Source organism: Athene noctua, chromosome 6 (genome assembly GCF_965140245.1).
Source record: "Athene noctua chromosome 6, bAthNoc1.hap1.1, whole genome shotgun sequence".
Taxonomy (NCBI): Eukaryota; Metazoa; Chordata; class Aves; order Strigiformes; family Strigidae; genus Athene; species Athene noctua.
In genome coordinates this window covers 396,761-668,758 of record NC_134042.1, presented here as the reverse complement: position 1 = coordinate 668,758, position 271,998 = coordinate 396,761, and the positions used below count along the sequence as shown (strand labels likewise).

Sequence of the window (271,998 nt, the reverse complement as noted above, 5' to 3'; positions counted from 1 at the left end):
AGTGCCGTGCCATGGGTGACCTGGGTCATGAATGGCACTGTGACATGTGGACGTTACTGTGACATGGGGATAGCACTGTGACATGGCGGTGGCATTGTGACATGGGGGTGCCACTGGGGACGGCAGTGTAACATGGGGGTGGCACTGTGACATGTGGACGTTACGGTGACATGGGTGTGGCACTGTGACATGCGTGTCGCACTGTGACATTAGGGTGGCACTGTGACATTGGGGTGGCACGGTTTCACGAGGATGGCACTTTGACATGGGGACGGTTCTGTGACATGGGGGTGGCACTATGACATGGGGACGGCACAGTGACATGGCGTGGCACTGTGACATGGGTATGGCACTGTGACTTGGGTACGGCACTGTGACATGGGTGTTGCACTGTGAAAGGCAGTGGCATTGTGACATTGGGTTGGCACTGTGACATGGGTCTGCACTGTGACATGGGCATGGCACTGTGACCTGGGGGTGGCACTGTGACATGGTTTTAGCACTGAGACATGGCAGTAGCATTGTGACGTTGGTTTGGCGCTGTGACATTGGGGTGGCACTGTGACAGGGTGGCAGCGCTGTGAAATGGGGGAGGCATGGGGTCATTAGAGTTGCACCATGACATGGGGACGGCACTGTGACATGGGGAGGGCAGTGTGTCTTGTGGGTGGCACTGTGATATGATGACGGCACTGTGACATGGTGGTGACACTGTGACATTGTGGTCACACTGTGACATAGGGATGGCACTGGGACATGGATATAGCACTGTGACAGGGGATGGCGCTATTACATGGCATGGCACTGTGACATGGGGACGGCACTGGGTCATTATAGTTGCACTGTGACATGGGGACGGCAGGGTGACATAGGGCTGGCACTGTGACATGGGTGTTGCACTGTGACATGGGGACAGCAGTTGGACATGGGAGTGGTACTGTGACGTGGGGGTGTCACTGTAACATGGCGGTGGCACAGTGACATTCTGGTGGCACCGTGACACGGGTACGGTGCTGTCGCACTGGGGTAGCACTGTGACATGGGGGCAGCACTGTGACATGGGAGTGGCACTGTGACAATGGGACAGCACTGGGTCATTAGAGTTGCACTGTGACATGGGGAAGGCAGTGTGACATGGCGGTGGCATTATGACATGTGGGTGGCACTGTGACATGGGGATGGCATTGCGACATGGGGGTGGTGCTGTGACGTGGGGGCGTTACTGTGACATGGGTGTGGCACTGTGACATGCGTGTGCAGTGGCATTGTGACATGGGGGTGCCACTGTGACATGGGGACGGCAGTGTAACATGGTGGTGGCTCTGTAACATGAGGGTGGCATTGTGACATGGGGCTTCAGGGTAACATGGGGATGGCATTGTGACATGGGGGTGACACTTTGACATGGGGGCTTCACTGTGAAGCGGCACTATGACATAGGGGTGGCACTGTGACATGGAAGCGGCACTGGGACATGGGGGTGTCACTATGACATGGGGACTGCACTGTGACATGGGGAGGCCACTGTGACATGGGTGTGGCACTCACTGTGACATGGGGACGGCGCTGTGACATAGGAGGGACAGCAGTGTGACATTGGGGTGGCAGTTGGGCATGGGGGTGGCAGTGTGACATGGGGATGCAATATTGACAAGGGGCCTGCACTGTGACAATGGTGTGGCACTTTCAGATGGAGGTGACTCTGTGACATGTGTGTGGCACTGTGACCTGGCGGTGGCATTGTCACATTGGTTTGGTAGTGTGACATGGGAATGGCACAGTGACATGGGTGTGGCACTGGGATATGGGGACGGTACACTGACCTGGTGTTGGCACTGTGACATGGTGGTGCCACTGTGACATTCTGGTGGCACTGTGACATGTGGACGTCACTGTGAAAGGGGGTGGCGCTATGACATGGGAATGGTACCGTGACATGGGTGTAGCACTGTGACTTCAGTGTGACACTGTGACATGGGGTTGGATCTGTGACAGGCGAGCGTCACTATTTGGCAGTGTATCTGTGACATGGGGTCGGCACTGTGACATGGGGTCGGCACTGTGACATGGGGGTGGCACTGTGACATGGGGATGGCACTGTGACATGGTGGTGGCACTCTGACATGGGGACGGCAGTGTGTCACGGGGGCGGCACTGTGACATGTGGACGGTACTATCATATGGCAGCGTCACTTTGATACGGCGGTGGCACTGTGACATCGGGATGGCACAGTAACATGAGGGTGCCACCGCGACATGGAAGTGGCATTGTGACAAGGGGATGGCACTGTGTCACGGGAAGGCACTGTGCCATGGGGACGGCACTGTGACATGGCAGTGGCACTGTGACATTGTGGTTGCACTGTGCCATGGGGATGGCACTGGGACATTGTGGTTTCACTGTGACATGAGGATGACACTGTGACAGAGGGGTGGCACTGTGACATGGTGGTGGCATTATGATATGGGCGTGGCACTGTGACATGGGGATGACACTGTGACATGGGGAGGTCAGTGTGACATGGCGGTGGCATTGTGACATTAGGACTGCACTGTGACACGTGGGTGGCACTGTGACATGTGGATGGCACAGTGACATGGGGTGGCGCTGTTTCATAGGAACGGCACTGTGTAATGGGGACGGCACTGTGACATGGGTACTGAACTGTGACATTGTGGTGGCACTGTGACATGGGGTCAGTACTGTGTCATGGGGACGGCACTGTGTCATGGGGACAGCAGTGTGACATGAGGGTGGCACGGTGACATGTGGGCGAAATGGTGACTTTACTGTGGTATTGTGACATGGGGTGGCACTGTGACACGTTATTGCACGAGTTGCACTGTGACATGGGTGTGGCACTGTGACCTGGCGGTTGCATTGTCACATTGGGTGACATGGGGACGGCACTGTGATATGGGTGTGGCATTGTGACATTGTGGTGGCACAGTGACATGGGTGTGGCTCTGTGACAGTGGGGTTGCACTGTGACGTGGGGACTGTACTGTGCCATGGGGGTGGCACTTTGATATGAGGACAGAACTGTGACATGGGGGCTGCATTGTGACATGTGGGTGGCACTGTGACACAGGGCCGGCACCTTGACATGGGGACAGCACTGTGACATGGGGGTGGTACTGTGACTTGGAGGTGTCACTGAGATATGGCAGTGGCACCGTGACATTCTGGTGGCACTGTGACATGGGTACAGTACTGTGACATTGGGATGGCACTGTGACATGGGGGTGGCACTGTGACATGGGGGTGGCACTGTGACATGGGGACGGCAGTGTGTCACCGGGGCAGCACTGTGACATGGGGACGGTACACTGCTATCCCCATGTCACAGTACCGCCCCCATGACACCGTGCCACCCCACTGTCACAGTGACGTCCACATGCCACAGTGCCACACCCATGTCACAGTGCCACATCCAGGTCACAGTAACTCCCCCATGTAACAGGGCAGTCCCCATGTCACAGCACTACACCCATGTCACACTGCCCTCCCCATGTCACAGCCACCCCCATGTCACACTGCCCTCCCCATGTCACAGTGCCACCCCCACGCCAAAGTGCCATCCCAATTTCACAGTGCCACCCACATGTCACAATGCCAGCACCATATCACAGTGCCGTCCCCATGTCATAGGGCCGTCCCCATTTCACAGTGCCACCCCTGTGTCACAGTGCCGACCCGATGTCACAATGCCACGGTCATGTCACAGTGCCACCCCTGTGTCACAGTACCACCCCCATGGCACAGTGCCCTACCCATGTCACAGTGCCACCGCCGTATCATAGTGACGCCCCCATGCGACAGTGCCGCCCCCATGAAACAGTGCCGACCAAATGTCACAATGACACCGACATGTCACTGTGCTACCGCCATGTCACAGTGCCTTCCCCATGTCACAGTGCCGTCCCCATGTCACAGTGCTGCCCCCAATTCACAGTGCCGACCCAATGTCACAAAGCCATCGCCATGTCTCAATGCCACCACCTTGTCACAGTGCCACCCCCAAGTCACACTGCCGTCCCCATGTCACAGTGCATGACCCCTGTGTCATGCTGCCACATCCATGTCCCAGTGCCCTCCCCATGTCACAGTGATACCCACATGTCACAGTTGCCACGAACATGTCACAGTGCCAAGCCGAAGTCAAAGCGCCACCCCCATGTCACAGTGCAGTCCCCCTGTCACAGTGCCACCACAATGTCACAGTGCCACTCCTATTTCACACTGCTACCCCCATTTCATAGTGACACCTCCATGTCACAATGTTGCCCCCATGTCACATTGCTGTACCTATGTCACAGTGCCGCCACCATGTCACAGTGCCACCACCATGTCACAGTGCCGCCCCCATGTCACAGTGCCATGGTTTGGTAGTGTGACATGGGTGTGGCACTGGGATATGGGGACGGTACACTGACCTGGTGTTGGCACTGTGACATGGTGGTGCCACTGTGACATTCTGGTGGCACTGTGACATGTGGACGTCACTGTGAAAGGGGGTGGCGCTGTGACATGGGAATGGTACCGTGACATGGGTGTGGCACTGTGACTTCAGTGTGACACTGTGACATGGGGTTGGATCTGTGACAGGCGAGCGTCACTATTATGTGGCGGTGTATCTGTGACATGGGGTCGGCACTGTGACATGGGGTCGGCACTGTGACATGGGGGTGGCACTGTGACATGGGGACGGCAGTGTGTCACGGGGGCGGCACTGTGACATGTGGACAGTACTATCACATGGCAGCGTCACTTTGATACGGCAGTGGCACTGTGACATCGGGATGGCACAGTAACATGAGGGTGCCACCGTGACATGGAAGTGGCATTGTGACAAGGGGATGGCACTGTGTCACGGGAAGGCACTGTGCCATGGGGACGGCACTGTGACATGGCAGTGGCACTGTGACATTGTGGTTGCACTGTGACATGGGATGGCAATGGGACATTGTGGTTTCACTGTGACATGGGGATGACACTGTGACAGAGGGGTGGCACTGTGACATGGTGGTGGCATTATGATATGGGCGTGGCATGGTGACATGGGGATGGCACTGTGACATGGGGAGGTCAGTGTGACATGGCGGTGGCATTGTGACATTAGGACTGCACTGTGACATGTGGGTGGCACTGTGACATGTGGATGGCACAGTGACATGGGGTGGCGCTGTTTCATAGGAACGGCACTGTGTAATGGGGACGGCACTGTGACATGGGTACTGAACTGTGACATTGTGGTGGCACTGTGACATGGGGTCAGTACTGTGTCATGGGGACGGCACTGTGTCATGGGGACAGCAGTGTGACATGAGGGTGGCACGGTGACATGTGGGCGAAATGGTGACTTTACTGTGGCATTGTGACATGGGTGTGGCACATGGGGACAGCAGTGTGACATGAGGGTGGCACGGTGACATGTGGGCGAAATGGTGACTTTACTGTGGCATTGTGACATGGGTGTGGCACTGTGACCTGGTGGTTGCATTGTCACTTTGGGTTGGCACTGTGACATGGGGATGGCACTGTGACATGGGGACGGCACTGTGACTTTAGTGTGACACTGTGAAATGGGGATGGCTCTGTGACGTTGGGTGGCACTGTGACATGAAAATAGCTCAGTGACAAGGAGTGGCGCTGTGACATGCGGGCGGCATTGTGACATGGGGGCGACACTGTCATGGAAGTGGCACTGTGAAATGGGAGCAGAAATGTGACATAGGGGCGGCACTGTGACAAGGGGACGGCACTGGGACATGGGGACGACACTGGGACATGGGAGTGGTACTGTGACGTGGGGATGTCACTTTAACATGTCGGTGGCACAGTGACTTTCTGGTGGCACTGTGACATGGGTACGGTGCTGTGACACTGGAGTAGCACTGTGACATGGGGGCGGCACAGTGACATGGGCGTGGCATTGTGAGAGTGGGACGGCACTGGGTCATTAGAGTTGCACCGTGACATGGGGACGGTACTGTCACATGGGGGCGCCACTATGATACGGCGATGGCACTGTGACATGGGGTTGGCACTGTGACATGGCGGTGGCATTATGACATGGGAGTAGCACTGTGACATGTAGGTGGCACTGTGACATGTGGGTGTCACTGTGACATGGGGACGGCACTGTGGCATGGTGGTGGCAGCGTGACATGGGCAGTGCACTGTAACATGGGGCGACACTGTAACAGTGGGGTGGCACTGTGACATGGTGGTGGCATTATGACACAGGGGTCGCACTGTGACATGGGGACGGCAGTGTGACTTGGGGGTGGCACTGTGACAAGGCGGTGGCATTGAGACATGGCGATGGCTTTGTGACATTGGGTCGGCACTGTGACATGGGGACGGCACTGTGACATGGAGGCGTCACTGTGAATTGGGGGCAGCACTGTGACACGGGGGCGTCACTGTGACATGGGGAAGGCACTGTGACATGGCGGTGGCACAGTGACATGTCGGTGTCATTGTGACATTTGGTCGGCACTGTTTCATGGGGGCGGCACTGTCGCATGGGGGCGTCACTATGATACGGCGGTGGCACTGTGACATGGGTAGGGCACTGTGCCATGGGGGTGGCACTGTGACACAGGGGTGGCACTGTGACATGACCGTGGCATTGTGACATCGGGTCGGCACTGTGACACAGGGGTGGCACTGTGAAATGGGGACGGCCCTATGACATGGGGACGCACTGTGACATGGTGCTGGCATTGGGACATGTGGGTGGCACTGTGAAATTGGGATGGCACTTTGGCATGGGGGTGGCACTGTGACATGGGGAGGGCAGTGTGACATGGGGGTGGCACTGTGGCATGTGGGCGTCACTGTGACAGTGGGGTGGCACAGTGTCATGGGGGCAGTACTGTGACATGGGGATAGCACCTGTGGGTGCCACTGTGACATGGCAATGGTTTTGTGACATGGGGATGGCACTGTGACATTGGATTGGCACTGTGACATGGGGATAGCACTGTGACATGGCGGTGGCATTGTGACATGGGGGTGCCACTGTGACATGGGGACGGCAGTGTAACATGGGGGTGGCAGTGTGACATGTGGACGTTACTGTGACATGGGTGTGGCACTGTGACATGCGTGTCGCACTGTGACATTGGGGTGGCACGTGATTGGGGTGGCACGGTTTCACGAGGATGGCACTTTGACATGGGGAAGGTTCTGTGACATGGGGGTGGCACTATGACATGGGGACGGCACAGTGACATGGCGTGGCACTGTGACATGGGTATGGCACTGTGACTTGGGTACGGCACTGTGACATGGGTGTTGCACCGTGAAAGGCAGTGGCATTGTGACATTGGGTTGGCACTGTGATATGGGTCTGCACTGTGACATGGGCATGGCACTGTGACCTGGGGGTGGCATGTGACATGCGGTCGGTACTGTGACCAGGGGGTGGCACGGTAACTTGGCAGTGGCACTGTGACATCTGGTCGAATTGGCGACGTGCCGGCCCCGGCTGGTGAGATGGTCCGGTCCGCTGGCCGTGCCGTGGCGACGTGCCGGCCCCGGGTGCTGAGATGTTCCGGTCCGCTGGCCGTGCCGTGGCTACGTGCCGGTCCAGGGTGGTGAGATGTTCCGGGCCGCTGGCGTTGCCGTGGCGACGTGCCGGTCCAGGGTGGTGAGATGTTCCGGGCCGCTGGCCGTGCCGTGGCGACGTGCCGGTCCCGGGTGGTGAGATGTTCCGGGCCGCTGGCCGTGCCGTGGCGACGTGCCGGTCCCGGGTGTTGAGATGTTCCGGGCCGCTGGCCGTGCCGTGGCGACGTGATGGCCCAGGGTATGAGATGTTCCGGGCCGCTGGCCGTGACGTGGCGACGTGCCGGTCCCGGGTGGTGAGATGTTCCGGGCCGCTGGCCGTGCCGTGGCGACGTGCCGGTCCCGAGTGGTGAGATGTTCCGGGCCTCTGGCCGTGCCGTGGCGACGTGCCGGTCCCGGGTGGTGAGATTTTCCGGGCCGCTGGCCGTGCCGTGGAGACGTGTCGCCCCAGCGGGCTGAGATATTCCGGGCCGCTGGCCGTGCCATGGCGACGTGCCGGCCCAGGGTGGTGAGATGCTCCGGTCCGCTGGCTGTGCCGTTGCGACGTGCCGGCCCCGGGTGCTGAGATATACCGGTCCGCTGGCCGTGCCGTGGCGATGTGCCGGTCCTGGGTGGTGAGATGTTCCGGGCCGCTGGCGTTGCCATGGCGACGTGCCGGACCCGGGTGGTGAGATGTTCCGGTCCGCTGCCCGTGCCGAGGCGACGTGCCGGTTCCGGGTAGTGAGATATTCCGGTCCGCTGGCCGTGCCGTGGCGACGTGCCGGTCCCGGGTGGTGAGATGTTCCGAGCCGCTGGCCGTGCCGTGGCGACGTGCCGGTTCCGGGTAGTGAGATATTCCGGTCCGCTGGCCGTGCCGTGGCGACGTGCCGGTCCCGGGTGGTGAGATGTTCCGGGCCGCTGGCCGTGCCGTGGCGACGTTCCGGTCCCGGGTGGTGAGATGTTCCGGGCCGCTGGCCGTGCCGTGGCGACGTGATGGCCCAGGGTATGAGATGGTCCGGGTCGCTGACCGTGCCGTGGCGACGTGCCGGCCCCGGGTGGTGAGATGTTCCGGGCCGCTGGCCGTGCCGTGGCGACGTGCCGGTCCCGAGTGGTGAGATGTTCCGGGCCGCTGGCCGTGCCGTGGCGACGTGCCGGTCCCGGGTGGTGACATATTCCGGGCCGCTGGCCGTGCCGTGGAGACGTGTCGCCCCAGCGGGCTGAGATATTCCGGGGCGCTGGCCGTGCCGTGTCGACGTGCCGGTCCCGGGCGGTGAGATGTTCCGGGCCGCTGGCGTTGCCGTGGCGACGTGCCGGCCCCGGGTGCTGAGATGTTCCGGTCCGCTGGCCGTGCCGTGGCGACGTGCCGGTCCCGGGTGGTGAGATGTTCCGGGCCGCTGGCGTTGCCGTGGCGACGTGCCGGCCCCGGGTGCTGAGATGTTCCGGTCCGCTGGCCGTGCCGTGGCGACGTGCCGGTCCCGGGTGGTGAGATGTTCCGGGCCGCTGGCCGTGCCGTGGCGACGTGCCGGTCCTGGGTGGTGAGATGTTCCAAGCCGCTGGCGTTGCCATGGCGACGTGCCGGCCCCGGGTGGTGAGATGTTCCGGTTCGCTGGCCGTGCCGTGGCGACGTGCCGGCCCCGGGTGGTGAGATGTTCCGGTCCGCTGGCGTTGCCGTGGCGACGTGCTGGCCCCGGGTGCTGAGATGTTCCGGTCCGCTGGCCGTGCCGTGGCGACGTGCTGGTCCCGGGTGGTGAGATGTTCCGGGCCGCTGGCGTTACCGTGGCGACGTGCCGGCCCCAGGTAGTGAGATGTTCCGGTCCGCTGGCCGTGCCGTGGCGACGTGCCGGCCCCGGGTGGTGAGATGTTCCGGGCCGCTGGCCGTGCCGAGGCGACGTGCCGGTCCTGGGTGGTGAGATGTTCAGGGCCGCTGGCCTTGCCTTGGCGACGTGCCGGCCCCCGGTGGTGAGATGTTCCGGGCCGCTGGCCGTGCCGAGGCGACGTGCCGGTTCCGGGTAGTGAGATGTTCCGGTCCGCTGGCCGTGCCATGGCGACGTGCCGGTCCCGGATAGTGAGATGTACCCAGCCGCTGGCCGTGCCGTGGCGACGTGCCGGTCCCGGATAGTGAGATGTTCCCAGCCGCTGGCCGTGCCGTGGAGACGTGCCGGTCCGGGGTTGTGAGATGTTCCGGGCCGCTGGCCGTGCCCTCGCGACATGATGGCCCAGGGCATGAGATGTTCCGGGCCGCTGGCCGTGCCGTGGCGACGTGCCGGTCCCGCGTGGTGAGATGTTCCGGGCCGCTGGCGTTGCCGTGGCGACGTGCCGGCCCCGGGTGGTGAGATCTTCCGGTCCGCTGGCCGTGCCGTGGCGATGTACCGGCCCCGGTGGTGAGATGTTCCGGGCCGCTGGCCGTGCCGTGGCGACGTGCCGGTCCCGGGTAGTGAGATGTTCCTGTCCGCTGGCCATGCCATGGCGACGTGCCAGTCCCGGGTGGTGGTGAGATATTCCGGTCCGCTGGCCGTGCCGTGGCGACGTGCCGGTCCCGGGTGGTGAGATGTTCCGGGCCGTCGGCCGTGCCGTGGCGACGTGCCGGCCCCGGGTGGTGAGATATTCCGGTCCGCTGGCCGTGCCGTGGCGACGTGCCGGCCCCGGGTGGTGAGATGTTCCGGGCCGCTGGCCTTGCCGAGGCGACGTGACGTTTCCGGGTAGTGAGATGTTCCGGTCCTCTGGCCTTGCCATGGCGACGTGCCGGCCCCCGGTGGTGAGATGTTCCGGTCCTCTGGCCGTGCCGTGGCGACGTGCCGGCCCCGGGTGGTGAGATGTTCCGGGCCGCTGGCCGTGCCGAGGCGACGTGCCGGTTCCGGGTAGTGAGATGTTCCGGTCCGCTGGCCGTGCCGTGGCGACGTGCCGGTCCCGGACGGTGAGATGTTCCGGGCCGCTGGCCGTGCCGAGGCGACGTGCCGGTCCCGGGTGGTGAGATGTTCCGGGCGGCTGGCGTTGCCGTGGCGACGTGCCGGCCCCGGGAGGTGAGATGTTCCGGGCCGCTGGCCGTGTCGTGGCGACGTGCTCGCCTCGGGTGGCGAGATGTTCCGGGCCGCTGGCCGTACCGTGGCGACGTGCCGGCCCCGGGTGGTGGATGTTCCGGTCCGCTGGCCGTGCTGTGGCGACGTGCCGGCCCCGGGTGGTGAGATGTTCCGGGCCGCTGGCCGTGCCGTGGCGACGTGCCGGCCCCGCGTGCTGAGATGTTCCGGGCCGCTGGCCGTGCCGTGGCGACGTGCCGGTCCCGGGTGGTGACATATTCCGGGCCGCTGGCCGTGCCGTGGAGACGTGTCGCCCCAGCGGGCTGAGATATTCCGGGCCGCTGGCCGTGCCATGGCGACGTGCCGGCCCAGGGTGGTGAGATGCTCCGGTCCGCTGGCTGTGCCGTTGCGACGTGCCGGCCCCGGGTGCTGAGATATACCGGTCCGCTGGCCGTGCCGTGGCGATGTGCCGGTCCTGGGTGGTGAGATGTTCCGGGCCGCTGGCGTTGCCATGGCGACGTGCGGGACCCGGGTGGTGAGATGTTCCGGTCCGCTGCCCGTGCCGAGGCGACGTGCCGGTTCCGGGTAGTGAGATATTCCGGTCCGCTGGCCGTGCCGTGGCGACGTGCCGGTCCCGGGTGGTGAGATGTTCCGAGCCGCTGGCCGTGCCGTGGCGACGTGCCGGTCCGGGGTTGTGAGATGTTCCGGGCCGCTGGCCGTGCCGTCGCGACATGATGGCCCAGGGCATGAGATGTTCCGGGCCGCTGGCCGTGCCGTGGCGACGTGCCGGTCCCGCGTGGTGAGATGTTCCGGGCCGCTGGCGTTGCCGTGGCGACGTGCCGGCCCCGGGTGGTGAGATCTTCCGGTCCGCTGGCCGTGCCGTGGCGATGTACCGGCCCCGGTGGTGAGATGTTCCGGGCCGCTGGCCGTGCCGTGGCGACGTGCCGGTCCCGGGTAGTGAGATGTTCCTGTCCGCTGGCCATGCCATGGCGACGTGCCAGTCCCGGGTGGTGGTGAGATATTCCGGTCCGCTGGCCGTGCCGTGGCGACGTGCCGGTCCCGGGTGGTGAGATGTTCCGGGCCGTCGGCCGTGCCGTGGCGACGTGCCGGCCCCGGGTGGTGAGATATTCCGGTCCGCTGGCCGTGCCGTGGCGACGTGCCGGCCCCGGGTGGTGAGATGTTCCGGGCCGCTGGCCTTGCCGAGGCGACGTGACGTTTCCGGGTAGTGAGATGTTCCGGTCCTCTGGCCTTGCCATGGCGACGTGCCGGCCCCCGGTGGTGAGATGTTCCGGTCCTCTGGCCGTGCCGTGGCGACGTGCCGGCCCCGGGTGGTGAGATGTTCCGGGCCGCTGGCCGTGCCGAGGCGACGTGCCGGTTCCGGGTAGTGAGATGTTCCGGTCCGCTGGCCGTGCCGTGGCGACGTGCCGGTCCCGGACGGTGAGATGTTCCGGGCCGCTGGCCGTGCCGAGGCGACGTGCCGGTCCCGGGTGGTGAGATGTTCCGGGCGGCTGGCGTTGCCGTGGCGACGTGCCGGCCCCGGGAGGTGAGATGTTCCGGGCCGCTGGCCGTGTCGTGGCGACGTGCTCGCCTCGGGTGGCGAGATGTTCCGGGCCGCTGGCCGTACCGTGGCGACGTGCCGGCCCCGGGTGGTGGATGTTCCGGTCCGCTGGCCGTGCTGTGGCGACGTGCCGGCCCCGGGTGGTGAGATGTTCCGGGCCGCTGGCCGTGCCGTGGCGACGTGCCGGCCCCGCGTGCTGAGATGTTCCGGGCCGCTGGCCGTGCCGTGGCGACGTGCCGGTCCCGGGTGGTGACATATTCCGGGCCGCTGGCCGTGCCGTGGAGACGTGTCGCCCCAGCGGGCTGAGATATTCCGGGCCGCTGGCCGTGCCATGGCGACGTGCCGGCCCAGGGTGGTGAGATGCTCCGGTCCGCTGGCTGTGCCGTTGCGACGTGCCGGCCCCGGGTGCTGAGATATACCGGTCCGCTGGCCGTGCCGTGGCGATGTGCCGGTCCTGGGTGGTGAGATGTTCCGGGCCGCTGGCGTTGCCATGGCGACGTGCGGGACCCGGGTGGTGAGATGTTCCGGTCCGCTGCCCGTGCCGAGGCGACGTGCCGGTTCCGGGTAGTGAGATATTCCGGTCCGCTGGCCGTGCCGTGGCGACGTGCCGGTCCCGGGTGGTGAGATGTTCCGAGCCGCTGGCCGTGCCGTGGCGACGTGCCGGTTCCGGGTAGTGAGATATTCCGGTCCGCTGGCCGTGCCGTGGCGACGTGCCGGTCCCGGGTGGTGAGATGTTCCGGGCCGCTGGCCGTGCCGTGGCGACGTTCCGGTCCCGGGTGGTGAGATGTTCCGGGCCGCTGGCCGTGCCGTGGCGACGTGATGGCCCAGGGTATGAGATGGTCCGGGTCGCTGACCGTGCCGTGGCGACGTGCCGGCCCCGGGTGGTGAGATGTTCCGGGCCGCTGGCCGTGCCGTGGCGACGTGCCGGTCCCGAGTGGTGAGATGTTCCGGGCCGCTGGCCGTGCCGTGGCGACGTGCCGGTCCCGGGTGGTGACATATTCCGGGCCGCTGGCCGTGCCGTGGAGACGTGTCGCCCCAGCGGGCTGAGATATTCCGGGGCGCTGGCCGTGCCGTGTCGACGTGCCGGTCCCGGGCGGTGAGATGTTCCGGGCCGCTGGCGTTGCCGTGGCGACGTGCCGGCCCCGGGTGCTGAGATGTTCCGGTCCGCTGGCCGTGCCGTGGCGACGTGCCGGTCCCGGGTGGTGAGATGTTCCGGGCCGCTGGTTTTGCCGTGGCGACGTGCCGGCCCCGGGTGCTGAGGTGTTCCGGTCCGCTGGCCGTGCCGTGGCGACGTGCCGGTCCCGGGTGGTGAGATGTTCCGGGCCGCTGGCCGTGCCGTGGCGACGTGCCGGTCCTGGGTGGTGAGATGTTCCAAGCCGCTGGCGTTGCCATGGCGACGTGCCGGCCCCGGGTGGTGAGATGTTCCGGTTCGCTGGCCGTGCCGTGGCGACGTGCCGGCCCCGGGTGGTGAGATGTTCCGGTCCGCTGGCGTTGCCGTGGCGACGTGCTGGCCCCGGGTGCTGAGATGTTCCGGTCCGCTGGCCGTGCCGTGGCGACGTGCTGGTCCCGGGTGGTGAGATGTTCCGGGCCGCTGGCGTTACCGTGGCGACGTGCCGGCCCCAGGTAGTGAGATGTTCCGGTCCGCTGGCCGTGCCGTGGCGACGTGCCGGCCCCGGGTGGTGAGATGTTCCGGGCCGCTGGCCGTGCCGAGGCGACGTGCCGGTCCTGGGTGGTGAGATGTTCAGGGCCGCTGGCCTTGCCTTGGCGACGTGCCGGCCCCCGGTGGTGAGATGTTCCGGGCCGCTGTCCGTGCCGAGGCGACGTGCCGGTTCCGGGTAGTGAGATGTTCCGGTCCGCTGGCCGTGCCATGGCGACGTGCCGGTCCCGGATAGTGAGATGTACCCAGCCGCTGGCCGTGCCGTGGCGACGTGCCGGTCCAGGGTGGTGAGATGTTCCGGGCCGCTGGCGTTGCCGTGGCGACGTGCCGGTCCAGGGTGGTGAGATGTTCCGGGCCGCTGGCCGTGCCGTGGCGACGTGCCGGTCCCGGGTGGTGAGATGTTCCGGGCCGCTGGCCGTGCCGTGGCGACGTGCCGGTCCCGGGTGTTGAGATGTTCCGGGCCGCTGGCCGTGCCGTGGCAACGTGATGGCCCAGGGTATGAGATGTTCCGGGCCGCTGGCCGTGACGTGGCGACGTGCCGGTCCCGGGTGGTGAGATGTTCCGGGCCGCTGGCCGTGCCGTGGCGACGTGCCGGTCCCGAGTGGTGAGATGTTCCGGGCCTCTGGCCGTGCCGTCGCGACATGATGGCCCAGGGTATGAGATGTTCCGGGCCGCGGGCCGTGCCGTGGCGACGTGCCGGTCCCGCGTGGTGAGATGTTCCGGGCCGCTGGCGTTGCCGTGGCGACGTGCCGGCCCCGGGTGGTGAGATCTTCCGGTCCGCTGGCCGTGCCGTGGCGATGTACCGGCCCCGGTGGTGAGATGTTCCGGGCCGCTGGCCGTGCCGTGGCGACGTGCCGGTCCCGGGTAGTGAGATGTTCCTGTCCGCTGGCCATGCCATGGCGACGTGCCAGTCCCGGGTGGTGGTGAGATATTCCGGTCCGCTGGCCGTGCCGTGGCGACGTGCCGGTCCCGGGTGGTGAGATGTTCCGGGCCGTCGGCCGTGCCGTGGCGACGTGCCGGCCCCGGGTGGTGAGATATTCCGGTCCGCTGGCCGTGCCGTGGCGACGTGCCGGCCCCGGGTGGTGAGATGTTCCGGGCCGCTGGCCTTGCCGAGGCGACGTGACGTTTCCGGGTAGTGAGATGTTCCGGTCCTCTGGCCTTGCCATGGCGACGTGCCGGCCCCCGGTGGTGAGATGTTCCGGTTCGCCGGCCGTGCCGTGGCGACGTGCCGGCCCCAGGTGGTGAGATGTTCCGGTCCTCTGGCCGTGCCGTGGCGACGTGCCAGCCCCGGGTGGTGAGATGTTCCGGGCCGCTGGCCGTGCCGAGGCGACGTGCCGGTTCCGGGTAGTGAGATGTTCCGGTCCGCTGGCCGTGCCGTGGCGACGTGCCGGTCCCGGACGGTGAGATGTTCCGGGCCGCTGGCCGTGCCGAGGCGACGTGCCGGTCCCGGGTGGTGAGATGTTCCGGGCGGCTGGCGTTGCCGTGGCGACGTGCCGGCCCCGGGAGGTGAGATGTTCCGGGCCGCTGGCCGTGTCGTGGCGACGTGCTCGCCTCGGGTGGCGAGATGTTCCGGGCCTCTGGCCGTGCTGCGGCGACGTGCCGGCCCCGGGTGGTGGATGTTCCGGTCCGCTGGCCGTGCTGTGGCGACGTGCCGGCCCCGGGTGGTGGATGTTCCGGTCAGCTGGCCGTGCTGTGGCGACGTGCCGACCCCGGGTGGTGAGATGTTCCGGGCCGCTGGCCGTGCCGTGGCGACGTGCCGGCCCCGCGTGCTGAGATGTTCCGGGCCGCTGGCCGTGCCGTAGCGACGTGCCGGTCCCGGGTGGTGACATATTCCGGGCCGCTGGCCGTGCCGTGGAGACGTGTCGCCCCAGCGGGCTGAGATATTCCGGGCCGCTGGCCGTGCCATGGCGACGTGCCGGCCCAGGGTGGTGAGATGCTCCGGTCCGCTGGCTGTGCCGTTGCGACGTGCCGGCCCCGGGTGCTGAGATATACCGGTCCGCTGGCCGTGCCGTGGCGATGTGCCGGTCCTGGGTGGTGAGATGTTCCGGGCCGCTGGCGTTGCCATGGCGACGTGCGGGACCCGGGTGGTGAGATGTTCCGGTCCGCTGCCCGTGCCGAGGCGACGTGCCGGTTCCGGGTAGTGAGATATTCCGGTCCGCTGGCCGTGCCGTGGCGACGTGCCGGTCCCGGGTGGTGAGATGTTCCGAGCCGCTGGCTGTGCCTTTGCGACGTGCCGGTTCCGGGTAGTGAGATATTCCGGTCCGCTGGCCGTGCCGTGGCGACGTGCCGGTCCCGGGTGGTGAGATGTTCCGGGCCGCTGGCCGTGCCGTGGCGACGTTCCGGTCCCGGGTGGTGAGATGTTCCGGGCCGCTGGCCGTGCCGTGGCGACGTGATGGCCCAGGGTATGAGATGGTCCGGGTCGCTGACCGTGCCGTGGCGACGTGCCGGCCCCGGGTGGTGAGATGTTCCGGGCCGCTGGCCGTGCCGTGGCGACGTGCCGGTCCCGAGTGGTGAGATGTTCCGGGCCGCTGGCCGTGCCGTGGCGACGTGCCGGTCCCGGGTGGTGACATATTCCGGGCCGCTGGCCGTGCCGTGGAGACGTGTCGCCCCAGCGGGCTGAGATATTCCGGGGCGCTGGCCGTGCCGTGTCGACGTGCCGGTCCCGGGCGGTGAGATGTTCCGGGCCGCTGGCGTTGCCGTGGCGACGTGCCGGCCCCGGGTGCTGAGATGTTCCGGTCCGCTGGCCGTGCCGTGGCGACGTGCCGGTCCCGGGTGGTGAGATGTTCCGGGCCGCTGGCGTTGCCGTGGCGACGTGCCGGCCCCGGGTTCTGAGGTGTTCCGGTCCGCTGGCCGTGCCGTGGCGACGTGCCGGTCCCGGGTGGTGAGATGTTCCGGGCCGCTGGCCGTGCCGTGGCGACGTGCCGGTCCTGGGTGGTGAGATGTTCCAAGCCGCTGGCGTTGCCATGGCGACGTGCCGGCCCCGGGTGGTGAGATGTTCCGGTTCGCTGGCCGTGCCGTGGCGACGTGCCGGCCCCGGGTGGTGAGATGTTCCGGTCCGCTGGCGTTGCCGTGGCGACGTGCTGGCCCTGGGTGCTGAGATGTTCCGGTCCGCTGGCCGTGCCGTGGCGACGTGCTGGTCCCGGGTGGTGAGATGTTCCGGGCCGCTGGCGTTACCGTGGCGACGTGCCGGCCCCAGGTAGTGAGATGTTCCGGTCCGCTGGCCGTGCCGTGGCGACGTGCCGGCCCCGGGTGGTGAGATGTTCCGGGCCGCTGGCCGTGCCGAGGCGACGTGCCGTTCCTGGGTGGTGAGATGTTCAGGGCCGCTGGCCTTGCCTTGGCGACGTGCCGGCCCCCGGTGGTGAGATGTTCCGGGCCGCTGGCCGTGCCGAGGCGACGTGCCGGTTCCGGGTAGTGAGATGTTCCGGTCCGCTGGCCGTGCCATGGCGACGTGCCGGTCCCGGATAGTGAGATGTACCCAGCCGCTGGCCGTGCCGTGGCGACGTGCCGGTCCCGGATAGTGAGATGTTCCCAGCCGCTGGCCGTGCCGGGGAGACGTGCCGGTCCGGGGTTGTGAGATGTTCCGGGCCGCTGGCCGTGCCGTCGCGACATGATGGCCCAGGGTATGAGATGTTCCGGGCCGCTGGCCGTGCCGTGGCGACGTGCCGGTCCCGCGTGGTGAGATGTTCCGGGCCGCTGGCGTTGCCGTGGCGACGTGCCGGCCCCGGGTGGTGAGATCTTCCGGTCCGCTGGCCGTGCCGTGGCGATGTACCGGCCCCGGTGGTGAGATGTTCCGGGCCGCTGGCCGTGCCGTGGCGACGTGCCGGTCCCGGGTAGTGAGATGTTCCTGTCCGCTGGCCATGCCATGGCGACGTGCCAGTCCCGGGTGGTGGTGAGATATTCCGGTCCGCTGGCCATGCCGTGGCGACGTGCCGGTCCCGGGTGGTGAGATGTTCCGGGCCGTCGGCCGTGCCGTGGCGACGTGCCGGCCCCGGGTGGTGAGATATTCCGGTCCGCTGGCCGTGCCGTGGCGACGTGCCGGCCCCGGGTGGTGAGATGTTCCGGGCCGCTGGCCTTGCCGAGGCGACGTGACGTTTCCGGGTAGTGAGATGTTCCGGTCCTCTGGCCTTGCCATGGCGACGTGCCGGCCCCCGGTGGTGAGATGTTCCGGTTCGCCGGCCGTGCCGTGGCGACGTGCCGGCCCCAGGTGGTGAGATGTTCCGGTCCTCTGGCCGTGCCGTGGCGACGTGCCGTCCCGGGTGGTGAGATGTTCCGGGCCGCTGGCCGTGCCGAGGCGACGTGCCGGTTCCGGGTAGTGAGATGTTCCGGTCCGCTGGCCGTGCCGTGGCGACGTGCCGGTCCCGGACGGTGAGATGTTCCGGGCCGCTGGCCGTGCCGAGGCGACGTGCCGGTCCCGGGTGGTGAGATGTTCCGGGCGGCTGGCGTTGCCGTGGCGACGTGCCGGCCCCGGGAGGTGAGATGTTCCGGGCCGCTGGCCGTGTCGTGGCGACGTGCTCGCCTCGGGTGGCGAGATGTTCCGGGCCGCTGGCCGTACCGTGGCGACGTGCCGGCCCCGGGTGGTGGATGTTCCGGTCCGCTGGCCGTGCTGTGGCGACGTGCCGACCCCGGGTGGTGAGATGTTCCGGGCCGCTGGCCGTGCCGTGGCGACGTGCCGGCCCCGCGTGCTGAGATGTTCCGGGCCGCTGGCCGTGCCGTGGTGACGTGTTGCCCCAGGTGGCTGAGATATTCCGGGCCGCTGGCCGTGCCGTGGCGACGTGATGGCCCAGGGTATGAGATGTTCCGGGCCGCTGGCCGTGCCATGGCGACGTGCCGGCCCAGGGTGTTGAGATGCTCCGGTCCGCTGGCTGTGCCGTTGCGACGTGCCGGCCCTGGGTGCTGAGATATTCCGGTCCGCTGGCCGTGCCGTGGCGACGTGCCGGTCCTGGGTGGTGAGATGTTCCGGGCCGCTGGTGTTGCCATGGTGACGTGCCGGCCACGGGAGGTGAGATGTTCCGGTTCGCTGGCCGTGCCGTGGCGACGTGCCGGCCCCGGGTTGTGAGATATTCCGGTCCGCTGGCCGTGCCGTGGCGACGTGCCGGTCCCGGGTGGTGAGATGTTCCGGGCCGCTGGCCGTGCCGTGTCGACGTGACGGGCCAGGGTGGTGAGATGTTCCGGTTCGCTGGCCGTGACGTGGCGACGTGCCGGCCCCGGGTGGTGAGATGTTACGGGCCGCTGGCGTTGCCGTGGCGACGTGCCGGCCCCGGGTGCTGAGATGTTCCGGTCCGCTGGCCGTGCCGTGGCGACGTGCCGGTCCCGGGTGGTGAGATGTTCCAGGCCGCTGGCCGTGCCGTGGCGACATGACGGTCCAGGGTGGTGAGGTGTTCTGGTTCGCTGGCCGTGCCGTGGCGACGTGCCGGCCCCGGGTGGTGAGATGTTCCGGTCCGTTGGCCGTGCCGTGGCGACGTGCCGGCCCCGGTGTTGAGATGTTCCGGGCCGCTGGCCGTGCCGTGGCGACGTGCCGGTCCCGGGTAGTAAGATGTTCCGGTCCGCTGGCCGTGCCGTGGCGACGTGCTGGCCCCGGGAGGAGGGATGTTCCGGTCCGCTGGCCGTGCCGTGGCGACGTGCTGGTCCCGGGAGGTGGGATGTTCCGGTCCGCTGGCCGTGCCGTGGCGACGTGCCGGCCCCGGGTGGTGAGATGTTCCGGGCCGCTGGCCGTGCCGAGGCGACGTGCCGGTTCCGGGTAGTGAGATGTTCCGGTCCGCTGGCCGTGCCGTGGCGACGTGCCGGTCCCGGGCGGTGAGATGTTCCGGGCCGCTGGCCGTGCCGTGGCGACGTGCCGGCCCCGGGTGGTGGATGTTCCGGTCCGCTGGCCGTGCCGTGGCGACGTGCCGGCCCCGGGTGGTGAGATGTTCCGGTCCGCTGGCCGTGCCGTGGCGACGTGCCGGCCCCGGGTGGTGAGATGTTCCGGGCCGCTGGCCATGCCGTGGCGACGTGCCGGCCCCGGGTGGTGAGATGTTCCGGTCCGCTGGCCGTGCCGTGGCGACGTGCCGGCCCCGTGTGGTGAGATGTTCCGGGCCGCTGGCCGTGCCGAGGCGACGTGCCGGTTCCGGGTAGTGAGATGTTCCGGTCCGCTGGCCGTGCCGTGGCGACGTGCCGGTCCCGGGTGGTGAGATGTTCCGGGCCGCTGGCCGTGCCGTGGCGACGTGCCGGTCCCGGGCGGTGAGATGTTCCGGGCCGATGGCCGTGCTGCGGCGACGTGCCGGTCCCGGGTGGTGAGATGTTCTGGGCCGCTGGCCGTGCCGTGGCGACGTGATGGCCCAGGCTATGAGATGTTCCGGGCCGCTGGCCTTGCCGTGGCGACGTGCCGGTCCCGGGTGGTGAGATATTTCGGTTCGCTGGCCGTGCCGTGGCGACGTGCCGGCCCCGGGTTGTGAGATGTTCCTGTCCGCTGGCCGTGCCGTGGCGACGTGCCGGTCCCGGGTGGTGAGATATTCCGGTTCGCTGGCCCTGCCGTGGCGACGTGCCGGGCCCGGGTGGTGAGATGTTCCGGGCCGCTGGCCTTGCCATGGCGACGTGCCGGCCCCGGGTGCTGAGATGTTCCGGTCCGCTGGACGTGCCGTGGCGACGTGCCGGTCCCGGGTGGTGAGATGTTCTGGGCCACTGGCCGTGCCGTGGCGATGTGCTGGTCCCGCGTGGTGAGATGTTCCGGGCCGCTGGCTGTGTCGTGGCGACGTGCTCGCCTCGGGTGGCGAGATGTTCCGGGCCGCTGGCCGTGCCGTGGCGACGTGCCGGCCCCGGGTGGTGAGATGTTCCGATCCGCTGGCTGTGCCGTGGCGACATGCTGGCCCCGGGTGGTGAGATGTTCCGGGCCGCTGGCCATGCTGTGGCGATGTGCCCGCCCCGGGTGGTGAGATGTTCCGGGCCGCTGGCCGTGCCGTGGCGACGTGCCGGCCCCGGGTGGTGAGATGTTCCGGGCCGCTGGCCGTGCCGAGGCGACGTGCCGGTTCCGGGTAGTGAGATGTTCCGGTCCGCTGGCCGTGCCGTGGCGACGTGCCGGTCCCGGACGGTGAGATCTTCCGGGCCGCTGGCCGTGCCGAGGCGACGTGCCGGTCCCGGGTGGTGAGATGTTCCGGGCGGCTGGCGTTGCCGTGGCGACGTGCCGGCCCCGGGAGGTGAGATGTTCCGGGCCGCTGGCCGTGTCGTGGCGACGTGCTCGCCTCGGGTGGCGAGATGTTCCGGGCCGCTGGCCGTACCGTGGCGACGTGCCGGCCCCGGGTGGTGGATGTTCCGGTCCGCTGGCCGTGCTGTGGCGACGTGCCGGCCCCGGGTGGTGGATGTTCCGGTCCACTGGCCGTGCTGTGGCGACGTGCCGACCCCGGGTGGTGAGATGTTCCGGGCCGCTGGCCGTGCCGTGGCGACGTGCCGGCCCCGCGTGCTGAGATGTTCCGGGCCGCTGGCCGTGCCGTGGCGACGTGTTGCCCCAGGTGGCTGAGATATTCCGGGCCGCTGGCCGTGCCGTGGCGACGTGATGGCCCAGGGTATGAGATGTTCCGGGCCGCTGGCCGTGCCATGGCGACGTGCCGGCCCAGGGTGTTGAGATGCTCCGGTCCGCTGGCTGTGCCGTTGCGACGTGCCGGCCCTGGGTGCTGAGATATTCCGGTCCGCTGGCCGTGCCGTGGCGACGTGCCGGTCCTGGGTGGTGAGATGTTCCGGGCCGCTGGTGTTGCCATGGTGACGTGCCGGCCACGGGAGGTGAGATGTTCCGGTTCGCTGGCCGTGCCGTGGCGACGTGCCGGCCCCGGGTTGTGAGATGTTCCGGTCCGCTGGCCGTGCTGTGGCGACGTGCCGGTCCCGGGTGGTGAGATGTTCCGGGCCGCTGGCCGTGCCGTGTCGACGTGACGGGCCAGGGTGGTGAGATGTTCCGGTTCGCTGGCCGTGACTTGGCGACGTGCCGGCCCCGGGTGGTGAGATGTTACGGGCCGCTGGCGTTGCCGTGGCGACGTGCCGGCCCCGGGTGCTGAGATGTTCCGGTCCGCTGGCCGTGCCGTTGCGACGTGCCGGCCCAGGGTGGTGAGATGTTCCGGTCCGCTGGCCGTGCCGTGGCGACGTGCCGGTCCCGGGTGGTGAGATGTTCCAGGCCGCTGGCCGTGCCGTGGCGACATGACGGTCCAGGGTGGTGAGGTGTTCTGGTTCGCTGGCCGTGCCGTGGCGACGTGCCGGCCCCGGGTGGTGAGATGTTCCGGTCCGTTGGCCGTGCCGTGGCGACGTGCCGGCCCCGGTGTTGAGATGTTCCGGGCCGCTGGCCGTGCCGTGGCGACGTGCCGGTCCCGGGTAGTAAGATGTTCCGGTCCGCTGGCCGTGCCGTGGCGACGTGCTGGCCCCGGGAGGAGGGATGTTCCGGTCCGCTGGCCGTGCCGTGGCGACGTGCTGGTCCCGGGAGGTGGGATGTTCCGGTCCGCTGGCCGTGCCGTGGCGACGTGCCGGCCCCGGGTGGTGAGATGTTCCGGGCCGCTGGCCGTGCCGAGGCGACGTGCCGGTTCCGGGTAGTGAGATGTTCCGGTCCGCTGGCCGTGCCGTGGCGACGTGCCGGTCCCGGGCGGTGAGATGTTCCGGGCCGCTGGCCGTGCCGTGGCGACGTGCCGGCCCCGGGTGGTGGATGTTCCGGTCCGCTGGCCGTGCCGTGGCGACGTGCCGGCCCCGGGTGGTGAGATGTTCCGGTCCGCTGGCCGTGCCGTGGCGACGTGCCGGCCCCGGGTGGTGAGATGTTCCGGGCCGCTGGCCATGCCGTGGCGACGTGCCGGCCCCGGGTGGTGAGATGTTCCGGTCCGCTGGCCGTGCCGTGGCGACGTGCCGGCCCCGTGTGGTGAGATGTTCCGGGCCGCTGGCCGTGCCGAGGCGACGTGCCGGTTCCGGGTAGTGAGATGTTCCGGTCCGCTGGCCGTGCCGTGGCGACGTGCCGGTCCCGGGTGGTGAGATGTTCCGGGCCGCTGGCCGTGCCGTGGCGACGTGCCGGTCCCGGGCGGTGAGATGTTCCGGGCCGATGGCCGTGCTGCGGCGACGTGCCGGTCCCGGGTGGTGAGATGTTCTGGGCCGCTGGCCGTGCCGTGGCGACGTGATGGCCCAGGCTATGAGATGTTCCGGGCCGCTGGCCTTGCCGTGGCGACGTGCCGGCCCCGGGTGCTGAGATATTCCGGTCCGCTCGACGTGCCGTGGCGACCTGCCGGTCCTGGGTGGTGAGATGTTCCGGGCCGCTGGTGTTGCCATGGCGACGTGCCGGCCACGGGTGGTGAGATGTTCCGGTTCGCTGGCCGTGACGTGGCGACGTGCCGGCCCCGGGTGGTGAGATGTTCCGGTCCGCTGGCCGTGCCGTGGCGACGTGCCGGTCCCGGGTGGTGAGATGCTCCAGTCCGCTGGCTGTGCCGCTGCGACGTGCCGGCCCCGGGTGCTGAGATATTCCGGTCCGCTCACCGTGCCGTGGCGACCTGCCGGTCCTGGGTGGTGAGATGTTCCGGGCCGCTGGTGTTGCCATGGCGACGTGCCGGCCCAGGGTGGTGAGATGCTCCGGTCCGCTGGCTGTGCCGTTGCGACGTGCCGGCCCCGGGTGCTGAGATGTTCCGATCCGCTGGCCGTGCCGTGGCGACGTGCCGGTCCCTGTGTGGTGAGATGTTCTGGGCCACTGGCCGTGCCGTGGCGATGTGCTGGTCCCGCGTGGTGAGATGTTCCGGGCCGCTGGCCGTGCCGTGGCGACGTGCCGGCCCCGGGTGGTGAGATGTTCCGATCCGCTGGCTGTGCCGTGGCGACGTGCCGGCCCCGGGTGGTGAGATGTTCCGGGCCGCTGGCCGTGCCGTGGCGACGTGCCGGCCCCGTGTGGTGAGATGTTCCGGGCCGCTGGCCGTGCCGAGGCGACGTGCCGGTTCCGGGTAGTGAGATGTTCCGGTCCGCTGGCCGTGCCGTGGCGACGTGCCGGTCCCGGGTGGTGAGATGTTCCGGGCCGCTGGCCGTGCCGTGGCGACGTGCCGGTCCCGGGCGGTGAGATGTTCCGGGCCGATGGCCGTGCTGCGGCGACGTGCCGGTCCCGGGTGGTGAGATGTTCCGGGCCGCTGGCCGTGCCGTGGCGACGTGATGGCCCAGGGTATGAGATGTTCCGGGCCGCTGGCCTTGCTGTGGCGACGTGCCGGTCCCGGGTGGTGAGATATTTCGGTTCGCTGGCCGTGCCGTGGCGACGTGCCGGCCCCGGGTTGTGAGATGTTCCTGTCCGCTGGCCGTGCCGTGGCGACGTGCCGGTCCCGGGTGGTGAGATATTCCGGTTCGCTGGCCCTGCCGTGGCGACGTGCCGGGCCCGGGTGGTGAGATGTTCCGGGCCGCTGGCCTTGCCATGGCGACGTGCCGGCCCCGGGTGCTGAGATGTTCCGGTCCGCTGGACGTGCCGTGGCGACGTGCCGGTCCCGGGTGGTGAGATGTTCTGGGCCACTGGCCGTGCCGTGGCGATGTGCTGGTCCCGCGTGGTGAGATGTTCCGGGCCGCTGGCTGTGTCGTGGCGACGTGCTCGCCTCGGGTGGCGAGATGTTCCGGGCCGCTGGCCGTGCCGTGGCGACGTGCCGGCCCCGGGTGGTGAGATGTTCCGATCCGCTGGCTGTGCCGTGGCGACATGCTGGCCCCGGGTGGTGAGATGTTCCGGGCCGCTGGCCATGCTGTGGCGACGTGCCCGCCCCGGGTGGTGAGATGTTCCGGTCCGCTGGCCGTGCCGTGGCGACGTGCCGGCCCCGGGTGGTGAGATGTTCCGGGCCGCTGGCCGTGCCGAGGCGACGTGCCGGTTCCGGGTAGTGAGATGTTCCGGTCCGCTGGCCGTGCCGTGGCGACGTGCCCGTCCCGGGCGGAGAGATGTTCCGGGCCGATGGCCGTGCTGTGGCGACGTGCCGGTCCCGGGTGGTGAGATGTTCCGGGCCACTGGCCGTGCCGTGGCGACGTGATGGCCCAGGGTATGAGATGTTCCGGGCCGCTGGCCTTACCATGGCGACGTGCCGGTCCCGGGTGGTGAGATATTCCGGGCCGCTGGCCGTGCCGTGGCGACGTGTCGCCCCAGGTGGCTGAGATATTCCGGGCCGCTGGCCGTGCCATGGCGATGTGCCGGCCCCGGGTGGTGAGATGTTCCGGGCCGCTGGTGTTGCCATGGCGACGTGCCGGCCACGGGTGGTGAGATGTTCCGGTTCGCTGGCCGTGACGTGGCGACGTGCCGGCCCCGGGTGGTGAGATGTTCCGGTCCGCTGGCCGTGCCGTGGCGACGTGCCGGTCCCGGGTGGTGAGATGTTCTGGGCCGCTGGCCGTGCCGTGGCGACGTGCCGGCCCCGGGCGGTGAGATGTTCTGGGCCGCTGGCGTTGCCGTGGCGACGTGCCGGCCCCGTGTGCTGAGATGTTCCGGTCCTTTGGCCGTGCCGTGGCGACGTGCCGGCCCCGGGTGGTGAGATGTTTCGGGCCGCTGGCCGTACGGAGGCGACGTGCCGGTTCCGGGCAGTGAGATGTTCCGGTCCGCTGGCCGTGCCGTGGCGACGTGATGGCCCAGGGTATGAGATGTTCCGGGCCGCTGGCCGTGCCTTGGCGACGTGCTGGCCCAGGGTGGTGAGATGCTCCGGTCCGCTGGCGTTGCCGTGGCGACGTGCCGGTCCCGGGTGGTGAGATGTTCCGGGCCGCTGGCCGTGCCGTGGCGACGTTTCGCCCCAGGTGGCTGAGATATTCCGGGCCGATGGCCGTGCCATGGCGACGTGCCGGCCCAGGGTGGTGAGATGCTCCGGTCCGCTGGCTGTGCCGTTGCGACGTGCCGGCCCCGGGTGCTGAGATGTTCTGATCCGCTGGCCGTGCCGTGGCGACGTGCCGGTCCCGGGTGGTGAGATGTTCTGGGCCACTGGCCGTGCCGTGGCGATGTGCTGGTCCCGCGTGGTGAGATGTTCCGGGCCGCTGGCTGTGTCGTGGCGACGTGCTCGCCTCGGGTGGCGAGATGTTCCGGGCCGCTGGCCGTGCCGTGGCGACGTGCCGGCCCCGGGTGGTGAGATGTTCCGATCCGCTGGCTGTGCCGTGGCGACGTGCCGGCCCCGGGTGGTGAGATGTTCCGGGCCGCTGGCCGTGCCGTGGCGACGTGCCGGCCCCGTGTGGTGAGATGTTCCGGGCCGCTGGCCGTGCCGAGGCGACGTGCCGGTTCCGGGTAGTGAGATGTTCCGGTCCGCTGGCCGTGCCGTGGCGACGTGCCGGTCCCGGGTGGTGAGATGTTCCGGGCCGCTGGCCGTGCCGTGGCGACGTGCCGGTCCCGGGCGGTGAGATGTTCCGGGCCGATGGCCGTGCTGCGGCGACGTGCCGGTCCCGGGTGGTGAGATGTTCCGGGCCGCTGGCCGTGCCGTGGCGACGTGATGGCCCAGGGTATGAGATGTTCCGGGCCGCTGGCCTTGCCGTGGCGACGTGCCCGTCCCGGGTGGTGAGATATTTCGGTTCGCTAGCCGTGCCGTGGCGACGTGCCGGCCCCGGGTTGTGAGATGTTCCTGTCCGCTGGCCGTGCCGTGGCGACGTGCCGGTCCCGGGTGGTGAGATATTCCGGTTCGCTGGCCCTGCCGTGGCGACGTGCCGGGCCCGGGTGGTGAGATGTTCCGGGCCGCTGGCCTTGCCATGGCGACGTGCCGGCCCCGGGTGCTGAGATGTTCCGGTCCGCTGGACGTGCCGTGGCGACGTGCCGGTCCCGGGTGGTGAGATGTTCTGGGCCACTGGCCGTGCCGTGGCGATGTGCTGGTCCCGCGTGGTGAGATGTTCCGGGCCGCTGGCTGTGTCGTGGCGACGTGCTCGCCTCGGGTGGCGAGATGTTCCGGGCCGCTGGCCGTGCCGTGGCGACGTGCCGGCCCCGGGTGGTGAGATGTTCCGATCCGCTGGCTGTGCCGTGGCGACATGCTGGCCCCGGGTGGTGAGATGTTCCGGTCCGCTGGCCGTGCCGTGGCGACGTGCCGGCCCCGGGTGGTGAGATGTTCCGGGCCGCTGGCCGTGCCGAGGCGACGTGCCGGTTCCGGGTAGTGAGATGTTCCGGTCCGCTGGCCGTGCCGTGGCGACGTGCCCGTCCCGGGCGGAGAGATGTTCTGGGCCGCTGGCCGTGCCGTGGCGACGTGCCGGCCCCGGGCGGTGAGATGTTCTGGGCCGCTGGCGTTGCCGTGGCGACGTGCCGGCCCCGGGTGCTGAGATGTTCCGGTCCGCTGGCCGTGCCGTGGCGACGTGCCGGCCCCGGGTGGTGAGATGTTTCGGGCCGCTGGCCGTACGGAGGCGACGTGCCGGTTCCGGGCAGTGAGATGTTCCGGTCCGCTGGCCGTGCCGTGGCGACGTGATGGCCCAGGGTATGAGATGTTCCGGGCCGCTGGCCGTGCCTTGGCGACGTGCTGGCCCAGGGTGGTGAGATGCTCCGGTCCGCTGGCGTTGCCGTGGCGACGTTCCGGTCCCGGGTGGTGAGATGTTCCGGGCCGCTGGCCGTGCCGTGGCGACGTTTCGCCCCAGGTGGCTGAGATATTCCGGGCCGCTGGCCGTGCCATGGCGACGTGCCGGCCCAGGGTGGTGAGATGCTCCGGTCCGCTGGCTGTGCCGTTGCGACGTGCCGGCCCCGGGTGCTGAGATGTTCCGATCCGCTGGCCGTGCCGTGACGACGTGCTGGTCCCGGGTGGTGAGATGTTCTGGGCCACTGGCCGTGCCGTGGCGATGTGCTGGTCCCGCGTGGTGAGATGTTCCGGGCCGCTGGCCGTGCCGTGGCGACGTGCCGGCCCCGGGTGGTGAGATGTTCCGATCCGCTGTCTGTGCCGTGGCGACGTGCCGGCCCCGGGTGGTGAGATGTTCCGGGCCGCTGGCCGTGCCGTGGCGACGTACCGGCCCCGTGTGGTGAGATGTTCCGGGCCGCTGGCCGTGCCGAGGCAACGTGCCGGTTCCGGGTAGTGAGATGTTCCGGTCCGCTGGCCGTGCCGTGGCGACGTGCCGGTCCCGGGTGGTGAGATGTTCCGGGCCGCTGGCCGTGCCGTGGCGACGTGCCGGTCCCGGGCGGTGAGATGTTCCGGGCCGCTGGCCGTGCTGTGGCGACGTGACGGGCCAGGGGGGTGAGATGTTCCTGTCCGCTGGCCGGGCCGTGGCGACATGCCGGCCCCGGGTGCTGAGATGTTCCGGTCCGGTGGCCATGCCGTGGCGACGTGCCGGTCCCGGGTGGTGAGATGTTCCGGGCCGCTGGCGTTGACGTGGCGACGTGCCGGCCCCGGGTGGTGAGATGTTCCGGTCCGCTGGCCGTGCCATGGCGACGTGCCGGTCCCGGGTAGTGAGATGTTCCTGTCCGCTGGCCGTGCCGTGGCGACGTGCCGGTCCCGGGTGGTGGTGAGATATTCCGGTCCGCTGGCCGTGCCGTGGCGACGTGCCGGTCCTGGGTGGTGAGATGTTCAGGGCCGCTGGCCTTGCCGTGGCGACGTGCCGGCCCCCGGTGGTGAGATATTCCGGTTCGCCGGCCGTGCCGTGGCGACGTGCCGGCCCCGGTTGGTGTGATGTTCCGGTCCGCTGGCCGTGCCGTGGCGACGTGCCGGCCCCGGGTGGTGAGATGTTCCGGGCCGCTGGCCGTGCCGAGGCGACGTGCCGGTTCCGGGTAGTGAGATGTTCCGGTCCGCTGGCCGTGCCGTGGCGACGTGCCCGTCCCGGGCGGAGAGATGTTCCGGGCCGATGGCCGTGCCGTGGCGACGTGCCGGTCCCGGGTGGTGAGATGTTCCGGGCCACTGGCCGTGCCGTGGCGACGTGATGGCCCAGGGTATGAGATGTTCCGGGCCGCTGGCCTTGCCATGGCGACGTGCCGGTCCCGGGTGGTGAGATATTCCGGGCCGCTGGCCGTGCCGTGGCGACGTGTCGCCCCAGGTGCCTGAGATATTCCGGTCCGCTCGCCGTGCCGTGGCGACCTGCCGGTCCTGGGTGGTGAGATGTTCCGGTCCGCTGGCCGTGCCGTGGCGACGTGATGGCCCAGGGTATGAGATGTTCCGGGCCGCTGGCCGTGCCTTGGCGACGTGCTGGCCCAGGGTGGTGAGATGCTCCGGTCCGCTGGCGTTGCCGTGGCGACGTTCCGGTCCCGGGTGGTGAGATGTTCCGGGCCGTTGGCCGTGCCGTGGCGACGTGTCGCCCCAGGTGGCTGAGATATTCCGGGCCGCTGGCCGTGCCATGGCGACGTGCCGGCCCAGGGTGGTGAGATGCTCCAGTCCGCTGGCTGTGCCGCTGCGACGTGCCGGCCCCGGGTGCTGAGATATTCCGGTCCGCTCGCCGTGCCGTGGCGACCTGCCGGTCCTGGGTGGTGAGATGTTCCGGGCCGCTGGTGTTGCCATGGCGACGTGCCGGCCACGGGTGGTGAGATGTTCCGGTTCGCTGGCCGTGCCGTGGCGACGTGCCGGCCCCGGGTGGTGGATGTTCCGGTCCGCTGGCCGTGCCGTGGCTACGTGCTGGCCCCGGGAGGTGGGATGTTCCGGTCCGCTGGCCGTGCCGTGGCGACGTGCCGGCCCCGTGTGGTGAGATGTTCCGGGCCGCTGGCCGTGCCGAGGCGACGTGCCGGTTCCGGGTAGTGAGATGTTCCGGTCCGCTGGCCGTGCCGTGGCGACGTGCCGGTCCCGGGTGGTGAGATGTTCCGGGCCGCTGGCCGTGCCGTGGCGACGTGCCGGTCCCGGGCGGTGAGATGTTCCGGGCCGATGGCCGTGCTGCGGCGACGTGCCGGTCCCGGGTGGTGAGATGTTCCGGGCCGCTGGCCTTGCCGTGGCGACGTGCCGGTCCCGGGTGGTGAGATATTTCGGTTCGCTGGCCGTGCCGTGGCGACGTGCCGGCCCCGGGTTGTGAGATGTTCCTGTCCGCTGGCCGTGCCGTGGCGACGTGCCGGTCCCGGGTGGTGAGATATTCCGGTTCGCTGGCCCTGCCGTGGCGACGTGCCGGGCCCGGGTGGTGAGATGTTCCGGGCCGCTGGCCTTGCCATGGCGACGTGCCGGCCCCGGGTGCTGAGATGTTCCGGTCCGCTGGACGTGCCGTGGCGACGTGCCGGTCCCGGGTGGTGAGATGTTCTGGGCCACTGGCCGTGCCGTGGCGATGTGCTGGTCCCGCGTGGTGAGATGTTCCGGGCCGCTGGCTGTGTCGTGGCGACGTGCTCGCCTCGGGTGGCGAGATGTTCCGGGCCGCTGGCCGTGCCGTGGCGACGTGCCGGCCCCGGGTGGTGAGATGTTCCGATCCGCTGGCTGTGCCGTGGCGACATGCTGGCCCCGGGTGGTGAGATGTTCCGGGCCGCTGGCCATGCTGTGGCGACGTGCCCGCCCCTGGTGGTGAGATGTTCCGGTCCGCTGGCCGTGCCGTGGCGACGTGCCGGCCCCGGGTGGTGAGATGTTCCGGGCCGCTGGCCGTGCCGAGGCGACGTGCCGGTTCCGGGTAGTGAGATGTTCCGGTCCGCTGGCCGTGCCGTGGCGACGTGCCCGTCCCGGGCGGAGAGATGTTCCGGGCCGATGGCCGTGCTGTGGCGACGTGCCGGTCCCGGGTGGTGAGATGTTCCGGGCCACTGGCCGTGCCGTGGCGACGTGATGGCCCAGGGTATGAGATGTTCCGGGCCGCTGGCCTTGCCATGGCGACGTGCCGGTCCCGGGTGGTGAGATATTCCGGGCCGCTGGCCGTGCCGTGGCGACGTGTCGCCCCAGGTGGCTGAGATATTCCGGGCCGCTGGCCGTGCCATGGCGACGTGCCGGCCCAGGGTGGTGAGATGCTCCGGTCCGCTGGCTGTGCCGTTGCGACGTGCCGGCCCCGGGTGCTGAGATATTCCGGTCCGCTCGCCGTGCCGTGGCGACGTGCCGGCCCCGGGTGGTGAGATGTTCCGGTTCGCTGGCCGTGACGTGGCGACGTGCCGGCCCCGGGTGGTGAGATGTTCTGGGCCGCTGGCCGTGCCGTGGCGACGTGCCGGCCCCGGGCGGTGAGATGTTCTGGGCCGCTGGCGTTGCCGTGGCGACGTGCCGGCCCCGGGTGCTGAGATGTTCCGGTCCGCTGGCCGTGCCGTGGCGACGTGCCGGCCCCGGGTGGTGAGATGTTTCGGGCCGCTGGCCGTACGGAGGCGACGTGCCGGTTCCGGGCAGTGAGATGTTCCGGTCCGCTGGCCGTGCCGTGGCGACGTGATGGCCCAGGGTATGAGATGTTTCGGGCCGCTGGCCGTGCCTTGGCGACGTGCTGGCCCAGGGTGGTGAGATGCTCCGGTCCGCTGGCGTTCCCGTGGCGACGTTCCGGTCCCGGGTGGTGAGATGTTCCGGGCCGCTGGCCGTGCCGTGGCGACGTTTCGCCCCAGGTGGCTGAGATATTCCGGGCCGCTGGCCGTGCCATGGCGACGTGCCGGCCCAGGGTGGTGAGATGCTCCGGTCCGCTGGCTGTGCCGTTGCGACGTGCCGGCCCCGGGTGCTGAGATATTCCGGTCCGCTCGCCGTGCCGTGGCGACCTGCCGGTCCTGGGTGGTGAGATGTTCCGGTCCGCTGGCCGTGCCGTGGCGACGTGATGGCCCAGGGTATGAGATGTTCCGGGCCGCTGGCCGTGCCTTGGCGACGTGCTGGCCCAGGGTGGTGAGATGCTCCGGTCCGCTGGCGTTGCCGTGGCGACGTTCCGGTCCCGGGTGGTGAGATGTTCCGGGCCGCTGGCCGTGCCGTGGCGACGTGTCGCCCCAGGTGGCTGAGATATGCCGGGCCGCTGGCCGTGCCATGGCGACGTGCCGGCCCAGGGTGGTGAGATGCTCCAGTCCGCTGGCTGTGCCGCTGCGACGTGCCGGCCCCGGGTGCTGAGATATTCCGGTCCGCTCGCCGTGCCGTGGCGACCTGCCGGTCCTGGGTGGTGAGATGTTCCGGGCCGCTGGTGTTGCCATGGCGACGTGCCGGCCACGGGTGGTGAGATGTTCCGGTTCGCTGGCCGTGACGTGGCGACGTGCCGGCCCCGGGTGGTGAGATGTTCTGGGCCGCTGGCCGTGCCGTGGCGACGTGCCGGCCCCGGGCGGTGAGATGTTCTGGGCCGCTGGCGTTGCCGTGGCGACGTGCCGGCCCCGGGTGCTGAGATGTTCCGGTCCGCTGGCCGTGCCGTGGCGACGTGCCGGCCCCGGGTGGTGAGATGTTTCGGGCCGCTGGCCGTACGGAGGCGACGTGCCGGTTCCGGGCAGTGAGATGTTCCGGTCCGCTGGCCGTGCCGTGGCGACGTGATGGCCCAGGGTATGAGATGTTCCGGGCCGCTGGCCGTGCCTTGGCGACGTGCTGGCCCAGGGTGGTGAGATGCTCCGGTCCGCTGGCGTTGCCGTGGCGACGTTCCGGTCCCGGGTGGTGAGATGTTCCGGGCCGCTGGCCGTGCCGTGGCGACGTTTCGCCCCAGGTGGCTGAGATATTCCGGGCCGCTGGCCGTGCCATGGCGACGTGCCGGCCCAGGGTGGTGAGATGCTCCGGTCCGCTGGCTGTGCCGTTGCGACGTGCCGGCCCCGGGTGCTGAGATGTTCCGATCCGCTGGCCGTGCCGTGGCGACGTGCCGGTCCCGGGTGGTGAGATGTTCTGGGCCACTGGCCGTGCCGTGGCGATGTGCTGGTCCCGCGTGGTGAGATGTTCCGGGCCGCTGGCCGTGCCGTGGCGACGTGCCGGCCCCGGGTGGTGAGATGTTCCGATCCGCTGGCTGTGCCGTGGCGACGTGCCGGCCCCGGGTGGTGAGATGTTCCGGGCCGCTGGCCGTGCCGTGGCGACGTGCCGGCCCCGTGTGGTGAGATGTTCCGGGCCGCTGGCCGTGCCGTGGCGACGTGCCGGCCCCGTGTGGTGAGATGTTCCGGGCCGCTGGCCGTGCCGTGGCGACGTGATGGCCCAGGGTATGAGATGTTCCGGGCCGCTGGCCTTGCTGTGGCGACGTGCCGGTCCCGGGTGGTGAGATATTTCGGTTCGCTGGCCGTGCCGTGGCGACGTGCCGGCCCCGGGTTGTGAGATGTTCCTGTCCGCTGGCCGTGCCGTGGCGACGTGCCGGTCCCGGGTGGTGAGATATTCCGGTTCGCTGGCCCTGCCGTGGCGACGTGCCGGGCCCGGGTGGTGAGATGTTCCGGGCCGCTGGCCTTGCCATGGCGACGTGCCGGCCCCGGGTGCTGAGATGTTCCGGTCCGCTGGACGTGCCGTGGCGACGTGCCGGTCCCGGGTGGTGAGATGTTCTGGGCCACTGGCCGTGCCGTGGCGATGTGCTGGTCCCGCGTGGTGAGATGTTCCGGGCCGCTGGCTGTGTCGTGGCGACGTGCTCGCCTCGGGTGGCGAGATGTTCCGGGCCGCTGGCCGTGCCGTGGCGACGTGCCGGCCCCGGGTGGTGAGATGTTCCGATCCGCTGGCTGTGCCGTGGCGACATGCTGGCCCCGGGTGGTGAGATGTTCCGGGCCGCTGGCCATGCTGTGGCGACGTGCCCGCCCCGGGTGGTGAGATGTTCCGGTCCGCTGGCCGTGCCGTGGCGACGTGCCGGCCCCGGGTGGTGAGATGTTCCGGGCCGCTGGCCGTGCCGAGGCGACGTGCCGGTTCCGGGTAGTGAGATGTTCCGGTCCGCTGGCCGTGCCGTGGCGACGTGCCCGTCCCGGGCGGAGAGATGTTCCGGGCCGATGGCCGTGCTGTGGCGACGTGCCGGTCCCGGGTGGTGAGATGTTCCGGGCCACTGGCCGTGCCGTGGCGACGTGATGGCCCAGGGTATGAGATGTTCCGTGCCGCTGGCCTTACCATGGCGACGTGCCGGTCCCGGGTGGTGAGATATTCCGGGCCGCTGGCCGTGCCGTGGCGACGTGTCGCCCCAGGTGGCTGAGATATTCCGGGCCGCTGGCCGTGCCATGGCGATGTGCCGGCCCCGGGTGGTGAGATGTTCCGGGCCGCTGGTGTTGCCATGGCGACGTGCCGGCCACGGGTGGTGAGATGTTCCGGTTCGCTGGCCGTGACGTGGCGACGTGCCGGCCCCGGGTGGTGAGATGTTCCGGTCCGCTGGCCGTGCCGTGGCGACGTGCCGGTCCCGGGTGGTGAGATGTTCTGGGCCGCTGGCCGTGCCGTGGCGACGTGCCGGCCCCGGGCGGTGAGATGTTCTGGGCCGCTGGCGTTGCCGTGGCGACGTGCCGGCCCCGGGTGCTGAGATGTTCCGGTCCGCTGGCCGTGCCGTGGCGACGTGCCGGCCCCGGGTGGTGAGATGTTTCGGGCCGCTGGCCGTACGGAGGCGACGTGCCGGTTCCGGGCAGTGAGATGTTCCGGGCCGCTGGCCGTGCCTTGGCGACGTGCCGGCCCAGGGTGGTGAGATGCTCCGGTCCGCTGGCGTTGCCGTGGCGACGTGCCGGTCCCGGGTGGTGAGATGTTCCGGGCCGCTGGCCGTGCCGTGGCGACGTTTCGCCCCAGGTGGCTGAGATATTCCGGGCCGCTGGCCGTGCCATGGCGACGTGCCGGCCCAGGGTGGTGAGATGCTCCGGTCCGCTGGCTGTGCCGTTGCGACGTGCCGGCCCTGGGTGCTGAGATGTTCCGATCCGCTGGCCGTGCCGTGGCGACGTGCCGGTCCCGGGTGGTGAGATGTTCTGGGCCACTGGCCGTGCCGTGGCGATGTGCTGGTCCCGCGTGGTGAGATGTTCCGGGCCGCTGGCTGTGTCGTGGCGACGTGCTCGCCTCGGGTGGCGAGATGTTCCGGGCCGCTGGCCGTGCCGTGGCGACGTGCCGGCCCCGGGTGGTGAGATGTTCCGATCCGCTGGCTGTGCCGTGGCGACGTGCCGGCCCCGGGTGGTGAGATGTTCCGGGCCGCTGGCCGTGCCGTGGCGACGTGCCGGCCCCGTGTGGTGAGATGTTCCGGGCCGCTGGCCGTGCCGAGGCGACGTGCCGGTTCCGGGTAGTGAGATGTTCCGGTCCGCTGGCCGTGCCGTGGCGACGTGCCGGTCCCGGGTGGTGAGATGTTCCGGGCCGCTGGCCGTGCCGTGGCGACGTGCCGGTCCCGGGCGGTGAGATGTTCCGGGCCGATGGCCGTGCTGCGGCGACGTGCCGGTCCCGGGTGGTGAGATGTTCCGGGCCGCTGGCCGTGCCGTGGCGACGTGATGGCCCAGGGTATGAGATGTTCCGGGCCGCTGGCCTTGCCGTGGCGACGTGCCCGTCCCGGGTGGTGAGATATTTCGGTTCGCTGGCCGTGCCGTGGCGACGTGCCGGCCCCGGGTTGTGAGATGTTCCTGTCCGCTGGCCGTGCCGTGGCGACGTGCCGGTCCCGGGTGGTGAGATATTCCGGTTCGCTGGCCCTGCCGTGGCGACGTGCCGGGCCCGGGTGGTGAGATGTTCCGGGCCGCTGGCCTTGCCATGGCGACGTGCCGGCCCCGGGTGCTGAGATGTTCCGGTCCGCTGGACGTGCCGTGGCGACGTGCCGGTCCCGGGTGGTGAGATGTTCTGGGCCACTGGCCGTGCCGTGGCGATGTGCTGGTCCCGCGTGGTGAGATGTTCCGGGCCGCTGGCTGTGTCGTGGCGACGTGCTCGCCTCGGGTGGCGAGATGTTCCGGGCCGCTGGCCGTGCCGTGGCGACGTGCCGGCCCCGGGTGGTGAGATGTTCCGATCCGCTGGCTGTGCCGTGGCGACATGCTGGCCCCGGGTGGTGAGATGTTCCGGTCCGCTGGCCGTGCCGTGGCGACGTGCCGGCCCCGGGTGGTGAGATGTTCCGGGCCGCTGGCCGTGCCGAGGCGACGTGCCGGTTCCGGGTAGTGAGATGTTCCGGTCCGCTGGCCGTGCCGTGGCGACGTGCCCGTCCCGGGCGGAGAGATGTTCTGGGCCGATGGCCGTGCTGTGGCGACGTGCCGGTCCCGGGTGGTGAGATGTTCCGGGCCACTGGCCGTGCCGTGGCGACGTGATGGCCCAGGGTATGAGATGTTCCGGGCCGCTGGCCTTGCCATGGCGACGTGCCGGTCCCGGGTGGTGAGATATTCCGGGCCGCTGGCCGTGCCGTGGCGACGTGTCGCCCCAGGTGGCTGAGATATTCCGGGCCGCTGGCCGTGCCATGGCGATGTGCCGGCCCAGGGTGGTGAGATGCTCCGGTCCGCTGGCTGTGCCGTTGCGACGTGCCGGCCCCGGGTGCTGAGATATTCCGGTCCGCTGGCCGTGCCGTGGCGACGTGCCGGCCCAGGGTGGTGAGATGCTCCGGTCCGCTGGCGTTGCCGTGGCGACGTGCCGGTCCCGGGTGGTGAGATGTTCCGGGCCGCTGGCCGTGCCGTGGCGACGTTTCGCCCCAGGTGGCTGAGATATTCCGGTCCGCTGGCCGTGCCGTGGCGACGTGCCGGCCCAGGGTGGTGAGATGCTCCGGTCCGCTGGCTGTGCCGTTGCGACGTGCCGGCCCCGGGTGCTGAGATATTCCGGTCCGCTGGCCGTGCCGTGGCGACGTGCCGGTCCTGGGTGGTGAGATGTTCCGGGCCGCTGGTGTTGCCATGGCGACGTTCCGTCCACGGGTGGTGAGATGTTCCGGTTCGCTGGCCGTGACGTGGCGACGTGCCGGCCCCGGGTGGTGAGATGTTCCGGTCCGCTGGCCGTGCCGTGGCGACGTGCCGGTCCCGGGTGGTGAGATGTTCTGGGCCGCTGGCCGTGCCGTGGCGACGTGCCGGCCCCGGGCGGTGAGATGTTCTGGGCCGCTGGCGTTGCCGTGGCGACGTGCCGGCCCCGGGTGCTGAGATGTTCCGATCCGCTGGCCGTGCCGTGGCGACGTGCCGGTCCCGGGTGGTGAGATGTTCTGGGCCACTGGCCGTGCCGTGGCGATGTGCTGGTCCCGCGTGGTGAGATGTTCCGGGCCGCTGGCTGTGTCGTGGCGACGTGCTCGCCTCGGGTGGCGAGATGTTCCGGGCCGCTGGCCGTGCCGTGGCGACGTGCCGGTCCCGGGTGGTGAGATGTTCTGGGCCGCTGGCCGTGCCGTGGCGACGTGCCGGCCCCGGGTGGTGAGATGTTCCGGGCCGCTGGCCATGCTGTGGCGACGTGCCGGCCCCGGGTGGTGAGATGTTCCGGTCCGCTGGCCGTGCCGTGGCGACGTGCCGGCCCCGGGTGGTGAGATGTTCCGGGCCGCTGGCCGTGCCGAGGCGACGTGCCGGTTCCGGGTAGTGAGATGTTCCGGTCCGCTGGCCGTGCCGTGGCGACGTGCCGGTCCCGGGCGGTGAGATGTTCCGGGCCGATGGCCGTGCTGTGGCGACGTGCCGGTCCCGGGTGGTGAGATGTTCCGGGCCACTGGCCGTGCCGTGGCGACGTGATGGCCCAGGGTATGAGATGTTCCGGGCCGCTGGCCTTGCCATGGCGATGTGCCGGTCCCGGGTGGTGAGATATTCCGGGCCGCTGGCCGTGCCGTGGCGACGTGTCGCCCCAGGTGGCTGAGATATTCCGGGCCGCTGGCCGTGCCATGGCGACGTGCCGGCCCAGGGTGGTGAGATGCTCCGTTCCGCTGGCTGTGCCGTTGCGACGTGCCGGCCCCGGGTGCTGAGATATTCCGGTCCGCTGGCCGTGCCGTGGCGACGTGCCGGTCCTGGGTGGTGAGATGTTCCGGGCCGCTGGTGTTGCCATGGCGACGTGCCGGCCACGGGTGGTGAGATGTTCCGGTTCGCTGGCCGTGACGTGGCGACGTGCCGGCCCCGGGTGGTGAGATGTTCTGGTCCGCTGGCCGTGCCGTGGCGACGTGCCGGTCCCGGGTGGTGAGATGTTCTGGGCCGCTGGCCGTGCCGTGGCGACGTGCCGGCCCCGGGTGCTGAGATGTTCCGATCCGCTGGCCGTGCCGTGGCGACGTGCCGGCCCCGGGTGGTGAGATGTTCCGGGCCGCTGGCCGTGCCGTGGCGACGTGCCGGTCCCGGATAGTGAGATGTACCCAGCCGCTGGCCGTGCCGTGGCGATGTGCCGGTCCCGGATAGTGAGATGTTCCCAGCCGCTGGCCGTGCCGTGGAGACGTGCCGGTCCGGGGTTGTGAGATGTTCCGGGCCGCTGGCCGTGCCGTCGCGACATGATGGCCCAGGGTATGAGATGTTCCGGGCCGCTGGCCGTGCCGTGGCGACGTGCCGGTCCCGCATGGTGAGATGTTCCGGGCCGCTGGCGTTGCCGTGGCGACGTGCCGGCCCCGGGTGGTGAGATGTTCCGGTTCGCTGGCCGTGCTGTGGCGACGTGCCGGCCCCGGGTGGTGAGATGTTCCGGTCCGCTGGCCGTGCCGTGGCGACGTGCCGGCCCCGGGTGGTGAGATGTTCCGGGCCGCTGGCGTTGCCGTGGCGACGTGCCGGCCCCGGGTGCTGAGATGTTCCGGTCCGCTGGCCGTGCCGTGGCGACGTGCCGGTCCCGGGTGGTGAGATGTTCCGGGCCGCTGGCGTTGCCGTGGCGACGTGCCGTCCCCGGGTGCTGAGATGTTCCGCTCCGCTGGCCGTGCCGTGGCGACGTGCCGGTCCCGGGTGGTGAGATGTTCCGGTCCGCTGGCCGTGCCGTGGCGACGTGCTGGCCCCGGGTGGTGAGATGTTCCGGGCCGCTCGCCGTGCCAAGGCGACGTGCCGGTTCCGGGTAGTGAGATGTCCCGGGCCGCTGGCCGTGCCGTGGCGACGTGCCGGTCCCGGGCGGTGAGATGTTCCGGGCCGCTGGCCGTGCCGTGGTGACGTGCCGGTCCCGGGTGGTGAGATGTTCCGGGCCGCTGGCCGTGCTGTGGCGACGTGACGGGCCAGGGGGGTGAGATGTTCCTGTCCGCTGGCCGGGCCGTGGCGACATGCCGGCCCCGGGTGCTGAGATGTTCCGGTCCGGTGGCCATGCCGTGGCGACGTGCCGGTCCCGGGTGGTGAGATGTTCCGGGCCGCTGGCGTTGACGTGGCGACGTGCCGGCCCCGGGTGGTGAGATGTTCCGGTCCGCTGGCCGTGCCATGGCAATGTACCGCCCCCAGTGGTGAGATGTTCCGGGCCGCTGGCCGTGCCGTGGCGACGTGCCGGTCCCGGGTAGTGAGATGTTCCTGTCCGCTGGCCGTGCCGTGGCGACGTGCCGGTCCCGGGTGGTGGTGAGATATTCCGGTCCGCTGGCCATGCCGTGGCGACGTGCCGGTCCTGGGTGGTGAGATGTTCCGGTCCGCTGGCCGTGCCATGGCGACGTGCCGGTCCCGGGTGGTGAGGTGTTCGGAGCCGCTGGCCGTGCCGTGGCGACGTGCCGGTCCCGGGCGGTGAGATGTTCCGGGCCGCTGGCCGTGCTGTGGCGACGTGCCGGTCCCGGGTGGTGAGATGTTCCAGGCCGCTGGCCGTGCCGTGGCGACGTGCCGGCCCCGGGTGGTGGATGTTCCGGTCCGCTGGCCGTGCCGTTGCGACGTGCCGGCCCCGGGTGGTGAGATGTTCCGGGCCGCTGGCCGTGCCATGGCGACGTGCCGGCCCCAGGTGGTGAGATGTTCGGGGCCGCTGCCCGTGCCGAGGCGACGTGCCGGTTCCGGGTAGTGAGATATTCCGGTCCGCTGGCCGTGCCGTGGCGACGTGCCGGTCCCGGGTGGTGAGATGTTCCGGGCCGCTGGCCGTGCCGTGGCGACGTGATGGCCCAGGGTATGAGATGGTCCGGGCCGCTGGCCGTGCCGTGGCGACGTGCCGGTCCCGGGTGGTGAGATGTTCCGGTCCGCTGGCTGTACCGTGGCGACGTGCCGGTCCCGGGTGGTGACATATTCCGGGCCGCTGGCCGTGCCGTGGAGACGTGTCGCCCCAGCGGGCTGAGATATTCCGGGGCGCTGGCCGTGCCGTGTCGACGTGCCGGTCCCGGGCGGTGAGATATTCCGGGCCGCTGGCGTTGCCGTGGCGACGTGCCGGCCCCGGGTGCTGAGATGTTCCGGTCCGCTGGCCGTGCCGTGGCGACGTGCCGGCCCCGGGTGCTGAGATGTTCCGGTCCGCTGGCCGTGCCGTGGCGACGTGCCGGTCCCGGGTGGTGAGATGTTCCGGGCCGCAGGCCGTGCCGTGGCGACGTGCCGGTCCTGGGTGGTGAGATGTTCCAAGCCGCTGGCGTTGCCATGGCGACGTGCCGGCCCCGGGTGGTGAGATGTTCCGGTTCGCTGGCCGTGCCGTGGCGACGTGCCGGCCCCGGCTGGTGAGATGTTCCGGTCCGCTGGCGTTGCCGTGGCGACGTGCTGGCCCCGGGTGCTGAGATGTTCCGGTCCGCTGGCCGTGCCGTGGCGACGTGCTGGTCCCGGGTGGTGAGATGTTCCGGGCCGCTGGCGTTACCGTGGCGACGTGCCGGCCCCAGGTATTGAGATGTTCCGGTCCGCTGGCCGTGCCGTGGCGACGTGCCGGCCCCGGGTGGTGAGATGTTCCGGGCCGCTGGCCGTGCCGAGGCGACGTGCCGGTCCTGGGTGGTGAGATGTTCAGGGCCACTGGCCGTGCCGTGGCGATGTTCTGGTCCCGCGTGGTGAGAAGTTCCGGGCCGCTGGCCGTGTCGTGGCGACGTGCTCGCCTCGGGTGGCGAGATGTTCCGGGCCGCTGGCCGTGCCGTGGCGACGTGCCGGCCCCGGGTGGTGGATGTTCCGGTCCGCTGGCCGTGCCGTGGCGACGTGCCGGTTCCGGGTAGTGAGATGTTCCGGGCCGCTGGCTGTGCCGTGGCGACGTGCCGGCCCCGGGTGGTGAGATGTTCCGGGCCGCTGGCCGTGCCGAGGCGACGTGCCGGTTCCGGGTAGTGAGATGTTCCTTTACGCTGGCCGTGCCGTGGCGACGTGCCGGTCCCGGGCGGTGAGATGTTCCGGGCCGCTGGCCGTGCCGTGGCGACGTGCCGGTCCCGGGTGGTGAGATGTTCTGGGCCGCTGGCCGTGCCGTGGCGACGTGATGGCCCAGGGTATGAGATGTTCCGGGCCGCTGGCGTTGCCGTGGCGACGTGCCGGCCCCGGGTGGTGAGATATTCCGGGCCGCTGGCCGTGCCGTGGCGACGTGATGGCCCAGGGTATGAGATGTTCCGGGCCACTGGCCGTGCCGTGGCGATGTTCTGGTCCCGCGTGGTGAGATGTTCCGGGCCGCTGGCCGTGCCGTGGCGACGTGCTGGCCCCGGGAGGTGGGATGTTCCGGTCCGCTGGCCGTGCCGTGGCGACGTGCTGGCCCATGGTGTTGAGATGTTCTGGGCCACTGGCCGTGCCGTGGCGATGTTCTGGTCCCGCGTGGTGAGATGTTCCGGGCCGCTGGCCGTGTCGTGGCGACGTGCTCGCCTCGGGTGGCGAGATGTTCCGGGCCGCTGGCCGTGCCGTGGCGACGTGCCGGCCCCGGGTGGTGGATGTTCCGGGCCGCTGGCCGTGCCGTGGCGACGTGCCGGCCCCTGGTGGTGGATGTTCCGGTCCGCTGGCCGTGCCGTGGCGACGTGCTGGCCCCGGGAGGTGGGATGTTCCGGTCCGCTGGCCGTGCCGTGGCGACGTGCCGGTTCCGGGCGGTGAGATGTTCCGGGCCGCTGGCCGTGCCGTGGCGACGTGCCGGTCCCGGGCGGTGAGATATTCCGGTCCGCTGGCCGTGCCGTGGCGACGTGCTGGCCCAGGGTGTTGAGATGTTCTGGGCCACTGGCCGTGCCGTGGCGATGTTCTGGTCCCGCGTGTGAGAAGTTCCGGGCCGCTGGCCGTGTCGTGGCGACGTGCTCGCCTCGGGTGGCGAGATGTTCCGGGCCGCTGGCCGTGCCGTGGCGACGTGCCGGCCCCGGGTGGTGGATGTTCCGGTCCGCTGGCCGTGCCGTGGCGACGTGCCGGCCCCGGGTGGTGAGATGTTCCGGTCCGCTGGCTGTGCCGTGGCGACGTGCCAGTTCCGGGTAGTGAGATGTTCCGGGTCGCTGGCTGTGCCGTGGCGACGTGCCGGCCCCGGGTGGTGAGATGTTCCGGGCCGTTGGCCGTGCCGAGGCGACGTGCCGGTTCCGGGTAGTGAGATGTTCCGGTCCGCTGGCCGTGCCATGGCGACGTGCCGGTCCCGGGCGGTGAGATGTTCCAGGCCGCTGGCCGTGCCGTGGCGACGTGCCGGCCCCGGGTGGTGGATGTTCCGGTCCGCTGGCCGTGCCGTTGCGACGTGCCGGCCCCGGGTGGTGAGATGTTCCGGGCCGCTGGCCGTGCCATGGCGACGTGCCGGCCCCAGGTGGTGAGATGTTCGGGGCCGCTGCCCGTGCCGAGGCGACGTGCCGGTTCCGGGTAGTGAGATATTCCGGTCCGCTGGCCGTGCCGTGGCGACGTGCCGGTCCCGGGTGGTGAGATGTTCCGGGCCGCTGGCCGTGCCGTGGCGACGTGATGGCCCAGGGTATGAGATGGTCCGGGCCGCTGGCCGTGCCGTGGCGACGTGCCGGTCCCGGGTGGTGAGATGTTCCGGTCCGCTGGCTGTACCGTGGCGACGTGCCGGTCCCGGGTGGTGACATATTCCGGGCCGCTGGCCGTGCCGTGGAGACGTGTCGCCCCAGCGGGCTGAGATATTCCGGGGCGCTGGCCGTGCCGTGTCGACGTGCCGGTCCCGGGCGGTGAGATGTTCCGGGCCGCTGGCGTTGCCGTGGCGACGTGCCGGCCCCGGGTGCTGAGATGTTCCGGTCCGCTGGCCGTGCCGTGGCGACGTGCCGGCCCCGGGTGCTGAGATGTTCCGGTCCGCTGGCCGTGCCGTGGCGACGTGCCGGTCCCGGGTGGTGAGATGTTCCGGGCCGCAGGCCGTGCCGTGGCGACGTGCCGGTCCTGGGTGGTGAGATGTTCCAAGCCGCTGGCGTTGCCATGGCGACGTGCCGGCCCCGGGTGGTGAGATGTTCCGGTTCGCTGGCCGTGCCGTGGCGACGTTCCGGCCCCGGCTGGTGAGATGTTCCGGTCCGCTGGCGTTGCCGTGGCGACGTGCTGGCCCCGGGTGCTGAGATGTTCCGGTCCGCTGGCCGTGCCGTGGCGACGTGCTGGTCCCGGGTGGTGAGATGTTCCGGGCCGCTGGCGTTACCGTGGCGACGTGCCGGCCCCAGGTAGTGAGATGTTCCGGTCCGCTGGCCGTGCCGTGGCGACGTGCCGGCCCCGGGTGGTGAGATGTTCCGGGCCGCTGGCCGTGCCGAGGCGACGTGCCGGTCCTGGGTGGTGAGATGTTCAGGGCCGCTGGCCTTGCCTTGGCGACGTGCCGGCCCCCGGTGGTGAGATGTTCCGGGCCGCTGGCCGTGCCGAGGCGACGTGCCGGTTCCGGGTAGTGAGATGTTCCGGTCCGCTGGCCGTGCCGTGGCGACGTGCCGGTCCCGGATAGTGAGATGTACCCAGCCGCTGGCCGTGCCGTGGCGACGTGCCGGTCCCGGATAGTGAGATGTTCCCAGCCGCTGGCCGTGCCGTGGAGACGTGCCGGTCCGGGGTTGTGAGATGTTCCGGGCCGCTGGCCGTGCCGTCGCGACATGATGGCCCAGGGTATGAGATGTTCCGGGCCGCTGGCCGTGCCGTGGCGACGTGCCGGTCCCGCGTGGTGAGATGTTCCGGGCCGCTGGCGTTGCCGTGGCGACGTGCCGGCCCCGGGTGGTGAGATGTTCCGGTCCGCTGGCCGTGCCGTGGCGATGTACCGGCCCCGGTGGTGAGATGTTCCGGGCCGCTGGCCGTGCCGTGGCGACGTGCCGGTCCCGGGTAGTGAGATGTTCCTGTCCGCTGGCCATGCCATGGCGACGTGCCAGTCCCGGGTGGTGGTGAGATATTCCGGTCCGCTGGCCGTGCCGTGGCGACGTGCCGGTCCCGGGTGGTGAGATGTTCCGGGCCGTCGGCCGTGCCGTGGCGACGTGCCGGCCCCGGGTGGTGAGATGTTCCGGGCCGCTGGCCTTGCCGAGGCGACGTGACGTTTCCGGGTAGTGAGATGTTCCGGTCCTCTGGCCTTGCCATGGCGACGTGCCGGCCCCCGGTGGTGAGATGTTCCGGTTCGCCGGCCGTGCCGTGGCGACGTGCCGGCCCCAGGTGGTGAGATGTTCCGGTCCGCTGGCCGTGCCGTGGCGACGTGCCGGCCCCGGGTGGTGAGATGTTCCGGGCCGCTGGCCGTGCCGAGGCGACGTGCCGGTTCCGGGTAGTGAGATGTTCCTGTCCGCTGGCCGTGCCGTGGCGACGTGCCGGTCCCAGACGGTGAGATGTTCCGGGCCGCTGGCCGTGCCGTGGCGACGTGATGGCCCAGGGTATGAGATGTTCCGGGCCGCTGGCCGTGCCATGGCGACGTGCCGGCCCAGGGTGTTGAGATGCTCCGGTCCGCTGGCTGTGCCGTTGCGACGTGCCGGCCCCGGGTGCTGAGATATTCCGGTCCGCTGGCCGTGCCGTGGCGACGTGCCGGTCCTGGGTGGTGAGATGTTCCGGGCCGCTGGTGTTGCCATGGCGACGTGCCGGCCACGGGAGATGAGATGTTCCGGTTCGCTGGCCGTGCCGTGGCGACGTGCCGGCCCCGGGTTGTGAGATGTTCCGGTCCGCTGGCCGTGCCATGGCGACGTGCCGGTCCCGGGCGGTGAGATGTTCCAGGCCGCTGGCCGTGCCGTGGCGACGTGCCGGCCCCGGGTGGTGGATGTTCCGGTCCGCTGGCCGTGCCGTTGCGACGTGCCGGCCCCGGGTGGTGAGATGTTCCGGTCCGCTGGCCGTGCCGTGGCGACGTGCCGGCCCCGGGTGGTGAGATGTTCCGGGCCGCTGGCGTTGCCGTGGCGACGTGCCGGCCCCGGGTGCTGAGATGTTCCGGTCCGCTGGCCGTGCCGTGGCGACGTGCCGGTCCCGGGTGGTGAGATGTTCCGGGCCGCTGGCGTTGCCGTGGCGACGTGCCGTCCCCGGGTGCTGAGATGTTCCGCTCCGCTGGCCGTGCCGTGGCGACGTGCCGGTCCCGGGTGGTGAGATGTTCCGGTCCGCTGGCCGTGCCGTGGCGACGTGCTGGCCCCGGGTGGTGAGATGTTCCGGGCCGCTCGCCGTGCCAAGGCGACGTGCCGGTTCCGGGTAGTGAGATGTCCCGGGCCGCTGGCCGTGCCGTGGCGACGTGCCGGTCCCGGGCGGTGAGATGTTCCGGGCCGCTGGCCGTGCCGTGGTGACGTGCCGGTCCCGGGTGGTGAGATGTTCCGGGCCGCTGGCCGTGCTGTGGCGACGTGACGGGCCAGGGGGGTGAGATGTTCCTGTCCGCTGGCCGGGCCGTGGCGACATGCCGGCCCCGGGTGCTGAGATGTTCCGGTCCGGTGGCCATGCCGTGGCGACGTGCCGGTCCCGGGTGGTGAGATGTTCCGGGCCGCTGGCGTTGACGTGGCGACGTGCCGGCCCCGGGTGGTGAGATGTTCCGGTCCGCTGGCCGTGCCATGGCAATGTACCGCCCCCAGTGGTGAGATGTTCCGGGCCGCTGGCCGTGCCGTGGCGACGTGCCGGTCCCGGGTAGTGAGATGTTCCTGTCCGCTGGCCGTGCCGTGGCGACGTGCCGGTCCCGGGTGGTGGTGAGATATTCCGGTCCGCTGGCCATGCCGTGGCGACGTGCCGGTCCTGGGTGGTGAGATGTTCCGGTCCGCTGGCCGTGCCATGGCGACGTGCCGGTCCCGGGTGGTGAGGTGTTCGGAGCCGCTGGCCGTGCCGTGGCGACGTGCCGGTCCCGGGCGGTGAGATGTTCCGGGCCGCTGGCCGTGCTGTGGCGACGTGCCGGTCCCGGGTGGTGAGATGTTCCAGGCCGCTGGCCGTGCCGTGGCGACGTGCCGGCCCCGGGTGGTGGATGTTCCGGTCCGCTGGCCGTGCCGTTGCGACGTGCCGGCCCCGGGTGGTGAGATGTTCCGGGCCGCTGGCCGTGCCATGGCGACGTGCCGGCCCCAGGTGGTGAGATGTTCGGGGCCGCTGCCCGTGCCGAGGCGACGTGCCGGTTCCGGGTAGTGAGATATTCCGGTCCGCTGGCCGTGCCGTGGCGACGTGCCGGTCCCGGGTGGTGAGATGTTCCGGGCCGCTGGCCGTGCCGTGGCGACGTGATGGCCCAGGGTATGAGATGGTCCGGGCCGCTGGCCGTGCCGTGGCGACGTGCCGGTCCCGGGTGGTGAGATGTTCCGGTCCGCTGGCTGTACCGTGGCGACGTGCCGGTCCCGGGTGGTGACATATTCCGGGCCGCTGGCCGTGCCGTGGAGACGTGTCGCCCCAGCGGGCTGAGATATTCCGGGGCGCTGGCCGTGCCGTGTCGACGTGCCGGTCCCGGGCGGTGAGATATTCCGGGCCGCTGGCGTTGCCGTGGCGACGTGCCGGCCCCGGGTGCTGAGATGTTCCGGTCCGCTGGCCGTGCCGTGGCGACGTGCCGGCCCCGGGTGCTGAGATGTTCCGGTCCGCTGGCCGTGCCGTGGCGACGTGCCGGTCCCGGGTGGTGAGATGTTCCGGGCCGCAGGCCGTGCCGTGGCGACGTGCCGGTCCTGGGTGGTGAGATGTTCCAAGCCGCTGGCGTTGCCATGGCGACGTGCCGGCCCCGGGTGGTGAGATGTTCCGGTTCGCTGGCCGTGCCGTGGCGACGTGCCGGCCCCGGCTGGTGAGATGTTCCGGTCCGCTGGCGTTGCCGTGGCGACGTGCTGGCCCCGGGTGCTGAGATGTTCCGGTCCGCTGGCCGTGCCGTGGCGACGTGCTGGTCCCGGGTGGTGAGATGTTCCGGGCCGCTGGCGTTACCGTGGCGACGTGCCGGCCCCAGGTATTGAGATGTTCCGGTCCGCTGGCCGTGCCGTGGCGACGTGCCGGCCCCGGGTGGTGAGATGTTCCGGGCCGCTGGCCGTGCCGAGGCGACGTGCCGGTCCTGGGTGGTGAGATGTTCAGGGCCACTGGCCGTGCCGTGGCGATGTTCTGGTCCCGCGTGGTGAGAAGTTCCGGGCCGCTGGCCGTGTCGTGGCGACGTGCTCGCCTCGGGTGGCGAGATGTTCCGGGCCGCTGGCCGTGCCGTGGCGACGTGCCGGCCCCGGGTGGTGGATGTTCCGGTCCGCTGGCCGTGCCGTGGCGACGTGCCGGTTCCGGGTAGTGAGATGTTCCGGGCCGCTGGCTGTGCCGTGGCGACGTGCCGGCCCCGGGTGGTGAGATGTTCCGGGCCGCTGGCCGTGCCGAGGCGACGTGCCGGTTCCGGGTAGTGAGATGTTCCTTTACGCTGGCCGTGCCGTGGCGACGTGCCGGTCCCGGGCGGTGAGATGTTCCGGGCCGCTGGCCGTGCCGTGGCGACGTGCCGGTCCCGGGTGGTGAGATGTTCTGGGCCGCTGGCCGTGCCGTGGCGACGTGATGGCCCAGGGTATGAGATGTTCCGGGCCGCTGGCGTTGCCGTGGCGACGTGCCGGCCCCGGGTGGTGAGATATTCCGGGCCGCTGGCCGTGCCGTGGCGACGTGATGGCCCAGGGTATGAGATGTTCCGGGCCACTGGCCGTGCCGTGGCGATGTTCTGGTCCCGCGTGGTGAGATGTTCCGGGCCGCTGGCCGTGCCGTGGCGACGTGCTGGCCCCGGGAGGTGGGATGTTCCGGTCCGCTGGCCGTGCCGTGGCGACGTGCTGGCCCATGGTGTTGAGATGTTCTGGGCCACTGGCCGTGCCGTGGCGATGTTCTGGTCCCGCGTGGTGAGATGTTCCGGGCCGCTGGCCGTGTCGTGGCGACGTGCTCGCCTCGGGTGGCGAGATGTTCCGGGCCGCTGGCCGTGCCGTGGCGACGTGCCGGCCCCGGGTGGTGGATGTTCCGGGCCGCTGGCCGTGCCGTGGCGACGTGCCGGCCCCTGGTGGTGGATGTTCCGGTCCGCTGGCCGTGCCGTGGCGACGTGCTGGCCCCGGGAGGTGGGATGTTCCGGTCCGCTGGCCGTGCCGTGGCGACGTGCCGGTTCCGGGCGGTGAGATGTTCCGGGCCGCTGGCCGTGCCGTGGCGACGTGCCGGTCCCGGGCGGTGAGATATTCCGGTCCGCTGGCCGTGCCGTGGCGACGTGCTGGCCCAGGGTGTTGAGATGTTCTGGGCCACTGGCCGTGCCGTGGCGATGTTCTGGTCCCGCGTGTGAGAAGTTCCGGGCCGCTGGCCGTGTCGTGGCGACGTGCTCGCCTCGGGTGGCGAGATGTTCCGGGCCGCTGGCCGTGCCGTGGCGACGTGCCGGCCCCGGGTGGTGGATGTTCCGGTCCGCTGGCCGTGCCGTGGCGACGTGCCGGCCCCGGGTGGTGAGATGTTCCGGTCCGCTGGCTGTGCCGTGGCGACGTGCCAGTTCCGGGTAGTGAGATGTTCCGGGTCGCTGGCTGTGCCGTGGCGACGTGCCGGCCCCGGGTGGTGAGATGTTCCGGGCCGTTGGCCGTGCCGAGGCGACGTGCCGGTTCCGGGTAGTGAGATGTTCCGGTCCGCTGGCCGTGCCATGGCGACGTGCCGGTCCCGGGCGGTGAGATGTTCCAGGCCGCTGGCCGTGCCGTGGCGACGTGCCGGCCCCGGGTGGTGGATGTTCCGGTCCGCTGGCCGTGCCGTTGCGACGTGCCGGCCCCGGGTGGTGAGATGTTCCGGGCCGCTGGCCGTGCCATGGCGACGTGCCGGCCCCAGGTGGTGAGATGTTCGGGGCCGCTGCCCGTGCCGAGGCGACGTGCCGGTTCCGGGTAGTGAGATATTCCGGTCCGCTGGCCGTGCCGTGGCGACGTGCCGGTCCCGGGTGGTGAGATGTTCCGGGCCGCTGGCCGTGCCGTGGCGACGTGATGGCCCAGGGTATGAGATGGTCCGGGCCGCTGGCCGTGCCGTGGCGACGTGCCGGTCCCGGGTGGTGAGATGTTCCGGTCCGCTGGCTGTACCGTGGCGACGTGCCGGTCCCGGGTGGTGACATATTCCGGGCCGCTGGCCGTGCCGTGGAGACGTGTCGCCCCAGCGGGCTGAGATATTCCGGGGCGCTGGCCGTGCCGTGTCGACGTGCCGGTCCCGGGCGGTGAGATGTTCCGGGCCGCTGGCGTTGCCGTGGCGACGTGCCGGCCCCGGGTGCTGAGATGTTCCGGTCCGCTGGCCGTGCCGTGGCGACGTGCCGGCCCCGGGTGCTGAGATGTTCCGGTCCGCTGGCCGTGCCGTGGCGACGTGCCGGTCCCGGGTGGTGAGATGTTCCGGGCCGCAGGCCGTGCCGTGGCGACGTGCCGGTCCTGGGTGGTGAGATGTTCCAAGCCGCTGGCGTTGCCATGGCGACGTGCCGGCCCCGGGTGGTGAGATGTTCCGGTTCGCTGGCCGTGCCGTGGCGACGTTCCGGCCCCGGCTGGTGAGATGTTCCGGTCCGCTGGCGTTGCCGTGGCGACGTGCTGGCCCCGGGTGCTGAGATGTTCCGGTCCGCTGGCCGTGCCGTGGCGACGTGCTGGTCCCGGGTGGTGAGATGTTCCGGGCCGCTGGCGTTACCGTGGCGACGTGCCGGCCCCAGGTAGTGAGATGTTCCGGTCCGCTGGCCGTGCCGTGGCGACGTGCCGGCCCCGGGTGGTGAGATGTTCCGGGCCGCTGGCCGTGCCGAGGCGACGTGCCGGTCCTGGGTGGTGAGATGTTCAGGGCCGCTGGCCTTGCCTTGGCGACGTGCCGGCCCCCGGTGGTGAGATGTTCCGGGCCGCTGGCCGTGCCGAGGCGACGTGCCGGTTCCGGGTAGTGAGATGTTCCGGTCCGCTGGCCGTGCCGTGGCGACGTGCCGGTCCCGGATAGTGAGATGTACCCAGCCGCTGGCCGTGCCGTGGCGACGTGCCGGTCCCGGATAGTGAGATGTTCCCAGCCGCTGGCCGTGCCGTGGAGACGTGCCGGTCCGGGGTTGTGAGATGTTCCGGGCCGCTGGCCGTGCCGTCGCGACATGATGGCCCAGGGTATGAGATGTTCCGGGCCGCTGGCCGTGCCGTGGCGACGTGCCGGTCCCGCGTGGTGAGATGTTCCGGGCCGCTGGCGTTGCCGTGGCGACGTGCCGGCCCCGGGTGGTGAGATGTTCCGGTCCGCTGGCCGTGCCGTGGCGATGTACCGGCCCCGGTGGTGAGATGTTCCGGGCCGCTGGCCGTGCCGTGGCGACGTGCCGGTCCCGGGTAGTGAGATGTTCCTGTCCGCTGGCCATGCCATGGCGACGTGCCAGTCCCGGGTGGTGGTGAGATATTCCGGTCCGCTGGCCGTGCCGTGGCGACGTGCCGGTCCCGGGTGGTGAGATGTTCCGGGCCGTCGGCCGTGCCGTGGCGACGTGCCGGCCCCGGGTGGTGAGATGTTCCGGGCCGCTGGCCTTGCCGAGGCGACGTGACGTTTCCGGGTAGTGAGATGTTCCGGTCCTCTGGCCTTGCCATGGCGACGTGCCGGCCCCCGGTGGTGAGATGTTCCGGTTCGCCGGCCGTGCCGTGGCGACGTGCCGGCCCCAGGTGGTGAGATGTTCCGGTCCGCTGGCCGTGCCGTGGCGACGTGCCGGCCCCGGGTGGTGAGATGTTCCGGGCCGCTGGCCGTGCCGAGGCGACGTGCCGGTTCCGGGTAGTGAGATGTTCCTGTCCGCTGGCCGTGCCGTGGCGACGTGCCGGTCCCAGACGGTGAGATGTTCCGGGCCGCTGGCCGTGCCGTGGCGACGTGATGGCCCAGGGTATGAGATGTTCCGGGCCGCTGGCCGTGCCATGGCGACGTGCCGGCCCAGGGTGTTGAGATGCTCCGGTCCGCTGGCTGTGCCGTTGCGACGTGCCGGCCCCGGGTGCTGAGATATTCCGGTCCGCTGGCCGTGCCGTGGCGACGTGCCGGTCCTGGGTGGTGAGATGTTCCGGGCCGCTGGTGTTGCCATGGCGACGTGCCGGCCACGGGAGATGAGATGTTCCGGTTCGCTGGCCGTGCCGTGGCGACGTGCCGGCCCCGGGTTGTGAGATGTTCCGGTCCGCTGGCCGTGCCATGGCGACGTGCCGGTCCCGGGCGGTGAGATGTTCCAGGCCGCTGGCCGTGCCGTGGCGACGTGCCGGCCCCGGGTGGTGGATGTTCCGGTCCGCTGGCCGTGCCGTTGCGACGTGCCGGCCCCGGGTGGTGAGATGTTCCGGGCCGCTGGCCGTGCCGTTGCGACGTGCCGGCCCCGGGTGGTGAGATGCTCCGGTCCGCTGGCTGTGCCGTTGCGACGTGCCGGCCCCGGGTGCTGAGATATTCCGGTCCGCTGGCCGTGCCGTGGCGACGTGCCGGTCCTGGGTGGTGAGATGTTCCGGGCCGCTGGTGTTGCCATGGCGACGTGCCGGCCACGGGAGATGAGATGTTCCGGTTCGCTGGCCGTGCCGTGGCGACGTGCCGGCCCCGGGTTGTGAGATGTTCCGGTCCGCTGGCCGTGCCGTGGCGACGTGCCGGTCCCGGGTGGTGAGATGTTCCGGGCCGCTGGCCGTGCCGTGTCGACGTGACGGGCCAGGGTGGTGAGATGTTCCGGTTCGCTGGCCGTGCCGTGGCGACGTGCCGGTCCCGGGTGGTGAGATGTTCCGGGCCGCTGGCCGTGCCGTGGCGACGTGATGGCCCAGGGTATGAGATGGTCCGGGCCGCTGGCCGTGCCGTGGCGACGTGCCGGTCCCGGGTGGTGAGATGTTCCGGTCCGCTGGCTGTACCGTGGCGACGTGCCGGTCCCGGGTGGTGACATATTCCGGGCCGCTGGCCGTGCCGTGGAGACGTGTCGCCCCAGCGGGCTGAGATATTCCGGGGCGCTGGCCGTGCCGTGTCGACGTGCCGGTCCCGGGCGGTGAGATGTTCCGGGCCGCTGGCGTTGCCGTGGCGACGTGCCGGCCCCGGGTGCTGAGATGTTCCGGTCCACTGGCCGTGCCGTGGCGACGTGCCGGCCCCGGGTGCTGAGATGTTCCGGTCCGCTGGCCGTGCCGTGGCGACGTGCCGGTCCCGGGTGGTGAGATGTTCCGGGCCGCAGGCCGTGCCGTGGCGACGTGCCAGTCCTGGGTGGTGAGATGTTCCAAGCCGCTGGCGTTGCCATGGCGACGTGCCGGCCCCGGGTGGTGAGATGTTCCGGTTCGCTGGCCGTGCCGTGGCGACGTGCCGGCCCCGGCTGGTGAGATGTTCCGGTCCGCTGGCGTTGCCGTGGCGACGTGCTGGCCCCGGGTGCTGAGATGTTCCGGTCCGCTGGCCGTGCCGTGGCGACGTGCTGGTCCCGGGTGGTGAGATGTTCCGGGCCGCTGGCGTTACCGTGGCGACGTGCCGGCCCCAGGTAGTGAGATGTTCCGGTCCGCTGGCCGTGCCGTGGCGACGTGCCGGCCCCGGGTGGTGAGATGTTCCGGGCCGCTGGCCGTGCCGAGGCGACGTGCCGGTCCTGGGTGGTGAGATGTTCAGGGCCGCTGGCCTTGCCTTGGCGACGTGCCGGCCCCCGGTGGTGAGATGTTCCGGGCCGCTGGCCGTGCCGAGGCGACGTGCCGGTTCCGGGTAGTGAGATGTTCCGGTCCGCTGGCCGTGCCGTGGCGACGTGCCGGTCCCGGGTGGTGAGATGTTCCGGGCCGCTGGCCGTGCCGTGTCGACGTGACGGGCCAGGGTGGTGAGATGTTCCGGTTCGCTGGCCGTGACGTGGCGACGTGCCGGCCCCGGGTGGTGAGATGTTACGGGCCGCTGGCGTTGCCGTGGCGACGTGCCGGCCCCGGGTGCTGAGATGTTCCGGTCCGCTGGCCGTGCCGTTGCGACGTGCCGTTCCCGGGTGTTGAGATGTTCCGGGCCGCTGGCGTTGCCGTGGCGATGTGCCGGCCCACGGTGGTGAGATGTTCCGGTCCGCTGGCCGTGCCGTGGCGACGTGCCGGCCCAGGGTGGTGAGATGTTCCGGTCCGCTGGCCGTGCCGTGGCGACGTGCCGGTCCCGGGTGGTGAGATGTTCCAGGCCGCTGGCCGTGCCGTGGCGACATGACGGTCCAGGGTGGTGAGGTGTTCTGGTTCGCTGGCCGTGCCGTGGCGACGTGCCGGCCCCGGGTGGTGAGATGTTCCGCTCCGTTGGCCGTGCCGTGGCGACGTGCCGGCCCCGGTGTTGAGATGTTCCGGGGCGCTGGCCGTGCCGTGGCGACGTGCCGGTCCCGGGTAGTGAGATGTTCCGGTCCGCTGGCCGTGCCGTGGCGACGTGCTGGCCCCGGGAGGAGGGATGTTCCGGTCCGCTGGCCGTGCCGTGGCGACGTGCTGGCCCCGGGAGGTGGGATGTTCCGGTCCGCTGGCTGTGCCGTGGCGACGTGCCGGCCCCGGGTGGTGAGATGTTCCGGGCCACTGGCCGTGCCGAGGCGACGTGCCGGTTCCGGGTAGTGAGATGTTCCGGTCCGCTGGCCGTGCCGTGGCGACGTGCCGGTCCCGGGCGGTGAGATGTTCCGGGCCGCTGGCCGTGCCGTGGCGACGTGCCGGCCCCGGGTGGTGGATGTTCCGGTCCGCTGGCCGTGCCGTGGCGACGTGCCGGCCCCGGGTGGTGAGATGTTCCGGTCCGCTGGCCGTGCCGTGGCGACGTGCCGGCCCCGGGTGGTGAGATGTTCCGGGCCGCTGGCCATGCCGTGGCGACGTGCCGGCCCCGGGTGGTGAGATGTTCCGGTCCGCTGGCCGTGCCGTGGCGACGTGCCGGCCCCGTGTGGTGAGATGTTCCGGGCCGCTGGCCGTGCCGAGGCGACGTGCCGGTTCCGGGTAGTGAGATGTTCCGGTCCGCTGGCCGTGCCGTGGCGACGTGCCGGTCCCGGGTGGTGAGATGTTCCGGGCCGCTGGCCGTGCCGTGGCGACGTGCCGGTCCCGGGCGGTGAGATGTTCCGGGCCGATGGCCGTGCTGCGGCGACGTGCCGGTCCCGGGTGGTGAGATGTTCCGGGCCGCTGGCCGTGCCGTGGCGACGTGATGGCCCAGGGTATGAGATGTTCCGGGCCGCTGGCCTTGCCGTGGCGACGTGCCGGTCCCGGGTGGTGAGATATTTCGGTTCGCTGGCCGTGCCGTGGCGACGTGCCGGCCCCGGGTTGTGAGATGTTCCTGTCCGCTGGCCGTGCCGTGGCGACGTGCCGGTCCCGGGTGGTGAGATATTCCGGTTCGCTGGCCCTGCCGTGGCGACGTGCCGGGCCCGGGTGGTGAGATGTTCCGGGCCGCTGGCCTTTCCATGGCGACGTGCCGGCCCCGGGTGCTGAGATGTTCCGGTCCGCAGGCCGTGCCGTGGCGACGTGCCGGTCCCGGGTGGTGAGATGTTCTGGGCCACTGGCCGTGCCGTGGCGATGTGCCGGTCCCGCGTGGTGAGATGTTCCGGGCCGCTGGCTGTGTCATGGCGACGTGCTCGCCTCGGGTGGCGAGATGTTCCGGGCCGCTGGCCGTGCCGTGGCGACGTGCCGGCCCCGGGTGGTGAGATGTTCCGATCCGCTGGCTGTGCCGTGGCGACATGCTGGCCCCGGGTGGTTAGATGTTCCGGGCCGCTGGCCATGCTGTGGCGACGTGCCCGCCCCGGGTGGTGAGATGTTCCGGTCCGCTGGCCGTGCCGTGGCGACGTGCCGGCCCCGTGTGGTGAGATGTTCCGGGCCGCTGGCCGTGCCGAGGCGACGTGCCGGTTCCGGGTAGTGAGATGTTCCGGTCCGCTGGCCGTGCCGTGGCGACGTGATGGCCCAGGGTATGAGATGTTCCGGTCCGCTGGCTGTGCCGTTGCGACGTGCCGGCCCCGGGTGCTGAGATATTCCGGTCCGCTCGCCGTGCCGTGGCGACCTGCCGGTCCTGTGTGGTGAGATGTTCCGGGCCGCTGGTGTTGCCATGGCGACGTGCCGGCCACGGGTGGTGAGGTGTTCCGGTTCGCTGGCCGTGACGTGGCGACGTGCCGGCCCCGGGTGGTGAGATGTTCTGGGCCGCTGGCCGTGCCGTGGCGACGTGCCGGCCCCGGGCGGTGAGATGTTCTGGGCCGCTGGCGTTGCCGTGGCGACGTGCCGGCCCCGGGTGCTGAGATGTTCCGGTCCGCTGGCCGTGCCGTGGCGACATGCCGGCCCCGGGTGGTGAGATGTTTCGGGCCGCTGGCCGTGCCGAGGCGACGTGCCGGTTCCGGGCAGTGAGATGTTCCGGTCCGCTGGCCGTGCCGTGGCGACGTGATGGCCCAGGGTATGAGATGTTCCGGGCCGCTGGCCGTGCCTTGGCGACGTGCTGGCCCAGGGTGGTGAGATGCTCCGGTCCGCTGGCGTTGCCGTGGCGACGTGCCGGTCCCGGGTGGTGAGATGTTCCGGGCCGCTGGCCGTGCCGTGGCGACGTTTCGCCCCAGGTGGCTGAGATATTCCAGGCCGCTGGCCGTGCCATGGCGACGTGCCGGCCCAGGGTGGTGAGATGCTCCGGTCCGCTGGCTGTGCCGTTGCGACGTGCCGGCCCCGGGTGCTGAGATATTCCGGTCCGCTGGCCGTGCCGTGGCGACGTGCCGGTCCTGGGTGGTGAGATGTTCCGGGCCGCTGGTGTTGCCATGGCGACGTGCCGTCCACGGGTGGTGAGATGTTCCGGTTCGCTGGCCGTGACGTGGCGACGTGCCGGCCCCGGGTGGTGAGATGTTCCGGTCCGCTGGCCGTGCCGTGGCGACGTGCCGGTCCCGGGTGGTGAGATGTTCTGGGCCGCTGGCCGTGCCGTGGCGACGTGCCGGCCCCGGGCGGTGAGATGTTCTGGGCCGCTGGCGTTGCCGTGGCGACGTGCCGGCCCCGGGTGCTGAGATGTTCCGATCCGCTGGCCGTGCCGTGGCGACGTGCCGGTCCCGGGTGGTGAGATGTTCTGGGCCACTGGCCGTGCCGTGGCGATGTGCTGGTCCCGCGTGGTGAGATGTTCCGGGCCGCTGGCTGTGTCGTGGCGACGTGCTCGCCTCGGGTGGCGAGATGTTCCGGGCCGCTGGCCGTGCCGTGGCGACGTGCCGGCCCCGGGTGGTGAGATGTTCCGATCCGCTGGCTGTGCCGTGGCGACGTGCCGGCCCCGGGTGGTGAGATGTTCCGGGCCGCTGGCCATGCTGTGGCGACGTGCCGGCCCCGGGTGGTGAGATGTTCCGGTCCGCTGGCCGTGCCGTGGCGACGTGCCGGCCCCGGGTGGTGAGATGTTCCGGGCCGCTGGCCGTGCCGAGGCGACGTGCCGGTTCCGGGTAGTGAGATGTTCCGGTCCGCTGGCCGTGCCGTGGCGACGTGCCGGTCCCGGGCGGTGAGATGTTCCGGGCCACTGGCCGTGCCGTGGCGACGTGATGGCCCAGGGTATGAGATGTTCCGGGCCGCTGGCCTTGCCATGGCGATGTGCCGGTCCCGGGTGGTGAGATATTCCGGGCCGCTGGCCGTGCCGTGGCGACGTGTCGCCCCAGGTGGCTGAGATATTCCGGTCCGCTGGCTGTGCCGTTGCGACGTGCCGGCCCCGGGTGCTGAGATATTCCGGTCCGCTGGCCGTGCCGTGGAGACGTGCCGGTCCTGGGTGGTGAGATGTTCCGGGCCGCTGGTGTTGCCATGGCGACGTGCCGGCCACGGGTGGTGAGATGTTCCGGTTCGCTGGCCGTGACGTGGCGACGTGCCGGCCCCGGGTGGTGAGATGTTCTGGTCCGCTGGCCGTGCCGTGGCGACGTGCCGGTCCCGGGTGGTGAGATGTTCTGGGCCGCTGGCCGTGCCGTGGCGACGTGCCGGCCCCGGGTGGTGAGATGTTCTGGGCCGCTGGCGTTGCCGTGGCGACGTGCCGGCCCCGGGTGCTGAGATGTTCCGATCCGCTGGCCGTGCCGTGGCGACGTGCCGGTCCCGGGTGGTGAGATGTTCTGGGCCACTGGTCGTGCCGTGGCGATGTGCTGGTCCCGCGTGGTGAGATGTTCCGGGCCGCTGGCTGTGTCGTCGCGACGTGCTCGCCTCGGGTGGCGAGATGTTCCGGGCCGCTGGCCGTGCCGTGGCGATGTGCCGGCCCCGGGTGGTGAGATGTTCCGATCCGCTGGCCGTGCCGTGGCGACGTGCCGGCCCCGGGTGGTGAGATGTTCCGGGCCGCTGGCCGTGCCGTGGCGACGTGCCGGTCCCGGATAGTGAGATGTACCCAGCCGCTGGCCGTGCCGTGGCGACGTGCCGGTCCCGGATAGTGAGATGTTCCCAGCCGCTGGCCGTGCCGTGGAGACGTGCCGGTCCGGGGTTGTGAGATGTTCAGGGCCGCTGGCCTTGCCTTGGCGACGTGCCGGCCCCCGGTGGTGAGATGTTCCGGGCCGCTGGCCGTGCCGAGGCGACGTGCCGGTTCCGGGTAGTGAGATGTTCCGCTCCGCTGGCCGTGCCGTGGCGACGTGCCGGTCCCGGATAGTGAGATGTACCCAGCCGCTGGCCGTGCCGTGGCGACGTGCCGGTCCCGGATAGTGAGATGTTCCCAGCCGCTGGCCGTGCCGTGGAGACGTGCCGGTCCGGGGTTGTGAGATGTTCCGGGCCGCTGGCCGTGCCGTCGCGACATGATGGCCCAGGGTATGAGATGTTCCGTTCCGCTGGCCGTGCCGTGGCGACGTGCCGGCCCCGGGTGGTGAGATGTTCCGGGCCGCTGGCCATGCTGTGGCGACGTGCCGGCCCCGGGTGGTGAGATGTTCCGGTCCGCTGGCCGTGCCGTGGCGACGTGCCGGCCCCGGGTGGTGAGATGTTCCGGGCCGCTGGCCGTGCCGAGGCGACGTGCCGGTTCCGGGTAGTGAGATGTTCCGGTCCGCTGGACGTGCCATGGCGACGTGCCAGTCCCGGGTGGTGAGATGTTCGGAGTCGCTGGCCGTGCCGTGGCGACGTGCCGGTCCCGGGCGGTGAGATGTTCCGGGCCGCTGGCCATTCTGTGGCGACGTGCCGGTCCCGGGTGGTGAGATGTTCCAGGCCGCTGGCCGTGCCGTGGCGACGTGCCGGCCCCGGGTGGTGGATGTTCCGGTCCGCTGGCCGTGCCGTGGCGACGTGCCGGCCCCGGGTGGTGAGATGTTCCGGGCCGCTGGCCGTGCCGTGGCGACGTGCCGGCCCCAGGTGGTGAGATGTTCGGGGCCGCTGCCCGTGCCGTGGCGACGTGCCGGTCCCGGGTGGTGAGATGTTCCGAGACGCTGGCCGTGCCGTGGCGACGTGCCGGTTCCGGGTAGTGAGATATTCCGGTCCGCTGGCCGTGCCGTGGCGACGTGCCGGTCCCGGGTGGTGAGATGTTCCGGGCCGCTGGCCGTGCCGTGGCGATGTGCCGGTCCCGGGTGGTGAGATATTCCGGGCCGCTCGCCGTGCCGTGGCGACGTGATGGCCCAGGGTATGAGATGTTCCGGGCCGCTGGCCGTGCCGTGGCGACGTGCCGGTCCCGGGTGGTGAGATGTTCCGGGCCGCTGGCGTTGCCGTGGCGACGTGCCGGCCCCGGGTGGTGAGATGTTCCGGTCCGCTGGCCGTGCCGTGGCGATGTACCGGCCCCGGTGGTGAGATGTTCCGGGCCGCTGGCCGTGCCGTGGCGACGTGCCGGTCCCGGGTTGTGGTGAGATATTCCGGTCTGCTGGCCGTGCCGTGGCTACGTGCTGGCCCCGGGAGATGGGATGTTCCGGTCCGCTGGCCGTGCCGTGGCTACGTGCTGGCCCAGGGTGTTGAGATGTTCTGGGCCACTGGCCGTGCCGTGGCGATGTTCTGGTCCCGCGTGGTGAGAAGTTCCGGGCCGCTGGCCGTGTCGTGGCGACGTGCTCGCCTCGGGTGGCGAGATGTTCCGGGCCGCTGGCCGTGCCGTGTCGACGTGCCGGCCCCGGGTGGTGGATGTTCCGGACCTCTGGCCGTGCCGTGGCGACGTGCCGGCCCCGGGTGGTGAGATGTTCCGGTCCTCTGGCTGTGCCGTGGCGACGTGCCGGTTCCGGGTAGTGAGATGTTCCGGGCCGCTGGCTGTGCCGTGGCGACGTGCCGGCCCCGGGTGGTGAGATATTCCGTTCCGCTGGCCGTGCCGTCGCGACGTGCCGGCCCCGGGTGGTGAGATGTTCCGGGCCGCTGGCCGTGCCGAGGCGACATGCCGGTCCCCGGTGGTGAGATGTTCTGGGCCGCTGGCCGTGCCGTGGCGACGTGCCGGCCCCGGGCGGTGAGATGTTCTGGGCCGCTGGCGTTGCCGTGGCGACGTGCCGGCCCCGGGTGCTGAGATGTTCCGATCCGCTGGCCGTGCCGTGGCGATGTGCCGGTCCCGGGTGGTGAGATGTTCTGGGCCACTGGCCGTGCCGTGGCGATGTGCTGGTCCCGCGTGGTGAGATGTTCCGGGCCGCTGGCTGTGTCGTGGCGACGTGCTCGCCTCGGGTGGCGAGATGTTCCGGGCTGCTGGCCGTGCCGAGGCGTCGTGCCGGTTCCGGGTAGTGAGATGTTCCGGTCCGCTGGCCGTGCCGTGGCGACGTGCCGGTCCCGGGCGGTGAGATGTTCCGGGCCACTGGCCGTGCCGTGGCGACGTGATGGCCCAGGGTATGAGATGTTCCGGGCCGCTGGCCTTGCCATGGCGACGTGCCGGTCCCGGGTCGTGAGATATTCCGGGCCGCTGGCCGTGCCGTGGCGACGTGTCGCCCCAGGTGGCTGAGATATTCCGGGCCGCAGGCCGTGCCATGGCGACGTGCCGGCCCAGGGTGGTGAGATGCTCCGGTCCGCTGGCCGTGCCGTGGCGACGTGCCGGTCCTGGGTGGTGAGATGTTCCGGGCCGCTGGTGTTGCCATGGCGACGTGCCGGCCACGGGTGGTGAGATGTTCCGGTTCGCTGGCCGTGACGTGGCGACGTGCCGGCCCCGGGTGGTGAGATGTTCCGGTCCGCTGGCCGTGCCGTGGCGACGTGCCGGTCCCGGGTGGTGAGATGTTCTGGGCCGCTGGCCGTGCCGTGGCGACGTGCCGGCCCCGGGCGGTGAGATGTTCTGGGCCGCTGGCGTTGCCGTGGCGACGTGCCGGCCCCGGGTGCTGAGATGTTCCGGTCCGCTGGCCGTGCCGTGGCGACGTGCCGGCCCCGGGTGGTGAGATGTTTCGGGCCGCTGGCCGTGCCGAGGCGACGTGCCGGTTCCGGGCAGTGAGATGTTCCGGTCCGCTGGCCGTGCCGTGGCGACGTGATGGCCCAGGGTATGAGATGTTCCGGGCCGCTGGCCGTGCCGTGGCGACGTGTCGCCCCAGGGTGGTGAGATGCTCCGGTCCGCTGGCGTTGCCGTGGCGACGTGCCGGTCCCGGGTGGTGAGATGTTCCAGGCCGCTGGCCGTGCCGTGGCGACATGACGGGCCAGGGTGGTGAGATGTTCCGGTTCGCTGGCCGTGCCGTGGCGACGTGCCGGCCCCGGGTGGTGAGATGTACCGGTTCGTTGGCCGTGCCGTGGCGACGTGATGGCCCAGGGTATGAGATGTTCCGGGCCGATGGCCGTGCCGTGGAAACGTGCCGGCCCAGGGTGGTGAGATGCTCCGGTCCGCTGGCGTTGCCGTGGCGACGTGCCGGTCCCGGGTGGTGAGATGTTCCAGGCCGCTGGCCGTGCCGTGGCGACACGACGGGCCAGGGTGGTGAGATGTTCCGGTTCGCTGGCCGTGCCGTGGCGACGTGCCGGCCCAGGGTGGTGAGATATTCCGGTTCGTTGGCCGTGCCGTGGCGACGTGCCGGCCCCGGTGTTGAGATGTTCCGGGCCGCTGGCCGTGCCGTGGCGACGTGCCGGTCCCGGGTAGGGAGATGTTCCGGTCCGCTGGCCGTGCCTTGGCGACGTGCTGGCCCCGGGAGGTGGGATGTTCCGGTCCGCTGGCCGTGCCGTGGCGACGTGCTGGCCCAGGGTGTTGAGATGTTCTGGGCCACTGGCCGTGCCGTGGCGACGTGCTGGCCTCGGGTGGCGAGATGTTCCGGGCCGCTGGCCGTGCCGTGGCGACGTGCCTGTCCCGGGTGGTGAGATGTTCCGGGCCGCTGGCGTTTCCGTGGCGACGTGCCGGCCCCGGGTGGTGAGATGTTCCGGGCCGCTGGCCGTGCCGTGGCGACGTGCCGGTCCCGGATGGTGGTGAGATATTCCGGTCCGCTGGCCGTGCCGTGGCGACGTGCCGGCCCTGGGTGGTGAGATGTTCCGGGCCGCTGGCCGTGCCGAGGCGACGTGCCGGTTCCGGGTAGTGAGATGTTCCGGTCCGCTGGCCGTGCCGTGGCGACGTGCCGGTCCCGGGTGGTGAGATGTTCTGGGCCGCTGGCCGTGCCGTGGCGACGTGCCGGCCCCGGGCGGTGAGATGTTCTGGGCCGCTGGCCGTGCCATGGCGACGTGCCGGTCCCGGGTAGGGAGATGTTCCGGTCCGCTGGCCGTGCCGTGGCGACGTGCTGGCCCCGGGAGGTGAGATGTTCCGGGCCGCTGGCCGTGCCATGACGACATGACGGGCCAGGGTGGTGAGATGTTCCGGTTCGCTGGCCGTGCCGTGGCGACGTGCCGGCCCCGGGTGGTGAGATGTTCCGGGCCGCTGGCCGTGCCATGGCGACGTGCCGGTCCCGGGTAGGGAGATGTTCCGGTCCGCTGGCCGTGCCGTGGCGACGTGCTGGCCCCGGGAGGTGGGATGTTCCGGTCCGCTGGCCGTGCTGTGGCGACGTGCTGGCCCAGGGTGTTGAGATGTTCTGGGCCACTGGCCGTGCCGTGGCGACGTGCTGGCCTCGGGTGGCGAGATGTTCCGGTTCGCCAGGCGTGCCATGGCGAAGTGCCGGCCCCGGTTGGTGTGATGTTCCGGTCTGCTGGCCGTGCCGTGGCGACGTGCCGGCCCCGGGTGTTGAGATGTTCCGGGCCGCTGGCTGTGCCGAGGCGACGTGCCGGTTCCGGGTAGTGAGATGTTCCGGTCCGCTGGCCGTGCCGTGGCGACGTGCCGGTCCCGGGTAGGGAGATGTTCCGGTCCGCTGGCCGTGCCTTGGCGACGTGCTGGCCCCGGGAGGTGGGATGTTCCGGTCCGCTGGCCGTGCCGTGGCGACGTGCTGGCCTCGGGTGGCGAGATGTTCCGGGCCGCTGGCCGTGCCGTGGCGACGTGCCTGTCCCGGGTGGTGAGATGTTCCGGGCCGCTGGCCGTGCCGTGGCGACGTGCCGGTCCCGGATGGTGGTGAGATATTCCGGTCCGCTAGCCGTGCCGTGGTGACGAGCCGGTCCTGGGTGGTGAGATGTTCAGGGCCGCTGGCCTTGCCGTGGCGACGTGCCGGCCCCCGGTGGTGAGATGTTCCGGTTCGCCAGCCGTGCTGTGGCGATGTGCCGGCCCCGGTTGGTGTGATGTTCCGGTCCGCTGGCCGTGCCGTGGCGACGTGCCGGCCCTCGGTGGTGAGATGTTCCGGGCCGCTGGCCGTGCCGAGGCGACGTGCCGGTTCCGGGTGGTGAGATGTTCCGGGCCGCTGGCCGTGCCGTGGCGACGTGCCGGTCCCGGGCGGTGAGATGTTCCGGGCCGATGGCCGTGCTGTTGCGACGTTCTGGTCCAGGGTGGTGAGATGTTCCGGGCCGCTGGCCGTGCCGTGGCGACGTGATGGCCCAGGGTATGAGATGTTCCGGGCCGCTGGCCGTGCCGTGGCGACGTGCCGGTCCCGGGTGGTGAGATATTCCGGGCCGCTGGCCGTGCCGTGGCGACGTGTCGCCCCAGGTGGCTGAGATATTCCGGGCCGCTGGCCGTGCCATGGCGACGTGCCGGCCCAGGGTGGTGAGATGCTCCGGTCCGCTGGCTGTGCCGTTGCGACGTGCCGGCCCCGGGTGCTGAGATATTCCGGTCCGCTGGCCGTGCTGTGGCGACGTGCCGGTCCCGGGTGTTGAGATGTTCCGGGCCGCTGGCCGTGCCGTGGCGACGTGCCGGTCCCGGGTGGTGAGATGTTCTGGGCCGCTGGCCGTGCCGTGGCGATGTGATGGCCCAGGGTATGAGATGTTCCGGGCCGCTGGCGTTGCCGTGGCGACGTGCCGGCCCCGGGTGGTGAGATGTTCCGGTCCGCTGGCCGTGCCGTGGCGATGTACCGGCCCCGGTGGTGAGATGTTCCGGGCCGCTGGCCGTGCCGTGGCGACGTGCCGGTCCCGGGTTGTGGTGAGATATTCCGGTCCGCTGGCCGTGCCGTGGCTACGTGCTGGCCCCGGGAGGTGGGATGTTCCGGTCCGCTGGCCGTGCCGAGCGACGTGCTGGCCCAGGGTGTTGAGATGTTCTGGGCCACTGGCCGTGCCGTGGCGATGTTCTGGTCCCGCGTGGTGAGATGTTCCGGGCCGCTGGCCGTGTCGTGGCGACGTGCTCGCCTCGGGTGGCGAGATGTTCCGGGCCGCTGGCCGTGCCGTGGCGACGTGCCGGCCCCGGGTGCTGAGATGTTTCGATCCGCTGGCCGTGCCGTGGCGACGTGCCGGTCCCGGGTGGTGAGATGTTCCGGGCCGCTGGTGTTGCCATGGGTCGTGCCGTCCACGGGTGGTGAGATGTTCCGGTTCGCTGGCCGTGACGTGGCGACGTGCCGGCCCCGGGTGGTGAGATGTTCCGGTCCGCTGGCCGTGCCGTGGCGACGTGCCGGTCCCGGGTGGTGAGATGTTCTGGGCCGCTGGCCGTGCCGTGGCGACGTGCCGGCCCCGGGCGGTGAGATGTTCTGGGCCGCTGGCGTTGCCGTGGCGACGTGCCGGCCCCGGGTGCTGAGATGTTCCGATCCGCTGGCCGTGCCGTGGCGACGTGCCGGTCCCGGGTGGTGAGATGTTCTGGGCCACTGGCCGTGCCGTGGCCATGTGCTGGTCCCGCGTGGTGAGATGTTCCGGGCCGCTGGCTGTGTCGTGGCGACGTGCTCGCCTCGGGTGGCGAGATGTTCCGGGCCGCTGGCCGTGCCGTGGCGACGTGCCGGCCCCGGGTGGTGAGATGTTCCGATCCGTTGGCTGTGCCGTGGCGACGTGCCGGCCCCGGGTGGTGAGATGTTCCGGGCCGCTGGCCATGCTGTGGCGACGTGCCGGCCCCGGGTGGTGAGATGTTCCGGGCCGCTGGCCGTGCCGTGGCGACGTGCCGGCCCCGGGTGGTGAGATGTTCCGGGCCGCTGGCCGTGCCGAGGCGACGTGCCGGTTCCGGGTAGTGAGATGTTCCGGTCCGCTGGCCGTGCCGTGGCGACGTGCCGGTCCCGGGCGGTGAGATGTTCCGGGCCGATGGCCGTGCTGTGGCGACGTGCCGGTCCCGGGTGGTGAGATGTTCCGGGCCACTGGCCGTGCCGTGGCGACGTGATGGCCCAGGGTATGAGATGTTCCGGGCCGCTGGCCTTGCCATGGCGACGTGCCGGTCCCGGGTGGTGAGATATTCCGGGCCGCTGGCCGTGCCGTGGCGACGTGTCGCCCCAGGTGGCTGAGATATTCCGGGCCGCTGGCCGTGCCATGGCGACGTGCCGGCCCAGGGTGGTGAGATGCTCCGGTCCGCTGGCTGTGCCGTTGCGACGTGCCGGCCCCGGGTGCTGAGATATTCCGGTCCGCTGGCCGTGCCGTGGCGACGTGCCGGTCCTGGGTGGTGAGATGTTCCGGGCCGCTGGTGTTGCCATGGCGACGTGCCGGCCCCGGGTGGTGAGATGTTCCGGGCCGATGGCCGTGCTGTGGCGACGTGCCGGTCCCGGGTGGTGAGATATTCCGGGCCGCTGGCCGTGCCGTGGCGACGTGTCGCCCCAGGTGGCTGAGATATTCCGGGCCGCTGGCCGTGCCATGGCGACGTGCCGGCCCAGGGTGGTGAGATGCTCCGGTCCGCTGGCTGTGCCGTTGCGACGTGCCGGCCCCGGGTGCTGAGATATTCCGGTCCGCTGGCCGTGCCGTGGCGACCTGCCGGTCCTGGGTGGTGAGATGTTCCGGGCCGCTGGTGTTGCCATGGCGACGTGCCGGCCACGGGTGGTGAGATGTTCCGGTTCGCTAGCCGTGACGTGGCGACGTGCCGGCCCCGGGTGGTGAGATGTTCCGGTCCGCTGGCCGTGCCGTGGCGACGTGCCGGTCCCGGGTGGTGAGATGTTCTGGGCCGCTGGCCGTGCCGTGGCGACGTGCCGGCCCCGGGCGGTGAGATGTTCTGGGCCGCTGGCGTTGCCGTGGCGACGTGCCGGCCCCGGGTGCTGAGATGTTCCGGTCCGCTAGCCGTGCCGTGGCGACGTGCCGGCCCCGGGTGGTGAGATGTTTCGGGCCGCTGGCCGTGCCGTGGCGACGTGCCGGCCCCGGGTGGTGAGATGTTCCGGTCAGCTAGCCGTGCCGTGGCGACGTGCCGGCCCCGGGTGGTGAGATGTTTCGGGCCGCTAGCCGTGCCGTGGCGACGTGCCGGCCCCGGGTGGTGAGATGTTCCGGTCCGCTGGCCGTGCCGTGGCGACGTGTCGCCCCAGGGGGCAGAGATATTCCGGGCCGCTGGCCGTGCCATGGCGACGTGCCGGCCCAGGGTGGTGAGATGCTCCGGTCCGCTGACGTTGCCGTGGCGACGTGCCGGTCCTGGGTGGTGAGATGTTCCAGGCCGCTGGCCGTGCCGTGGCGACATGACGGGCCAGGGTGGTGAGATGTTCCGGTTCGCTGGCCGTGCCGTGGCGACGTGCCGGCCCCGGGTGGTGAGATGTTCCGGTTCGTTGGCCGTGCCGTGGCGACGTGCCGGCCCCGGTGTTGAGATGTTCCGGGCCGCTGGCCGTGCCGTGGCGACGTGCCGGTCCCGGGTAGGGAGATGTTCCGGTCCGCTGGCCGTGCCGTGGCGACGTGCTGGCCCCGGGAGGTGGGATGTTCCGGTCCGCTGGCCGTGCTGTGGCGACGTGCCGGCCCAGGGTGGTGAGATGCTCCGGTCCGCTGGCTGTGCCGTTGCGACGTGCCGGCCCCGGGTGGTGAGATGTTCCGGTCCGCTGGCCGTGCCGTTGCGACGTGCCGGTCCCCAGTGGTGAGATGTTCTGGGCCGCTGGCCGTGCCGTGGCGACGTGCCGGCCCCGGGCGGTGAGATGTTCTGGGCCGCTGGCGTTGCCGTGGCGACGTGCCGGCCCCGGGTGCTGAGATGTTCCGATCCGCTGGCCGTGCCGTGGCGACGTGCCGGTCCCGGGTGGTGAGATGTTCTGGGCCACTGGCCGTGCCGTGGCGATGTGCTGGTCCCGCGTGGTGAGATGTTCCGGGCCGCTGGCTGTGTCGTGGCGACGTGCTCGCCTCGGGTGGCGAGATGTTCCGGGCCGCTGGCCGTGCCGTGGCGACGTGCCGGCTCCGGGTGGTGAGATGTTCCGATCCGCTGGCTGTGCCGTGGCGACGTGCCGGCCCCGGGTGGTGAGATGTTCCGGGCCGCTGGCCATGCTGTGGCGACGTGCCGGCCCCGGGTGGTGAGATGTTCCGGTCCGCTGGCCGTGCCGTGGCGACGTGCCGGCCCCGGGTGGTGAGATGTTCCGGTCCGCTGGCCGTGCCGTGGCAACGTGCCGGCCCCGGGTGGTGAGATGTTCCGGTCCGCTGGCCGTGCCGTGGCGACGTGCCGGTCCCGGGCGGTGAGATGTTCCGGGCCGATGGCCGTGCTGTGGCGACGTGCCGGTCCCGGGTGGTGAGATGTTCCGGGCCACTGGCCGTGCCGTGGCGACGTGATGGCCCAGGGTATGAGATGTTCCGGGCCGCTGGCCTTGCCATGGCGACGTGCCGGTCCCGGGTGGTGAGATATTCCGGGCCGCTGGCCGTGCCGTGGCGACGTGTCGCCCCAGGTGGCTGAGATATTCCGGGCCGCTGGCCGTGCCATGGCGACGTGCCGGCCCAGGGTGGTGAGATGCTCCGGTCCGCTGGCTGTGCCGTTGCGACGTGCCGGCCCCGGGTGCTGAGATATTCCGGTCCGCTGGCCGTGCCGTGGCGACGTGCCGGTCCTGGGTGGTGAGATGTTCCGGGCCGCTGGTGTTGCCATGGCGACGTGCCGGCCACGGGTGGTGAGATGTTCCGGTTCGCTGGCCGTGACGTGGCGACGTGCCGGCCCCGGGTGGTGAGATGTTCCGGTCCGCTGGCCGTGCCGTGGCGACGTGCCGGTCCCGGGTGGTGAGATGTTCTGGGCCGCTGGCCGTGCCGTGGCGACGTGCCGGCCCCGGGCGGTGAGATGTTCTGGGCCGCTGGCGTTGCCGTGGCGACCTGCCGGCCCCAGGTGCTGAGATGTTCCGGTCCGCTAGCCGTGCCGTGGCGACGTGCCGGCCCCGGGTGGTGAGATGTTTCGGGCCGCTGGCCGTGCCGAGGCGACGTGCCGGTTCCGGGCAGTGAGATGTTCCGGTCCGCTGGCCGTGCCGTGGCGACGTGATGGCCCAGGGTATGAGATGTTCCGGGCCGCTGGCCGTGCCGTGGCGACGTGTCGACCCAGGGTGGTGAGATGCTCCGGTCCGCTGGCGTTGCCGTGGCGACGTGTCGGTCCCGGGTGGTGAGATGTTCCAGGCCGCTGGCCGTGCCGTGGCGACATGACGGGCCAGGGTGGTGAGATGTTCCGGTTCGCTGGCCGTGCCGTGGCGACGTGCCGGCCCCGGGTGGTGAGATGTACCGGTTCGTTGGCCGTGCCGTGGCGACGTGATGGCCCAGGGTATGAGATGTTCCGGGCCGATGGCCGTGCCGTGGCAACGTGCCGGCCCAGGGTGGTGAGATGCTCCGGTCCGCTGGCGTTGCCGTGGCGACGTGCCGGTCCCGGGTGGTGAGATGTTCTGGGCCGCTGGCCGTGCCGTGGCGATGTGATGGCCCAGGGTATGAGATGTTCCGGGCCGCTGGCGTTGCCGTGGCGACGTGCCGGCCCCGGGTGGTGAGATGTTCCGGTCCGCTGGCCGTGCCGTGGCGATGTACCGGCCCCGGTGGTGAGATGTTCCGGGCCGCTGGCCGTGCCGTGGCGACGTGCCGGTCCCGGGTTGTGGTGAGATATTCCGGTCCGCTGGCCGTGCCGTGGCTACGTGCTGGCCCCGGGAGGTGGGATGTTCCGGTCCGCTGGCCGTGCCGAGCGACGTGCTGGCCCAGGGTGTTGAGATGTTCTGGGCCACTGGCCGTGCCGTGGCGATGTTCTGGTCCCGCGTGGTGAGATGTTCCGGGCCGCTGGCCGTGTCGTGGCGACGTGCTCGCCTCGGGTGGCGAGATGTTCCGGGCCGCTGGCCGTGCCGTGGCGACGTGCCGGCCCCGGGTGCTGAGATGTTTCGATCCGCTGGCCGTGCCGTGGCGACGTGCCGGTCCCGGGTGGTGAGATGTTCCGGGCCGCTGGTGTTGCCATGGGTCGTGCCGTCCACGGGTGGTGAGATGTTCCGGTTCGCTGGCCGTGACGTGGCGACGTGCCGGCCCCGGGTGGTGAGATGTTCCGGTCCGCTGGCCGTGCCGTGGCGACGTGCCGGTCCCGGGTGGTGAGATGTTCTGGGCCGCTGGCCGTGCCGTGGCGACGTGCCGGCCCCGGGCGGTGAGATGTTCTGGGCCGCTGGCGTTGCCGTGGCGACGTGCCGGCCCCGGGTGCTGAGATGTTCCGATCCGCTGGCCGTGCCGTGGCGACGTGCCGGTCCCGGGTGGTGAGATGTTCTGGGCCACTGGCCGTGCCGTGGCCATGTGCTGGTCCCGCGTGGTGAGATGTTCCGGGCCGCTGGCTGTGTCGTGGCGACGTGCTCGCCTCGGGTGGCGAGATGTTCCGGGCCGCTGGCCGTGCCGTGGCGACGTGCCGGCCCCGGGTGGTGAGATGTTCCGATCCGTTGGCTGTGCCGTGGCGACGTGCCGGCCCCGGGTGGTGAGATGTTCCGGGCCGCTGGCCATGCTGTGGCGACGTGCCGGCCCCGGGTGGTGAGATGTTCCGGGCCGCTGGCCGTGCCGTGGCGACGTGCCGGCCCCGGGTGGTGAGATGTTCCGGGCCGCTGGCCGTGCCGAGGCGACGTGCCGGTTCCGGGTAGTGAGATGTTCCGGTCCGCTGGCCGTGCCGTGGCGACGTGCCGGTCCCGGGCGGTGAGATGTTCCGGGCCGATGGCCGTGCTGTGGCGACGTGCCGGTCCCGGGTGGTGAGATGTTCCGGGCCACTGGCCGTGCCGTGGCGACGTGATGGCCCAGGGTATGAGATGTTCCGGGCCGCTGGCCTTGCCATGGCGACGTGCCGGTCCCGGGTGGTGAGATATTCCGGGCCGCTGGCCGTGCCGTGGCGACGTGTCGCCCCAGGTGGCTGAGATATTCCGGGCCGCTGGCCGTGCCATGGCGACGTGCCGGCCCAGGGTGGTGAGATGCTCCGGTCCGCTGGCTGTGCCGTTGCGACGTGCCGGCCCCGGGTGCTGAGATATTCCGGTCCGCTGGCCGTGCCGTGGCGACGTGCCGGTCCTGGGTGGTGAGATGTTCCGGGCCGCTGGTGTTGCCATGGCGACGTGCCGGCCCCGGGTGGTGAGATGTTCCGGGCCGATGGCCGTGCTGTGGCGACGTGCCGGTCCCGGGTGGTGAGATATTCCGGGCCGCTGGCCGTGCCGTGGCGACGTGTCGCCCCAGGTGGCTGAGATATTCCGGGCCGCTGGCCGTGCCATGGCGACGTGCCGGCCCAGGGTGGTGAGATGCTCCGGTCCGCTGGCTGTGCCGTTGCGACGTGCCGGCCCCGGGTGCTGAGATATTCCGGTCCGCTGGCCGTGCCGTGGCGACCTGCCGGTCCTGGGTGGTGAGATGTTCCGGGCCGCTGGTGTTGCCATGGCGACGTGCCGGCCACGGGTGGTGAGATGTTCCGGTTCGCTAGCCGTGACGTGGCGACGTGCCGGCCCCGGGTGGTGAGATGTTCCGGTCCGCTGGCCGTGCCGTGGCGACGTGCCGGTCCCGGGTGGTGAGATGTTCTGGGCCGCTGGCCGTGCCGTGGCGACGTGCCGGCCCCGGGCGGTGAGATGTTCTGGGCCGCTGGCGTTGCCGTGGCGACGTGCCGGCCCCGGGTGCTGAGATGTTCCGGTCCGCTAGCCGTGCCGTGGCGACGTGCCGGCCCCGGGTGGTGAGATGTTTCGGGCCGCTGGCCGTGCCGTGGCGACGTGCCGGCCCCGGGTGGTGAGATGTTCCGGTCCGCTAGCCGTGCCGTGGCGACGTGCCGGCCCCGGGTGGTGAGATGTTTCGGGCCGCTAGCCGTGCCGTGGCGACGTGCCGGCCCCGGGTGGTGAGATGTTCCGGTCCGCTGGCCGTGCCGTGGCGACGTGTCGCCCCAGGGGGCAGAGATATTCCGGGCCGCTGGCCGTGCCATGGCGACGTGCCGGCCCAGGGTGGTGAGATGCTCCGGTCCGCTGACGTTGCCGTGGCGACGTGCCGGTCCTGGGTGGTGAGATGTTCCAGGCCGCTGGCCGTGCCGTGGCGACATGACGGGCCAGGGTGGTGAGATGTTCCGGTTCGCTGGCCGTGCCGTGGCGACGTGCCGGCCCCGGGTGGTGAGATGTTCCGGTTCGTTGGCCGTGCCGTGGCGACGTGCCGGCCCCGGTGTTGAGATGTTCCGGGCCGCTGGCCGTGCCGTGGCGACGTGCCGGTCCCGGGTAGGGAGATGTTCCGGTCCGCTGGCCGTGCCGTGGCGACGTGCTGGCCCCGGGAGGTGGGATGTTCCGGTCCGCTGGCCGTGCTGTGGCGACGTGCCGGCCCAGGGTGGTGAGATGCTCCGGTCCGCTGGCTGTGCCGTTGCGACGTGCCGGCCCCGGGTGGTGAGATGTTCCGGTCCGCTGGCCGTGCCGTTGCGACGTGCCGGTCCCCAGTGGTGAGATGTTCTGGGCCGCTGGCCGTGCCGTGGCGACGTGCCGGCCCCGGGCGGTGAGATGTTCTGGGCCGCTGGCGTTGCCGTGGCGACGTGCCGGCCCCGGGTGCTGAGATGTTCCGATCCGCTGGCCGTGCCGTGGCGACGTGCCGGTCCCGGGTGGTGAGATGTTCTGGGCCACTGGCCGTGCCGTGGCGATGTGCTGGTCCCGCGTGGTGAGATGTTCCGGGCCGCTGGCTGTGTCGTGGCGACGTGCTCGCCTCGGGTGGCGAGATGTTCCGGGCCGCTGGCCGTGCCGTGGCGACGTGCCGGCTCCGGGTGGTGAGATGTTCCGATCCGCTGGCTGTGCCGTGGCGACGTGCCGGCCCCGGGTGGTGAGATGTTCCGGGCCGCTGGCCATGCTGTGGCGACGTGCCGGCCCCGGGTGGTGAGATGTTCCGGTCCGCTGGCCGTGCCGTGGCGACGTGCCGGCCCCGGGTGGTGAGATGTTCCGGTCCGCTGGCCGTGCCGTGGCAACGTGCCGGCCCCGGGTGGTGAGATGTTCCGGTCCGCTGGCCGTGCCGTGGCGACGTGCCGGTCCCGGGCGGTGAGATGTTCCGGGCCGATGGCCGTGCTGTGGCGACGTGCCGGTCCCGGGTGGTGAGATGTTCCGGGCCACTGGCCGTGCCGTGGCGACGTGATGGCCCAGGGTATGAGATGTTCCGGGCCGCTGGCCTTGCCATGGCGACGTGCCGGTCCCGGGTGGTGAGATATTCCGGGCCGCTGGCCGTGCCGTGGCGACGTGTCGCCCCAGGTGGCTGAGATATTCCGGGCCGCTGGCCGTGCCATGGCGACGTGCCGGCCCAGGGTGGTGAGATGCTCCGGTCCGCTGGCTGTGCCGTTGCGACGTGCCGGCCCCGGGTGCTGAGATATTCCGGTCCGCTGGCCGTGCCGTGGCGACGTGCCGGTCCTGGGTGGTGAGATGTTCCGGGCCGCTGGTGTTGCCATGGCGACGTGCCGGCCACGGGTGGTGAGATGTTCCGGTTCGCTGGCCGTGACGTGGCGACGTGCCGGCCCCGGGTGGTGAGATGTTCCGGTCCGCTGGCCGTGCCGTGGCGACGTGCCGGTCCCGGGTGGTGAGATGTTCTGGGCCGCTGGCCGTGCCGTGGCGACGTGCCGGCCCCGGGCGGTGAGATGTTCTGGGCCGCTGGCGTTGCCGTGGCGACCTGCCGGCCCCAGGTGCTGAGATGTTCCGGTCCGCTAGCCGTGCCGTGGCGACGTGCCGGCCCCGGGTGGTGAGATGTTTCGGGCCGCTGGCCGTGCCGAGGCGACGTGCCGGTTCCGGGCAGTGAGATGTTCCGGTCCGCTGGCCGTGCCGTGGCGACGTGATGGCCCAGGGTATGAGATGTTCCGGGCCGCTGGCCGTGCCGTGGCGACGTGTCGACCCAGGGTGGTGAGATGCTCCGGTCCGCTGGCGTTGCCGTGGCGACGTGTCGGTCCCGGGTGGTGAGATGTTCCAGGCCGCTGGCCGTGCCGTGGCGACATGACGGGCCAGGGTGGTGAGATGTTCCGGTTCGCTGGCCGTGCCGTGGCGACGTGCCGGCCCCGGGTGGTGAGATGTACCGGTTCGTTGGCCGTGCCGTGGCGACGTGATGGCCCAGGGTATGAGATGTTCCGGGCCGATGGCCGTGCCGTGGCAACGTGCCGGCCCAGGGTGGTGAGATGCTCCGGTCCGCTGGCGTTGCCGTGGCGACGTGCCGGTCCCGGGTGGTGAGATGTTCCAGGCCGCTGGCCGTGCCGTGGCGACATGACGGGCCAGGGTGGTGAGATGTTCCGGTTCGCTGGCCGTGCCGTGGCGACGTGCCGGCCCAGGGTGGTGAGATGTTCCGGTTCGTTGGCCGTGCCGTGGCGACGTGCCGGCCCCGGTGTTGAGATGCTCCGGGCCGCTGGCCGTGCCGTGGCGACGTGCCGGTCCCGGGTCGGGAGATGTTCCGGTCCGCTGGCCGTGCCTTGGCGACGTGCTGGCCCCGGCAGGTGGGATGTTCCGGTCCGCTGGCCGTGCCGTGGCGACGTGCTGGCCCAGGGTGTTGAGATGTTCTGGGCCACTGGCCGTGCCGTGGCGACGTGCTGGCCTCGGGTGGCGAGATGTTCCGGGCCGCTGGCCGTGCCGTGGCGACGTGCCTGTCCCTGGTGGTGAGATGTTCCGGGCCGCTGGCGTTTCCGTGGCGACGTGCCGGCCCCGGGTGGTGAGATGTTCCGGGCCGCTGGCCGTGCCGTGGCGACGTGCCGGTCCCGGATGGTGGTGAGATATTCCGGTCCGCTGGCCGTGCCGTGGCGACGTGCCGGTCCCGGGTGGTGAGATGTTCTGGGCCGCTGGCCGTGCCGTGGCGACGTGCCGGCCCCGGGCGGTGAGATGTTCTGGGCCGCTGGCCGTGCCATGGCGACGTGCCGGTCCCGGGTAGGGAGATGTTCCGGTCCGCTGGCCGTGCCGTGGCGACGTGCTGGCCCCGGGAGGTGAGATGTTCCGGGCCGCTGGCCGTGCCATGGCGACATGACGGGCCAGGGTGGTGAGATGTTCCGGTTCGCTGGCCGTGCCGTTGCGACGTGCCGGCCCCGGGTGGTGAGATGTTCCGGGCCGCTGGCCGTGCCATGGCGACGTGCCGGTCCCGGGTAGGGAGATGTTCCGGTCCGCTGGCCGTGCCGTGGCGACGTGCTGGCCCCGGGAGGTGGGATGTTCTGGTCCGCTGGCCGTGCTGTGGCGACGTGCTGGCCCAGGGTGTTGAGATGTTCTGGGCCACTGGCCGTGCCGTGGCGACGTGCTGGCCTCGGGTGGCGAGATGTTCCGGTTCGCCAGCCGTGCCATGGCGAAGTGCCGGCCCCGCTTGGTGTGATGTTCCGGTCTGCTGGCCGTGCCGTGGCGACGTGCCGGCCCCGGGTGTTGAGATGTTCCGGGCGGCTGGCTGTGCCGAGGCGACGTGCCGCTTCCGGGTAGTGAGATGTTCCGGTCCGCTGGCCGTGCCGTGGCGACGTGCCGGTCCCGGGCGGTGAGATGCTCCGGTCCGCTGGCTGTGCCGTTGCGACGTGCCGGCCCCGGGCGGTGAGATGCTCCGGTCCGCTGGCCGTGCCGTGGCGACGTGCCGGTCCCGGGCGGTGAGATGCTCCGGTCCGCTGGCCGTGCCGTGGCGACGTGCCGGCCCAGGGCTGTGAGATGCTCCGGTCCGCTGGCCGTGCCGTTGCGACGTGCCGGTCCCGGGCGGTGAGATGCTCCGGTCCGCTGGCCGTGCCGTGGCGACGTGCCGGTCCCGGGCGGTGAGATGCTCCGGTCCGCTGGCCGTGCCGTGGCGACGTGCCGGCCCAGGGTGGTGAGATGCTCCGGTCCGCTGGCTGTGCCGTTGCGACGTGCCGGCCCCGGGTGCTGAGATATTCCGGTCCGCTGGCCGTGCTGTGGCGACGTGCCGGTCCCGGGTGTTGAGATGTTCCGGGCCGCAGGCCGTGCCGTGGCGACGTGCCGGCCCCGGGTGGTTGATGTTCCGGTCCGCTGGCCGTGCCGTGGCGACGTGCCTGCCCCGGGTGGTGAGATGTTCCGGGCCGCTGGCCGTGCCGTGGCGACGTGCCGGCCCCGGGTGGTGAGATATTCCGGGCCGCTGGCCGTGCCGTGGCGACGTGCCGGCCCCAGGTGGTGAGATGTTCGGGGCCGCTGCCCGTGGCGAGGCGACGTGCCGGTTCCGGGTAGTGAGATGTTCCGTTCCGCTGGCCGTGCCGTGGCGACGTGCCGGTCCCGGGCGGTGAGATGTTCCGGGCTGCTGGCCGTGCCGTGGCGACGTGCCGGTCCCGGGTGGTGAGATGTTCTGGGCTGCTGGCCGTGCCGTGGCGACGTGCCGGCCCCGGGTGGTGAGATGTTCCGGTCCGCTGGCCGTGCCGTGGCGATGTACCGGCCCCGGTGGTGAGATGTTCCGGTCCGCTGGCCGTGCCGTGGCGACGTACCGGTCCCGGGTTGTGGTGAGATATTCCGGTCCGCTGCCCGTGCCGTGGCTACGTGCTGGCCCCGGGAGGTGGGATGTTCCGGTCCGCTGGCCGTGCCGAGGCGACGTGCTGGCCCAGGGTGTTGAGATGTTCTGGGCCACTGGCCGTGCCGTGGCGATGTTCTGGTCCCGCGTGGTGAGATGTTCCGGGCCGCTGGCCGTGTCGTGGCGACGTGCTCGCCTCGGGTGGCGAGATGTTCCGGGCCGCTGGCCGTGCCGTGGCGACGTGCCGGCCGCAGGTGGTGAGATGTTCGGGGCCGCTGCCCGTGCCGAGGCGACGTGCCGGTTCCGGGTAGTGAGATATTCCGGTCCGCTGGCCGTGCCGTGGCGACGTGCCGGTCCCGGGTGGTGAGATGTTCCGGGCCGCTGGCCGTGCCGTGGCGACGTGCCGGTCCCGGGTGGTGAGATGTTCCGGGCCGCTGGCCGTGCCGTTGCGACGTGCCGGTCCCGTGTGGTGAGATGTTCCGGTCCGCTGGCCGTGCCGTGGCGACGTGCCGGCCCCGGGTGGTGAGATGTTCCGGGCCGCTGGCCGTGCCGAGGCGACGTGCCGGTTCCGGGTAGTGAGATGTTCCGGTCCGCTGGACGTGCCATGGCGACGTGCCAGTCCCGGGTGGTGAGATGTTCGGAGTCGCTGGCCGTGCCGTGGCGACGTGCCGGTCCCGGGCGGTGAGATGTTCCGGGCCGCTGGCCATTCTGTGGCGACGTGCCGGTCCCGGGTGGTGAGATGTTCCGGGCCGCTGGCCGTGCCGTGGCGACGTGCCGGCCCCGGGTGGTGGATGTTCCGGTCCGCTGGCCGTGCCGTGGCGACGTGCCGGCCCCGGGTGGTGAGATGTTCCGGGCCGCTGGCCGTGCCGTGGCGACGTGCCGGCCCCAGGTGGTGAGATGTTCGGGGCCGCTGCCCGTGCCGAGGCGACGTGCCGGTTCCGGGTAGTGAGATATTCCGGTCCGCTGGCCGTGCCGTGGCGACGTGCCGGTCCCGGGTGGTGAGATGTTCCGAGACGCTGGCCGTGCCGTGGCGACGTGCCGGTTCCGGGTAGTGAGATATTCCGGTCCGCTGGCCGTGCCGTGGCGACGTGCCGGTCCCGGGTGGTGAGATGTTCCGGGCCGCTGGCCGTGCCGTGGCGATGTGCCGGTCCCGGGTGGTGAGATGTTCCGGGCCGCTGGCCGTGCCGTGGCGACGTGATGGCCCAGGGTATGAGATGTTCCGGGCCGCTGGCCGTGCCGTGGCGACGTGCCGGTCCCGGGTGGTGAGATGTTCCGGGCCGCTGGCGTTGCCGTGGCGACGTGCCGGCCCCGGGTGGTGAGATGTTCCGGTCCGCTGGCCGTGCCGTGGCGATGTACCGGCCCCGGTGGTGAGATGTTCCGGGCCGCTGGCCATGCCGTGGCGACGTGCCGGTCCCGGGTTGTGGTGAGATATTCCGGTCTGCTGGCCGTGCCGTGGCTACGTGCTGGCCCCGGGAGATGGGATGTTCCGGTCCGCTGGCCGTGCCGTGGCTACGTGCTGGCCCAGGGTGTTGAGATGTTCTGGGCCACTGGCCGTGCCGTGGCGATGTTCTGGTCCCGCGTGGTGAGAAGTTCCGGGCCGCTGGCCGTGTCGTGCGACGTGCTCGCCTCGGGTGGCGAGATGTTCCGGGCCGCTGGCCGTGCCGTGTCGACGTGCCGGCCCCGGGTGGTGGATGTTCCGGACCTCTGGCCGTGCCGTGGCGACGTGCCGGCCCCGGGTGGTGAGATGTTCCGGTCCTCTGGCTGTGCCGTGGCGACGTGCCGGTTCCGGGTAGTGAGATGTTCCGGGCCGCTGGCTGTGCCGTGGCGACGTGCCGGCCCCGGGTGGTGAGATATTCCGGTCCGCTGGCCTTGCCGTCGCGACGTGCCGGCCCCGGGTGGTGAGATGTTCCGGGCCGCTGGCCGTGCCGAGGCGACATGCCGGTCCCCGGTGGTGAGATGTTCTGGGCCGCTGGCCGTGCCGTGGCGACGTGCCGGCCCCGGTTGGTGTGATGTTCCGGTCTGCTGGCCGTGCCGTGGCGACGTGCCGGCCCCGGGTGCTGAGATGTTCCGATCCGCTGGCCGTGCCGTGGCGATGTGCCGGTCCCGGTTGGTGAGATGTTCTGGGCCACTGGCCGTGCCGTGGCGATGTGCTGGTCCCGCGTGGTGAGATGTTCCGGGCCGCTGGCTGTGTCGTGGCGACGTGCTCGCCTCGGGTGGCGAGATGTTCCGGGCCCCTGGCCGTGCCGTGGCGACGTGCCGGCCCCGGGTTGTGAGATCTTCCGATCCGCTGGCTGTGCCGTGGCGACGTGCCGGCCCCGGGTGGTGAGATGTTCCGGGCCGCTGGCCATGCTGTGGCGACGTGCCGGCCCCGGGTGGTGAGATGTTCCGGTCCGCTGGCCGTGCCGTGGCGACGTGCCGGCCCCGGGTGGTGAGATGTTCCGGGCCGCTGGCCGTGCCGAGGCGACGTGCCGGTTCCGGGTAGTGAGATGTTCCGGTCCGCTGGCCGTGCCGTGGCGACGTGCCGGTCCCGGGCGGTGAGATGTTCCGGGCCGATGGCCGTGCTGTGGCGACGTGCCGGTCCCGGGTGGTGAGATGTTCCGGGCCACTGGCCGTGCCGTGGCGACGTGATGGCCCAGGGTATGAGATGTTCCGGGCCGCTGGCCTTGCCATGGCGACGTGCCGGTCCCGGGTCGTGAGATATTCCGGGCCGCTGGCCGTGCCGTGGCGACGTGTCGCCCCAGGTGGCTGAGATATTCCGGGCCGCTGGCCGTGCCATGGCGACGTGCCGGCCCAGGGTGGTGAGATGCTCCGGTCCGCTGGCTGTGCCGTTGCGACGTGCCGGCCCCGGGTGCTGAGATATTCCGGTCCGCTGGCCGTGCCGTGGCGACGTGCCGGTCCTGGGTGGTGAGATGTTCCGGGCCGCTGGTGTTGCCATGGCGACGTGCCGTCCACGGGTGGTGAGATGTTCCGGTTCGCTGGCCGTGACGTGGCGACGTGCCGGCCCCGGGTGGTGAGATGTTCCGGTCCGCTGGCCGTGCCGTGGCGACGTGCCGGTCCCGGGTGGTGAGATGTTCTGGGCCGCTGGCCGTGCCGTGGCGACGTGCCGGCCCCGGGCGGTGAGATGTTCTGGGCCGCTGGCGTTGCCGTGGCGACGTGCCGGCCCCGGGTGCTGAGATGTTCCGGTCCGCTAGCCGTGCCGTGGCGACGTGCCGGCCCCGGGTGGTGAGATGTTTCGGGCCGCTGGCCGTGCCGAGACGACGTGCCGGTTCCGGGCAGTGAGATGTTCCGGTCCGCTGGCCGTGCCGTGGCGACGTGATGGCCCAGGGTATGAGATGTTCCGGGCCGCTGGCCGTGCCGTGGCGACGTGTCGCCCCAGGGTGGTGAGATGCTCCGGTCCGCTGGCGTTGCCGTGGCGACGTGCCGGTCCCGGGTGGTGAGATGTTCCAGGCCGCTGGCCGTGCCGTGGCGACATGACGGGCCAGGGTGGTGAGATGTTCCGGTTCGCTGGCCGTGCCGTGGCGACGTGCCGGCCCCGGGTGGTGAGATGTACCGGTTCGTTGGCCGTGCCGTGGCGACGTGATGGCCCAGGGTATGAGATGTTCCGGGCCGATGGCCGTGCCGTGGCAACGTGCCGGCCCAGGGTGGTGAGATGCTCCGGTCGCTGGCGTTGCCGTGGCGACGTGCCGGTCCCGGGTGGTGAGATGTTCCAGGCCGCTGGCCGTGCCGTGGCGACATGACGGGCCAGGGTGGTGAGATGTTCCGGTTCGCTGGCCGTGCCGTGGCGACGTGCCGGCCCCGGTGTTGAGATGTTCCGGGCCGCTGGCCGTGCCGTGGCGACGTGCCGGCCCCGGTGTTGAGATGTTCCGGTCCGCTGGCCGTGCCTTGGCGACGTGCTGGCCCCGGGAGGTGGGATGTTCCGGTCCGCTGGCCGTGCCGTGGCGACGTGCTGGCCCAGGGTGTTGAGATGTTCTGGGCCACTGGCCGTGCCGTGGCGACGTGCTGGCCTCGGGTGGCGAGATGTTCCGGGCCGCTGGCCGTGCCGTGGCGACGTGCCTGTCCCGGGTGGTGAGATGTTCCGGGCCGCTGGCGTTTCCGTGGCGACGTGCCGGCCCCGGGTGGTGAGATGTTCCGGGCCGCTGGCCGTGCCGTGGCGACGTGCCGGTCCCGGATGGTGGTGAGATATTCCGGTCCGCTGGCCGTGCCGTGGCGACGTGCCGGCCCTGGGTGGTGAGATGTTCCGGGCCGCTGGCCGTGCCGAGGCGACGTGCCGGTTCCGGGTAGTGAGATGTTCCGGTCCGCTGGCCGTGCCGTGGCGACGTGCCGGTCCCGGGTGGTGAGATGTTCTGGGCCGCTGGTCGTGCCGTGGCGACGTGCCGGCCCCGGGCGGTGAGATGTTCTGGGCCGCTGGCCGTGCCATGGCGACGTGCCGGTCCCGGGTAGGGAGATGTTCCGGTCCGCTGGCCGTGCCGTGGCGACGTGCTGGCCCCGGGAGGTGAGATGTTCCGGGCCGCTGGCCGTGCCATGGCGACATGACGGGCCAGGGTGGTGAGATGTTCCGGTTCGCTGGCCGTGCCGTGGCGACGTGCCGGCCCCGGGTGGTGAGATGTTCCGGGCCGCTGGCCGTGCCATGGCGACGTCCCGGTCCCGGGTAGGGAGATGTTCCGGTCCGCTGGCCGTGCCGTGGCGACGTGCTGGCCCCGGGAGGTGGGATGTTCCGGTCCGCTGGCCGTGCTGTGGCGACGTGCTGGCCCAGGGTGTTGAGATGTTCTGGGCCACTGGCCGTGCCGTGGCGACGTGCTGGCCTCGGGTGGCGAGATGTTCCGGTTCGCCAGCCGTGCCATGGCGAAGTGCCGGCCCCGGTTGGTGTGATGTTCCGGTCTGCTGGCCGTGCCGTGGCGACGTGCCGGTCCCGGATGGTGGTGAGATATTCCGGTCCGCTAGCCGTGCCGTGGTGACGAGCCGGTCCTGGGTGGTGAGATGTTCAGGGCCGCTGGCGTTTCCGTGGCGACGTGCCGGCCCCGGGTGGTGAGATGTTCCGGGCCGCTGGCCGTGCTGTGGCGACGTGCCGGTCCCGGATGGTGGTGAGATATTCCGGTCCGCTAGCCGTGCCGTGGTGACGAGCCGGTCCTGGGTGGTGAGATGTTCAGGGCCGCTGGCCTTGCCGTGGCGACGTGCCGGCCCCCGGTGGTGAGATGTTCCGGTTCGCCAGCCGTGCTGTGGCGATGTGCCGGCCCCGGTTGGTGTGATGTTCCGGTCCGCTGTCCGTGCCGTGGCGACGTGCCGGCCCTCGGTGGTGAGATGTTCCGGGCCGCTGGCCGTGCCGAGGCGACGTGCCGGTTCCGGGTAGTGAGATGTTCCGGTCCGCTGGCCGTGCCGTGGCGACGTGCCGGTCCCGGGTGGTGAGATGTTCCGGGCCGCTGGCCGTGCCGTGGCGACGTGCCGGTCCCGGGCGGTGAGATGTTCCGGGCCGATGGCCGTGCTGTTGCGACGTTCTGGTCCAGGGTGGTGAGATGTTCCGGGCCGCTGGCCGTGCCGTGGCGACGTGATGGCCCAGGGTATGAGATGTTCCGGGCCGCTGGCCGTGCCGTGGCGACGTGCCGGTCCCGGGTGGTGAGATATTCCGGGCCGCTGGCCGTGCCGTGGCGACGTGTCGCCCCAGGTGGCTGAGATATTCCGGGCCGCTGGCCGTGCCATGGCGACGTGCCGGCCCAGGGTGGTGAGATGCTCCGGTCCGCTGGCTGTGCCGTTGCGACGTGCCGGCCCCGGGTGCTGAGATATTCCGGTCCGCTGGCCGTGCTGTGGCGACGTGCCGGTCCCGGGAGGTGGGATGTTCCGGTCCGCTGGCCGTGCCGAGCGACGTGCTGGCCCAGGGTGTTGAGATGTTCTGGGCCACTGGCCGTGCCTTGGCGATGTTCTGGTCCCGCGTGGTGAGATGTTCCGGTCCGCTGGCTGTGCCGTGGCGACGTGCCGGTTCCGGGTAGTGAGATGTTCCGGGCCGCTGGCTGTGCCGTGGCGACGTGCCGGCCCCGGGTGGTGAGATGTTCCGGTCCGCTGGCCGTGCCGTGGCGACGTGCCGGCCCCGGGTGGTGAGATGTTCCGGGCCGCTGGCCGTGCCGAGGCGACGTGCCGGTTCCGGGTAGTGAGATGTTCCGGTCCGCTGGCCGTGCCATGGCGACGTGCCGGTCCCGGGTGGTGAGATGTTCGGAGTCGCTGGCCGTGCCGTGGCGACGTGCCGGTCCCGGGCGGTGAGATGTTCCGGGCCGCTGGCCGTTCTGTGGCGACGTGCCGGTCCCGGGTGGTGAGATGTTCCGGGCCGCTGGCCGTGCCGTGGCGACGTGCCGGCCCCGGGTGGTGGATGTTCCGGTCCGCTGGCCGTGCCGTGGCGACTTGCCGGCCCCGGGTGGTGAGATGTTCCGGGCCGCTGGCCGTTCTGTGGCGACGTGCCGGTCCCGGGTGGTGAGATGTTCGGGGCCGCTGCCCGTGCCGATGCGACGTGCCGGTTCCGGGTAGTGAGATATTCCGGTCCGCTGGCCGTGCCGTGGCGACGTGCCGGTCCCGGGTGGTGAGATGTTCCGAGACGCTGGCCGTGCCGTGGCGACGTGCCGGTTCCGGGTAGTGAGATATTCCGGTCCGCTGGCCGTGCCGTGGCGACGTGCCGGTCCCGGGTGGTGAGATGTTCCGGGCCGCTGGCCGTGCCGTGGCGATGTGCCGGTCCCGGGTGGTGAGATGTTCCGGGCCGCTGGCCGTGCCGTGGCGACGTGATGGCCCAGGGTATGAGATGTTCCGGGCCGCTGGCCGTGCCGTGGCGACGTGCCGGTCCCGGGTGGTGAGATGTTCCGGGCCGCTGGCGTTGCCGTGGCGACGTGCCGGCCCCGGGTGGTGAGATGTTCCGGTCCGCTGGCCGTGCCGTGGCGATGTACCGGCCCCGGTGGTGAGATGTTCCGGGCTGCTGGCCGTGCCGTGGCGACGTGCCGGTCCCGGGTTGTGGTGAGATATTCCGGTCTGCTGGCCGTGCCGTGGCTACGTGCTGGCCCCGGGAGATGGGATGTTCCGGTCCGCTGGCCGTGCCGTGGCGACGTGCTGGCCCAGGGTGTTGAGATGTTCTGGGCCACTGGCCGTGCCGTGGTGATGTTCTGGTCCCGCGTGGTGAGAAGTTCCGGGCCGCTGGCCGTGTCGTGGCGACGTGCTCGCCTCGGGTGGCGAGATGTTCCGGGCCGCTGGCCGTGCCGTGGCGACGTGCCGGCCCCGGGTGGTGGATGTTCCGGACCTCTGGCCGTGCCGTGGCGACGTGCCGGCCCCGGGTGGTGAGATGTTCCGGTCCGCTGGCTGTGCCGTGGCGACGTGCCGGTTCCGGGTAGTGAGATGTTCCGGGCCGCTGGCTGTGCCGTGGCGACGTGCCGGCCCCGGGTGGTGAGATGTTCCGGGCCGCTGGCCGTGCCGAGGCGACATGCCAGTTCCGGGTAGTGAGATGTTCCGGTTCGCTGGCCGTGCCATGGCGACGTGCCGGTCCCGGGTGGTGAGATGTTCGGAGCCGCTGGCCGTGCCGTGGCGACGTGCCGGTCCCGGGTGGTGAGATGTTCCAGGCCGCTGGCCGTGCTGTGGCGACGTGCCGGTCCCGGGTGGTGAGATGTTCCGGGCCGCTGGCCGTGCCGTGGCGACGTGCCGGCCCCGGGAGGTGGATGTTCCGGTCCGCTGGCCGTGTCGTGGCGACGTGCTCGCCTCGGGTGGCGAGATGTTCCGGGCCGCTGGCCGTGCCGTGGCGACGTGCCGGCCCCGGGTGGTGGATGTTCCGGTCCGCTGCCCATGCCGTGGCGACGTGCCGGCCCCGGGTGGTGGATGTTCCGGTCCGCTGGCCGTGCCGTGGCGACGTGCCGGCCCTCGGTGGTGAGATGTTCCGGGCCACTGGCCGTGCCGAGGCGACGTGCCGGTTCCGGGTAGTGAGATGTTCCGGTCCGCTGGCCGTGCCGTGGCGACGTGCCGGTCCCGGGTGGTGAGATGTTCCGGGCCGCTGGCCGTGCCGTGGCGACGTGCCGGTCCCGGGCGGTGAGATGTTCCGGGCCGATGGCCGTGCTGTTGCGACGTTCTGGTCCAGGGTGGTGAGATGTTCCGGGCCGCTGGCCGTGCCGTGGCGACGTGATGGCCCAGGGTATGAGATGTTCCGGGCCGCTGGCCGTGCCGTGGCGACGTGCCGCTCCCGGGTGGTGAGATATTCCGGGCCGCTGGCCGTGCCGTGGCGACGTGTCGCCCCAGGTGGCTGAGATATTCCGGGCCGCTGGCCGTGCCATGGCGACGTGCCGGCCCAGGGTGGTGAGATGCTCCGGTCCGCTGGCTGTGCCGTTGCGACTTGCCGGCCCCGGGTGCTGAGATATTCCGGTCCGCTGGCCGTGCTGTGGCGACGTGCCGGTCCCGGGTGTTGAGATGTTCCGGGCCGCTGGCCGTGCCGTGGCGACGTGCCGGTCCCGGGTGGTGAGATGTTCTGGGCCGCTGGCCGTGCCGTGGCGATGTGATGGCCCAGGGTATGAGATGTTCCGGGCCGCTGGCGTTGCCGTGGCGACGTGCCGGCGCCGGGTGGTGAGATGTTCCGGTCCGCTGGCCGTGCCGTGGCGATGTACCGGCCCCGGTGGTGAGATGTTCCGGGCCGCTGGCCGTGCCGTGGCGACGTGCCGGTCCCGGGTTGTGGTGAGATATTCCGGTCCGCTGGCCGTGCCGTGGCTACGTGCTGGCCCCGGGAGGTGGGATGTTCCGGTCCGCTGGCCGTGCCGAGCGACGTGCTGGCCCAGGGTGTTGAGATGTTCTGGGCCACTGGCCGTGCCGTGGCGATGTTCTGGTCCCGCGTGGTGAGATGTTCCGGGCCGCTGGCCGTGTCGTGGCGACGTGCTCGCCTCGGGTGGCGAGATGTTCCGGGCCGCTGGCCGTGCCGTGGCGACGTGCCGGCCCCGGGTGGTGGATGTTCCGGTCCGCTGGCCGTGCCGTGGCGACGTGCCGGCCCCGGGTGGTGAGATGTTCCGGTCCGCTGGCTGTGCCGTGGCGACGTGCCGGTTCCGGGTAGTGAGATGTTCCGGGCCGCTGGCTGTGCCGTGGCGACGTGCCGGCCCCGGGTGGTGAGATGTTCCGGTCCGCTGGCCGTGCTGTGGCGACGTGCCGGCCCCGGGTGGTGAGATGTTCCGGGCCGCTGGCCGTGCCGAGGCGACGTGCCGGTTCCGGGTAGTGAGATGTTCCGGTCCGCTGGCCGTGCCATGGCGACATGCCGGTCCCAGGTGGTGAGATGTTCGGAGCCGCTGGCCGTGCCGTGGCGACGTGCCGGTTCCGGGTGGTGAGATGTTCCGGGCCGCTGGCCGTGCCGTGGCGATGTGCCGGTCCCGGGTGGTGAGATGTTCCGGGCCGCTGGCCGTGCCGTGGCGACGTGATGGCCCAGGGTATGAGATGGTCCGGGCCGCTGGCCGTGCCGTTGCGACGTGCCGGTCCCGGGTGGTGAGATGTTCCGGTCCGCTGGCCGTGCCGTGGCGACGTGCCGGCCCCGGGTGGTGAGATGTTCCGGGCCGCTGGCCGTGCCGAGGCGACGTGCCGGTTCCGGGTAGTGAGATGTTCCGGTCCGCTGGCCGTGCCATGGCGACGTGCCGGTCCCGGGTGGTGAGATGTTCGGAGTCGCTGGCCGTGCCGTGGCGACGTGCCGGTCCCGGGCGGTGAGATGTTCCGGGCCGCTGGCCGTTCTGTGGCGACGTGCCGGTCCCGGGTGGTGAGATGTTCCGGGCCGCTGGCCGTGCCGTGGCGACGTGCCGGCCCCGGGTGGTGGATGTTCCGGTCCGCTGGCCGTGCCGTGGCGACTTGCCGGCCCCGGGTGGTGAGATGTTCGGGGCCGCTGCCCGTGCCGAGGCGACGTGCCGGTTCCGGGTAGTGAGATATTCCGATCCGCTGGCCGTGCCGTGGCGACGTGCCGGTCCCGGGTGGTGAGATGTTCCGAGACGCTGGCCGTGCCGTGGCGACGTGCCGGTTCCGGGTAGTGAGATATTCCGGTCCGCTGGCCGTGCCGTGGCGACGTGCCGGTCCCGGGTGGTGAGATGTTCCGGGCCGCTGGCCGTGCCGTGGCGATGTGCCGGTCCCGGGTGGTGAGATGTTCCGGGCCGCTGGCCGTGCCGTGGCGACGTGATGGCCCAGGGTATGAGATGTTCCGGGCCGCTGGCCGTGCCGTGGCGACGTGCCGGTCCCGGGTGGTGAGATGTTCCGGGCCGCTGGCGTTGCCGTGGCGACGTGCCGGCCCCGGGTGGTGAGATGTTCCGGTCCGCTGGCCGTGCCGTGGCGATGTACCGGCCCCGGTGGTGAGATGTTCCGGGCCGCTGGCCGTGCCGTGGCGACGTGCCGGTCCCGGGTTGTGGTGAGATATTCCGGTCTGCTGGCCGTGCCGTGGCTACGTGCTGGCCCCGGGAGATGGGATGTTCCGGTCCGCTGGCCGTGCCGTGGCGACGTGCTCGCCTCGGGTGGCGAGATGTTCCGGGCCGCTGGCCGTGCCGTGGCGATGTTCTGGTCCCGCGTGGTGAGAAGTTCCGGGCCGCTGGCCATGTCGTGGCGACGTGCTCGCCTCGGGTGGCGAGATGTTCCGGGCCGCTGGCCGTGCCTTGGCGACGTGCCGGCCCCGGGTGGTGGATGTTCCGGACCTCTGGCCGTGCCGTGGCGACGTGCCGGCCCCGGGTGGTGAGATGTTCCGGTCCGCTGGCTGTGCCGTGGCGACGTGCCGGTTCCGGGTAGTGAGATGTTCCGGGCCGCTGGCTGTGCCGTGGCGACGTGCCGGCCCTGGGTGGTGAGATGTTCCGGGCCGCTGGCCGTGCCGAGGCGACATGCCGGTTCCGGGTAGTGAGATGTTCCGGTTCGCTGGCCGTGCCATGGCGACGTGCCGGTCCTGGGTGGTGAGATGTTCGGAGCCGCTGGCCGTGCCGTGGCGACGTGCCGGTCCCGGGTGGTGAGATGTTCCAGGCCGCTGGCCGTGCCGTGGCGACGTGCCGGCCCCGGGAGGTGGATGTTCCGGTCCGCTGGCCGTGCCGTGGCGACGTGCCGGCCCCGGGTGGTGAGATGTTCCGGGCCGCTGGCCGTGCCGTGGCGACGTGCCGGCCCCAGGTGGTGAGATGTTCCGGGCCGCTGGCCGTGCCGTGGCGACGTGCCGGCCCCGGGTGGTGAGATGTTCCGGTCCGCTGGCCGTGCCGTTGCGACGTGCCGGTCCCGGGTGGTGAGATGTTCCGGGCCGCTGGCCGTGCCGTGGCGACGTGCCGGTCCCGGGTGGTGAGATGTTCTGGGCCGCTGGCGTTGCCGTGGCGACGTGCCGGCCCCGGGTGGTGAGATGTTCTGGGCCGCTGGCCGTGCCGTGGCGACGTGCCGGTCCCGGGTTGTGGTGAGATATTCCGGTCCGCTGGCCGTGCCGTGGCTACGTGCTGGCCCCGGGAGATGGGATGTTCCGGTCCGCTGGCCGTGCCGTGGCTACGTGCTGGCCCCGGGAGATGGGATGTTCCGGTCCGCTGGCCGTGCCGTGGCGACGTGCTGGCCCAGGGTGTTGAGATGTTCTGGGCCAGTGGCCGTGCCGTGGCGATGTTCTGGTCCCGCGTGGTGAGATGTTCCGGGCCGCTGGCCGTGTCGTGGCGACGTGCTCGCCTCGGGTGGCGAGATGTTCCGTGCCGCTGGCCGTGCCGTGGCGACGTGCCGGCCCCGGGTGGTGGATGTTCCGGTCCGCTGGCCGTGCCGTGGCGACGTGCCGGCCCCGGGTGGTGGATGTTCCGGTCCGCTGGCCGTGCCGTGGCGACGTGCCGGTCCCGGGTGGTGAGATGTTCCGGGCCGCTGGCCGTGCCGTGGTGACGTGCCGGTTCCGGGTGGTGAGATGTTCCGGGCCGCTGGCCGTGCCGAGGCGACGTGCCGGTTCCGGGTAGTGAGATATCCCGGGCCGCTGGCCGTGCCGTGGCGACGTGCCTGTCCCGGGCGGTGAGATGTTCCGGGCCGCTGGCCGTGCTGTGGCGACGTGCTTGTCCCGGGTGGTGAGATGTTCCGGGCCGCTGGCCGTGATGTGGCGACGTGACGGGCCAGGGGGTGAGATGTTCCGGGCCGCTGGCCGTGCCGTGGCGACGTGCCGGCCCCGGGTCCTGAGATGTTCCGGTCCGCTGGCCATGCCGTGGCGACGTGCCGGTCCCGGGTGGTGAGATGTTCCGGGCCGCTGGCGTTGCCGTGGCAACGTGCCGGCCCTGGGTGGTGAGATGTTCCGGGCCGCTGGCCGTGCGGTGGCGACGTGCCGGTCCCGGGTAGTGAGATGTTCCTGTCCGCTGGCCATGCCGTGGCGACGTGCCAGTCCCGGGTGGTGATGAGATATTCCGGTCCGCTGGCCGTGCCGTGGCGACGTGCCGGTCCCGGGCGGTGAGATTTTCCGGGCCGCTGGCCGTGCTGTGGCGACGTGCCGGTCCTGGGTGGTGAGATGTTCAGGGCCGCTGGCCTTGCCGTGGCGACGTGCCGGCCCCCGGTGGTGAGATGTTCCGGTTCGCCGGCCGTGCTGTGGCGACGTGCCGGCCCCGGTTGGTGAGATGTTCCGGGCCGCTGGCCGTGCCGAGGCGACGTGCCGGTTCCGGGTAGTGAGATGTTCCGGTCCGCTGGCCGTGCCGTGGCGACGTGCCGGTCCCGGGCGGTGAGATGTTCCGGGCCGCTGGCCGTGCCGTGGAGACGTGCAGGTCCCGGGTGGTGAGATGTTCCGGGCCGCTGGCCGTGCCGTGGCGACGTGATCGCCCAGGGTATGAGATGTTCCGGGCCGCTGGCCGTGCCGTGGCGACGTGTTGCCCCAGGTGGCTGAGATATTCCGGGCCGCTGGCCGTGCCGTGGCGACGTGCCGGTCCCGGGCGGTGAGATGTTCCGGGCCTCTGGCCGTGCTGTGGCGAGGTGCCGGTCCCGGGCGGTGAGATGTTCCGGGCCGCTGGCGTTGCCGTGGCGACATGCCGGCCCCGGGTGCTGAGATGTTCCGGTCCGCTGGCCGTGCCGTGGCGACGTGCCGGTCCCGGGTGGTGAGATGTTCCGGGCCGCTGGCCGTGCCGTGGCGACGTGCCGGCCCCGGGTAGTGAGATGTTCCGGGCCGCTGGCCGTGCCGTGGCGACGTGCCGGCCCCGGGTGGTTAGATGTTCCGGGCCGCTGGCCGTGCCGAGGCGACGTGCCGGTTCCGGGTAGTGAGATGTTCCGGGCCGCTGGCCGTGCCGAGGCGACGTGCCGGTTCCGGGTAGTGAGATGTTCCGGGCCGCTGTCCGTGCCGTAGCGACGTGCCGGTCCCGGGCGGTGAGATGTTCCGGGCCGCTGGCCGTGCCGTGGCGACGTGCCGGTCCTGGGTGGTGAGATATTCCGGGCCGCTGGCCGTGCTGTGGCGACGTGCTGGCTTTGGGTGGCGAGATGTTCCGGGCCGCTGGCCGTGCCGTGGCGACGTGCCTGTCCCGGGTGGTGAGATGTTCCGGGCCGCTTGCATTTCCGTGGCGACGTGCCTGTCCCGGGTGGTGAGATGTTCCGGGCCGCTGGCGTTTCCGTGGCGACGTGCCGGCCCCGGGTGGTGAGATGTTCCGGGCCGCTGGCCGTGCCGTGGCGACGTGCCGGTCCCGGATGGTGGTGACATATTCCGGTCCGCTGGACGTGCCGTGGTGACGTGCCGGTCCTGGGTGTTGAGATGTTCAGGGCCGCTGGCCTTGCCGTGGCGACGTGCCGGCCCCCGGTGGTGAGATGTTCCGGTTCGCCAGCCGTGCTGTGGCGACGTGCCGGCCCCGGTTGGTGTGATGTTCCGGTCCGCTGGCCGTGCCGTGGCGACGTGCCGGCCCTGGGTGGTGAGATGTTCCGGGCCGCTGGCCGTGCCGAGGCGACGTGCCGGTTCCGGGTAGTGAGATGTTCCGGTCCGCTGGCCGTGCCGTGGCGACGTGCCGGTCCCGGGTGGTGAGATGTTCCGGTTCGCCAGCCGTGCCGTGGCGACGTGCCGGTCCCGGGCGGTGAGATGTTCCGGGCCGATGGCCGTGCTGTGGCGACGTTCCGGTCCAGGGTGGTGAGATGTTCCGGGCCGCTGGCCGTGTCTTGGCGACGTGATGGCCGAGGGTGTGAGATGTTCCGGGCCGCTGGCCTTGCCGTGGTGACGTGCCGGTCCCGGGTGGTGAGATATTCCGGGCCGCTGGCCGTGCCGTGGCGACGTGCCGGTCCCGGGTGGTGAGATGTTCTGGGCCGCTGGCGTTGCCGTGGCGACGTGCCGGCCCCGGGTGGTGAGATGTTCTGGGCCGCTGGCCGTGCCGTGGCGACGTGCCGGTCCAGGGTTGTGGTGAGATATTCCGGTCCGCTGGCCGTGCCGTGGCTACGTGCTGGCCCCGGGAGATGGGATGTTCCGGTCCGCTGGCCGTGCCGTGGCGACGTGCTGGCCCAGGGTGTTGAGATGTTCTGGGCCACTGGCCGTGCCGTGGCGATGTTCTGGTCCCGCGTGGTGAGATGTTCCGGGCCGCTGGCCGTGTCGTGGCGACGTGCTCGCCTCGGGTGGCGAGATGTTCCGGGCCGCTGGCCGTGCCGTGGCGACGTGCCGGCCCCGGGTGGTGGATGTTCCGGTCCGCTGGCCGTGCCGTGGCGACGTGCCGGCCCCGGGTGGTGGATGTTCCGGTCCGCTGGCCGTGCCGTGGCGACGTGCCGGTCCCGGGTGGTGAGATGTTCCGGGCCGCTGGCCGTGCCGTGGTGACGTGCCGGTTCCGGGTGGTGAGATGTTCCGGGCCGCTGGCCGTGCCGAGGCGACGTGCCGGTTCCGGGTAGTGAGATATCCCGGGCCGCTGGCCGTGCCGTGGCGACGTGCCTGTCCCGGGCGGTGAGATGTTCCGGGCCGCTGGCCGTGCTGTGGCGACGTGCTTGTCCCGGGTGGTGAGATGTTCCGGGCCGCTGGCCGTGATGTGGCGACGTGACGGGCCAGGGGGGTGAGATGTTCCGGGCCGCTGGCCGTGCCGTGGCGACGTGCCGGTCCCGGGTGGTGAGATGTTCCGGGCCGCTGGCGTTGCCGTGGCAACGTGCCGGCCCTGGGTGGTGAGATGTTCCGGGCCGCTGGCCGTGCGGTGGCGACGTGCCGGTCCCGGGTAGTGAGATGTTCCTGTCCGCTGGCCATGCCGTGGCGACGTGCCAGTCCCGGGTGGTGATGAGATATTCCGGTCCGCTGGCCGTGCCGTGGCGACGTGCCGGTCCCGGGCGGTGAGATTTTCCGGGCCGCTGGCCGTGCTGTGGCGACGTGCCGGTCCTGGGTGGTGAGATGTTCAGGGCCGCTGGCCTTGCCGTGGCGACGTGCCGGCCCCCGGTGGTGAGATGTTCCGGTTCGCCGGCCGTGCTGTGGCGACGTGCCGGCCCCGGTTGGTGAGATGTTCCGGGCCGCTGGCCGTGCCGAGGCGACGTGCCGGTTCCGGGTAGTGAGATGTTCCGGTCCGCTGGCCGTGCCGTGGCGACGTGCCGGTCCCGGGCGGTGAGATGTTCCGGGCCGCTGGCCGTGCCGTGGAGACGTGCAGGTCCCGGGTGGTGAGATGTTCCGGGCCGCTGGCCGTGCCGTGGCGACGTGATCGCCCAGGGTATGAGATGTTCCGGGCCGCTGGCCGTGCCGTGGCGACGTGTTGCCCCAGGTGGCTGAGATATTCCGGGCCGCTGGCCGTGCCGTGGCGACGTGCCGGTCCCGGGCGGTGAGATGTTCCGGGCCTCTGGCCGTGCTGTGGCGAGGTGCCGGTCCCGGGCGGTGAGATGTTCCGGGCCGCTGGCGTTGCCGTGGCGACATGCCGGCCCCGGGTGCTGAGATGTTCCGGTCCGCTGGCCGTGCCGTGGCGACGTGCCGGTCCCGGGTGGTGAGATGTTCCGGGCCGCTGGCCATGCCGTGGCGACGTGCCGGCCCCGGGTAGTGAGATGTTCCGGGCCGCTGGCCGTGCCGTGGCGACGTGCCGGCCCCGGGTGGTTAGATGTTCCGGGCCGCTGGCCGTGCCGAGGCGACGTGCCGGTTCCGGGTAGTGAGATGTTCCGGGCCGCTGGCCGTGCCGAGGCGACGTGCCGGTTCCGGGTAGTGAGATGTTCCGGGCCGCTGTCCGTGCCGTAGCGACGTGCCGGTCCCGGGCGGTGAGATGTTCCGGGCCGCTGGCCGTGCCGTGGCGACGTGCCGGTCCTGGGTGGTGAGATATTCCGGGCCGCTGGCCGTGCTGTGGCGACGTGCTGGCTTTGGGTGGCGAGATGTTCCGGGCCGCTGGCCGTGCCGTGGCGACGTGCCTGTCCCGGGTGGTGAGATGTTCCGGGCCGCTTGCGTTTCCGTGGCGACGTGCCTGTCCCGGGTGGTGAGATGTTCCGGGCCGCTGGCGTTTCCGTGGCGACGTGCCGGCCCCGGGTGGTGAGATGTTCCGGGCCGCTGGCCGTGCCGTGGCGACGTGCCGGTCCCGGATGGTGGTGACATATTCCGGTCCGCTGGACGTGCCGTGGTGACGTGCCGGTCCTGGGTGTTGAGATGTTCAGGGCCGCTGGCCTTGCCGTGGCGACGTGCCGGCCCCCGGTGGTGAGATGTTCCGGTTCGCCAGCCGTGCTGTGGCGACGTGCCGGCCCCGGTTGGTGTGATGTTCCGGTCCGCTGGCCGTGCCGTGGCGACGTGCCGGCCCTGGGTGGTGAGATGTTCCGGGCCGCTGGCCGTGCCGAGGCGACGTGCCGGTTCCGGGTAGTGAGATGTTCCGGTCCGCTGGCCGTGCCGTGGCGACGTGCCGGTCCCGGGTGGTGAGATGTTCCGGTTCGCCAGCCGTGCCGTGGCGACGTGCCGGTCCCGGGCGGTGAGATGTTCCGGGCCGATGGCCGTGCTGTGGCGACGTTCCGGTCCAGGGTGGTGAGATGTTCCGGGCCGCTGGCCGTGTCTTGGCGACGTGATGGCCGAGGGTGTGAGATGTTCCGGGCCGCTGGCCTTGCCGTGGTGACGTGCCGGTCCCGGGTGGTGAGATATTCCGGGCCGCTGGCCGTGCCGTGGCGACGTGTCGCCCCAGGTGGCTGAGATATTCCGGGCCGCTGGCCGTTCCATGGCGACGTGCCGGCCCAGGGTGGTGAGATGCTCCGGTCCGCTGGCCGTGCCGTTGCGACGTGCCGGCCCCGGGTGCTGAGATATTCCGGTCCGCTGGCCGTGCCGTGGCGACGTGCTGGCCCCGGGTGGTGAGATGTTCCGGGCCGCTGGCCGTGCCGAGGCGACGTGCCGGTTCCGGGTAGTGAGATGTTCCGGTCCGCTGGCCGTGCCGAGGCGACGTGCCGGTCCCGGGCTGTGAGATGTTCCGGGACGCTGGCCGTGCCGTGGCGACATGTCGCCCCAGGTGTCTGAGATATTCCGGCCCGCTGGCCGTGCCGTGGCGACGTGCCGGCCCAGGGTGGTGAGATGCTCCGGTCCGCTGGCTGTGCCGTTGCGACGTGCCGGCCCCGGGTGCTGAGATATTCCGGGCCGCTGGCCGTGCCGTGGCGATGTGCCAGTCCTGGGTGGTGAGATGTTCAGGGCCGCTGGTGTTGCCATGGCGACGTGCCGTCCACGGGTGGTGAGATGTTCCGGTTCGCTGGCCGTGACGTGGCGATGTGCCGGCCCCGGTGTTGAGATGTTCCGGGCCGCTGGCCGTGCCGTGGTGACATGCCGGCCCAGGGTGGTGAGATGCTACGGTCCGCTGGCTGTGCCGTTGCGACGTGCCGGCCCCGGGTGCTGAGATGTTCCGGTCCGCTGGCCGTGCCGTGGCGACGTGCTGGCCTCGGGTGGCGAGACGTTCCGGGCCGCTGGCCGTGCCGTGGCGACGTGCCGGTCCCGGGTGGTGAGATGTTCCGGTCCGCTGGCCGTGCCGTGGCGACGTGCCGGTCCCGGGCGGTGAGATGTTCCGGGCCGCTGGCCGTGCCTTGGCAACGTGCCGGTCCCGGGTGGTGAGATATTCCGGGTCGCTGGCCTTGCCGTGGCGACGTGCCGGTCCCGGGTGGTGAGATATTCCGGTTCGCTGGCCGTGCCGTGGCGACGTGCCGGCCCCGGGTTGTGAGATGTTCCTGTCCGCTGGCCGTGCCGTAGCGACGTGCCGGTCCTGGGTGGTGAGATATTCCGGTTCGCTGGCCCTGCCGTGGCGACGTGCCGGGCACGGGTGCTGAGATGTTCCGGGCCGCTCGCCTTGCCATGGCGACGTGCCGGCCCCGGGTGCTGAGATGTTCCGGTCCGCTGGCCGTGCCGTGGCGACGTGCCGGTCCCGGGTGGTGAGATGTTCTGGGCCACTGGCCGTGCCGTGGCGATGTGCTGGTCCCGCGTGGTGAGATATTCCGGGCCACTGGCTGTGTCGTGGCGACGTGCTCGCCTCGGGTGGCGAGATGTTCCGGGCCGCTGGCCGTGCCGTGGCGACGTGCCGGCCCCGGGTGGTGAGATGCTCCGATCCGCTGGCTGTGCCGTGGCGACGTGCCGGCCCCGGGTGGTGAGATGTTCCGGGCCGCTGGCCATGCTGTGGCGACGTGCCGGCCCAGGGTGGTGAGATGTTCCGGTCCGCTGGCCGTGCCGTGGCGACGTGCCGGCCCCGGGTGGTGAGATGTTCCGGGCCGCTGGCCGTGCCGAGGCGACGTGCCGTTTCCGGGTAGTGATATGTTCCGGTCCGCTGGCCGTGCCGAGGCGACGTGCCGGCCCCGGGTGGTGAGATGTTCTGGGCCACTGGCCGTGCCGTGGCGATGTGCTGGTCCCGCGTGGTGAGATGTTCCGGGCCGCTGGCCGTGTCGTGGCGACGTGCTCGCCTCGGGTGGCGAGATGTTCCGGGCCGCTGGCCGTGCCGTGGCGACGTGCCGGCCCCGTGTGGTGGATGTTCCGGTCCGCTGGCCGTGCTGTGGCGACGTGCCGGCCCCGGGTGGTGAGATGTTCCGGTCCGCTGGCCGTGCCGTGGCGACGTGCCGACCCCGGGTGGTGAGATGTTCCGGGCCGCTGGCCATGCCTTGGCGACGTGCCGGCCCCGGGTGGTGAGATGTTCCGGTCCGCTGGCCGTGCAGTGGCGACGTGCCGGCCCCGGGTGGTGAGATGTTCCGGGCCGCTGGCCGTGCCGTGGCGACATGTTGCCCCAGGTGGCTGAGATATTCCGGGCCGCTGGCCGTGCCGTGGCGACGTGATGGCCCAGGGTATGAGATGTTCCGGGCCGCTGGCCTTTCCGTGGTGACGTGCCGGTCCCGGGTGGTGAGATATTCCGGGCCGCTGGCCGTGCCGTGGCGACGTGTTGCCCCAGGTGGCTGAGATATTCCGGTCCGCTGGCTGTGCCGTTGCGACGTGCCGGCCCCGGGTGCTGAGATATTCCGGTCCGCTGGCCGTGCCGTGGCGACGTGCCGGTCCTGGGTGGTGAGATGTTCCGGGCCGCTGGTGTTGCCATGGCGACGTGCTGGCCATGGGAGGTGAGATGTTACGGTCCGCTGGCCATGCCGTCGCGACGTGCCGGCCCTGGGTGGTGAGATGTTTCGGGCCGCTGGCCGTGCCGTGGCGACGTGCCGGTTCCGGGCAGTGAGATGTTCCGATCTGCTGGCCGTGCCGTGGCGACGTGCCGGTCCCGGATAGTGAGATGTTCCGGGCCGCTGGCCGTGCCGTGGCGACGTGCCGGTCCGGGCGGTGAGATGTTCCGGGACGCTGGCCGTGCCGTGGCGACGTGCCGGTCCCGGGTGGTGAGATGTTCCGGGCCGCTGGCCGTGCCGTGGAGACGTGATGGCCCAGGGTATGAGATGTTCCGGGCCGCTGGCCGTGCCGTGGCGACGTGTCGACCCAGGGGGCAGACATATTCCGGGCTGCTGGCCGTGCCATGGCGACGTGCCGGCCCCGTTGTTGAGATGTTCCGGGCCGCTGGCCGTGCCGTGGCGACGTGCCGGTCCCGGGTAGTGAGATGTTCCGGTCCGCTGGCCGTGCCGTGGCGATGTGCCGGCCCCGGGTGGTGAGATGTTCCGGGCCGCTGGCCGTGCCGAGGCGACGTGCCGGTTCCGGGTGCTGAGATGTTCCGGGCCGCTGGCCGTGCCGTGGCGACGTGCCGGCCCCGGGTGGTGGATGTTCCGGTCCGCTGGCCGTGCCGTGGCGACGTGCCGGCCCCGGGTGGTGAGATGTTCCGGTCCGCTGGCTGTGCCGTGGCGACGTGCCGGCCCCGGGTGGTGAGATGTTCCGGGCCGCTGGCCATGCTGTGGCGACGTGCCGGCCCCGGGTGGTGAGATGTTCCGGGCCGCTGGCCATGCTGTGGCGACGTGCCGGCCCCGGGTGGTGAGATGTTCCGGGCCACTGGCCGTGCCGAGGCGACGTGCCGGTTCCGGGTAGTGAGATGTTCCGGTCCGCTGGCCGTGCCGTGGCGACGTGCCGGTCCCGGGTGGTGAGATATTCCGGTTCGCTGGCCGTGCCGTGGCGACGTGCCGGCCCCGGGTTGTGAGATGTTCCTGTCCGTTGGCCGTGCCGTGGCGACGTGCCGGTCCTGGGTGGTGAGATATTCCGGTTCGCTGGCCCTGCCGTGGCGACGTGCCAGGCCCGGGTGCTGAGATGTTCCGGGCCGCTGGCCTTGCCATGGCGACGTGCCGGACCCGGGTGCTGAGATGTTCCGGTCCGCTGGCCGTGCCGTGGCGACGTGCCGGTCCCGGGTGGTGAGATGTTCTGGGCCACTGGCCGTGCCGTGGCGATGTGCTGGTCCCGCGTGGTGAGATATTCCGGGCCGCTGGCTGTGTCGTGGCGACGTGCTCGCCTCGGGTGGCGAGATGTTCCGGGCCGCTGGCCGTGCCGTGGCGACGTGCCGGCCCCGGGTGGTGAGATGCTCCGGTCTGCTGGCCGTGCCGTGGCGACGTGCCGGTCCCGGGTGGTGAGATGTTCCGGGCCGCTGGCCGTGCCGTGTCGACGTGACGGGCCAGGGTGGTGAGATGTTCCGGTTCGCTGGCCGTGACGTGGCGACGTGCCGGCCCCGGGTGGTGAGATGTTACGGGCCGCTGGCGTTGCCGTGGCGACGTGCCGGCCACGGGTGCTGAGATGTTCCGGTCCGCTGGCCGTGCCGTTGCGACGTGCCGTTCCCGGGTGTTGAGATGTTCCGGGCCGCTGGCGTTGCCGTGGCGACGTGCCGGCCAACGGTGGTGAGATGTTCCGGTCCGCTGGCCGTGCCGTGGCGACGTGCCGGCCCCGGGTGGTGAGATGTTTCGGGCCGCTGGCCGTGCCGTGGCGACGTGCCGGTCCGGGATAGTGAGATGTTCCGGGCCGCTGGCCGTGCCGTGGCGACGTGCCGGTCCCGGGCGGTGAGATGTTCCGGGCCGCTGGCCGTGCCGTGGCGACGTGCCGGTCCCGGGTGGTGAGATGTTCCGGGCCGCTGGCCGTGCCGTGGAGACGTGATGGCCCAGGGTATGAGATATTCCGGGCTGCTGGCCGTGCCATGGCGACGTACCGGCCCAGGGTGGTGAGATGTTCCGGTCCGTTGGCCGTGCCGTGGCGAAATGACGGGCCAGGGTGGTGAGATGTTCCGGTTCGCTGGCCGTGCCGTGGCGACGTGCCGGCCCCGGTGTTGAGATGTTCCGGGCCGCTGGCCGTGCCGTGGCGACGTGCCGGTCCCGGGTAGTGAGATGTTCCGGTCCGCTGGCCGTGCCGTGGCGACGTGCCGGCCCCGGGAGGTGGGATGTTCCGGTCCGCTGGCCATGCCGTGGCGACGTGCTGGCCCCGGGAGGTGGGATGTTCCGGTTCGCTGGCCGTGCCGTGGCGACGTGCCGGCCCCGGGTGGTGAGATATTCCGGGCCGCTGGCCGTGCCGTGGCGACGTGCCGGTCCCGGGTGGTGAGATGTTCCGGGCCGCTGGTCTTGCCGTGGCGACGTGCCGGTCCCGGGTGGTGAGATATTCCGGGCCGCTGGCCGTGCCGTGGCGACGTGTCGCCCCAGGTGGCTGAGATATTCCGGGCCGCTGGCCGTGCCGTGGCGACGTGCCGGTCCTGGGTGGTGAGATGTTCTGGGCCGCTGGTGTTGCCATGGCGACGTGCCGTCCACGGGTGGTGAGATGTTCCGGTTCGCTGGCCGTGCCGTGGCGACGTGCCGGTCCAGGGTGGTGAGATGTTCTGGGCCGCTGGCCGTGCCGTGGCGACGTGCCGGCCCCGGGCGGTGAGATGTTCTGGGCCGCTGGCGTTGCCGTGGCGACGTGCCGGCCCCGGGTGCTGAGATGATCCGGTCCGCTGGCCGTGCCGTGGCGACGTGCCGGCCCAGGGTGGTGAGATGCTCCGGTCCGCTGGCTGTGCCGTTGCGACGTGCCGGCCCCGGGTGCTGAGATATTCCGGTCCGCTGGCCGTGCCGTGGCGACGTGCCGGCCCCGGGTGGTGAGATGTTCCGGGCCGCTGGCCGTGCCGAGGCGACGTGCCGGTTCCGGGTAGTGAGATGTTCCGGTCCGCTGGCCGTGCCGTTGCGACGTGCCGGCCCCGGGTGCTGAGATGTTCCGGTCCGCTGGCCGTGCCGTGGCGACGTGCCGGTCCCGGGTGGTGAGATGTTCCGGGCCGCTGGCGTTGCCGTGGCGACGTGCCGGCCCCGGGTTTTGAGATGTTCCGGTCCAATGGCCGTGCCATCGCGACGTGTCGTCCCTGGGGGCTGAGATATTCCTGGTTGCTGGCCGTGCCGTGGCGACGTGCCGGCCCAGGGGGGTGAGATGTTCCGGGCCGCTGGCCGTGCCGTGGCAACGTTCTGGCCCCGGGCGGTGAGATGTTCCGGTCCGCTGGCCGTGCCGTGGCGACGCGCCGGCCCAGGGGGGTGAGATGCTCCGGTCTGCTGGCCGTGCCGTGGCCACGTGCTGGCCCCGGGAGGTGGGATGTTCCGGTACGCTGGCCGTGCTGTGGCGACGTGCTGGCGCAGGGTGTTGAGATGTTCTGGGCCACTGGCCGTGCCGTGGCGATGTGCCGGTCCCGGGTGGTGAGATGTTCCGGGCCGCTGGCCGTGTCGTGGCGATGTGCTGGCCTTGGGTGGCGAGATGTTCCGGGCCGCTGGCCGTGCCGTGGCGACGTGCCGGTCACGGGTGGTGAGATATTCCGGGCCGCTGGCCGTGCCGTGGCAACGTGCTGGCCCCGGGTGGTGAGATGTTCTGGGTCGCTGGCTGTGCCGTGGCGACGTGCCCGCCCCGGGGGGTGAGATGTTCCGGTCCGCTGGCCGTGCCGTGGCGACGTGCCGGCCCCGGCTCGTGAGATGTTGCGGTCCGCTGGCCGTGCCGTGGCGACGTGCCAGCCCAGGGTTTTGAGATGTTCCTGGCCGCTGGCCGTGCCGTGGCGACGTGCCAGCCCAGGGTTTTGAGATGTTCTGGGCCGCTGGCCGTGACGTGGCGACGTGCCGGTCCCGGGTGGTGAGATATTCCGGGCCGCTGGCCGTGCCGTGGCGACGTGCCGGTCCCGGGTGGCTGAGATATTCCGGGCCGCTTGCCGTGCCGTGGCGACGTGCTGGTCCCGGTTGGTGAGATATTCCGGGCCGCTGGCCGTTCCGTGGCGACGCTCCAGCCCGGAATGGTGAGATGTTCCGGGCCTCTGGCCGTGCCGTGGCGACGTGCTGGCCCTGGGAGGTGAGATATTCCGGTTCGCTGGCCGTGCCGTGGCGACGTGCCGGCCCCGGGTGGTGAGATGTTCCGGTTCGCTTGCCGTGCCTTGGCGACCTACCGGCCCCGGGTGGTGAGATGTTCCGGTCCGCTGGCCGTGCCGTGGCGACGTGCTGGCCCCGGCTCGTGAGATGTTCCGGTCCGCTGGCCGTGCCCTGGCGACGTGCCGGCCTAGGGGGGTGAGATGCTCCGGTCCGCTGGCCGTGCCGTGGCGACGTGCCGGTCCCAAGTGCTGAGATGTTCCGGTCCGCTGGCCGTGCCGTGGCGACGTGCCGGTCCCGTGTGGTGGTGAGATGTTCCGGTCCGCTGGCCGTGCCGTGGCGACGTGCCGGTCCCGGGCGGTGAGATGTTCCGGGCCGCTGGCCGTGCCATGGCGACGTGCCGGCCCCGGGTTGTGAGATGTTCCGGGCCGCTGGCCGTGCCGTGGCGACGTGCCGGCCCCGGGTTGTGAGATGTTCCGGTCCGCTGGCCTTGCCGTGTCGACGTGCTTTCCCATGGTGGTGAGATGTTCTGGTCCGCTGGCCGTGCCGTGGCGACGTGTCGTCCCAGGGGGCTGAGATATTCCGGATCTCTGGCCGTGCCGTGGCGACGTGCCGGTCACGGGTGGTGAGATATTCCGGGCCGCTGGCCGTGCCGTGGCAACGTGCTGGCCCCGGGTGGTGAGATGTTCTGGGTCGCTGGCTGTGCCGTGGCGACGTGCCCGCCCCGGGGGGTGAGATGTTCCGGTCCGCTGGCCGTGCCGTGGCGACGTGCCGGCCCCGGCTCGTGAGATGTTCCGGTCCGCTGGCCGTGCCGTGGCAACGTGCCGGTCCAGGGTGGTGAGATGTTCCGGTCCGCTGGCCGTGCCGTGGCGACGTGCCGGCCCCGGCTCGTGAGATGTTCCGGTTCGCTGGCCGTGCCGTGGCGACGTACCGGCCCCGGGTGGTGAGATGGTCCGGGCCGCTGGCCGTGCCGCGGCGACATGCCGGCCCAGAGTGGTGAGATGTTACGGTCCGCTGACCGTGCCGTGGAGACGTGCCGGCCCCGGGTGGTGAGATGTTCCGGTCCGCTGGCCGTGCCGTGGCGACATGCCGGCCCCGGGTGGTGAGATGTTCCGATCTGCCGGCCGTGCCGTGGCGACGTGCCGGCCCAGGCTGGTGAGATGTTCCGGTCCGCTGCCCGTGCCGTGGCGACGTGGTGGCCCCGGGGGGTGAGATGTTCCGGGCCGCTGGCCGTGCCGTGGCGACGTGCCGGCCCCGGGTGGTGAGATGTTCCGATCCGATGGCCGTACCGTGGGGACACAATGACCTGTGGCAATGGGGTGGCCTGGGGCTGTGGTCCCATCACTCGAGGACACTGTGACCAGCGCCGAGGATGTCCCCTCACCCTCCCTGTGACACGAGTGCCCTGATGCAACCGGGGCGTGTCTGTGTCCCCCCTGTGTCCTGCCACAGCCACCCCGTCCCCACGCAGAGCCCCTTGCCCACCCCGGGCACCGCAGCGCAGCGCTGGCGGGTGACTCACGCAGCCCGTGACCTCGCCGAGGCGTATTTTTAGGCTCTCGTTAAAAAAGAAAGATAACGAGGAGTCGGGGGGGGACACGCACACGATGGAGAGAAGAACCAGGAAGGAGCCAATGACATGACAGGACAGCTTGGGGGGGGTCACGGGGCTGACAGCACTCCCACCCCAAAATACTCTCCCCCCCCCCAAGCCTCGTTAAGGCCCGGGAATAATTGCCTCCTTAAAGCTGGCTAATTGATTTTTGCACACTGATTAAATTAAAGGCTCTGCGGGAGCTGGGTTGGGATGCAGGGGTGATCGATGGGCTGCCAAGTGTCCCCTTGGTCCCCCCCCTTTTGGGTTGGCGGGCTGGGGTCTGTCCCCCGCTTGTCCCCTGGAGTCTGGAGACACCGCGCGGGTGTGACACAGGAAGGGGACGTGCCCCCAGGGTGGGATTGGGGGGTTGGGCGATGACCTCATGGACCCCATAAGTGCCACCAGGGTTGACACCACCTTGGTGTTGTCACCTGGGGCCACCAAAGCCCCGGCTGCGTGTGTGTGTGTGTGTGTGTGTGTGTGTGTGTGTGTGTGTCCCACCCTGTCCCCCCACGTGTCCCCCTCCCGTCCCTGTGTCCTTCGCTCACCCCCGGCGCTGGCGGCGGCTGTCACTTGCCATCGCGTCCTGCTGTCCCCGCCGAGGCTGATGGAGATGGCAGGCGGCGGAGCGGGCGCAGCCGTGTGTCCCCGTGTCACGAGCCCGCCGGTGCTCAGCCCCCCGGGGACGGCTCTTTTGTGTGGCTGTCACCCCTTAGCGTGGCCCGGCCGTCCCCGCGGTGGCACCCGTGGGTGCCCCATTGTCACCATGGCCTTTGCCACCGGCGGTGACATCCTGTCCTGCAACCCCGCGGTTGACCCCGATGGGTGCTCCTGGGGGGTGGGTGCTTGGCCACGCGAGTGTCACCCGGGCTGTCCCGAGGCGTGGGCGCCCGCAGAGCCCGACCCTCCGGGCGGGGAAACTGAGGCGGGTGGGAGGGAAGGGCCCTGGGTGTGCTCTGGGGACTGTCCCCCGTGGGGACACAGGTGACGGGTCCCAAGGGTGTCCCCAGCCGCCGGCTGCCGGGCTCGGAGGTGACGGAGCTCCGGCCCCCGTGGGTGCGGGGCCGGCGGCTGCTCGGGGCCGGGGGTGGCACCGCTTGGGCCCGTGGGGACAGGGCGTGGCTCGGGGTGACCGCGCGGGGACGGCCCACGCGGGTCGGGGGGGGGGACGGGACGGGGCCACGGAGGGGTCCCCAGCGGTGGGGGGGTTCAGGGGGGCAGCCGGGGGCGGGGGGACCGGGGCCCCACGGAGACCCCGGGTCACGGGCGGGTGCGGGCGCGAGTGGCTGCGGGGGGGCGGGGGGCGCGGCAGAGGGGGCGTGTCCCCGCGCGGGGCGTGGGCGTGTCCGGGGCGGGACGGGGCGTGTCGGAGGGCGCGGTCGGGGCGGGAGGGGGCGTGGCCCGGTGACAGTGGGCGTGGCCTGGGCGGGCGCGGGGCGCACCGGAGCCAGCGGAGCGCAGCGGAGCGGCCACCGCCGCCGCCACCCCCGAGCCCCCCCGCGCCGCCGCCGCCCTGCTCCCCCCCACCGCCACCATTCCCGCCCCCGGCCGACAACGCGCCCCGGCCGGGCGGCGGCTCAGCCTGGGCCGCAAAACTTTACTGGCGGCCGCGGCGGGGGTGGTGATGGTGCTGGTGCTGGTGGTGCTCATCCCGGTGCTGGTGAGCTCCGCCGGTACCGACGGACGCTACGAGATGCTGGGGACATGCCGGATGGTCTGCGAGCCCTACGGCCCCGCCGCCGCACCCGCTCCGCAACCGGCCGAACGCGGACCCCTCCCGCCGCCTTCCACCCTGGTGCAGGGTCCCCAGGGCAAGCCGGGGCGACCGGGGAAACCGGGGCCGCCGGGACCACCGGGAGAACCGGGACCACCGGGACCGGTGGGGGCACGGGGTGAAGTGGGACGACCAGGACCACCGGGATTACCGGGACCAGGGGCTACGGGTGCCGTGAGTGCGGCAACCTACAGCACGGTGCCGCGCGTCGCATTCTACGCCGGCCTCAAGAACCCCCACGAGGGCTACGAGGTCCTCAAGTTCGACGACGTGGTCACCAACCTGGGCAACAGCTACGACGCTGCCTCCGGCAAGTTCACCTGCGCCATCCCCGGCACCTGCTTCTTCACCTAGCACGTCCTCATGCGCGGCGGCGACGGCACCAGCATGTGGGCCGACCTCTGCAAGAACGGCCAGGTAAGGGCTGGCCATCCCAGCTACCAGCCCCCCCGCGGGGACGGGAGATGTCACTGCCCCCCCAGCACCGGAGAAGGGCGCTGGGTGCTTCCTCAGGGTGCCCCGTCCTTTTCCCAGCCCCAGGGATGCACCCCCTGGGTGCTCCATCCTTCTCCTGGCCCCAGAGGTGAACCCTCAGTATGCCACATCCTTCTCCCAGTGCTGATGATGAGCTCTGGGTGCTTCCCCCGGGGAGCCCCGTCCTTTTCCCAGCCCCAGGGATGCACCCCAGGGTGCCACATCCTTCTCCAGTGGCAGTGATGGGCTCCGGGTGCATCTCTGGGGTGCCACGTCCTTCTCCCAGCTGCAGAGATGCACCTGCGGCGTGCCCTGTCCTTCTCCTGGCCCCATAGATGCATCCCTGGGGTGCTCCATCCTTCTCTCAGTGACAAGGATGGGCTCTGGGAGCTTCCACTGGTGTGCCCCATCCTTTTCCCGGCCCCAGAGATGTACCCCAGGATGCTCTGTCCCTCTCCCAGTGGCAATGATGAGCTCTGGGTGCATCCCCAGGGCGCCATATCCTTCTCCTGGCCATGGAGATGCACCCCAGGGTGCCACATCCTTCTCCAGTGGCAGTGATGGGCGCTGGGTGCATCCCCAGGGTGCCCTGTCCCGCTCCCAGCTCCAGAGATGCATCCACGGCATGGCCCATCCTTCTGCCAGCCCTGGAGATTTGCCCCCAAGAGGCTCTGTGTTTTTCCCAGTAGCGATGATGGGCCCTGAGTGTGTTCCTGGGGTGCCCCATCCAACTCCCAGCCCCAAAGATGCACCCCAGGGGTGCCCCATCCTTTCTCCAGTAGCAGTTTTGGGCTCTGGGTGCACCCCCGGGGTGCCCCATCCTGCTCCCATGCCCAGAGATGCTCCCCCGGGTACCCCGTCCCTCTCCCAGCACTGGGGGCACATGCTGCCACCACAGCCAGGCTGCCCTGCCATGTCCCCAAGGGTCCCCTTGGTCCTTTCCTTGGCCCCACAGACGTGCCCTGTCATGCCTCTGGGGTGCCTTGGGGTGTCCCCACAGTGTCCCCAGGGTGTCCTGCCCTCCCCGGCGGGGACAAGGCTCCTCCACGGGGGACAGTCCCTGGAGGGGGCAGCTTCTGCCCCAATTGTGGGGTGCAGCCCCCCCGGCCCAGAGCCAGTCCTGCTGCCGCTGGGTGAGGAGACATGTCCTCATCCCGTCCGGGCTGCGAGGGGACACCATGGGGGGACACCCCGAGGCTGGCTCCGTCCCTGTCCCCCGCCCCACTCCGGCATCCCCCCCAGACCCCGTCCATCTGAAAATCCTCCCAATCCCGAGACCCTCCATCCCCGCTGTTTTCGGGTGATGTCCATAGCGCTGCCCCTTTCTCACACTGTGTCCCCCCCAGCCATGACCTGAGGCCCAAGACGTGGTCGTGACCCCCAAAACGTCACCTGAGCTCAGTTCCCTTGGGTGTCACCACAACCGGCATCCTCACCGGGATTCATCCCACCCCGCTCCCACTTCCCGTCTTCTCCCGGCATCCAGCCCTGTGGTGCATCCTTATCCTGAGGATGTACGACACCAAATGAACCCAAACTTGCGTTATCAACCCCCAAAAACAGCTGGGGGGGGCGGGAATTGGGAGTCCTGTCACGGCCACAGCACTTCACCCCTCGGCTCTTAAAACCCCTGAGCCGGGAGGGCAGCAGAGGCAGAAGCCGCTCAGCTTTTTTTCTCCATCCAAACAGTTTAATTTTATTTTTTTTTTTTTGTGTGTCCCCCACTCCAGTCCCAAATTTTGGAGGGTCCTGGCGACGCTTGGCACCCCTGGCTCTTTCTCCCAAGCAGCATCTGTGTAACTCCGGACTGAGCATCCCCAAAAAAACACTTCAACCCCTTATTCCTCCACAAAAGTATTTTTGGGGACCCCCCCCAAACCTTCCTGCCTTCTCCTGCCCTCCACTGAGCTCTGACCCCCCCAGCCTGGTGGGGGATTGATGCACCCGGACGCTCCTGGATGAATTTCCAGAAGCTACGGAGCCCCTCGACAAGAGGAACTGCACTTGGTCGGGCGCGCGATGCAGCTTAATTAACTGGTTGTTAATTACTAACGAGGTATCGCCGCTCCAATATTTATAAAGAAGCGGCTCGGGAGGCAGGGGAGCGTTTCAGCGGGCTGGCTCCAGCGGGAGAGTTTCAAAAAGGTACCCCAAAAATACCCCCAAAAATGAGAAAATTGGGTTAATTAGGGATTTGTTACCAAAAATGCTCCATCCCTGGCAAAGCTGGGGGGTCGGGGGTTGCCGGGGTGTTTCCTGGTAGACAGGGGTCGATGCCAGCCTCCTCCTAGGGAATTATAACTCGGGGGTGTCCGTCTGACCCCCCCACTTTCCTCTGGGCGCTGCTGGTTCTGGGCACAGCCCCTCACCCTGCATCGGGGCTGGAGTTAATGAGAGCCAGGGGAGCCCCGGCGCTGGGAGGGAGCTGCTCCTGGTGGTTAATTAGCATTAATTATTCTTATTTGTATTAGCCCATAGACAGGCGAGTGGGGCAGCGGGGTGGGGGCGGGTGCTGGACGGTTGGACGGACGGACGGACGGGGTCGGAACGGGGCGGTTCTGGGGTCCCCGTGGTGGGGGTGACTGTGGCCCCGGCTGCCTCGTGTAGCCAAAGGCCTGGGGAGGGGCACAGCCCCGGGGGGGTCCCTGTGGTTGGGGGCCTGGGGACAGTCCCCAGGGGGGACCCCCTTGCTGGGGGGGGATTCTGGGGGCACCCAGTGTTGTGCCTGGGGGCCCAGGGGGCCACCTGCTACTGCCCCCAAGGGTGCTGGGGGGCACCCACCGCCATGCCCAGAGGGGTCCGAAGGGGGGCACCCACTGCTGCGCCTGGGGGTGCTGGGAGGGCACCCGGCATATGTCTGGGGGTGCTGGGGGGCGCCCGCCACTACACTTGGGGGTGCTGGGGAGCGCCCACAGCCACACATTGGGGTCCTGGGCCACGGTGGCCGTGGCACGTGGGGCACATGGTGTCCCCGAGGCACCGAGCGTCACCGCGAGCAGCTCAGCCCCGCTGGCCCCCGTCCCCCTGCCAGCCCAGGGCCCTGGGGCGCAGCCGGCCACGTCGGGGACCATCCCAGTGACCCCAGGGCTGGTGACACCCCCCAGCAGTGTCACCGGGGTCAGTGACAGCGGCTGCAGCAGAGCCAGCTGCGGGGGCTGGGGGCCATGTCCCCCCTATGGTTCCCACCCCCCGGGGCTGCGCCAGGCTGTGGCACGGAGAAACTGAGGCACAGAGCAGCACGAGGGGGATGAGACCATCCGAGGGGGGGACTTGGTGGCAGCCCCCACTTCCTCTGCCACCGTGGTGCCGGGAGCGGCTCAGGCCAGCCTGGTGCTGCCATTTGTCTTCCCTGGTTAGCGCGAAGGGCTGGCGGGCACGTGGTGACGAGGCAGCTCCTTAACGAGGGAAGATGGATGGCACTGGGCGGCTCTGGCTGCAGGGGGAGGGACACGATGGCAGCAGAGCCCGGCACCAAAAAGCTTCCCCTCGTTCTCCCTCCCCCCTGCTTCTTCCTCCCTCCTCTTCCTCAGCATGACCCTCTGTGAGGCAACACCCCCCGGAGATTGGGACACTGTGACCCCCTGAGATTCACCGGGTGTCCTCCCCCAGGGATGGGGACCCTCGTGGTGGCGGGTTATACACAGGGCGAATATTAACAGGGTGATAGTGTTGGTGATGGCACGAGGGATACGGCTGCGTGGGTGAGAGCACGGGACCACCTGCTGGGACATCGGTAGGTTCCAGAGTTAACAGTGTCTGAGCACGCCATCGCAGGCTGCCTGTCGGCTCGGGGAGATGAGGAGAGGACCCTCCCCACCCAGCGTGAGCCAATTAAGAGCCCATTGTTGTCGGTTGTAATTAGGAGCATCTTCTCCCCAGCAAGTCGCTTTTGCATTTATTTCATTTGGGATTTTACCTGCCGGCTTGTCGCTGTCACCCAGCGCTGCGCGATCTCCCGGCAAGGCGCCGGCGGAGATTTGATTACCCAAATAATTCTGCAGTGGCAGCAGGCTCCAGCCACGGAACTTCTTTGCCAGGCAGTTACGGCACCTCCGGCTCTGCCGGCACCTCCCGGCCTTGTCCTCTGGCACGGAGGAAATATTTCTCGGGGGGAGCATCCCGCCCCCCAGCAGGCTGGGATCAGGGTGAAGAGCGAGGCTTGTTTTGGGGGGATTTGAGCTCAGCCTCGCTACACGCTCATGGCCCACAGGGAGCTCATGGGAAGATGTGCAGGAGAATCAGGTTGGTTGGGGCCGGGCTGGGCTTGGAGACGCAGTCCTGTGTCCGAGCCGGGGTCCCACATCTGAGCCACGGTCCTGTGTCCGAGTCCAGAGTCGGGGTCCCAGCTCTGAGCCACGGTCCCGCAGCTGCACTAGGTCAGGGTCCCGTGTCCGAGCCGGGGTCCCACATCCAAACCCGGAGATGGGGTCCCGTGTCTCAGCCGTGGTGCTGCATCCGAACCCAGGGTCGGGGTCCCGTGTCAGAGCTGTGGACTCACATCCAAACCCGAGACGGGGTCCCGTGTCTGAGCTGTGGGCCCGTGGCTGAATCTGAAACCGCGGCTCCATGTCTGAGCTGGGTCCCACATCCCCATCGGGAGACGGGATCCCGTGCCTGAGCTGTGGTGCTGCACCCCAGTCCGGAGCCGTGGTTCCGTGTCCGTGCCGGGGTCCCCCCCGTGCAGACCCAGAGCTGGGGCCCCGCCTCCGAGTCGTGGTGCCACACCCGAGCCTGGGCCTGTGGCCCCAAACCCAGCGCCAGGGCCCCAGCTCGGAGCCTGCCCGGTCAGGGAGAGGCTCCGGGCGGTGCTGGGGGCAGCCCCCTCCATCCGGGGTGCGTCACCCGTGGGGGGGGTCAGGGCACCCCACGCTGCCCCGGAGCTGGCGGGCGCTCTCCCTGGCTGCGGCTGAGCCGGGACCCCGGGTGTCCCGTGGGACCCGGGGCAGAGCCGTGCCCTGAGCCGGGTAACGCGGGTGTCCCCTGCGCAGGTGCGGGCCAGCGCCATCGCGCAGGACGCCGACCAGAACTACGACTACGCCAGCAACAGCGTCATCCTGCACCTGGACGCGGGGGACGAGGTCTTCATCAAGCTGGACGGGGGCAAAGCCCACGGCGGCAACAACAACAAGTACAGCACCTTCTCCGGCTTCATCATCTACTCGGACTGAACCCGCACCCACAGCGTCGCCCCACGGCCCCCCGGCCCCACGGCATCGCCCCATAGACCTCCAGCCCCACGGTATCCCCCAAAGACCGCCCAGCCCCACAGCGTCCCCCCACTGCCGCCCAGCCCTAGAGCCTCCCCTTTGCTACTGTCCAGCCCCACGGCATCCCCCCACAGCGATCCAGGCCATGTGCGGTGCCCCAAACCCCCCCTTTCCCATTAGCTCACCCCACAGCTGCTAATTCAAGGCTGGGGGCCCGCAGGGGGCTGGGGACCAGCAAGAGGCTGGGGGACCCCCCTGCGCTGCCCCACTGTGCCCCCATCCCCTGGCTGTGCTCCCCGCTTGGCCCCGTGGTGCCCCACTCCTCGCTGCCCCCCCACGCTCGGGGCAGTGCCGGGGCCGGGGGTCCCTGCTGGCGTGTATATATGTACAGGACGCGCAGATGTCCATACGGGTGCCCCCCTGTCCAGCCCCATGCTGGGGGGCTGCGCTGGGGCAGGGGGGAGATGCCTTGCTGCCTGACCCCAGGGCTACCCCATGGTAAAGCAGAGCTGTGACCTCTCCCCGTCTGCTGTCTGTGTCCCCGCGTGGGGCAGAGCCAACATCCCCCAGCCCAGGGACAGGGTCCACCTGCCACCCCCCCAGTCGACCCCGCTTGGCTTCCTGAACTGGCCCGGCCGGGGGTGCCGGGAGAGGCTCCCCTGTCCCCAAGCGCTGGCGTCTTCTCTGCCACCTCCAGTGCAGACAGTGGGGGTGCCACCGCCACCATGTCCCTGACCCAGAGCCCAGGTGGCCCCATGAGGGGTGTCCCCTCAGGTACATGCGTCCTCACTGCAGGGGGGAGGACGTGGTCCAGCCCTGCAGAGCCATGAGGACCCTCTGACACGGTCACCTGTCACCGCTGCTTCGGTGCAGGCAGCGATTCATAGAAACAGACTCTACAACTGGAGTAGAGTTACACAGCAGGTATGTTTGTATGTTTACTCCGGCCGGGGTGCAAGGGGATTTCTCTGCAAAGCTTGCACCCCCACAGCACATTTTACCAAAAACTTACCAAGTGTGGATATCCATATTCATTGGATTACACAATACAAATATCCATGTGCATGAGTGAGGCTGGGTTGGCTCTAGATGCTGGTGTCAGCAGTTGATGTTCTCTGCCCATTGCCTCCTGGTGGGTGTCTCTGGGGTCTGTTGGAGGAAGGCTCACAGTCCTCCTCACCTTGTACTTTTCCTTGGAGCATATGCAGATTCTCTCAGGCAATATCTTGAACAACAAGAGTGGTTTTCAGCTGGTTTACCAACTCTATCTTACCTAAAAGCACCAGTAGATCAGTTTCTACTGCCGATACGTGGCTGTCTACCCACTACAAAGACTCAACTTGTCAGAACCCATCTGCTTTCCAAGGACATGGCTCCTATTTTTGCCAAACATAGTAGTTCTTGGTAAGTTTCCACAGAAAATGCTTTGTTTAGATGCACACAGTAGCCCTTGGTAAGCTTCAACAGAACAGTCAGGGCAAGCAGGATTCTTAAGCAATATTCAGAAATTATTTTAAGTTGCTCTAAGCTGTTATAAGTAAATCAGTTTCAAAGCACGGGATCATTTCCTTGTATCAGCAGGACGCCGCCCAATTCGATGAGCCCCTGCGGTGGGGTCAGAGGACAGGAGCCGCTGGGGCCCCCTGGGTGGCCCTGGGGACAGGGTGCACGGGTGGGTGGGTGTCCCCCGGCGGTACCGGGGCTCGTTTCTCAGCACCAATTCCCCGGGAGCAGCAGCGGCCGGGCAGCGGGAGCTGCTCAGGGCCGGGGCTGTCAGCTCGGAGCTGGGAGGAGAAGGCTGCCGCTGCGGCTCGCTGTGGCAGGCAGCAGGCGGCGACCCCGCGCCCCTCAGCCCTGCCGGGCCCTTGGCTGGGCTCTCTCCGCTGGACAGCGCTCGGGCCGCCGGTTCTCCCGGCCGCAGGGGGCCGCCACGGCCGGGACGGCGACGGGGAAGGGGGAAAGATGGCGGCCAGGTCGGGGCCGCGGGACTACCGCTCCCATGGTGCAGCGCGCCGGGCGGACAGCCAATGGGAGGGCGAGGCGTGAAGAGCGGCCAATGAGGAGCGAGGGCGGGGCCTGCGCGGCCGTTGGCAGCGGAGCGGCGGGAGGGTCCGTTGAGGCGTTGGGTGCGCGGGGGGCGAGGAGCGGGAGCGCGGGTGGCAGGTCTGGGGCCCTGGGGGCGGGTCTGGGGCCCTGGGGTGGGCGGGCCGGGGCTCGGAGGGGTGGGGAGGGCTGGGAGTGCCTGCGGGGCCGGGGGAGGCGGTGTGGGGGGCCGGGGGCCTTAGGAAGGGCCTTGGGTGGGCAGAACGAGGGGCCCGAGGGAGGCTGGGGGGGCTCGAAGGTGGCAGCGTGGAGGGGGGGGCGGGCTACAGAGGCCCGAAGGGGAGGGGGTGGGACGGCGTCCCTGGAGGGGGCGGGCAGGGCTGTGGGAGGGGGTTGTGGGGGCCTGAAGGGGGTGTGGGGCCGTGAGAGGGGCTGCAGGGACCAGAGGGGGGTGTAGGCCGGGGGGGACGGGGCTGAAGGGGTCGGGCCGTGGGCGGGTGTTAACGGCAGCTCTGGGGGCACCAGCGGGGGTCAGGACAGGGAGGGGGTGCGAGGCCTTGCCCAGCTGTGGGCTCCCCTCCACCCCCTCAGCCTCAGCTGACCCATTCCCCCCCACCCCCCACAGTGCGTGAGGCCCTTGGGACGTTGGAGCCCGGTGCCGTTGTTCTCCAGGCAGTGCCGCGCCCCCATCGCAGCACCCCCGTCACCATGATGCTGGGGCCCCCGCCCCAGGAGGGCTCTGTGGCTGTTGTGGTGCGTGTGCGGCCCCGCGCTTCCTGTGAGCGAGAGCGGGCCGCACGCCCCGTCCTGCATGTCGTTGACCAGCACATCCTCGTCTTCAACCCTGAAGAGCACAGTGGCCCCCCCAGCAGTGTGCTGCCCACTCACGGGCCCAAGCACCACAGCAAGGACCTGAAGTTTGTCTTTGACCGAGTTTTTGGGGAGGGGGCCACGCAGGAGGAGGTGTTCCAGCACACCACCCACGCGTTGTTGGACAGCGTCCTCAATGGCTACAACTGCTCCGGTAAGACCCGGAGGGTCCTCCTTTGATCAGAAACCCAGAATAATCCAGGATAATAAAGATCTTGAAGCTCCTCCTGTCCAACCACAAACTTCACACTGACCGTTCCCGACTCCACCAGATCCCTCAGTGCTGGCTCAGCCCGACTCTTCAACCCCTCTAGGGATAGGGACTCCCCCCCTGCCCTGGGCAGCCCATTCCAACGCCCAACAGCCCCTTCTGCAAAGAAAAACTTCTAAAATCCTTGCAGGAGCTCCTGTCCCATCTGCTCCCAGGCAGGGTGGACTCAGTGGAGCTGTTCATTTATTGTGGAAGCCCTAAGCAGCTGGGGATATGAGGGTACACAACAGCAACACGCAAACATGCAGCCTGAAACTTGGTGCTGGCACCAAGCTGGTGTGACTGTGAGTGTGATCGGGACAGGGACGATCCTGACATGGAAATGTCGAATCTCCCCCTGGGGAGCAATGAGGAGAAGCAAAACCTGAATAAGAGCAACTTCCGGAGTCACAGGATGGTTTGGGTTGGAAGGAACCTTGAAAGATAATCCAGTCCAACCCTCCTGCGATGGGCAGGGACATGTGTCACTAAATCTGGTTGCCCAAAGCCCCGTCCAACCTGGCCTTGAACCCTGCCGGGGGGGGGCAGCCACAGCTTCTCTGGGCAACCTGTGCCAGGGCCTCACCCCCCTCACAGGGAAGAATTCCTGCCTTACGTCCAGTCTAAACCTGCCCTCTGTCAGTTAAAAGCCGTTGCCCCTTGTCCTGTCACTGCAGGCCCTGGTAAAAAGTCTTTCTCCGACTTTCCTACAAGCCTCTTTCTATACATTGAGAGGCCTCAGTAAGGTCTCCCCGAGCCTCCTCCTCTCCAGGCTGAGCACCCCCAGCTCTCAGCCTCTCCCCGCAGCAGCGCTGTCCCAGCCCTCAGACCGTTCCCGTGGCCTCTGGCCCCGCTCCCACAGGTCCATGTCTGTCCTGTGCTGGGGACCCCAGAGCTGGACGCAGGGCTCCAGGGGGAAAAGGATTTGTGGGGAGGAAATGGTGAGGAGGGACCTGGCTGGGCTGGAAAAGCAGGAACAGTGGGAGGATGAAGACAGAGGAGTGCAAAGTCTCCCAAGTTGGGTCTGGGGCTGCATCTGCAGGGACATTTCTAGCTCAGACAGAGATGTAGGTAGACTGGATGCAGGTAGAGTTGAGGATTTCCAAAGGAGGGCCCCAGAGATGAGCCAAGGGCTGGACAGAGAGGGGAGACTGAAGGAGATGGGTCTCTTCTCCCTGGAGAGGAGAAGAGTCCGGGGCGAACCTCATCCGTTTTTGAGGACTTAAAGGGCAGCTTTGGAGAGGATGGGGGCTCTCTGGTCACAAGTTGAAGACAAGGGGCAGCAGGGACATGTTGAACCAGGAGAGGTTTCATCTCAGTAGAAGACATTTTTTACAGTGAGGACATTCACTGGCACAGCCTCCCCAGGGGCATAGTGGAGTCCCAAGGGCTGGGGGTGTTCAAGATGCCATTGGACAGGGTGCACGATGATCTCATCTGGGCTCCCCTTCCCACAAAAGCTCAGACCAGACGATCTCTCCAGGTTCCTCACAGCCTGGGTGTGCTGTGGTTCTGTGATGCTGGGGGCCACAGCGGTGCTGGAGGGGATGGAGGTGGGCGTTGGGGCAGAAATGAGGCTGGGCAGGTGCTTTCCAGGCATTCTGAGGGACAAGGATGACATGCTCTCCGCTCTGCTAGGGTGGGAAGGATGGCGAGAAATCAGGTGGATCTGTGGCGCAAAGAGCCCCTTGCTTTTGCCATCCCTTCGCAGCCCGAATCGCGGTGAGGGGCAGAGCTTTGGGAGGATGCTGGGTTTGGGAGCGGGATCTGGGGTGAAGCAGACACATCTTGGGGTGCTTTGGGGTTTGCCGTGCCCCTTGTGAGCATGCCGCAGGCTGGCAGCTCTGTAAAGCCAGGTCTGAAAGCTCCTTGCTGGGTCTGAAAGCTCCTCGCCTGCCGCCGCAGCCCCCCGTGCTGTTGGCAGGCTGTCAGCAGACGAGCGGCTTAACGAGCACATCACTTGTGTGAGGCAGCACCGTGCGGGAGAGGCTGCTCTCCTGTCTAATCATGTGCCGGGCCGGGCACTGGGACCGGAGGATGCTATTCCTGGCTCTCCGGCATGCTCTGCGAGCTGCTGAAGGCTGCCTCTGTCACTGTGCCCACCTGGCAGGCACGTCTCGTGTCTCTATCTGCATAAAATAACTCCAGGATCCTCAAACGAGAGTTGCCAAGCCCCGAGTGCTGCTATTGGGGGGACGGGCTGAGGCTCTCTGGGTTAGTGTGTCCTGCTCTGATGGTGACGCTTCAAAGAGTGTTGAAAGGGGGGGTGGGGGGGTGAGATGAATTACCAGGTCTGGAAGAAGAAACGCCTTCTGGGGAGAGGTGGGGGAATGGGGCTGCTCGGCTTGTTAAAAAGAAGGTTCAGGGGTGACTGGAGCATCCAAGCACGTGATGGTTTGGGGACTCGTTCTGTCTCTGCTAAATGAGAGAGGCTGCAGTGAGAAAAAAAACTGCACTGAGGGGTCGAGTGGCAAACGTGGAGGGGAATTGGCTTTGGCTTCTCTCTGCAAAGGCTGTGAGCAGCCCCCGCCGCAGGGGTTGCTGCGGGAAGCTCTCCTCTCCGGCAAGGAGTGCACTTTCCGCCGCTCCTGTTAATTAACGATCGTTGCAACCCTCCACCCTTTCTCTTCCCAGTGTTTGCCTACGGTGCGACAGGAGCAGGGAAAACCTACACCATGCTGGGCTCGGAGGAAAGCCCTGGCATCATGTACCTCACCATGGTGGAGCTGTACAAGAGGATCGAGGCCAGGCAAGAGGAGAAGAGCTGTGAGGTGCTCGTCTCCTACCAGGAGGTACGCCGCGTCCGAGCCGGGTCCCCTCCTGCCTCCGGGTCACCGTAACTGGGACCTGGGGTTGATCCAGACCCTGCAGTGCCACACTCAGGGTACCCGCTGCACTGACAGCTGTGCCCGGTGTCCCCAGGGCAGCCTTAGAGCCTGGCTGGAAGCAGGCTCACCCACCCAGTTTGGAGAACTGGTGCTGCTGGTTTCTCCCACCTGGACCCTGGGGCATTTTCTGCTCCTTGCCGTGGTCCCCGAGCGACGAGGGCTTCCTGGCTTTGGAGGAGTGGTGGCGCGGTGACTTGCCAGTGAAGCCCTCCCAAGCTCTCCTCTGCATTGAGAGCCCCCTCAGCTGCTCTTGGTGTAACGAGGCCCCAGAGGTGGTATCGGGGGGACGCCAGGTTGTGCGTGACACTGGGGCACAAAGTTCCTCTCCCTGCTCCCCGTTGGGTAACCAAACCTCAGCCTTCCGTGGCGTTCCCTGCTCCAGGTGTACAACGAACAGATTCATGACCTGCTGGAGCCCAAGGGCCCTCTGGCCATCCGGGAGGATCCTGAGAAAGGAGTCGTGGTTCAGGGTCTCTCCTTCCACCAGGTGGGTAGAGAAATGGGCACAAGGTCTGGGCACCGCTGCGCCTGCACCAGTTCTGACAGCGGATGCGTGTCCCGGGGCCGTGGGGGGTGTGAGGGCGCGGGGGTGCCATCTGCGCGGCTCCTGGCGGACAGCAAACGCCACCCTGAGCTGAGAGGAGCCCCGCGGAGCTGCAGGATGCCTCAGCCTACGCCGCCGTGGCTGCTGGGTGCTGGGTTGTCTCGGTGCTTGCGTACGGGCTGCGCTGACGCCCGCCCTCTGCCCGTTCTCTCCCAGCCCGCGTCGGCAGAGCAGCTGCTGGAGATGTTGGCCAACGGCAACAGGAACCGGACGCACCATCCCACCGACGCCAACAGCACCTCCTCCCGCTCGCACGCCATCTTCCAGGTGAGGGCTGCGGGTTGCAGTGTCGCTCGGGATTTGTGCTGAGAAGGGGGCGAGGGAGCCAGCCTGTGCCAGGACCCGGGGTTCCTGCCCCTGCTCCTGCTGTGCCACAGGAAAAATCGGTGGGTCCTGGCCCTGAGAAGAGAGGTGTGGGTCTGGGCAGGCCAGTAGCCAGCGCTGCAGCAGGACAGCACACACTGGTCACGCTGGTGGCCACGTCTCCCAGACAGCCCCAGACTCCCAGCTTGGTGTTAGGGGTCCCAAGGGCTGAAATTTCCCTTTGTGCTTTTGTCTCTTGTCAACTCAGCGTGTGGGAGCTGCACCTAAAACCTTCCTCAGAGCAAAGGGGCCGCGTATTGCTGGCTCCTGCTTGTGCCTCCCCCCAGGTGCCGCAGGCAGGCAGTCTGCTCCGTCGTGTCTCCCCCGGCTCTGAGCCGGGAATTCCGCTCCCCCGGGGCTCTGTGAATTTGCTCCCCGGTTTCTCGGTGCTCTCCTACACAAACCTGCCAGTTGATTTCAATTCCAGCCAGGCCCTTCCCCGAATTAGCAGGGCCGTCACGGCTGCGTGGGGAGACAGAGGGCTCTGACTGCAATTTCATTCTGAACCTGGTGCCTTGCCCGTTGCTGCTTGCAGGGGGAAGTCCAGGTGTCTGGATGCTTTCCCAGCCGGGCTTGTCACTGGGTGCTGGATTCCCGCCTGCCGTGAATCCATGAGCTGTGCTGGAACTCTGCCCTGCCCGGCAGGCAAACCACAGTCTGGTGAGGATGCAGGATCGGTTACCAGCCTCCAGCATCTATCTCTGTGGCACCTCCAGGCCATGCAGGAGCCGCTCCTGGGGGGCTGAGGGGGTTCCAGGGCGGTGGGGGAAGTGTTTGCTCCTCCTGGGAGATCTTGAGAGATGCTGAAGGGGAAGTTACGGAGCAGTGCTGTGGGTGACTCTCAGTGGCTGTGTCCCTCCTCGCCTGCACCAGCTGGGAACTGGGCTGGGCACCGCCAGCCCTGCTTGGATGCCTCCCTGGGGCACTGCGAGGCTGTGTCTGGGGGCTTGCAGCCCCCACTGGCATCTGAGATTTCTGGAAAAACCCACAGTCGGAGTCAGGGCTGGGGCTGCCACCGTGCATGAGCACATCCTGGATGATGCCAGGGCTTTGGGTTGGGGTGTTGCCCTTCGGGGACACGACCAGATTATTTTCCGCAGCTCTGTCCCGTCTTGCGAGATCCCTTCCGTGGCTTTGCTGCTCAAGTCATCGCCGAGTTTTTGCTTGTCTTCTCAGCATGCCGGGCCCCTCCTTTCCTGCCGCTCGATCTCACGCCTGCGTGATCCGCTCCGCCATCGTTTCACAAACATTGAAACCGGTGATGCTGGCTCCAACCAGCAGCCCCACGAGCCTGGTGGAGCTGCAGCCTCACCCACCTCTGTCCTCGCAGATCTACGTGAAGCAGCAGGACTGCACTGGCGGCCTCGCTGGCGACCTGCGAGTGGCCAAGATGAGCCTGATCGACCTGGCAGGCTCGGAGCGAGCTTCGGTCGCCAACACCAAGGGAGAGCGGCTCCGGGAGGGCGCCAACATCAACCGCTCGCTGCTGGCCCTCATCAACGTCATCAACGCCTTGGCTGAGGCAAAGGTAACGCTGCTCCTCGCGTGGCCCCGCCGGGGTGGGCGGGTGAGCGCGGTGTCCTCCGGGGATGGTTCTGCCCGCGCGGTGAGGGTGGCAGCCTGGGCTGGGCTCCGAGAGGTGCCGTGGGATGAGGGTCGCCGCGCCCTTGCGGCACAGATTTGGAGCTGAGCAGAGCCTTGATCTCTCGGTACAGAGCAGGAAAAGCCACATCCCGTACCGGGACAGCAAGCTCACACGCCTGCTGAAGGACTCCATCGGCGGCCACTGCCGCACCATCATGATCGCCGCCGTGAGTCCCTCCGTCCTGGCCTACGAGGACACCTACAACACCCTCAAGTACGCCGGCCGGGCCAAGGAGATCAAGGTGTCGGTGAGGATCTGGCGTTGCGGCGGTGATCTGCTCTGTGTTTGGGAGCGGCTGGGGATGGCTGGGAAGGAGCCTGGTTTGTGGTGGGGGAGGATAGTGGGTGCCTCCCTTATCCAGCTTGAGTTTTCCAGCCCTGGGGGTGCCGCTCTGGGCAGACAGCAGCGGATGAAGCTGCAGACAGTGTGTGCCCTGTCTTCGTGTAAAGCTCCTCAGCCCAGCACCCAGAAAGGCTTGTGACTGCGGCAGCAGGTCCCTGAGCGCAGCTCCTGTCCACTGCAGCCACCCTGGGGCTCCCTGGGGAGCCTGGAGGAGGCTGAGCAGCTCCAGCACTGGGAGAGAGGTACGTGCAGCCCCAGTGCTGCTTTAACCTCTGCCTTGGCCCTGTCTCTGCAGCTGAAGAGCAACGTGACCAGCTCTGACGGCCACGTTAGTAAATACGCCGTCACCTGCGAGCGGCTGAGAGCGGAGGTGAGATGCTGGCGGGGAGGGGAGGGCTCTCGCTTTAGCTGTGGTTTGCTGGGGACGTGGAGCTCTGAGCTCCTGGGCTCGTGAAACCATCTGAGCAAGAGCTGATCCTTCCTCGCAGGTGGCAGATCTGCGGGCGAAGCTCCGGGTCTATGAGGACGCTGCCCGGGAGTCACAGAACCAGGCTCTGGCGCCGCTGGCTCCCTCCGGCTTCCCAGAGGGGCTGCCCAGGTGAGGCTGGTGGGGAGCAGGGACAGAGCTTGGTGGGACCTCCTGGTGTGCCCCGAGCCTGTGGGGTTTTAGTGCTGGTCAGAGCCCAGGTGTCCATTAGAAAGCAGAGGAGCTTCTTTACTGGTGTGCACGTCACCTCGACTGGGCTCGGGGGCAGTTATGAGCGTGGCAGAGCACAGTGCACAAAGCTGGGCTGCAAAGGCCTAATCCTCTTCTCCTTGATCCATCCCAAAACTTCTTGGGCAAAGTGACAGCTTCCCCAGAGGATCTTCTCTGGCTCAGTAGCTGCTTCTCTGCCTTCTGCAGGTTGGAGGAAGCTGTCCCACAGACCAGCGTGGCTCAGAGGAGTGATGGAGAGCAGCAGGAGCTGGGAGCTGGACAGTCTGTTGGGATGCCAATGGAGCTGGAGGAGGAGGTGAGAGAAGGGGTGCTGTGATGAGTGGGGCCTGGTGGGGGGCTCACATACCCTCGTGGGGTACCCTGGGCACGCTGGGAGAGGGCGGGAACTCACCCGGTCCACGGGCTCCTGGCTCAGCGTGTGGGGGGCTGTGGACTGCTGGCAAAACCCCTTAACTTCCCAGCTAACGGGGAATTTGGGGAACAAACTCAGCTCAGAGATGGGCTAATGCTGCGCTTTTGGGTGATTGCTCCAGGCTCCAGAGGAAAGGCCTCCCAGCAGCCCCAGAGCAGCCCACCAGACAGATGTCCAGCTGGAAGGGAAGACACCAAGGTGCCTTCTGCAGGGGTTGTCTGGCAGCCGGGCAGAGACGTGAGTGTCCTCGTGTCGTTCCCACATGTTGCTTCCTCATGTTTGCCTGCGGAGGACGGGCTGCCCACCCTCCTGTTGCATCCTGTAGCCATCCTAAGGGCTGTCCAGAAGGACATGGGACCAGGTCTTTGTCTGCAGATGACAGCCGGCCCTGTAAAATAAGGGATTTGGCTCCTGGAGATCTAATCCCATGGGATAGTCTCTCCTGGAAATGCAGCAGTGAAGGTTTCCAGGCACAGCCACCGTGTGAGCCGTCAGTGCGCGTTGTTAGTCCTGAAATTACCTCTGCGAAGTCTTTCCTCTTGCCGCTGCTCCCCCGGGCCCTGCCCTGGCAGGGCTCCCGTGGCACCATCTGCTGATGTCTCTGCCCCAAGCATCTTGGCAGAATGAACCTCTTTGGAAAGGCCTCTTGAGGGAGGCTGGCCTTGACGTGTGCCTGGATCTGTCTGCCTCTGCCGGAGCTGACAAGTGTCTGAAGCCCGGCAGAGCCTGCAGGTGCCGTTTTGTCCCTGTAACTAACAGGTAAACACACAACTCACAGCTCGGGTTGTCCAGGAAGAGATTTACAACTTGGGTATCTCTCGACTTCAGTTTGCCTCTCTTGCCCCAAAACTCTGCTAACAGGCTCTGCCCCGCCCAAGGAGGTGTCTCAGAGGTGATGCTGGTGCTGCTGGGCCTCTGTTACTGGTGACGCTGGCTCACGCTCGCCTGCTAACTGGTTCTTGGGTCTGTCTCTCTCTGTCCCAGGCTCCTGGCTGCCGTCCTGAACGTTGCCCGAAAGCAATACGCCCTCCTGAAGGCTGCCGCCCTCCTCACTCCTGCCATGGTCTCCGAATTTGAGGACCTGGAGCGCCTGGTCAGTCAGGAGGCTGGTGTAAGCGGGGAGCAAGCCACGTCTGCAAAGGGAGCCGCAGAGATCGGCGGGGCCAGCCCTGCCCAGAGGATGCAGCAGGGCTGTGAGGGTGAGAAGCTGGGGCCGTCGGTGCTGCCCCCTCTCTTTTGTCTCGGTGTGCGCTGGAGGAGCCGGTGGCGGGGGGGCAGCTCCCAGCTGTGGGCACAGGGCAGGGAGATGAGTTTCTCCTGACTCCTCCTGACGTGGCACCCAGCGGGTTCTGCCCAGAGCGGCTGCAGCCTCGCTTTGTAGAGCGACTGGGGCTGGCCAGCACCGCCGGGAGCCCGGGGCACGGCCGGAGCCAGGAGCAGCCCTTGTCTCCGGGGAGCTCAGCATGTGTGTGCGAGTCAGCATAAACGTGAGGGATATTTCTGCTCCTGGAGACCAAAACAGCAGTTCTGATCCTCATTTGTCCTCCTCTTGTTTACTCCTCCATGGAACATTTGTCCCAGCCAGCCTGGCTGTAGCCTCCCAGCCGGCAGCCTGCATCTGACCAGGGCTGAGCTCTCCCTCCTCATCCTCAGGGCCGATGCACGATGCCCATAGCGAAGCCGTGGGCGCTGCAGACCCTGTGTTCCGGGCACAGACCGGGCGTTGCCGCAGGGCACTTGCTTTGGGCCCAGCCTGATGCCTTTAGGATTAGTTGTGCTGGCTCTTTTCCTCTCGGTTTAAGGTGGTTGGATGGAAACACCCGCTGGCAAACGGCTGCTGTAGGGCTCGCTGGGCTGACCTCCGCCGAGCTGTGACGGGGGGCTGTGAGGGGGATGCCCCGGGCTTTGCGGGTGCCTGGGAACTGCAGACAAGGAGGTGACTCTGTTTCTTCTCTGCTCCTTCAGCCCAGGTGTCTGTCGCCGTGCCCAGCACCCCCGGGATGAGTGGCACCGTGCAGCGCTTGCAGGACCTCGCTGCCCCCTGCAGCCCCACGTCGGTGGCTCCTGGCCCGATTAAGAGGAGGGGGACTACAACAAGTCACATGTCCCCGGTGTCATCGGCTGCCCAAAACCGCCGCACGCTGCCTGCTGTGCCCGTTCACAACCTGAACGAGACTTTTGAGGTCTCCAACAGCAGTGGTTCACCCAGCGTGGCCGAGGCAGCTGCCTCCAGCCTGCCAGAATTCTCCATCTGGGAGAGCGTCCAGAGCCACCTGAACAAGCAGGACGGCCCCGTCGTGCCCCAGTAAGTGCTGGCCTGGGGGGGTTAACTGTGGTTTTGGGGCTCCCCCCTCCACGATCTTGCTGTCTGGGTGAATCCTCCGTGGATCGCTGCAGCTCTGCTAAGGGGGGAGACTGGGCAGAAAACACTCAGCCTGCAGACAGGCAGCCAGCGGTCCGAGCTCGTGTGTGAATCGCTGTCAAAGATATAAAAAACATTCCAAGGAAATCTATTTCTCCCTTTGGGGCCCTTCTGGAGCCCCGCGTGCTGGCTGGGAAGCAGGTGGGGCCTCACCTCTGCTCCCAGAGAGGTTGGAGCGAGGGTTGGGACTGCACACTCTGGGGTTTTGCGTTTTATTGTTTAGTTGGTAGTTTGGGGTTTTTTATTGCCGGTGCTTCAAAGGGGCTCTGGATTTTCCAAAGCTCTGTGAATCTGTGAGAGCATCCAAAGGCAGAGATGGGCATGGCCTTGGTAACGCAGGACACCCCGAGGTCTCCCCGTCTCCTCCTGCAGCTCTAGGAAATGGTTCCTACCGAGGGAACTGGGGACACTGAGGTCCAGGGGAACAGCCCGAGCACCTCAGGGAGCAGCAGTAGCCAGGCGGCTGACGCCTCCTGTGCCGCTCTCCTGAGGATTTACCCCTCTTGGAACGGTTTTCCCCTACAAAACCGGGCAGGTTTCCTGTGACTCCTGTTCCCTGTGGGCGGATGGTGTTGGCCTGGCTGCCTCGCAGCCTCACGAGAGCGGGCACTAACTCCCTTCTCCTTGGCCGCAGAGCCTGTGCCCCGGTGTCTGCCGTGAAGGGTTCCTCCATCCCCAGGCCCTCCGTGGTCTCCAAAGCCCCTGCGCAGAAGCGGAGGCGAGTGGAGAGGTGAGGCAGCCGCCGGCCCCCCGTGCCCCAGAGCGCCCCGCGCAGGCAGCAAGGGCTGGCAGCTGCCTGGGGCTCGAGCCCCCGTCCCTGCCTGCGTCGGCCCCACCTCACCTGTGACATGTGGGGACGCGGGGGGGCTCCGCCCTGAGCCTCGCGGGTTTAAAACGGCCCCTTTCTCTTCACAGCGCTGCTCCCCCCACCCTGGGTGGGCTCCAGAGCTGCAGCACCCCGAGATCTGCGCAGCCCTCCCGCGCCCCTCCGCTCCCGGGCAGGCGCCTGGGGAAACCCTCTGCCCGCAGCACCACGGGCTGCAAGAGCGTTCCCTGCGGCAGGGCAGGCACCAAGCGGGCGCTGGACCAGCCCCCTTCCGGGTCAGGTGAGGAAAATACCTCGAACTGGGAGGTTTGCTGCTGGTGGAAGATGCTCTTTGGGGTTTGCTGCTTCCTGGCTGTAGCCAGAGCCTCGGGGAAGGCTGGTGGGTGCTTGGGGAGGGGCAGAAAGGAGGAGGGGGCTGGCAGCACCTGGATCTCTGTCGGGGCGGGGGGGGACGGGACCTGGGTTTGCTGCTTTTACCCAGCAGCTGCCTAATGCACTTCCCTCCTCTTTCCATCCTCAGAGCATCCTGCGGGCCCTCTCTCCTGGAAGGGCAGCAGAAGGACCACCAAAGAGCTCGTGGCCCTGGGCAGTGCCCCCCCTGCTCCCACCCCCCAGCCAATGAAGCTCTTATGCTGATGGCTCCTGCACCCAGGATCCCCGGCAGTGTCCCAACCCAGGTGCCAAACTTCTTCCTTTCTCTCGTAGCCCTGTCCCACCCTTCCTGCAGCCACACAACAATTCCTGCAGCCCTTCTTGTACCCCTGCAGTCACCCCCAGCCCCCTCCTGTTCACCGTCCCAGTTACGTCCCCTGTCGTATCATACTAAGAAATAACATGTATTTTTAATAAACCTTTTTCGTTTCCAACCAGAGGGGAGAGGGGAGACGTGCGGCTGTTTCTTCTCGCCTCCCCCTCGCCCAGGGAGCTGGGATGGGGAAGCAGCTCCCGTCTGAGCGGGCCTGGAAAAGGCCCTTGCTCGTGGGGGTGGGCTCTGTCGGGGCTTCCCCCATCTCCCATCATCCCCGGGACCCCGTGGGTGCCTTCTGCCCCCTCTGCTGTGCCCGGGGGGCTCTGGGGCGCTCGCTCCGTGTCCCAGAGTGCCGGCAAGCACCGGCTGCTGCTGCTTTGCGGGGCGAAAAGTGTTTCTGCTACAACCCCATGGCCACCATCCCTGTCTCCGTGTGACGCTGGGGGCTCCTGGCTCCAGCCGCCTGCACAGCAGAGAGCTCCCCGCATCCCTACCTGGGGACCACACCTGTCCCCCGACACCCCTGCGACCCCCTTTCCTGCCGTGCCAGGGCACGTCTGGCCACGGGCACATCTGCTTGCCTGCCCCAGCTCCTCGTAGCCACCCCCAGAGGTGACCAAGCGTGGTGGGAGCAGGACGGGGAGGGAGGACCCAGCTGCGGGTGTGCTGCTGTCCCACAGGGACCGGGGTCACCGGCTCCTTCTGCACTACTTCCCTGCCTGGCAGCGGCTGATCTCGCCTTTGTCTTCTCAGAGCGTGGAAGCTTCTAATTAACACTTGCAGCCCGCTCCCAGTTCGTTTGTCTCATTAAGGGGGGCCGGGGAGGAGGAGGGGGAGAGCCCAGCTCTGCCTGCCGGCAGGGACAGCTTTCTGTGCTTTGATCCCGGCCGGCAGGAGCTGGGAGAAAATCAACCTCTGGGGAGCGGCGCGGGGGCTGGCGAGGACCCCGCCGCGCCCCCAGCCCCGTCCTGCCCCGCCAGGACTGTGCACGCCAGGGGACTTCAGAGAGTCCCGGGGGACGGAGGAGCCCTGTCACCAGGGGCTGTCACCCAGCACACGTTCCCAGGGCTGCCACTCTTCCGGGAGGCCAAGTGTCACTTGCGGGGTACATCGGGGCCCCAAGCCGGGCGTTCCTGTGGGCAAACCCCTGCCCGCCGCTGGTGACAGCGGCCCAGGACAGCTGGGGGACACGGGCCTGCCTGGGGGCGAGGAGCTTCTGGGGATTCGAGGGGGATGTGGCAGCAAGCGGTTGTCTCGGAGCGCCGCCCGAGTGCCCCCAGTCGCACCAGTATGAGCCCGCCCTGGCCCTGGGTGCCCACAGGTCACACCCGTGGGGCCACGGCTGTTGCCACGACACTTTCCAAGTGGCCGCGGTCGGTGGCCCGGCGACGGTGGCCGCGGTCCAGCGGGGCCTGGCGGCGTGTCCCCGTCCCCGAGCGGGCGGGGAGCCTTTCCCGGCCATCGGCTGCCATCTAGCTGCCAGCCGGCGGGAGCTGTCCCCCGCCCTGGCCCCGCTCCAGCCCCTCCTGGGACCCCCCCGGCTTCATCCAGCCGCCTCTTGGGGCCCCCACCCCGATGCCCCCACGAGTCCCTCGCGGTCCCCAAGCCCCCCGGCCCCCGCCGGCGCTGTCCCCGAGGCCTGGCCATGTCCCGCTGTGTGGCTCAGGGCTGGCGGTGGCCCCGTGCCCCTGGCTCTGTCCCCCCGCGTTTCCCGGCAGCGCCGGGCCCCGGCACAAAGAGACCCCGCGGGGGGGCCGGGCCCGCCGGCTCCGGCCCCGCACGAAGCCCCTTTCAGCCGCCCGGGGAGGGGTCCCGGCCCTCCCTCCTCCCCCCGCCGCCCCCGGCGGGCAAAAGCCCCCCCAAACTCAGCGCACAGGTGACGGGGACGCGGCCGCGCACCCACAGCAGCGGCTGGGGCAGGATCCGGCCCCCCCGAGCTGGGAAGGGGGGACCCGGCGCCCTGAGCCCCGGCCGGGCTCCGGCAGGACCAGGCGGCGCTTGACAGAGCCAGCGGGGGGGAAGGACTTGGGAGGCGTCAGGCTCTAATTAGCAGCCGGCCTTAATGAGCAGCCGGCCTTAATGAGCCGCCTGCCCGCGCTGCCAGACGGCCCGCACAGAGCCTCCGCCCAGGGGAGCCGGGGCTGGGCGGCGGGTGCGGAGCCGCTTGTGCCGGGGCTGGGCCCGGGGGGGCGACACGGGGAGCGGGCGGGGTGTGAGTCGTGAGAGAGACAGAGAGTGTGTGTGTGTGTGTGTGTGTGTGTGTGTGCGTGCGTGTGTCTGTGTGTGTGTGTGTGCGCACATGGGCATGGGGGGATGGAGACGTGTGTGCGTGTGGACGTGTGTGTGCACCCAGCACCCACAGCGCCCTGGGCCCCCGCACCCAGCACCCCTGGGCCCCCACGGCCGTGCCCCCAGCACCCACGCCGCCCCAGGGGAATGTATCCCGCGCCCACGGAGCCCTGCAGCGCTGCCCCCAGCTCCCGCGGTGCCCACGGCCTCGCACCCCGCCTCGCACCCAGCACCCACCCGCCGGCTGCCCCACGGGTGCCCACGGCCACGGCTCTGCCTCCCAGCCTGGCGTGTGCCCCAGCCCCCCCAGTGCCCGCCGCGGGGGCAGGGGGCCGTGCTGCGGTGCCCGGGCTGGCTGCCAGGGCACAGCCCCCCCCTGCTGCTGTGCCGGGACTTGGGCTCCCTGCCCGGTGGCCAGTGACGGGGGGGCCCCCGGGCTGCATAAAACCCCCGGGCCGGGCCCATCACGCCCCCCCCTTCGGCATGGAGAGCCAGCGGCTCTCCTCCTACGGCCGCCGCATCGGCCCCGCCGCCCCGGGCTACCGGGGGCTTCCCGCCAGCCCCCCCGCCCGGCTCCGGGCTCCCCGCAGCGCCCAGCCTGGTCCCCGCACGGGTGCCCGCCTGGGGCTGGGCAGGATGGACTTCTCGCTGGCCGCAGCGCTCAACTCGGAGTTCAGGGAGACGCGCACCAACGAGAAGGTGGAGATGATGGAGCTCAACGACCGCTTTGCCAGCTACATCGAGAAGGTCCGGCTGCTGGAGCAGCAGAACAAGGTGCTGGTGGTGGAGCTGCACCAGGCGCGGGAGCAGGAGCCCTCGCGTCTGCCCGACGTCTACCAGGGGGAGCTGCGTGACCTGCGGCGCCACGTGGAGCAGTTGGCCACCGCCAAGGCCCGTCTGGAGATCGAGAAGGAGAACCTCGCCGAGGACCTCGGCAGCCTCCAGCAGAAGTAAGGCTCTGCCCCGCTTGGGGTAGCCCTGGGGCCCAAGGTGGCGACCATGACCAGGGTGGGGATGGGGAGCGGGGTGGGGATGGGGAGCAAGGGGGCCACCAGCAGCACGATGGCCTCAGGGACCAAGGTGGCCCCCAGGATGGTGATCACAGTCATCTGGGGACCAGGGCGGTGGCAAGGACCAGGGTGACAGCAGGTATCCCCAGGTTGGCCACTGAGACAGAGACCAGGGTGGCCACCAGGACCAGGGTAGCCCTGGGGACCGGGCAGTGGTGGGCACCAGGGTGGTGACGGGGCCGCGGGTGGCAACAGGGACCAGGGTGACCCCGGGAACAGCGCAGGACGGTGGCGGGGGGTGTGGGATGGGCACGTGCTCCGACACAGGGTGTGGGTGCTGGGAGCGCAGGGCCGTGTCGGCCCGGGGGGTCCATCCCTGGGGCTCAGGGTGACGAGGAGCAGCGCCTAATGAGTAGCAGCAATACCGAGTAGCAGCGCCCAACGAGTACTGCGCCTAACGAGGAGCGATGCTGAGGGGAACGGTGCTGAGTGAGTAACGGTGCCTCTGCTCCGGCGCAGGCTGCAGGACGAGGCGACCCTGCGGCTGGAGGCCGAGAGCGACCTGGCTGCCTACAGGCAGGTGAGGGCAGGGGCTGGACCCTGCGTCCCCCGTCCTGCAGCCCAGGGGCTCAGCCCCCAGCTCAGCCTCCCGCGGGGACGGGCAGGGGTGGGCAGGAGCGGGCAGTGGGGGGCTGGGGTGCCTTGGGGTGGGCAGAACGGGGCAGCACGGGGCAGGGCCGGGCAGCTCGGGAGGGAGCAGGCCCTGGGGACGGTCCCTCCTCTCCCCCCGCGGCGGCAGGACGTGGACGCCGCTGCCTTGGCTCGCCTGGCCCTGGAGCGGCGGGTGGGGACGCTGCAGGACGAGATCGCCTTCCTCCGCAAGGCCCACGAGGAGGTAACCCCGCGCGGGGGGCTGGGGGGGAGTCCCGGGGCTCGCCGGGGCCGGGCTGAGCCCCGCTGTCCCCCCAGGAGCTGCGGGAGCTGCAGGAGCAGCTGGCCCGGCAGCGGGTGCACGTCGAGGTGGACGCGAGCAAGCCGGACCTGACGGCCGCCCTGCGCGACATCCGCAGCCGCTACGAGGCCGCGGCCGCCAGCAACGTCCGGGAGGCCGAGGAGTGGTACAAGTCCAAGGTGCGGCGGAGCCGGTCGCCCGGCGGGGGGGCCTGGCTGTCCCCTCCCGAGCGTCACCTCCTCGGGGCTGGGCGGCGCCGCCTGGGGGTGGCGCGTGGGGTTTGGGATCCCCGCTGCCCCCGCCCGTGTCCCGTGTCCGGGCCTGGTCCCCGCGGGGAGCGGGGACGTGTCCCCCTGCGGAGTGACACGGGCACGGTCCCTGAGGCGTGTTCCCAGTGACGGGGCCCACAGGCACTGTCCCGCAGGAGCAGGGACACGTTCCCGGTGGCTTCCACAGGCACCATCCCTCCCACCTGCACGGCGGGGACGTGTCCCCAGCAGCACCTGCCGTCAGGGACGTGTCCAATGTCCGCTGTCCCGTCACCTCAAGGGAGCAGGGACACGTCTCCACGACACGTGCCATCAGCCACGTGCCCCACGTGCGCCGTCCCTTCCTCCCATGGCAGCAGGGATGTGTCCCCTCCACAGGCACTGCTGGGGCCACGGCCTCCCGGGAGCTGGGATGTCCCTGGGACACGCGCCTTTGGGGATGTCCCGCCTGTCCCCAACGGCTGCAGGAACAGGGACATGTCCCCAGGCCCACACCAAGGGCGTGTCCCGTGTGCACTGTCTCCTCCTGCCCCAGCAGCAGGGACACGTCCCCCGTGCCACGGGGCTCTGGGGACACATCCCGTGAGCACCGTCCCACCACCCTGCCGGGTCGGGGATGTGTCTGTGTGCCACGTGCTGGTGGGGCCACGTCCCTGCAGTGGAGCAGAGCAGGGCTGTGTCCCCACGCCATGTGCCACCGGGACACATCCCACGGCACGTGTCCCCCCCCAGTTCACAGACCTGACGGCCGCGGCCGCCCGGCACGCAGAGGCCCTGCGCGCCGCCAAGCAGGAGGCCAACGAGTACCGGCGCCAGCTCCAGGCCCTCACCTGCGACCTGGAGGCTCTGCGGGGTGCGGTAGGTGACAGCTGCGGGGAGCGGGCGGGGGACACGGCATCGGGGGGCTGCCACCGCCACCGGGCTCCCTGGCACGGCGCTGGGGACCCCCACCCGCTGCTGGGGGAACGGCTGGTCCCCAGGGGTGGGAGGTGGATGGGCACCGCGGAGAGCCACCAGCTCCCGGGAGAAGGCGGCGGTGGAGGGTGTCCTGTCCCCTCGGGGTCCCCCAGAACGAGTCCCTGGAGAGGCAGCTGCGGGAGCTGGAGGAGCGCTACGCCCTGGAGACGGCCGGCTACCAGGACACGGTGGCACGGCTGGAGGAGGACACCCGCAGCCTCAAGGAGGAGATGGCCCGGCACCTGCAGGACTACCAGGAGCTGCTCAGCGTCAAGCTGGCCCTCGACATCGAGATCGCCACGTACCGCAAACTGCTGGAGGGCGAGGAGAGCAGGTAGTGGCAGAGCGGGGGCTTCGTCCTGCCCCTGCCCCTTCCCCGGCCGTGTCCCAAACCATCCCCAAAGCCTCGTGGTCCCCTCGGGGGTGTCGGACTGTCCCCAGCCCTCCTGCCCCAGCCCCAGGCGGGGCCGAGCTGGTGTGCAGGGCGGCAGCAGGACCCCGATGCTCTTCCCAACACCCCGCGTCGCTCCTGCAGGATCACCATCCCCGTGCAGAGCTTCTCCAACCTGCAGATCCGAGGTGAGGCCGTGGCCACGCGTGGGGTGGGGGTGGGATGGTGGCACAAGCAGGGGTGGCTTCTAGGGGTCAGCGGGAGGAGACGCTGTCTCAACCATCCCTGCCCCATCCGGAGGGACCAGGAGCTTTTCCTCCAAACCTCAAGGAATGAGGACTCCTGGGTTCTCCCAAGATGGGGGGAGGAGTGAGCCATGGCCACATCCCAGAGCCGAGCATGTCCCCAGGCCAGTGATGTCCCTAAGGCTGAATGACCACCATGTCCCCAAGGACAGCCCTGTCCCCAAGGCCAATCACACCCTAAAGCCACCCGTGTCCCCACGGCCAACCACATTCCCAAGGCCAATCATGTCCACGGTGCCGTGTCCCCAAGGCTAATCACTCCCCAAAGCCGGCCACATCCCCGGTGCCAGCCACATGCCAAGGCCAAGAATGTCACCAGTCACGTCCCCAAGGCCAATCGCATCCCCGAGGCCCACAGTGTCCCTGAGGCTGGTCACATCCCTGGGGCCAGCGTCCCCTGGCTCAGGGTTCTCCAGGCCAACCTGTTCCCTTTGGGCCCCCCCACCTTGAGTGGGGCTGGAGGAGCCATTCCTGGGCACTGGGTCACCCCCGTGTCCTGCCCCTTTCCCCTAGAGACCAGCCTGGACCCTAAATCCGTGTCTGAAGCCCGCGTGAAGAGGAGCATTGTGGTCAAAACTGTGGAGACCAAGGATGGAGAGGTGCGAAGTCCTCATCCGTGACACCCACGCTGCCTCCCCTCCACCCCCCCTCCCCACGGGGTGTCCCCAAGGGGGTCACTCATCATGCACGTGGGGCCACCACCCTTCAGCCCAGGAGCAGCCCAGGCAGGGAACCAGTGACCCCAGTGCCCTGAGAGCACGGCACGAACCGGCTCTGGGCCACGGTGGGGCTGAGCCTGGCAGCTCGTAGAGAAAACCATCCCCCGTCCCTGTCCCCAAGGTCGTTCAGAGCCCAGACAGGCTCAGCCCGGGAGGAGAGCCCAAGCCCGGGGTGATGGTCGCTCTCCCTCTGCCTCCAGGTGATCAAGGAGTCCAAGCAGGAGCACAAGGAGGAGCCGTAGGGCGGAGGAGCCGCAGCAGCCACACGCTTGTAGCTGTAGCCCCGTAGGTCCTGTCCGATGCTGCAAGGGAGCCCGCGGCCGGGCACCGGTCACGGGAGGAGCCGGCGGTGCCTCGGGGGGTCACCTCCCCCAACCCACCCCGCTGACACCCTGTTGGGGGCTGGCTGCCAGCAGAGCGCCCGTTCAGGCGGGCACAGCGCGGGGAGGGGATGGGCAATACCCGGGGCAGGCGAGCGGCGCCGGGCAGAGCCGAGCTCCCTCGCCAGGACGCTGCCACGGCCCCACAGCACGGAGGAGCCGGCGGTTTCGGGGCCGTGCCCGCGCTCATCCTGGGTCTCCAGTGCCCAGGAGAGAGGCCCTCCTGTTGCCATCTCTGTGTGCCAGTCGGACAAGACAACGGTGCCAAGAGCACCTCTCCCTGCACCCCACCTTGCTGCCCTCCCCCTGGTCTGGGAGGCCACCCCAGATCTCCCCAGTGTACCCAGGCCCTGAGCACCCTTGGGGTGGGGGGCCTGCAGGGTGCAAGGAACCGGCAGCTGAGGGACATTTCCCCGTCACCAAGCATCACGTGGGCTTAGCCCAGAGGCAGGGGCAGGAGGAAGGAGGATGGGGAGGCAGGTGCTGTCAGGACGGCATCCAAGAGTGATGAGATGGGGATAACAAGGGGTTCCTGGGGACACTGGGGTGTCCAGGGTGGTTTGTGGGGCCGGAGCAGTGGTGGGCACAGGAGGCTGGGTGGCCTCGAGGACTTCTCCTGGCACAGAGCCATGGGCCTGTCCTGGCCCCCCCTGAGTGTCCGCCACCAAGGTGTCCCCATCACCGTGTGGGGACAAAGAGTCCCGAGGGGCTCGTGGCGAGGGGTGACCCACGGTCGGGTGCCTGGGCCCTCGCCTGGGGGGGTCCCACGCAGGTGAAAATGGAGAGGAGGGGAGTGCAGAGGAGACGGAGGAGGGTGTCAGGGCACCCACGGGTGCTCTCACAGTGAGAGGTGCCTCCCGCCACCCAGGAGCGATGGGGGAGGACGGACGGAGCCATCCCCAACCTGCTTGTCCCGCCAGGGGGACCGGGGCTGCCCTGGTGACAGTCGCTGCCATGCGAGGAGCCCAAGCTCCCCCCAGCACGGGCATTCGAGATGGGGCTGGAAGAAATCCCTTGTCCCTGGGCTCCACGTGGCCCTGTCCCCCTGCCCCCCTCTGTCCTCCGGTGCTCCCCCCGCACCAGCACGTGCCACCGGCCCACCCAGGGCCGTGGCCCAGCCCGGTGCTCACCCGCAGCCCCCGTCCCCTCCTTCGATTTAGCTACAGACCATGAGCGGAACCTGCCCTGATGCCACCTCACGTAGGAGCAACAGCCCAGCAGCACTCCTTGTACCCCGCAAGCCCCTTGGGACGAGCACAGGGGGTGCCACTGGGCTGCCACCCCCCTTGTCCCCTCTGTCCCCCCGTGCTTTGCAGCTCCTGACTCCAGAAGGGCCGTTCCCAGGGGCAGGAGATGTTACAGGAGAGCCGGGTGCTGCCCGGGTTTGGCATCCAGGGTGGGATGGCAGCGGCCCGGGGGACTCGGTCCCCCTCGAGCAGCCTCGGGCTGGTGCTTTGCAGCCCACGTTGCTACTGAATTAATGCACTAACACCTGCGGCAGCTTGAGGTGAGAAATAAAGCTAAAACGCGAGTGTGGTGCTTCCAAGGTCGCGCCTGCAACCTGCCTCTCCGCAGGCAGTGCCGGGGGTCTTCTTTACTGCATTTCTCCTGAGTCTTCTCACTAAACCACAGTTATTTTGCCTTTCCCCAAGTGATGGGGATGCTGCGGGCTGCTCCCATCCTTGACATAGGACGTGAGTGCAAGCGCTGGGCCTGGGCACTGCTGAAAGCGCCGGGCCTGTTCCCACCAGAGCTGGAACCGTTGTGTCAGGGCTGCTCCTGCATCAGCATCCTCCATCCTGACCCCGGGTAACTCCAGCACCTTCTTGTTTCATTTAAGCCTTCAACTCTTGGCTTTCTGCAAGTCCTCGGCTTTGCAAGTGTTACCCAAAGGCAAGAGGAATCGCACCCACAACAGGCTGCAGGGACACAGGTGTCCCCAAGACAGAAGCCACAAAGCCCAACATTCCAGTACCAGGCCCAGAGGTGAATCTGAAGCCTGCAATCAGGTGCCCAGTGGTTTCCACAGAGAAGGTGGGAGAGGGATGGGAATAGTCTGCCAGGGCGAGGGGGTGCCCTTTTGCTCCACTAGACAGGTTTGGAACAAAATGGACCCGACCGTTGTTGCTGAGATGATTTCAAGGCAATCTTGTGGCAGGCGCATCCGCCAGTGCAAGTGGAGCTTCGTGGCTGCTGAAGTGTGGCAGCTTCTGGCTGGCTTTGTTTTCAAGGTCTCACGGTAGGTGAGACCTTTGGCCAATGGGAGCCGCTACTGACTACAGGTCAGATTCGGTCTGGGTGTCAATGGAGATCCCTGGGGGAGCCATCTGGAGCTCGTCCCCTGAAGCAGCACCTTGCGGTCGAGGACTCTCCCCTTGGGCCAGGACGCTGCCCAAGGAAACTCCTCGAGGGCCCTTGGGTCGGGACGCTGCCCTGAGCAGGTCCTCGAGGGTGAGAGCCCTCACTTGTCAGGTGAGCGACAGAGCGTTTGGGGTTGCCGTTAAACCCCAGGGAGTGAGGCTTTGTAAAGTGTTTTGGGCTGCTATTAAACCCCAGAACGTTGTTCTGTTCTCCTCCTGCAGACATTCGAATCGGTAATTTACAGAGAGACGGTTGGCTGTTACTAATAATAAAATTTTTATTTTTTGTATTGGTGGCCGGTTGCTTGTTTGGGAGCCTCCGTAACAAGTCTGAGCAACGTAACACACACGGGGCTGCTCAGCACCCTTGGGAGAAGCTTGAGAACCCTCCCAGAGTAGAACTGCAAGGGAGCTCGGGGGGCAGGTGCTGAGCTGTGCCATCCGAGGGCCTCTCTGGGCTCCAGCCAAAACAGAAGTGCAACTCCATTTAGACACACTATTAGGCAGCTCTGCAGAGTTTCTTTGTTGGACTGATGCCTGTCAGTTCCTTCTGCATTTCAATTTGTGTGGAATTTTGGCAAACCAGATAGAGTTTGAGATCACTGGACCATGAGGTGACAGGATCTCTGAGGTTGAGCCCGTGCCCTGCTGTTTGAGGTAAAATAATAATAAAATACCTGGTTCGATCAGTCCCAGATTCACCACCCTGCACAGCACCTCCACCTCCATCAGCCCATTCTACCTCCAATGCAAACGACTCCTGACAGCACGGGTCCGGGGCACTTTGGTGGTCCCAAGTGGCTGGATTACACCCACGTACAATTGCAGGCACTGCAAGAAGTGCACCGGACCTCACCCTTTGCTTGGCAAAAAGTGATGTTTCAGGAGAGTTTGTGTTTTTCCTGGACTCGCAGGAGTTGCTGGCAGTCACTAAATTACTAAGTCAACAAGTCTGCGTGTTAAAATTCACGGCAAACTCTCCACCAGTGATTAGATTTCACAGCTTAGAAGAATTTTGCCCTTGAATCTTGCCTTTGTCATCTATAAAACCATACAAAGCCAGAAAAGACCTTTTAAGATAAAGGTTCACCTAAGCAACGCAATTCCCAAACCTATTACCTTCTGAACCACAGAAAATTCTTTACAAAAGCTGTGCCTACAATTAAAACTCTTCAGTATGTACTAAAATCTTTGTCCGAAAACCTTTGCTAAATTCTTAAAATCGGTCTCAACTTCTCTAGCACCTGATCGTTGCCTTGCTACACCTTTGTCCTCACAAACTGTGAACAAGTTTTCTTTTAACCTTCCCCCTGTTAAGAGAGGGACAGGACCACTGGAAGTCCTCGCTGTCGGGCATTTTCCAACCCTTCTGGGGCTCTTTAACTCGTTCAGAGCGAGCCGCCGTGCTCTCAGTCTGTGACCCTGATTTGTCATTTATTTACTGATATTTGCATCACTTGGATGTTTGCTGTGAATAACCGGGAAAAAAAAATCACTAATGAAGGGCTCAGAATAGGTACCAGGGGAACCCATCTAGAAAACAGGTATTCCATGACAATTCCTCACTTACAGTCATGCATTCAGAACTGTGAGTTGCTTTAAAAAACTCAAAAATCTTGATGTTGTTGCATCAATTAAGAAACCTGAGTTTTTAGAATTAAAATATTGTCTATTAGCAATAATTCAATAGTCCGCTGCATCAGTGGTTAACACAAACTTGCGATTCTGGTCTTAAAATTACTAAAGGTAGCCCCTCTGACAAGGGTACGGCCAGTCATTAAGATTTTTTTAATACTTTTCTCGATTTAAACTGATCTAAAACTTGATAAATCCAGTTTTAAAAGCCAATGCCAGGATGAGAAACTGGGTGATGAACTCACGCAGCCTCAGCAAACAGCAGCTGAACACGTTTTCAACACAGTTGAAAAAACAGAGACAAGTTTCGTGTGATGTAAACGCAAACCCTCGACCTACGTGTCACACGTACGAAATGACGCTCCTTGCTCGGTTTTGCCCCATCCTTGGCCATTCCAACCCAGAAACGTCAGCCAAGGTACCGCTTCTCAAGAGATACACGGCAAAGGGATCGTTTGCTTACAAGGAGCCACAGAAACACTCCCAGGGCAGAGCCCCCCGCCGGCAGAGCCGGCCCGGAGCAGCAGCCTGCTCGCAGCACAGCACCCACCCCAGCTCACCTGGGCTTCTGCTCCGCGCCCTCAGCCCCTCACCTCGCCGCCTCCTCGGCCGCAGCCTGGTCGGAAGCCCCGGGCCACGGCGGGTCCCAGCTGCACCGACACACGGGAAATCCCTGCAGCCAGACCTCTCCGCCTCAGCGTTAATCCTCAGGACCGCACTCGTGAGGAGCTTTTGCCGCCGACCGGAGGGAGGAGGACGGACGCGGAGCAGCCTGCGCATTCGCTCCGCGCCGCCAGGGGCCCGTCTCTCCCCAGCCCGCCGCGGCCCGGTCCGCTCAGCGCCCGCGGCCGCCTCGGCCCCGCTCCCGCTCGGGGCCGCCCCCTCCCCACACGCGCCGCCGCGGCGGGGCCGCCGGGCCCGGGCGGGGGGCGCATGCGCAAAGGCGGGCGGCCCGTGCCGGCGGGGACGGGGGCTGGGGGGGGCGGTTACACGGGCGGGGTCACGCGTGGGGCCCTGGAATTGGGGGGGGAACGGCCCGGGGAGCCCCCGTGCGGAGGGGGCTGGGCCAGAGGGACACGTGCGGTGACACCTGCGATGGCCGCGGGGAGCGGCGGAGCTGGGTCCCCTCCGGAACAGGACGGGGACGGAGACTGAGAGCGGGGGGGGACACACGGACAGTGGGAGCAGGACAGGGACAGGGGCGGGGACAGGGACACGGAAAGCAGAGTGGGGTGGGGACATCAGGACGGGGGCCCGGGGAGCGGGATGGGGACAGGGACAGTGGGAAGGGGGTGGGAATACGGGGAGCAGGACAAGTCTGAGGGCCCGGGGAGCAGAACGGGGGATGGGGACGCCGGGAGCGCGATGGGGACAGGGACACGGGGAGCCCGTGCCCAGTCCCGGGGGCTGGGGAGAGACGGGGACGACGGAGGGGTCAGCACAGCCCCACTCACTGCTGGTGCCCCCTCGGCACGTCCCGGTGCTGAGCCCCGATGAACTCGTGCCAAGGACGGAGACCCCAGCACCCGCTGCCCTCGGGAGCGGTTCCGCGTGCCGGCGGGCCTCAGTTTACCCGCTCCACAGCCCGGGTGGGCGCGGCCCCTGGGCACCCCGCACCCGACAAAGGGCCACTGCTGGCAGCAGGGGAAATTCCAGCCGCTCGGAAGGGGCTGGGGGTCAGGGTCCGGCCGCGCACAGCCCCCGTTCCCAGGGAAGAGCCGCTGCCGCGGAAAATTCCCAGCCCGCGCAGGCAGGGCCGGGGCTCCCGCTGCGAGAGCTGGCTGCCCAGCGTGGATGGTCCCGCTGAGCACTCTGCCAAAGGCGTGGAACTGAACGCCGTCGTCCGTGCTGTACATTTTCATGGTGTGACACATCAGCGGCCCCTTTCCAGGAAAGGGAAATAAGCCTCTTTCAAAATACAGTCGAGAAACACCGACCTGGCAGGACTCGTGGATAGAAAGGGATTAACAGGCTGGAATTTAGAAATACTTCTGTTGACTTGCCAAGCCCTTCATTTCCTTTCCCTGAAAGCCTTACATCTCCCTGCCCTGTACGGAGACCCCTGGAACGACTTTGCTGGACTCTTCTGGAGCTTCTCTCCCTCCTCTTGGGGAGCAGTAAATCGTGGCTGGGACAAGACCAGGAGAGGAAATGTCACCTGCTGGCCTGCAAAGCAGCTCAGGGCAGAGGACCCGAGCCTCCAGGGATCACAGCTCTCACGTCACTCCACAACCGGTGAGCTGGTGACAGTCACCACTGTATAGTTTCAGGTGGGTAATCACAACCCGTTACCAGAAGAGATTCGTTTTCTCTCCAGACATCAGAGCAAAAGTCACAGGCAAATTCCTCACTAGCTGCTGGCTGGCGTTGGTGGCTCTAGACAGCTCTGAATGACAGCTCAGTACAAGCTGTTGGAGGAGGAAGGTTTTTGCAAGGCTTTGATAGGAAAGGTGCTGACTAACTAACGTGGGGTTATTTTTATCAGCACAGTTCAGATCAGCTTTCTCAGACTTTGGAGAGAGAAACAAACTTCAAGGGAAAGGGACAAAAAGGCAGCAAAAGGACACAAAATCACCCTGCAGTTCCCACGTGCTCTGAAGTCCTGACCTAGTCCTGTTCCTCCCCGAACACTGTCAAACAATTCTCTCTCTCAAGGGCTGCCCTGGCAGGCAGCTCAAGTTTCTCCAAGTGAAGAGATTTGTTTCAGTATCGGATGAGAGCTTTCAAAATGCTAGAAGTCAAATCTGTGCAGATGGCTGTCTAGGAGGCAGCTGCCCTGTCAAGGCAGCGAGAGGAGCGTATTTGCCCGCTTCTGGACACTCAGAGCCAAGCAGAAGAGTTTCCTTACGTCAGGGTCACATTCACTCATGGCCTCCCCGAGGTCAGAGTCGACGCCACCAGTGTAGGTGTGCTCGATTTTCGTCTTGGCTCCCACCTTTGGGGAGGGGATATGCTGCACACACATGTCCACAAAGCCTGGAAGAGTAATACTTCATGAGAACAGGATTAAGCAGTGCAGAGGAAAGAAACAGGCTCCAATAAACACGGGGCAAAGCCATTCCTACTGCAGCACCCCCACAGCAATGGGGAAGATGCGAGCCATGTCTCCAGCTGTCCATTGGGCAAAAGGTTTAGTATTTTATATCTGGAAAGCTGAGAAGGGAGCTGTGCAAGTGAGCACTCCATGGCTCTAATACAGCCCTTAACTCTGCTCATGTCAGACCGGGGTACTGCGAAAACCACGGAGGGGAAGACAAACAACATTTACCTGTGAATTCCCCAAAGAACTTCTTGCAGACAAGCCGCAGGAGAGGCCGAATGTTCAGTTTCAATTCCTCTTTGGTCAGGTGGATGCCAAGTTCATCCAGTGTCCTGGGCAGGGTCGTGTCCACGTCCCCCACCACCTGCAAGACAAGCAGCACCACTCTCAGCTTTGCTGTGGGGTCCAGGCCAGTAACTCCCAGGTGCAGCTCCACACACCAGCCATCGCCCTCAGGGCTCTTGACCTGCTCTGGTTTAGAGCTCAAAGGAGAACTGGCGGCTGCTTCACATTATCCCTTGGCTGATGTTAGAGCACACTAGAAAGAGCAAAGGCAGTTCTATTAACTGTGCAAACAGAGGGCTAGATTTGCAAGGAGCAGCTGTTAAGCAGTGGCTCACCGTCTGTGGAGATCCCACCGCAGGATGGGACAGGCGAGTCCCACAGGCACCAGACACCACCGGGTAGTGTTCAGCCCTTGGCTGCTCCTACCTGCAACTGTGGGAAGGAGAATGAACCCCCACATACCTGAGCCAAGATCTTGTACAGGGGCTCCAGAATGAACTCCACGAAACTGCGCTGGGAACTGCTCGTTGGGGCCTTTTTGGTGAACTTGCGGCTATGGGAGACCAAAGAAGAGACATGAAGAGCATCTGCAGCCTGCAAGCACCCCGACGGCAAACACAGCCTCTGCTCTTCCCAGGTTATCTCCTTCTCCCTCCCAAGCCTCCGGGAAGCTGTCACACAGGAGTCGTGCCGACTCCACGCGAAGGCCAGAGGAGGCTCTGTCCCTGCTGTGGGATTCGGGATGGACCACACGAATTCACACCAAGCAGGAGGCCTGACCCAACCCCTCCCAGATACGAGCCCATCACAGGATCACGGGACAACTCAGGTTGGAAGGGACCTCGGGTGGTCGCCCAGTCCACATTTTACAGCAAAAAGAGAGAACAACCTAAACAGATGTTTAAACAGGCTTCTTACGTCTTCGGGTTGAAGTAGATGTCACCCCACAGCCGCTTCGCAAACTCCTGATAACTGATATCTCCTACAGGGAAAAAGCAAAATGACAAAAGTCTCTCAGAGTCACTGCATTTATCTCACCTTGAAAATCTTTAGGTTTTGGCTTTAAAACAACCCTGAAGATTTAATAGATCGATGCTTGGTCCCAATTTGGAATGGTTAAGCCCTGACCTGGGGAGAACAGGCAGAGAGGGGGCAGGAAACAGTCCGCTGAGGACGACACCAGCAGCCCAGGTACACTGTGGGGTCACAGACTTGCTTCTCAGGGACATTTCAACTCCCTCAATTACACACAAGGTTAAAGCGGAGAAGAGCTGCCCTGCCAGACGCCACGCTGCAGGAACTCAGTTACATCTGCTGCCTTCTCCAAACGTTAACGCTGCAACCTGACGCTGTAGTGCCAAGGTACTGGGATGGCTCACACCCCGCAGGCTGATCGCAAGCATTTTCTGCCTTGCTGAACATCTCCAAGTTCTTTTCTCTTTTTCAGCTGATGCACTAAGAGCACAGCCACACACCCAAGTGCCGAAGGAACGGTGGAGTGCTTGGCTGTCACGGTGAATTTACAAATAATAAGGCAGCGGTGATAATTTACAGTAGTTTCCAAACAAGCTTTTGCTGTGGGCAGATGTGCAAGCATAAGAAATTTCACGGTGGCTGCGGTTTTGACAGTTAAACTACTATAACTCATGTTAGTTGAAGTACGGTGGCTGCACATAAAATCCCTGGTGGCCACAATCGAGTATTACCGACTCCAAGTACCGCTCAGCTCGTGTCTGCCCCACGTGGATGACATCTCCCACCACCCCTGCCTGCATCTGCAGCGCTCCCCCGAAGAAGGGGGATCAGCCTAGAGGCACAGAGTTAACGCTGGGACGCCCAGGCAGCTCATTTATTTCTCCAAACTCACCAGGACGCACGACAGTCTGACACCTCAGTCCCTGACCTCTACAACTTCACCCTCCCTCTGGCTAACTTCTCTGCAAGAGCTGGGCCAGCTGCTTTACAACATCCTTCCTCCCCTGCTCACGGCTCCTACAGATCACCCCCAACTCCCCAGCGTGAGACTTCAAAAGCCTTGGCTGTACAGCTGGCTAATGCCAGCAAAAGGCCCGCTTGTACAAGTGGCAGATTGCCTTGAGCGGGCACCTGGGGAACAGAAAATTAAATCAAAGGCAGGAAAAGGCACTTTCTTAAAAAAGAAAGAGGGCAAGAGTGCAAAACCTTGTGGGCCAAGCTCGTGCCTGGCTGCAGCTGAGTCTCAGACTCTGGAGACTCGCAAAAAGCCAGGCAGAACTTAACTGCTTCGCTCCTGAGCTGTTGTGATAAGGAGGCAAAGCACAACACATACACTTGCCTTCAACTGCCACAGCAGGACTTGGTTTTTCTGATTAAGCGTACGTATCACATGTTGGCTTCTGGCTCAATAAACATTTATCAGGAGAGACTATCTAGCTAAAAACAAGTCAGAACTATTTTTGCTCTTTACGACCCAGGGCCCAGGGCTGCAGCACCTCTCAACGCTCTGAAATTCAAGAACACGCACACTGCCCATACATGTGCAGTGAAAGGCAAAGCTGAACGGCTCAGAAAGCCTCAACAAAAAAGGTTAGGAAATGAGATGTTAAAGTGTACAAGGTTTCTGGATAATCCTCACCATATGTGTCTGCATAAATCTTTGCAAAAGATCCCAGCGTGAAGCAGATGCTGTACTGTGAACTGGAGAAACACACGTTCCCCAGAAGGGGAGACAGAACGAGGTTCTCATCGGTGGAATACATGCTGAGAGGAGACAGTTTGTAGAGACAAGAAAAAAAAATAAAATCAGTGCTATGAACCACAGAAGACACTTAAATCTACTTCCCACACCAAACAGCAGTATGTGATAGGCAAGTGATTGCCAAATAGCATCTTAAAACGGGCTGCAGCGTGCTTGCCATCAACGTTTCAGGGTCAGAATCATTTTATGACTACTAACTGTAAAGCATCAGTCTGCAAAGAAATATTTCAAGATCTAGAACTAAAGTTAATCAGCACAAGTGCTTTGTATTTTTTGTCAGGTGGAGTTTTTCCTCCCCTAAAAAAAGGCAGCAAAGTTGGTCAACTAAGCAAAGGGAAAAGATAATACAAGGCAAATAATGTAGGAGGGATAGAACTGAACTGAAACAGTTCTAACGGACTCACAAGCATGCTGGACAGGAGAAACTACCCTGCTCCAAGCTGCCTGCAGCAACTGAACAGAGACAGGCAGGGGAGCTTGTGTGCAAATTCACACCCACTCCAAGGGCAGAATGCTGTTAAGAAGATCACCTGGATGCAGAAGAACCCACAGAAACAATGCACTGCTGCTGTGAAAGCTGGAGAAGATGTCCCTCCCTTCTCTGAGCAGGGTCTTGCAGGGAGATTTGACCCCACCAGCACCAGAGTCTCTGCTCAGGGGTTGGGACGAGTTCCCATTGGTTTTTTAACAGGTGTTTTAGAGCTTTGAGACATCTCAACCTGTAATTTGGGATACAGCCCGGACAATTTCAGCACATTTGAGACATCTGGGAGCACAGAAGTTCCCTGCTCTGGTCATACAGCCACTTTCCCCACTTTTTAATGGGGAAAAAAAGAGCTGATCCCATGAAACGTGTCAGGAAGAGTCAAGCCTGCCTAACTCAATATATTGCTGAGATGAATTCCCAGCAGTTCTTCCCACCCCATTTTCTATCAAGAAACAAACTCATTAGTTTTTAGGCATCCACAGGGCTCACAGAGGGAAGCACCCGAAATAGAGCAGGGACAGCGAGCACCAACGACACATCGCCCCAATACCTGATCAGACCGTTAACTTCATCCACGATATGTCTGAGTTTGTAATAAGCATCTGTAGGGGGCAGTTTCAGCTCCAGGATCAGTCGGTCTATCTTGTTGATGCACACAGTCACTGCCAGCCTTTCCTGCACCGCGTGCTTGATCAGCCTCTCCGTGTTCAGCATCACCTGCAGGGAATCACGAGCACAAACACCCCCGGTGAAAGCCCTCCACAAAATGCTCTCTGGGGCGTGACAGACAAACCAACGACCCTTACGCACAGGGCTGCAACTCTGTAGGAGCTCAGCCATCAGCTAATCCTCCTGAAATTTAGAAGTAGGTGCTGACCCAACTGAATTCCTAAATCCTACCCCAGGGACATCTCGGATATACATAACCTGCTCAATTTTAGGTACCATGAGGATGGAGAGGCAAACAAGTTAGATAATCAGCCCACAGGGCACACGCATCACGTCAGCCCTGGACACACAAGCCAGAGGCCTGACTCCCTGTTTTGCCTGGAAAACACTCTCACTTCCCCACCTGTCCTTCAAAAATCCTTCACCCCGCAAAGCTGAGGGCCAGGCCTTCACTTCAGGCAGGATCAAACCCTCCAGAGGAAGAGGTTTTGAAGTTAACCCCTAGGAGAGAGAACGTGGCACTCACCCCCTCGGCTGCATCAATGAAAAGTACAACGCCATCCGAAATACGAAGGCCAGCTGTCACCTCGTCAGAAAAACTGACAACACAAAATGGTGCTGAGAACCAGAGTCAGCCCTGACACCAGCAGCACAGAGGGTGGAAAGCCGTCCCCTGCTCCGCAGCAGCGAGGCAGAACACAGACGGCTTCCTCCTCAGACAGGGACCCGGGAGCAGCTGCCAGAGCTCCGCAGAGGGATCTGCTTCAGCTTTAATGCTATTTTTTGAGAATAAACACAACAACTCATTTAACAGGCACTTTTCCTCACATTTGTTACTGTTTTTCTCACAGCTCTGTGCAAGTACTTCAGGAAAAGGAGGAAGATTACTTCTCACCAAAGAACAACAGATGCCTCTCCCTCCAGCCTCCTCCTGCGCTCTAACCTCCCTCATCTCGCGCTGTAACTCAACAGATGTGTCCCAAGACCCTCGTTCCTAAAGTTTGGCCTTAGTTTCTTACAACAAGTTGATCTGTGATTATGTTCCCCTCACAGAAGCTTGTCAGAGGCTTGAGGGAACTTGCTTAGAGTCTCACGGTGGGGCAACAGCATTTGAGAAAAGCACGGCCCCCACTGGGCAAGGTGTTACCTGGAAAATCCAATTCTACATGTGCTCCTCATACACCTGAGTGAAACACATCGGCAGCCCCATTAGCCCGTAATTAGGCCTCCTAATCAGAAACACAAGCCTGACTAGAAGCCAGCTGCAGAGTTGTTACTTCTGGAAGTGATTTCAGAAGAAAGAATTTAGCTAAAGGCTCAGGACTAGGCTGGAATCGTCTACAAAACCCACAAAACAAAACATGCGTTTTTGCACAAGAAAACTTCCCAGGGCTGCATGCACCTGGGTGCCATTTCCAGATGAATCAGTGCGGTTTCAGGGGGTAGATTCTTTGTTTTTCTGAGAGCCAATGCTACCCAATCCCCTGCAATCCAACACCAAAGCTCTCTGAATGCCCTCATTAACCATCACTGCATGTGCTTGTACTGCTCTGCTCCTGTCAGCAGCACCAGCCAGAGAACACAGAGGTTGGTTAATGAGAGAAATCTTGGTTCACACGGTCACAGATCTGCCCCACACATCACCCTGCCTTCAGCTAAGTGCATCCCAAAACAGGATTTTCAGGATTACACAATCACCTGGAGTGTCAATGATGTTGAACAGAAAAGACTTTCCTTTGGTGTCGGGCAGAACAATAGTCACTGGTGTGCTCTTGATGCCTACTCCCCTCTGAAAGACAGGAAACCAGCATTATCAGTTACAACAAAAATACTTCAGCAAGGTGACCAAAGAAAAATGAGGAAGACAGAAAGAAGTAAACATCCACTCAGGACATCCTGTTACTCCCAGGGAGGGAGTAACAACCTCAGATTGCTGCAGTATCCAGCTCAGCTCCTCCATCCATACTGGCTCAGACTGGTGAGCTCCCACTGCACAATCCACGCCTCGTCTCACCTGAGGAACTGCAACACCCGAGACAGAAGACACGTGTTCTTCTGTGCCTTTGCCCTTCTGCTACTCTCAAGTTATACCTCAAAGCAGAAGGTTTGATCACCCAGAGTATAGAGTAGAGCATTAAGATGAAGAGAAAGAAACACTTCACAGGACTGTTCTGGTCACGACAATATTTAACGAGTAGGACAAAATCAGATTCCCATTCCCACCCAACCACAAGGAGTCAGAGCTCCCAGCTAAGAGTTCCCATCAAAGGAAACAGAGGACAAATATGTTCATTCTGAAATCAGTTTTTCTCCCCATCCATCATTACTGCAAAACCCTTCCACTTCTTTCCCTCAAAGAAAACAGGAGTTACTCATATGCTGGAATAACTGTGGTGCAGATTTTCATCATGACGCAGGTTATCATCTCAGCTAAATAAAATCAAACATGGACATGAGGGTTGCAGGAAATGGAAGAACGTTGGACCAAGGATCTTACTGAGGGAAACAAGAGGAGCAGATCATTTTATTGATAAAAAAACTATCACAGAATCACAGAATAGTTTGGGTTGGAAGGGACCTTAAAGCCCATCCAGTGCCACCCTGTGCCCCAGGCAGGGACACCTTCCACTAGCCCAGGTTGCCCAAAGCCCCGTCCAACCTGGCCTTGAACCCTGCCAGGGAGGGGGCAGCCACAGCTGCTCTGGGCAGCCTGTGCCAGGGCCTCACCCCCCTCCCAGGAGAGAATTTCTTCCTTAGATCTCATCTGAATCTGCCCTCTGTCAGTTTAAAACTTACCCCTCATCCTATCCTTACACCTCTGGATCAAGAGTCCCTCCCCCCTTTCCTGCAGCCCCTTTCAGCCCTGCGAGGCCGCTCTAAGGTCTCCCCGGAGCCTTCTCTTCTCCAGCTGAACCCCCCAACTCTCTCAGCCCCTCCTCACAGGAGAGGTGCTCCGGCCCCCTGACCATCTTTGTGGCCTCCTTTGAACCCGCTCCAACAGGTCAAAATGCAGAAGGCACAAAAAGATGTTAAAATGGAACAGGAAACTGCCTACAGTAAGTAACTGTGAGTAAAGCATGAGATAGCTGGATAAAAATCACTGCGTGTTCTACAAGACTCACTCACCTCTTGCTCAGTGAACAATATATCAGTGTAACAAAGCTGAAAGACAAAACAAGAGTCAGAATGTCACATTTGGTATCAAATATTAAGTTTGAAGCAGGACACCATAACTCTTTACAGATGGTTCAGGTGGCAGGTGAATGACAGAGACAGAATCAGGACTGAGCTCTGGATTTCCAATCCTACGTTCTAATCACTAAAACTGCATTTTCCACACGTACAGTCACGCTCCAAGTGTAAAATCCAACCCACGTTCCCCAGGGCAGAATACTCCAAAAGCTCACTTACGTCCTGGTCGTAGCGCTTCCGGATTTCTGGGTGTGTCTGTTCTATCAGGCAGTCAACAAAACAAGTCTGAAAAACATCAGAGCACAAGAGAAAGGAAGGGACTACGTTCAGACAGAGAAAGACAAATACAATCCCATCCCTCCAGTAGCAGTACAGAGAACGTTGGGCACGTTATTCTTTCCACGTGGCTGAAAGAAAACCCACAAATAAGCATTAGCAAGAGGAGCAGAAAGAGACTGCTGCTGGAGAGGTCGAGGGCTCAGGAGCAACGGTAAAAGGAGGCAACAAACAGATCATTACTACTACCCGATAGATGTGGGATATTCACACTACCTTGCCGTGGTGAAGGTGCCCACACAGAGTCACATTTCGAATTAGCTCCGAGTTGTCCATCAGATCTGCCAGGAAACTGCAGGAATGAAACACAAAAGACTGTTGGAGGCTTCTGCTGTGCCTAAGAAAAGTAGGTGCCGTTTCAGCTACACTGTCTATCCAAGGTGCCCCCTGAATCCTCTCCAAACTCTCATTCTGCCAATGCCCTGCGGAGGAAGAATCCCACTTTCCAGATGGGGAGGACAAGAGAGTTGGAGTCCTAGACAGATGGCAGTGGGTGGGAGAATACGGAGCTGGTAAAACTGCCAGCGATGGAATATTATTGAATATTTTTCTTCTCTTCTAGTCAGTATTAGAGCAAAAGTCACATCCATGTACTCAGACGATGAAATCCTTCCACTCAAATAGTGGCAGGCACTCAAGTAAATCACAGAGCTGGATAACACACACCCCACACAGTTTGAAGAGGCGGCCATGGGGACCCGCAGACCATTAATTCTGATTTTCAGGTCTTAAAACAGTGATGTTCCCAGGGCCTCAAGGAAACAGCAATGGAATTTACATGGTTTTAGAATCAGCAACTGAGCTGGGTAATGATGGCCCGATCCCTTCTGCATGGAACCTGGCCAGAATATAACTGAGGTCCTAAATTACCAACTTCCCTAAACAGTAATGGGAGGCTATAAAACACGTATCCATTGCTACGGGCCTGCAGAAGATAAGTGCTGTCAAATAATCTCCTGTTTAAAAAGATTTAATTTTCACTGATGCAGTAGACTTCTTAACGTACAACATTTTGATTAAGAGCTAAAAAATACAAAAATCAATAATAATACTGATTAAAAGCTTGCTTATCGGTCTTAAAATAAGGTTTAATGGGAAATCAATACCAAGCTTGCAGGTTTCTGGCTGAGTCCCACAAGGAATTTCTCTCAGCCCCATCCAAACCATTTATATCAACAAGCAGGACAAAGAGCAATTCATTACAGACAGAAGGAGCAGAGAGATCCGGGATCACGGGGATCAGGGAGGCGGTAGATCATGAAGAGTACAGGGCATGGACTAAGAGCAACACGGACTGCCTAGAAAAATAAGACCCAGCAGGCTCTTTGGGTTGTACCGAGCTCGACCAAAAATCTGTCCAACCAGGGTGCTTACCACTACCACTGCGTAGGCTGTGCTTTTGCCAGGAAAGGTTGGACCACATGGTCCTTGAGGTCCCTTCCAAGCTGGAATTCAATGATCCCATGAATGGACACGGCACACACAGTACCAGGGGACAGCCTCGAGAAGCTGCCATTCCAAAAAGGTCCTGGGCATCCAAGTAACCAACGAATACAAACCCCAGGGAAATTCTGTTGCTGGAAAATAACAAGATCCTTGATGATACCCAGAGGGACTGCTCACATGGGGGTCTGGCACACAGGGAATGCATCTGGCTCTGGGATCTACACTTGAGGACTACTATTAAAACTAGCCACGAAACGGCGTATGGAAAGATGAGCCTAACAGGACACTCACGCAGCTCAATCTGTTCATCCTCAAATAGAAGACAACATGCAAAAACACTACACACGCAGGGATAAAGAGCCCTTCCACCATCAACAAAATGTAGACGTCGATGCTAAGATTATGTATTTTTAACAGAGACAGTACACAACGGGTTTTATGCCTCACTAAAGTTCCATGAGATACTATAACCCGACTTTTAAATTCGTTTGGATTTTTTTCCAGGTTTTCCCCAACTCTGGTGTCCCAGGGGCTGCTCTGCAGGACACAGCCAGAGACACCATCAAGAGCAGCAGAGTGCAGCTCAGCTGCAGCGTTACGCTGACCTACATACACCAGCAGCACAGAAATTCCCTCTGAAAACTCTTCCAGCATAGATGGGAATTAACTTGGGACAGCAGTAAGGCAACGGTCACTGGGATCAACCCAAAATGCCCCAACATGAGGTGTGCCACACACTGGCCATATGAATATTTCTTGAGCCAGTTAGAAAAACTTGCCTTCAGCAAATCTGCCCCACAAGGGATCCCAATTACCAAGCTTTATATCAGCTGTTGGGGTAAGATTTACATCCCGTTTCAGAAAAACTATGCACTGTGCTGCATACTGTGGAGGGAAAATACTTGTAAAGTGGTTAGCGTTGTATTTTCCTCCTCTTGTTTTTGGTTCAAAATCTGGGAAACGGCTGCACTCAGTTCCGTTGCTGGTGTCAGTAAGAAACAAAGCTAATGCCCCCCAGAAGCTGCCTCCCCCACACAGCACACACCACACTGCCTCCCCACCTTTGCCTGTACACAACAAAAAGGGAGGGGGTTACAGCACAGATGGCTTGGGCCAGCGTATACGCTCAAAACCCCTACACAGGACTTACTCCATCTCATAGACAGTGACCGGTAACGTCTGTTCCATCAGAGAGAATTTCTTGGTTTTCACAGGTTTAATAATAGGCTCTGAAAACAAGAGAGAGAACAATAAAACACTGTTACCAGAGACCCTGAACCCCGCAGGCTCAGAAACGGTCAGAGGAAACAGGGACTTGTGCAGACAAAACCACAGCTTTCAAGCTGACAGATTCCCTTCACTCTTTATAAAAGCAGTTGTACCAGATGATCGTTGTAGGTCCCTTCCAACTGAACTGTTCTACTCTAGTACAGAAGGATCAGATGAGAGGACTTACATGCATTTTCATTTCTCCTTAAATATCTTTCCAGTATCTGCTGGTATCTGTTTTTCAGAAGCTAGTTTGGCAGTTGTAATAACCCCGAGTGCCAGAATCTGCACTCCACTAAACGAACAAGAGTCTACACGTTCCTGGGGCTGAGAGGGAACTCGAAAGGGACATCAAAAACAACGGGGAGAACAGAGGAGAATGTTATTTTCCCTTTTCCAAGGATCCATTAAGAGCCTTCCCCTCCCTCCATACCCAACTTCATCACCACTTACCAGTGAGAGGCTGCGTGTCTTCCTCTTGCACTATCGTCTCCACTTCAGGCCCGTAGACTTCCTCGGCGGTGGGATAGTATTTCTTATCCTCATGCAGCACCACCTCCATCCGAGGGTGGTCCTCGTCGTGGTCCCCCATATCGTCATCATCGTCATCATCCTCAAGCTGCAACCAACTCTCACATTTAGCTGCTGCCAGCACCAAAGTGCTTTGCAAACACCAGTCACACCACAAAGTACAGGCCTGGTATCGAACGTGGAACAAGAGCTACGGACCCAGCCAGGGAACCACCAGCGCGGTCCTGGAACCTCACACCCAGCTGCAGAGCAGCTGCCAGAGGTGCTCTCTGTAAGCAACACACCTCTTCCTGCTGAGAATGAACAGCAAGAGGATTTGCAGAGACACCTCAACAGGCAGCAACTCCCGACCCTTGCTCCTATCCACAACGGAACCACACTCGTGCACAACACAACCCGGGCACACACAGACAAACTGCAGGAAGTAGAAGGGGCTCCCCCGGCCCTACGATGCTTTCTCCACCGTGGTACAGCAGCCTCTGCTGCCCGCCCTGCCCCCACCACTCCCCTCTGGTGTCTGTGGAGTCTTGCTCTGCCCCCACCACCGAGGAATCGAGCTCCTGGCAATACTGCTGCAGCACCAGCACATGTTACTCAAGGCCTGACGACCTCACTGACTGGCTGCGGATCCTCCATCTGACTGAACACAGAAAAAGCCAAATACAGCCTGAGCTACAGAAGCTCCCAGTTCTAACCATGATTCAAGGAGGAACTTTCCCTTTATCACAGACACAGAATCCTCTAAAAACCAAATCCGCTCTGATCCTCAGGAGTCAAATTGCACCAGCAACGCAGAACCCAGCAGGGAAGAGCCATCACCGGCAGCTTGTGACGACCACAGTGCTCAGCCCCTGCTCCCGTGGGGGTTACGGGGCAGGACGAGGCCCGTGCCAGCTCCTCAGGATGCTGCCCCTCCACCCATCCGCACCGCTCACCTCATCCAGATCTTTAGACTCTCTGCCCAACTCGTCGTCGTCACCGTCCGAGTCCAGCTCCGGCCCGATGTAGTTCCCAAACTCGTCGTACAGGTCGGTGTCCATGCTGGGGGCGGGGAGGGGGTCGCAGGAGGCTGTAGACTCCGCCCCACGCACTCAGGGATCTGCCCGAGCCACCCCCCGCACCCAGCACTGCGCCGCACCGGGACTCCCGGCCCCGATCCCGGCCTGCACCGTGCGCGACGCCCCAGGCCCGCCCGCCGCCCCCCGGAGCCCTGCACCGCCCCGAGGGCCCCGCCCTGCCCGCCGAGCACCCCCCGTCTTCACCGCCCCCTCCCCGGCACCCCCGGGCCTGCCCCCCGGCCCCGGCCCCGCTCTCACCCGCCGCGCTGCCCTCGCCGCCGGCGCCGCCGACACCGCCGCGGAAGGCCCCCGGGCTGCCCGCGCCGCCTGTCGCGACAGAATCCCCCGTGCCCGCTGTCAGCGCCGCGCCCGCGGGGGAAGGGCCGGGCGGGCCGGGCGAAGCCGCCGACGCTCTCGGCGAGGTTTCGGTGGCCGCGGGGCCGGCGGGGCCGCGCGGGGCGGCGGGGCCGGTTCTGTCAGGCGCGGCCGGGGCAGCCGCGCTGGGGCCTCGCGGGCCGTGCCCGGTCGCTATGGCGACGGGAGGAGCGGCCGCGCGCGGCGGCGGGAGCTCGGCGGGGGGCGGCGGGGCTGTCGCGACAGAGAGAGCGGCCCCGGGGGCCGGCGGCGTGTCGGGGCCCGGCGGGGCTGTCGCGATCGGCGTGAGGTTCCCGGCTGCCATCCACGTGCGCGGCCCGGCAGGGCTCTCACGATAGCAGTGGAGTCCCCAAGGCCAGCCCTGGCGGGCCTGTCACGATACGAGTGGGGGTGTCGCGACGGGAGCGGGTCCCCGGGGCCAGTCCTGGCAGGACTGTTGTGACAGGAGGGGGGTCTCTGAGGCCAGCCCCGGCAGGGCTGTCACGACAGGAGCGGGGTCCCCTGAGGGTCCCCAGAGCCGCCCGCCCGCTCTCCTGCCTGGCGGCGGGGCCGGGATGGAGGCGGACGGAGCCCTCGACCCCGCGGCGCTGGAGCGGGAGCTGCGGGCGGCGGTGGCGGCCGACGAGAGGCGGGAGAGGGAGAACGAGGCCAAGCTGCGGGCCGTGCGCCAGCGCGTCCCCTCCTACGAGGAGTTCAGGTCCGACGGGGGATGCCCGGGGCGGGGCGGCGGCTTCAGGTGCTTCCCCACCCCAAAGGGCTTCGTCCACAGCGAAGCCTTGCTTGGTGCTGGGGGCTCCAGCCTCACAGCGGGGGGTTGGAGCTCTTTATTTTGGAGCTCCGGTTCTGGGACCCTGGTGGGTTTTGAGCTCAGACTTTGCTCTGAGAGGGGGTTGAGCTGATTATCTGTGCTTTCTGCTCGGGGTCACCACGAGCTTGGCTTGGCGGGGCAGCAAACCCAGCTTTAGGATTCCCAAAAAGGCCACAGCCCCGTGACACAGGGTCCGGGTGGGACAGAAACTCAGCCTTGTTTAGGATTTTCCCCCCTAAAATCATCAGGCTGACGTGTGTGGGGTGAGATCTCAGCTGTTCTGCCCCGAACAGCCAGCTCCAGGGGAGGTCCTCACGGGGGCCAAGCTGTGGAGCAGCAGTGGGACCCGCGCTGTCCCCTTCCCGCCACTCTGTCGTCCTCTCTCCCCGTTCCCGGGCACAACACCCACCCCCCAAGCCCCGCCGGCCTGCCCGGCGCTCCCTCTCCTCCCCGCACGCCCTGTGCCATGGTGGAGGCGCAGCAGAGGGTGACGCCTGTCCCCGCACACCCCGCCCGGCATGTTCGTGCTCCCAAACCCGTCAGTGCTTTGTCCAAGTGGTTTGGGAGCTGGTGTGTGGCCCAGGGATGGCAGGGATGCCTCGCAGAAGCAGCGCAGGGCACTCCCAACACCCACCCAAGTCCCGGATCCACCTCTAGATCCGTCTGGGGAAGTCCCTGTCCCTCAACATCCACAGACAGGTTTGTGGGTGGATCCTACAAAGGACTTTGACCGCCCCTTGGTAAACACATACGGGATCAGATTCCATCCACGGCTTCATCTCTGTCTGCGCTCAGTCATATCGTCTGATCCCTGAAAGGCAGAAAAACACCTTAAAATGCTTTTTTCTCCCCCAACTTTCTTGCCAGTCCCTATAAAGGGATCTTTGAGGGATTTTAAGCTGTTTTATCGGTGTATTGGTAACAGCAGAAGTAATCTGAGGGAGGGAACGGAGCAGCTTCTCTCTGTGGGGCAGTGTCTTCGCTCGTGTAGCCCACACTAGCACAGGAGCAGAGAGCTGGACCCCTTCAGAGATCTCCTGCCCGTTACTGGGATGACCAACTGCAGGGATTCATCCCATGGGATGAGAGGAACCACCAGAGCCACCGACTCTGGGCTGCTGTAGTTCGTTGCAGATGTCAGTGTAATAAGATGCCCAATTCAAGTGAATCCACAGAACGTACCTGCCCGGCACGCTGCAAGCTGCCAAACGGTCCCTGGCTGCTGTAAGAATTTAGGGTCTTTCCTCTGGAAGTCCCAAAGCCACAGAAAATTCAGTGTACCGTAAGAAAAAGGCAGGAGGACCCAAGATCCTGCCAGTTCTCGAGGCTCTGGCTCTAGAGGAACTGTTGGTGGAAATGCCCAGCTCCTGGGAAGCGAGCCAGTCCCCGTGCTGGGGAGGAACCATGGTGCTTGCAGCCTACAGGGAAATTCCTGCCCCGTTGGTCCTGACGACTGGATTAACACTGAGTTTTTGAGGAGGATGTGCCTGTCAAGTGCCCCCTGCTTGAAAAATCTTCTGTTTTCCTCTGACCCATCTCTGATGCTTCATGATCTCATTTGAATCCCCATCTTGTTTGATAGAATCGCAGAATCACAGGATGGTTTGGGTTGGAAGGGACCTTAAAGCCCATCCAGTGCCACCCCCTGCCCCGGGCAGGGACACCTTCCACTAGCCCAGGTTGCCCAAAGCCCCGTCCAACCTGGCCTTGAACCCTGCCAGGGAGGGGGCAGCCACAGCTGCTCTGGGCAGCCTGTGCCAGGGCCTCACCCCCCTCACAGGGAAGAATTCCTGCCTTACGTCCAGTCTAAACCTGCCCTCTGTCACTTAAAAGCCGTTGCCCCTTGTCCTGTCACTGCAGGCCCTGGTAAAAAGTCTTTCTCCAACTTTCCTACAAGCCTCTTTCTATACATTGAGAGGCCTCAGTAAGGTCTCCCCGAGCCTCCTCCTCTCCAGGCTGAGCACCCCCAGCTCTCAGCCTCTCCCCGCAGCAGCGCTGTCCCAGCCCTCAGACCGTTCCCGTGGCCTCTGGCCCCGCTCCCACAGGTCCATGTCTGTCCTGTGCTGGGGACCCCAGAGCTGGACGCAGGGCTCCAGGGGGGTCTCACAAGAGCGGAGCAGAGGGGCAGCATCCCCTCGCCTGACCTGCTGGCCACACTGCTGCTCTGGGTGAAGCCCAGGACACGGTTGGCTTTCTGGGCTGCAGGCACACATTGCCAGGTCATGGTCAATCTTTCAGCCACCAGTACCCCCAAGTCCTTCTCTGCAGCGCTGCTCCCGGTCCCTCCATCCCTGAGTCTGTTCTGGTAGTGGGGATTGCCCCAGCCCAGGCCCAGGACGTTGCGCTTGGCCCTGTTGAAGTTGATGAGGTTCACATAGGTCCACTCCTTCAGCCTGTCCAGGTCCCTCTGGATGATACATACGGCCTAAACTCAGAAATTGCCTCAGAGAAGCAGCTCAAAGCCCCACATTATTTGATGTTGCCAAGTATCCCATCCCCTTGTTGCCTGCAGGAACATCGTGCTGGCATCACACCTGAAGCCTCTAGAGAAAAAGGACAAGATGGGTAAGAGGAGGAATGTGCTGTGGAATCCCTGTGCAGTCCGTGCCAAGGCCCCGCAAGCCAGCGACGTGGAAATACCCCAGGTGAGGGACACACTTCCTGTGACTTTGTCCATGTATCAAAATTGCTCCGGAGTAATTTGGGGATTATTTTAAAAGGCGAGAGTTCTTCCTAAATATCTCTACATGTGAGCAAGCCCTCAAAGGCCCCAAGCACGTGGGTGTTTAGATAACCACAGGGGTCACTCCTGGCCCCTACTTTCTGACAAGAGCTTGCATCAGCTGCTCCAAGAAGAATCTGCTTCAGCCCTGGGGAATCTAAGACCAGCTGCACAGTGTCAGACCAGAGCTCCCAGTACCCCACCTCTGCTGGTGGCCAGTACCACATTCTTGGGGAAGAGTGCCCTCCCTCGACCGCACTCTTCCAGCTGGCTGCAGTTAGAGACAGAGAGCCCGGGCCGTGCATCTGGGTCATCACATTTAATCGCCACAGACCGCAGAGCTGTGAGCGTGGCCAGTTCTCTCTCACCCCATGGTTTAGTTCTGCATCATATGGAAAAGTGCTGATTTGTTTTAAACCTGCTGCCTGATGAGTTCCCTGGATGTTCCTTAGTTCTTCAGCTGTGGGAAACAGTTACTAAACATTTTCTACCCAGGTCATTCGTGGTTTGAGTGGCATCGGTCCTGCCCCCTCCCGTGGACTCTGCCCACGCTGCTGAGTCCTGGCCACTGGACGTGGAACTGGGGATGTTTCCCAGGGATGTTTCTCCTGGGTTTTTTTGACACCGAATTTCACTGGCCTGTTTATTATGAGATCTTTCTGCAGCTCTTCCAGGCAGCTTTGTGTTTTCGTGGACTGAGCAGTGATCTGCCCAGAGCAAATTCTGTTCCGAATCCCATTAGTACTTGGGCTCTGATCTGCGGAGCTGCTCCGGTTTGTGTTTAGGCCCAGCCTGATGTTGCTGTGCCTTGTCCTCGCTCTCTGTGGAAAAGCCCAAACATTTTAACCCTCCTTCAAGTCTGTGCGTCAGTTAAGGCAGCGGTGATGAGTTCAGCAGTTCAATTCCATCGTGTATAAAACAGGATTTCCCTTTATCTGGAGGTGCCACGCGGAGCTTTGTGCCCCCTTTCAGTGCCAGCTCTGCCACAGATCCCCGCCAATGCAGCCTGTTACGAGACGGTGTGTCAGGGCCATCTGCATCTTGTCTGGGGTTTACATCTCCTGTCTTTTTTCTCCTCACTCCTTTGATTTGCCACACAGTGCTCGAGGTGGAGCAGAGGTTTTCACTGAACTACGCCGATCTCCAGGAGACCCCTTCCCGAGCAGTGATGGTGGGTCCAGGCTGGGCAGCATGTCTGGTTCTGGTCAGGGTTGGGGTTACTCCACTACTGCTCTGTGTTCATCTGCACCAGGTTTCATGTCTCATCCATTCTTCCCTTATTTTCCCCCAAAGTTCTCTGGTTTCTAGGGGGCTTGAGGAACCTGGAATTTCTTGTCTTCATGTTTTGCCACCTCACAAGCTTTCTGCAGTCCTTTGTGACATCCACAGGTTGTTTGGGGCTGGGGGAGGATACGAATTTTCAAGTGGGAACAAACCAAAATGAACTGGATTCCTATTTTTTCTTTCAGTAACTGGATCAACTGCCCAGAACCTCTGCCGAATTTTACAGAGATTGGCGCAGATGCTTAAAAAGCGGAAGAGAAAAATACCAGTTTTTGCTTGAACTCGGAGGGGAGGCCTTGGGCAGAATTTTTCAGGCTGATTTGGGCTTTGGCCTCCTGGGTGAATTCCTTACGGTGCTGGCAGAGAACATCTGTCACGAAGACAGAGATGCCGTCCTTCAGATCTTACAGAGCCTTTCGGGCACCAAGCGCTTCGGGTTAAACGTGGATCTTCTGAGCGAGTCCGAGAAGGAGAGCAGCAGGGATTTGTTGAGGAAGCTGCGGAACATGAGTGGGGGTTACGGCACCGCTGGCCATCCCAGCAGCCCAGCTGGCTGTGGAGCAGAGAGGGAAGCCCCCCTCATGGACAGCAGCTTGCAAAGGGAAGTCGAGGAGGACAGGAGAGTGATGGAGCTGAGGAAATGTTACCGGGTCAACTGAAGGAGCAGAAGCACCAGGGTGGTGCAGAGACAGAGTGGAAAAGAGGCTCGACGCTTGGCTTTGGCATCATTGTGTGAAACGGAGCAATGGGCTATTTCTGGAGCATTGCTGTACATTTCCCTGCTCCTGGGAGCCACCCAGAGCAATAGTTCTGCACAAATAAAGGTCAGTTACCGAGAGGACTGTGCTGTGGTCTCTGGGGCAGGGTGTCCTCACAGAACTCTGTGACAATCTCTTAGATGAGGAGAACAACCAAGGGAAAGAAAAAATTGGCTGGTATTTTGGAGGAGAAACCAGACCCCAAATTATCCCTTCCCTTTGTCATCACTGACCATTGTCACTGAGGGGATTTAAGAAATGTAACCAGTGACACTTCGTGTTTATCCGTGCAGCCGCTGGAGGTAGAATGGGCTGATGGAGGTGGAGGTGCTGTGCAGGGTGGTGAATCTGGGACTGATCGAACCAGGTATTTTATTATTATTTTACCTCAAACAGCAGGGCACGGGCTCAACCTCAGAGATCCTGTCACCTCATGGTCCAGTGATCTCAAACTCTATCTGGTTTGCCAAAATTCCACACAAATTGAAATGCAGAAGGAACTGACAGGCATCAGTCCAACAAAGAAACTCTGCAGAGCTGCCTAATAGTGTGTCTAAATGGAGTTGCACTTCTGTTTTGGCTGGAGCCCAGAGAGGCCCTCGGATGGCACAGCTCAGCACCTGCCCCCCGAGCTCCCTTGCAGTTCTACTCTGGGAGGGTTCTCAAGCTTCTCCCAAGGGTGCTGAGCAGCCCCGTGTGTGTTACGTTGCTCAGACTTGTTACGGAGGCTCCCAAACAAGCAACCGGCCACCAATACAAAAAATAAAAATTTTATTATTAGTAACAGCCAACCGTCTCTCTGTAAATTACCGATTCGAATGTCTGCGGGAGGAGAACAGAACAACGTTCTGGGGTTTAATAGCAGCCCAAAACACTTTACAAAGCCTCACTCCCTGGGGTTTAACGGCAACCCCAAACGCTCTGTCACTCACCTGACAAGTGAGGGCTCTCACCCTCGAGGACCTGCTCAGGGCAGCGTCCCGACCCAAGGGCCCTCGAGGAGTTTCCTTGGGCAGCGTCCTGGCCCAAGGGGAGAGTCCTCGACCGCAAGGTGCTGCTTCAGGGGACGAGCTCCAGATGGCTCCCCCAGGGATCTCCATTGACACCCAGACCGAATCTGACCTGTAGTCAGTAGCGGCTCCCATTGGCCAAAGGTCTCATCTACCGTGAGACCTTGAAAACAAAGCCAGCCAGAAGCTGCCACACTTCAGCAGCCACGAAGCTCCACTTGCACTGGCGGATGCGCCTGCCACAAGATTGCCTTGAAATCATCTCAGCAACAACGGTCGGGTCCATTTTGTTCCAAACCCGTCTAGTGGAGCAAAAGGGCACCCCCTCGCCCTGGCAGACTATTCCCATCCCTCTCCCACCTTCTCTGTGGAAACCACTGGGCACCTGATTGCAGGCTTCAGATTCACCTCTGGGCCTGGTACTGGAATGTTGGGCTTTGTGGCTTCTGTCTTGGGGACACCTGTGTCCCTGCAGCCTGTTGTGGGTGCGATTCCTCTTGCCTTTGGGTAACACTTGCAAAGCCGAGGACTTGCAGAAAGCCAAGAGTTGAAGGCTTAAATGAAACAAGAAGGTGCTGGAGTTACCCGGGGTCAGGATGGAGGATGCTGATGCAGGAGCAGCCCTGACACAACGGTTCCAGCTCTGGTGGGAACAGGCCCGGCGCTTTCAGCAGTGCCCAGGCCCAGCGCTTGCACTCACGTCCTATGTCAAGGATGGGAGCAGCCCGCAGCATCCCCATCACTTGGGGAAAGGCAAAATAACTGTGGTTTAGTGAGAAGACTCAGGAGAAATGCAGTAAAGAAGACCCCCGGCACTGCCTGCGGAGAGGCAGGTTGCAGGCGCGACCTTGGAAGCACCACACTCGCGTTTTAGCTTTATTTCTCACCTCAAGCTGCCGCAGGTGTTAGTGCATTAATTCAGTAGCAACGTGGGCTGCAAAGCACCAGCCTGAGGCTGCTCGAGGGGGACCGAGTCCCCCGGGCCGCTGCCATCCCACCCTGGATGCCAAACCCGGGCAGCACCCGGCTCTCCTGTAACGTCTCCTGCCCCTGGGAACGGCCCTTCTGGAGTCAGGAGCTGCAAAGCACGGGGGGACAGAGGGGACAAGGGGGGTGGCAGCCCAGTGGCACCCCCTGTGCTCGTCCCAAGGGGCTTGCGGGGTACAAGGAGTGCTGCTGGGCTGTTGCTCCTACGTGAGGTGGCATCAGGGCAGGTTCCGCTCATGGTCTGTAGCTAAATCGAAGGAGGGGACGGGGGCTGCGGGTGAGCACCGGGCTGGGCCACGGCCCTGGGTGGGCCGGTGGCACGTGCTGGTGCGGGGGGAGCACCGGAGGACAGAGGGGGGCAGGGGGACAGGGCCACGTGGAGCCCAGGGACAAGGGATTTCTTCCAGCCCCATCTCGAATGCCCGTGCTGGGGGGAGCTTGGGCTCCTCGCATGGCAGCGACTGTCACCAGGGCAGCCCCGGTCCCCCTGGCGGGACAAGCAGGTCGGGGATGGCTCCGTCCGTCCTCCCCCATCGCTCCTGGGTGGCGGGAGGCACCTCTCACTGTGAGAGCACCCGTGGGTGCCCTGACACCCTCCTCCGTCTCCTCTGCACTCCCCTCCTCTCCATTTTCACCTGCGTGGGACCCCCCCAGGCGAGGGCCCAGGCACCCGACCGTGGGTCACCCCTCGCCACAAGCCCCTCGGGACTCTTTGTCCCCACACGGTGATGGGGACACCTTGGTGGCGGACACTCGGGGGGGCCAGGACAGGCCCATGGCTCTGTGCCAGGAGAAGTCCTCGAGGCCACCCAGCCTCCTGTGCCCACCACTGCTCCGGCCCCACAAACCACCCTGGACACCCCAGTGTCCCCAGGAACCCCTTGTTATCCCCATCTCATCACTCTTGGATGCCGTCCTGACAGCACCTGCCTCCCCATCCTCCTTCCTCCTGCCCCTGCCTCTGGGCTAAGCCCACGTGATGCTTGGTGACGGGGAAATGTCCCTCAGCTGCCGGTTCCTTGCACCCTGCAGGCCCCCCACCCCAAGGGTGCTCAGGGCCTGGGTACACTGGGGAGATCTGGGGTGGCCTCCCAGACCGGGGAGAGGGCAGCAAGGTGGGGTGCAGGGAGAGGTGCTCTTGGCACCGTTGTCTTGTCCGACTGGCACACAGAGATGGCAACAGGAGGGCCTCTCTCCTGGGCACTGGAGACCCAGGATGAGCGCGGGCACGGCCCCGAAACCGCCGGCTCCTCCGTGCTGTGGGGCCGTGGCAGCGTCCTGGCGAGGGAGCTCGGCTCTGCCCGGCGCCGCTCGCCTGCCCCGGGTATTGCCCATCCCCTCCCCGCGCTGTGCCCGCCTGAACGGGCGCTCTGCTGGCAGCCAGCCCCCAACAGGGTGTCAGCGGGGTGGGTGCGGGGAGGTGACCCCCCGAGGCACCGCCGGCTCCTCCCGTGACCGGTGCCCGGCCGCGGGCTCCCTTGCAGCATCGGACAGGACCTACGGGGCTACAGCTACAAGCGTGTGGCTGCTGCGGCTCCTCCGCCCTACGGCTCCTCCTTGTGCTCCTGCTTGGACTCCTTGATCACCTGGAGGCAGAGGGAGAGCGACCATCACCCCGGGCTTGGGCTCTCCTCCCGGGCTGAGCCTGTCTGGGCTCTGAACGACCTTGGGGACAGGGACGGGGGATGGTTTTCTCTACGAGCTGCCAGGCTCAGCCCCACCGTGGCCCAGAGCCGGTTCGTGCCGTGCTCTCAGGGCACTGGGGTCACTGGTTCCCTGCCTGGGCTGCTCCTGGGCTGAAGGGTGGTGGCCCCACGTGCATGATGAGTGACCCCCTTGGGGACACCCCGTGGGGAGGGGGGGTGGAGGGGAGGCAGCGTGGGTGTCACGGATGAGGACTTCGCACCTCTCCATCCTTGGTCTCCACAGTTTTGACCACAATGCTCCTCTTCACGCGGGCTTCAGACACGGATTTAGGGTCCAGGCTGGTCTCTAGGGGAAAGGGGCAGGACACGGGGGTGACCCAGTGCCCAGGAATGGCTCCTCCAGCCCCACTCAAGGTGGGGGGGCCCAAAGGGAACAGGTTGGCCTGGAGAACCCTGAGCCAGGGGACGCTGGCCCCAGGGATGTGACCAGCCTCAGGGACACTGTGGGCCTCGGGGATGCGATTGGCCTTGGGGACGTGACTGGTGACATTCTTGGCCTTGGCATGTGGCTGGCACCGGGGATGTGGCCGGCTTTGGGGAGTGATTAGCCTTGGGGACACGGCACCGTGGACATGATTGGCCTTGGGAATGTGGTTGGCCGTGGGGACACGGGTGGCTTTAGGGTGTGATTGGCCTTGGGGACAGGGCTGTCCTTGGGGACATGGTGGTCATTCAGCCTTAGGGACATCACTGGCCTGGGGACATGCTCGGCTCTGGGATGTGGCCATGGCTCACTCCTCCCCCCATCTTGGGAGAACCCAGGAGTCCTCATTCCTTGAGGTTTGGAGGAAAAGCTCCCGGTCCCTCCGGATGGGGCAGGGATGGTTGAGACAGCGTCTCCTCCCGCTGACCCCTAGAAGCCACCCCTGCTTGTGCCACCATCCCACCCCCACCCCACGCGTGGCCACGGCCTCACCTCGGATCTGCAGGTTGGAGAAGCTCTGCACGGGGATGGTGATCCTGCAGGAGCGACGCGGGGTGTTGGGAAGAGCATCGGGGTCCTGCTGCCGCCCTGCACACCAGCTCGGCCCCGCCTGGGGCTGGGGCAGGAGGGCTGGGGACAGTCCGACACCCCCGAGGGGACCACGAGGCTTTGGGGATGGTTTGGGACACGGCCGGGGAAGGGGCAGGGGCAGGACGAAGCCCCCGCTCTGCCATCACCTGCTCTCCTCGCCCTCCAGCAGTTTGCGGTACGTGGCGATCTCGATGTCGAGGGCCAGCTTGACGCTGAGCAGCTCCTGGTAGTCCTGCAGGTGCCGGGCCATCTCCTCCTTGAGGCTGCGGGTGTCCTCCTCCAGCCGTGCCACCGTGTCCTGGTAGCCGGCCGTCTCCAGGGCGTAGCGCTCCTCCAGCTCCCGCAGCTGCCTCTCCAGGGACTCGTTCTGGGGGACCCCGAGGGGACAGGACACCCTCCACCGCCGCCTTCTCCCGGGAGCTGGTGGCTCTCCGCGGTGCCCATCCACCTCCCACCCCTGGGGACCAGCCGTTCCCCCAGCAGCGGGTGGGGGTCCCCAGCGCCGTGCCAGGGAGCCCGGTGGCGGTGGCAGCCCCCCGATGCCGTGTCCCCCGCCCGCTCCCCGCAGCTGTCACCTACCGCACCCCGCAGAGCCTCCAGGTCGCAGGTGAGGGCCTGGAGCTGGCGCCGGTACTCGTTGGCCTCCTGCTTGGCGGCGCGCAGGGCCTCTGCGTGCCGGGCGGCCGCGGCCGTCAGGTCTGTGAACTGGGGGGGGACACGTGCCGTGGGATGTGTCCCGGTGGCACATGGCGTGGGGACACAGCCCTGCTCTGCTCCACTGCAGGGATGTGGCCCCACCAGCACGTGGCACACAGACACATCCCCGACCCGGCAGGGTGGTGGGACGGTGCTCACGGGACGTGTCCCCAGAGCCCCGTGTCACTGGGGACGTGTCCCTGCTGCTGGGGCAGGAGGAGACAGTGCACACGGGACACGCCCTTGGTGTGGGCCTGGGGACATGTCCCTGTTCCTGCAGCCGTTGGGGACAGGCGGGACATCCCCAAAGGCGCGTGTCCCAGGGACATCCCAGCTCCCGGGAGGCCGTGGCCCCAGCAGCGCCTGTGGTGGGGACACATCCCTGCTGCCATGGGAGGAAGGGACAGCTCACACGGGACGTGCCCCCGGTGGCACGCGGTGTTGGGTGGAAGGGACGGCGCACGTGGGGCACGTGGCTGATGGCACGTGTCGTGGAGACGTGTCCCTGCTCCCTTGAGGCGACGGGACAGCGGACATGGGACACGTCCCTGACGGCAGGTGCTGCTGGGGACACGTCCCCGCCGTGCAGGTGGGAGGGATGGTGCCTGTGGAAGCCATCGGGAACGTGTCCCTGCTCCTGCGGGACAGTGCCTGTGGGCCCCGTCACTGGGAACACGCCTCAGGGACCGTGCCCGTGTCACTCCACAGGGGGACACGTCCCCGCTCCCCGTGGGGACCAGGCCCGGACACGGGACACGGGCGGGGGCAGCGGGGATCCCAAACCCCACGCGCCACCCCCAGGCGGCGCCGCCCAGCCCCGAGGAGGTGACGCTCGGGAGGGGACAGCCAGGCCCCCCCGCCGGGCGACCGGCTCCGCCGCACCTTGGACTTGTACCACTCCTCGGCCTCCCGGACGTTGCTGGCGGCCGCGGCCTCGTAGCGGCTGCGGATGTCGCGCAGGGCGGCCGTCAGGTCCGGCTTGCTCGCGTCCACCTCGACGTGCACCCGCTGCCGGGCCAGCTGCTCCTGCAGCTCCCGCAGCTCCTGGGGGGACAGCGGGGCTCAGCCCGGCCCCGGCGAGCCCCGGGACTCCCCCCCAGCCCCCCGCGCGGGGTTACCTCCTCGTGGGCCTTGCGGAGGAAGGCGATCTCGTCCTGCAGCGTCCCCACCCGCCGCTCCAGGGCCAGGCGAGCCAAGGCAGCGGCGTCCACGTCCTGCCGCCGCGGGGGGAGAGGAGGGACCGTCCCCAGGGCCTGCTCCCTCCCGAGCTGCCCGGCCCTGCCCCGTGCTGCCCCGTTCTGCCCACCCCAAGGCACCCCAGCCCCCCACTGCCCGCTCCTGCCCACCCCTGCCCGTCCCCGCGGGAGGCTGAGCTGGGGGCTGAGCCCCTGGGCTGCAGGACGGGGGACGCAGGGTCCAGCCCCTGCCCTCACCTGCCTGTAGGCAGCCAGGTCGCTCTCGGCCTCCAGCCGCAGGGTCGCCTCGTCCTGCAGCCTGCGCCGGAGCAGAGGCACCGTTACTCACTCAGCACCGTTCCCCTCAGCATCGCTCCTCGTTAGGCGCAGTACTCGTTGGGCGCTGCTACTCGGTATTGCTGCTACTCATTAGGCGCTGCTCCTCGTCACCCTGAGCCCCAGGGATGGACCCCCCGGGCCGACACGGCCCTGCGCTCCCAGCACCCACACCCTGTGTCGGAGCACGTGCCCATCCCACACCCCCCGCCACCGTCCTGCGCTGTTCCCGGGGTCACCCTGGTCCCTGTTGCCACCCGCGGCCCCGTCACCACCCTGGTGCCCACCACTGCCCGGTCCCCAGGGCTACCCTGGTCCTGGTGGCCACCCTGGTCTCTGTCTCAGTGGCCAACCTGGGGATACCTGCTGTCACCCTGGTCCTTGCCACCGCCCTGGTCCCCAGATGACTGTGATCACCATCCTGGGGGCCACCTTGGTCCCTGAGGCCATCGTGCTGCTGGTGGCCCCCTTGCTCCCCATCCCCACCCCGCTCCCCATCCCCACCCTGGTCATGGTCGCCACCTTGGGCCCCAGGGCTACCCCAAGCGGGGCAGAGCCTTACTTCTGCTGGAGGCTGCCGAGGTCCTCGGCGAGGTTCTCCTTCTCGATCTCCAGACGGGCCTTGGCGGTGGCCAACTGCTCCACGTGGCGCCGCAGGTCACGCAGCTCCCCCTGGTAGACGTCGGGCAGACGCGAGGGCTCCTGCTCCCGCGCCTGGTGCAGCTCCACCACCAGCACCTTGTTCTGCTGCTCCAGCAGCCGGACCTTCTCGATGTAGCTGGCAAAGCGGTCGTTGAGCTCCATCATCTCCACCTTCTCGTTGGTGCGCGTCTCCCTGAACTCCGAGTTGAGCGCTGCGGCCAGCGAGAAGTCCATCCTGCCCAGCCCCAGGCGGGCACCCGTGCGGGGACCAGGCTGGGCGCTGCGGGGAGCCCGGAGCCGGGCGGGGGGGCTGGCGGGAAGCCCCCGGTAGCCCGGGGCGGCGGGGCCGATGCGGCGGCCGTAGGAGGAGAGCCGCTGGCTCTCCATGCCGAAGGGGGGGGCGTGATGGGCCCGGCCCGGGGGTTTTATGCAGCCCGGGGGCCCCCCCGTCACTGGCCACCGGGCAGGGAGCCCAAGTCCCGGCACAGCAGCAGGGGGGGGCTGTGCCCTGGCAGCCAGCCCGGGCACCGCAGCACGGCCCCCTGCCCCCGCGGCGGGCACTGGGGGGGCTGGGGCACACGCCAGGCTGGGAGGCAGAGCCGTGGCCGTGGGCACCCGTGGGGCAGCCGGCGGGTGGGTGCTGGGTGCGAGGCGGGGTGCGAGGCCGTGGGCACCGCGGGAGCTGGGGGCAGCGCTGCAGGGCTCCGTGGGCGCGGGATACATTCCCCTGGGGCGGCGTGGGTGCTGGGGGCACGGCCGTGGGGGCCCAGGGGTGCTGGGTGCGGGGGCCCAGGGCGCTGTGGGTGCTGGGTGCACACACACGTCCACACGCACACACGTCTCCATCCCCCCATGCCCATGTGCGCACACACACACACACAGACACACGCACGCACACACACACACACACACACACACACACTCTCTGTCTCTCTCACGACTCACACCCCGCCCGCTCCCCGTGTCGCCCCCCCGGGCCCAGCCCCGGCACAAGCGGCTCCGCACCCGCCGCCCGGCCCCGGCTCCCCTGGGCGGAGGCTCTGTGCGGGCCGTCTGGCAGCGCGGGCAGGCGGCTCATTAAGGCCGGCTGCTCATTAAGGCCGGCTGCTAATTAGAGCCTGACGCCTCCCAAGTCCTTCCCCCCCGCTGGCTCTGTCAAGCGCCGCCTGGTCCTGCCGGAGCCCGGCCGGGGCTCAGGGCGCCGGGTCCCCCCTTCCCAGCTCGGGGGGGCCGGATCCTGCCCCAGCCGCTGCTGTGGGTGCGCGGCCGCGTCCCCGTCACCTGTGCGCTGAGTTTGGGGGGGCTTTTGCCCGCCGGGGGCGGCGGGGGGAGGAGGGAGGGCCGGGACCCCTCCCCGGGCGGCTGAAAGGGGCTTCGTGCGGGGCCGGAGCCGGCGGGCCCGGCCCCCCCGCGGGGTCTCTTTGTGCCGGGGCCCGGCGCTGCCGGGAAACGCGGGGGGACAGAGCCAGGGGCACGGGGCCACCGCCAGCCCTGAGCCACACAGCGGGACATGGCCAGGCCTCGGGGACAGCGCCGGCGGGGGCCGGGGGGCTTGGGGACCGCGAGGGACTCGTGGGGGCATCGGGGTGGGGGCCCCAAGAGGCGGCTGGATGAAGCCGGGGGGGTCCCAGGAGGGGCTGGAGCGGGGCCAGGGCGGGGGACAGCTCCCGCCGGCTGGCAGCTAGATGGCAGCCGATGGCCGGGAAAGGCTCCCCGCCCGCTCGGGGACGGGGACACGCCGCCAGGCCCCGCTGGACCGCGGCCACCGTCGCCGGGCCACCGACCGCGGCCACTTGGAAAGTGTCGTGGCAACAGCCGTGGCCCCACGGGTGTGACCTGTGGGCACCCAGGGCCAGGGCGGGCTCATACTGGTGCGACTGGGGGCACTCGGGCGGCGCTCCGAGACAACCGCTTGCTGCCACATCCCCCTCGAATCCCCAGAAGCTCCTCGCCCCCAGGCAGGCCCGTGTCCCCCAGCTGTCCTGGGCCGCTGTCACCAGCGGCGGGCAGGGGTTTGCCCACAGGAACGCCCGGCTTGGGGCCCCGATGTACCCCGCAAGTGACACTTGGCCTCCCGGAAGAGTGGCAGCCCTGGGAACGTGTGCTGGGTGACAGCCCCTGGTGACAGGGCTCCTCCGTCCCCCGGGACTCTCTGAAGTCCCCTGGCGTGCACAGTCCTGGCGGGGCAGGACGGGGCTGGGGGCGCGGCGGGGTCCTCGCCAGCCCCCGCGCCGCTCCCCAGAGGTTGATTTTCTCCCAGCTCCTGCCGGCCGGGATCAAAGCACAGAAAGCTGTCCCTGCCGGCAGGCAGAGCTGGGCTCTCCCCCTCCTCCTCCCCGGCCCCCCTTAATGAGACAAACGAACTGGGAGCGGGCTGCAAGTGTTAATTAGAAGCTTCCACGCTCTGAGAAGACAAAGGCGAGATCAGCCGCTGCCAGGCAGGGAAGTAGTGCAGAAGGAGCCGGTGACCCCGGTCCCTGTGGGACAGCAGCACACCCGCAGCTGGGTCCTCCCTCCCCGTCCTGCTCCCACCACGCTTGGTCACCTCTGGGGGTGGCTACGAGGAGCTGGGGCAGGCAAGCAGATGTGCCCGTGGCCAGACGTGCCCTGGCACGGCAGGAAAGGGGGTCGCAGGGGTGTCGGGGGACAGGTGTGGTCCCCAGGTAGGGATGCGGGGAGCTCTCTGCTGTGCAGGCGGCTGGAGCCAGGAGCCCCCAGCGTCACACGGAGACAGGGATGGTGGCCATGGGGTTGTAGCAGAAACACTTTTCGCCCCGCAAAGCAGCAGCAGCCGGTGCTTGCCGGCACTCTGGGACACGGAGCGAGCGCCCCAGAGCCCCCCGGGCACAGCAGAGGGGGCAGAAGGCACCCACGGGGTCCCGGGGATGATGGGAGATGGGGGAAGCCCCGACAGAGCCCACCCCCACGAGCAAGGGCCTTTTCCAGGCCCGCTCAGACGGGAGCTGCTTCCCCATCCCAGCTCCCTGGGCGAGGGGGAGGCGAGAAGAAACAGCCGCACGTCTCCCCTCTCCCCTCTGGTTGGAAACGAAAAAGGTTTATTAAAAATACATGTTATTTCTTAGTATGATACGACAGGGGACGTAACTGGGACGGTGAACAGGAGGGGGCTGGGGGTGACTGCAGGGGTACAAGAAGGGCTGCAGGAATTGTTGTGTGGCTGCAGGAAGGGTGGGACAGGGCTACGAGAGAAAGGAAGAAGTTTGGCACCTGGGTTGGGACACTGCCGGGGATCCTGGGTGCAGGAGCCATCAGCATAAGAGCTTCATTGGCTGGGGGGTGGGAGCAGGGGGGGCACTGCCCAGGGCCACGAGCTCTTTGGTGGTCCTTCTGCTGCCCTTCCAGGAGAGAGGGCCCGCAGGATGCTCTGAGGATGGAAAGAGGAGGGAAGTGCATTAGGCAGCTGCTGGGTAAAAGCAGCAAACCCAGGTCCCGTCCCCCCCCGCCCCGACAGAGATCCAGGTGCTGCCAGCCCCCTCCTCCTTTCTGCCCCTCCCCAAGCACCCACCAGCCTTCCCCGAGGCTCTGGCTACAGCCAGGAAGCAGCAAACCCCAAAGAGCATCTTCCACCAGCAGCAAACCTCCCAGTTCGAGGTATTTTCCTCACCTGACCCGGAAGGGGGCTGGTCCAGCGCCCGCTTGGTGCCTGCCCTGCCGCAGGGAACGCTCTTGCAGCCCGTGGTGCTGCGGGCAGAGGGTTTCCCCAGGCGCCTGCCCGGGAGCGGAGGGGCGCGGGAGGGCTGCGCAGATCTCGGGGTGCTGCAGCTCTGGAGCCCACCCAGGGTGGGGGGAGCAGCGCTGTGAAGAGAAAGGGGCCGTTTTAAACCCGCGAGGCTCAGGGCGGAGCCCCCCCGCGTCCCCACGTGTCACAGGTGAGGTGGGGCCGACGCAGGCAGGGACGGGGGCTCGAGCCCCAGGCAGCTGCCAGCCCTTGCTGCCTGCGCGGGGCGCTCTGGGGCACGGGGGGCCGGCGGCTGCCTCACCTCTCCACTCGCCTCCGCTTCTGCGCAGGGGCTTTGGAGACCACGGAGGGCCTGGGGATGGAGGAACCCTTCACGGCAGACACCGGGGCACAGGCTCTGCGGCCAAGGAGAAGGGAGTTAGTGCCCGCTCTCGTGAGGCTGCGAGGCAGCCAGGCCAACACCATCCGCCCGCAGGGAACAGGAGTCACAGGAAACCTGCCCGGTTTTGTAGGGGAAAACCGTTCCAAGAGGGGTAAATCCTCAGGAGAGCGGCACAGGAGGCGTCAGCCGCCTGGCTACTGCTGCTCCCTGAGGTGCTCGGGCTGTTCCCCTGGACCTCAGTGTCCCCAGTTCCCTCGGTAGGAACCATTTCCTAGAGCTGCAGGAGGAGACGGGGAGACCTCGGGGTGTCCTGCGTTACCAAGGCCATGCCCATCTCTGCCTTTGGATGCTCTCACAGATTCACAGAGCTTTGGAAAATCCAGAGCCCCTTTGAAGCACCGGCAATAAAAAAACCCCAAACTACCAACTAAACAATAAAACGCAAAACCCCAGAGTGTGCAGTCCCAACCCTCGCTCCAACCTCTCTGGGAGCAGAGGTGAGGCCCCACCTGCTTCCCAGCCAGCACGCGGGGCTTCAGAAGGGCCCCAAAGGGAGAAATAGATTTCCTTGGAATGTTTTTTATATCTTTGACAGCGATTCACACACGAGCTCGGACCGCTGGCTGCCTGTCTGCAGGCTGAGTGTTTTCTGCCCAGTCTCCCCCCTTAGCAGAGCTGCAGCGATCCACGGAGGATTCACCCAGACAGCAAGATCGTGGAGGGGGGAGCCCCAAAACCACAGTTAACCCCCCCAGGCCAGCACTTACTGGGGCACGACGGGGCCATCCTGCTTGTTTAGGTGGCTCTGGACGCTCTCCCAGATGGAGAATTCTGGCAGGCTGGAGGCAGCTGCCTCGGCCACGCTGGGTGAACCACTGCTGTTGGAGACCTCAAAAGTCTCGTTCAGGTTGTGAACGGGCACAGCAGGCAGCGTGCGGCGGTTTTGGGCAGCCGATGACACCGGGGACATGTGACTTGTTGTAGTCCCCCTCCTCTTAATCGGGCCAGGAGCCACCGACGTGGGGCTGCAGGGGGCAGCGAGGTCCTGCAAGCGCTGCACGGTGCCACTCATCCCGGGGGTGCTGGGCACGGCGACAGACACCTGGGCTGAAGGAGCAGAGAAGAAACAGAGTCACCTCCTTGTCTGCAGTTCCCAGGCACCCGCAAAGCCCGGGGCATCCCCCTCACAGCCCCCCGTCACAGCTCGGCGGAGGTCAGCCCAGCGAGCCCTACAGCAGCCGTTTGCCAGCGGGTGTTTCCATCCAACCACCTTAAACCGAGAGGAAAAGAGCCAGCACAACTAATCCTAAAGGCATCAGGCTGGGCCCAAAGCAAGTGCCCTGCGGCAACGCCCGGTCTGTGCCCGGAACACAGGGTCTGCAGCGCCCACGGCTTCGCTATGGGCATCGTGCATCGGCCCTGAGGATGAGGAGGGAGAGCTCAGCCCTGGTCAGATGCAGGCTGCCGGCTGGGAGGCTACAGCCAGGCTGGCTGGGACAAATGTTCCATGGAGGAGTAAACAAGAGGAGGACAAATGAGGATCAGAACTGCTGTTTTGGTCTCCAGGAGCAGAAATATCCCTCACGTTTATGCTGACTCGCACACACATGCTGAGCTCCCCGGAGACAAGGGCTGCTCCTGGCTCCGGCCGTGCCCCGGGCTCCCGGCGGTGCTGGCCAGCCCCAGTCGCTCTACAAAGCGAGGCTGCAGCCGCTCTGGGCAGAACCCGCTGGGTGCCACGTCAGGAGGAGTCAGGAGAAACTCATCTCCCTGCCCTGTGCCCACAGCTGGGAGCTGCCCCCCCGCCACCGGCTCCTCCAGCGCACACCGAGACAAAAGAGAGGGGGCAGCACCGACGGCCCCAGCTTCTCACCCTCACAGCCCTGCTGCATCCTCTGGGCAGGGCTGGCCCCGCCGATCTCTGCGGCTCCCTTTGCAGACGTGGCTTGCTCCCCGCTTACACCAGCCTCCTGACTGACCAGGCGCTCCAGGTCCTCAAATTCGGAGACCATGGCAGGAGTGAGGAGGGCGGCAGCCTTCAGGAGGGCGTATTGCTTTCGGGCAACGTTCAGGACGGCAGCCAGGAGCCTGGGACAGAGAGAGACAGACCCAAGAACCAGTTAGCAGGTGAGCGTGAGCCAGCGTCACCAGTAACGGAGGCCCAGCAGCACCAGCATCACCTCTGAGACACCTCCTTGGGCGGGGCAGAGCCTGTTAGCAGAGTTTTGGGGCAAGAGAGGCAAACTGAAGTCGAGAGATACCCAAGTTGTAAATCTCTTCCTGGACAACCCGAGCTGTGAGTTGTGTGTTTACCTGTTAGTTACAGGGACAAAACGGCACCTGCAGGCTCTGCCGGGCTTCAGACACTTGTCAGCTCCAGCAGAGGCAGACAGATCCAGGCACACGTCAAGGCCAGCCTCCCTCAAGAGGCCTTTCCAAAGAGGTTCATTCTGCCAAGATGCTTGGGGCAGAGACATCAGCAGATGGTGCCACGGGAGCCCTGCCAGGGCAGGGCCCGGGGGAGCAGCGGCAAGAGGAAAGACTTCGCAGAGGTAATTTCAGGACTAACAACGCGCACTGACGGCTCACACGGTGGCTGTGCCTGGAAACCTTCACTGCTGCATTTCCAGGAGAGACTATCCCATGGGATTAGATCTCCAGGAGCCAAATCCCTTATTTTACAGGGCCGGCTGTCATCTGCAGACAAAGACCTGGTCCCACGTCCTTCTGGACAGCCCTTAGGATGGCTACAGGATGCAACAGGAGGGTGGGCAGCCCGTCCTCCGCAGGCAAACATGAGGAAGCAACATGTGGGAACGACACGAGGACACTCACGTCTCTGCCCGGCTGCCAGACAACCCCTGCAGAAGGCACCTTGGTGTCTTCCCTTCCAGCTGGACGTCTGCCTGGTGGGCTGCTCTGGGGCTGCTGGGAGGCCTTTCCTCTGGAGCCTGGAGCAATCACCCAAAAGCGCAGCATTAGCCCATCTCTGAGATGAGTTTGTTCCCCAAATTCCCCGTTAGCTGGGAAGTTAAGGGGTTTTGCCAGCAGTCCACAGCCCCCCACACGCTGAGCCAGGAGCCCGTGGACCGGGTGAGTTCCCGCCCTCTCCCAGCGTGCCCAGGGTACCCCACGAGGGTATGTGAGCCCCCCACCAGGCCCCACTCATCACAGCACCCCTTCTCTCACCTCCTCCTCCAGCTCCATTGGCATCCCAACAGACTGTCCAGCTCCCAGCTCCTGCTGCTCTCCATCACTCCTCTGAGCCACGCTGGTCTGTGGGACAGCTTCCTCCAACCTGCAGAAGGCAGAGAAGCAGCCACTGAGCCAGAGAAGATCCTCTGGGGAAGCTGTCACTTTGCCCAAGAAGTTTTGGGATGGATCAAGGAGAAGAGGATTAGGCCTTTGCAGCCCAGCTTTGTGCACTGTGCTCTGCCACGCTCATAACTGCCCCCGAGCCCAGTCGAGGTGACGTGCACACCAGTAAAGAAGCTCCTCTGCTTTCTAATGGACACCTGGGCTCTGACCAGCACTAAAACCCCACAGGCTCGGGGCACACCAGGAGGTCCCACCAAGCTCTGTCCCTGCTCCCCACCAGCCTCACCTGGGCAGCCCCTCTGGGAAGCCGGAGGGAGCCAGCGGCGCCAGAGCCTGGTTCTGTGACTCCCGGGCAGCGTCCTCATAGACCCGGAGCTTCGCCCGCAGATCTGCCACCTGCGAGGAAGGATCAGCTCTTGCTCAGATGGTTTCACGAGCCCAGGAGCTCAGAGCTCCACGTCCCCAGCAAACCACAGCTAAAGCGAGAGCCCTCCCCTCCCCGCCAGCATCTCACCTCCGCTCTCAGCCGCTCGCAGGTGACGGCGTATTTACTAACGTGGCCGTCAGAGCTGGTCACGTTGCTCTTCAGCTGCAGAGACAGGGCCAAGGCAGAGGTTAAAGCAGCACTGGGGCTGCACGTACCTCTCTCCCACTGCTGGAGCTGCTCAGCCTCCTCCAGGCTCCCCAGGGAGCCCCAGGGTGGCTGCAGTGGACAGGAGCTGCGCTCAGGGACCTGCTGCCGCAGTCACAAGCCTTTCTGGGTGCTGGGCTGAGGAGCTTTACACGAAGACAGGGCACACACTGTCTGCAGCTTCATCCGCTGCTGTCTGCCCAGAGCGGCACCCCCAGGGCTGGAAAACTCAAGCTGGATAAGGGAGGCACCCACTAACCTCCCCCCCCACAAACCAGGCTCCTTCCCAGCCATCCCCAGCCGCTCCCAAACACAGAGCAGATCACCGCCGCAACGCCAGATCCTCACCGACACCTTGATCTCCTTGGCCCGGCCGGCGTACTTGAGGGTGTTGTAGGTGTCCTCGTAGGCCAGGACGGAGGGACTCACGGCGGCGATCATGATGGTGCGGCAGTGGCCGCCGATGGAGTCCTTCAGCAGGCGTGTGAGCTTGCTGTCCCGGTACGGGATGTGGCTTTTCCTGCTCTGTACCGAGAGATCAAGGCTCTGCTCAGCTCCAAATCTGTGCCGCAAGGGCGCGGCGACCCTCATCCCACGGCACCTCTCGGAGCCCAGCCCAGGCTGCCACCCTCACCGCGCGGGCAGAACCATCCCCGGAGGACACCGCGCTCACCCGCCCACCCCGGCGGGGCCACGCGAGGAGCAGCGTTACCTTTGCCTCAGCCAAGGCGTTGATGACGTTGATGAGGGCCAGCAGCGAGCGGTTGATGTTGGCGCCCTCCCGGAGCCGCTCTCCCTTGGTGTTGGCGACCGAAGCTCGCTCCGAGCCTGCCAGGTCGATCAGGCTCATCTTGGCCACTCGCAGGTCGCCAGCGAGGCCGCCAGTGCAGTCCTGCTGCTTCACGTAGATCTGCGAGGACAGAGGTGGGTGAGGCTGCAGCTCCACCAGGCTCGTGGGGCTGCTGGTTGGAGCCAGCATCACCGGTTTCAATGTTTGTGAAACGATGGCGGAGCGGATCACGCAGGCGTGAGATCGAGCGGCAGGAAAGGAGGGGCCCGGCATGCTGAGAAGACAAGCAAAAACTCGGCGATGACTTGAGCAGCAAAGCCACGGAAGGGATCTCGCAAGACGGGACAGAGCTGCGGAAAATAATCTGGTCGTGTCCCCGAAGGGCAACACCCCAACCCAAAGCCCTGGCATCATCCAGGATGTGCTCATGCACGGTGGCAGCCCCAGCCCTGACTCCGACTGTGGGTTTTTCCAGAAATCTCAGATGCCAGTGGGGGCTGCAAGCCCCCAGACACAGCCTCGCAGTGCCCCAGGGAGGCATCCAAGCAGGGCTGGCGGTGCCCAGCCCAGTTCCCAGCTGGTGCAGGCGAGGAGGGACACAGCCACTGAGAGTCACCCACAGCACTGCTCCGTAACTTCCCCTTCAGCATCTCTCAAGATCTCCCAGGAGGAGCAAACACTTCCCCCACCGCCCTGGAACCCCCTCAGCCCCCCAGGAGCGGCTCCTGCATGGCCTGGAGGTGCCACAGAGATAGATGCTGGAGGCTGGTAACCGATCCTGCATCCTCACCAGACTGTGGTTTGCCTGCCGGGCAGGGCAGAGTTCCAGCACAGCTCATGGATTCACGGCAGGCGGGAATCCAGCACCCAGTGACAAGCCCGGCTGGGAAAGCATCCAGACACCTGGACTTCCCCCTGCAAGCAGCAACGGGCAAGGCACCAGGTTCAGAATGAAATTGCAGTCAGAGCCCTCTGTCTCCCCACGCAGCCGTGACGGCCCTGCTAATTCGGGGAAGGGCCTGGCTGGAATTGAAATCAACTGGCAGGTTTGTGTAGGAGAGCACCGAGAAACCGGGGAGCAAATTCACAGAGCCCCGGGGGAGCGGAATTCCCGGCTCAGAGCCGGGGGAGACACGACGGAGCAGACTGCCTGCCTGCGGCACCTGGGGGGAGGCACAAGCAGGAGCCAGCAATACGCGGCCCCTTTGCTCTGAGGAAGGTTTTAGGTGCAGCTCCCACACGCTGAGTTGACAAGAGACAAAAGCACAAAGGGAAATTTCAGCCCTTGGGACCCCTAACACCAAGCTGGGAGTCTGGGGCTGTCTGGGAGACGTGGCCACCAGCGTGACCAGTGTGTGCTGTCCTGCTGCAGCGCTGGCTACTGGCCTGCCCAGACCCACACCTCTCTTCTCAGGGCCAGGACCCACCGATTTTTCCTGTGGCACAGCAGGAGCAGGGGCAGGAACCCCGGGTCCTGGCACAGGCTGGCTCCCTCGCCCCCTTCTCAGCACAAATCCCGAGCGACACTGCAACCCGCAGCCCTCACCTGGAAGATGGCGTGCGAGCGGGAGGAGGTGCTGTTGGCGTCGGTGGGATGGTGCGTCCGGTTCCTGTTGCCGTTGGCCAACATCTCCAGCAGCTGCTCTGCCGACGCGGGCTGGGAGAGAACGGGCAGAGGGCGGGCGTCAGCGCAGCCCGTACGCAAGCACCGAGACAACCCAGCACCCAGCAGCCACGGCGGCGTAGGCTGAGGCATCCTGCAGCTCCGCGGGGCTCCTCTCAGCTCAGGGTGGCGTTTGCTGTCCGCCAGGAGCCGCGCAGATGGCACCCCCGCGCCCTCACACCCCCCACGGCCCCGGGACACGCATCCGCTGTCAGAACTGGTGCAGGCGCAGCGGTGCCCAGACCTTGTGCCCATTTCTCTACCCACCTGGTGGAAGGAGAGACCCTGAACCACGACTCCTTTCTCAGGATCCTCCCGGATGGCCAGAGGGCCCTTGGGCTCCAGCAGGTCATGAATCTGTTCGTTGTACACCTGGAGCAGGGAACGCCACGGAAGGCTGAGGTTTGGTTACCCAACGGGGAGCAGGGAGAGGAACTTTGTGCCCCAGTGTCACGCACAACCTGGCGTCCCCCCGATACCACCTCTGGGGCCTCGTTACACCAAGAGCAGCTGAGGGGGCTCTCAATGCAGAGGAGAGCTTGGGAGGGCTTCACTGGCAAGTCACCGCGCCACCACTCCTCCAAAGCCAGGAAGCCCTCGTCGCTCGGGGACCACGGCAAGGAGCAGAAAATGCCCCAGGCTCCAGGTGGGAGAAACCAGCAGCACCAGTTCTCCAAACTGGGTGGGTGAGCCTGCTTCCAGCCAGGCTCTAAGGCTGCCCTGGGGACACCGGGCACAGCTGTCAGTGCAGCGGGTACCCTGAGTGTGGCACTGCAGGGTCTGGATCAACCCCAGGTCCCAGTTACGGTGACCCGGAGGCAGGAGGGGACCCGGCTCGGACGCGGCGTACCTCCTGGTAGGAGACGAGCACCTCACAGCTCTTCTCCTCTTGCCTGGCCTCGATCCTCTTGTACAGCTCCACCATGGTGAGGTACATGATGCCAGGGCTTTCCTCCGAGCCCAGCATGGTGTAGGTTTTCCCTGCTCCTGTCGCACCGTAGGCAAACACTGGGAAGAGAAAGGGTGGAGGGTTGCAACGATCGTTAATTAACAGGAGCTGCGGTAAGTGCACTCCTTGCCGGAGAGGAGAGCTTCCCGCAGCAACCCCTGCGGCGGGGGCTGCTCACAGCCTTTGCAGAGAGAAGCCAAAGCCAATTCCCCTCCGCGTTTGCCACTCGACCCCTCAGTGCAGTTTTTTTTCTCACTGCAGCCTCTCTCATTTAGCAGAGACAGAACGAGTCCCCAAACCATCACGTGCTTGGATGCTCCAGTCACCCCTGAACCTTCTTTTTAACAAGCCGAGCAGCCCCATTCCCCCACCTCTCCCCAGAAGGCGTTTCTTCTTCCAGACCTGGTAATTCATCTCACCCCCCCACCCCCCCTTTCAACACTCTTTGAAGCGTCACCATCAGAGCAGGACACACTAACCCAGAGAGCCTCAGCCCGTCCCCCCAATAGCAGCACTCGGGGCTTGGCAACTCTCGTTTGAGGATCCTGGAGTTATTTTATGCAGATAGAGACACGAGACGTGCCTGCCAGGTGGGCACAGTGACAGAGGCAGCCTTCAGCAGCTCGCAGAGCATGCCGGAGAGCCAGGAATAGCATCCTCCGGTCCCAGTGCCCGGCCCGGCACATGATTAGACAGGAGAGCAGCCTCTCCCGCACGGTGCTGCCTCACACAAGTGATGTGCTCGTTAAGCCGCTCGTCTGCTGACAGCCTGCCAACAGCACGGGGGGCTGCGGCGGCAGGCGAGGAGCTTTCAGACCCAGCAAGGAGCTTTCAGACCTGGCTTTACAGAGCTGCCAGCCTGCGGCATGCTCACAAGGGGCACGGCAAACCCCAAAGCACCCCAAGATGTGTCTGCTTCACCCCAGATCCCGCTCCCAAACCCAGCATCCTCCCAAAGCTCTGCCCCTCACCGCGATTCGGGCTGCGAAGGGATGGCAAAAGCAAGGGGCTCTTTGCGCCACAGATCCACCTGATTTCTCGCCATCCTTCCCACCCTAGCAGAGCGGAGAGCATGTCATCCTTGTCCCTCAGAATGCCTGGAAAGCACCTGCCCAGCCTCATTTCTGCCCCAACGCCCACCTCCATCCCCTCCAGCACCGCTGTGGCCCCCAGCATCACAGAACCACAGCACACCCAGGCTGTGAGGAACCTGGAGAGATCATCTGGTCTGAGCTTTTGTGGGAAGGGGAGCCCAGATGAGATCATCGTGCACCCTGTCCAATGGCATCTTGAACACCCCCAGCCCTTGGGACTCCACTATGCCCCTGGGGAGGCTGTGCCAGTGAATGTTCTCACTGTAAAAAATGTCTTCTACTGAGATGAAACCTCTCCTGGTTCAACATGTCCCTGCTGCCCCTTGTCTTCAACTTGTGACCAGAGAGCCCCCATCCTCTCCAAAGCTGCCCTTTAAGTCCTCAAAAACTGATGAGGTTCGCCCCGGACTCTTCTCCTCTCCAGGGAGAAGAGACCCATCTCCTTCAGCCTCCCCTCTCTGTCCAGCCCTTGGCTCATCTCTGGGGCCCTCCTTTGGAAATCCTCAACTCTACCTGCATCCAGTCTACCTACATCTCTGTCTGAGCTAGAAATGTCCCTGCAGATGCAGCCCCAGACCCAACTTGGGAGACTTTGCACTCCTCTGTCTTCATCCTCCCACTGTTCCTGCTTTTCCAGCCCAGCCAGGTCCCTCCTCACCATTTCCTCCCCACAAATCCTTTTCCCCCTGGAGCCCTGCGTCCAGCTCTGGGGTCCCCAGCACAGGACAGACATGGACCTGTGGGAGCGGGGCCAGAGGCCACGGGAACGGTCTGAGGGCTGGGACAGCGCTGCTGCGGGGAGAGGCTGAGAGCTGGGGGTGCTCAGCCTGGAGAGGAGGAGGCTCGGGGAGACCTTACTGAGGCCTCTCAATGTATAGAAAGAGGCTTGTAGGAAAGTCGGAGAAAGACTTTTTACCAGGGCCTGCAGTGACAGGACAAGGGGCGACGGCTTTTAAGTGACAGAGGGCAGGTTTAGACTGGACGTAAGGCAGGAATTCTTCCCTGTGAGGGGGGTGAGGCCCTGGCACAGGTTGCCCAGAGAAGCTGTGGCTGCCCCCCCCCAGCAGGGTTCAAGGCCAGGTTGGACGGGGCTTTGGACAACCAGATTTAGTGACACATGTCCCTGCCCATCGCAGGAGGGTTGGACTGGATTATCTTTCAAGGTTCCTTCCAACCCAAACCATCCTGTGACTCCGGAAGTTGCTCTTATTCAGGTTTTGCTTCTCCTCATTGCTCCCCAGGGGGAGATTCGACATTTCCATGTCAGGATCGTCCCTGTCCCGATCACACTCACAGTCACACCAGCTTGGTGCCAGCACCAAGTTTCAGGCTGCATGTTTGCGTGTTGCTGTTGTGTACCCTCATATCCCCAGCTGCTTAGGGCTTCCACAATAAATGAACAGCTCCACTGAGTCCACCCTGCCTGGGAGCAGATGGGACAGGAGCTCCTGCAAGGATTTTAGAAGTTTTTCTTTGCAGAAGGGGCTGTTGGGCGTTGGAATGGGCTGCCCAGGGCAGGGGGGGAGTCCCTATCCCTAGAGGGGTTGAAGAGTCGGGCTGAGCCAGCACTGAGGGATCTGGTGGAGTCGGGAACGGTCAGTGTGAAGTTTGTGGTTGGACAGGAGGAGCTTCAAGATCTTTATTATCCTGGATTATTCGGGTTTCTGATCAAAGGAGGACCCTCCGGGTCTTACCGGAGCAGTTGTAGCCATTGAGGACGCTGTCCAACAACGCGTGGGTGGTGTGCTGGAACACCTCCTCCTGCGTGGCCCCCTCCCCAAAAACTCGGTCAAAGACAAACTTCAGGTCCTTGCTGTGGTGCTTGGGCCCGTGAGTGGGCAGCACACTGCTGGGGGGGCCACTGTGCTCTTCAGGGTTGAAGACGAGGATGTGCTGGTCAACGACATGCAGGACGGGGCGTGCGGCCCGCTCTCGCTCACAGGAAGCGCGGGGCCGCACACGCACCACAACAGCCACAGAGCCCTCCTGGGGCGGGGGCCCCAGCATCATGGTGACGGGGGGGTGCTGCGATGGGGGCGCGGCACTGCCTGGAGAACAACGGCACCGGGCTCCAACGTCCCAAGGGCCTCACGCACTGTGGGGGGGGGTGGGGGGGAATGGGTCAGCTGAGGCTGAGGGGGTGGAGGGGAGCCCACAGCTGGGCAAGGCCTCGCACCCCCTCCCTGTCCTGAGCCCCGCTGGTGCCCCCAGAGCTGCCGTTAACACCCGCCCACGGCCCGACCCCTTCAGCCCCGTCCCCCCCGGCCTACACCCCCCTCTGGTCCCTGCAGCCCCTCTCACGGCCCCACACCCCCTTCAGGCCCCCACAACCCCCTCCCACAGCCCTGCCCGCCCCCTCCAGGGACGCCGTCCCACCCCCTCCCCTTCGGGCCTCTGTAGCCCGCCCCCCCCTCCACGCTGCCACCTTCGAGCCCCCCCAGCCTCCCTCGGGCCCCTCGTTCTGCCCACCCAAGGCCCTTCCTAAGGCCCCCGGCCCCCCACACCGCCTCCCCCGGCCCCGCAGGCACTCCCAGCCCTCCCCACCCCTCCGAGCCCCGGCCCGCCCACCCCAGGGCCCCAGACCCGCCCCCAGGGCCCCAGACCTGCCCCCAGGGCCCCAGACCTGCCCCCCGCGCTCCCGCTCCTCGCCCCCCGCGCACCCAACGCCTCAACGGACCCTCCCGCCGCTCCGCTGCCAACGGCCGCGCAGGCCCCGCCCTCGCTCCTCATTGGCCGCTCTTCACGCCTCGCCCTCCCATTGGCTGTCCGCCCGGCGCGCTGCACCATGGGAGCGGTAGTCCCGCGGCCCCGACCTGGCCGCCATCTTTCCCCCTTCCCCGTCGCCGTCCCGGCCGTGGCGGCCCCCTGCGGCCGGGAGAACCGGCGGCCCGAGCGCTGTCCAGCGGAGAGAGCCCAGCCAAGGGCCCGGCAGGGCTGAGGGGCGCGGGGTCGCCGCCTGCTGCCTGCCACAGCGAGCCGCAGCGGCAGCCTTCTCCTCCCAGCTCCGAGCTGACAGCCCCGGCCCTGAGCAGCTCCCGCTGCCCGGCCGCTGCTGCTCCCGGGGAATTGGTGCTGAGAAACGAGCCCCGGTACCGCCGGGGGACACCCACCCACCCGTGCACCCTGTCCCCAGGGCCACCCAGGGGGCCCCAGCGGCTCCTGTCCTCTGACCCCACCGCAGGGGCTCATCGAATTGGGCGGCGTCCTGCTGATACAAGGAAATGATCCCGTGCTTTGAAACTGATTTACTTATAACAGCTTAGAGCAACTTAAAATAATTTCTGAATATTGCTTAAGAATCCTGCTTGCCCTGACTGTTCTGTTGAAGCTTACCAAGGGCTACTGTGTGCATCTAAACAAAGCATTTTCTGTGGAAACTTACCAAGAACTACTATGTTTGGCAAAAATAGGAGCCATGTCCTTGGAAAGCAGATGGGTTCTGACAAGTTGAGTCTTTGTAGTGGGTAGACAGCCACGTATCGGCAGTAGAAACTGATCTACTGGTGCTTTTAGGTAAGATAGAGTTGGTAAACCAGCTGAAAACCACTCTTGTTGTTCAAGATATTGCCTGAGAGAATCTGCATATGCTCCAAGGAAAAGTACAAGGTGAGGAGGACTGTGAGCCTTCCTCCAACAGACCCCAGAGACACCCACCAGGAGGCAATGGGCAGAGAACATCAACTGCTGACACCAGCATCTAGAGCCAACCCAGCCTCACTCATGCACATGGATATTTGTATTGTGTAATCCAATGAATATGGATATCCACACTTGGTAAGTTTTTGGTAAAATGTGCTGTGGGGGTGCAAGCTTTGCAGAGAAATCCCCTTGCACCCCGGCCGGAGTAAACATACAAACATACCTGCTGTGTAACTCTACTCCAGTTGTAGAGTCTGTTTCTATGAATCGCTGCCTGCACCGAAGCAGCGGTGACAGGTGACCGTGTCAGAGGGTCCTCATGGCTCTGCAGGGCTGGACCACGTCCTCCCCCCTGCAGTGAGGACGCATGTACCTGAGGGGACACCCCTCATGGGGCCACCTGGGCTCTGGGTCAGGGACATGGTGGCGGTGGCACCCCCACTGTCTGCACTGGAGGTGGCAGAGAAGACGCCAGCGCTTGGGGACAGGGGAGCCTCTCCCGGCACCCCCGGCCGGGCCAGTTCAGGAAGCCAAGCGGGGTCGACTGGGGGGGTGGCAGGTGGACCCTGTTCCTGGGCTGGGGGATGTTGGCTCTGCCCCACGCGGGGACACAGACAGCAGACGGGGAGAGGTCACAGCTCTGCTTTACCATGGGGTAGCCCTGGGGTCAGGCAGCAAGGCATCTCCCCCCTGCCCCAGCGCAGCCCCCCAGCACGGGGCTGGACAGGGGGGCACCCGTATAGACATCTGCGCCTCCTGTACATATATACACGCCAGCAGGGACCCCCGGCCCCGGCACTGCCCGGAGCGTGGGGAGGCAGCGAGGAGTGGGGCACCACGGGGCCAAGCGGGGAGCACAGCCAGGGGATGGGGGCGCAGTGGGGCAGCGCAGAGGGGTTCCCCAGCCTCTTGCTGGTCCCCAGCCCCCTGCGGGCCCCCAGCCTTGAATTAGCAGCTGTGGGGTGAGCTAATGGGAAAGGGGGGGTTTGAGGCACCGCACATGGCCTGGATCGCTGTGGGGGGATGCCGTGGGGCTGGACAGTAGCAAAGGGGAGGCTCTAGGGCTGGGCGGCAGTGGGGGGATGCTGTGGGGCTGGGCGGTCTTTGGGGGATACCGTGGGGCTGGAGGTCTATGGGGCGATGCCGTGGGGCCGGGGGGCCGTGGGGCGACGCAGAAGGTGCTGTACTTGTTGTTGTTGCCGCCGTGGGCTTTGCCCCCGTCCAGCTTGATGAAGACCTCGTCCCCCGCGTCCAGGTGCAGGATGACGCTGTTGCTGGCGTAGTCGTAGTTCTGGTCGGCGTCCTGCGCGATGGCGCTGGCCCGCACCTGCGCAGGGGACACCCGCGTTACCCGGCTCAGGGCACGGCTCTGCCCCGGGTCCCACGGGACACCCGGGGTCCCGGCTCAGCCGCAGCCAGGGAGAGCGCCCGCCAGCTCCGGGGCAGCGTGGGGTGCCCTGACCCCCCCCACGGGTGACGCACCACGGATGGAGGGGGCTGCCCCCAGCACCGCCCGGAGCCTCTCCCTGACCGGGCAGGCTCCGAGCTGGGGCCCTGGCGCTGGGTTTGGGGCCACAGGCCCAGGCTCGGGTGTAGCACCACGACTCGGAGGCAGGGCCCCAGCTCTGGGTCTGCACAGGGGGGACCCCGGCACGGACACGGAACCACGGCTCCGGACTGGGGTGCAGCACCACAGCTCAGGCACGGGATCCCGTCTCCCGATGGGGATGTGGGACCCAGCTCAGACATGGAGCCGCGGTTTCAGATTCAGCCACGGGCCCACAGCTCAGACACGGGACCCTGTCTCAAGTTTGGATGTGAGACCACAGCTCTGACACGGGACCCCGACCCTGGGTTCGGATGCAGCACCACGGCTGAGACACGGGACCCCATCTCCGGGTTTGGATGTGGGACCCCGGCTCAGACACGGGACCCTGACCTAGTGCAGCTGCGGGACCGTGGCTCTGAGCTGGGACCCCGACTCTGGACTCGGACACAGGACCGTGGCTCAGATGTGGGACCCCGGCTCGGACACAGGACTGCGTCTCCAAGCCCAGCCCGGCCCCAACCAACCTGATTCTCCTGCACATCTTCCCATGAGCTCCCTGTGGGCCATGAGCGTGTAGCGAGGCTGAGCTCAAATCCCCCCAAAACAAGCCTCGCTCTTCACCCCGATCCCAGCCTGCTGGGGGGCGGGATGCTCCCCCCGAGAAATATTTCCTCCGTGCCAGAGGACAAGGCCGGGAGGTGCCGGCAGAGCCGGAGGTGCCGTAACTGCCTGGCAAAGAAGCTCCGTGGCTGGAGCCTGCTGCCACTCCAGAATTATTTGGGTAATCAAATCTCCGCCGGCGCCTTGCCGGGAGATCGCGCAGCGCTGGGTGACAGCGACAAGCCGGCAGGTAAAATCCCAAATGAAATAAATGCAAAAGCGACTCGCTGGGGAGAAGATGCTCCTAATTACAACCGACAACAATGGGCTCTTAATTGGCTCACGCTGGGTGGGGAGGGTCCTCTCCTCATCTCCCCGAGCCGACAGGCAGCCTGCGATGGCGTGCTCAGACACTGTTAACTCTGGAACCTACCGATGTCCCAGCAGGTGGTCCCGTGCTCTCACCCACGCAGCCGTATCCCTCGTGCCATCACCAACACTATCACCCTGTTAATATTCACCCTGTGTATAACCCGCCACCACGAGGGTCCCCATCCCTGGGGGAGGACACCCGGTGAATCTCAGGGGGTCACAGTGTCCCAATCTCTGGGGGGTGTTGCCTCACAGAGGGTCATGCTGAGGAAGAGGAGGGAGGAAGAAGCAGGGGGGAGGGAGAACGAGGGGAAGCTTTTTGGTGCCGGGCTCTGCTGCCATCGTGTCCCTCCCCCTGCAGCCAGAGCCGCCCAGTGCCATCCATCTTCCCTCGTTAAGGAGCTGCCTCGTCACCACGTGCCCGCCAGCCCTTCGCGCTAACCAGGGAAGACAAATGGCAGCGCCAGGCTGGCCTGAGCCGCTCCCGGCACCACGGTGGCAGAGGAAGTGGGGGCTGCCACCAAGTCCCCCCCTCGGATGGTCTCATCCCCCTCGTGCTGCTCTGTGCCTCAGTTTCTCCGTGCCACAGCCTGGCGCAGCCCCGGGGGGTGGGAACCATGGGGGGGACATGGCCCCCAGCCCCCGCAGCTGGCTCTGCTGCAGCCGCTGTCACTGACCCCGGTGACACTGCTGGGGGGTGTCACCAGCCCTGGGGTCACTGGGATGGTCCCCGACGTGGCCGGCTGCGCCCCAGGGCCCTGGGCTGGCAGGGGGACGGGGGGCAGCGGGGCTGAGCTGCTCGCGGTGACGCTCGGTGCCTCGGGGACACCATGTGCCCCACGTGCCACGGCCACCGTGGCCCAGGACCCCAATGTGTGGCTGTGGGCGCTCCCCAGCACCCCCAAGTGTAGTGGCGGGCGCCCCCCAGCACCCCCAGACATATGCCGGGTGCCCTCCCAGCACCCCCAGGCGCAGCAGTGGGTGCCCCCCTTCGGACCCCTCTGGGCATGGCGGTGGGTGCCCCCCAGCACCCTTGGGGGCAGTAGCAGGTGGCCCCCTGGGCCCCCAGGCACAACACTGGGTGCCCCCAGAATCCCCCCCCAGCAAGGGGGTCCCCCCTGGGGACTGTCCCCAGGCCCCCAACCACAGGGACCCCCCCGGGGCTGTGCCCCTCCCCAGGCCTTTGGCTACACGAGGCAGCCGGGGCCACAGTCACCCCCACCACGGGGACCCCAGAACCGCCCCGTTCCGACCCCGTCCGTCCGTCCGTCCAACCGTCCAGCACCCGCCCCCACCCCGCTGCCCCACTCGCCTGTCTATGGGCTAATACAAATAAGAATAATTAATGCTAATTAACCACCAGGAGCAGCTCCCTCCCAGCGCCGGGGCTCCCCTGGCTCTCATTAACTCCAGCCCCGATGCAGGGTGAGGGGCTGTGCCCAGAACCAGCAGCGCCCAGAGGAAAGTGGGGGGGTCAGACGGACACCCCCGAGTTATAATTCCCTAGGAGGAGGCTGGCATCGACCCCTGTCTACCAGGAAACACCCCGGCAACCCCCGACCCCCCAGCTTTGCCAGGGATGGAGCATTTTTGGTAACAAATCCCTAATTAACCCAATTTTCTCATTTTTGGGGGTATTTTTGGGGTACCTTTTTGAAACTCTCCCGCTGGAGCCAGCCCGCTGAAATGCTCCCCTGCCTCCCGAGCCGCTTCTTTATAAATATTGGAGCGGCGATACCTCGTTAGTAATTAACAACCAGTTAATTAAGCTGCATCGCGCGCCCGACCAAGTGCAGTTCCTCTTGTCGAGGGGCTCCGTAGCTTCTGGAAATTCATCCAGGAGCGTCCGGGTGCATCAATCCCCCACCAGGCTGGGGGGGTCAGAGCTCAGTGGAGGGCAGGAGAAGGCAGGAAGGTTTGGGGGGGGTCCCCAAAAATACTTTTGTGGAGGAATAAGGGGTTGAAGTGTTTTTTTGGGGATGCTCAGTCCGGAGTTACACAGATGCTGCTTGGGAGAAAGAGCCAGGGGTGCCAAGCGTCGCCAGGACCCTCCAAAATTTGGGACTGGAGTGGGGGACACACAAAAAAAAAAAAAAAAAATTAAACTGTTTGGATGGAGAAAAAAAGCTGAGCGGCTTCTGCCTCTGCTGCCCTCCCGGCTCAGGGGTTTTAAGAGCCGAGGGGTGAAGTGCTGTGGCCGTGACAGGACTCCCAATTCCCGCCCCCCCCAGCTGTTTTTGGGGGTTGATAACGCAAGTTTGGGTTCATTTGGTGTCGTACATCCTCAGGATAAGGATGCACCACAGGGCTGGATGCCGGGAGAAGACGGGAAGTGGGAGCGGGGTGGGATGAATCCCGGTGAGGATGCCGGTTGTGGTGACACCCAAGGGAACTGAGCTCAGGTGACGTTTTGGGGGTCACGACCACGTCTTGGGCCTCAGGTCATGGCTGGGGGGGACACAGTGTGAGAAAGGGGCAGCGCTATGGACATCACCCGAAAACAGCGGGGATGGAGGGTCTCGGGATTGGGAGGATTTTCAGATGGACGGGGTCTGGGGGGGATGCCGGAGTGGGGCGGGGGACAGGGACGGAGCCAGCCTCGGGGTGTCCCCCCATGGTGTCCCCTCGCAGCCCGGACGGGATGAGGACATGTCTCCTCACCCAGCGGCAGCAGGACTGGCTCTGGGCCGGGGGGGCTGCACCCCACAATTGGGGCAGAAGCTGCCCCCTCCAGGGACTGTCCCCCGTGGAGGAGCCTTGTCCCCGCCGGGGAGGGCAGGACACCCTGGGGACACTGTGGGGACACCCCAAGGCACCCCAGAGGCATGACAGGGCACGTCTGTGGGGCCAAGGAAAGGACCAAGGGGACCCTTGGGGACATGGCAGGGCAGCCTGGCTGTGGTGGCAGCATGTGCCCCCAGTGCTGGGAGAGGGACGGGGTACCCGGGGGAGCATCTCTGGGCATGGGAGCAGGATGGGGCACCCCGGGGGTGCACCCAGAGCCCAAAACTGCTACTGGAGAAAGGATGGGGCACCCCTGGGGTGCATCTTTGGGGCTGGGAGTTGGATGGGGCACCCCAGGAACACACTCAGGGCCCATCATCGCTACTGGAAAAAACACAGAGCCTCTTGGGGGCAAATCTCCAGGGCTGGCAGAAGGATGGGCCATGCCGTGGATGCATCTCTGGAGCTGGGAGCGGGACAGGGCACCCTGGGGATGCACCCAGCGCCCATCACTGCCACTGGAGAAGGATGTGGCATCCTGGGGTGCATCCCTGGGGCTGGGAAAAGGACGGGGCTCCCCAGGGGAAGCACCCAGAGCTCATCATCAGCACTGGGAGAAGGATGTGGCATACTGAGGGTTCACCTCTGGGGCCAGGAGAAGGATGGAGCACCCAGGGGGTGCATCCCTGGGGCTGGGAAAAGGACGGGGCACCCTGAGGAAGCACCCAGCGCCCTTCTCCGGTGCTGGGGGGGCAGTGACATCTCCCGTCCCCGCGGGGGGGCTGGTAGCTGGGATGGCCAGCCCTTACCTGGCCGTTCTTGCAGAGGTCGGCCCACATGCCTGTGCCGTCGCCGCCGCGCATGAGGACGTGCTAGGTGAAGAAGTAGGTGCCAGGTGGCAAAAGATCAAGGCTAAAAGACCGAAATCCCAGCTAGCAGAGTCGATGCGAGCCATGAAGCTGCAAGGGCTGAAGCCGGTTTCACCCCACAGGAAGGGTTAACCGCCAGGCCAGCTCCTGCCCGACAGCCCGCAGCCTTCCCAGCTAAATGCTTTATGCATTTTTCCTCCCCTATCTCCTTTCCAGCCCGAGCTGCTTTGAGAGATAAAGAGGGTGGAAGAGGGCGCGTTGGCTGTGCTATTCGAAACATCTTCCAATTACCCTCAGGATCACAATGGTCCGTTTTCTGACGAAGGAAAATGCTTTTCTCTTCTCCCGGGAAAGGCATCGTTGTCCGTCGCGGCCATTACCTATTGCTGCAATCCCCCTGCCCCGCTACCGGACAGCTCCTCGAGTGCGATGGAAAGGAACCAACACTAGAAATACCCATAACCTGAGCAATCTCAAAAACAGACTTTTGGAAGTACCTAAATAAACCAGATGGGCTTGTTCAAGGTGAGGCCCGCTCAGACTGACTGTCCTCCACCAGCTCAGCCCCCCTGGAGGCTGGGAAACACCAGATGTATCTCTGCAAACCCTGGCCGCTCAAAGCACTTCCCCTGCCTAATTTTGGGGGACAGTTCTGCTGGGGTAACCAGAAACACTCCCACATCCCAGTGTAAGGTGACGGTACAAAATCAAGGGAACCGATGTGCATCAGGAAAAAAACCCACCACTTTTCCTACTGCTGGGTCTTTTCTCTCCTAGTTTGATCCCCCACTAGGTTTGCGGGGGGTGGTGCAGGAGGTTTGCCAGAGAGCCCCAAACCCTCCCTGGTTTGTGCTCATTATCGCTGTGCCCATCTTCCACACTTTTAATGTTATTTCCCAAGTGATCTGAACTCTCTAAGTATATTTGTTCCTGGTCATTTCCCAGGTTGCCTGGTTATCCTGTTGCACTTCAACGCTCGCCCTAGTCAGGGCAGGTGACTTTTAGCTCCTCAGGGTTGCAGGAGATGCAATGCCCGCACTAGGATCTGAAGAGGCCTCAAGGACACACCTTTTCCTGGCAAAGGGCAGGCTGAACCCATGGGCTGGGAAATAACGGTGATTAAGCACCACATCTCCCGTCTGCTTTGCTCTGCTTTCCACAAACCTAATCATGTCAGAGGGAAAGAAAAGAAAAATCTCCCCAAGCACGGCTAAACCTATTAAAGTGAGACACGGTGCCACACCCAGGAGGCAAATAAAATATAAACAGGCATCTGTGCTGTCATAAAAAAACCCTCTGTGATATTTCTTGCATGACCTTTTATTCACTTCAATTACTGGACAGGCGGGATTGCCTACAGAGAGCTGCCGACGGACGGAGAAAAGCTCTTCAAGCCAACAGCCTTGCAGGGCTGGGAATGCAGGGTGAGGGGGAAGAGGAGCCCAGCGAGGCTCCGGTGTGTGAAGCACAAGGTGCAAAACCGCTGGAAACCTCTGGAAAGACACGACGTGGCACGAGCCACACGCTGACGTGCCCTACAGCATGCAAAGCCAGCGGGAACGAGGACAAAGCCTCTCCTGCAACCCACAGGCATGGCGAGGCAGCTCTGCGCCTTATTAATTAAGGCCGTGAGTAACGCGGGTACTACGTTAGGGACTTCAGAGCTTCCCCACCTAGACAGGGACCTGCCTCCCCGCGTGCGCTCGCTCCCAGCACAACTGTGGCCATTTCAGCATCTCACACCTCTGGACGCCACTCTCCTCAAACCACAAGGCAGCGCCAGCTGAGCTTCACCAAACCCGGGGCCGTGTTTAGGGAAACAACGGGACGGGTGTGAGGAACCCCGGGCTTCTCCCAGGGCGCAGGGACGGCCACCGGAGGCCACAGGCTCTGGGGAGCAGGGTAAGGCGCCCAACCGAGCCACCGCCCCGGACGCCACCGCGGTGCCGGAGATGGCACAAGGACGGGGCTGGCGCTGGAGCACGGGGGGAACGCGGGGAGACACAGCGTAACACGGGGACAATAAAAGCTGCGGATCGGGCTCATTTCGGGGGGGGGGGAAAGGCCCTGGCGGCCCCTTTCTGGCGGCCCCGCACACACCGCGGAGGCCGCTCCCCATCCGCGCCACGGACGAGCCCGACCCCGCTCCGCTCCAGGACACGCTCCCACAACTGCCGAGAAAGGCAGCCAGCGGACCGCCCCCCGGCAGACTGACGGCCGGCTCGACCAATCGTCGCGCGGGGCGCCGCCTGCCGGCCAATCAGCGCGCACGCGGGGCGGGGCACCGCTCACTTCCCGGCCGCTGCCCTCCTCAATGGGCCCGGCCGCCGCCGCGACGGGCCGCCCCGGCCGCCGCTCACCCCCGGCTGGAGCCGCGCTCCGCCTCGTTCTCGCAGTCGCTGCAGTGCTCGTGGTCGTTCTCCTCCGCCGGCGGCCGCGGAGGCCTCGCCGGTGGCCGCCTCACTGCTGTCTCACTGTCGTCCGCCATCTTGAAACGGGGCCTCGGCGCCTGCCGCGCCCCCGCACCAAAGCGCGCCGCGATTGGGCGGCGGGCCGCGGGGCATGCCGGGACCGGTAGTCTGCGCGGGCAGGCGGGGGCCGGGCCGCGCCGCGGCCGGGACTACAGTTCCCGTCGGGCTCTGGGGGCGCCCCGGGGCGGGGCTCCGGGGGCCGGAGGGCTCGGCCGCACCGCGGCAGCCGCGCGGGGCCACCCGCCGCGCCGGAGAGCCGCGGCCCGTCTCCCCCGTCGCCCGTTCCCCTGCAGGACCGCGGTGTCGGCGCCGCCACCCGCTTCCTGCCCGAGGGGGCGGGGCGAGCCCAAGGAGGGCGGCGCCGGTTGGCTGGGAGAGGGACCCGTCTTCCCACCAGCCAATAGGCGCGCGGGACCCTGCGCCGCGCTGAAGCCGGTCGGCGGGTGAGTGGGTGAGGGCCCCGTGAGGGGACCCGCTCCGGCCCTCGCACCCCGCGGGCGGCGGCCAGGCCCGGCCCGGTGCGGGGGGTCCCTCCGGGGCCTGCCCGGCCCTGGTCCGCCGCCCGGCCCTGGTCCGCCGCCCGGCGTGGCCCGGCCTGACCCGCCCGGCCTGACCGTGTCCCAGGCCCTGGGCAGGAGCTACGGGGACCCGCCGGGTTTGGGGAGGCCGCGGGGTGGCCACGGCCGGGCCTGGGCTCGGGACCGCCAGGAAAGCGCCGTTACTCAGCCAGGGCCCAGCCCGGCAGGAACTGTCAGCACAGCCGGTACCAGCCAAAGGGCCCGGGGGCTGGGGCATGGTGGCAGTTGTGCTCGTGGGTTTTTCCCCACCAGGCTAGCGATGTATTTTATGATTATTTTTTTTTCTCATTGCAGCCCCCTCAAGCCAAACACCAGTCTGTCAGTGTGCCAGGCCCCGTCAGAGTCAAGGATGGGAGCAAGGAGCAGGACTGGGTGTGTAGCATGGCGCTGGAGGATGCCTTTTGGCCCGTGGCACGCTGGGTGGGTGGCTTGAGGCGACTGACTTGTGCTGTGCCCAGAAACCGAAGGAGTCAAGATACAGGGAAAATTTGGGCACCTCAGTCTTTAAAAGCCACTTCCTCATGGCTCTGGGTTACATCTCCCAGGGCACCGTTCCTCACAGCAGGAATAACTGGAGTTTTCCAGCCTGACTAGCCTCTGTGGCTCATGTTTCAGCTTTCCCCCCTGCTTGATTTAGTTGGCACAGACCAAATACACCAACAAATGGTGTATTTGGGGAAAAACTGGTTCTGGCTCCTGCCTGTAACATCTGCAGGAACAGGCTGGACTCTCTACACTTGTGTACAGTTCAAACCCAAGCTTGTTAAATATTTATACCTTGAACTGTGGATCTTATATCTGTACAGGCCCTGTGACAGCACAAGTGTTTTCAAACCCCGTTTGGATGTGGTTTCTAGAGTAACTCTTCCAAGTGCACTTTTACCCCTGCCGTAATTCTCCCAGCAAGCTGCCTGCCTGCAGAGGTATGTACCAGAGGGACAGAAATAGCAGGTTTTTTGGGACCGAGTCCCAGCTGAGGCTGGAGGCCAGAGTGTCGGCCCTCTGCCGGTTCCCTCCCCTGCTTTTTAATGCTCCCTTAATTGCGGTGGTGGTGCCGGGAGCCCCTCGCAGCCAGCCATAAATCAGGGCTGGAGCAGGACAGCCTCAGCCCGAGATAAGCGCTGATTGCCTTCCTCCCTCCTGGCTCGCCACCGCGATAAATGGGGCTGCGATGAGGCCGGGGGGGGGAAGGAGAAAGTGAGACGGGCGCTGTAATCACGTTTGGCGCTTTGCTCCTGCCCTGCTGACGTTTGCCGGCCACTAACGAGTTTAGCAGGGCCCGGGGGGTGAGTGATTTCAGGGGGGTGGCGAGGCGCAGGGCTCCCCACAGCTCTGGCCGTGGGGCCGGTGTGGCCTTGGGGTGCCTGGTTTGGGGGTGCCCAGTGTCCTGGGCTGAGCTGGGGGTGAGCCCATGGGTGGGCTGCGTGCCTGGGTGTTGGCACCCACCCGGGAAAGGCTCCTCAGCCTGGTGCTTGGCCACCAAGTGCCTCCCGTGGGTGCCCCCTGGTACCTGGCCATGGCACCTGCAGACCTGCCTGGGTCCCGCTCCCGGGCAGTCCCCAGCCAACCCCCCTTGGGGACCCGCTGGCAGGACCCGCTGTGTCCATGCCGGTGGCCACCTGGCTCAGCCCGCAGCTGTACCCGGCCGGTGCCTGATGGCTCTGCTCCGCAGGCTGCTGGGTGGCCTCGATAGCTCAATCGATGGCCGTGGAGGGGGCCTGAAGGGCAGCGCCTGTCCGGCCCCAGCAGGGACCCCCTGGCTGAGACCCCTGCACTTGTGACACGGATGCTGCCGCCACATGGGCTCCAAGTGGCCCGCGGGTGCCAGCGGAGGCCCGAGGGCTCTGTGCCGCATCCCCTATCGCCGCTGCATCCCCCCAGCCCCATGTGCTGAGGCCGCCCCTTCTCGCTGCGCCTCCCGCCATCGATCGGGCCGTGTCTGGAGCAGCGGCTCGCCGTGGCCCATCCGTCTCCTCTCACCGAGGGCTGTTTGAGCAGGAGCCGGCCCGGCCGCGCGCAACCCAAATATTTAACTGCTGCAAATTGGCGGCCGGATCAATTCCGCTGCGGCTGCTGGGGGCTCGTGACAGACGGCTGCTCCTCTCCTGTGCATCCCCTCCCCAACGCACCCTTTCTCCTGCGCACCCCGTTCCTGGAGCACCCCTTCCCTAGGGCATCCCTTCCCCAGTGAAGCCCCTCCCTGGAACACCCCTTCCATGGAGCACCCCACTCCTGGAGCACCCTGTCCTGCTGCACCCCGACCCTGCAGCACCCCCTTCCCAGAGCACCTCCTTCCTTGAAGCACACCCTTCCTCAGAGCCCCCCTTTCCTGGTGCCCCCCCTCCCCAGAATAACCCCTTCACCGGTGCACCCCCTTCCTGGAGCCCCCCTTCCACAGAGCACTCCCTCCTGGTGCACCCTCTCCCCAGTGCACCCCCTCCCTGGAGCACCCCTTTTCTGGTGCACCCCCTTCCCGGAGCACCCCCCCACCCCAGAGCACCCTCTTCTCCAGTGCACCCCTTTTCCTGTGCACCCCTTCCCTGGAGCACCCCCTCCTCAGTGTACACCTTCTCCTGGGCACCCCCTCCCCAGAGCACCCCTTTCCTGGTGCACCCCCTCCCCAGCACCCATCACGGGGCACCCACCGGGCAGGTGGGGGGGTGCAGGTGTCCTGGACCTGGCAGGTCCTCCCTCCGCAGGCACAGGGTGACATCCGCAGTGGGGATTGTCCCCAGGTATGGGCTGGGTGGGGGCCCCAATACCCACGAGGGAGGGACCCCCAGCAGGGACCTGCATGGCCCCTGGTGTCACAGGTGTTCCTGTCCCTGCACGGTCCCTGGGGTGTGGCACGGTGTCACTGTCACTGCACGGCCCCTGGGGTGTCACACCGTGTCATCATGGCTGCACAGTCCCATTCGTGTCACCTGGTGCTGCTGCACAGCCCTGCGGTATCACACAGTGTCACTGTTGCTCCCTGGGGTGTCACACGGTGTCACTGTCACCGCGCAGTGCACAGGGTGTCATTGTCACCGCGGGGCCGCTGGGTGCCACACAGTGTCACTGCAGCTCCCGTGGGTTGTCACACAGAGTCACCATCAGTGCCTGGTGCACGGGATGTCACACAGCGCTGTGTCACTGCATGGCCCACGGGGTGTCGCTGTCGCCGCGTGGCCCACGGGGTGTCACCGGGTGTTATTGTCACGGCATGGCCTGGGGTGTCACACACTGTCACTGCACAGGGTACACCCCAGTGCCACCCCCTGCACATCCCGTGGGTTGTCACCCAGTGTCACTGCGCATCCCCCAGCTGTGTCACACGCCATCCCTGCCAGCCGTGGGGCGCCCTGGGGACAGCCCCGCAGGTCCCAGCAGCCCAAGTGCCCGCTAATCCCCACCCCACGTCCCCGAGCCTGTCCCCTCTGTCCAGTGGCCCCATGGCTGGACCCGGCTGCCAGGCGAGCAGCCACTTCCCATCACTCACCAGCCCACCCCATCAGCCCAGCTGTAATTAAGTAGCCGTGTTGGCAGCCCTTAATTGCTGCACGGCGGGAGGGTGGCGGCCCTGCCGTGTCCGTAATGAGAGGCAGCGTGATGGGGACAGGGACGGGGGGGATGTGCCGCCCCCACCTTGTCCCCCTGCCTGCAGCTGGGCTCCCCTCACTGGGCAAGGGATGGTGCCTGCCGTTGGGCTGGGGGTGCTGGCATGTCCCTGTCCCCGAGGCCAGGTCTAACCCAGCTGGCCAGCTAGCCAATCAGCCTGCTGCTGGCCAGCCAGCAACCCCCCTGGGTCAACTGGCCCTCCACCAGCCAACTGGTCAACTGGCCAGCCAATCAACCAGCTAGCCAAACAGCCTGTTGGTCAACTGGCCAGCCAGCCAGCCATCTAGCTAACAAGCCAGCCAGGCAATCAACCAGACAGCTGGCCAGCTAGCCAACCAACCAGCCAGCCAGTCAGTCAACCCACCACCTAGCCTTCTACCAACCAGCCAGCCAGCTGGTTGGCCAGCCAGTCAGCCAAGCAGCTGACCAGTCATCTACCTGCCAGCCAGCCAACCAGCCATCTAGCTGTGCAGCTAGCCAGGCAGGCAACTGGCCGAGGAGCTGCCCAAGCATCCAACTAGCCATCTAGCTATGTGGCTAGCCAGGCAGGCAACTGGCCGACTGGCCAATGAGCTATCCATGCGTCCAACCAGCCAGCTAGCCATCTGGCCACCAGCCAGCTACCCAAAGAGCCAGCCAGCCCACCAGCCAGTGGGCAGGCAGCCAACCAGGAGCACCATCTGCCCCTGTCGTGGCGGGTGCTGGGACCCGCCTCGCCCTTGCCTCTGTCCTGCAGCCCTGTCCCCAGGTGTCCCTCATCTCCTGGGCTGGGTGTTGAGTGGCACGTCCCTGCCACCCCGCTGAGCCCTGACACACTCATCACAGCAAGCGGGGCACCGGACACCTCCCAGCCCAGCCCTGGCCAGAGGCACCTCCAGCCCTGGAGGGTTTGACCCCTTTTCTCCCCAGCCTGGCACCAAGAGGCAGGTGTTGGCTCCTGCCGGGACCATCTCCACCTCAGGATGGGTCCATGGGGCCGCGCTGACCTGTGCTGGCGCCACCTCTCCCCGGGCACAAACAGCCTGGAAAACTCCTTGGGAATGCCTCCTTTTAATGATCTGCCTCCTGGCGAGGCGGCCGTGGTGCCCTGTCTCAGGGATGGAGGGGACGCGGGGCTGGAGGCTGTGTGGCTGGAGGGGCTGGTGTCCTCCCTTGAGAGCGGGGCACAGCCTGCACAGGAGGGGCCACCGGGTCCTGCCGGGGGGGGCTACTGGATGCAGGAATGGATGGATGGATGGATGGATGGATGGAAGGATGGATGGATGGATGGATGGAAGGATGGATGGATGGATGGATGGATGGAAGGATGGATGGAAGGATGGATGGAAGGATGGATGGATGGATGGATGGATGGATGGAAGGATGGATGGATGGAATGATGGGTGGATGCCATCAAGGCAGTGGGAACCAGCAGGGGAAGCCCCAGGTGGGAGCTCAGCGGACCTGGCCGCCTTCCCAGCAATGCCCCAGCCTGTGCAGCCCAGGCTCCCATTGCCCTGGGGGGTCCTGCCCACCCCGGCCAGGGGCTGAGGGCCCAGCCCTGCCCTCACTGCCCACAGCTGGGTGTCTCCCTCCCACAGCCCCTCCTGGGCCCCACCCTGAGGACACGGCATGATTTTGCAGGACAGCACCCAAAATCATCAGGGACAGCTTGCCAACACCAGCTCCCTCCCTAAGCTCGTCCGTGTGGGCCAACGTCGGGTTTGTTAGTTATTTCAGGCTCTGAGTCCTAATTACTGTTGCTCAGCAGGGGCTGGGCAGCAGGTGCCAGGGTGCCACCCGGGCACAGTGTCCCCAAGACACCATGTCCCCCCCAGCGATGCGTGGTCCTACGGGCAGCATCTGTGGCGCAGCTGCAGAGCAGGTCCCGCCCTGCCACAGTGTTGGGATGGGAAACTGAGGCACGGAGCAGCGCTGAGCCCTACAAAAGCCCCTGGCCTGGCCTGGCTGCGCTCACCCTTTCCCAAATCCCCTTAATGAGCTCCCCAGTGAGCAGCAGGCAGGGAGGGGGGGAACATCCACCCCCCAGGCTGAACCTGTGCCCTGCAGCATCGATCAGGGCCCCCCGGCATCGCCCACTCACCTCCCCACGTCACACTGCCAGAGCAAACAGCCGGGGGCTCGGCTGCGCATCGATTCTGTGAGAGCTGCTGTTTGCTCAACCTTTGCAGAGGAACAAAAGCGGCTGGCGTCGAGCAGAGCCGCCGCCGCAGCCGCAGCCACTGCAGTCCCCGCTGCCACTGCAGCCACTGCTGTCACCTCCAAGCTGTGTCCCTTGTCCCCCTCCTGCTATCACAAATGTGGCCCTTTGCAGATTTGCCATCAGTTGTCTGTCCCCAGGTGGACAGAGCTGGCTCAGAGCCGGCTTGGGGGGCTGCGCTGCACCCCCTCCCTCTACTGGGGTTGGGGACAGGGACAGGGACCGCCTTGGGGCCTCCAGCCAGGGTCACCTGGGGGTGTTGTCCCCATCCATAGGGTGCTGCTGCCCCAGGGTGGTGGTGAAGCCGTCACGGCTCTGTAGCCAGGCTGTAGGGATATGGCCGGGGACGTGGTAGCCTGGGGTGGTGGACCTGTCATTGGTACACAGTGGACTGTGGCAGTAAGGTGGCCTGGGAATGGGACATGATGGCTTGGGGGGGGGGGGGAAGGTGACCAGGGCTGGCGGCCGTACCATGGGGATGTGGTGTCCCCGGGTGGTGAGATGTTCCGGTCCGCTGGCCGTGCCGTGGCGACGTGCCGGCCCCGGGTGGTGAGATGTTCCGGTCCGCTGGCCGTGCCGTGGCGACGTGCCGGCCCCGGGGGGTGAGATGTTCCGGTCCGCTGGCCGTGCCGTGGCGACGTGCCGGCCCCGGCTGGTGAGATGTTCCGGTCCGCTGGCCGTGCCGTGGCGACGTGCCGGCCCCGGGTGGTGAGATGTTCCGGTCCGCTGGCCGTGCCGTGGCGACGTGCCGGCCCCAGGTGGTGAGAAGTTCCGGGCCGCTGGCCGTGCCGTGGCGACGTGCTGGCCCCGGGAGGTGGGATGTTCCGGTCCGCTGGCCGTGTCGTGGCGATGTGTCGCCGCAGGGGGCTGAAATGTTCCGGTCTGCTGGCCGTGCGGTGGCGACGTGCCGGCCCCGGGTGGTGAGATGTTCCGTGCCACTGGCCGTGCCGTGGCGACGTGCCGGCCTGGGGTGGTGAGATGCTCCGGTCCGCTGGCCGTGCCGTGGCGACGTGCCGGCCCCGGGTGCTGAGATGTTCCGGTCCGCTGGCCGTGCTGTGGCGACGTGCCGGCCCAGGGGGGTGAGATGTTCCGGTCCGCTGGCCGTGCCGTGGCGACGTGCCGGTCGCGGCTGGTGAGAAATTCCGGGCCGCTGGCCGTGCCGTGGCGACGTGCCGGTCCCGGGTGGTGAGATGTTCGGGGCCGCTGGCCGTGCCGTGGTGACGTGCCGGCCCAGGGGGGTGAGATGTTCAGTTCCGCTGGCCGTGCCGTGGCGACGTGCCGGCCCAGGGGGGTGAGATGTTCCGGTCCGCTGGCCGTGCCATGGCGATGTGCCAACGAGGGTGTTGAGATGTTCCGGGACGCTGGCCGTGCCGTGGCGACGTGCCGGTCCCGGGTGGTGAGATGTTCCGGGCCGCTGGCCGTGCCGTGGCGTCGTGCCGGCCCCGGGTGGTGAGATGTTCCGGTCTGCTTGCCGTGCCGTGGCGACGTACCGGCCCCGGGTGGTGAGATGTTCCGGGCCGCTGGCCGTGCCGTGGCGTCGTGCCGGCCTCGGGTGGTGAGATGTTCCTGTCCGCTGGCCATGCCGTGGCGACGTGCTGGCCCAGGGGGGTGAGATGTTCCGGTCCGCTGGCCGTGCAGTGGCGACGTGCCGGTCCCGGGTGGTGGTGAGATGTTCCGGGCCGCTGGCCGTGCCGTGGCGATGTGCCGGCCCAGGGTGGTGAGATGCTCCTGTCCGCTGGCCGTGCCGTGGCGACCTGCCGGCCCCGGGTGCTGAGATGTTCCGGTCCGCTGGCCGTGACGTGGAGACGTGCCGGCCCCGGTGGTGAGATGTTCCAGGCTGCTAGCAGTGCCGTGGCGACCTGCCGGCCCCGGGTGCTGAGATGTTCCCGTCCGCTGGCCGTGCCGTGGAGACGTGCCGGCCCCGGGTGGTGAGATGTTCCGGGCCGCTGGCGTTGCCGTGGCGACGTGCCGGCCCCGGGTGCTAAGATGTTCTGATCCGCTGGCCGTGCCGTGGCGACGTGCCGGCCCCGGGTGGTGAGATGTTCCGGTCCTCTGGCCGTGCCGTGGCGACGTGCCGGCCCTGGGTGGTGAGATGTTCCGGGCCGCTGGCCGTGCCGTGGCGACGTGCCGGCCCAGGGGGGTGAGATGTTCTTGTCCGCTGGCCGTGCCGTGGCGACGTGCCGTTCCCGGGTGGTGAGATGTTCCGCTCTGCTTGCCGTGCCGTGGCGACGTGCCGGCCCCCGGTGGTGTGATGTTCTGGGCCGCTGGCCGTACCGTGGCGACGTACTGGTCCCGGGTGGAGAGATATTCCGGGCTGCTGGCCGTTCCATGGTGACGCTCCAGCCCGGGATGGTGAGATTTTCCGGGCCTCTGGCCGTGCCGTGGCGACGTGCTGGCCCTGGGAGGTGAGATGTTCCTGTCCGCTGGCCGTGCCATGGCTACGTGGTTGCCCATGTTGGTGAGATGTTCCGGGCTGCTGGCCGTGCCGTGGCGACGTGCCGGCCCCGGGTGGCGAGATATTCCGATCCGCTGGCCGTGCCATGGTGACTTGCCGGTCCCGGGTGGTGGTGAGATATTCCGGTCCACTGGCCGTGCCGTGTCGACGTGCCGGTCCCGGGTGGTGAGATGTTTCGGGCCGCTGGCCTTGCCGTGGCGACATGACGGGTCAGGGTGGTGAGATGTTCCGGGCCGCTGGCCGTGCCGTGGCGACGTGCCGGTCCCGGGTAGTGAGATGTTGCGGTCCGCTGGCCGTGCCGTGGCGACGTGCTGGCCCCGGGTGGTGAGATGTTCCGGGCCGCTGGCGTTGCCGTGGCGACGTGCCGGCCCTGGGTACTGAGATGTTCCGGTCCGCTGGCCGTGCCGTGGCGACGTGCCGGCCCAGGGGGGTGAGATGTTCTTGTCCGCTGGCCGTGCCGTGGTGACGTGCCGGCCCAGGGTGGTGAGATGTTCCGGGCCGCTGGCTGTGCCGTGGCGACGTGCCGGCCCCGGGTGGTGAGATGTTCCGCTCCGCTTGCCGTGCCGTGGCGACATGCCGGCCCCAGGTGGTGTGATGTTCCGGGCCGCTGGCCATGTCGTGGCAACATGCCTCTCCTGGGTGGTGAGATGTTCCGGGCCGCTGGCCGTGCCGTGGCGACGTGCCGGTCCCGGGTGGTGAGATGTTCCGGGCCGCTGGCGTTGCCGTGGCTACGTGCCGGTCCCGGGAGGTGAGATGTTCCGGTCCGCTGGCCGTGCTGTGGCGACGTGACGGGCCAGGGGGGTGAGATGTTCCGGGCCGCTGGCCGTGCCGTGGCGACGTGCCGGTCCCGGATAGTGAGATGTTCCGGGCCGCTGGCCGTGCCGTGGCAACGTGCCGGTCCCGGGCGGTGAGATGTTCCGGGCCGCTGGCCGTGCCGTGGCGACGTGCCGGTCCCGGGTGGTGAGATGTACCGGGCCGCTGACTTTGCTGTGGCGACGTGACGGGCCAGGGGGGTGAGATGTTCCAGGCCGCTGGCCGTGCCGTGGCGACGTGCCGGCCCCGGGTGCTGAGATGTTCCGGTCCGGTGGCCGTGCCGTGGCGACGTGCTGGCCCCGGGAGGTGGGATGTTCCGGTCCGCTGGCCGTGCCGTGGCGACGTGCTGGCCCAGGGTGTTGAGATATTCCGGGCCGCTGGCCGTGCCATGGCGACGTGCCGTCCCAGGGTGGTGAGATGCTGCGCTCCGCTGGCTGTGCCGTTGCGACGTGCCGGCCCCGGGTGCTGAGATATTCCGGTCCGCTGGCCGTGCCTAGGCGACGTGCCGGCCCCGGGTGGTGAGATGTTCCGGTTCGCTTGCCGTGCCTAGGCGACGTGCCGGCCCCGGGTGGTGACATGTTCTGGGCCGCTGGCCGTGCAGTGGCGACGTGCCGGCCCCGGGTGCTGAGATGTACCGGTCCGGTGGCCATGCCGTGGCGACGTGCTGGCCCCGTGATGTGGGATGTTGCGGTCCGCTGGCCGTGCCGTGGCGACGTGCTGGCCCAGGGTGTTGAGATGTTCCGGGCCGCTGGCCGTGCTGTGGCGACGTGACGGGCCAGGGGGGTGAGATGTTCCGGGCCGCTGGCCGTGCCGTGGCGACGTGCCGGCCCCGGGTGCTGAGATGTTCCGGTCCGGTGGCCATGCCGTGGCGACGTGCCGGTCCCGGGTGGTGAGGTGTTCCGGGCCGCTGGCGTTGCCATGGACATGCCGGCCCCGGTTGGTGAGATGTTCCGGTCCGCTGGCCGTGCCGTGGAGATGTACCGGCCCCGGTGGTGAGATGTTCCGGGCCGCTGGCCGTGCCGTGGCGACGTGCCGGTACCGGGTAGTGAGATGTTCCGGTCCGCTGGCCGTGCCGTGGCGACGTGCCGGTCCCGGGTGGTGGTGAGATATTCCGGTCCGCTGGCCGTGCCGTGGCGACGTGCCGGTCCCGGGTTGTGAGATGTTCCGTGCCGCTGGCCGTGCCGTGGCGACGTGATGGCCCAGGGTATGAGATGTTCCGGGCCGCTGGCCGTGCCGTGGCGACGTGCCGGTCCCGCGTGGTGAGATGTTCCGGGCCGCTGGCGTTGCCGTGGCTACGTGCCGGACCCGGGAGGTGAGATGTTCCGGACCGCTGGCCGTGCCGTGGCGACGTGCCGGTCCCGGATATTGAGATGTTCCGGGCCGCTGGCCGTGCCGTGGCAACGTGCCGGTCCCGGGCGGTGAGATGTTCCGGGCCGCTGGCCGTGCCGTGGCGACGTGCCTTTCCCGGGTGCTGAGATGTTCCGGTCCGGTGGCCGTGCCGAGGCGACGTGCCGGTCCCGGGTGGTGAGATGTTCCGGGCCGCTGGCGTTGCCGTGGCTACGTGCCGGACCCGGGAGGTGAGATGTTCCGGACCGCTGGCCGTGCCGTGGCGACGTGCCGGTCCCGGATAGTGAGATGTTCCGGGCCGCTGGCCATGCCGTGGCAACGTGCCGGTCCCGGGTGGTGAGATGTTCCGGGCCGCTGGCCGTGCCGTGGCGACGTGCCTTTCCCGGGTGCTGAGATGTTCCGGTCCGGTGGCCGTGCCGTGGCGACGTGCCGGCCCCGGGTGCTGAGATGTACCGGTCCGGTGGCTATGCCGTGGCGATGTGCCGTCCCCGGTGGTGAGATGTCCTGTGCCGCTGGCCGTGCCGTGGCGACGTGCCGGTCCCGGGTAGTGAGATGTTGCGGTCCGCTGGCCGTGCCGTGGCGACATGGTGGCCCCGGGTGGTGAGATGTTCCGGGCCACTGGCGTTGCCGTGGCGAGGTGCCGGCCCCGGTGGTGAGATGTTCCGGGCCGCTGGCCGTGCCGTGGCGACGTGCCGGTCCCGGGTAGTGAGATGTTGCGGTCCGCTGGCCGTGCCGTGGCGACGTGCTGGCCCCGGGTGGTGAGATGTTCCGGGCCGCTGGCGTTGCCGTGGCGACGTGCCGGCCCTGGGTACTGAGATGTTCCGGTCCGCTGGCCGTGCCGTGGCGACGTGCCGGCCCAGGGGGGTGAGATGTTCTTGTCCGCTGGCCGTGCCATGGTGACGTGCCGGCCCAGGGTGGTGAGATGTTCCGGGCCGCTGGCTGTGCCGTGGCGACGTGCCGGCCCCGGGTGGTGAGATGTTCCGCTCCGCTTGCCGTGCCGTGGCGACATGCCGGCCCCAGGTGGTGTGATGTTCTGGGCCGCTGGCCGTGCCGTGGCGAGGCTCCAGCCCGGGATGGTTAGATGTTCCGGGCCTCTGGCCGTGCCGTGGCGACGTGCCGGCCCCGGTTGGCGAGATATTCCGATCCGCTGGCCGTGCCGTGGCGACGTGCTGGCCCAGTGTGTTGAGATGTTCCGGGCCGCTGGCCATGTCGTGGCAACATGCCTGTTCTGGGTGGTGAGATGTTCCGGGCTGCTGGCCGTGCCGTGGCGACGTGCCGGTCCCAGGTGGTGAGATGTTCCGTGCCGCTGGCTGTGCCGTGGCGACCTGCCGGCCCCGGGTGCTGAGATGTTCCGGTCCGCTGGCCGTGCCGTGGTGACGTGCCGGTCCCGGGTGGTGGTGAGATATTCCGGTCCGCTGGCCGTGCCGTGGCGACGTGCCGGCCCCGGGTGCTGAGATGTTCCGGGCCGCTGGCCGTGCCGTGGCGACGTGCCGGCCCAGGGTGGTGAGATGTTCCGGTCCGCTGGCCGTGCCGTGGCGACGTGCCGGCCCCGTGTGGTGACATGTTCCGGTCCGCTGGCCGTGACGTGGCGACGTGCCGGCTCCGGCTGGTGAGATGGTCCGGTCCGCTGGCCGTGCTGTGGCGACGTGCCGGCCCCGGGTGGTGACATGGTCCGGGCCGCTGGCCGTGCCGTGGCTACGTGCCGGCCCAGGGGGGTGAGATGTTCCGGTCTGCTGGCCGTGCCGTGGCGACGTGCTGGCCCCGTGATGTGGGATGTTGCGGTCCGCTGGCCGTGCCGTGGCGACGTGCTGGCCCAGGGTGTTGAGATGTTCCGGGCCGCTGGCCGTGCTGTGGCGACGTGACGGGCCAGGGGGGTGAGATGTTCCGGGCCGCTGGCCGTGCCGTGGCGACGTGCCGGCCCCGGGTGCTGAGATGTTCCGGTCCGGTGGCCATGCCGTGGCGACGTGCCGGTCCCGGGTGGTGAGGTGTTCCGGTCCGCTGGCCGTGCCGTGGAGATGTACCGGCCCCGGTGGTGAGATGTTCCGGGCCGCTGGCCGTGCCGTGGCGACGTGCCGGTACCGGGTAGTGAGATGTTCCGGTCCGCTGGCCGTGCCGTGGCGACGTGCCGGTCCCGGGTGGTGGTGAGATATTCCGGTCCGCTGGCCGTGCCGTGGCGACGTGCCAGTCCTGGGTGGTGAGATGTTCAGGGCCGCTGGCCTTGCCGTGGTGACTTGCCGGCCCCAGGTGGTGAGATGTTCCGGTTCGCCGGCCGTGCCGTGGCGACGTGCCTGCCGCGGGTGGTGAGATGTTCCGGGCCGCTGGCCGTGCCGAGGCGACGTGCCGGTTCCGGGTAGTGAGATGTTCCGGTCCGCTGGCCGTGCCGTGGCGACGTGCCGGTCCAGGGCGGTGAGATGTTCCAGGCCGCTGGCCGTGCCGTGGCGACGTGCCGGCCCCGGGTGGTGAGATGTTCCGCTCCGCTTGCCGTGCCGTGGCGACATGCCGGCCCCAGGTGGTGTGATGTTCTGGGCCGCTGGCCGTGCCGTGGCGAGGCTCCAGCCCGGGATGGTTAGATGTTCCGGGCCTCTGGCCGTGCCGTGGCGACGTGCCGGCCCCGGTTGGCGAGATATTCCGATCCGCTGGCCGTGCCGTGGCGACGTGCTGGCCCAGTGTGTTGAGATGTTCCGGGCCGCTGGCCATGTCGTGGCAACATGCCTGTTCTGGGGGGTGAGATGTTCCGGGCCGCTGGCTGTGCCGTGGCGACGTGCCGGTCCCAGGTGGTGAGATGTTTCGGGCCGCTGGCTGTGCCGTGGCGATGTGCCGGCCCCGGGTGGTGAGATGCTCCTGTGCGCTGGCCGTGCCGTGGCGACCTGCCGGCCCCGGGTGCTGAGATGTTCCGGTCCGCTGGCCGTGCCGTGGTGACGTGCCGGTCCCGGGTGGTGGTGAGATATTTCAGTCCGCTGGTCGTGCCCTGGCGACATGCCGGTCCCGGGTGGTGAGATGTTAAGGGCCGCTGGCCTTGCCGTGGCAACCTGCCGGCCCCGGGTGGTGAGATGTTCCGGTTCGCCGGCCGTGACGTGGCGACGTGCCGGCCCCGGGAGGTGAGATGTTCCGGGCCGCTGGCTGTGCCAAGGCGACGTGCCGGTTCCGGGTAGTGAAATGTTCCGGGCCGCTGGCCGTGCCGTGGCGACCTGCTGTCCCCGGGTGGTGAGATGTTCTGGGCCGCTGGCCGTGCCGCGGCGACGTGCCGGCCCAGGGTGGTGAGATGTTCCGGTCCGCTGGCCGTGCCGTGGCGACGTGCCGGCCCCGTGTGGTGACATGTTCCGGTCCGCTGGCCGTGACGTGGCGACGTGCCGGCTCCGGCTGGTGAGATGGTCCGGTCCGCTGGCCGTGACGTGGCGACGTGCCGGCTCCGGCTGGTGAGATGGTCCAGTCCGCTGGCCGTGCCGTGGCGACGTGCCGGCCCCGGGTGGTGACATGGTCCGGTCCGCTGGCCGTGCCGTGGCGACGTGCTGGCCCAGGGTGGTGAGATGTTCTGGGCCACTGGCCGTGCCGTGGTGACGTGCCGGCCCAGGGTGGTGAGATGTTCCGGGCCGCTGGCTGTGCCGTGGCGACGTGCCGGCCCCGGGTGGTGAGATGTTCCGCTCCGCTTGCCGTGCCGTGGCGACATGCCGGCCCCAGGTGGTGTGATGTTCCGGGCCGCCGGCCATGTCGTGGCAACATGCCTCTCCTGGGTGGTGAGATGTTCCGGGCCGCTGGCCGTGCCGTGGCGACGTGCCGGTCCCGGGTGGTGAGATGTTCCGGGCCGCTGGCGTTGCCGTGGCTACGTGCCGGTCCCGGTAGGTGAGATGTTCCGGTCCGCTGGCCGTGCTGTGGCGACGTGACGGGCCAGGGGGGTGAGATGTTCCGGGCCGCTGGCCGTGCCGTGGCGACGTGCCGGTCCCGGATAGTGAGATGTTCCGGGCCGCTGGCCCTGCCGTGGCAACGTGCCGGTCCCGGGCGGTGAGATGTTCCGGGCCGCTGGCCGTGCCGTGGCGACGTGCCGGTCCCGGGTGGTGAGATGTACCGGGCCGCTGACTTTGCTGTGGCGACGTGACGGGCCAGGGGGGTGAGATGTTCCAGGCCGCTGGCCGTGCCGTGGCGACGTGCCGGCCCCGGGTGCTGAGATGTTCCGGTCCGGTGGCCGTGCCGTGGCGACGTGCTGGCCCCGGGAGGTGGGATGTTCCGGTCCGCTGGCCGTGCCGTGGCGACGTGCTGGCCCAGGGTGTTGAGATATTCCGGGCCGCTGGCCGTGCCGTGGAGACGTGTCGCCCCAGGGGGCTGAGATATTCCGGGCCGCTGGCCGTGCCATGGCGACGTGCCGTCCCAGGGTGGTGAGATACTGCGCTCCGCTGGCTGTGCCGTTGCGACGTGCCGGCCCCGGGTGCTGAGATATTCCGGTCCGCTGGCCGTGCCTAGGCGACGTGCCGGCCCCGGGTGGTGAGATGTTCCGGTTCGCTTGCCGTGCCTAGGCGACGTGCCGGCCCCGGGTGGTGAGATGTTCCGGGCCGCTGGCCGTGCTGTGGCGACGTGCCTGTCACGGGTGGTGAGATGTTCCGGGCCGCTGGCCGTGCCGTGGCGACGTGCCGTCCCCGGGTGGTGACATGTTCTGGGCCGCTGGCCGTGCAGTGGCGACGTGCCGGCCCCGGGTGCTGAGATATACCGGTCCGGTGGCCATGCCGTGGCGACGTGCTGGCCCCGTGATGTGGGATGTTGCGGTTAGCTGGCCGTGCCGTGGCGACGTGCTGGCCCAGGGTGTTGAGATGTTCCGGGCCGCTGGCCGTGCTGTGGCGACGTGACGGGCCAGGGGGGTGAGATGTTCCGGGCCGCTGGCCGTGCCGTGGCGACGTGCCGGCCCCGGGTGCTGAGATGTTCCGGTCCGGTGGCCATGCCGTGGCGACGTGCCGGTCCCGGGTGGTGAGGTGTTCCGGGCCGCTGGCGTTGCCATGGACATGCCGGCCCCGGTTGGTGAGATGTTCCGGTCCGCTGGCCGTGCCGTGGAGATGTACCGGCCCCGGTGGTGAGATGTTCCGGGCCGCTGGCCGTGCCGTGGCGACGTGCCGGTACCGGGTAGTGAGATGTTACGGTCCGCTGGCCGTGCCGTGGCGACGTGCCGGTCCCGGGTGGTGGTGAGATATTCCGGTCCGCTGGCCGTGCCGTGGCGACGTGCCGGTCCCGGGTTGTGAGATGTTCCGTGCCGCTGGCCGTGCCGTGGCGACGTGATGGCCCAGGGTATGAGATGTTCCGGGCCGCTGGCCGTGCCGTGGCGACGTGCCGGTCCCGCGTGGTGAGATGTTCCGGGCCGCTGGCGTTGCCGTGGCTACGTGCCGGACCCGGGAGGTGAGATGTTCCGGGCCGCTGGCCGTGCCGTGGCGACGTGCCTTTCCCGGGTGCTGAGATGTTCCGGTCCGGTGGCCGTGCCGAGGCGACGTGCCGGTCCCGGGTGGTGAGATGTTCCGGGCCGCTGGCGTTGCCGTGGCTACGTGCCGGACCCGGGAGGTGAGATGTTCCGGACCGCTGGCCGTGCCGTGGCGACGTGCCGGTCCCGGATAGTGAGATGTTCCGGGCCGCTGGCCGTGCCGTGGCAACGTGCCGGTCCCGGGTGGTGAGATGTTCCGGGCCGCTGGCCGTGCCGTGGCGACGTGCCTTTCCCGGGTGCTGAGATGTTCCGGTCCGGTGGCCGTGCCGTGGCGACGTGCCGGCCCCGGGTGCTGAGATGTACCGGTCCGGTGGCTATGCCGTGGCGATGTGCCGTCCCCGGTGGTGAGATGTCCTGTGCCGCTGGCCGTGCCGTGGCGACGTGCCGGTCCCGGGTAGTGAGATGTTGCGGTCCGCTGGCCGTGCCGTGGCGACATGGTGGCCCCGGGTGGTGAGATGTTCCGGGCCACTGGCGTTGCCGTGGCGAGGTGCCGGCCCCGGTGGTGAGATGTTCCGGGCCGCTGGCCGTGCCGTGGCGACGTGCCGGTCCCGGGTAGTGAGATGTTGCGGTCCGCTGGCCGTGCCGTGGCGACGTGCTGGCCCCGGGTGGTGAGATGTTCCGGGCCGCTGGCGTTGCCGTGGCGACGTGCCAGCCCTGGGTACTGAGATGTTCCGGTCCGCTGGCCGTGCCGTGGCGACGTGCCGGCCCAGGGGGGTGAGATGTTCTTGTCCGCTGGCCGTGCCATGGTGACGTGCCGGCCCAGGGTGGTGAGATGTTCCGGGCCGCTGGCTGTGCCGTGGCGACGTGCCGGCCCCGGGTGGTGAGATGTTCCGCTCCGCGTGCCGTGCCGTGGCGACATGCCGGCCCCAGGTGGTGTGATGTTCTGGGCCGCTGGCCGTGCCGTGGCGAGGCTCCAGCCCGGGATGGTTAGATGTTCCGGGCCTCTGGCCGTGCCGTGGCGACGTGCCGGCCCCGGTTGGCGAGATATTCCGATCCGCTGGCCGTGCCGTGGCGACGTGCTGGCCCAGTGTGTTGAGATGTTCCGGGCCGCTGGCCATGTCGTGGCAACATGCCTGTTCTGGGTGGTGAGATGTTCCGGGCTGCTGGCCGTGCCGTGGCGACGTGCCGGTCCCAGGTGGTGAGATGTTCCGTGCCGCTGGCTGTGCCGTGGCGATGTGCCGGCCCCGGGTGGTGAGATGCTCCTGTGCGCTGGCCGTGCCGTGGCGACCTGCCGGCCCCGGGTGCTGAGATGTTCCGGTCCGCTGGCCGTGCCGTGGTGACGTGCCGGTCCCGGGTGGTGGTGAGATATTCCAGTCCGCTGGTCGTGCCCTGGCGACATGCCGGTCCCGGGTGGTGAGATGTTAAGGGCCGCTGGCCTTGCCGTGGCAACCTGCCGGCCCCGGGTGGTGAGATGTTCCGGTTCGCCGGCCGTGACGTGGCGACGTGCCGGCCCCGGGAGGTGAGATGTTCCGGGCCGCTGGCTGTGCCAAGGCGACGTGCCGGTTCCGGGTAGTGAAATGTTCCGGGCCACTGGCCGTGCCGTGGCGACCTGCTGTCCCCGGGTGGTGAGATGTTCTGGGCCGCTGGCCGTGCCGTGGCGACGTGCCGGCCCAGGGTGGTGAGATGTTCCGGTCCGCTGGCCGTGCCGTGGCGACGTGCCGGCCCCGTGTGGTGACATGTTCCGGTCCGCTGGCCGTGACGTGGCGACGTGCCGGCTCCGGCTGGTGAGATGGTCCGGTCCGCTGGCCGTGCTGTGGCGACGTGCCGGCCCCGGGTGGTGACATGGTCCGGGCCGCTGGCCGTGCCGTGGCTACGTGCCGGCCCAGGGGGGTGAGATGTTCCGGTCTGCTGGCCGTGCCGTGGCGACGTGCTGGCCCCGTGATGTGGGATGTTGCGGTCCGCTGGCCGTGCCGTGGCGACGTGCTGGCCCAGGGTGTTGAGATGTTCCGGGCCGCTGGCCGTGCTGTGGCGACGTGACGGGCCAGGGGCGTGAGATGTTCCGGGCCGCTGGCCGTGCTGTGGCGACGTGCCGGCCCCGGGTGCTGAGATGTTCCGGTCCGGTGGCCATGCCGTGGCGACGTGCCGGTCCCGGGTGGTGAGGTGTTCCGGTCCGCTGGCCGTGCCGTGGAGATGTACCGGCCCCGGTGGTGAGATGTTCCGGGCCGCTGGCCGTGCCGTGGCGACGTGCCGGTACCGGGTAGTGAGATGTTCCGGTCCGCTGGCCGTGCCGTGGCGACGTGCCGGTCCCGGGTGGTGGTGAGATATTCCGGTCCGCTGGCCGTGCCGTGGCGACGTGCCGGTCCTGGGTGGTGAGATGTTCAGGGCCGCTGGCCTTGCCGTGGTGACTTGCCGGCCCCAGGTGGTGAGATGTTCCGGTTCGCCGGCCGTGCCGTGGCGACGTGCCTGCCGCGGGTGGTGAGATGTTCCGGGCCGCTGGCCGTGCCGAGGCGACGTGCCGGTTCCGGGTAGTGAGATGTTCCGGTCCGCTGGCCGTGCCGTGGCGACGTGCCGGTCCAGGGCGGTGAGATGTTCCGGGCCGCTGGCCGTGCCGTGGCGACGTGCCGGCCCCGGGTGGTGAGATGTTCCGCTCCGCTTGCCGTGCCGTGGCGACATGCCGGCCCCAGGTGGTGTGATGTTCTGGGCCGCTGGCCGTGCCGTGGCGAGGCTCCAGCCCGGGATGGTTAGATGTTCCGGGCCTCTGGCCGTGCCGTGGCGACGTGCCGGCCCCGGTTGGCGAGATATTCCGATCCGCTGGCCGTGCCGTGGCGACGTGCCGGTCCTGGGTGGTGAGATGTTCAGGGCCGCTGGCCTTGCCGTGGTGACTTGCCGGCCCCAGGTGGTGAGATGTTCCGGTTCGCCGGCCGTGCCGTGGCGACGTGCCTGCCGCGGGTGGTGAGATGTTCCGGGCCGCTGGCCGTGCCGAGGCGACGTGCCGGTTCCGGGTAGTGAGATGTTCCGGTCCGCTGGCCGTGCCGTGGCGACGTGCCGGTCCAGGGCGGTGAGATGTTCCGGGCCGCTGGCCGTGCCGTGGCGACGTGCCGGCCCCGGGTGGTGAGATGTTCCGCTCCGCTTGCCGTGCCGTGGCGACATGCCGGCCCCAGGTGGTGTGATGTTCTGGGCCGCTGGCCGTGCCGTGGCGAGGCTCCAGCCCGGGATGGTTAGATGTTCCGGGCCTCTGGCCGTGCCGTGGCGACGTGCCGGCCCCGGTTGGCGAGATATTCCGATCCGCTGGCCGTGCCGTGGCGACGTGCCGGTCCCGGGTGGTGGTGAGATATTCCAGTCCGCTGGTCGTGCCCTGGCGACATGCCGGTCCCGGGTGGTGAGATGTTAAGGGCCGCTGGCCTTGCCGTGGCAACCTGCCGGCCCCGGGTGGTGAGATGTTCCGGTTCGCCGGCCGTGACGTGGCGACGTGCCGGCCCCGGGAGGTGAGATGTTCCGGGCCGCTGGCCGTGCCAAGGCGACGTGCCGGTTCCGGGTAGTGAAATGTTCCGGGCCGCTGGCCGTGCCGTGGCGACCTGCTGTCCCCGGGTGGTGAGATGTTCTGGGCCGCTGGCCGTGCCGCGGCGACGTGCCGGCCCAGGGTGGTGAGATGTTCCGGTTCGCTTGCCGTGCCTAGGCGACGTGCCGGCCCCGGGTGCTGAGATATTCCGGTCCGCTGGCCGTGCCGTGGCGATGTGCCGTCCCCAGTGGTGAGATGTTCCGGGCCGCTGGCCGTGCCGTGGCGACGTGCCGGTCCCGGGTAGTGAGATGTTGCGGTCCTCTGGCCGTGCCGTGGCGACATGGTGGCCCCGGGTGGTGAGATGTTCCGGGCCGCTGGCATTGCCGTGGCGACGTGCCGGCCCTGGGTACTGAGATGTTCCGGTCCGCTGGCCGTGCCGTGGCGACGTGCCGGCCCAGGGGGGTGAGATGTTCTTGTCCGCTGGCCGTGCCATGGCGACGTGCCGGCCCAGGGTGGTGAGATGTTCCGGGCCGCTGGCTGTGCCGTGGCGACGTGCCGGCCCCGGGTGGTGAGATGTTCCGCTCCGCTGGCCGTGCCGTGGCGACGTGCCGGCCCCAGGTGTTGTGATGTTCTGGGCCGCTGGCCGTGCCGTGGCGACGTGCTGGTCCCGGGTGGTGAGATATTCTGGGCCGCTGGCCGTTCCGTGGCGACGCTCCAGCCCGGGATGGTGAGATGTTCCGGGCCGCTGGCCGTGCCAAGGCGACGTGCCGGTTCCGGGTAGTGAAATGTTCCGGGCCGCTGGCCGTGCCGTGGCGACCTGCTGTCCCCGGGTGGTGAGATGTTCTGGGCCGCTGGCCGTGCCGTGGCGACGTGCCGGCCCAGGGTGGTGAGATGTTCCGGTCTGCTGGCCGTGCCGTGGCGACGTGCCGGCCCCGTGTGGTGACATGTTCCGGTCCGCTGGCCGTGCCGTGGCGACGTGCCGGCCCCGGCTGGTGAGATGTTCCGGTCCGCTGGCCGTGCCGTGGCGACGTGCCTGCCCCGGGTGGTGAGATGTTCCGGGCCGCTGGCCGTGCCGTGGCTACGTGCTGGCCCAGGGTGTTGAGATGTTCTGGGCCACTGGCCGTGCCGTGGTGATGTGCTGGTCCCGGGTGGTGAGATGTGCCGGGCCGCTGGCCGTGCCGTGGCGACGTGCCTGCCGCGGGTGGTGAGATGTTCCGGGCTGCTGGCCGTGCCGAGGCGACGTGCCGGTCCCGGATAGTGAGATGTTCCGGGACGCTGGCCGTGCCGTGGCGATGTGCCGGTCCCGGGTGGTGAGATGTTCCGGGCCACTGGCCGTGCCGTGGCGACGTGATGGCCCAGGGTATGAGATGTTCCGGGCCGCTGGCCGTGCCTTGGCAACGTGCCGGTCCCGGGTGGTGAGATGTTCCGGGCCGCTGGCGTTGCCGTGGCTATGTGCCGGCCCCGGGAGGTGAGATGTTCCGGGCCGCTAGACGTGCCGTGTCGACGTGCCGGTCCCGGGTGGTGAGATGTTATGGGCTGCTGGCCGTGCTTTGGCGACGTGACGGGCCAGGGGTGTGAGATATTCCGGGCCGCTGGCCGTGCCGTGGCGACGTGCCGGCCCCGGGTGCTGAGATGTACTGGTCCAGTGGCCATGCCGTGGCGACGTGCTGGCCCCGGGAGGTGGGATGTTCCGGTCCGCTGGCCGTGCCGTGGCGACATGCTGGCCCAGGGTGTTGAGATGTTCTGGGCCACTGGCCGTGCTGTGGCGACGTGACGGGCCAGGGGGGGAGATGTTCCGGGCCGCTGGCCGTGCCTTGGCGACGTGCCAGTCCCGGGTGGTGAGATGTTCCGGGCCGCTGGCCGTGCTGTGGCGACGTGACGGGCCAGGGGGGTGAGATGTTCAAGTCCGCTGGCCGTGCCGTGGCGACGTGCCGGTCCCGGGTGGTGAGATGTTCCGGTCCGCTGGCCGTGCCGTGGCGATGTACCGGCCCCGGTGGTGAGATGTTCCGGGCCGCTGGCCGTGCCGTGGCGACGTGCCGGTCCCGGGTAGTGAGATGTTCCGGTCCGCTGGCCGTGCCGTGGCGACGTGCCGGTCCCGGGTGGAGAGATGTTCCGGGCCGCTGGCGTTGCCGTGGCGACGTGCCGGCCCTGGGTGATGAGATGTTCCGGTCCGCTGGCCGTGCCGAGGCGACGTGCCGGTTCCGGGTAGTGAGATGTTCTGGGCCGCTGGCCGTGCCGTGGCGACGTGCCGGCCCCGGGTGGTGACATGTTCCGGTCCGCTGTCCGTGCAGATGTACCGGCCCCGGTGGTGAGATGTTCCGGGCCGCTGGTCGTGCCGTGGCGACGTGCCGGTCCCGGATAGTGAGATGTTCCGGGCCGCTGGCCGTGCCGTGGCGACGTGCCATCCCCGGGTGGTGACATGGTCCGGGCCGCTGGCCGTGCCGTGGCGACTTGCTGGCCCCGGGAGGTGGGATGTTCCGGTCCGCTGGCCGTGCCGTGGCGACGTGATGGCCCAGGGTGTTGAGATGTTCCGGGCCGCTGGCCGTGCTGTGGCGACGTGACGGGCCAGGGGGGTGAGATGTTCCGGGCCGATGGCCGTGCCGTGGCGACGTGCCGGCCCCGAGTGCTGAGATATTCCGGTCCGGTGGCCATGACGTGGCGACGTGCCGGTCCCGGGTGGTGAGATGTTCCGGTCCGCTGTCCGTGCAGATGTACCGGCCCCGGTGGTGAGATGTTCCGGGCCGCTGGCGTTGCCGTGGCGACGTGCCGGCCCCGGTTGGTGAGATGTTCCGGTCCGCTGTCCGTGCAGATGTACCGGCCCCGGTGGTGAGATGTTCCGAGCCGCTGGCCGTGCCGTGGCGACGTGCCGGTCCCGGGTAGTGAGATGTTCCGGTCCGCTGGCCGTGCCGTGGCAACGTGCCAGTCCCGGGTGGTGGTGAGATATCCCGGTCCGCTGGCCGTGCCGTGGCGACGTGCCGGTCCCGGATAGTGAGATGTTCCGGTTCGCTGGCCGTGCCGTGGCGACGTGCCGGTCCCGGGCGGTGAGATGTTCCGGGCCGCTGGCCGTGCCGTGGCGATGTGCCGGTCCCGGGTGGTGAGATGTTCCGGGCCTCTGGCCGTGCCGTGGCGACGTGATGGCCCAGGGTATGAGATGTTCCGGGCCGCTGGCCGTGCCGTGGCGACGTGCCGGTCCCTGGTGGTGAGATGTTCCGGGCCGCTGGCGTTGCCGTGGCTACGTGCCGGTCCCGGGAGGTGAGATGTTCCGGGCCGCTGGCCGTGCCGTGGCGACGTGCCGGTCCCGGGTGGTGAGATGTTCCGGGCCGCTGCCCGTGCTGTGGCGACGTGACGGGCCAGGGGGGTGAGATGTTCCGGGCCGCTGGCCGTGCCGTGGCGACGTGCCGGTCCCGGATAGTGAGATGTTCCGGGCCGCTGGCCGTGCCGTGGCAACGTGCCGGTCCCGGGCGGTGAGATGATCCGGGCCGCTGGCCGTGCCGTGGCGACGTGCCGGTCCCGGGTGGTGAGATGTTCCGGTCCGGTGGCCATGCCGTGGCGACGTGCTGGCCCTGGGAGGTGGGATGTTCCGGTCCGCTGGCCGTGCCGTAGCGACGTGCTGGCCCAGGGTGTTGAGATATTCCGGGCCGCTGGCCGTGCCGTGGAGACGTGTCGCCCCAGGGGGCTGAGATATTCCGGTCCGCTGGCCGTGCCGTGGTGACGTGCCGGTCCGGGGTGGTGAGATGTTCCGGGCCGCTGGCGTTGCCGTGGCGACGTGCCGGCTCCGGGTGGTGAGATGTTCCGGTTCGCTTGCCGTGCCTAGGCGACGTGCCGGCCCCGGGTGGTGAGATGTTCCGGTCCGCTGGCCGTGCCGTGGCGACGTGCCTGTCCCGGGTGGTGAGATGTTCCGGGCCGCTGGCCGTGCCGTGGCGACGTGCCGGCCCAGGGTGGTGAGATGTTACTCTCCACTGGCCGTGCCGTGGCGACGTGCCGGCTCCGGGTGGTGACATGTTCCGGTCCGCTGGCCCTGCCTTGGCGACGTGCCGGCCCCGGCTGGTGAGATGGTCCGGTCCGCTGGCCGTGCCGTGGCGACGTGTCGGCCCCGGGTGGTGACATGGTCCGGGCCGCTGGCCGTGCCGTGGCGACGTGCTGGCCCCGTTATGTGGGATGTTCCGGTCCGCTGGCTGTGCCGTGGCGACGTGCCGGCCCCGGGTGGTGAGATGTTCCGGTTCGCCGGCCGTGCCGTTGCGACGTGCCGGCCCCGGGTGCTGAGATGTTCCGGTCTGCTGGCCATGCCGTGGCGACGTGCCGGTCCTGGGTGGTGAGATGTTCCGGTTCGCTGGCCGTGCCGTGGCGACGTGCCGGCCCTGGGTGGTGAGATGTTCCGGTCTACTGGCCGTGCCGTGGCGACGTGCCGGCCCTGGGTGATGAGATGTTCCGGTCCGCTGGCCGTGCCGAGGCGACGTGCCGGTTCCGGGTAGTGAGATGTTCTGGGCCGCTGGCCGTGCCGTGGCGACGTGCCGGCCCCTGGTGGTGACATGTTCCGGTCCGCTGTCCGTGCAGATGTACCGGCCCCGGTGGTGAGATGTTCCGGGCCGCTGGTCGTGCCGTGGCGACGTGCCGGTCCCGGATAGTGAGATGTTCCGGGCCGCTGGCCGTGCCGTGGCGACGTGCCATCCCCGGGTGGTGACATGGTCCGGGCCGCTGGCCGTGCCGTGGCGACTTGCTGGCCCCGGGAGGTGGGATGTTCCGGTCCGCTGGCCGTGCCGTGGCGACGTGATGGCCCAGCGTGTTGAGATGTTCCGGGCCGCTGGCCGTGCTGTGGCGACGTGACGGGCCAGGGGGGTGAGATGTTCCGGGCCGATGGCCGTGCCGTGGCGACGTGCCGGCCCCGAGTGCTGAGATATTCCGGTCCGGTGGCCATGACGTGGCGACGTGCCGGTCCCGGGTGGTGAGATGTTCCGGTCCGCTGTCCGTGCAGATGTACCGGCCCCGGTGGTGAGATGTTCCGGGCCGCTGGCGTTGCCGTGGCGACGTGCCGGCCCCGGTTGGTGAGATGTTCCGGTCCGCTGTCCGTGCAGATGTACCGGCCCCGGTGGTGAGATGTTCCGGGCCGCTGGCCGTGCCGTGGCGACGTGCCGGTCCCGGGTAGTGAGATGTTCCGGTCCGCTGGCCGTGCCGTGGCAACGTGCCAGTCCCGGGTGGTGGTGAGATATCCCGGTCCGCTGGCCGTGCCGTGGCGACGTGCCGGTCCCGGATAGTGAGATGATCCGGGCCGCTGGCCGTGCCGTGGCGACGTGCCGGTCCCGGGCGGTGAGATGTTCCGGGCCGCTGGCCGTGCCGTGGCGATGTGCCGGTCCCGGGTGGTGAGATGTTCCGGGCCGCTGGCCGTGCCGTGGCGACGTGATGGCCCAGGGTATGAGATGTTCCGGGCCGCTGGCCGTGCCGTGGCGACGTGCCGGTCCCTGGTGGTGAGATGTTCCGGGCCGCTGGCGTTGCCGTGGCTACGTGCCGGTCCCGGGAGGTGAGATGTTCCGGGCCGCTGGCCGTGCCGTGGCGACGTGCCGGTCCCGGGTGGTGAGATGTTCCGGGCCGCTGCCCGTGCTGTGGCGACGTGACGGGCCAGGGGGGTGAGATGTTCCGGGCCGCTGGCCGTGCCGTGGCAACGTGCCAGTCCCGGGTGGTGGTGAGATATCCCGGTCCGCTGGCCGTGCCGTGGCGACGTGCCGGTCCCGGATAGTGAGATGATCCGGGCCGCTGGCCGTGCCGTGGCGACGTGCCGGTCCCGGGCGGTGAGATGTTCCGGGCCGCTGGCCGTGCCGTGGCGATGTGCCGGTCCCGGGTGGTGAGATGTTCCGGGCCGCTGGCCGTGCCGTGGCGACGTGATGGCCCAGGGTATGAGATGTTCCGGGCCGCTGGCCGTGCCGTGGCGACGTGCCGGTCCCTGGTGGTGAGATGTTCCGGGCCGCTGGCGTTGCCGTGGCTACGTGCCGGTCCCGGGAGGTGAGATGTTCCGGGCCGCTGGCCGTGCCGTGGCGACGTGCCGGTCCCGGGTGGTGAGATGTTCCGGGCCGCTGCCCGTGCTGTGGCGACGTGACGGGCCAGGGGGGTGAGATGTTCCGGGCCGCTGGCCGTGCCGTGGCGACGTGCCGGTCCCGGATAGTGAGATGTTCCGGGCCGCTGGCCGTGCCGTGGCAACGTGCCGGTCCCGGGCGGTGAGATGATCCGGGCCGCTGGCCGTGCCGTGGCGACGTGCCGGTCCCGGGTGGTGAGATGTTCCGGTCCGGTGGCCATGCCGTGGCGACGTGCTGGCCCTGGGAGGTGGGATGTTCCGGTCCGCTGGCCGTGCCGTAGCGACGTGCTGGCCCAGGGTGTTGAGATATTCCGGGCCGCTGGCCGTGCCGTGGAGACGTGTCGCCCCAGGGGGCTGAGATATTCCGGTCCGCTGGCCGTGCCGTGGTGACGTGCCGGTCCGGGGTGGTGAGATGTTCCGGGCCGCTGGCGTTGCCGTGGCGACGTGCCGGCTCCGGGTGGTGAGATGTTCCGGTTCGCTTGCCGTGCCTAGGCGACGTGCCGGCCCCGGGTGGTGAGATGTTCCGGTCCGCTGGCCGTGCCGTGGCGACGTGCCTGTCCCGGGTGGTGAGATGTTCCGGGCCGCTGGCCGTGCCGTGGCGACGTGCCGGCCCAGGGTCGTGAGATGTTACTCTCCACTGGCCGTGCCGTGGCGACGTGCCGGCTCCGGGTGGTGACATGTTCCGGTCCGCTGGCCCTGCCTTGGCGACGTGCCGGCCCCGGCTGGTGAGATGGTCCGGTCCGCTGGCCGTGCCGTGGCGACGTGTCGGCCCCGGGTGGTGACATGGTCCGGGCCGCTGGCCGTGCCGTGGCGACGTGCTGGCCCCGTTATGTGGGATGTTCCGGTCCGCTGGCTGTGCCGTGGCGACGTGCCGGCCCCGGGTGGTGAGATGTTCCGGTTCGCCGGCCGTGCCGTTGCGACGTGCCGGCCCCGGGTGCTGAGATGTTCCGGTCCGCTGGCCATGCCGTGGCGACGTGCCGGTCCTGGGTGGTGAGATGTTCCGGTTCGCTGGCCGTGCCGTGGCGACGTGCCGGCCCTGGGTGGTGAGATGTTCCGGTCTACTGGCCGTGCCGTGGCGACGTGCCGGTCCCGGGCGGTGAGATGTTCTGGGCCGCTGGCCGTGCCGTGGCGACGTGCCGGTCCCGGGTGGTGAGATGTTCCGGGCCGCTGGCCGTGCCGTGGCGACGTGATGGCCCAGGGGGCTGAGATATTCCGGGCCGCTGGCCGTGCCATGGCGACGTGCCGACCCAGGGTTGTGAGATGCTCCGGTCCGCTGGTCATGCCGTGGCGACGTGCCGGCCCAGGGGGGTGAGATGTTCCGGTCTGCTGGCCGTGCCGTGGCGACGTGCTGGCCCCGGGAGGTGGGATATTCCGGTCCGCTGGCCGTGCCGTGGCAACGTGCTGGCCCAGGGTGTTGAGCTGTTCTGGGCCACTGGCCGTGCCGTGGTGATGTGCTGGCCCCGGGAGGTGGGATGTTCCGGTCCGCTGGCCGTGCCGTGGCGACGTGCTGGCCCAGGGTGTTGAGATCTACTGGGCCACTGGCCGTGCCGTGGCGACGTGCCGGTCCGGGGTGGTGAGATATTCCGGGCCGCTGGCCGTGCCGTGGCGACATGTCGCCCCAGGGGGCTGAGATATTCCGGGCCGCTGTCCGTGCCATGGCGACGTGCAGTCCCAGGGTGGTGAGATGCTCCGGGCCGCTGGCCGTGCTAGTGGCGACGTGACGGGCCAGGGGGGTGAGATGTTCCGGGCCGCTGGCCGTGCCGTGGCGACGTGCCGGCCCCGGGTGCTGAGATGTTCCGGTCTGATGGCCATGCCGTGGCGACGTGCCGGTCCCGGGTGGTGAGATGTTCCGGGCCGCTGGCGTTTCCGTGGCGACGTGCCGGCCCCGGTTGGTGAGATGTTCTGCTCCACTGGCCGTGCCGTGGAGATGTACCAGCCCCGGTGGTTAGATGTTCCGGGCCGCTGGCCGTGCCGTGGCAACGTGCCGGTCCCGGGTAGTGAGATGTTCCAGTCCGCTGGCCGTGCCGTGGCGACGTGCCGGTCCCGGGTGGTGGTGAGATATTCCGGTCCGCTGGCCGTGCCGTGGCGACATGCCGGTCATGGGTATTGAGATGTTCAGGGCCGCTGGCCTTGCCGTGGCGACGTGCCGGCCCCGGGTGGTGGTGAGATATTCCGGTCCGCTGGCCGTGCCGTGGCGACATGCCGGTCATGGGTATTGAGATGTTCAGGGCCGCTGTCCGTGCCATGGCGACGTGCAGTGCCAGGGTGGTGAGATGCTCCGGGCCGCTGGCCGTGCTAGTGGCGACGTGACGGGCCAGGGGTGTGAGATGTTCCGGTCTGATGGCCGTGCCGTGGCAACGTGCTGGCCCCGGGAGGTGGGATGTTTCGGTCCGCTGGCCGTGCCGTGGCGACGTGCTGGCCCAGGGTGTTGAGATGTTCCGGGCCGCTGGCCGTGCTGTGGCGACGTGACGGGCCAGGGGGGTGAGATGTTCCGGGCCGCTGGCCGTGCCGTGGCGACGTGCCGGTCCCGGGTGGTGACATGTTCCGGGCCGCTGGCCGTGCCGTGGCGACGTGCCGGTTCCGGGTAGTGACATGTTCCGGGCCGCTGGCCGTGCCGAGGCGACGTGCCGGTTCCGGGTAGTGACATGTTCCGGGCCGCTGGCCGTGCCGTGGCGACGTGCCGTCCCCGGGTGGTGAGATGTTCTGGTCCGCTGGCCGTGCCGTGGCGACGTGCCGGCCCAGGGTGGTGACATGTTACGGTCCGCTGGCCGTGCCGTGGCGACGTGCCGGCCCCGGGTGGTGAGATGCTCCGGTCCGCTGGCTGTGCCGTTGCGACGTGCCGGCCCCGGGTGCTGAGATATTCCGGTCCGCTGGCCGTGCCGTGGTGACGTGCCGGTCCTGGGTGGTGAGATGTTCCGGGCCGCTGGCGTTTCCGTGGCGACGTGCCGGCCCCGGGTGGTGAGATGTTCCGGGCCGCTGGCCGTGCCGTGGCGACGTGCCGGTCCCGGGTGGTGAGATGTTCCGGGCCGCTGGCCGTGCCGTGGCGACGTGCCGGCCCCGGGTGTTGATATGTTCCGGTCCGCTGGCCGTGCCGTGGCGACGTGCTGGCCCCGGGTGGTGAGATGTTCCGGGCCGCTGGCCGTGCCGTGGCGACGTGCCGGCACAGGGGGGTGAGATGTTCTTGTCCGCTGGCCGTGCCGTGGCGACGTGCCGGTCCCGGGTGGTGAGATATTCCGCTCCGCTTGCCGTGCCGTGGCGACGTGCCGGCCCCAGGTGGTGTGATGTTCTGGGCCGCTGGCCGTGCCGTGGCGACGTGCTGGTCCCGGGTGGTGAGATATTCCGGGCCGCTGGGCGTTCCGTGGCGACGCTCCAGACCGGGATGGTGAGATGTTCCGGGCCTCTGGCCATGCCGTGGCGACGTGCTGGCCCTGGGAGGTGAGATTTTCCTGTACGCTGGCCGTGCCGTGGCTACGTGGTTGCCCATGTTGGTGAGATCTTCCGGGCTGCTGGCCGTGCCGTGGCGACATGCCGGCCCCGGGTGGCGAGATATTCCGATCCGCTTGCCGTGCCGTGGCGACGTGCTGGCCCAGGGTGTTGAGATGTTCCGGGCCGCTGGCGATGTCGTCGCGACATGCCGGTCCTGGGTGGTGAAATGTTCTGGTTCGCTTGCCGTGCCTAGGCGACCTGCCGGCCCCGGGTGCTGAGATGTTCCGGTCCGCTGGCCGTGCCGTGGTGACGTGCTGGTCCCGGGTGGTGAGATGTTCCGGTTCGCCGGCCGTGCCGTGGCGACGTGCCTGCCGCGGGTGGTGAGATGTTCCGGGCCGCTGGCCGTGCCGAGGCGACGTGCCGGTTCCGGGTAGTGAGATGTTCCGTTCCGCTGGCCGTGCCGTGGCGACGTGCCGTCCCCGGGTGGTGAGATGTTCTGGGCCGCTGTCCGTGCCGTGGCGACGTTCTGGTCCCGGGCGGTGAGATGTTCCGGGCCGCTGGCCGTGCCGTGGCGATGTGCCGGTCCCGGGTCGTGAGATGTTCCGGGCCGCTGGCTGTGCCGTGGCGACGTGATGGCCCAGGGTATGAGATGTTCCGGGCCGCTGGCCGTGCCATGGCGACGTGCCGGTCCCGGGTGGTGAGATGTTCCGGGCCGCAGGCGTTGCCGTGGCTACGTGCCGGCCCCGGGAGGTGAGATGTTCCGGGCCACTGGCCGTGCCGTGGCGACGTGACGGGCCAGGGGGTTGAGATGTTCCGGGCCGCTGCCCGTGCTGTGGCGACGTGACGGGCCAGGGGGTTGAGATGTTCCGGGCCGCTGGCCGTGCCGTGGCGACGTGCCGGCCCCGGGTGCTGAGATGTTCCGGTCCGGTGGCCGTGCCGTGGCGACATGCCGTCCCCGGATGCTGAGATGTACCGGTCCGGTGGCCATGCCATGGCGACGTGCTGGCCTCGGGAGGTGGGATGTTCCGGTCCGCTGGCCGTGCCGTGGCGACGTGCTGGCCCAGGGTGTTGAGATATTCTGGGCCACTGGCCGTGCCGTGGCGACCTGCCGGTCCCGGGTGGTGAGATATTCCGGGCCGCTGGCCGTGCCGTGGCGACGTGTCGCCCCAGGGGGCTGAGATATTCCGGGCCGCTGGCCGTGCCGTGGTGACGTGCCGGTCCCGGGTGGTGAGATGTTCCGGGCCGCTGGTGTTGCCGTGGCGACGTGCCGGCCCCGGGTTGTGAGATATTCCGGGCCGCTGGCCGTGCCGTGGCGACGTGCCGGCCCCGGGTGTTGAGATGTTCCGGTTCGCTGGCCGTGCCGTGGCGACGTGCCTGCCGCGGGTGGTGAGATGTTCCGGGCCGCTGGCCGTGCAGAGGCGACGTGCCGGTTCCGGGTAGTGAGATGTTCCGGTCCGCTGGCCGTGCCGTGGCGACGTGCCATCCCCGGGTGGTGAGATGTTCTGGGCTGCTGTCCGTGCCGTGGCGACGTTCCGGTCCCGGGCGGTGAGATGTTCCGGTCCGCTGGCCGTGCCGTGGCTACGTGATGGCCCAGGGTATGAGATGTTCCGGGCCACTGGCCGTGCCGTGGCTACGTGATGGCCCAGGGTATGAGATGTTCCGGGCCACTGGCCGTGCCGTGGCGACGTGCCGGTCCCGGGTGGTGAGATGTTCCGAGCCGCTGGCCGTGCCGTGGCTACGTGCCGGCCCCGGGAGGTGAGATGTTCCGGGCCGCTGGCCGTGCCGTGGCGACGTGATGGCCCAGGGTATGAGATGTTCCGGGCCACTGGCCGTGCCGTGGCGACGTGCCGGTCCCGGGTGGTGAGATGTTCCGGGCCGCAGGCGTTGCCGTGGCTACGTGCCGGCCCCGGGAGGTGAGATGTTCCGGGCCGCTGGCCGTGCCGTGGCGACGTGCCGGTCCCGGGTGGTGAGATGTTCCGGGCCGCTGGCCGTGCCGTGGCGACGTGTCGCCCCAGGGGGCTGAGATATTCCGGGCCGCTGGCCGTGCCGTGGTGACGTGCCGGTCCCGGGTGGTGAGATGTTCCGGGCCGCTGGTGTTGCCGTGGCGACGTGCCGGCCCCGGGTGGTGAGATATTCCGGGCCGCTGGCCGTGCCGTGGCGACGTGCCGGCCCCGGTTGTTGAGATGTTCCGGTTCGTTGGCCGTGCCGTGGCGACGTGCCTGCCGCGGGTGGTGAGATGTTCCGGGCCGCTGGCCGTGCAGAGGCGACGTGCCTGTTCCAGGTAGTGAGATGTTCCGGTCCGCTGGCCGTGCCGTGGTGACGTGCCGTCCCCGGGTGGTGAGATGTTCCGGGCCGCTGGCCGTGCAGAGGCGACATGCCGGTTCCGGGTAGTGAGATGTTCCGGTCCGCTGTCCGTGCCGTGGCGACGTTCCGGTCCCGGGCGGTGAGATATTCCGGGCCGCTGGCCGTGCCGTGGCGATGTGCCGGTCCCGGGTGGTGAGATGTTCCGGGCCGCTGGATGTGCCGTGGCGACGTGATGGCCCAGGGTATGAGATGTTCCGGGCCGCTGGCCGTGCCGTGGCGACGTGCCGGTCCCGGGTGGTGAGATGTTCCGGGCCGCTGGCGTTGCCGTGGCTACGTGCCGGACCCGGGAGGTGAGATGTTCCGGGCCGCTGGCCGTGCCGTGGCGACGTGCCGGTCCCGGGTGGTGAGATGTTCCGGGCCGCTGCCCGTGCTGTGGCGACGTGACGGGCCAGGGGGGTGAGATGTTCCGGGCCGCTGGCCGTGCCGTGGCAACGTGCCGGTCCCGGGTAGTGAGATGTTCCGGTCAGCTGGCCGTGCCGTGGCGACGTGCCGGTCCCGGGTGGTGGTGAGATATTCCGGTCCGCTGGCCGTGCCGTGGCGACATGCCGGTCATGGGTATTGAGATGTTCAGGGCCGCTGGCCTTGCCGTGGCGACGTGCTGGCCCAGGGTGTTGAGATGTTCCGGGCCGCTGGCCGTGCTGTGGCGACGTGACGGGCCAGGGGGGTGAGATGTTCCGGGCCGCTGGCCGTGCCGTGGCGACGTGCCGGTCCCGGGTGGTGAGATGTTCCGGGCCGCTGGCGTTGCCGTGGCGACGTTCCGGCCCCGGGTGGTGAGATGTTCCGGTCCGCTGGCCGAGCCGAGGCGACGTGCCGGTTCCGGGTAGTGACATGTTCCGGGCCGCTGGCCGTGCCGTGGCGACGTGCCGTCCCCGGGTGGTGAGATGTTCTGGGCCGCTGGCCGTGCCGTGGGGACGTGCCGGCCCAGGGTGGTGAGATGTTACGGTCCGCTGGCCGTGCCGTGGCGACGTGCCGGCCCCGGGTGGTGACATGTTCCGGTCCGCTGGCCGTGCCGTCGCGACGTGCCGGCCCCGGCTGGTGAGATGTTCCGGTTCGCTGGCCGTGCCGTGGCGACGTGCCGGCCCCGGGTGGTGACATGATCCGGGCCGCTGGCCGTGCCGTGGCGACGTGCTGGCCCCGGGAGGTGGGATGTTCCGGTCCGCTGGCCGTGCCGTGGCGACGTGCTTGCCCAGGGTGTTGAGATGTTCTGGGCCGCTGGCCGTGCTAGTGGCGACGTGACGGGCTAGTGGGGTGAGATATTCCGGGCCGCTGGCCGTGCCGTGGCGACGTGCCGGCCCCGGGTGCTGAGATGTTCCGGTCTGATGGCCATGCCGTGGCGACGTGCCGGTCCCGGGTGGTGAGATGTTCCGGTCCGCTGGCCGTGCCGTGGAGATGTACCGGCCCCGGTGGTGAGATGTTCCGGGCCGCTGGCCGTGCCGTGGCGACGTGCCGGTCCCGGGCGGTGGTGAGATATTCCGGTCCGCTGGCCGTGCCGTGGCGACATGCCGGTCCTGGGTATTGAGATGTTCAGGGCCGCTGGCCTTGCCGTGGCAACGTGGCGGCCCACGGTGGTGAGATGTTCCGGTTCACCGGCCGTGCCGTGGCGATGTGCCGGTCCCGGGTGGTGAGATGTTCCGGGCCGCTGGCCGTGCCGCGGCGATGTGCCGGTCCCGGGTGGTGAGATGTTCCGGGCCGCTGGCCGTGCCGTGGCGACGTGATGGCCCAGGGTATGAGATTTTCCGGGCCGCTAGCCGTGCCGTGGCGACATGCCGGTCCTGGGTGGTGAGATGTTCAGGGCCGCTGGCCTTGCCGTGGCGACGTGCCGGCCCCCGGTGGTGAGATGTTCCGGTTCGCCGGCCGTGCGGTGGCGACGTGCCGGCCCCGGGTGGTGAGATGTTCCGGTCCGCTGGCCGTGCCGTGGCGACGTGCCGGTCCCGGATAGTGAGATGTTCCGGGCCGCTGGCCGTGCCGTGGCGACGTGCCGGTCCCGGATAGTGAGATGTTCCGGGCCGCTGGCCGTGCCGTGGCGACGTGCCGGTCCTGGGCGGTGAGATGTTCTTGTCCGCTGGCCGTGCCGTGGCGATGTACCGGTCCCGGGTTGTGAGATGTTCCGGGCCGCTGGCCGTGCTGTGGTGACGTGTCGCCCCAGGGGGCTGAGATATTCCGGGCCGCTGGCCGTGCCATGGCGACGTGCCGGCCCTGGGTGGTGAGATGCTCCGGTCCGCTGGCTGTGCCGTTGCAACGTGCCGGCCCCGGGTGCTGAGATATTCCGGTCCGCTGGCCGTGCCGTGGTGACGTGCCGGTCCTGGGTGGTGAGATGTTCCGGGCCGCTGGCGTTGCCGTGGCGACATGCCGGCCCCGGGTGGTGAGATGTTCTGGGCCGCTGTCCGTGCCGTGGCGACCTTCCGGTCCCGGGCGGTGAGATGTTCCGGGCCGCTGGCCGTGCCGTGGCGATGTGCCGGTCCCGGGTCGTGAGATGTTCCTGGCCGCTGGCTGTGCCGTGGCGACGTGATGGCCCAGGGTATGAGATGTTCCGGGCCGCTGGCCGTGCCGTGGCGACGTGCCGGTCCCGGGTGGTGAGATGTTCCGGGCCGCAGGCGTTGCCGTGGCTACGTGCCGGCCCTGGGAGGTGAGATGTTCCAGGCCGCTGGCCGTGCCGTGGCGACGTGCCGGTCCCGGGTGGTGAGATGTTCCGGGCCGCTGCCCGTGCTGTGGCGACGTGACGGGCCAGGGGGTTGAGATGTTCCGGGCCGCTGGCCGTGCCGTGGCGACGTGCCGGCCCCGGGTGCTGAGATGTTCCGGTCCGGTGGCCGTGCCGTGGCGACGTGCCGTCCCCGGGTGCTGAGATGTACCGGTCCGGTGGCCATGCCGTGGCGAGGTGCTGGCCTCGGGAGGTGGGATGTTCCGGTCCGCTGGCCGTGCCGTGGCGACGTGCTGGCCCAGGGTGTTGAGATGTTCTGGGCCACTGGCCGTGCCGTGGCGACGTGCCGGTCCCGGGTGGTGAGATATTCCGGGCCGCTGGCCGTGCCGTGGCGACGTGTCGCCCCAGGGGGCTGAGATATTCCGGGCCGCTGGCCGTGCCGTGGCGACGTGCCGGTCCCGGGTGGTGAGATGTTCCGGGCCGCAGGCGTTGCCGTGGCTACGTGCCGGCCCCGGGAGGTGAGATGTTCCGGGCCGCTGGCCGTGCCGTGGCGACGTGCCGGTCCCGGGTGGTGAGATGTTCCGGGCCGCTGGCCGTGCCGTGGCGACGTGTCGCCCCAGGGGGCTGAGATATTCCGGGCCGCTGGCCGTGCCGTGGTGACGTGCCGGTCCCGGGTGGTGAGATGTTCCGGGCCGCTGGTGTTGCCGTGGCGACGTGCCGGCCCCGGATGGTGAGATATTCCGGGCCGCTGGCCGTGCCGTGGCGACGTGCCGGCCCCGGTTGTTGAGATGTTCCGGTTCGTTGGCCGTGCCGTGGCGACGTGCCTGCCGCGGGTGGTGAGATGTTCCGGGCCGCTGGCCGTGCAGAGGCGACGTGCCTGTTCCAGGTAGTGAGATGTTCCGGTCCGCTGGCCGTGCCGTGGTGACGTGCCGTCCCCGGGTGGTGAGATGTTCCGGGCCGCTGGCCGTGCAGAGGCGACATGCCGGTTCCGGGTAGTGAGATGTTCCGGTCCGCTGTCCGTGCCGTGGCGACGTTCCGGTCCCGGGCGGTGAGATATTCCGGGCCGCTGGCCGTGCCGTGGCGATGTGCCGGTCCCGGGTGGTGAGATGTTCCGGGCCGCTGGATGTGCCGTGGCGACGTGATGGCCCAGGGTATGAGATGTTCCGGGCCGCTGGCCGTGCCGTGGCGACGTGCCGGTCCCGGGTGGTGAGATGTTCCGGGCCGCTGGCGTTGCCGTGGCTACGTGCCGGACCCGGGAGGTGAGATGTTCCGGGCCGCTGGCCGTGCCGTGGCGACGTGCCGGTCCCGGGTGGTGAGATGTTCCGGGCCGCTGCCCGTGCTGTGGCGACGTGACGGGCCAGGGGGGTGAGATGTTCCGGGCCGCTGGCCGTGCCGTGGCAACGTGCCGGTCCCGGGTAGTGAGATGTTCCGGTCAGCTGGCCGTGCCGTGGCGACGTGCCGGTCCCGGGTGTTGGTGAGATATTCCGGTCCGCTGGCCGTGCCGTGGCGACATGCCGGTCATGGGTATTGAGATGTTCAGGGCCGCTGGCCTTGCCGTGGCGACGTGCTGGCCCAGGGTGTTGAGATGTTCCGGGCCGCTGGCCGTGCTGTGGCGACGTGACGGGCCAGGGGGGTGAGATGTTCCGGGCCGCTGGCCGTGCCGTGGCGACGTGCCGGTCCCGGGTGGTGAGATGTTCCGGGCCGCTGGCGTCGCCGTGGCGACGTGCCGGCCCCGGGTGGTGAGATGTTCCGGTCCGCTGGCCGAGCCGAGGCGACGTGCCGGTTCCGGGTAGTGACATGTTCCGGGCCGCTGGCCGTGCCGTGGCGACGTGCCGTCCCCGGGTGGTGAGATGTTCTGGGCCGCTGGCCGTGCCGTGGGGACGTGCCGGCCCAGGGTGGTGAGATGTTACGGTCCGCTGGCCGTGCCGTGGCGACGTGCCGGCCCCGGGTGGTGACATGTTCCGGTCCGCTGGCCGTGCCGTCGCGACGTGCCGGCCCCGGCTGGTGAGATGTTCCGGTTCGCTGGCCGTGCCGTGGCGACGTGCCGGCCCCGGGTGGTGACATGATCCGGGCCGCTGGCCGTGCCGTGGCGACGTGCTGGCCCCGGGAGGTGGGATGTTCCGGTCCGCTGGCCGTGCCGTGGCGACGTGCTTGCCCAGGGTGTTGAGATGTTCTGGGCCGCTGGCCGTGCTAGTGGCGACGTGACGGGCTAGTGGGGTGAGATATTCCGGGCCGCTGGCCGTGCCGTGGCGACGTGCCGGCCCCGGGTGCTGAGATGTTCCGGTCTGATGGCCATGCCGTGGCGACGTGCCGGTCCCGGGTGGTGAGATGTTCCGGTCCGCTGGCCGTGCCGTGGAGATGTACCGGCCCCGGTGGTGAGATGTTCCGGGCCGCTGGCCGTGCCGTGGCGACGTGCCGGTCCCGGGCGGTGGTGAGATATTCCGGTCCGCTGGCCGTGCCGTGGCGACATGCCGGTCCTGGGTATTGAGATGTTCAGGGCCGCTGGCCTTGCCGTGGCAACGTGGCGGCCCACGGTGGTGAGATGTTCCGGTTCACCGGCCGTGCCGTGGCGATGTGCCGGTCCCGGGTGGTGAGATGTTCCGGGCCGCTGGCCGTGCCGTGGCGATGTGCCGGTCCCGGGTGGTGAGATGTTCCGGGCCGCTGGCCGTGCCGTGGCGACGTGATGGCCCAGGGTATGAGATTTTCCGGGCCGCTAGCCGTGCCGTGGCGACATGCCGGTCCTGGGTGGTGAGATGTTCAGGGCCGCTGGCCTTGCCGTGGCGACGTGCCGGCCCCCGGTGGTGAGATGTTCCGGTTCGCCGGCCGTGCGGTGGCGACGTGCCGGCCCCGGGTGGTGAGATGTTCCGGTCCGCTGGCCGTGCCGTGGCGACGTGCCGGTCCCGGATAGTGAGATGTTCCGGGCCGCTGGCCGTGCCGTGGCGACGTGCCGGTCCCGGATAGTGAGATGTTCCGGGCCGCTGGCCGTGCCGTGGCGACGTGCCGGTCCTGGGCGGTGAGATGTTCTTGTCCGCTGGCCGTGCCGTGGCGATGTACCGGTCCCGGGTTGTGAGATGTTCCGGGCCGCTGGCCGTGCTGTGGCGACGTGACGGGCCAGGGGGGGAGATGTTCCGGGCCGCTGGCCGTGCCATGGCGACGTGCCGGCCCCGGGTGCTGAGATGTACCGGACCGGTGGCCATGCCGTGGCGAAGTGCTGGCCCCGGGAGGTGGGATGTTCCGGTCCGCTGGCCGTGCCGTGGCGACGTGCTGGCCCAGGGTGTTGATATGTTCTGGGCCACTGGCCGTGCCGTGGCGACGTGCCGGTCCCGGGTGGTGAGATATTCCGGGCCGCTGGCCGTGCTGTGGTGACGTGTCGCCCCAGGGGGCTGAGATATTCCGGGCCGCTGGCCGTGCCATGGCGACGTGCCGGCCCCGGGTGGTGAGATGCTCCGGTCCGCTGGCTGTGCCGTTGCAACGTGCCGGCCCCGGGTGCTGAGATATTCCGGTCCGCTGGCCGTGCCGTGGTGACGTGCCGGTCCTGGGTGGTGAGATGTTCCGGGCCGCTGGCGTTGCCGTGGCGACATGCCGGCCCCGGGTGGTGAGATGTTCTGGGCCGCTGTCCGTGCCGTGGCGACGTTCCGGTCCCGGGCGGTGAGATGTTCCGGGCCGCTGGCCGTGCCGTGGCGATGTGCCGGTCCCGGGTCGTGAGATGTTCCTGGCCGCTGGCTGTGCCGTGGCGACGTGATGGCCCAGGGTATGAGATGTTCCGGGCCGCTGGCCGTGCCGTGGCGACGTGCCGGTCCCGGGTGGTGAGATGTTCCGGGCCGCAGGCGTTGCCGTGGCTACGTGCCGGCCCTGGGAGGTGAGATGTTCCAGGCCGCTGGCCGTGCCGTGGCGACGTGCCGGTCCCGGGTGGTGAGATGTTCCGGGCCGCTGCCCGTGCTGTGGCGACGTGACGGGCCAGGGGGTTGAGATGTTCCGGGCCGCTGGCCGTGCCGTGGCGACGTGCCGGCCCCGGGTGCTGAGATGTTCCGGTCCGGTGGCCGTGCCGTGGCGACGTGCCGTCCCCGGGTGCTGAGATGTACCGGTCCGGTGGCCATGCCGTGGCGAGGTGCTGGCCTCGGGAGGTGGGATGTTCCGGTCCGCTGGCCGTGCCGTGGCGACGTGCTGGCCCAGGGTGTTGAGATGTTCTGGGCCACTGGCCGTGCCGTGGCGACGTGCCGGTCCCGGGTGGTGAGATATTCCGGGCCGCTGGCCGTGCCGTGGCGACGTGTCGCCCCAGGGGGCTGAGATATTCCGGGCCGCTGGCCGTGCCGTGGTGACGTGCCGGTCCCGGGTGGTGAGATGTTCCGGGCCGCTGGTGTTGCCGTGGCGACGTGCCGGCCCCGGGTGGTGAGATATTCCGGGCCGCTGGCCGTGCCGTGGCGACGTGCCGGCCCCGGTTGTTGAGATGTTCCGGGCCGCTGGCCGTGCAGAGGCGACGTGCCTGTTCCGGGTAGTGAGATGTTCCGGTCCGCTGTCCGTGCCGTGGCGACGTTCCGGTCCCGGGCGGTGAGATATTCCGGGCCGCTGGCCGTGCCGTGGCGATGTGCCGGTCCCGGGTGGTGAGATGTTCCGGGCCGCTGGATGTGCCGTGGCGACGTGATGGCCCAGGGTATGAGATGTTCCGGGCCGCTGGCCGTGCCGTGGCGACGTGCCGGTCCCGGGTGGTGAGATGTTCCGGGCCGCTGGCGTTGCCGTGGCTACGTGCCGGACCCGGGAGGTGAGATGTTCCGGGCCGCTGGCCGTGCCGTGGCGACGTGCCGGTCCCGGGTGCTGAGATGTTCCGGTCTGATGGCCATGCCGTGGCGACGTGCCGGTCCCGGGTGGTGAGATGTTCCGGTCCGCTGGCCGTGCCGTGGAGATGTACCGGCCCCGGTGGTGAGATGTTCCGGGCCGCTGGCCGTGCCGTGGTGACGTGCCGGTCCCGGGTAGTGAGATGTTCCGGTGCGCTGGCCGTGCCGTGGCGAAGTGCCGGTCCCGGGCGGTGGTGAGATATTCCGGTCCGCTGGCCGTGCCGTGGCGACATGCCGGTCCTGGGTATTGAGATGTTCAGGGCCGCTGGCCTTGCCGTGGCAACGTGCCGGCCCACGGTGGTGAGATGTTCCGGTTCACCGGCCGTGCCGTGGCGATGTGCCGGTCCCGGGTGGTGAGATGTTCCGGGCCGCTGGCCGTGCCGTGGCGATGTGCCGGTCCCGGGTGGTGAGATGTTCCGGGCCGCTGGCCGTGCCATGGCGACGTGATGGCCCAGGGTATGAGATTTTCCGGGCCGCTGGCCGTGCCGTGGCGACGTGCCGGTCCTGGGTGGTGAGATGTTCAGGGCCGCTGGCCTTGCCGTGGCGACCTGCCGGCCCCCGGTGGTGAGATGTTCCGGTTCGCCGGCCGTGCGGTGGCGACGTGCCGGCCCCGGGTGGTGAGATGTTCCGGTCCGCTGGCCGTGCCGTGGCGACGTGCCGGTCCCGGATAGTGAGATGTTCCGGGCCGCTGGCCGTGCCGTGGCGACGTGCCGGTCCTGGGCGGTGAGATGTTCTTGTCCGCTGGCCGTGCCGTGGCGACGTACCGGTCCCGGGTTGTGAGATGTTCCGGGCCGCTGGCCGTGCTGTGGCGACGTGACGGGCCAGGGGGGGAGATGTTCCGGGCCGCTGGCCGTGCCGTGGCGACGTGCCGGCCCCGGGTGCTGAGATGTACCGGACCGGTGGCCATGCCGTGGCGAAGTGCTGGCCCCGGGAGGTGGGATGTTCCGGTCCGCTGGCCGTGCCGTGGCGACGTGCTGGCCCAGGGTGTTGAGATGTTCTGGGCCACTGGACGTGCCGTGGCGACGTGCCGGTCCCGGGTGGTGAGATATTCCGGGCCGCTGGCCGTGCTGTGGCGACGTGTCGCCCCAGGGGGCTGAGATATTCCGGGCCGCTGGCCGTGCCATGGCGGCGTGCCGGCCCCGGGTGGTGAGATGCTCCGGTCCGCTGGCTGTGCCGTTGCGACGTGCCGGCCCCGGGTGCTGAGATATTCCGGTCCGCTGGCCGTGCCGTGGTGACGTGCCGGTCCGGGGTGGTGAGATGTTCCGGGCCGCTGGCGTTGCCGTGGCGACGTGCCGGCCCCGGGTGGTGAGATGTTCCGGGCCGCTGGCCGTGCCGTGGCGACGTGCCGGCCCCGGGTGGCGAGATATTCCGATCCGCTTGCCGTGCCGTGGCGACGTGGTGGCCCAGGGTGTTGAGATGTTCCGGGCCGCTGGCGATGTCGTCGCGACATGCCGGTCCTGCGTGGTGAAATGTTCTGGTTCGCTGGCCGTGCCGTGGCGACGTGTCGCCCCAGGGGGCTGAGATATTCCGGGCCGCTGGCCGTGCCGTGGTGACGTGCCGGTCCCGGGTGGTGAGATGTTCCGGGTAGCTGGTGTTGCCGTGGCGACGTGCCGGCCCCGGGTGGTGAGATATTCCGGGCCGCTGGCCGTGCCGTGGCGACGTGCCGGCCCCGGTTGTTGAGATGTTCCGGTTCGCTGGCCGTGCCGTGGCGACGTGTCTGCCGCGGGTGGTGAGATGTTCCGGGCCGCTGGCCGTGCAGAGGCGACGTGCCTGTTCCGGGTAGTGAGATGTTCCGGGCCGCTGGCCGTGCAGAGGCGACGTGCCGGTTCCGGGTAGTGAGATGTTCCGGTCCGCTGTCCGTGCCGTGGCGACGTTCCGGTCCCGGGCGGTGAGATGTTCCGGGCCGCTGGCCGTGCCGTGGCGATGTGCCGGTCCCGGGTGGTGAGATGTTCCGGGCCGCTGGATGTGCCCTGGCGACGTGATGGCCCAGGGTATGAGATGTTCCGGGCCGCTGGCCATGCCGTGGCGACGTGCCGGTCCCCGGTGGTGAGATGTTCCGGGCCGCTGGCGTTGCCGTGGCTACGTGCCGGCCCCGGGAGGTGAGATGTTCCGGGCCGCTGGCCGTGCCGTGGCGACGTGCCGGTCCCGGGTGGTGAGATGTTCCGGGCCGCTGCCCGTGCTGTTGCGACGTGACGTGCCAGGGGGGTGAGATGTTCCGGGCCGCTGGCCGTGCCGTGGCGACGTGCCGGTCCCGGATAGTGAGATGTTCCGGGCCGCTGGCCGTGCCGTGGCAACGTGCCGGTCCCGGGCGGTGAGATGTTCCGGGCCGCTGGCCGTGCCGTGGCGACGTGCCGGTCCCGGGTGGTGAGATGTTCCGGGCCGCTGGCCGTGCTGTGGCGACGTGACGGGCCAGGGGGGTGAGATATTCCGGGCCGCTGGCCGTGCCGTGGCGACGTGCCGGCCCCGGGTGCTGAGATGTACCGGTCCGGTGGCCATGCCGTGGCGACGTGCTGGCCTCGGGAGGTGGGATGTTCCGGTCCGCTGGCCGTGCCGTGGCGACGTGCTGGCCCAGGGTGTTGAGATGTTCTGGGCCACTGGCCGTGCCGTGGCGACGTGCCGGTCCCGGGTGGTGAGATATTCCGGGCCGCTGTCCGTGACGTGGCGACGTGTCGCCCCAGGGGGCTGAGATATTCCGGGCCGCTGGCCGTGCCGTGGTGACGTGCCGGTCCTGGGTGGTGAGATGTTCCGGGCCGCTGGCGTTGCCGTGGCGACGTGCCGGCCCCGGGTGGTGAGATGTTCCGGGCCGCTGGCCGTGCCGTGGCGACGTGCCGGTCCCGGGTGGTGAGATGTTCCGGGCCGCTGGCCGTGCCGTGGCGACATGACGGGCCAGGGTGGTGAGATGTTCCGGTTCGCTGGCCGTGCCGTGGCTACGTGCCGGCCCCGGGTGTTGAGATGTTCCGATCCGCTGGCCGTGCCGTGGCGACGTGCCGGCCCCGGGTGGTGAGATGTTCCGGTCCGCTGGCCGTGCCGTGGCGACGTGCTGGCCCCGGGTGGTGAGATGTTCCGGGCCGCTGGCCGTGCCGTGGCGACGTGCCGGCCCAGGGGGGTGAGATGTTCTTGTCCGCTGGCCGTGCCGTGGCGACGTGCCGGTCCCGGGTGGTGAGATGTTCCGCTCCGCTTGCCGTGCCGTGGCGACGTGCCGGCCCCAGGTGGTGTGATGTTCTGGGCCGCTGGCCGTGCCGTGGCGACGTGCTGGTCCCGGGTGGTGAGATATTCCGGGCCGCTGGCCGTTCCGTGGCGACGCTCCAGACCGGGATGGTGAGATGTTCCGGGCCTCTGGCCGTGCCGTGGCGACGTGCTGGCCCTGGGAGGTGAGATTTTCCTGTTCGCTGGCCGTGCCGTGGCGACGTGCTGGCCCAGGGTGTTGAGATGTTCTGGGCCACTGGCCGTGCCGTGGCGACGTGCCGGTCCCGGGTGGTGAGATGTTCCGGGCCGCTGGCGTTGCCGTGGCGACGTGCCGGCCCCGGGTGGTGAGATGTTCCGGGCCGCTGGCCGTGCCGTGGCGACGTGCCGGTCCCGGGTGGTGAGATGTTCCGGGCCGCTGGCCGTGCCGTGGCGACATGACGGGCCAGGGTGGTGAGATGTTCCGGTTCGCTGGCCGTGCCGTGGCTACGTGCCGGCCCCGGGTGTTGAGATGTTCCGATCCGCTGGCCGTGCCGTGGCGACCTGCCGGCCCCGATGGTGAGATGTTCCGGGCCGCTGGCCGTGCCGTGGCGACGTGCCGGTCCCGGGTAGTGAGATGTTGCGGTCCGCTGGCCATGCCGTGGCGACGTGCTGGCCCCGGGTGGTGAGACGTTCCGCTCCGCTTGCCGTGCCGTGGCGACGTTCCGGTCCCGGGTGGTGAGATGTTCCGCTCCGCTTGCCGTGCCGTGGAGACGTTCCGGCCCCAGGTGGTGTGATGTTCTGGGCCGCTGGCCGTGCCGTGGCGACGTGCTGGTCCCGGGTGGTGAGATATTCCGGGCCGCTGGCCGTTCCATGGCGACGCTCCAGCCCGGGATGGTGAGATGTTCCGGTCCGCTGGCCGTGCCGTGGCGACGTGCCGGCCCCGGCTGGTGAGATGGTCCGGTCCGCTGGCCGTGCCGTGGCGACGTGCCGGCCCCGGGTGGTGAGATGTTCCGGGCCGCTGGCCGTGCCGTGGCGATGTGCCGGTCCCGGGTGGTGAGATGTTCCGGGCCGCTGGCCGTGCCGTGGCGACGTGATGGCCCAGGGTATGAGATGTTCCGGGCCGCTGGCCGTGTCGTGGCGACGTGCCGGTCCCGGGTGGTGAGATGTTCCGGGCCGCTGGCGTTGCCGTGGCTACGTGCCGGCCGCGGGAGGTGAGATGTTCCGGGCCGCTGGCCGTGCCGTGGCGACGTGCCGGTCCCGGGTGGTGAGATGTTCCGGGCCGCTGGCCGTGCTGTGGCGACGTGACGGGCCAGGGGGGTGAGATGTTCCGGGCCGCTGGCCGTGCCGTGGCGATGTGCCGGCCCCGGGTGCTGAGATGTTCCGGTCCGGTGGCCGTGCTGTGGCGACGTGCCGGCCCCGGGTGCTGAGATCTACCGGTCCGGTGGCCATGCCGGTGCGACGTGCTGGCCCCGGGAGGTGGGATGTTCCGGTCCGCTGGCCGTGCCGTGGCGACGTGCCGGTCCCGGGTGGTGAGATATTCCGGGCCGCTGGCCGTGCCGTGGCGACGTGTCGCCCCAGGGGGCTGAGATATTCCGGGCCGCTGGCCGTGCCATGGCGACGTGCCGTCCCAGGGTGGTGAGATTCTCCGGTCCGCTGGCCGTGCCGTGGCGACGTGTCGCCCCAGGGGGCTGAGATATTCCGGGCCGCTGGCCGTGCCGTGGCGACGTGCCGGTCCCCGGTGGTGAGATATTCCGGGCCGCTGGCCCTGCCATGGCGACGTGCCGGTCCCGGGTGGTGAGATATTCCGGGCCGCTGGCCGTGCCGTGGCGACGTGTCGCCCCAGGGGGCTGAGATATTCCCGGCCGCTGGCCGTGCCGTGGCGACGTGCCGGTCCCGGGTGGTGAGATGTTCAGGGCCGCTGGCCGTGCCGTGGCGACATGACGGGCCAGGGTGGTGAGATGTTCCGGTTCGCTGGCCGTGCCGTGGCGACGTGCCGGCCCCGGGTGGTGAGATGTTCCGGTCCGCTGGCCGTGCCGTGGCGACGTGCCGGCCCCGGGTAGTGAGATGTTCCGGGCCGCTGGCCGTGCCGTGGCGACGTGCCGGTTCCGGGTAGTGAGATGTTGCGGTCTGCTGGCCGTGCCGTGGCGACGTGGTGGCCCCGGGTGGTGAGATGTTCCGGGCCGCTGGCCGTGCCGTGGCGACGTGCTGGCCCTGGGAGGTGGGATGTTCCGGTTCGCTGGCCGTGCCGTGGCGACGTGCTGGCCCAGGGTGTTGAGATGTTCCGGGCCGCTGGCCGTGCCGTGGCGACGTGCCGGCCCCGGGTGGTGAGATGTTCCGGTCCGGTTTCCATGCCGTGGCGACGTGCCGGTCCCGGGTGGTGAGATATTCCGGGCCGCTGGCGTTGCCGTGGCGACGTGCCGGCCCCGGTGGTGAGATGTTCCGGGCCGCTGGCCGTGCCGTGGCGACGTGCCGGTCCCGGGTAGTAAGAAGTTCCGGTCCGCTGGCCGTGCCGTGGCGACGTGCTGGCCCCGGGTGGTGAGATGTTCCGGGCCGCTGGCGTTGCCGTGGTGACGTGCGGGCCCCGGGTGCTGAGATGTTCCGGTCTGCTGGCCGTGACGTGGCGACGTGCCGGCCCAGGGGGGTGAGATGTTCCGGTCCGCTGGCGTTGCCGTGGCGACGTGCCGGCCCCGGTGGTGAGATGTTCCGGTCCGCTAGCCGTGCCGTGGAGATATACCGGCCCCGGTGGTGAGATGTTCCGGTTCGCCGGCCGTGCCGTGGCGACGTGCCTGCCGCGGGTGGTGAGATGTTCCGGTCCGCTGGCCGTGCCGTGGCGACGTGCCGGTACCGGGTGGTGAGATGTTCCGGGCCGCTGGCCGTGCCGTGGCGACATGACGGGCCCGGGTGGTAAGATGTTCCGGTTCGCTGGCCGTGCCATGGCGACGTGCCGGCCCCGGGTGGTGAGATGTTCCGGTCTGCTGGCCGTGCCGTGGCGACGTACCGGCCCCGGTGGTGAGATGTTCCGGGCCGCTGGCCGTGCCGTGGCGACGTGCCGGCCCTGGGTGGTGAGATGTTCCGGTCCGCTGGCCGTGCCATGGCGACGTTCCGGTCCCGGGCGGTGAGATGTTCCGGGCCGCTGGCCGTGCCGTGGCGATGTGCCGGTCCCGGGTCGTGAGATGTTCCTGGCCGCTGGCTGTGCCGTGGCGACGTGATGGCCCAGGGTATGAGATGTTCCGGGCTGCTGGCCGTGCCGTGGCGACGTGCCGGTCCCGGGTGGTGAGATGTTCCGGGTCGCAGGCGTTGCCGTGGCTACGTGCCGGCCCTGGGAGGTGAGATGTTCCAGGCCGCTGGCCGTGCCGTGGCGACGTGCCGGTCCCGGGTGGTGAGATGTTCCGGGCCGCTGCCCGTGCTGTGGCGACGTGACGGGCCAGGGGGTTGAGATGTTCCGGGCCGCTGGCCGTGCCGTGGCGACGTGCCGGCCCCGGGTGCTGAGATGTTCCGGTCCGGTGGCCGTGCCGTGGCGACGTGCCGTCCCCGGGTGCTGAGATGTACCGGTCCGGTGGCCATGCCGTGGCGAGGTGCTGGCCTCGGGAGGTGGGATGTTCCGGTCCGCTGGCCGTGCCGTGGCGACGTGCTGGCCCAGGGTGTTGAGATGTTCTGGGCCACTGGCCGTGCCGTGGCGACGTGCCGGTCCCGGGTGGTGAGATATTCCGGGCCGCTGGCCGTGCCGTGGCGACGTGTCGCCCCAGGGGGCTGAGATATTCCGGGCCGCTGGCCGTGCCGTGGTGACGTGCCGGTCCCGGGTGGTGAGATGTTCCGGGCCGCTGGTGTTGCCGTGGCGACGTGCCGGCCCCGGGTGGTGAGATATTCCGGGCCGCTGGCCGTGCCGTGGCGACGTGCCGGCCCCGGTTGTTGAGATGTTCCGGGCCGCTGGCCGTGCAGAGGCGACGTGCCTGTTCCGGGTAGTGAGATGTTCCGGTCCGCTGGCCGTGCCGTGGCGACGTGCCGTCCCCGGGTGGTGAGATGTTCCGGGCCGCTGGCCGTGCAGAGGCGACGTGCCGGTTCCGGGTAGTGAGATGTTCCGGTCCGCTGTCCGTGCCGTGGCGACGTTCCGGTCCCGGGCGGTGAGATATTCCGGGCCGCTGGCCGTGCCGTGGCGATGTGCCGGTCCCGGGTGGTGAGATGTTCCGGGCCGCTGGATGTGCCGTGGCGACGTGATGGCCCAGGGTATGAGATGTTCCGGGCCGCTGGCCGTGCCGTGGCGACGTGCCGGTCCCGGGTGGTGAGATGTTCCGGGCCGCTGGCGTTGCCGTGGCTACGTGCCGGACCCGGGAGGTGAGATGTTCCGGGCCGCTGGCCGTGCCGTGGCGACGTGCCGGTCCCGGGTGCTGAGATGTTCCGGTCTGATGGCCATGCCGTGGCGACGTGCCGGTCCCGGGTGGTGAGATGTTCCGGTCCGCTGGCCGTGCCGTGGAGATGTACCGGCCCCGGTGGTGAGATGTTCCGGGCCGCTGGCCGTGCCGTGGTGACGTGCCGGTCCCGGGTAGTGAGATGTTCCGGTCCGCTGGCCGTGCCGTGGCGAAGTGCCGGTCCCGGGCGGTGGTGAGATATTCCGGTCCGCTGGCCGTTCCGTGGCGACATGCCGGTCCTGGGTATTGAGATGTTCAGGGCCGCTGGCCTTGCCGTGGCAACGTGCCGGCCCACGGTGGTGAGATGTTCCGGTTCACCGGCCGTGCCGTGGCGATGTGCCGGTCCCGGGTGGTGAGATGTTCCGGGCCGCTGGCCGTGCCGTGGCGATGTGCCGGTCCCGGGTGGTGAGATGTTCCGGGCCGCTGGCCGTGCCATGGCGACGTGATGGCCCAGGGTATGAGATTTTCCGGGCCGCTGGCCGTGCCGTGGCGACGTGCCGGTCCTGGGTGGTGAGATGTTCAGGGCCGCTGGCCTTGCCGTGGCGACCTGCCGGCCCCCGGTGGTGAGATGTTCCGGTTCGCCGGCCGTGCGGTGGCGACTTGCCGGCCCCGGGTGGTGAGATGTTCCGGTCCGCTGGCCGTGCCGTGGCGACGTGCCGGTCCCGGATAGTGAGATGTTCCGGGCCGCTGGCCGTGCCGTGGCGACGTGCCGGTCCCGGATAGTGAGATGTTCCGGGCCGCTGGCCGTGCCGTGGCGACGTGCCGGCCCCGGGTGGTGAGATGTTCCGGGCCGCTGGCCGTGCCGTGGCGACGTGCCGGTCCCGGGTGGTGAGATATTCCGGGCCGCTGGCCGTGCCGTGGCGACGTGCCGGCCCAGGGTGTTGAGATGTTCTGGGCCACTGGACGTGCCGTGGCGACGTGCCGGTCCCGGGTGGTGAGATATTCCGGGCCGCTGGCCGTGCTGTGGCGACGTGTCGCCCCAGGGGGCTGAGATATTCCGGGCCGCTGGCCGTGCCATGGCGGCGTGCCGGCCCCGGGTGGTGAGATGCTCCGGTCCGCTGGCTGTGCCGTTGCGACGTGCCGGCCCCGGGTGCTGAGATATTCCGGTCCGCTGGCCGTGCCGTGGTGACGTGCCGGTCCGGGGTGGTGAGATGTTCCGGGCCGCTGGCGTTGCCGTGGCGACGTGCCGGCCCCGGGTGGTGAGATGTTCCGGGCCGCTGGCCGTGCCGTGGCGACGTGCCGGCCCCGGGTGGCGAGATATTCCGATCCGCTTGCCGTGCCGTGGCGACGTGGTGGCCCAGGGTGTTGAGATGTTCCGGGCCGCTGGCGATGTCGTCGCGACATGCCGGTCCTGCGTGGTGAAATGTTCTGGTTCGCTGGCCGTGCCGTGGCGACGTGTCGCCCCAGGGGGCTGAGATATTCCGGGCCGCTGGCCGTGCCGTGGTGACGTGCCGGTCCCGGGTGGTGAGATGTTCCGGGTAGCTGGTGTTGCCGTGGCGACGTGCCGGCCCCGGGTGGTGAGATATTCCGGGCCGCTGGCCGTGCCGTGGCGACGTGCCGGCCCCGGTTGTTGAGATGTTCCGGTTCGCTGGCCGTGCCGTGGCGACGTGCCTGCCGCGGGTGGTGAGATGTTCCGGGCCGCTGGCCGTGCAGAGGCGACGTGCCTGTTCCGGGTAGTGAGATGTTCCGGGCCGCTGGCCGTGCAGAGGCGACGTGCCGGTTCCGGGTAGTGAGATGTTCCGGTCCGCTGTCCGTGCCGTGGCGACGTTCCGGTCCCGGGCGGTGAGATGTTCCGGGCCGCTGGCCGTGCCGTGGCGATGTGCCGGTCCCGGGTGGTGAGATGTTCCGGGCCGCTGGATGTGCCCTGGCGACGTGATGGCCCAGGGTATGAGATGTTCCGGGCCGCTGGCCATGCCGTGGCGACGTGCCGGTCCCCGGTGGTGAGATGTTCCGGGCCGCTGGCGTTGCCGTGGCTACGTGCCGGCCCCGGGAGGTGAGATGTTCCGGGCCGCTGGCCGTGCCGTGGCGACGTGCCGGTCCCGGGTGGTGAGATGTTCCGGGCCGCTGCCCGTGCTGTTGCGACGTGACGTGCCAGGGGGGTGAGATGTTCCGGGCCGCTGGCCGTGCCGTGGCGACGTGCCGGTCCCGGATAGTGAGATGTTCCGGGCCGCTGGCCGTGCCGTGGCAACGTGCCGGTCCCGGGCGGTGAGATGTTCCGGGCCGCTGGCCGTGCCGTGGCGACGTGCCGGTCCCGGGTGGTGAGATGTTCCGGGCCGCTGGCCGTGCTGTGGCGACGTGACGGGCCAGGGGGGTGAGATATTCCGGGCCGCTGGCCGTGCCGTGGCGACGTGCCGGCCCCGGGTGCTGAGATGTACCGGTCCGGTGTCCATGCCGTGGCGACGTGCTGGCCTCGGGAGGTGGGATGTTCCGGTCCGCTTGCCGTGCCGTGGCGACGTTCCGGTCCCGGGTGGTGAGATGTTCCGCTCCGCTTGCCGTGCCGTGGCGACGTTCCGGCCCCAGGTGGTGTGATGTTCTGGGCCGCTGGCCGTGCCGTGGCGACGTGCTGGTCCCGGGTGGTGAGATATTCCGGGCCGCTGGCCGTTCCGTGGCGACGCTCCAGCCCGGGATGGTGAGATGTTCCGGTCCGCTGGCCGTGCCGTGGCGACGTGCCGGCCCCGGCTGGTGAGATGGTCCGGTCCGCTGGCCGTGCCGTGGCGACGTGCCGGCCCCGGGTGGTGAGATGTTCCGGGCCGCTGGCCGTGCCGTGGCGATGTGCCGGTCCCGGGTGGTGAGATGTTCCGGGCCGCTGGCCGTGCCGTGGCGACGTGATGGCCCAGGGTATGAGATGTTCCGGGCCGCTGGCCGTGTCGTGGCGACGTGCCGGTCCCGGGTGGTGAGATGTTCCGGGCCGCTGGCGTTGCCGTGGCTACGTGCCGGCCGCGGGAGGTGAGATGTTCCGGGCCGCTGGCCGTGCCGTGGCGACGTGCCGGTCCCGGGTGGTGAGATGTTCCGGGCCGCTGGCCGTGCTGTGGCGACGTGACGGGCCAGGGGGGTGAGATGTTCCGGGCCGCTGGCCGTGCCGTGGCGATGTGCCGGCCCCGGGTGCTGAGATGTTCCGGTCCGGTGGCCGTGCTGTGGCGACGTGCCGGCCCCGGGTGCTGAGATGTACCGGTCCGGTGGCCATGCCGGTGCGACGTGCTGGCCCCGGGAGGTGGGATGTTCCGGTCCGCTGGCCGTGCCGTGGCGACGTGCCGGTCCCGGGTGGTGAGATATTCCGGGCCGCTGGCCGTGCCGTGGCGACGTGTCGCCCCAGGGGGCTGAGATATTCCGGGCCGCTGGCCGTGCCATGGCGACGTGCCGTCCCAGGGTGGTGAGATTCTCCGGTCCGCTGGCCGTGCCGTGGCGACGTGTCGCCCCAGGGGGCTGAGATATTCCGGGCCGCTGGCCGTGCCGTGGCGACGTGCCGGTCCCCGGTGGTGAGATATTCCGGGCCGCTGGCCCTGCCATGGCGACGTGCCGGTCCCGGGTGGTGAGATATTCCGGGCCGCTGGCCGTGCCGTGGCGACGTGTCGCCCCAGGGGGCTGAGATATTCCCGGCCGCTGGCCGTGCCGTGGCGACGTGCCGGTCCCGGGTGGTGAGATGTTCAGGGCCGCTGGCCGTGCCGTGGCGACATGACGGGCCAGGGTGGTGAGATGTTCCGGTTCGCTGGCCGTGCCGTGGCGACGTGCCGGCCCCGGGTGGTGAGATGTTCCGGTCCGCTGGCCGTGCCGTGGCGACGTGCCGGCCCCGGGTAGTGAGATGTTCCGGGCCGCTGGCCGTGCCGTGGCGACGTGCCGGTTCCGGGTAGTGAGATGTTGCGGTCTGCTGGCCGTGCCGTGGCGACGTGGTGGCCCCGGGTGGTGAGATGTTCCGGGCCGCTGGCCGTGCTGTGGCGACGTGTCGCCCCAGGGGGCTGAGATATTCCGGGCCGCTGGCCGTGCCATGGCGGCGTGCCGGCCCCGGGTGGTGAGATGCTCCGGTCCGCTGGCTGTGCCGTTGCGACGTGCCGGCCCCGGGTGCTGAGATATTCCGGTCCGCTGGCCGTGCCGTGGTGACGTGCCGGTCCGGGGTGGTGAGATGTTCCGGGCCGCTGGCGTTGCCGTGGCGACGTGCCGGCCCCGGGTGGTGAGATGTTCCGGGCCGCTGGCCGTGCCGTGGCGACGTGCCGGCCCCGGGTGGCGAGATATTCCGATCCGCTTGCCGTGCCGTGGCGACGTGGTGGCCCAGGGTGTTGAGATGTTCCGGGCCGCTGGCGATGTCGTCGCGACATGCCGGTCCTGCGTGGTGAAATGTTCTGGTTCGCTGGCCGTGCCGTGGCGACGTGTCGCCCCAGGGGGCTGAGATATTCCGGGCCGCTGGCCGTGCCGTGGTGACGTGCCGGTCCCGGGTGGTGAGATGTTCCGGGTAGCTGGTGTTGCCGTGGCGACGTGCCGGCCCCGGGTGGTGAGATATTCCGGGCCGCTGGCCGTGCCGTGGCGACGTGCCGGCCCCGGTTGTTGAGATGTTCCGGTTCGCTGGCCGTGCCGTGGCGACGTGCCTGCCGCGGGTGGTGAGATGTTCCGGGCCGCTGGCCGTGCAGAGGCGACGTGCCTGTTCCGGGTAGTGAGATGTTCCGGGCCGCTGGCCGTGCAGAGGCGACGTGCCGGTTCCGGGTAGTGAGATGTTCCGGTCCGCTGTCCGTGCCGTGGCGACGTTCCGGTCCCGGGCGGTGAGATGTTCCGGGCCGCTGGCCGTGCCGTGGCGATGTGCCGGTCCCGGGTGGTGAGATGTTCCGGGCCGCTGGATGTGCCCTGGCGACGTGATGGCCCAGGGTATGAGATGTTCCGGGCCGCTGGCCATGCCGTGGCGACGTGCCGGTCCCCGGTGGTGAGATGTTCCGGGCCGCTGGCGTTGCCGTGGCTACGTTCCGGCCCCGGGAGGTGAGATGTTCCGGGCCGCTGGCCGTGCCGTGGCGACGTGCCGGTCCCGGGTGGTGAGATGTTCCGGGCCGCTGCCCGTGCTGTTGCGACGTGACGTGCCAGGGGGGTGAGATGTTCCGGGCCGCTGGCCGTGCCGTGGCGACGTGCCGGTCCCGGATAGTGAGATGTTCCGGGCCGCTGGCCGTGCCGTGGCAACGTGCCGGTCCCGGGCGGTGAGATGTTCCGGGCCGCTGGCCGTGCCGTGGCGACGTGCCGGTCCCGGGTGGTGAGATGTTCCGGGCCGCTGGCCGTGCTGTGGCGACGTGACGGGCCAGGGGGGTGAGATATTCCGGGCCGCTGGCCGTGCCGTGGCGACGTGCCGGCCCCGGGTGCTGAGATGTACCGGTCCGGTGGCCATGCCGTGGCGACGTGCTGGCCTCGGGAGGTGGGATGTTCCGGTCCGCTGGCCGTGCCGTGGCGACGTGCTGGCCCAGGGTGTTGAGATGTTCTGGGCCACTGGCCGTGCCGTGGCGACGTGCCGGTCCCGGGTGGTGAGATATTCCGGGCCGCTGTCCGTGACGTGGCGACGTGTCGCCCCAGGGGGCTGAGATATTCCGGGCCGCTGGCCGTGCCGTGGTGACGTGCCGGTCCTGGGTGGTGAGATGTTCCGGGCCGCTGGCGTTGCCGTGGCGACGTGCCGGCCCCGGGTGGTGAGATGTTCCGGGCCGCTGGCCGTGCCGTGGCGACGTGCCGGTCCCGGGTGGTGAGATGTTCCGGGCCGCTGGCCGTGCCGTGGCGACATGACGGGCCAGGGTGGTGAGATGTTCCGGTTCGCTGGCCGTGCCGTGGCGACGTGTCGCCCCAGGGGGCTGAGATATTCCGGGCCGCTGGCCGTGCCGTGGCGACGTGCCGGTCCCCGGTGGTGAGATATTCCGGGCCGCTGGCCCTGCCATGGCGACGTGCCGGTCCCGGGTGGTGAGATATTCCGGGCCGCTGGCCGTGCCGTGGCGACGTGTCGCCCCAGGGGGCTGAGATATTCCCGGCCGCTGGCCGTGCCGTGGCGACGTGCCGGTCCCGGGTGGTGAGATGTTCAGGGCCGCTGGCCGTGCCGTGGCGACATGACGGGCCAGGGTGGTGAGATGTTCCGGTTCGCTGGCCGTGCCGTGGCGACGTGCCGGCCCCGGGTCGTGAGATGTTCCGGTCCGCTGGCCGTGCCGTGGCGACGTGCCGGCCCCGGGTAGTGAGATGTTCCGGGCCGCTGGCCGTGCCGTGGCGACGTGCCGGTTCCGGGTAGTGAGATGTTGCGGTCTGCTGGCCGTGCCGTGGCGACGTGGTGGCCCCGGGTGGTGAGATGTTCCGGGCCGCTGGCCGTGCCGTGGCGACGTGCTGGCCCCGGGAGGTGGGATGTTCCGGTTCGCTGGCCGTGCCGTGGCGACGTGCTGGCCCAGGGTGTTGAGATGTTCCGGGCCGCTGGCCGTGCCGTGGCGACGTGCCGGCCCCGGGTGGTGAGATGTTCCGGTCCGGTTTCCATGCCGTGGCGACGTGCCGGTCCCGGGTGGTGAGATATTCCGGGCCGCTGGCGTTGCCGTGGCGACGTGCCGGCCCCGGTGGTGAGATGTTCCGGGCCGCTGGCCGTGCCGTGGCGACGTGCCGGTCCCGGGTAGTAAGAAGTTCCGGTCCGCTGGCCGTGCCGTGGCGACGTGCCGGTCCCGGGTGGTGGTGAGATATTCCGGTCCGCTGGCCGTGCCGTGGCGACGTGCCAGTCCTGGGTGGTGAGATGTTCCGGGCCGCTGGCCGTGCTGTGGCGACGTGACGGGCCAGGGGGGTGAGATGTTCCGGGCCGCTGGCCGTGCCGTGGCGACATGGTGGCCCCGGGTGGTGAGATGTTCCGGGCCGCTGGCGTTGCCGTGGCGACGTGCCGGCCCCGGTGGTGAGATGTTCCGGGCCGCTGGCCGTGCCATGGCGACGTGCCTTTCCCGGGTAGTGAGATGTTGCGGTCGGCTGGCCGTGCCGTGGCGACGTGCTGGCCCCGGGTGGTGAGATGTTCCGGGCCGCTGGCGTTGCCGTGGTGACGTGCCGGCCCCGGGTGCTGAGATGTTCCGGTCTGCTGGCCGTGACGTGGCGACGTGCCGGCCCAGGGGGGTGAGATGTTCCGGTCCGCTGGCGTTGCCGTGGCGACGTGCCGGCCCCGGTGGTGAGATGTTCCGGTCCGCTAGCCGTGCCGTGGAGATATACCGGCCCCGGTGGTGAGATGTTCCGGTTCGCCGGCCGTGCCGTGGCGACGTGCCTGCCGCGGGTGGTGAGATGTTCCGGTCCGCTGGCCGTGCCGTGGCGACGTGCCGGTACCGGGTGGTGAGATGTTCCGGGCCGCTGGCCGTGCCGTGGCGACATGACGGGCCCGGGTGGTAAGATGTTCCGGTTCGCTGGCCGTGCCATGGCGACGTGCCGGCCCCGGGTGGTGAGATGTTCCGGTCTGCTGGCCGTGCCGTGGCGACGTGCCGGCCCCGGTGGTGAGATGTTCCGGGCCGCTGGCCGTGCCGTGGCGACGTGCCGGCCCTGGGTGGTGAGATGTTCCGGTCCGCTGGCCGTGCCATGGCGACGTTCCGGTCCCGGGCGGTGAGATGTTCCGGGCCGCTGGCCGTGCCGTGGCGATGTGCCGGTCCCGGGTCGTGAGATGTTCCTGGCCGCTGGCTGTGCCGTGGCGACGTGATGGCCCAGGGTATGAGATGTTCCGGGCCGCTGGCCGTGCCGTGGCGACGTGCCGGTCCCGGGTGGTGAGATGTTCCGGGTCGCAGGCGTTGCCGTGGCTACGTGCCGGCCCTGGGAGGTGAGATGTTCCAGGCCGCTGGCCGTGCCGTGGCGACGTGCCGGTCCCGGGTGGTGAGATGTTCCGGGCCGCTGCCCGTGCTGTGGCGACGTGACGGGCCAGGGGGTTGAGATGTTCCGGGCCGCTGGCCGTGCCGTGGCGACGTGCCGGCCCCGGGTGCTGAGATGTTCCGGTCCGGTGGCCGTGCCGTGGCGACGTGCCGTCCCCGGGTGCTGAGAAGTACCGGTCCGGTGGCCATGCCGTGGCGAGGTGCTGGCCTCGGGAGGTGGGATGTTCCGGTCCGCTGGCCGTGCCGTGGCGACGTGCTGGCCCAGGGTGTTGAGATGTTCCGGGCCGCTGGCCGTGCCGTGGCGACGTGCCGGTCCTGGGCGGTGAGATGTTCTTGTCCGCTGGCCGTGCCGTGGCGACGTACCGGTCCCGGGTTGTGAGATGTTCCGGGCCGCTGGCCGTGCTGTGGCGACGTGACGGGCCAGGGGGGGAGATGTTCCGGGCCGCTGGCCGTGCCGTGGCGACGTGCCGGCCCCGGGTGCTGAGATGTACCGGACCGGTGGCCATGCCGTGGCGAAGTGCTGGCCCCGGGATGTGGGATGTTCCGGTCCGCTGGCCGTGCCGTGGCGACGTGCTGGCCCAGGGTGTTGAGATGTTCTGGGCCACTGGACGTGCCGTGGCGACGTGCCGGTCCCGGGTGGTGAGATATTCCGGGCCGCTGGCCGTGCTGTGGCGACGTGTCGCCCCACGGGGCTGAGATATTCCGGGCCGCTGGCCGTGCCATGGCGGCGTGCCGGCCCCGGGTGGTGAGATGCTCCGGTCCGCTGGCTGTGCCGTTGCGACGTGCCGGCCCCGGGTGCTGAGATATTCCGGTCCGCTGGCCGTGCCGTGGTGACGTGCCGGTCCGGGGTGGTGAGATGTTCCGGGCCGCTGGCGTTGCCGTGGCGACGTGCCGGCCCCGGGTGGTGAGATGTTCCGGGCCGCTGGCCGTGCCGTGGCGACGTGCCGGCCCCGGGTGGCGAGATATTCCGATCCGCTTGCCGTGCCGTGGCGACGTGGTGGCCCAGGGTGTTGAGATGTTCCGGGCCGCTGGCGATGTCGTCGCGACATGCCGGTCCTGCGTGGTGAAATGTTCTGGTTCGCTGGCCGTGCCGTGGCGACGTGTCGCCCCAGGGGGCTGAGATATTCCGGGCCGCTGGCCGTGCCGTGGTGACGTGCCGGTCCCGGGTGGTGAGATGTTCCGGGTAGCTGGTGTTGCCGTGGCGACGTGCCGGCCCCGGGTGGTGAGATATTCCGGGCCGCTGGCCGTGCCGTGGCGACGTGCCGGCCCCGGTTGTTGAGATGTTCCGGTTCGCTGGCCGTGCCGTGGCGACGTGCCTGCCGCGGGTGGTGAGATGTTCCGGGCCGCTGGCCGTGCAGAGGCGACGTGCCTGTTCCGGGTAGTGAGATGTTCCGGGCCGCTGGCCGTGCAGAGGCGACGTGCCGGTTCCGGGTAGTGAGATGTTCCGGTCCGCTGTCCGTGCCGTGGCGACGTTCCGGTCCCGGGCGGTGAGATGTTCCGGGCCGCTGGCGTTGCCGTGGCTACGTGCCGGCCCCGGGAGGTGAGATGTTCCGGGCCGCTGGCCGTGCCGTGGCGACGTGCCGGTCCCGGGTGGTGAGATGTTCCGGGCCGCTGCCCGTGCTGTTGCGACGTGACGTGCCAGGGGGGTGAGATGTTCCGGGCCGCTGGCCGTGCCGTGGCGACGTGCCGGTCCCGGATAGTGAGATGTTCCGGGCTGCTGGCCGTGCCGTGGCAACGTGCCGGTCCCGGGCGGTGAGATGTTCCGGGCCGCTGGCCGTGCCGTGGCGACGTGCCGGTCCCGGGTGGTGAGATGTTCCGGGCCGCTGGCCGTGCTGTGGCGACGTGACGGGCCAGGGGGGTGAGATATTCCGGGCCGCTGGCCGTGCCGTGGCGACGTGCCGGCCCCGGGTGCTGAGATGTACCGGTCCGGTGGCCATGCCGTGGCGACGTGCTGGCCTCGGGAGGTGGGATGTTCCGGTCCGCTGGCCGTGCCGTGGCGACGTGCTGGCCCAGGGTGTTGAGATGTTCTGGGCCACTGGCCGTGCCGTGGCGACGTGCCGGTCCCGGGTGGTGAGATATTCCGGGCCGCTGTCCGTGACGTGGCGACGTGTCGCCCCAGGGGGCTGAGATATTCCGGGCCGCTGGCCGTGCCGTGGTGACGTGCCGGTCCTGGGTGGTGAGATGTTCCGGGCCGCTGGCGTTGCCGTGGCGACGTGCCGGCCCCGGGTGGTGAGATGTTCCGGGCCGCTGGCCGTGCCGTGGCGACGTGCCGGTCCCGGGTGGTGAGATGTTCCGGGCCGCTGGCCGTGCCGTGGCGACATGACGGGCCAGGGTGGTGAGATGTTCCGGTTCGCTGGCCGTGCCGTGGCTACGTGCCGGCCCCGGGTGTTGAGATGTTCCGATCCGCTGGCCGTGCCGTGGCGACGTGCCGGCCCCGGGTGGTGAGATGTTCCGGTCCGCTGGCCGTGCCGTGGCGACGTGCTGGCCCCGGGTGGTGAGATGTTCCGGGCCGCTGGCCGTGCCGTGGCGACGTGCCGGCCCAGGGGGGTGAGACGTTCATGTCCGCTGGCCGTGCCGTGGCGACGTGCCGGTCCCGGGTGGTGAGATGTTCCGCTCCGCTTGCCGTGCCGTGGCGACGTGCCGGCCCCAGGTGGTGTGATGTTCTGGGCCGCTGGCCGTGCCGTGGCGACGTGCTGGTCCCGGGTGGTGAGATATTCCGGGCCGCTGGCCGTTCCGTGGCGACGCTCCAGCCCGGGATGGTGAGATGTTCCGGTCCGCTGGCCGTGCCGTGGCGACGTGCCGGCCCCGGCTGGTGAGATGGTCCGGTCCGCTGGCCGTGCCGTGGCGACGTGCCGGCCCCGGGTGGTGAGATGTTCCGGGCCGCTGGCCGTGCCGTGGCGATGTGCCGGTCCCGGGTGGTGAGATGTTCCGGGCCGCTGGCCGTGCCGTGGCGACGTGATGGCCCAGGGTATGAGATGTTCCGGGCCGCTGGCCGTGTCGTGGCGACGTGCCGGTCCCGGGTGGTGAGATGTTCCGGGCCGCTGGCGTTGCCGTGGCTACGTGCCGGCCGCGGGAGGTGAGATGTTCCGGGCCGCTGGCCGTGCCGTGGCGACGTGCCGGTCCCGGGTGGTGAGATGTTCCGGGCCGCTGGCCGTGCTGTGGCGACGTGACGGGCCAGGGGGGTGAGATGTTCCGGGCCGCTGGCCGTGCCGTGGCGATGTGCCGGCCCCGGGTGCTGAGATGTTCCGGTCCGGTGGCCGTGCTGTGGCGACGTGCCGGCCCCGGGTGCTGAGATGTACCGGTCCGGTGGCCATGCCGGTGCGACGTGCTGGCCCCGGGAGGTGGGATGTTCCGGTCCGCTGGCCGTGCCGTGGCGACGTGCCGGTCCCGGGTGGTGAGATATTCCGGGCCGCTGGCCGTGCCGTGGCGACGTGTCGCCCCAGGGGGCTGAGATATTCCGGGCCGCTGGCCGTGCCATGGCGACGTGCCGTCCCAGGGTGGTGAGATTCTCCGGTCCGCTGGCCGTGCCGTGGCGACGTGTCGCCCCAGGGGGCTGAGATATTCCGGGCCGCTGGCCGTGCCGTGGCGACGTGCCGGTCCCCGGTGGTGAGATATTCCGGGCCGCTGGCCCTGCCATGGCGACGTGCCGGGCCCGGGTGGTGAGATATTCCGGGCCGCTGGCTGTGCCGTGGCGACGTGTCGCCCCAGGGGGCTGAGATATTCCCGGCCGCTGGCCGTGCCGTGGCGACGTGCCGGTCCCGGGTGGTGAGATGTTCAGGGCCGCTGGCCGTGCCGTGGCGACATGACGGGCCAGGGTGGTGAGATGTTCCGGTTCGCTGGCCGTGCCGTGGCGACGTGCCGGCCCCGGGTGGTGAGATGTTCCGGTCCGCTGGCCGTGCCGTGGCGACGTGCCGGCCCCGGGTAGTGAGATGTTCCGGGCCGCTGGCCGTGCCGTGGCGACGTGCCGGTTCCGGGTAGTGAGATGTTGCGGTCTGCTGGCCGTGCCGTGGCGACGTGGTGGCCCCGGGTGGTGAGATGTTCCGGGCCGCTGGCCGTGCCGTGGCGACGTGCTGGCCCCGGGAGGTGGGATGTTCCGGTTCGCTGGCCGTGCCGTGGCGACGTGCTGGCCCAGGGTGTTGAGATGTTCCGGGCCGCTGGCCGTGCCGTGGCGACGTGCCGGCCCCGGGTGGTGAGATGTTCCGGTCCGGTTTCCATGCCGTGGCGACGTGCCGGTCCCGGGTGGTGAGATATTCCGGGCCGCTGGCGTTGCCGTGGCGACGTGCCGGCCCCGGTGGTGAGATGTTCCGGGCCGCTGGCCGTGCCGTGGCGACGTGCCGGTCCCGGGTAGTAAGAAGTTCCGGTCCGCTGGCCGTGCCGTGGCGACGTGCCGGTCCCGGGTGGTGGTGAGATATTCCGGTCCGCTGGCCGTGCCGTGGCGACGTGCCAGTCCTGGGTGGTGAGATGTTCCGGGCCGCTGGCCGTGCTGTGGCGACGTGACGGGCCAGGGGGGTGAGATGTTCCGGGCCGCTGGCCGTGCCGTGGCGACATGGTGGCCCCGGGTGGTGAGATGTTCCGGGCCGCTGGCGTTGCCGTGGCGACGTGCCGGCCCCGGTGGTGAGATGTTCCGGGCCGCTGGCCGTGCCATGGCGACGTGCCTTTCCCGGGTAGTGAGATGTTGCGGTCGGCTGGCCGTGCCGTGGCGACGTGCTGGCCCCGGGTGGTGAGATGTTCCGGGCCGCTGGCGTTGCCGTGGTGACGTGCCGGCCCCGGGTGCTGAGATGTTCCGGTCTGCTGGCCGTGACGTGGCGACGTGCCGGCCCAGGGGGGTGAGATGTTCCGGTCCGCTGGCGTTGCCGTGGCGACGTGCCGGCCCCGGTGGTGAGATGTTCCGGTCCGCTAGCCGTGCCGTGGAGATATACCGGCCCCGGTGGTGAGATGTTCCGGTTCGCCGGCCGTGCCGTGGCGACGTGCCTGCCGCGGGTGGTGAGATGTTCCGGTCCGCTGGCCGTGCCGTGGCGACGTGCCGGTACCGGGTGGTGAGATGTTCCGGGCCGCTGGCCGTGCCGTGGCGACATGACGGGCCCGGGTGGTAAGATGTTCCGGTTCGCTGGCCGTGCCATGGCGACGTGCCGGCCCCGGGTGGTGAGATGTTCCGGTCTGCTGGCCGTGCCGTGGCGACGTGCCGGCCCCGGTGGTGAGATGTTCCGGGCCGCTGGCCGTGCCGTGGCGACGTGCCGGCCCTGGGTGGTGAGATGTTCCGGTCCGCTGGCCGTGCCATGGCGATGTGCCGGCCCCGGGTGGTGACATGTTCCGGTCCGCTGGCCGTGCCGTGGAGATGTACCGGCCCCGGTGGTGAGATGTTCCGGGCCGGTGGCCGTGCCGTGGCGACGTGCCGGTCCCGGATAGTGAGATGTTCCGGGCCGCTGGCCGTGCCGTGGCGACATGGTGGCCCCGGGTGGTGAGATGTTCCGGGCCGCTGGCGTTGCCGTGGCGACGTGCCGGCCCCGGTGGTGAGATGTTCCGGGCCGCTGGCCGTGCCATGGCGACGTGCCGGTCCCGGGTAGTGAGATGTTGCGGTCCGCTGGCCGTGCCGTGGCGACGTGCTGGCCCCGGGTGGTGAGATATTCCGGGCCGCTGGCGTTGCCGTGGTGACGTGCCGGCCCCGGGTGCTGAGATGTTCCGGTCTGCTGGCCGTGACGTGGCGACGTGCCGGCCCAGGGGGGTGAGATGTTCCGGTCTGCTGGCGTTGCCGTGGTGACGTGCCGGCCCCGGTGGTGAGATGTTCCGGTCCGCTGGCCGTGCCGTGGAGATATACCGGCCCCGGTGGTGAGATGTTCCGGTTCGCTGGCCGTGCCGTGGCGACGTGCCGGCCCCGGGTGTTGAGATGCTCCTGTCCGCTGGCCGTGCCGTGGCGACGTGCCGGTCCCGGGTGCTGAGATGTTCCGGTCTGGTGGCCGTGCCGTGGCGACGTGCCGGCCCCGGGTGCTGAGATGTTCCGGGCCGCTGGCCGTGCCGTGGCGACGTGCCGGCCCCGGGTGCTGAGATGTTCCGGTCCGGTGGCCGTGCCGTGGCGACGTGCCGGCCCCGGGTGCTGAGATGTACCGGTCCGGTGGCCATGCCGTGGCGACGTGCTGGCCCCGGGAGGTGGGATGTTCCGGTCCGCTGGCCGTGCCGTGGCGACGTGCTGGCCAGGGTGTTGAGATGTTCTGGGCCACTGGCCGTGCCGTGGCGACGTGCCGGTCCCAGGTGGTGAGATATTCCGGGCTGCTGGCCGTGCCGTGGCGACGTGTCGCCCCAGGGGGCTGAGATATTCCGGGCCGCTGGCCGTGCCGTGGCGACGTGCCGGTCCCGGGTGGTGAGATATTCCGGGCCGCTGGCCGTGCCATGGCGACGTGCCGTTCCCGGGTGGTGAGATATTCCGGGCCGCTGGCCGTGGCGTGGCGACTTGTCGCCCCAGGGGGCTGAGATATTCCCGGCCGCTGGCCGTGCCGTGGCGACGTGCCGGTCCCGGGTGGTGAGATGTTCAGGGCCGCTGGCCGTGCCGTGGCGACATGACGGGCCAGGGTGGTGAGATGTTCCGGTTCGCTGGCCGTGCCGTGGCGACGTGCCGGCCCCGGGTGGTGAGATGTTCCGGTCCGCTGGCCGTGCCGTGGCGACGTGCCGGCCCCGGGTGGTGAGATATTCCGGGCCGCTGGCCGTGCCGTGGCGACGTGCCGGTTCCGGGTAGTGAGATGTTGCGGTCTGCTGGCCGTGCCGTGGCGACGTGCTGGCCCAGGGTGTTGAGATGTTCCGGGCCGCTGGCCGTGCCGTGGCGACGTGCCGGCCCCGGGTGGTGAGATGTTCCGGTCCGGTTTCCATGCCGTGGCGACGTGCCGGTCCCGGGTGGTGAGATATTCCGGGCCGCTGGCGTTGCCGTGGCGACGTGCCGGCCCCGGTTGGTGAGATGTTCCGGTCCGCTGGCCGTGCCGTGGAGATTTACCGGCCCCGGTGGTGAGATGTTCCGGGCCGCTGGCCGTGCCGTGGCGACGTGCCGGTCCCGGGTAGTAAGATGTTCCGGTCCGCTGGCCGTGCCGTGGCGACGTGCCGGTCCCGGGTGGTGGTGAGATATTCCGGTCCGCTGGCCGTGCCGTGGCGACGTGCCAGTCCTGGGTGGTGAGATGTTCCGGGCCGCTGGCCGTGCTGTGGCGACGTGACGGGCCAGGGGGGTGAGATGTTCCGGGCCGCTGGCCGTGCCGTGGCGACATGGTGGCCCCGGGTGGTGAGATGTTCCGGGCCGCTGGCGTTGCCGTGGCGACGTGCCGGCCCCGGTGGTGAGATGTTCCGGGCCGCTGGCCGTGCCATGGCGACGTGCCTTTCCCGGGTAGTGAGATGTTGCGGTCGGCTGGCCGTGCCGTGGCGACGTGCTGGCCCCGGGTGGTGAGATGTTCCGGGCCGCTGGCGTTGCCGTGGTGACGTGCCGGCCCCGGGTGCTGAGATGTTCCGGTCTGCTGGCCGTGACGTGGCGACGTGCCGGCCCAGGGGGGTGAGATGTTCCGGTCCGCTGGCGTTGCCGTGGCGACGTGCCGGCCCCGGTGGTGAGATGTTCCGGTCCGCTAGCCGTGCCGTGGAGATATACCGGCCCCGGTGGTGAGATGTTCCGGTTCGCCGGCCGTGCCGTGGCGACGTGCCTGCCGCGGGTGGTGAGATGTTCCGGTCCGCTGGCCGTGCCGTGGCGACGTGCCGGTACCGGGTGGTGAGATGTTCCGGGCCGCTAGCCGTGCCGTGGCGACATGACGGGCCCGGGTGGTAAGATGTTCCGGTTCGCTGGCCGTGCCATGGCGACGTGCCGGCCCCGGGTGGTGAGATGTTCCGGTCTGCTGGCCGTGCCGTGGCGACGTGCCGGCCCCGGTGGTGAGATGTTCCGGGCCGCTGGCCGTGCCGTGGCGACGTGCCGGCCCTGGGTGGTGAGATGTTCCCGTCCGCTGGCCGTGCCGTGGCGATGTGCCGGCCCCGGGTGGTGACATGTTCCGGTCCGCTGGCCGTGCCGTGGAGATGTACCGGACCCTGTGGTGAGATGTTCCGGGCCGGTGGCCGTGCCGTGGCGACGTGCCGGTCCCGGATAGTGAGATGTTCCGGGCCGCTGGCGTTGCCGTGGCGACGTGCCGGCCCCGGTGGTGAGATGTTCCGGGCCGCTGGCCGTGCCATGGCGACGTGCCGGTCCCGGGTAGTGAGATGTTGCGGTCCGCTGGCCGTGCCGTGGCGACGTGCTGGCCCCGGGTGGTGAGATATTCCGGGCCGCTGGCGTTGCCGTGGTGACGTGCCGGCCCCGGGTGCTGAGATGTTCCGGTCTGCTGGCCGTGACGTGGCGACGTGCCGGCCCAGGGGGGTGAGATGTTCCGGTCCGCAGGCGTTGCCGTGGCGACGTGCCGGCCCCGGTGGTGAGATGTTCCGGTCCGCTGGCCGTGCCGTGGAGATATACCGGCCCCGGTGGTGAGATGTTCCGGTTCGCTGGCCGTGCCGTGGCGACGTGCCGGCCCCGGGTGTTGAGATGCTCCTGTCCGCTGGCCGTGCCGTGGCGACGTGCCGGTCCCGGGTGCTGAGATGTTCCGGTCTGGTGGCCGTGCCGTGGCGACGTGCCGGCCCCGGGTGCTGAGATGTTCCGGGCCGCTGGCCGTGCCGTGGCGACGTGCCGGCCCCGGGTGCTGAGATGTTCCGGTCCGGTGGCCGTGCCGTGGCGACGTGCCGGCCCCGGGTGCTGAGATGTACCGGTCCGGTGGCCATGCCGTGGCGACGTGCCGGTCCCGGGAGGTGGGATGTTCCGGTCCGCTGGCCGTGCCGTGGCGACGTGCTGGCCAGGGTGTTGAGATGTTCTGGGCCACTGGCCGTGCCGTGGCGACGTGCCGGTCCCGGGTGGTGAGATATTCCGGGCTGCTGGCCGTGCCGTGGCGACGTGTCGCCCCAGGGGGCTGAGATATTCCGGCCGCTGGCCGTGCCGTGGCGATATGCCGGCCCCGGGTGGTGACATGGTCCAGGCCGCTGGCCGTGCTGTGGCTACGTGCCGGCCCCGGGAGGTGGGATGTTCCGGTCCGCTGGCCGTGCCGTGGCGACGTGCCGGCCCCGGGTGGTGAGATGTTCCGGTCCGGTTGCCATGCCGTGGCGACGTGCCGGTCCCGGATGGTGAGATGTTCCGGGCCGCTGGCGTTGCCGTGGCGACGTGCCGGCCCCGGTGGTGAGATGTTCCGGGCCGCTGGCCGTGCCGTGGCGACGTGCCGGTCCCGGGTAGTGAGATGTTCCGGTCCGCTGGCCGTGCCGTGGCGACGTGCCGGTCCTGGGTGGTGGTGATATATTCCGGTCCGCTGGCCGTGCCGTGGTGACGTGCCGGCTCCGGGTGCTGAGATATTCCGGTCCGCTGGCCGTGCCGTGGTGACGTGCCGTCCCAGGTTGGTGAGATGCTCCGGTCCGCTGGCTGTGCCGTTGCGACGTGCCGGCCCCGGGTGCTGAGATATTCCGGTCCGCTGGCCGTGCCGTGGTGACGTGCCGGTCCTGGGTGGTGAGATGTTCCGGGCCGCTGGCGTTGCCGTGGCGACGTGCCGGCCCCGGGTGGTGAGATGTTCCGTTTCGCTTGCAGTGCCTAGGCGACGTGCCGGCCCCGGGTGCTGAGATATTCCGGTCCGCTGGCCGTGCCGTGGCGACGTGCCGGTCCTGGGTGGTGAGATGTTCCGGTTCGCTGGCCGTGCCGTGGCGACGTGCCTGCCGCGGGTGGTGAGATGTTCCGGGCCGCTGGCCGTGCCTAGGGACGTGCCGGTTCCGGGTAGTGAGATGTTCCGGTCCGCTGGCCGTGCCGTGGCGACGTGCCGTCCCCGGGTGGTGAGAAGTTCCGGGCCGCTGGCCGTGCCGTGGCGATATGCCGGTCCCGGGTGGTGAGATGTTCCGAGCCGCTGGCTGTGCCGTGGCGACGTGATGGCCCAGGGTATGAGAAGTTCCGGGCCGCTGGCCGTGCCGTGGCGATGTGCCGGTCCCGGGTGGTGAGATGTTCCGGGCCGCTGGCGTTGCCGTGGCTACGTGCCGGCCCCGTGAGGTGAGATGTTCCGGGCCGCTGGCCGTGCCGTGGCGACGTGCCGGTCCCGGGTGGTGAGATGTTCCGGGCCGCTGCCCATGCTGTGGCAACGTGACGGGCCAGGGGGGTGAGATGTTCCGGGCCGCTGGCCGTGCCGTGGCGACGTGCCGGTCCCGGGTGGTGAGATATTCCGGGCCTCTGGCCGTGCCGTGGCGACGTGCTGGCCCTGGGAGGTGAGATGTTCCTGTCCGCTGGCCGTGCCGTGGCTACGTGGTTGCCCATGTTGGTGAGATGTTCCGGTCTGCTGGCCGTGCCGTGGCGACGTGCCGGCCCCGGGTGGCGAGATATTCCGATCCGCTTGCCGTGCCGTGGCGACGTGCCGGCCCCGGGTGCTGAGATTTTCTGGTCCGCTGGCCGTGCCGTGGTGACGTGCCGGTCCCGGGTGGTGGTGAGATATTCCGGTCCGCTGGTCGTGCCCTGGAGACGTGCCCGTCCCGGGAGGTGAGATGTTCTGGGCCGCTGGCCTTGCCGTGGCAACATGCCGGCCCCGGGTGGTGAGATGTTCCGGTTCGCCGGCCGTGACGTGGCGACGTGCCGGCCATGGGAGGTGAGATGTTCCGGGCCGCTGGCCGTGCCATGGCGACGTGCCGGTCCCGGTTGGTGAGATGTTCCGGGCCGCTGGCCGTGCTGTGGCGACGTGACGGCCCCGGGTGTTGAGATGTTCCGGGCCGCTGGCCGTGCCGTGGCGACGTTCCGGCCCCGGGTGCTGAGATGTTCCTTGTTCTGGCCGTACCGTGGCGACGTGCCGGTCCTGGGTGGTGATATGTTCCGGGCCGCTGGCCGTGCCGTGGCGATGTGCTGGCCCAGGGTGGTGAGATGCTCCTGTCCGCTGGCCGTGCCGTGGCGACCTGCCGGCCCCGGGTGCTGAGATGTTCTGGTCCGCTGGCCGTGCCGTGGAGACGTGCCGGCCCCGGTGGTGAGATGTTCCGGGCCGCTAGCAGTGCCGTGGCGACCTGCCGGCCCCGGGTGCTGAGATGTTCCGGTCCGCTGGCCGTGCCGTAGCGACGTGCCGGCCCCAGGTGGTGAGATGTTCCGGTCCTCTTGCCGTGCCGTGGCGACGTGCTGGCCCTGGGTGGTGAGATGTTCCGGGCCACTGGCCGTGCCAAGGCGACGTGCCAGTTACGGGTAGTGAGATGTTCCGGTCCGCTGGCCGTGCCGTGGCGACGTGCCGGTCCCGGGCGGTGAGATGTTCCGGGCCGCTGGCCGTGCCTTGGCGACGTGCCGGTCCCGTGTGGTGAGATGTTCCGGGCCGCTGGCCGTGCCTTGGCGACGTGCCGGTCCCGGGTGGTGAGGTGTGCCGGGCCGCTGGCGTTGCCGTGGCGACGTGCCGGCCCCGGGTGGTGAGATGTTCCGGGCCGCTGGCCGTGCCGTGGCGACGTGCCGGTCCCGGGTGGTGAGATGTTCCGGGCCGCTGGCCGTGCCGTGGCGACGTGCCGACCCCGGGTGCTGAGATGTTCCGGTCCGGTGGCCGTGCCGTGGTGACGTGCCGGTCCCGGGTGGTGGTGAGATATTCCGGTCCACTGGCCGTGCCGTGGTGACGTGCCGTTCCCGGGTGGTGCTGAGATATTCCGGTCTTCTGGCCGCGCTGTGGCGACGTGCCGGCCCCGGCTGGTGAGATGGTCCGGTCCGCTGGCCGTGCCGTGGCGACGTACCGGCCCCGGGTGGTGACATGGTCCGGGCCGCTGGCCGTGCCGTGGCGACGTGCCGGCCCAGGGGGGTGAGATGTTCCGGTCTGCTGGCCGTGCCGTGGCAAAGTGCTGGCCCCGGCAGGTGGGATGTTCCGGTCCGCTGGCCGTGCTGTGGCGACGTGCCGGCCCCGGGTGCTGAGATGTTCCGGTCCGGTGGCCATGCCGTGGCGACGTGCTGGTCCCGGGTGGTGGGATGTTCCGGGCCGCTGGCGTTGCCGTGGCGACGTGCCGGCCCCGGGTGGTGAGATGTTCCATTCCACTGGCCGTGCCGAGGCGACGTGCCGGTTCCGGGTAGTGAGATGTTCCGGGCCGCTGGCCATGCCGTGGCGACGTGCCGTCCCCGGGTGGTGAGCTGTTCTGGGCCGCGGGCCGTGCCGTGGCGACGTGCCGGTCCAGGGTGGTGAGATGTTACGGTCCGCTGGCCGTGTCGTGGCGACGTGCCGGCCCCGGGTGGTGACATGTTCCGGTCCGCTGGCCGTGCCGTGGCGACGTGCCGGTCCCGGCTGGTGAGATGGTCCGGTCCGCTGGCCGTGCCGTGGCGACGTGCTGGCCCAGGGTGTTGAGATGTTCAGGGCCGCTGGCCATGCTGTGGCGACGTGACGGGCCAGGGGGGTGAGATGTTCCGGTCCGCTGGCCGTGCCGTGGCGACGTGCCGGCCCCGGGTGCTGAGATGTTCCGGTCCGCTGGCCGTGCCGTGGAGATGTACCGGCCCCGGTGGTGAGATGTTCCGGGCCGCTGGCCGTGCCGTGGCGACGTGCCGGTCCCGGGTAGTGAGATGTTCCGGTCCGCTGGCCGTGCCATGGCGACGTGCCGGTACCGGGTGGTGGTGAGATGTTCCGGTCCGCTGGCCGTGCCGTGGCGACGTGCCGTCCCCGGGTGGTGAGATGTTCCGGGCCGCTGGCCGTGCCAAGGCGACGTGCCGGTCCCGGATAGTGAGATGTTCCGGGCCGCTGGCCGTGCCGTGGCGACGTGCCGGTCCCGGATAGTGAGATGTTCCGGGCCGCTGGCCGTGCCGTGGCGACGTGCCGGTCCCGGGTGGTGAGATGTTCCGGGCCGCTGGCCGTGCTGTGGCGACGTGACGGGCCAGGGGGGTGAGATGTTCAAGGCCGCTGGCCGTGCCGTGGCGATGTACCGGCCCCGGTGGTGAGATGTTCCGGGCCGCTGGCCGTGCCGTGGCGACGTACCGGTCCCGGGTAGTGAGATGTTCCGGTCCGCTGGCCGTGCCGTGGCGACGTGCCGGTCGCGGATAGTGAGATGTTCCGGGCCGCTGGCCATGCCGTGGCGACGTGTCGGTCCCGGGCGGTGAGATGTTCCGGGCCGCTGGCCGTGCTGTGGCGACGTGACGGGCCAGGGGGGGAGATGTTCCGGGCCGCTGGCCGTGCCGTGGCGACGTGCCGGCCCCGGGTGCTGAGATGTTCTTGTCCGGTGGCCGTGCCGTGGTGACGTGCCGGCCCCGGGTGCTGAGATGTTCCGGTCCGCTGGCCGTGCCGTGGCAACGTGCCGGTCCCGGGTGGTGGTGAGATATTCCGGTCCGCTGGCCGTGCCGTGGCGACATGCCGGCCCCCGGTGGTGAGATGTTCCTGTTCGCCGGCCGTGCCGTGGCGATGTGCCTGCCGCGGGTGGTGAGATGTTCCGGGCCGCTGGCTGTGCCGAGGCGACGTGCCGGTCCCGGATAGTGAGATGATCCGGGCCACTGGCCGTGCCGTGGCGACGTGCCGGTCCCGGGCGGTGAGATGTTCCGGGCCGCTGGCCGTGCCGTGGCGATGTGCCGGTCCCGGGTGGTGAGATGTTCCGGGCCGCTGGCCGTGCCGTGGCGACGTGCCGGTCCCGGATAGTGAGATGTTCCGGGCCGCTGGCCGTGCCGTGGCGACGTGCCGGCCCCGGGTGCTGAGATGTTCCGGTCCGGTGGCCGTGCCGTGGCGACGTGCCGGCCCCGGGTGCTGAGATGTACCGGTCCGGTGGCCATGCCGTGGCGACGTGCTGGCCCCGGGAGGTGGGATGTTCCGGGCCGCTGGCGTTGCCGTGGTGACGTGCCGGCCCCGGGTGCTGAGATGTTCCGGTCTGCTGGCCGTGACGTGGCGACGTGCCGGCCCAGGGGGGTGAGATGTTCCGGTTCGCTGGCCGTGCCGTGGCGACGTGCCGGCCCCGGGTGGTGAGATGTTCCGGTCCGCTGGCCGTGCCGTGGCGACGTGCCGGCCCCGGGTGGTGAGATGTTCCGGGCCGCTGGCCGTGCCGTGGCGACGTGCCGGTTCCGGGTAGTGAGATGTTGCGGTCTGCTGGCCGTGCCGTGGCGACGTGGTGGCCCCGGGTGGTGAGATGTTCCGGGCCGCTGGCCGTGCCGTGGCGACGTGCTGGCCCCGGGAGGTGGGATGTTCCGGTTCGCTGGCCGTGCCGTGGCGACGTGCTGGCCCAGGGTGTTGAGATGTTCCGGGCCGCTGGCCGTGCCGTGGCGACGTGCCGGCCCCGGGTGGTGAGATGTTCCGGTCCGGTTTCCATGCCGTGGCGACGTGCCGGTCCCGGGTAGTAAGATGTTCCGGTCCGCTGGCCGTGCCGTGGCGACGTGCCGGTCCCGGGTGGTGGTGAGATATCCCGGTCCGCTGGCCGTGCCGTGGCGACGTGACGGGCCAGGGGGGTGAGATGTTCCGGGCCGCTGGCCGTGCCGTGGCGACATGGTGGCCCCGGGTGGTGAGATGTTCCGGGCCGCTGGCGTTGCCGTGGCGACGTGCCGGCCCCGGTGGTGATATGTTCCGGGCCGCTGGCCGTGCCATGGCGACGTGCCTTTCCCGGGTAGTGAGATGTTGCGTTCGGCTGGCCGTGCCGTGGCGACGTGCTGGCCCCGGGTGGTGAGATGTTCCGGCCCTCTGGCTTTGCCGTGGTGACGTGCCGGCCCCGGGTGGTGAGATGTTCCGGTCTGCTGGCCGTGACGTGGCGACGTGCCGGCCCAGGGGGGTGAGATGTTCCGGTCCGCTGGCGTTGCCGTGGCGACGTGCCGGCCCCGGTGGTGAGATGTTCCGGTACGCTAGCCGTGCCGTGGAGATATACCGGCCCCGGTGGTGAGATGTTCCGGTTCGCCGGCCGTGCCGTGGCGACGTGCCTGCCGCGGGTGGTGAGATGTTCCGGTCCGCTGGCCGTGCCGTGGCGACGTGCCGGTACCGGGTGGTGAGATGTTCCGGGCCGCTGGCCGTGCCGTGGCGACATGACGGGCCCGGGTGGTAAGATGTTCCGGTTCGCTGGCCGTGCCATGGCGACGTGCCGGCCCCGGGTGGTGAGATGTTCCTGTCTGCTGGCCGTGCCGTGGCGACGTGCCGGCCCCGGTGGTGAGATGTTCCGGGCCGCTGGCCGTGCCGTGGCGACGTGCCGGCCCTGGGTGGTGAGATGTTCCGGTCCGCTGGCCGTGCCGTGGCGATGTGCCGGCCCCGGGTGGTGACATGTTCCGGTCCGCTGGCCGTGCCATGGAGATGTACCGGCCCCGGTGGTGAGATGTTCCGGGCCGGTGGCCGTGCCGTGGCGACGTGCCGGTCCCGGATAGTGAGATGTTCCGGGCCGCTGGCCGTGCCGTGGCGACATGGTGGCCCCGGGTGGTGAGATGTTCCGGGCCGCTGGCGTTGCCGTGGCGACGTGCCGGCCCCGGTGGTGAGATGTTCCGGGCCGCTGGCCGTGCCATGGCGACGTGCCGGTCCCGGGTAGTGAGATGTTGCGGTCCGCTGGTCGTGCCGTGGCGACGTGCTGGCCCAGGGTGGTGAGATATTCCGGGCCGCTGGCGTTGCCGTGGTGACGTGCCGGCCCCGGGTGCTGAGATGTTCCGGTCTGCTGGCCGTGACGTGGCGACGTGCCGGCCCAGGGGGGTGAGATGTTCCGGTCCGCTGGCGTTGCCGTGGCGACATGCCGGCCCCGGTGGTGAGATGTTCCGGTCCGCTGGCCGTGCCGTGGAGATATACCGGCCCCGGTGGTGAGATGTTCCGGGTCGTTGGCCGTGCCGTGGCGACGTGCCGGCCCCGGGTGTTGAGATGCTCCTGTCCGCTGGCCGTGCCGTGGCGACGTGCCGGTCCCGGGTGCTGAGATGTTCCGGTCTGGTGGCCGTGCCGTGGCGACGTGCCGGCCCCGGGTGCTGAGATGTTCCGGGCCGCTGGCCGTGCCGTGGCGACGTGCCGGCCCCGGGTGCTGAGATGTTCCGGTCCGGTGGCCGTGCCGTGGCGACGTGCCGGCCCCGGGTGCTGAGATGTACCGGTCCGGTGGCCATGCCGTGGCGACATGCTGGCCCCGGGAGGTGGGATGTTCCGGTCCGCTGGCCGTGCCGTGGCGACGTGCTGGCCAGGGTGTTGAGATGTTCTGGGCCACTGGCCGTGCCGTGGCGACGTGCCGGTCCCGGGTGGTGAGATATTCCGGGCTGCTGGCCGTGCCGTGGCGACGTGTCGCCCCAGGGGGCTGAGATATTCCGGCCGCTGGCCGTGCCGTGGCGATATGCCGGCCCCGGGTGGTGACATGGTCCAGGCCGCTGGCCGTGCTGTGGCTACGTGCCGGCCCCGGGAGGTGGGATGTTCCGGTCCGCTGGCCGTGCCGTGGCGACGTGCCGGCCCCGGGTGGTGAGATGTTCCGGTCCGGTTGCCATGCCGTGGCGACGTGCCGGTCCCGGATGGTGAGATGTTCCGGGCCGCTGGCGTTGCCGTGGCGACGTGCCGGCCCCGGTGGTGAGATGTTCCGGGCCGCTGGCCGTGCCGTGGCGACGTGCCGGTCCCGGGTAGTGAGATGTTCCGGTCCGCTGGCCGTGCCGTGGTGACGTGCCGTCCCAGGGTGGTGAGATGCTCCGGTCCGCTGGCTGTGCCGTTGCGACGTGCCGGCCCCGGGTGCTGAGATATTCCGGTCCGCTGGCCGTGCCGTGGTGACGTGCCGGTCCTGGGTGGTGAGATGTTCCGGGCCGCTGGCGTTGCCGTGGCGACGTGCCGGCCCCGGGTGGTGAGATGTTCCGTTTCGCTTGCAGTGCCTAGGCGACGTGCCGGCCCCGGGTGCTGAGATATTCCGGTCCGCTGGCCGTGCCGTGGCGACGTGCCGGTCCTGGGTGGTGAGGTGTTCCGGTTCGCTGGCCGTGCCGTGGCGACGTGCCTGCCGCGGGTGGTGAGATGTTCCGGGCCGCTGGCCGTGCCGTGGCGACGTGCCGGCCCCGGGTGCTGAGATGTTCCGGTCCGGTGGCCGTGCCGTGGCGACGTGCCGGTTCCGGGTAGTGAGATGTTGCGGTCTGCTGGCCGTGCCGTGGCGACGTGGTGGCCCCGGGTGGTGAGATGTTCCGGGCCGCTGGCCGTGCCGTGGCGACGTGCTGGCCCCGGGAGGTGGGATGTTCCGGTTCGCTGGCCGTGCCGTGGCGACGTGCTGGCCCAGGGTGTTGAGATGTTCCGGGCCGCTGGCCGTGCCGTGGCGACGTGCCGGCCCCGGGTGGTGAGATGTTCCGGTCCGGTTTCCATGCCGTGGCGACGTGCCGGTCCCGGGTGGTGAGATATTCCGGGCCGCTGGCGTTGCCGTGGCGACGTGCCGGCCCCGGTTGGTGAGATGTTCCGGTCTGCTGGCCGTGCCGTGGAGATTTACCGGCCCCGGTGGTGAGATGTTCCGGGTCGTTGGCCGTGCCGTGGCGACGTGCCGGTCCCGGGTGCTGAGATGTTCCGGTCTGGTGGCCGTGCCGTGGCGACGTGCCGGCCCCGGGTGCTGAGATGTTCCGGGCCGCTGGCCGTGCCGTGGCGACGTGCCGGCCCCGGGTGCTGAGATGTTCCGGTCCGGTGGCCGTGCCGTGGCGACGTGCCGGCCCCGGGTGCTGAGATGTACCGGTCCGGTGGCCATGCCGTGGCGACGTGCTGGCCCCGGGAGGTGGGATGTTCCGGTCCGCTGGCCGTGCCGTGGCGACGTGCTGGCCAGGCAGTTGAGATGTTCTGAGCCACTGGCCGTGCCGTGGCGACGTGCCGGTCCCGGGTGGTGAGATATTCCGGGCTGCTGGCCGTGCCGTGGCGACGTGTCGCCCCAGGGGGCTGAGATATTCCGGCCGCTGGCCGTGCCGTGGCGATATGCCGGCCCCGGGTGGTGACATGGTCCAGGCCGCTGGCCGTGCTGTGGCTACGTGCCGGCCCCGGGAGGTGGGATGTTCCGGTCCGCTGGCCGTGCCGTGGCGACGTGCCAGCCCCGGGTGGTGAGATGTTCCGGTCCGGTTGCCATGCCGTGGCGACGTGCCGGTCCCGGATGGTGAGATGTTCCGGGCCGCTGGCGTTGCCGTGGCGACGTGCCGGCCCCGGTGGTGAGATGTTCCGGGCCGCTGGCCGTGCCGTGGCGACGTGCCGGTCCCGGGTAGCGAGATGTTCCGGTCCGCTGGCCGTGCCGTGGTGACGTGCCGTCCCAGGGTGGTGAGATGCTCCGGTCCGCTGGCTGTGCCGTTGCGACGTGCCGGCCCCGGGTGCTCAGATATTCCGGTCCGCTGGCCGTGCCGTGGTGACGTGCCGGTCCTGGGTGGTGAGATGTTCCGGGCCGCTGGCGTTGCCGTGGCGACGTGCCGGCCCCGGGTGGTGAGATGTTCCGTTTCGCTTGCAGTGCCTAGGCGACGTGCCGGCCCCGGGTGCTGAGATATTCCGGTCCGCTGGCCGTGCCGTGGCGACGTGCCGGTCCTGGGTGGTGAGATGTTCCGGTTCGCTGGCCGTGCCGTGGCGACGTGCCTGCCGCGGGTGGTGAGATGTTCCGGGCCGCTGGCCGTGCCGAGGGACGTGCCGGTTCCGGGTAGTGAGATGTTCCGGTCCGCTGGCCGTGCCGTGGCGACGTGCCGTCCCCGGGTGGTGAGAAGTTCCGGGCCGCTGGCCGTGCCGTGGCGATGTGCCGGTCCCGGGTGGTGAGATGTTCCGAGCCGCTGGCTGTGCCGTGGCGACGTGATGGCCCAGGGTATGAGAAGTTCCGGGCCGCTGGCCGTGCCGTGGCGATGTGCCGGTCCCGGGTGGTGAGATGTTCCGGGCCGCTGGCGTTGCCGTGGCTACGTGCCGGCCCCGTGAGGTGAGATGTTCCGGGCCGCTGGCCGTGCCGTGGCGACGTGCCGGTCCCGGGTGGTGAGATGTTCCGGGCCGCTGCCCATGCTGTGGCAACGTGACGGGCCAGGGGGGTGAGATGTTCCGGGCCGCTGGCCGTGCCGTGGCGACGTGCCGGTCCCGGGTGGTGAGATATTCCGGGCCGCTGGCCGTTCCGTGGCGACGCTCCAGCCCGGGATGGTGAGATATTCCGGGCCTCTGGCCGTGCCGTGGCGACGTGCTGGCCCTGGGAGGTGAGATGTTCCTGTCCGCTGGCCGTGCCGTGGCTACGTGGTTGCCCATGTTGGTGAGATGTTCCGGTCTGCTGGCCGTGCCGTGGCGACGTGCCGGCCCCGGGTGGCGAGATATTCCGATCCGCTTGCCGTGCCGTGGCGACGTGCCGGCCCCGGGTGCTGAGATTTTCTGGTCCGCTGGCCGTGCCGTGGTGACGTGCCGGTCCCGGGTGGTGGTGAGATATTCCGGTCCGCTGGTCGTGCCCTGGAGACGTGCCCGTCCCGGGAGGTGAGATGTTCTGGGCCGCTGGCCTTGCCGTGGCAACATGCCGGCCCCGGGTGGTGAGATGTTCCGGTTCGCCGGCCGTGACGTGGCGACGTGCCGGCCATGGGAGGTGAGATGTTCCGGGCCGCTGGCCGTGCCATGGCGACGTGCCGGTCCCGGTTGGTGAGATATTCCGGGCCGCTGGCCGTGCTGTGGCGACGTGACGGCCCCGGGTGTTGAGATGTTCCGGGCCGCTGGCCGTGCCGTGGCGACGTTCCGGCCCCGGGTGCTGAGATGTTCCTTGTTCTGGCCGTACCGTGGCGACGTGCCGGTCCTGGGTGGTGATATGTTCCGGGCCGCTGGCCGTGCCGTGGCGATGTGCTGGCCCAGGGTGGTGAGATGCTCCTGTCCGCTGGCCGTGCCGTGGCGACCTGCCGGCCCCGGGTGCTGAGATGTTCTGGTCCGCTGGCCGTGCCGTGGAGACGTGCCGGCCCCGGTGGTGAGATGTTCCGGGCCGCTAGCAGTGCCGTGGCGACCTGCCGGCCCCGGGTGCTGAGATGTTCCAGTCCGCTGGCCGTGCCGTGGAGACGTGCCGGCCCCGGGTGGTGAGATGTTCCGGGCCGCTGGCGTTGCCGTGGCGACGTGCCGGCCCCGGGTGCTGAGATATTCCGGTCCGGTGGCCGTGCCGTAGCGACGTGCCGGCCCCGGGTGGTGAGATGTTCCGGTCCTCTTGCCGTGCCGTGGCGACGTGCTGGCCCTGGGTGGTGAGATGTTCCGGGCCACTGGCCGTGCCAAGGCGACGTGCCAGTTACGGGTAGTGAGATGTTCCGGTCCGCTGGCCGTGCCGTGGCGACGTGCCGGTCCCGGGCGGTGAGATGTTCCGGGCCGCTGGCCGTGCCTTGGCGACGTGCCGGTCCCGGGTGGTGAGATGTGCCGGGCCGCTGGCCGTGCCTTGGCGACGTGCCGGTCCCGGGTGGTGAGATGTGCCGGGCCGCTGGCGTTGCCGTGGCGACGTGCCGGCCCCGGGTGGTGAGATGTTCCGGGCCGCTGGCCGTGCCGTGGCGACGTGCCGGTCCCGGGTGGTGAGATGTTCCGGGCCGCTGGCCGTGCCGTGGCGACGTGCCGACCCCGGGTGCTGAGATGTTCCTGTCTGCTGGCCGTGCCGTGGTGACGTGCCGGTCCCGGGTGGTGGTGAGATATTCCGGTCCACTGGCCGTGCCGTGGTGACGTGCCGTTCCCGGGTGGTGCTGAGATATTCCGGTCTTCTGGCCGCGCTGTGGCGACGTGCCGGCCCCGGCTGGTGAGATGGTCCGGTCCGCTGGCCGTGCCGTGGCGACGTACCGGCCCCGGGTGGTGACATGATCCGGGCCGCTGGCCGTGCCGTGGCGACGTGCCGGCCCAGGGGGGTGAGATGTTCCGGTCTGCTGGCCGTGCCGTGGCAAAGTGCTGGCCCCGGCAGGTGGGATGTTCCGGTCCGCTGGCCGTGCTGTGGCGACGTGACGGGCCAGGGTGCTGAGATGTTCCGGTCCGGTGGCCATGCCGTGGCGACGTGCTGGTCCCGGGTGGTGGGATGTTCCGGGCCGCTGGCGTTGCCGTGGCGACGTGCCGGCCCCGGGTGGTGAGATGTTCCAGTCCACTGGCCGTGCCGAGGCGACGTGCCGGTTCCGGGTAGTGAGATGTTCCGGGCCGCTGGCCATGCCGTGGCGACGTGCCGTCCCCGGGTGGTGAGCTGTTCTGGGCCGCTGGCCGTGCCGTGGCGACGTGCCGGCCCAGGGTGGTGAGATGTTACGGTCCGCTGGCCGTGTCGTGGCGACGTGCCGGCCCCGGGTGGTGACATGTTCCGGTCCGCTGGCCGTGCCGTGGCGACGTGCCGGCCCCGGCTGGTGAGATGGTCCGGTCCGCTGGCCGTGCCGTGGCGACGTGCCGGCCCCGGGTGGTGACATGGTCCGGGCCGCTGGCCGTGCCCTAGCGACGTGCTGGCCCCGGGAGGTGGGATGTTCCGGTCCGCTGGCCGTGCCGTGGTGACGTGCTGGCCCAGGGTGTTGAGATGTTCAGGGCCGCTGGCCATGCTGTGGCGACGTGACGGGCCAGGGGGGTGAGATGTTCCGGTCCGCTGGCCGTGCCGTGGCGACGTGCCGGCCCCGGGTGCTGAGATGTTCCGGTCCGCTGGCCGTGCCGTGGAGATGTACCGGCCCCGGTGGTGAGATGTTCCGGGCCGCTGGCCGTGCCGTGGCGACGTGCCGGTCCCGGGTAGTGAGATGTTCCGGTCCGCTGGCCGTGCCATGGCGACGTGCCGGTACCGGGTGGTGGTGAGATGTTCCGGTCCGCTGGCCGTGCCGTGGCGACGTGCCGTCCCCGGGTGGTGAGATGTTCCGGGCCGCTGGCCGTGCCAAGGCGACGTGCCGGTCCCGGATAGTGAGATGTTCCGGGCCGCTGGCCGTGCCGTGGCGACGTGCCGGTCCCGGATAGTGAGATGTTCCGGGCCGCTGGCCGTGCCGTGGCGACGTGCCGGTCCCGGGTGGTGAGATGTTCCGGGCCGCTGGCCGTGCTGTGGCGACGTGACGGGCCAGGGGGGTGAGATGTTCAAGGCCGCTGGCCGTGCCGTGGCGATGTACCGGCCCCGGTGGTGAGATGTTCCGGGCCGCTGGCCGTGCCGTGGCGACGTACCGGTCCCGGGTAGTGAGATGTTCCGGTCCGCTGGCCGTGCCGTGGCGACGTGCCGGTCGCGGATAGTGAGATGTTCCGGGCCGCTGGCCATGCCGTGGCGACGTGTCGGTCCCGGGCGGTGAGATGTTCCGGGCCGCTGGCCGTGCTGTGGCGACGTGACGGGCCAGGGGGGGAGATGTTCCGGGCCGCTGGCCGTGCCGTGGCGACGTGCCGGCCCCGGGTGCTGAGATGTTCTTGTCCGGTGGCCGTGCCGTGGTGACGTGCCGGCCCCGGGTTCTGAGATGTTCCGGTCCGCTGGCCGTGCCGTGGCAACGTGCCGGTCCTGGGTGGTGAGATGTTCCGGTTCGCTGGCCGTGCCGTGGCGACGTGCCTGCCGCGGGTGGTGAGATGTTCCGGGCCGCTGGCCGTGCCGAGGGACGTGCCGGTTCCGGGTAGTGAGATGTTCCGGTCCGCTGGCCGTGCCGTGGCGACGTGCCGTCCCCGGGTGGTGAGAAGTTCCGGGCCGCTGGCCGTGCCGTGGCGATGTGCCGGTCCCGGGTGGTGAGATGTTCCGAGCCGCTGGCTGTGCCGTGGCGACGTGATGGCCCAGGGTATGAGAAGTTCCGGGCCGCTGGCCGTGCCGTGGCGATGTGCCGGTCCCGGGTGGTGAGATGTTCCGGGCCGCTGGCGTTGCCGTGGCTACGTGCCGTCCCCGTGAGGTGAGATGTTCCGGGCCGCTGGCCGTGCCGTGGCGACGTGCCGGTCCCGGGTGGTGAGATGTTCCGGGCCGCTGCCCATGCTGTGGCAACGTGACGGGCCAGGGGGGTGAGATGTTCCGGGCCGCTGGCCGTGCCGTGGCGACGTGCCGGTCCCGGGTGGTGAGATATTCCGGGCCGCTGGCCGTTCCGTGGCGACGCTCCAGCCCGGGATGGTGAGATATTCCGGGCCTCTGGCCGTGCCGTGGCGACGTGCTGGCCCTGGGAGGTGAGATGTTCCTGTCCGCTGGCCGTGCCGTGGCTACGTGGTTGCCCATGTTGGTGAGATGTTCCGGTCTGCTGGCCGTGCCGTGGCGACATGCCGGCCCCGGGTGGCGAGATATTCCGATCCGCTTGCCGTGCCGTGGCGACGTGCCGGCCCCGGGTGCTGAGATTTTCTGGTCCGCTGGCCGTGCCGTGGTGACGTGCCGGTCCCGGGTGGTGGTGAGATATTCCGGTCCGCTGGTCGTGCCCTGGAGACGTGCCCGTCCCGGGAGGTGAGATGTTCTGGGCCGCTGGCCTTGCCGTGGCAACATGCCGGCCCCGGGTGGTGAGATGTTCCGGTTCGCCGGCCGTGACGTGGCGACGTGCCGGCCATGGGAGGTGAGATGTTCCGGGCCGCTGGCCGTGCCATGGCGACGTGCCGGTCCCGGTTGGTGAGATGTTCCGGGCCGCTGGCCGTGCTGTGGCGACGTGACGGCCCCGGGTGTTGAGATGTTCCGGGCCGCTGGCCGTGCCGTGGCGACGTTCCGGCCCCGGGTGCTGAGATGTTCCTTGTTCTGGCCGTACTGTGGCGACGTGCCGGTCCTGGGTGGTGATATGTTCCGGGCCGCTGGCCGTGCCGTGGCGATGTGCTGGCCCAGGGTGGTGAGATGCTCCTGTCCGCTGGCCGTGCCGTGGCGACCTGCCGGCCCCGGGTTCTGAGATGTTCTGGTCCGCTGGCCGTGCCGTGGAGACGTGCCGGCCCCGGTGGTGAGATGTTCCGGGCCGCTAGCAGTGCCGTGGCGACCTGCCGGCCCCGGGTGCTGAGATGTTCCGGTCCGCTGGCCGTGCCGTGGAGACGTGCCGGCCCCGGGTGGTGAGATGTTCCGGGCCGCTGGCGTTGCCGTGGCGACGTGCCGGCCCCGGGTGCTGAGATGTTCCGGTCCGGTGGCCGTGCCGTAGCGACGTGCCGGCCCCGGGTGGTGAGATGTTTCGGTCCTCTTGCCGTGCCGTGGCGACGTGCTGGCCCTGGGTGGTGAGATGTTCCGGGCCACTGGCCGTGCCAAGGCGACGTGCCAGTTACGGGTAGTGAGATGTTCCGGTCCGCTGGCCGTGCCGTGGCGACGTGCCGGTCCCGGGCGGTGAGATGTTCCGGGCCGCTGGCCGTGCCTTGGCGACGTGCCGGTCCCGTGTGGTGAGATGTTCCGGGCCGCTGGCCGTGCCTTGGCGACGTGCCGGTCCCGGGTGGTGAGATGTGCCGGGCCGCTGGCGTTGCCGTGGCGACGTGCCGGCCCCGGGTGGTGAGATGTTCCGGGCCGCTGGCCGTGCCGTGGCGACGTGCCGGTCCTGCGTGGTGAGATGTTCCGGGCCGCTGGCCGTGCCGTGGCGACGTGCCGACCCCGGGTGCTGAGATGTTCCGGTCCGGTGGCCGTGCCGTGGTGACGTGCCGGTCCCGGGTGGTGGTGAGATATTCCGGTCCACTGGCCGTGCCGTGGTGACGTGCCGTTCCCGGGTGGTGCTGAGATATTCCGGTCTTCTGGCCGCGCTGTGGCGACGTGCCGGCCCCGGGTGGTGAGATGTTCCGGTCCGCTGGCCGTGCCGTGGCGACGTACCGGCCCCGGGTGGTGACATGGTCCGGGCCGCTGGCCGTGCCTTGGCGACGTGCCGGCCCAGGGGGGTGAGATGTTCCGGTCTGCTGGCCGTGCCGTGGCAAAGTGCTGGCCCCGGCAGGTGGGATGTTCCGGTCCGCTGGCCGTGCTGTGGCGACGTGACGGGCCAGGGGGGTGAGATGTTCCGGGCCGCTGGCCGTGCCGTGGCGACGTGCCGGCCCCGGGTGCTGAGATGTTCCGGTCCGGTGGCCATGCCGTGGCGACGTGCTGGTCCCGGGTGTTGGGATGTTCCGGGCCGCTGGCCATGCCGTGGCGACGTGCCGTCCCCGGGTGGTGAGCTGTTCTGGGCCGCTGGCCGTGCCGTGGCGACGTGCCGGCCCAGGGTGGTGAGATGTTACGGTCCGCTGGCCGTGTCGTGGCGACGTGCCGGCCCCGGGTGGTGACATGTTCCGGTCCGCTGGCCGTGCCGTGGCGACGTGCCGGCCCCGGCTGGTGAGATGGTCCGGTCCGCTGGCCGTGCCCTAGCGACGTGCTGGCCCCGGGAGGTGGGATGTTCCGGTCCGCTGGCCGTGCCGTGGTGACGTGCTGGCCCAGGGTGTTGAGATGTTCAGGGCCGCTGGCCATGCTGTGGCGACGTGACGGGCCAGGGGGGTGAGATGTTCCGGTCCGCTGGCCGTGCCGTGGAGATGTACCGGCCCCGGTGGTGAGAAGTTACGGGCCCATGGCCGTGCCGTGGCGACGTGCCGGTCCCGGGTAGTGAGATATTCCGGTCCGCTGGCCGTGCCATGGCGACGTGCCGGTACCGGGTGGTGGTGAGATGTTCCGGTCCGCTGGCCGTGCCGTGGCGACGTGCCGTCCCCGGGTGGTGAGATGTTCCGGGCCGCTGGCCGTGCCAAGGCGACGTGCCGGTCCCGGATAGTGAGATGTTCCGGGCCGCTGGCCGTGCCGTGGCGACGTGCCGGTCCCGGATAGTGAGATGTTCAGGGCCGCTGGCCGTGCCGTGGCGACGTGCCGGTCCCGGGATGTGAGATGTTCCGGGCCGCTGGCCGTGCTGTGGCGACGTGACGGGCCAGGGGGGTGAGATGTTCAAGGCCGCTGGCCGTGCCGTGGCGATGTACCGGCCCCGGTGGTGAGATGTTCCGGGCCGCTGGCCGTGCCGTGGCGACGTACCGGTCCCGGGTAGTGAGATGTTCCGGTCCGCTGGCCGTGCCGTGGCGACGTGCCGGTCGCGGATAGTGAGATGTTCCGGGCCGCTGGCCATGCCGTGGCGACGTGTCGGTCCCGGGCGGTGAGATGTTCCGGGCCGCTGGCCGTGCTGTGGCGACGTGACGGGCCAGGGGGGGAGATGTTCCGGGCCGCTGGCCGTGCCGTGGCGACGTGCCGGCCCCGGGTGCTGAGATGTTCTTGTCCGGTGGCCGTGCCGTGGTGACGTGCCGGCCCCGGGTGCTGAGATGTTCCGGTCCGCTGGCCGTGCCGTGGCAACGTGCCGGTCCCGGGTGGTGGTGAGATATTCCGGTCCGCTGGCCGTGCCGTGGCGACATGCCGGCCCCCGGTGGTGAGATGTTCCTGTTCGCCGGCCGTGCCGTGGCGACGTGCCTGCCGCGGGTGGTGAGATGTTCCGGGCCGCTGGGTGTGCCGAGGCGACGTGCCGGTCCCGGATAGTGAGATGATCCGGGCCACTGGCCGTGCCGTGGCGACGTGCCGGTCCCGGGCGGTGAGATGTTCCGGGCCGCTGGCCGTGCCGTGGCGATGTGCCGGTCCCGGGTGGTGAGATGTTCCGGGCCGCTGGCCGTGCCGTGGCGACGTGCCGGTCCCGGATAGTGAGATGTTCCGGGCCGCTGGCCGTGCCGTGGCGACGTGCCGGCCCCGGGTGCTGAGATGTTCCGGTCCGGTGGCCGTGCCGTGGCGACGTGCCAGCCCCGGGTGCTGAGATGTATCGGTACGGTGGCCATGCCGTGGCGACGTGCTGGCCCCGGGAGGTGGGATGTTCCGGTCCGCTGGCCGTGCCGTGGCGACGTGCTGGCCCAGGGTGTTGAGATATTCCGGGCCGCTGGCCGTGCCGTGGAGACGTGTCGCCCCAGGGGGCTGAGATATTCCGGGCCGCTGGCCGTGCCATGGCGACGTGCCGGTCCTGGGTGGTGAGACGTTCCGGGCCGGTGGCGTGCCGTGGCGACGTGCCGTCCCCGTGTGGTGACATGTTCTGGGCCGCTGGCCGTGCCGTGGCGACGTTCCGGCCCAGGGTGGTGAGATGTTACTCTCCACTGGCCGTGCCGTAGCGACGTGCTGGCTCCGGGTGGTGACATGTTCCGGTCCGCTGGCCGTGCCGTGGCGACGTGCCGGCCCCGGCTGGTGAGATGGTCCGGTCCGCTGGCCGTGCCGTGGCGACGTGCCGGCCCCGGGTGGTGACATGGTCCGGTCCGCTGGCCGTGCCGTGGTGACTTGCTGGCCCCGTGATGTGGGATGTTCCGGTCCGCTGACCGTGCCGTGGCGACGTGCTGGCCCAGGGTGTTGAGATGTTCCGGGCCGCTGGCCGTGCTGTGGCGACGTGACGGGCCAGGGGGGTGAGATGTTCCGGGCCGCTGGCCGTGCCGTGGCGACGTGCCGGCCCCGGGTGCTGAGATGTTCCGGTCCGGTGGCCATGCCGTGGCGACGTGCCGGTCCCGGGTGGTGAGGTGTTCCGGTCCGGTGGCCATGCCATGGCGACGTGGTGGTCCCGGGTGGTGGGATGTTCCGGGCCGCTGGCGTTGCCGTGGCGACGTGCCGGCCCCGGGTGGTGAGATGTTCCAGTCCACTGGCCGTGCCGAGGCGACGTGCCGGTTCCGGGTAGTGAGATGTTCCGGGCCGCTGGCCATGCCGTGGCGACCTGCCGTCCCCGGGTGGTGAGCTGTTCTGGGCCGCTGGCCGTGCCGTGGCGACGTGCCGGCCCAGGGTGGTGAGATGTTCCGGTCCGCTGGCCGTGCCGTGGCGACGTGCCGGCCCCGGCTGGTGAGATGGTCCGGTCCGCTGGCCGTGCCGTGGCGACGTGCCGGCCCCGGTTGGTGACATGGTCCGGGCCGCTGGCCGTGCCCTAGCGACGTGCTGGCCCAGGGTGTTGAGATGTTCAGGGCCGCTGGCCATGCTGTGGCGACGTGACGGGCCAGGGGGGTGAGATGTTCCGGTCCGCTGGCCGTGCCGTGGCGACGTGCCGGCCCCGGGTGCTGAGATGTTCCGGTCCGCTGGCCGTGCCGTGGAGATGTACCGGCCCCGGTGGTGAGATGTTCCGGGCCGCTGGCCGTGCCGTGGCGACGTGCCGTCCCCGGGTGGTGAGATGTTCCGGGCCGCTGGCCGTGCCAAGGCGACGTGCCGGTCCCGGATAGTGAGATGTTCCGGTCCGCTGGCCGTGCCGTGGCGACGTGCCGGTCCCGGATAGTGAGATGTTCCGGGCCGCTGGCCGTGCCGTGGCGACGTGCCGGTCCCGGGTGGTGAGATGTTCCGGGCCGCTGGCCGTGCTGTGGCGACGTGACGGGCCAGGGGGGTGAGATGTTCAAGGCCTCTGGCCGTGCCGTGGCGATGTACCGGCCCCGGTGGTGAGATGTTCCGGGCCGCTGGCCGTGCCGTGGCGACGTACCGGTCCCGGGTAGTGAGATGTTCCGGTCCGCTGGCCGTGCCGTGGCGACCTGCCGGTCGCGGATAGTGAGATGTTCCGGGCCGCTGGCCATGCCGTGGCGACGTGTCGGTCCCGGGCGGTGAGATGTTCCGGGCCGCTGGCCGTGCTGTGGCGACGTGACGGGCCACGGGGGGAGATGTTCCGGGCCGCTGGCCGTGCCGTGGCGACGTGCCGGCCCCGGGTGCTGAGATGTTCTTGTCCGGTGGCCGTGCCGTGGTGACGTGCCGGCCCCGGGTGCTGAGATGTTCCAGTCCGCTGGCCGTGCCGTGGCGACGTGCCGGCCCCGGCTGGTGAGATGGTCCGGTCCGCTGGCCGTGCCGTGGCGACGTGCCGGCCCCGGGTGGTGACATGGTCCGGGCCGCTGGCCGTGCCGTGGCGACTTGCTGGCCCCGTGATGTGGGATGTTCCGGTCCGCTGGCCGTGCCGTGGCGACATGACGGGCCAGGGGGGTGAGATGTTCCGGGCCGCTGGCCGTGCCGTGGCGACGTGCCGGCCCCGGGTGCTGAGATGTTCCGGTCCAGTGGCCATGCCGTGGCGACGTGCCGGTCCCGGGTGGTGAGGTGTTCCGGGCCCCTGGCGTTGCTGTGGACATGCCGGCCCCGGTTGGTGAGATGTTCCGGTCCGCTGGCCGTGCCGTGGAGATGTACCGGCCCCGGTGGTGAGATGTTCCGGGCCGCTGGCCGTGCCGTGGCGACGTGCCGGTACCGGGTAGTGAGATGTTCCGGTCCGCTGGCCGTGCCGTGGCGACGTGCCGGTCCCGGGTGGTGGTGAGATATTCCGTTCCGCTGGCCGTGCCGTGGCGACCTGCCGGTCCTGGGTGGTGAGATGTACAGGGCCGGTGGCCTTGCCGTGGTGACTTGCCGGCCCCAGGTGGTGAGATGTTCCGGTTCGCCGGCCGTGCCGTGGCGACGTGCCTGCCGCGGGTGGTGAGATGTTTCGGGCCGCTGGCCGTGCCGAGGCGACGTGCCGGTTCCGGGTAGTGAGATGTTCCGGTCCGCTGGCCGTGCCGTGGCGACGTGCCGGTCCCGGATAGTGAGATGTTCCGGGCCGCTGGCCGTGCCGTGGCGATGTGCCGGTCCCGGGTAGTGAGATGTTCCGTGCCGCTGGCCGTGCCGTGGCGACGTGATGGCCCAGGGTATGTGATGTTCCGGGCCGCTGGCCGTGCCGTGGCGACGTGCCGGTCCCGGGTGGTGAGATGTTCCGGGCCGCTGGCGTTGCCGTGGCTACGTTCCGGTCCCGGATAGTGAGATGTTCCGGGCCGCTGGCCGTGCTGTGGCAACGTGCCGGTCCCGGGCGGTGAGATGTTCCGGGCCGCTGGCCGTGCCGTGGCGACGTGCCTTTCCCGGGTGGTGAGATGTTCCGGGCCCCTGGCCGTGCTGTGGCGATGTGACGGGCCAGGGGGTTGAGATATTCCGGGCCGCTGGCCGTGCCGTGGCGACGTGCCAGCCCCGGGTGCTGAGATGTTCCGGTCCGGTGGCCGTGCCGTGGCGACGTGCCGGCCCCGGGTGCTGAGATGTACCGGTCCGGTGGCTATGCCGTAGCGATGTGTCGTCCCCGGTGGTGAGATGTTCTGGGCCGCTGGCCGTGCCGTGGCGACGTGCCGGTCCCAGTTAGTGAGCTGTTGCGGTCCGCTGGCCGTGCCGTGGCGACAAGGTGGCCCCGGGTGGTGAGATGTTCCGGGCCACTGGCGTTGCCGTGGCGAGGTGCCGGCCCCGGTGGTGAGATGTTCCGGGCCGCTGGCCGTGCCGTGGCGACGTGCCGGTCCCGGGTAGTGAGATGTTGCGGTCCGCTGGCCGTGCCGTGGCGACGTGCTGGCCCCGGGTGGTGAGATGTTCCGGGCCGCTGGCGTTGCCGTGGCGACGTGCCGGCCCTGGGTACTGAGATGTTCCGGTCCGCTGGCCGTGCCGTGGCGACGTGCCGGCCCAGGGGGGTGAGATGTTCTTGTCCGCTGGCCGTGCCATGGTGACGTGCCGGCCCAGTGTGGTGAGATGTTCCGCTCCGCTTGCCGTGCCGTGGCGACATGCCGGCCCCAGGTGGTGTGATGTTCTGGGCCGCTGGCCGTGCCGTGGCGAGGCTCCAGCCTGGGATGGTTAGATGTTCCGGGCCTCTGGCCGTGCCGTGGCGACGTGCCGGCCCCGGTTGGCGAGATATTCCGATCCGCTGGCCGTGCCGTGGCGACGTGCTGGCCCAGTGTGTTGAGATGTTCCGGGCCGCTGGCCATGTCGTGGCAACATGCCTGTTCTGGGTGGTGAGATGTTCCGGGCCGCTGGCCGTGCCGTGGCGACGTGCCGGTCCCAGGTGGTGAGATGTTCCGGGCCGCTGGCTGTGCCGTGGCGATGTGCCGGCCCCGGGTGGTGAGATGCTCCTGTGCGCTGGCCGTGCCGTGGCGACCTGCCGGCCCCGGGTGCTGAGATGTTCCGGTCCGCTGGCCGTGCCGTGGTGACGTGCCGGTCCCGGGTGGTGGTGAGATATTCCAGTCCGCTTGTCGTGCCCTGGCGACATGCCGGTCCCGGGTGGTGAGATGTTAAGGGCCGCTGGCCTTGCCGTGGCAACCTGCCGGCCCCGGGTGGTGAGATGTTCCGGTTCGCCGGCCGTGACGTGGTGACGTGCCGGCCCCGGGAGGTGAGATGTTCCGGGCCGCTGGCCGTGCCAAGGCGATGTGCCGGTTCCGGGTAGTGAAATGTTCCGGGCCGCTGGCCGTGCCGTGGCGACCTGCTGTCCCCGGGTGGTGAGATGTTCTGGGCCGCTGGCCGTGCCGTGGCGACGTGCCGGCCCAGGGTGGTGAGATGTTCCGGTCCGCTGGCCGTGCCGTGGCGACGTGCCGGCCCCGTGTGGTGACATGTTCCGGTCCGCTGGCCGTGACGTGGCGACGTGCCGGCTCCGGCTGGTGAGATGGTCCGGTCCGCTGGCCGTGCCGTGGCGACGTGCCGGCCCCGGGTGGTGACATGGTCCGGGCCGCTGGCCGTGCCGTGGCTACGTGCCGGCCCAGGGGGGTGAGATGTTCCGGTCTGCTGGCCGTGCCGTGGCGACGTGCTGGCCCCGGGAGGTGGGATGTTCCGGTCCGCTGGCCGTGCCGTGGCGACGTGCTGGCCCAGGGTGTTGAGATGTTCTGGGCCACTGGCCGTGCCGTGGTGATGTGCTGGTCCCGGGTGGTGATATGTTCTGGGCCGCTGGCCGTGTCGTGGCGACGTGCTGGCCTCGGGTGGCGAGATGTTACGGTCCGCTGGCCGTGCTGTGGCGACGTGCCGGCCCCGGGTGGTGGATGTTCCGGTCCGCTGGCCGTGCCGTGGCGACGTGCCGGTCCTGGGTATTGAGATGTTCAGGGCCGCTGGCCATGCCGTGGCGACGTGCCTGCTGCGGGTGGTGAGATGTTCCGTGCCGCTGGCCGTGCCGAGGCGACGTGCCGGTTCCGGGTATTGAGATGTTCCGGTCCGCTGGCCGTGCCGTGGCGACGTGCTGGCCCAGGGTGTTGAGATGTTCTGGGCCACTGGCCGTGCCGTGGCGACGTGCCGGTCCCGGGTGGTGAGATATTCCGGGCCGCTGGCCGTGCCGTGGCGACGTGTCGCCCCAGGGGGCTGAGATATTCCCGGCCGCTGGCCGTGCCGTGGCGACGTGCCGTCCCAGGGTGGTGAGATGCTCCGGTCCGCTGGCTGTGCCGTTGCGACGTGCCGGCCCCGGGTGCTGAGATATTCCGGTCCGCTGGCCGTGCCGTGGTGACGTACCGGTCCTGGGTGGTGAGATGTCCCGGGCCGCTGGCCGTGCCGTGGCGACGTGCCGGTCCCGGGTAGTGAGATGTTGCGGTCCGCTTGCCGTGCCGTGGCGACGTGCTGGCCCCGGGTGGTGAGATGTTCCGGGCCGCTGGCGTTGCCGTGGCGACGTG

The 271,998-nt window shown here is 68.2% G+C and overlaps 6 protein-coding genes, 1 long non-coding RNA gene and 2 pseudogenes across 10 annotated transcripts; 6 read left to right on the top strand and 3 right to left on the bottom strand.

The window, feature by feature from the left end:
- The first annotated feature begins 100,599 nt into the window (after nt 1-100,599).
- On the top strand, nt 100,600-109,388 carry LOC141961924 (C1q-related factor-like; annotated as a pseudogene).
- Nucleotides 109,372-119,055, top strand: LOC141961797 (kinesin-like protein KIF18B; the record flags this gene model as incomplete). Its single annotated transcript, XM_074909133.1, has 12 exons — nt 109,372-109,711; nt 112,442-112,599; nt 113,078-113,182; nt 113,456-113,566; nt 114,993-115,190; nt 115,378-115,554; nt 115,945-116,019; nt 116,138-116,247; nt 116,554-116,662; nt 116,901-117,016; nt 117,764-117,978; nt 118,745-119,055. Coding segments are annotated over exons 1-12 (2,001 nt in total), but the record flags the coding sequence as incomplete, so codon positions are not given.
- Nucleotides 119,056-119,057: 2 nt separating this feature from the next.
- LOC141961925 (uncharacterized) lies at nt 119,058-120,888 on the top strand. The gene is made up of 4 exons (XR_012633842.1): nt 119,058-119,084; nt 119,836-119,931; nt 120,117-120,307; nt 120,548-120,888. It is a non-coding gene; the product is annotated as an uncharacterized LOC141961925 (long non-coding RNA).
- Nucleotides 120,889-123,458: 2,570 nt separating this feature from the next.
- LOC141961923 (glial fibrillary acidic protein-like) lies at nt 123,459-127,909 on the top strand. The gene is made up of 9 exons (XM_074909309.1): nt 123,459-124,014; nt 124,594-124,654; nt 124,874-124,969; nt 125,044-125,205; nt 126,028-126,153; nt 126,366-126,586; nt 126,788-126,831; nt 127,462-127,547; nt 127,868-127,909. Exons 1-9 carry the CDS (start codon nt 123,548-123,550, stop codon nt 127,907-127,909), a joined length of 1,305 nt encoding a protein of 434 aa, XP_074765410.1. The 5' UTR covers nt 123,459-123,547.
- A 5,782-nt stretch (nt 127,910-133,691) lies between these two features.
- On the bottom strand, nt 133,692-147,089 carry LOC141961796 (116 kDa U5 small nuclear ribonucleoprotein component-like; the record flags this gene model as incomplete). Its single annotated transcript, XM_074909132.1, has 15 exons — nt 146,970-147,089; nt 145,957-146,122; nt 145,385-145,463; nt 143,005-143,080; nt 142,672-142,737; nt 142,387-142,422; nt 140,953-141,049; nt 139,787-139,878; nt 139,142-139,308; nt 137,982-138,106; nt 136,286-136,349; nt 135,830-135,920; nt 135,311-135,446; nt 134,891-135,018; nt 133,692-133,925 (listed from the first exon to the last, which is right to left on the bottom strand). Coding segments are annotated over exons 1-15 (1,662 nt in total), but the record flags the coding sequence as incomplete, so codon positions are not given.
- Nucleotides 147,090-147,619: 530 nt separating this feature from the next.
- On the top strand, nt 147,620-153,132 carry LOC141961781 (dynein axonemal assembly factor 19-like; annotated as a pseudogene).
- A 2,014-nt stretch (nt 153,133-155,146) lies between these two features.
- LOC141961780 (glial fibrillary acidic protein-like) lies at nt 155,147-161,082 on the bottom strand. The gene is made up of 10 exons (XM_074909102.1): nt 160,527-161,082; nt 159,887-159,947; nt 159,572-159,667; nt 159,336-159,497; nt 158,337-158,462; nt 157,904-158,124; nt 157,659-157,702; nt 156,943-157,028; nt 156,538-156,622; nt 155,147-155,575 (listed from the first exon to the last, which is right to left on the bottom strand). Exons 1-9 carry the CDS (start codon nt 160,991-160,993, stop codon nt 156,581-156,583), a joined length of 1,305 nt encoding a protein of 434 aa, XP_074765203.1. The 5' UTR covers nt 160,994-161,082; the 3' UTR covers nt 155,147-155,575; nt 156,538-156,580.
- Nucleotides 161,083-163,650: 2,568 nt separating this feature from the next.
- On the bottom strand, nt 163,651-185,358 carry LOC141961920 (kinesin-like protein KIF18B). Of its 4 annotated transcripts, XM_074909303.1 has the most exons (19): nt 185,247-185,358; nt 177,888-178,099; nt 176,996-177,124; nt 175,811-176,067; nt 174,828-175,228; nt 171,941-172,098; nt 171,358-171,462; nt 170,974-171,084; nt 169,350-169,547; nt 168,986-169,162; nt 168,521-168,595; nt 168,293-168,402; nt 167,878-167,986; nt 167,524-167,639; nt 166,562-166,776; nt 165,456-165,795; nt 164,608-164,703; nt 164,232-164,422; nt 163,651-163,991 (listed from the first exon to the last, which is right to left on the bottom strand). In XM_074909303.1, the coding sequence occupies exons 5-19, from the start codon at nt 175,141-175,143 to the stop codon at nt 163,876-163,878; spliced, it is 2,433 nt and encodes an 810-aa protein (XP_074765404.1). In that variant the 5' UTR covers nt 175,144-175,228; nt 175,811-176,067; nt 176,996-177,124; nt 177,888-178,099; nt 185,247-185,358; the 3' UTR covers nt 163,651-163,875. The 4 variants fall into 4 exon arrangements, with proteins under 4 accessions (XP_074765404.1, XP_074765403.1, XP_074765402.1 ...); XM_074909302.1 differs by lacking the exon at nt 185,247-185,358 and adding an exon at nt 182,827-182,865 and having other exon boundaries at nt 175,811-177,124; XM_074909301.1 differs by lacking the exons at nt 177,888-178,099; nt 185,247-185,358 and having other exon boundaries at nt 175,811-177,484.
- Nucleotides 182,812-188,144, top strand: LOC141961795 (uncharacterized). Its single transcript, XM_074909130.1, has 5 exons — nt 182,812-183,013; nt 183,103-183,193; nt 184,916-185,800; nt 186,230-186,307; nt 186,742-188,144. Exons 1-5 carry the CDS (start codon nt 182,812-182,814, stop codon nt 186,827-186,829), a joined length of 1,344 nt encoding a protein of 447 aa, XP_074765231.1. The 3' UTR covers nt 186,830-188,144.
- Nucleotides 188,145-271,998: the final 83,854 nt, after the last annotated feature.

Excerpts from the sequence above, each read along its gene's own strand:
- LOC141961923 (XM_074909309.1), top strand. The coding sequence starts at position 123,548 with ATGGAGAGCCAGCGGCTCTCCTCCTACGGCCGCCGCATCGGCCCCGCC. Across the intron at positions 126,587-126,787 it reads CTGGAGGGCGAGGAGAGCAG|GATCACCATCCCCGTGCAGA; the intron begins GTAGTGGCAGAG and ends TCGCTCCTGCAG. Across the intron at positions 126,832-127,461 it reads CTCCAACCTGCAGATCCGAG|AGACCAGCCTGGACCCTAAA; the intron begins GTGAGGCCGTGG and ends CCTTTCCCCTAG.
- LOC141961780 (XM_074909102.1), bottom strand. The coding sequence starts at position 160,993 with ATGGAGAGCCAGCGGCTCTCCTCCTACGGCCGCCGCATCGGCCCCGCC. Across the intron at positions 159,668-159,886 it reads ACCTGGCTGCCTACAGGCAG|GACGTGGACGCCGCTGCCTT; the intron begins GTGAGGGCAGGG and ends CCGCGGCGGCAG. Across the intron at positions 159,498-159,571 it reads TCCGCAAGGCCCACGAGGAG|GAGCTGCGGGAGCTGCAGGA; the intron begins GTAACCCCGCGC and ends CTGTCCCCCCAG.
- LOC141961920 (XM_074909303.1), bottom strand. The coding sequence starts at position 175,143 with ATGATGCTGGGGCCCCCGCCCCAGGAGGGCTCTGTGGCTGTTGTGGTG. Across the intron at positions 168,403-168,520 it reads GCGAGCGGCTGAGAGCGGAG|GTGGCAGATCTGCGGGCGAA; the intron begins GTGAGATGCTGG and ends CCTTCCTCGCAG. Across the intron at positions 165,796-166,561 it reads GATGCAGCAGGGCTGTGAGG|CCCAGGTGTCTGTCGCCGTG; the intron begins GTGAGAAGCTGG and ends CTGCTCCTTCAG.
- LOC141961795 (XM_074909130.1), top strand. The coding sequence starts at position 182,812 with ATGGCCAGCCCTTACCTGGCCGTTCTTGCAGAGGTCGGCCCACATGCC. Across the intron at positions 185,801-186,229 it reads GCGCTGAAGCCGGTCGGCGG|CCCCCTCAAGCCAAACACCA; the intron begins GTGAGTGGGTGA and ends TTCTCATTGCAG. Across the intron at positions 186,308-186,741 it reads GGAGCAAGGAGCAGGACTGG|GCCCTGTGACAGCACAAGTG; the intron begins GTGTGTAGCATG and ends ATATCTGTACAG.